This window comes from Capricornis sumatraensis, chromosome 18, assembly GCF_032405125.1.
Source record: "Capricornis sumatraensis isolate serow.1 chromosome 18, serow.2, whole genome shotgun sequence".
Lineage (NCBI taxonomy): Eukaryota > Metazoa > Chordata > Mammalia > Artiodactyla > Bovidae > Capricornis > Capricornis sumatraensis.
The window spans coordinates 45,916,213-46,204,570 of NC_091086.1; the positions used below are offsets into that span (position 1 = coordinate 45,916,213).

Consider the following 288,358-nt stretch of genomic DNA (forward strand, 5'->3'; position numbering starts at 1 on the left):
ACTTTTCAAGGAAGGTACTGTTATTTTACTGATGAATAAATAGAGACTGAGAGAGGTTAAGTAACCTCACCCAGGTCAGAGAGCTGAGTGGTGGAGCCTGATTTAAAATCCAGACAGCCTGCCTTCAGAGAGTAGGCTACCTTGCATATGAAGGGCACATTCTGGAGTGAGCTCTTCCTCCTCCTGGGTAGTTTAACTTGAACGTGATCGGTACTCAGTTCCACTATATGTAAAATGAGACTCTGGGGACATGCCTGCTGGCCAGGTGCCCCCATATGTATCCTCAAATTCCTCAAAGTCAGAATCCCTGTTTACAGAGTGAAAGGCAGTACATTTTTGAAATACGACAGATCTGGGTTCAAATCTTACCACACTTACTGGCTAGATGATTTTAAACAAGATACTCAAACTTTCTGAGTACCAGTTTCACCACCTGAATATGAAAGACAAAAATACCTACCAAATAGGGTTATTTATGAGTCAGAAATAGTATATGTATTTTATAACACCAGGGGATTGGAATAAGTTCTACATTACGGTTATTATTAATGTTCTTATGGTTTCTGAACATTTGAAGAACTATTCAAAAAAGATCTTCATGACCCAGATAATCACGATGGTGTGATCACTCACCTAGAGCCAGACATCCTGGAGTGCAAGGTCAAGTGGGCCTTAGGAAGCATCACTATGAACAAAGCTAGTGGAGGTGATGGAATTCAAGTTGAGCTATTTCAAATCCTAAAACATGATGCTGTGAAAGTGCTGCCTCAATATGCCAGCACATTTGGAAAACTCAGCAGTGGCCACTGGACTGGAAAAGGTCAGTTTTCATTCCAATCCCACAGAAAGGCAATGCTAAAGAATGCTCAAACTACCGCACAACTGCACTCATTTCACATGCTAGCAAAGTAATGCTCAAAATTCTCCAAGCGATGCTTCAAACAGTATGTGAACTGAGAACTTCCAGATGTTCAAGCTGGTTTTAGAAAAGGCAGAGGAACCAGAGATCAAATTGCCAATATCCACTGGATCATCAAAAAAGCAAGAGAATTCAAGAAAAATATATACTTCTGCTTTATTGATTATGCCAAAGCCTTTCACTGTGTGGATCACAATAAACTGTGGAAAATTCTTAAAGAGTTGGGAATACCTAGACCACCTGACCTGCTTCTTGAGAAATCTGTATATAGGTCAGGAAGCAATAGTTAGAACTGGACATGGAACAATAGACTGGCTCCAAATCAGGAAGGAAATATGTCAAGGCTGTATATTGTCACCTTGCTTATTTAACTTATATGCAGAGTACATCATGAGAAACTCTGGGCTGGATGAAGCACAAGCTGGAATCAAGATTGCTGGGAGAAATATCAACAACTTCAGATATGCAGATAACACCACACTTATGGCAGAAAGTGAAGAACTAAAGAGCCTCTTGATGAAAGTGAAAGAGGAGAGTGAAAAAGCTGGCTTAAAATCCAACATTCAGAAAACTAAGATCATGGCATCTAATCCCATCACTTCATGGCAAATAGATGGGGAAACAGTGAGAGACTTTATTTTTCTGGGCTCCAAAATCACTGCAGATGGTGATTGCAGCCATGAAATTAAAAGACAGTTGCTCCTTGGAAGGAAAGTTATGACCAACCTAGACAGCATATTAAAAAGCAGAGACATTACTTTGCCAACAAGGGTCCATCTAGCCAAAGCTGTGGTTTTTCCAGTAGTCATGTATGGATGTGAGAGTTGAACTATAAAGAAAGCTGAGCACCAAAGAATTGATGTTTTTGAACTTTGGTGTTGAAGAAGACTCTTGAGAGTCCCTTGGATTGCAAGAAGGTCCAACCAGTCCATCCTAAAGAAAATCAGTCCTGAGTATTCATTGGAAAGACTGATGCTGAAGCTGAAACTCCAATACTTTGGCCATGTGATGCAAAGAACTGACTCATTTGAAAAGACCCTGATGCTGGGAAAGATTGAAGGTGGGAGAAGGGGAAGACAGAGGATGAGATGGTTGAGTGGCATCACTGACTCAATGAACAAAAGTTTGAGTAAAGTGTAAGAGCTGGTGATGGACAGGGAGGCCTAGCATGCTGCAGTCCATGGGTTCACAAAGAGTCAGACATGACTGAGCAACTGAACTGAACTGAACTGAGCTGATGGTTACTGACTAAGAGGACATACTTTCACATACACCAGTGGGCAGGGGGCAGAGTTCCCCATATCCCCTCCTACCATGGGCATCTCTGAGAGAGGCTAGCAAACGTGCTGTCCTGGGTAAGATGAAACATGAGACAGTCTTCTGCTGGGCCTCTTTTAGGTGTGGCTCTGACTGAGATAGGTGGGGATAAGACAGGCTGCATGAATTCTCTGTGTCCAGCTTGTCCCCCGCCTGGCCAACCTGATGAGAAAGTACTAACTATGAATCACCTCCAATGAAATGCAATCAGACTCCTAACTCTCACCCAATAATGACACCCTTCTTTGTTAAAGGGCTCTAAGGGGAAAGCACATGGCCTTTAGAATCACATTTGCTTGGATCTAAACCTCCAAGACTTACATGAATTTAGGCATGTTCCTTTACAGAATATCAGGCTCCTTCTGGCAAATGAGAGCTATCGTGTAGGGTGTTTGTGAGGCTTAGGTTCTTTATGGATAGGACCTAGGTCAGTTTCAGGGATTTAACACACACTCAGATCAGTCCTGGGTGTTCTTTGAAAGGAATGACGCTAAAGCTGAAACTCCAGTACTTTGGCCACCTCATGCAAAGTGTTGACTCATTGGAAAAGACTCTGATGCTGCGAGGGATTGGGAGCAGGAGGAAATGAGGACGACAGAGGATGAGATGGCTGGATGGCATCACCGACTCTATGGACATGAGTTTGAGTGAACTCTGGGAGTTAGTGATGGACAGGGAGGCCTGGCGTGCTGCAATTCATGGAGTCGCAAAGAGTCGGACACGATTGAGCGACTGAACTGAACTGAACTGAACACACACTCAGCAAAAGAGAACAGTTCAGGATCAACATCATTCTGAAATGAACAAACAGCAATGATATGCCAAGGATAAATAAAGGGGCAGGTCGGCACAAAACACTGTCTTTGGCTGAAATTTTAAACAGTTTTAAAAATGAATCTGAAGAGTTTCTTAAATTATTACTTTTGGAGACAACTATTAATATTTCCTGCCTCCCGCAAAACTTGCCTTATGTTTAGGGACTTAGATTTTATATATTCAGCAAGAAAAGTAAGTTTAATGTGTTCACTTACTTTGTCATAAAGCTAATTTGTATCTATCACGCTGTTAGCTGAGACAGTCTTGTGGGATTTGGTTATAACGTTCAGCATTGAAGGAGATATAAATACTAAATATTATTTCAGCAGACCCCTATAGCTTTGGGTTCGAAAGACTACTAGAAATTGGCTAGGTACCTCCAGGTTAGAATTTGACCTCATCCAAAGTACAGGTTGGCATTTTGCCTAACTAACAAGAATAATAGAGGTGAATCACCCCAAATAAATGAATCTGAGAGAGGCCATGCTATCCGTATATCCACACTGAAGACTTGGTTGATGACCAGGGCCAGAACTCACCTCTGCATTAGGGTCAGGAGGTTTTTTGTGTCTCTGCTTTTCCTGTGCTCATCTCCATATATAAGTATTTGAATCATCAGACACTGCAGGCAAGTTGAGAAACATAATAGGTTAAAGAGAATCAGATAGCAAGCACCTTAACTATAAATCAAACTCAGGAGAGCACAAGTGGAACTGAGATGTCACAGGTTTACATTTCAAAAGGTTGAACTTCGTTTCCTCCTGGTTCCCCACTAAGGAGGAAAGAGTCTGAACTGAAGACTCTGACCCTTCTGAGCTTCTCCCTTCAGCTTTGCTGAAGCTTCTACTACCATCTGTGGCTATGGATAATCAAAGTAACAGGTCTGAAAACTGACAGCATGCCTATCTAAAACCCAGAGTGGTCTCCACCAGAATTACAGCCGTGGTTTCCATCAGGATTTTCCAAATAGCTGTAACCAAATGGATGGATATAAAAGAAATGGATGGGTAAACCAATGAAGTGAAGTGACATCACTCAGTTGTGTCCGATTCTTTGCGACCCCATGGACTGTAGCTTACAAGGCTCCTCTGTCCATGGAATTTTCCAAGCAAGAGTACTGGAATGGGTTGCCATTTCCTTCTCCAGGGGATCTTCCCAACCCAGGGATTGAACCCGGGTCTCCCGCATTGCGGGCAGACACTTTACCCTCTGAGCTCCCAGGGAAGCCTCCCAGGTAAACCAATGGATGGATATGAACAAAATCAGTGTATGAGTCCCAAATTTGCATTGCATTCTTATGCTACACAACTTTACCCTTAAGCAGTTTTCCATTGTAAACTGCTGATCTCTCTATCCAATCAAGATGGAATTCCAGGCACTGGATTTATCCTCCCAAATGAAACAATCAAAAAAGAAAAAATAGACAAAATATATTTGAAACGATCTTCAAGACAGTGAACATCAGGCAACAAAAGACACTGTTCCTGAGAGAGGGAAAACAAGTGAAGTAAACCCTACGACTTCCCCAGATTACTACTGTGAGAGCCTCTCCAAGCTTTGATGTAGGGAAGTGGAGCTCAGCAAGCACTCTGAATTAAGGATGTGGAGCTCAGACTCTCAGAAGATTCTTAGGGCAGAGTAACGGAGAGACAGCTGCACAGAAAAAGAATATCTGTATCTGCAGGACATCCCCTTCAAATATAGCTGACCCACAGTCTGGGAACCTGCAGGTATAGTGGGGCTGACTGTACTACACCATTTTTTGGGTACTACACCGTTTTATACTACAGACGTGAGCATCTGCAGACTTTGGTGTTGGTAAAGAGGGAGGGTGGGGAGTTCTAGAACAAATCCCCCACAGACACAGAGGGACAACTGTATTCAGAGTACTGATTAACACAGACATGTAAAAACTGCCCAAGGCTTGAGAAAAGAATCATCTGCAGGTCCCAGAGGGAACAGGGCAGTGTTTACATACAGCAGGGTACAATGCCTGTTCCCACCAGCCAAACTGGAAAGCCACATTGTCGTGGAGCACTGGGTGGGCTACTCAGAGGTACTGAGGCTTTTGCTTCAGTAATGGGGGATAAATAGCCCTTGACTAAATAAGCCCTTGTCCCATCTAACAAATCTTAAAAGCAAGACCTAAAAGGACCAAACTCTAATGTAACTGAATTTCACAACAAAGTAATTTGACTGAGTTCCAGAACAAAATTCAAGAATACTTACAGGAACACAAAAATATCCAATACTCAACAATGTAAAATACACAATGTCTGGCATCCAAACAAACATTCAGGTTGAATCCCTACTCCAAGTGGAGGGCAGAGCCTTCATTGCTAGGTAAGATCTAGCTGGGGCTCTCCTTTCACTGATTTTGTGTGGAATATGGTAAGCAAACCCTTACAATGTGGTCTTTTATGATTCAGAAAAGTTATCTTCAATGATTTTTTTAATTACTGTATTATTGTAATATCAATTCAAGTATTGATATTACAGTCTCTCTTCAGAAACACATTAGAATTCTTTGGCTAAAGAGGATTAAAAATACAGATTCTGGACACCAGTCTTAGAATATCTGATTTAATAGTCTAGAGTAGGACTCAGGAATCTGTTTTCTGTTTCATTTTTATTTTGTTTTACAAATTTGTTTTGTTCTGTTGCAATCCTAGATTTGGGGAATATTGCTCAACAACACTCAGCATGTTAAGATTCTCTTCAATATTTTCAATCCGGATTGAATTGTTTCAAATTTCTTGTTTTCCTGAAATTCCTTAATTCACCCTTAAAAATTTAATTTCATCTCATCTTTTGGCCTCAAACTGTGATCCATTCATTTTTAAGTTTTCTCTTCTTACAGGTTTATGATCCCATAACAGAGCTGCCAGCCATGTGTTTATCCTTCCCTTGAAGAAGCTGTTGGGACCTTATATTTTCATAGGGTTTTTGTTTTCTCTTAACCTTCCAAATGAAGTCCCCTTTCTTCTGTTACTTACTATTTTAATACGTATTTTCTGATTACATTTAGTTAACCTGAAAGGAGACAAATGTATCCAGTCCTGACATTTGGCAATATACATGTGTGGACTGCTTTTGACTTTACCCTGGAGAAAGGAAAGGCTACCCACTCTAGTATTCTAGCCTGGAGAATTCCACAGACTGTATACTCCATGGGGTCACAAAGAGTCGGACATGACTGAGTGACTTTCACTTTCATGAACATTAGTTGATTTATATTAACTTTTCCTCTGACATTGAACAAATTTGGGTTTTAAGTAGAGACATCACTACCAATCTTACTAAGTCTTAAGCTTGGTCTGTTAGTAAGCTGACTGGTTGAACAACTGTTAGTCACACCTCTTGCCACATCCTGCTACTAGGGAATAAACTTCTAGGATACTAGGAATCAGTACTTGAGTAAGGATGGCTGTACAAAGTGTTCCTTGTTCGAACACAACCTCCAGTGCTTCTTCAAGATTCTGCTACTGACATACCAAGATTTCAGGATTAGAGTGTTACTCTTTTAAGACTCTGGTCCAGGCATGGACACAATAAAAGTTTCTGTAGTCATATTCTTCCTCAGCACACCTAACAATGTGGAGGATATTCAAAAGAGAACACTTTATTTAAAAAAAAAAAAAAAAGAAAGAAAGAAAAACAGAGAGAGAAGGAAGAAGGAAGGAAGGCTAGAGAAAAGGAAGCGAAGGGAAAACACACACACACACCCCTCCCCTCACATTGTGCTTACAGGCTTGGGAGCAAATGTAACAAAACCAGCCAGTATTTACCTTCCTTAGCAGTTGAACTGCCTTTCTGAGCTCTCCTTTGGCAAAGCAGATCTTGCCCATGTTATAAAATGTTTCAGCCACTTTTTCATTACAGTCACCATAGCTGATGACCTGAGATCTCAATGAAGCCTTTAGCAGTCTGTAAGCCTCCTAGGGGATTAAAAAAATACATACATACTTTTAATTCACCTGGCAATTCTGAAGGAGCATGCTGGTTGTATTCTTCTCTATGGGAGGCATCCTACCCCACAATGGTACAACCCACCAGGATCAGTCGGTTGTGATATGTCATCTAGGTAATGTTCCCATGAAGAGTTGAAGTTTCAAGCTTATAATTAATTATAGTAGTTAATTCACATGAACAATATTATTTCATCTTTATGACTACCCTACAACAGAGAAATGCTATTACACTCTTTTCTAGATGAAGAAATGGAAACTAATAAAGGCAAAGGATCTTGCTTGAGCTCACAGAGCCTGCAGTTAGCAGTGTCAAGATTCAAACCAGCCAGTCTGAATTCTATTGCCCTTGCTCTTTTTTTTAAAGATTTTTTTTAAATGGGGACAATTTTAAAGTCTTTATTGAATTTGTTACAATGTTGTTTCTGTTTTATGTTTTGGTTTTTTGGCCACAAGGCATGTAGGATCTTTGCTTCCTGATGAGGGATCAATTTGACACCCCCTGCAATAGAATGAAAAGTCTTAACCACTGGACTACCAGGAAGTCCCAAGCCCTTGTTCTTTTTTTTTTTTTTTTTTTTAATGACTCTTAAAAAAAGTTTTCAAACCTTCAGAAAACCTGAAAGAATAGTAGAATAAATACACAAAATATTTTCACCCAGATTCACCAACTGGCTATCATTTTGCAATGTTTGCTTTACTGCACTCTCTTTAAAAAATTATGTGTGTGTATGTGTGTAATAGACAACAATTTATATAGTTAATACATATATAAATATATACACATATAGTTTTGTTGAAAATAAATTGTACTCAATATACTAAGATAAAATAGTGTCAACAATTCCATTTTAAAAGGAGCTTTTTCTCCTGTTCTCAAGCCTGAGATGATACTCTCAGCCTGGAAGATGGCAGTTCTGGCTAGTGGATCCTGTTTATTTTTTATCAGTGGCAGATTAAACTTCTATTTGAAAAAAAAATGTTATTTTTCAAAGGAACATAATTCCTAAATCTTCTGAGTTTCTGTTATGATCTTTTAGAACAGGCTGAGGGTCTCATCTCAGGCTTGAAGGGTGGAAGAAAAAGCTCCTTTTAAAATGGAATTATCCCTGATGCTCTAGAAGCTAGGATTCCTGGTTTTCATCCAGGGTGCTGCTACTGCCGCTGCTGCTAAGTCGCTTCAGTTGTGTCCGACTCTGTGCGACCCCATAGACGGCAGCCCACCAGACTCCCCCGGCCCTGGGATGCTCCAGGCAAGAACACTGGAGTGGTTGCCATTTCCTTCTCCAATGCATGAAAGTGAAAAGTGAAAGTGAAGTCGTTCAGTCGTGTCCGACTCTTCACAACCCCACGGACTGCAGCCTACCAGGCTCCTCCGTCCATGGGATTTTCCAGGCAAGAGTACTGGAGTGGGGTGCCACCAGGCTACCCATGTTCAATTCCTGGGCAGGGAACTAAGATCTCTCTTCAGGACTGCTCACTGCTGTCTCCCTGAGATCAGTTTCTTTGGGGCTTCGGTTTCAGGTGGCACTAGTGGTAAAGAACCCACCTGCCAATGCAGGAGAGGTAGGAGACTCGGGTTCGATCCCTGCGTCAGGAAGATCCCCTGGAGGAAGGCATGGCAACCCACTCCAGTATTCTTGCCTGGAGAATTCCATGGACAGAGGAGCCTGGTGGGCTACAGTCTATAGGGTTGCAAAGAGTCGGACACTGAAGTCAGACTGAAGCAACTTAGCACATACGCACATCCCACAGGAAGTGTGTTGTGAAATTCAGCAAATTAATTCAAGTTATTGAGCACCTACTATGTACCAGTTACTGTTTCAGGCACTGAGGACACAGCAGTGAACAAAACAAAAACCCTTGCCCTCGTCGAGCTAATTTCCTAGTAGTAAAGGTGATCTGTCCACAGTCCTGCCTGTGGTTTAGATACAGAGCCATCTGGCTGGCACTCAATCGCTTTTGTATCTCTAGGAGATTGGTACATGTGGTTAGAAGCAGAGGGCTATTAGGCATTGATATTGGTGTCTTATCACAAAGTCATGATGTTCACTGTATCAGAACCTAACAAGAATAAGCTATGAGATTCTGACCAAGTGCCTTCACACCATGGAAACTAAATTAAAATATTAGATACATCTGAGGCTTTGCTAGCTCATATTAATCTTCCATACCAATAGAAAATGCCAAGGCCATTGTAAAAATAATAAAAAACATTGCAAATCATCACCATGCTTTTTGCCTCTACGAGTGGCAATTAATAAAACTAAAGAAAATGTCATCATTTATAAAAATATTCAAATGTGAAATAAAAGAAGCTTTTTCTTCATTCCTCAAAAACAAACAAACAAAAAAAACCCTTTCCTATTATGTGCCTAGAACCCTACTCTTAAACTGGTTGTCACATGGCCAACAAGATCATGTCAGATCCATACTGTTTCTTCACATGCCTGAGGAAGAATAAAGAGCTGACTTGGTCAGATCAAAGTCACATGGTATCTCATGACAAATAAAGGTCTTCACTGCCTTCATGCTAAACTCAGTACTAAAGTTCAGGTCCAAAGTTTTTGAGTAAGAGTTTAGACTCATGGGACTTCTAAGTAAAAAGGTCAGCAACTAAAAGCTTCTTTTGATGGCTATAACTCTTTTTTAATGTGAAAACAAAAGTTTGGTCAATAAAGAGCTGAAGACCAGAAACTGAGAAGGAAATAATATATCAAGAGTAAAACAAACAAACAAAAAAACTTAGCTATATCTGAAGATGAAAGCCCATTTTGACTTAAAATATGAAATTTACACAGGACTAGAGATTATATGTGTCCTGGATTTGAAGGGGCTCATATTTCAAGATACAGGAAAAATATTTTTTTTAAACAAAAAAAACTAATATTGCAACATGCACCAGCCCTATTTTTTTCCTGGCTAATATTGCAAGCTGCACCAGCCCTATTTTTATTCCTGGCATTACCCGAGCCTCCTCTGAGCTTCCATTTCTGAATGTTGTTGCTCAGTCGCTCTGTTATGTCTGATTCTTTGAGACCCCATGAACCGCAGGATGCCAGGCTTCCCTATCCTTCACCATCTCCTGGAGTTTGCTCAAACTCACGTCCATTAAGTTGGTGATGCCATGCAACCATCTTGTCCTCTGTTATCTCCTCTGCCTACTGCCTTCAAGCTTTCCAGCATCAAGGTCTTTTCTAATGTCAGTTCTTCACATCAGGTAGCCAAAGTAATGGAGCTTCAGCTTCAGCATCAATCCTTCCAGTGAATATTCAGGACTGATTTCCTTTAGGACTGACTGGTTGGATCTCCTTGCAGTCCAAGAGACTCTCAAGAGTCTTCTTCAATACCACAGTTCAAAAGCATCAACTCTTCAGCACTCAGCTTTCCTTATGGTCCAACTCTCACATCCATACATGACTACTGGAAAAACCATAGCTTTGACCTGACAGACCTTTGGTGGCAAAGTAATGTCTCTGCTTTTAAATAAGCTGTCTAGATTGGTCATAGGTTTTCTTCCAAGGAGCAAGTGTCTTTTAAATTCATGGCTGCAGTCACCATCTGCAGTGATTTTGGAGCCCAAAAACATAAAGTCTGTCACTGTTTCCATTGTTTGCCCATCTGTTTGCCATGAAATGATGGGATGGGGTGCCATAATCTTAGTTTTGTGACTGTTGAGTTTTAAGCCAGCTTTTTCACTCTCCTCTTTCACTTTCATCAAGAGGCTCTTTAGTTCCTCTTTGCTTCTATAAGGGTGGTGTCAACTGCATATCTGAGGTTATTGATGTTTCTCCTGGCAATCTTGATTCCAGCTTGTGTTTCATCCAGCCTATCATTTCATATGATGTACTCTATATAAGTTAAATAAGCAGAGTGACAATATACAGCTTTGACATACTCATTTCCCATTTGGAACCAGTCTGTTCTTCCATGTCCAGTTCTAATGGCTGCTTCTTGACCTGCATACTATTTTATCAGGAGGCAGGTAAGGTGGTCTGATATTCTCATCTCTTGAAGAATTTCTACAGTTTGTTGTGTATCAAAGGCTTTAGCGTAGTCAGGGAAGCATATGTTTTTCTGGAATTCTCTTCCTTTTTCTATGATCCAACAGATGTTGGCAATTTGATCTCTGGTTCCTCTGCCTTTTCTAAACCCAGCTTGAACATCTGGAAGTTCTCAGTTCACGTACTGTTGAAGCATTGCTTTGAGAATTTTGAGCATTACTTTGCTAGAGTGTGGGCTTCCCTAGTGGCTCAGATGGTAAAGCGTCTGCCTGCAAAGGGGGAGACCTGGGTTCAATCCCTGGGTTGGGAAGATCCCCTGGAGAAGGAAATGGCAACCCACTCCAGTACTCTTGCTTGGAAAATTCCATGGACTGAGGAACGTGGTAGGCTCCAGTCCATGGGGTCGCAAAGAGTTGGACATGACTGAGTGACTTCTCTTCACTTTCACTTTGTTAGCATGTGAAATGAGTGGAATTGTGCAGTAGTTTGAACATTCTTTGGCGCCTTTCTTTGAGATTGGAATGAAAACTGACCTCTTCCAGTCCTATGGCCACTGCTGAGCTTTCCAAATTTGCTGGCATATTGGGTGTCAACAGCATCATCTTTTAGGATTTGAAATAGTTCAGCTGGAATTCCATTACCTCCACTAGCTTTGTTTGTAGTGATGCCTCCTAAAGCCCACTTGATTTTGCACTCCAGGATATCTGGGTCTAGGTGAGTGATCACACCATCATGCTTATCTGGGTCATTAAGATCTTTTTTGTATAGTTCTTCTGTGTATTCTTGCCACCTCTTCTTAATATCTTCTACTTCTGTTAGGTCCATACTATTTCATTTCTTTATTGTGCCCATCTTTGCATGAAATATTCTCTTGGTATCTTCTAATTTTCTTGAAGAGATCTCTAGTCTTTCCCATTCTATTGTTTTCCTCTATTTCTTTGCATTGTTCACTTAGGAAGGCTTTCTTATCTCTCCTTTCTATTCTTTGGAACTTTGCATTCAGATGGGTGTATCTTTCCTTTTCTCCTTTGCCTTTCACTTCTCTTCTTTTCTCAGCAACCTTTAAGGCCTCCTCAGATAGCCATTTTGCCTTTTTGCATTTCTTTTTCTTGGGGATGGTTTTGATCACCACCAAACGTTCGTACAATGTTATGAACTTCCATCCATAGTTCTTCAGACACTGTGTCTATCAGATCTAATCCCTTGAATCTATTTGTCACTTCCCCTGTATAATCAAAAGGGATTTGATTTAGGTCATACCTGAATGGCCTAGTTGTTTTCCCTAGAAGAAGTGAAAGTCACTCAGTCATGTCTGACTCTTTGCAACCCCATGGACTAAACAATCCATGAAATTCTCCAGGCCATAATACTAGAGTAGGTTGCCATGCCCTTCTCCAGGGGATCTTCCCAACCCAGGGAGCGAATGCAGGTCTCCAGACTGCAGGTGGATTCTTTACCAGCTGAGCCACCAGAGAAGCCCAGTGGTTTTCCCTACTTTCTTCAATTTAAATCTGAATTTAGCAATAAGGAGTCATGATCTGAGCCACAGTCAGCTCCCGGTCTTGTTTTTGCTGACTGTATAGAGCTTCTCCATCTTTGGCTGCAAATAATATTATCAATCTGATTTTGGTACTGACCATCTGGTGATGTCCAGTGTTGGTGGAATAGCGTGTTTGCTGTGACTCGTGCATTCTCTTGGCAAAACTCTGTTAGCCTTTGCCCTGCTTTGCTTTGTACTCGAAGGCCAAATTTGCCTATTACTCCAGGGATCTCTTGACTTCCTACTTTTGCATTCTAGTCCCCTATGATGAAAAGGACATCTTTTTTTGGTGTTAGTTCTAGAAGGTCTTGTAGGTCTTCATCAGTTCAGTTCAGTTCAGTTGTTCAGTCATGTCCGACTCTTTGCGACCCCATGGACCACAGGATGCCAAGCCTCCCTGTCCATCACCAACTCCCAGAATTTACCCAAACTCATGTCTATCAAATCGGTGATGCCATTCAACCATCTCATCCCTCTGTCACCCCCTTCTCCTCCTGCCCTCAATCTTTCCCAGCATCAGGGTTTTTTCAAATGAGTCAGCTCTTCACATCAGGTGGACAAAGTATTGGAGTTTTAGTTTCAACATCAGTCCTTCCAATGAACACTCAGGATTGATCTCCTTTAGGATGGACTGGTTGGACCTCCTTGCAGTCCAAGGGAGTCTCAAGAGTCTTCTCCAACATGACAATTCAAAAGCATCAATTCTTCAGTGCTCAGCTCAGTAGGTCTTCATAGAACCATTCAACTTCAGCTTCTTCGGCATTAGTGGTTGGGGCATAGATATGGATTACTGTGATACTGAATGGTTTGCCTTGGAAACAGAGATCATTCTGTCATTTCTGAGACCATATCCAAGTACTGCATTTTGGACTCTTTTGTTGACTATGAAGGCTACTCCATTTCTTCCAAATAGATTCTTGCCCATGGTAGTAGATATAATGGTCATCTGAATTAAATTCATCCGTTCTGGTCCATTTTAGTTCACTGAGTCCTAAAATGTCAGTGTTCACTCTTGCCATCTCCTGTTTGACCACTTCCAATTTACCTTGATTCATGGATCTAAGATTCCAGGTTCCTATGCAATATTGTCCTATACAGCATCAGACTTTCTGAATTATGAAATGAAAAAGGCTGCCTCAATCTAACAAACAGTCTAGCAATTACATTTGTAAGTTGATAATATTTACCCGCTTTTTCCCATTTTGAACAAGCCATTTGCAAAATTCTTCAACAGTTGTCAGTGTTTCATAATCCTCTGGACCCAATGTTGTTTGATATGCAGTGATGCTTTTCATAAAATACAGCCCAACAGCATCTGCATAAAAGGGAAACAATTATTTAAGGCAATATGCTAATCTTTACAAGTGTCTAATTTCAACTTTGGCTCGATCAATTAGATATTTTCATGCTTAAAGCCCATGGCTGTCCCCTTTCCAGGACTCATAAAAGCTTCACACAGTCTGAGATATAGTTTGATGGCATCAGATGAAGTTCTAATTTTTTTTTTTTTGATGAAATGCATGGATTTTCTGTAGGAAAAGAAAGCTTATGTCTGAATAGTCTTATTCTAAGAACTAAAGTAATCACAAATTAAACTCTCCTGTGCAATGGAAGACTATATTTTCAGTTAAAGTCTTACAGAGACTGCTGTTTATTGGGGTTCCTGTTGAGTGTATGTGTGTGGAGAGTGAGTTTTGATTTTAAAAGAATTCTAAATTTACAGTTGTGTTGTTTAAAAATTTACTTCCAATGATGTCTTTTATTCTAAACATAATAGATATTTTTTAAATCAATCTAGAAATTGCAGAGAAGCAAAAAGAAAATAAAAATCATCTCCATACACATCACTTGGGAACAGGCACTAACATTTTTTAGCCACTGTATTATTAAGGTGTAAGCTGTATAACACACATTCACCCACTGTAATTATACAGTCTGTAATACTTAGGTAACCATGATACATGATGTGATCACACAATATGCAGTCTTTTCAAGCTGATTCCTTCATGTAGCATGCTGTTTTAAGGTTCATCCATGTTGTTGCATGAATTAGTACTTCACTCCTTTTTCTAAATGAGTATTTTTCCATCCTGTGGATATATGGCATCGTTTACACATTCACAAGCTGACGAATATTTGTGCATGTGAATATGGTCTACTGTACTTCCCCCACACTTACCAGTTCCAATCCCATTCCTTTCTGTGGATGACTTACCATCTGCTGTCATTTTCTTTCAGCCTGAGGGTTTCCTTTAGTGTTTCTTTTAGGGCAAGGCTGCTACAAATAAATCCTGATCTTGTTTATCCAGAGATGTCTCTATCTCACCTTCATTTCTGAAGGAGAGTTTTGTGGGATGTACAATTCTTGGCTGAATTTTACTGCAGTATTTTCCACTGCCTTCTAGCCTTAATTTATCTGATGAAAAATCAACCATTAATCATATTACTGTTCTCCTATAAATAGTTGTTTTTCCATTGCTGCTTTTAAGATTTTCTCTTTGTCACTCGACAATTTGACTACATGTGCAACTATGGTTTTACTTGTGCTTACCTTACTTGGCATTGAGATTTTCAGGTCTGTGGATAACATTTTTATCAAACTGGGGAACTTCGGGGCCATGATTTCTTTAGATGATTTTCTGCCTTGCTCTTTCTCGTCTCCTTATGGAGCTCCCATTACATGAGTGTGTGTACCCCTGCTGTGGTACCACAGATATCTGATGCTCTCATTTCTCTTCAGTATCTCCTATTGCTATTCTTTTGATTGGATCATCTCTAGTGACCTGCTTTTGAGCTATCTCTATCTTTTCTGCTATCTCAAAGCTGATGTTGAGGCCATTAACACATTTTTTATTGTTACTATGTCTTAAAATTCCAGAAATTCCATTTTAGCTAGTTTATTAAAAAGGAGTTTATATTTCTCTATAAAAATATAAAGATTTCATATTTACTAAATAATTTTCATAATATTTTCTTTTAATTCTTTGAACTGTTTCCTTTAATTTTTCAACATATTTATGATAGCTGCTTTGAAGTCTTTGCTAAATCCAACATCTAGCCCACTTAAGAGTGAATTTCTATTGACTGCTTTTTTTCTGAGTCATGGGCTTCTGCCTCTCTGTATTCTTCTCTTTTTCTGTTGTTGTTGATAACTTTACACTTTAGATAATCATAGGAGTAATCACAGATTCTGATACATCTTTGTGGGGTTCTGTTTATTAGGTAAACTATACAACCTGTCTTCCCCATGGTGTTGGGAGGCTAATGTCTTTGCTCTGGTGTTATCTGTGTGTGCTTGGTTTTTATTTTTTAGTAATAAACCTTTTAGAGCAGTTTTACATTCACAGAAAAATTAAGTGGAAGATAGAGATTTCCAGTATAATTTTGTCTCTATAAACACTTATGATGGTTAATGTTATGTGTCAACTTGACAGGGCTAAGGGATCCCAGATAAGCTGGTAAATAATAATTCCTAGTGTGTCTGTGAAGGTATTTCTGGAAGACACTAGCATCTAAATCAGTATACTGAGTAAAGAGCTACCTTTATTAACATGGGCTTCCTTGGTAGCTCAGCTGGTAAAGTATCTCCTGCAATACAGGAGACTCCAGTTTGACTCCTGAGTCGGGAAGATCTGCTAGAGAAGGGATAGGCTACCCACTCCAGTGTTCTTGGGCTTACCTGGTGGCTCAGCTAGTAAAGAATCCACCTGCAATGAGGGAGACCTGGGTTTGATCCATGGGTTGGGAAGATCCCCTTGAGAAGGGAATGGCTACCCATTCCAGTATTCTGGCCTGGAGAATTCCATCAACTATACAGTCCATGGGGTCGCAAAGAGTTGGACATGACTGAGTGACTTTCACTTTCATTTATCAACATAGACAAGAATTATCAAATCTATTGTTCAGTTTAGTTCAGTCCCTTAGTCGTGTCCAACTCCGTGCGACCCCATGAACCGCAGTACGCCAGGCCTCCCTGTCCATCACCAACTCCCAGAGCCTACCCAAACTCATGTCAGTTGTGTCGGGGATGCCATCCAACCATCTCATCCTCTGTTGTCCCCTTCTCCTCTTGCCCTCAATCTTTCCCAGCATCATCAGGGTCTTTTTAAATGAGTCAGCTCTCCACATCAGGTGGCCAAAGTATTGGAGTTTCAGCTTCAACATCATCAGTCCCTCCAATGAACACCCAGGACTGATCTCCTTTAGGATGGACTGGTTTGATCTCCTTGCAGTCCAAGGGACTCTCAAGAGTCTTCTCCAACACCACAATTCAAAAGCATCAATTCTTTGGCACTCTGCTTTCTTTATAGTCCAACTCTCACATCCACACATGACTACTGGAGAAATCATAGCCTGACTAGATGGACCTTTGTTGGCAAAGTAATGTCTCTGCTTTTTAATATGCTGTCTATGTTGGTCATAACTTTCCTTCCAAGGAGTAAGCATCTTTTAATTTCATGGCTGCAATCACCATCTGCAGTGATTTTGGAGCCCAGAAAAATAAAGTTAGCCACTGTTTCGACTGTTTTCTCACCTATTTGCCATGAAGTGATGCGACCAGATGTCATGATCTTAGTTTTCTGAATGTTGAGCTTTAAGCCACCTTTTTCACTCTCCTCTTTCACTTTCATCAAGAGGCTTTTTAGTTCTTCTTCACTTTCTGCCATAAGGGTGGTGTCATCTGCATATCTGAGGTTATTGATATTTCTCCCGGCAATCTTGATTCCAGCTTGTGCTTCCTCCAGCCCAGCATTTCTCATGATGTACTCTGCATAGAAGTTAAATAAGCAGAGTGACAATATACAGCCTTGACGTACTCCTTTTTCTATTTGGTACCAGTCTTTTGTTTCATGTCCAGTTCTAACTGTTGCTTCCTGACCTGTATACAGGTTTCTCAAGAGGTAGGTCAGGTGGTCTGGTATTCCCATCTCTTTCAGAATTTTCCACAGTTTATTGTGATCCACACAGTCCAAGGCCTTGGCATAGTCAATAAAGCAGAAATCGATGTTTTTCTGGAACTCTCTTGCTTTTTTGATGATCCAGCGGATGTTGGCAATTTGATCTCTGGTTCCTCTGCCTTTTCTAAAACTAACTTAATACCTCATGCCCAAGGTAAGAGGTAGGCAGTGAGAGAAGGCATCAGAGGGCAGACAGACTGAAACCACAATCACAGACAACTAGCCAATCTGATCACGTGGACCACAGCCTTGTCTAGCTCAGTGAAACTAAGGCATGCCATGTGGGGCCACCCAAGACAGACAGGTCATGGTGGAGAGGTCTGACAGAATGTGATCCACTAGAGAAAAGAATGGCAAACCACTTCAGTATTCTTGCCTCGAGAACCCCATTAACAGTATGAAAAGGCAAAAAGATAGGACATTGAGAGATGAACTCCCCAGGTCAGTAGATGCCCAATATGCTATTGGAGATCAGTGGAGAAATAACTCCAGAAAGAATGAAGGGATGGAGCCAAAGCAAAAACAACACCCAGTTGTGGATGGGATTGGTGATAGAAGCAAGGTCCAATACTGTAAAGAGCAATACTGCATAGGAACCTGGAATGTTAGGTCCATGAATCAAGGCAAATTTGAAGTGGTCAAACAGGAGATGGCAAGAGTGAACATCGACATTCTAGGAATCAGCAAACTAAGATGGACTGGAATGGGTGAATTAACTCAGATGACCATTATATCTACTACTGTGGGCAGGAATCCCTTAGAAGAAATGGAGTAGCCATCATGGTCAACAAAAGAGTGAAATGCAGTACTTGGATGCAATCTCAAAAATGACAGAATGACCTCTATTCATTTCTAACGCAAACCATTCAATATCATGGTAATCAAATCTATTGAGGGTCTGAATAGAATCAAAAAAGGCAAAGGAAGGGTGACTCTCACTTTCTTTTCTTGAACTGTGAAATCCATCTACTCCAGCCCTTTGAGCCTTTGGATTCCAAGTCTTACATCAGAGGTCCCCACATCCCCCAGTTCTCAGGTCTTTGTCCTCATATTGGGATTTACATCATTAGCTTCCCTGGTTCTCAGGCCTTCAAACTCGGACTAAATTATGCCATCAGCTTTCCCAGCTCTTCAGCTTATACATGGCAGATTGTGGTACTTCTCATCCTCCGTAACTACATATAAGCCGATTTCTATAATAAATCTCCTCTCATATATCTCTGTCTATATGTACTGCTGGTTATGCTTCTCTGAAGAATCTGACTAATATAGATTTTGGTGCCAGGAGTGAGCTCAATAACATAGACTCCACTCACCAAGGACAACTTGGTCACGGCCACTGCTGAGTGCCCAGGATACGATGTGTGTACATGATCAATCATGTCTGACTCTTTGCAACTCCATGGACTGTAGCAAGCCAGGCTCCTCTGTCCATGAAACTTTCTAGGCAAGAATACTGGAGTGGGTTGTCATTTCCTTCTCCAGGGGATCTTCCTGACCCAGGAATCAAAGCCGCATCTTGTGTGTCTCCTGCACTGGCGAGTGGATTCTTTACCGCTGTGCCACCTGGAACCAATACTGAATTCCCAATATAGCACCATTCCCCAGGTGACCAGTCATTCATCTGGTATCAGGTTGGTTACTCTGAACTACTCTCATCATGGAAGGGCCAGAGTATATCTTTACTGGAACAGATACTTACTCTGGATGCAGATTTGCATTTCCTGCATGCAATGCTTCTGCCAAAACTACCATCTGGGGACTTAGAGAATGCCTTATCCACCATCATGATATTCCACACAATATTGCTTCATATCAAGGAAATCACTTCACAGCAAAGGAAGTATGACAATGGACCCAGGCTCGTGGAAATCACCACTTTAGGATAATTAGTGAAAGTCGCTCAGTCGTATCTGATTCTTTGTGACCTCATGGATTATAGAGTCCGTGGAATTATCCGGGCCGGAATACTGGAGTGGGTAGCTTTTCCCTTCTCCAGGGGATCTTCCCAATCCAGGGATCGAACCCAGGTCTCCCCCATTGCTGGCGGATTCTCTACCAGCTGAGCTACAAAGGAAGCCCCAGAACACTGGAATGGGTAGCCTATCCCTTCTCCAGCAGATCTCCCCAACCCAGGAATCGAACTGGTGTCTCCTGCATTGCAGGTGGGCTCTTTACCAACTGAGCTATCAGGGAAGCCTTAGGATGGTTGCCCACCATCCTAAAGCAGCTAGCTTGAGAAAATAGTGGGCTGCCTTTGAAGACTCTGTTACAGTGTCAGCTAGGTGGCAATACTTTGCAAGACTGGGTCAAGCTTCTCCAGAAGGCTGTATATTCTTTGAATCAGCATCCAGTATATGGTGCTGTTTCTCCAATAGTCAGGATTCACAGGTCTAGGAATCAAGGGATGGAAATGTGAGTACCATCACTCATCATTATCCCTATGACCCACTAACAAAATTTTTGCTTCCTGTTACCATAACTATATGTTCTGCTGGTCTAAAGGTCTTAGTTCTAGAGGGATGAATGCATTCATTAGGAGACACAATGATTCCACTGAAGTGGAAGTTGAGACCACCTCTTGGTCATTTGGGTTCCTCCTGCCTTTGAATCAAAAGACAAGGAAAGGAGTTATTGTGCTCACTGGGGTGATTGCTCCTGATCCCTCAGGGGAAACTGGAGTACTACTCCACAGTGGAGGTCAGCGGAGTCTTTTTGGAATATAGCAGGTCCCTTAGGGCTTCTCTTAGTAGTACTGTGCCCTATGATTAAGATAAATGAAAAGCTACAACATCCTAATCCAGGCCAGATTAGGATTGACCCATTCAGGAATGAAGGTTTGGGCCACTTTCCTAGATAAAGAAGCATTACCAGCTGAGGTGCTTCTTGAAGACAAAAGGGATATAGATTGGGTAGTAGAAAAAGATAGATATAAATACCAGCCATGACCACACGAACAGTTACAGAAATGAGGACTGTAATTGTAATGAGAATTTCCTTATTTTATAAATACATTTGTGTATGTGTATGTGTATACACATATTCATATTAAGCAACTGTCTTTGTTTTCTTTACTATTTTATTTTCTTATCATGTAACGTAAGATGTATTAGCTTTATATCAGCCTTTAAGGATCATCAAATTTACCTCATGGCTTTCCAGTTATGGGATACTGCAAGGCGAGTCAACATCCTGAAGGACTTCACCTCCTCTTCTGGGGAAGGGATTAGTGTCTTTTCAGCTGTAACCAGGAGAGCTGCATCATGTCAGGTAGAATGATGACCATGTTATTATCTTCATTTGAAGATTAATGAGATGTGTATAGATATCAAGTTGATGAGAAGTGGATTTATGATGGTGACTTTTGTGTCAGCTTGACTGGGCTGCTGCTGCTGCTAAGTCACTTCAGTCGTGTCCAACTCTGTGCGACCCCATAGACGGCAGCCCACCAGGCTCCCCCATCCCTGGGATTCTCCAGGCAAGAACACTGGAGTGGGTTGCCATTTCCTTCTCCAATGCATGAAAGTGAAAAGTGAAAGGGAAGTTGCTCAGTCATGTCTGACCCTTAGCATGGACTGCAGTCTACCAGGCTCCCCATCCATGGGATTTTCCAGGCAAGAGTACTGGAGTGGGGTGAAGGATGCCTAAATAGCTGGCAGAACATTATTTCTGAGTGTGTCTGTGAGGGTGTTTACAGGAGAGATGAGCATCTGAATCAGTCGACTGAGTAAAGAAGTTCCACCCTCTCCAGTATGGGTAGACATTGCCCAGTCCTTCAGGGTCCAGATAGATCAATAACAGACACTCTCCCCTCACCAAAAAAAAGGCAGCAGAAGGGTGTATTCTGTATTTTGAGTTGAGAAATCCATCTCCTGTCCTTGGACATCACATAGTTGTTTTAGATTCTCAGTCTGATAATTCCAGTGGCTCAGACGGTAAAGAGTCTGCCTGCAGCGCAGGAGATCCAGGTTCGATCCTTTGGTCGGGAAGATCCCTTGGAGAAGGAAATGGCAACCCACTCCAGTATTCTTTCCTGGAAAATCCCATGGGCAGAGGAGTCTGGCAGTACAGTCCATGGGGTCACAAAGAATTGGACACAACTGAGCCACTTCATTTTCCATTCCTAAGTAAGATGCTGATGATTGTTCTGTCTCTTTAAATTATAGTCTTTGACTTTTAGTATGCCTTATATTTCTTCTTGATAGTTGGGCATGATGTGTTGTATAAAAGGAACTGCTCCAAACAGGCCTTTAGTAATGTGGTAGTAAGGTGTTGGGGGAAGGGAAGCATGGTATAATGCTGTGCTTTGGTGAGCCCATGCCTCGGGACTGGGAACTCTACAAGTGCTCCTCAGTCCCCTCTCCCTCAGATGGGACAGCATGGAGGAGGCTGAAGTTGGATATTTCCATCTTCTCAGGTTGGTTAGGCTCTAGGAAAAAAACTCAATATTTAGGGTCTCGTTTTTTAAAAAAAAGTTTCTCTTGAAGGTAGGCCTTGTTAAGCAGGATGCTCTGGTATATTTTTTAAATAGCTACTTTCCCCCTCTCCCTGCTGCAAGCAAGGGGTATTTTTCTCCAGTGTTCACTGTGAAAACCTGATAAAGTTCCTGGAGATAAAAATATAAAGTGTGGGGGATCCCCTATGATTGAGTAACCTTGGAATTTTTAACTCTCTTAATTTTTAATTAAAAATTTAAAATTTTTGCCCACACTGAGCTTCCAGAAATTCATCAACTACAGTTCAGGTTTTCTTAACCCCAGTACTAGTTCCTGTCAAGAAGGTGATCTGTTCTGGTAAACTGTGATTCTCTGTATTCACCTGTTTCTCCAGTTTCAGAGGCATCTGTTGACTTGTGACCCATGACCTCACTTCTCTGACAGATCAAAGATGAATTAGTGATTTTTCAGTTTGATCAGCTTCTGTATTGTAAGAATGGATTGATGATTTCCAAATTCCTACACACAGGACCAAATACTGAAAGTCTTTGCTCAGGTTTCAATGCTTATTTTAATTTTTGGTCTGGATTCCTGGGGGTGAGCCCTGTGTCTGCCTAGCTAGTGTTGACCCACTGACTTGGGAAGAGGTTGTGCTCAAATGCCTCCAGATGCTATGTCTTTCATCCTCTGTTGACTGATCTGTATGTAGATTGGGGAATGCATTCAAAGCTCTACCACATCTCAAGTCTCCTTCGGTTGTTTTCTGCTGGACCCTCCAGTGTTCCCTGTATGTGTATGTGGTTTCCCAGATGGCCAGAAATGTTAGGAGAGCTTATTTAGCCTTTTTATGGCTCTCTCATTTCAAGCTTCTTTCAGTTAAAGTTGATGACTAGCCTGCTACTGACACCAACCAGTACAGCATACTCAGGCTAACAATTATCAGGCATTCCCCAATTCATTTCTTACTACGCTGGCCACTTTTATCTGATAAATCTGTAGGCTTTTGTCCCATGCTTTAAATGAGTCACTAGCCTCCTCTGCCAGCAAAGGTGCTGGTTTTCTCAGCTAGCCTCATGTTGATAAAATTGTGTTCTTCAAGGACTGAGCTGGGGCTGTGGATGGGTGGGAGCAGCCCCAGGCAAGATGCCAAAAAGACTCACTCTTTACCTAAAGCTCTAACAGTTTTTCGAGAATGATTTGCAATTTGTTATCTGCTTGGCACCCCACTCCAGTACTCTTGCCTGGAAAATCCCATGGATGGAGGAGCCTGGTGGGCTGCAGTCCATGGGGTCGCTAAGTTGGACATGACTGAGTGACTTCACTTTCACCTTTTGCTTTCATGCATTGGAGAAGGAAATGGCAACCCACTCCAGTGTTCTTGCCTGGAGAATCCCAGGGATGGGGGACCCTGGTCAGCTGCCATCTATAAGGTCGCACAGAGTCAGACACGACTGAAGTGACTTAGCAAAAAAAAATCTGCTTATCTATTTCCAGTGTCCTGAAATGGTTACTTTTTTTTTTTTATCATTTTATTCAGTTTGTGTGTATGTGTGTATGTGTGTTATGTATGTTAAGAGGTTATACAGAACTACTCACAAAGCCACAGCCAGAAGTCTCTACCTCTGTTTATATTTTGATGCAGTTTTTCTTACTCTGCAGTTCATTTTTCATGTTTATATAAATGTAACTATAGGGCTTACCTCCTAGCTCAGTCGGTAAATAATCTGCCTGTAATGCAGGAGACCTGAGTTCAGTTCCTGGGTCCAGAAGATCCCCTGGAGAAGGAAATGGCAACCCACTGCAGTATTCTTGCCTAGAAAATCCCATGGACAGAGGAGCCTGGCAGGCTACGGTCCAAGGGGTTGCAAAGAGTCAGACACTACTTAGCAACTAAACCATTACATTTACTTTCTGTGTCCTAAAAGTACAAGTTATTTTTCCTTAATGCTTTTTCAATATTTATTTAGTTTATTTTTGACTGTACTGGGCCTTTGTTCCTCTGTGTGGGCTTTTCTCTAGTTGCAGCAAGCAGGGGCTATTCTTGAGTTGCGGTGTGTGGGCTTCCCATTTCAGTAGCTTCTCTCGTTGCAGAGCACTTCATCTAGGTTTGCAGGCTTAGTGGTTGTGGCTCATGGACTCTGGAGCAATGGCTCAGCAGTTGTGGCTCATCGGTTTCGTTGCCTTGTGGCATGTGGGATCTTCTCAGAGCAGGGATGAAACCTGTGTCCCCTGCACTGGGAGATGGATTCTTAACCACTGGACCACTAGGGAAGCCCCTTAAGGCTGCTTTCTAAAATTTAACCTTTTCTTTATTTGTAAAATCTAGCCCTTTTATTTTGGTCATAGTTTGATAATTGCAAGATCTCAGTCCCCTGACCAGGGACTGATTCCAGGCCATGGCAGTGAAAACCTGGAATCCTAACCACTGGTCAACCAAGGAACTCCTATAATCTAGCCCTTTTAAATACTACAAAATTCTATATAGCTAATATACCAAATTTTCCTTTCATTTATTGATAAAGTTGTTTATAATATTTCACAGTTACAAATACTGCCAGAGTGAAATCCTTATACATGTTTCCTTTTCAGTTTTCTTAGATATATCAAATGGGTCCCTTAATTTCAAATCAGATTGATCATATTCTTTGCAGACAAAGATGGAGAAGCTCTATACAGTCAGCAAAAACGAGACTAGGAGCTGACTGTGGCTCAGATCATGAACTCCTTATTGCCAAATTCAGACTTTAAATTGAAGAGAGTAGGGAAAACCACTAGACCATTCAGGTATGACCTTAATCAAATCCCTTACAATTATATAGTAGAAGTGACAAATAGATTCAAGGGATGAGATCTGATAGATATAGTGCCTGAAGAACCATGGATGGAGGTTCGTGACATTGTACAGGAGGCAGTAATCAAAACCATCGCCAAGAAAAAGAAATGCAAAAAGGAAAAATTGTCTGAGGAGGCCTTACAAATAACTGTGAAAAGAAGAAAAACTAAAGGCAAAGGAGAAAAGGAAAGATATACCCATTTGAATGCAGAGTCCCACAGAACAGGAAGGAGAGATAAGAAAGCCTTCCTCACTGATCAATGCTATGAAACAGAGGGGGAAAAAGAATGGGAAAGACTACAAATCTCTTCAAGAAAATTAGAGATACCAAGGGAACACTTCATGCAAAGATGGGCAGAATAAAGGACAGAAATGGTATGGAACTAACAGAAGCAAAAGATATTAAGAAGAGGTGGCAAGAATGCACAGAAGAACTATACAAAAAAGATCTTCATGACCCAGATAATCAGGATGGTGTGATGAATCACCTAGAGCCAGACATTCTGGAATGCGAAGTCTAGTGGGCCTTAGGAAGCATCACTATGAACAAAGCTAGTGGAGGTGATAGAATATTTCAAATCCTAAAAGATGATGCTGTGAAAGTGCTGCACTCAATATGCCAACTAATTTGGAAAACTCAGCAGTGGCCACAGGACTGGAAAAGGTCAGTTTTCATTCCAATTCCAAAAAAAGGCAATGACAAAGAATGTTCAAACTACCGCACAATTGCACTGATCTCACATGCTAGCAAAGTAATGTTCAAAATCCTCCAAGCCAGGCTTCAACAATACATGAACCGTGAACTTCCAAATATTCAAGCTGGATTTAGGAAAGGCAGAGGAATCAGAGATCAAATTGCCAACATCTGCCGGGTCATAGAAAAAGCAAGAGAGTTCCAGAAAAACATCTATTTCTGCTTTATTGACTATGCCAAAGCCTTGGACTGTGTGGATCACAGCAAACTGGAAAATTCTGAAAGAGATGGGGATACCAGACCACCTGACCTGCCTCTTGAGAAACCTATATGCAGGTCAGGAAGCAACAGTTAGAACTGGACATGGAGCAACAGACTGGTTCTAAATAGGAAAAGAAGTACGTCAAGGCTGTATATTGTCACCCTGCTTATTTAACTTCTATGCAGAGTACATCATGAGAAACGCTGGACTGGATGAAGCACAAGCTGGAATCAAGATTGCTGGGAGAAATATCAATAACCTCAGATATGCAGATGACACCACACTTTGCAGAAAATGAAGAACTAAAGAGCCTCTTGATGAAAGTGAAAGAGGAGAGTGAAAAAGGTGGCTTAAAGCTCAACATTCAGAAAACTAAGATCATGGCATCTGGCCCCATCACTTCATGGCAAATAGATGGGTAAACAATGGAAACAGAGACTATTTTGCGGGGCCCCAAAATCATTGTAGATGGTGATTGCAGCCATGAAATTAAAAGACACTTGCTCCTTGGAAGAAAAGTTATGACTAACCTAGACAGCATATTAAAAAGAAGAGACATTATTTTGCCAACAAAGATCTGTCTGGTTAAAGATATAATTTCTCCAGTAGTTATGCATGCATGTGAGAGTTGGACTATAAAGAAAGCTGAGCACCGAAGAATTGATGCTTTTGAACTGTGGTGTTGGAGAAGACCCTAGAGAGTCCCTTGGACTGCAAGGAGATCCAACCTGTCCATCCTAAGTAAATCAGTCCTGAGTATTCATTGGAAGGATTGATGCTGAAGCTGAAACTCCAATACTTTGGCCACGAGATGCAAAGAACTGACTCATTTGATAAGACCCTGATGCTGGGAAAAATTGAAGGCAGAAGGAGAGGGGGATGACAGAGGATGAGATGGTTGGATGGCATCACTAACTCAATGGACATGAGTCTGAGTAAACTCCAGGAGTTTGGTGATGGACAGGGAGGCCTGGTGTGCTGCAGTCCATGGAGTAGCCAAGAGTCGGACACAACTGAGCCACTGAACTGAACTGAATTTAATAACAATGTTTCCCTGGTGGCTCAGCAGTAAAGAATCTGCCTGCAGTGCAGGAGACACAAGAGACACAAGACCTATCCCTGAGTCAGGAAGATCCCCTGGAGAAGGAAATGGCAACTCATACCAGTATTCTTGCCTGGGAAATCACATGGACAGAGGAGCCTGGTGGGCCACAGTCCATGGGGTCACAAGAATCAGACTTGACTTAGCGACTAAACCACCAACACAATTTCATATCAATTACACTATCACTCCCACCAGCTATGACTGAGCAGACCTGTTTACCTATCTGTCAAATGACAGATAATTTCAAATTTTTGAAACTTTCACACAGTATGGTTGAAAAGTTGATTGCCCTATAGTTTAATATATATATAGCTCTAATATGTATAATATCCTACCAAACTGTCCTTCAAGGAGTTTGTAATCAAATTGCTCTCTTTAATGCTAAAAGGTTATCTTTTTAAAAATGCTGACAATTTGAAAGAAAATTGGTATCTTTGCTATTTTATATTATTTCTTGATTATTGTAAAGTAAATACAAATTTTAGTTCCTATATTTAGGACAGTGATTCATGTTGAGTTAATGCTTATGTACAATATGAAAGTGTTTGAGGTTTTGGGAGACACTTGGATACCAATTGTTCCAATACCATCTGTTGGTTGAAGAGACTATCACTTGCACACTGAATTACTTTTGTACCTTTTTCAAAAATTAATTGGTCATTAATTAATTAAGTCTATTTCTGGGCTCTCCTTATGTTCCAATGATTCTGATTTCTGTCTGTCCCTTTATCAATACCACTCTCTTGATAGAGTAAATCTTAAAATCAAGCAGTACGATTCTTCTAACTGTACTATTTTTAAAAATTGTTTTAGCTTCTTAGTTTCTTTGCTTTTCCATATAAATTTTGCAGTCAGCTTATCTATATTTACAAAAGTTCCTGGGAATTCCCTGGTTTCCCAGTGGTTAGAACTCAGTGCTCTCACTGGTGAGGGCCCAGGTTCGATCCCCGGCTGGGGAATTAGATCTCACAAGCTGTTGAACCCAGCCCAAAATAAAAAAAAAATGTACTGGAATTTTTATTGTAATTGAGTTAAACTCATAAACTGATTTGGGAAGACTTGACAAGCTTCCCTGATAGCTCAGTTAGTGAAGAATTCACCTGCAATGCAGGAGACCCCGGTTCAATTCCTGGGTCAGGAAGATCTGCTAGAGAAGGGATAGGCTACCCACTCCAGTGTTCTTGGGCATCCCTTGTAGCTCAGCCGGTAAAGAATCTGCCTGCAATGAGGGAGACCTGGGTTTGATCCCTGGGTTGGGAAGATCCCCTGGAGAAGGAAAAGGCATCCACTCCAGTATTCCGGCCTGGAGAATTCCATGGACTGTATAGTCCACGGGGTTGCAAAGAGTCAGATGTGACTGAGCAACTTTCACTTTGACATCTTTACTACTATAAGTCTTCCAATCCAAGAACACAATATGTCTCCATTTATTTAGGTCATCTGTCTTTGATCAGGATTTTGTAGTCTGCAGCACACAGATCCTGAGTATATTTTGCTAGATTTATACCTTAGTGTTTCATTTAGGAAATGGGGTTCTTGTAAATGATATTTTTAAAAATTTTGGTTTCCAGTTGTACTTTGCTAATATAGAAATGTGTGTCAATCTTATATCCTACGACCATGCTAAGCTTCAACTCACGTGCTGGTTCTAGGAGATTTGTAAATTCCTTGGAATTGTAAATGCCTTGGTCAGTCATGCTGTCAATGAATAGAGACCATTTTATTTCTTCTAAGCTGTATGTCTTTTTCTTGCCTATTACACTGGCTAACACTTCCAGTACTATGTTGAATAAGAGTAGTGAGTGAACATCTTGCCCTTGTTTGTGATCTTAGACAAAAGCATACAGTCTTACCAATGAACGTGATGTTGGCTGTAGGCCTTTTGTACAGGCCTTTTATCAGACTGAGGAAGTTCCCTTTCTATCATGAAAGGATAGTGAATTTTGTCACATGCTTTTTCGGCATCAGTTGATAAGATTATGTGCTTTTGGTCTTTGGATTGTTGATACGGTCAGTCAGTTCAGCTGTGTCCTACTCTTTGCGACCCCATGGACTGCAGCACTCCAGGCTTCCCTGTCCATCACCAATTCCCGGAGCTTGCTCAAAATTGAGTTGGTGATGCCATCCAACCATCTTATCCTCTATTGTCCCCTTCTCCTCCTGCCTTCAATCTTTCCCAACATCAGGGTGTTTCCCAGTGAATCAATTCTCCACATCAGGTGGCCAAAGTATTGGAGCTTCAGCTTCAGCATCAGTCCTTCCAATGAATATTCAGGACTGATTTCTTTTAGGATTTAGTTTATATGGTAGAATACATTGATTCAGGTTTGAATACTGAGCCAGCCTAACATTCTCAAAGGAAAAAACCTCACTTGATCATTGTGTATTATTTTTTTATATATTGCTATACATTTTGTTGTTGTTGTTTTTTACATCTATGTGCATGAAAGGTATTGGTCTATTATTATTTTTGTTATTTTGGTTTTGCTTTTTCTTCTAATGTCTTTGTCTGATTTTGGTATCAGGAGATGCTGGCCTCACAAAATGAGTTGGGCAGTATTCCTTCTTCCTTAACTTTCTGGAGAAGATTACATAGGATGGGTGCTATTTCTTCTTCAGATGTTAAGCAGAATTATCGAGTGAAATCATCTGTGCTTGGAGCTTTCTTTCTTTGAAAGTTAACTACAAATTCTTAAAAAAAAAACAAACTAGGGTCTATTTGGATTATCTATTCATCTTGGTTGAGTTTTTTACTTTACTTACGGTTTTTCATGACAGGCACAAGTCTTAGATCTTTTTATAAATAAACTTATCGGTCTCTTCTTTTCAGGTATATCTTTGCATGCTCAGAGAATTTTTCTTTTCTCCAATTTTTAATTTTAGTACATTTTATTCTAGTACTGAACTTTCTTCTGGCTAATTTATATCTTTCAGTTCTGATGTAAAAAATATTAATCCATCTGGAATTTAGAGGATGCTAGGAGTTGAAGATTTTCTTGAGTCAAAAATTAGTATGTAAGGAAAGAATAAGACAGTCTTGGAATCTCCCAACTCTATAATCATAGACTTTTTCTCATTAAAAACAAATTTTACATATTCACAAACAGATGAAATTTCTTAATAACCATGCTACTGCTGCTACGTCACTTCAGTCGTGTCCAACTCTGTGTGACCCCATGGACGGCAGCCCACTGGGCTCCCCCGTCCCTGGGCTTCTCCAGGCAAGAACACTGGAGTGGGTTGCCATTTCCTTCTCCAATGCATGAAAGTGAAAAGTCAAAGTGAAGTCGCTCAGTCGTGTCCTACTCTTCGTGACCCCGTGGACTGTAGCCCACCAGGCTCCTCCGTCCATGGGATTCTCCAGGCAAGAGTACTGGAGTGGGGTGCCATGAAGACTGTTTTTAAAAAATCAAATATATACATGGAGCACAAATACTGTGAGTATACACAATGACATTTTTAAAAGGAGCAAGATAATTAGCTAGAAAACACAGAAAAAGAATCTTCAATGAACATTCATGCTAAAGAAACCAATGTTCAAAATATCCAAATAACTTCTGAAACTAAAAAAAGAAAAAGTTTATATAATAACATAGGGAAATACAAGAATAGAAAATAATATCATCTCCCCTCATCAGACACACATACACACACTCTTCCTTTCTCTCTCATATAATAAACTGGCAAATAATGTCCACCAAAATGGATTATTTTTATAAGTATAGAAAAGATTATTTTAAAACAATATATTATTTTTAAAAGCACAGCATTTAAAATATATTTAAATTATATTTTTTATAAATCTCAAATTCCCCCTGATAAACCACTGAATCCATTAGTGTCCACTAATTGGATCAAGCCAGGTGAGCATAGGACTGTCCTTCCTTATCAGTTTCTCCAAGTCTCTCTCAAAGCTACCCGCAATGAAAAGGATGGCACTGTCTGAGAAGGACCACTGCTGAAGGATGGGCTCATGACTCAGCTTTCCTTTAGAACCCCCAGTACCTCACTTCTGAATAGAAGTTGAGCAAATTCTAGCTGCTACAAACATTTTTTCTAAGAGTCAAGGAGGTTGAGAGTGGAGGAGGATGAGGAGAGGAGCCACTGTTTCTCTTTTATCATTGGATTTCCTAATTAACTGATAGATCTCAGGCCATGTTCATTGCATGTAGGATTCTCTACTCTTTATGCAGGTAAATTCTGGTGAGATTTTTTTTTCTTTTTTTTTAAAATTTAAATTTATTTATTTTAATTGGAGGCTAATTACTTTACAATATTGTATTGGTTTTGCTCTGGTGAGATTCTAAGGGAATAAAGGAAATAGAAATCAGATGATCTTACTGGTTTTGATGTTTCAGCTAATTTGGGGAGATATTATTATGTCTAAATCCATGTGTAAATGACTCTACAAAATGGTATCTAGTCTTATCTTTCTATCACAGGCATGAAAAGCTACTTATCATCGGTCCATATTGATAGATACACCTATTCCATTTGGCAGTGTGCATCCCTCCTATGAGTGGGAAATGATAATATCTGCAAAATTACCTCTTCTACCTACCCTTGTGTTGAACCTCTCCAGACATGGCATAAGCCTTGGCTAGTAACGCACTCGCCTCTGCAGCTTGGGGGCTGACTTCAGTGTACAAAGAGACACAGATCGAATGGGCCTAGAATACAGAAAATGGTGAGAAGGATAAGTACCCAAATGGCAGTGTTTCACTGGGGATTTTATAGTAGCTCCCACAGAAGTGCTGGTTGATTGATAGCTGATGTTTATTTAATCATGGAGTTACCTACCTGAGAGAGGAGTTTGAGTCCCAGATCGGCTACTTCCTCTCTGTGATTCTTTAGCAAGTAATTTTACCTTCATATGTAGAAAGAATATATACTTTCCATTGATTAGGGTTTGAAAGTGAAAGTCGCTCAGCTATGTCTGACTCTTTGTGACCCCATGGACTAACAGTCCATGGAATTCTCCAGGCCAGAATACTGGAGTGGGTAGCCTTTCCCTTCTCCAGGGGATCTTCCTAACCCAGGGATTGAACCCAGGTCTCCGGCATTGCAGGCGGATTCTTTACCAGCTGTGTCACAAGGGAAGCCCTGATTAGGGTTTGGGAAAGGTTAATGAGATGATGCGTGCAAAGCACTGGGCACAGCACCCTTCACATGGCAGGTTCTCAAAAAATTATTACTTTTTATTATGTTTCATCACAAATGCAAAATTATAGCTTTAGCTCAACCTCTCAAAGGTTCAGTATCAAAAAAAAAAAGTCTAGTAAAGCATGAATCCTAGAGCCCAACTGCCTGGGTTCCCATCTTAGCTCAGCCATTTACTATAACAAGGCAAGTCACTATAATTTCTTTGAATATAAAACAGGTGTGATAAAAATTGTATTTGTCACAAACAGTTGTAAAGATTAAATGAATATGTATACAGTGTTTGCTGCTGCTGCTGCTAAGTCACTTCAATCGTGTCCGACTCTGTGCGACCCCATAGACAACAGCCCACCAGGCTCCCCCGTCCCTGGGATTCTCCAGGCAAGAACACTGGAGTGGGTTGCCATTTCCTTCTCCAATGCAGGAAAGTGAAAAGCGAAAGTGAAGTCACTCAGTGTCTGACTCTTAGCGACCCCATGGACTGCAGCCCACCAGACTCCTCCATCCATGGGATTTTCCAGGCAAGAGTACTGGAGTGGGGTGCCATTGCCTTCTCCTCCTCATGCATAGAATAAGATAAAAAATAAATAATGGTGCTTACTTCATATGCTTATTTCATGAAATAAATGAACTAATATAGCCTCATGCGCACATGGTAAAAGCATTCCATACATTTGAACTATTATTTTTGTTGTGGTTGGGAAACCCTGATTATATACTGTTTTATTCATTCTAAACTGGACTGCTGCTTTAAGGGAGTCTCAGACACACCGGCCAGGCTTTCTTTGTAAATAGTGGACTCCCTGCCTTCCGGGCAGCATTCCCAAACATCTCTCCATTGTGATGTCAATAACCTGGGATTTCTGGAATGCAGGCAAATGCCTTTTCTTCAGTAGCAGACTGCTGTCACATGCACTGTTCGAGGGCAGTGCACTTTTTTTTGCAAAATAGGAAATCCAGTACTATGATCTGGTCTCAGTCATGGGAGATACCTGAAGCCGTGGGCATGGTTCTCCGTTGAGGAGAGAAAAGGTGAATTTAACCAGCAGTTTCAAGGAAAGTTTTAAGTACCTGATACATAAAGTGCCCTACACTGTTTAAATTATGATAGACTCAACATTATGTTTCGTTTTCCCCTCACCATCTGTCAAATTAGTTACCTCCAAGCAAAACACCATCTTGGTGGTTTAACCTTAGATTGGAAATTCAACCAGCTGGACTAGTTTACAGGACAAATGAGAGCATTACACCAAAATATCACAAATTTTCATTTTAGAAGCCTTTGCATTTGTTAAAGATGTGAACTCAGTTGCCCCTCTGGCTTTTTCCCTCAGCTGCCTCTTCCTGGCACAGACAGAGGTGAGGGAAGCCAGGAGGGGAAATGCTGTGTTAGATCAGGTCACACAGCGGACAGGCCCGCCGTGAGCCTGTGTTCCCTGCCCAGAGCTTAAGGAAGGTCTCTTGTGTGGATCTGGAGGAAAATCGATCCCATCCCCTGTTCCTCCCTTCTGAGAACCAGGCCTGTGGCCAAACAAAGCCTCCTGGCCTGGACTTCAGCCAACCCACCTACCTGGTGCAAGTACTGGATGGCTTGCTCGTGGTTCCTCCTCAGCTGCTCAATCTGAGCAATTTCCTGGTAAAGACTGACCAGATCTGACGTATTGTCACCCTTATTGGCAATAACATTGTCAACTGCCTTTTCAAAGTATACCAGCGCAAGGTTTAACCTGCAGTTGGCCAAGGAGGCTCTGGAAGAAAAGGGACAAGGGTGGAAAGTCAGAGAGAGGTGACTTGCTCTGCAGACACAGAAGGAACTTTCTAAGAACCAAACAATTTGGCCTTCACAGGCTGATCATCTGTGTGGGTGGCTCAAAGTCCAGCCTTGCCGTAAGCACACTCCTATTAACCAGCATTTTACCCACCAGATTTCACTGACTACCATTTCATCAAACCCATTAATATATCACAATAGGCTAATTTTATAAAAAAGCATATGGAAAAAATGGTGTCCAGAGTTCATAAGATGGGATAATTTACCCCATAACAAAGACTTTCTAAAATCAAAATAAAATTTTATTACATCTGATTCCTTCTCTTTTAGGCTAAAGCAGGGGTTTTCTTTTGTTTTGTTTGATCTAGTTTAATTTATTCTTCCTCAGTTAAAAATAAGACAGGATAGGGAAAACAATATACGTATCTCCCCACCAAAAGAGGGATGATTAAATAAATCATGGCACATCACACAATAAAATACTTCAGACATGAAAAACTTTAAATGCGCTAAGTTGAAAAAACAGTTAGAAAACTGTACTTAAAATATGATCCTGACGTGTATACACGTAAAGCACTTAGAACAGTGTCGAGAATGTAGTTATACTTTTGTAAACATTCCAACACTTAGAAGAGTGCATGCACAAAACAGGTCAACTGTGTGGGGTGGATGAATGAAATATACAAAGTTATTCTGAAAGAGGAACAAGGCTATCTTTCACATAAGCACAAAAATCTAAGTCACTGCCCCGTGTGTCAGCAGGAGACAGTCACTGGACTCTCACTTATGGGCCTGAGGACTTAAGAATTGTTTCTGACTCAACTCTGGACATGCCAACATCTCCCCGCCATTTCCCATTTGACAACTAGATTCATAGCTGTTTAGAGGAGGCAAGTATGACTCATGTAGTTCACTTACTTACCGTTCCATCCTCTACCCTACCATGCCAAGCGCTTACAGTTCTGGAAATGGATTGTTTTCAAGGATGTGAAGATATTTGAAAAATCTAGGCAACAGTAAACCTTTTATTATTCTTTTTTTTCCTCTGATACTCTGATGGGCCCCTTCTCATATCTAAATATTCTTATTCTCAGAGGATTCCTAACTGTAAAATAGTTAAAAGTCTCATTCTGGCTTGAACAAATTCCATGAACTTTGTTTCCTTATGGAATACAACTTTCCTTAAAAATGCATGTGCTATGAATAACTCAAGGACCTTCAATATATTGTTCTCATTAAGTGTTTCTTCTTTATCATTTAAGTTGTCGTATTTAATGACAAACTGAAAGTGAAAGTCGCTCAGTTGTGTCCGACTCTTTGTGACCCCATGAACTATACAGTCCATGGAATTCTCCAGGCCAGAATATTGGAGTGGGTAGCCTTTCCCTTCTCCAGGGGATCTTCCCAACCCAGGGACTGAACCCAGGTCTCTTGCATTGCAGGCAGATTCTTTACCAGCTGAGCCACAAGGGAAGCCCCAAAATACTGGAGTGGGTAGCCTATCCCTTCTCCAGGGGAGCTTCCCAACCCAGAAATCGAACCAGGGTCTCCTGCATTGCAGATGGATTCTTTACCAACTGAACTATGAGGGAAGACCACTTAATGACAAAAGTAGGTGGCAATTCAGAAAAAAAAAAAAAAAAGTAATTTGAGAGTAAGTAGGTGAGGCAGCACAAGGAAGGGCTGAGAGTCTGTACGTTCAGACCAAGTTCCAATCCAATACTTAAAGCTTATCTCCTTGGATGGTTTCTTTATCTTCAGCTCAGTCTCTTTGCCCTCTTTCTAATGAGATAAGTAATTGCACCAGCTATCTCAGGGGTGGCTATGAGGATTAAATGGGAAAGAGCACAGAAAACTTAGAACATGGTGTATGCATTTGGGAAACATGAGTCTCTTTTACTATTATTCGAGTCTCTGGTTCTTTTGCTCTAAATATTTTTCTCCCCTTATATAACAAGTACAGGACAATCATGTAATTGCGAGCTTAAGTCATAAAAATGAATATCCATTAGAAGGATTGATGTTGAAGCTAAAGCTCCATTACTTTGGCTGCCTAATGTGAAGATCTGACTCACTGGAAAAGACCCTGATGCTGGGAAAGACTGAAGGCAGGAGGAGAAGGGGATGACAGAGGATGAGACGGTTGGATGGCATCCCCGATTTGATGGACATGAATTTGAGCAAACTCCAGGAGATAGTGAAGGAGAGGAGCCTGGTGTGTTGCAGTCCATGGGGTTGCAAAGAGTCGGACAAGGCTTAGTGACTGCACAAAAACAAAGTCATAAAAATCCAAGCTTCTCTAAGCCCAGATCTCACCTGCCCAAAGCGATTGTTAAATCTTTCTCTGAGACCTGTAATCCACAAGTGCCTCCCTTATACAATTCTCTCAGCTCCTTCATGTTTCTCTCTGACTTCTGCAGGTTGAAATATGCCTCTCTGCCAGTGAAACAGTCAAGGAAAGTGCCAGGTACACAAATGCCCCCACTGACCAGGGCAGAGCTGGTGAGCAAACAAAAGGGGCCCTTGGGAAAATGAAACAGTATCTGGGAACACACACTTCACTCTATTTTTCATCTGTACGTGTTGTCGAGAAGGGAGGATTCTTCAGAAAAGGAACGGGGCCCTGGGTGTCTTGTGGTGTTGCAGGAGTCCAGGGCTAGGATGGGTAGCAAGCACTGGGAGTGAACGGAAACCGTGAATTACACGGTATTTCCTTAGAGGCATCTACTGCGTGACAACAATTATTCATTTTTTCCCAAGTTGGTTTCTGTGAATGGCAAAAGAGAGGAACCAATTTTGCTGAAAGGGACTTTCTGGGTCATTTAGAAAGTCCAAGCAGAGCAGCTTTCTGGCGAGAAGCAAAGAGCAGGAAAGAAAATCCCCTTAATTCCCAATATCCTTCCATTTCCCGCATTCTCAATAGCCCTCTGGCGAATGGCATAAGAGAGGAAGGAAATGTATCAGATTTTGCAAGCTGAGTATATCAGGACCAAAAATGTAGAGGGGGAATGTGTAGAGAGGAGCTCAAAGAGGGTTTATGATTATTCATGAACATGAAAGACCCCTTAAGCAGAGATAGTACCCACAGGCTGTCAAAATCACACGCTTTTGGAGGAGAGGCATTTTAACCATTCTCCCTTGAAATATGGAAAACTATTTCTTTGGTCTGTTTTGCTTGGCCTTCAGCTTCATGGGCAGTGTTCTCAACAGCATTTTAGAAAACCATCAAGTGTACATTAAATCAGAGGTTTTTGGCTGCCTGTTACAAGTAACCTGGGGCTTTTAAAAAATCTCAGGGAACAGATGCACCCGGGGCCTACTAAATCAAACTCTTGGGGGTGGGACCCAAATAGCAATCATTCTTAAATCTCCCCAGGGGACGAGGATGTGCAGCCTACTCTGACAAATAGTGCTTCAAATTACCATCCATCCTCCGTCTTCCTACATGGCCACTGCCATTATCACCCACCTCCTTACTGCTAACATTGCCTGTCTTGAGGGCTCAACGAAGCACAAGACAGGCTCCCAAAACTTTCAGGTGACCAGGAGGTGTGTCCCCAGTGAGAACCCTCTCATGGCTCAACTCAGAGCTCATGCGAATAGACACAGGAGGAACATTTGTACTTTCTAGATGGACTTTCCTAGTGCAGGCTCATGGAGGGCCCGGACGTCAGAATGGAGCTACGAGACCTCGGCTCCACCTCCCACCCTGTGTGAGATGACTCATCTGGCGTGGATGGCCCCCGGCCCTGATCTCCAGATCCCACTGGGAAGGAAAGGATATTGGTTCTGCAGGAGGCAGACCACACCCAGAGTGTAGTAGAGCATGACCAGAGTCTCCAGAATTTGCTTTTCCTCCTTGTCTGAGGTTGTGGTTCCCTTCCAGGTCAGCAAGACGTTCTTGGCGGATTCCGCATGTTTCTTGGCCTGAACTGGAAGGCCTGTGGGAGTTGGAGGGTGAAGGGCAAGAAGGAAAACATTAAGGCACATTTCAGTCAAAGACACTCCTGGGAAGGGCTAAGGTGGGCAGTGTGGTTGTCAGTATGGTCTTTAGTACTGGTTCCCCAAACTGCAGTGCATTAGAATCATCTGGAATGCTTGTAAAGAATAGGTTCCTGACCACCCCCTCCCTAGACCTGTTGAGTTGGGATCCCTTGAGGAAGGGGGTCCAGGACTCTATATTTGAAATTAACTGCACAAGTGTTTCTTACGCAGCCACCCTGACATTCATCGACAGACTCTATTTGGACATCACTGATGGAGTGACGGAGACAGCAAAGGAAGCTGAGGATCCCGGTCTCAATCTCCTGCTAATGCCATGTGACCTTTTCAACCCACAGAGCTTCTCCATCCCCCAAATGTGAAATGACAACAAAATTATAACAGCTGCCCTCTTACCAACACATGGAGACAGTCCAGAAATGAAGTGGGTTATGCCACAGAGTGCATGCTTTGAGCTTGCTGGAAAAGGGATTCTATAAAGACAGGGGCTTATGAATACAATTACTTCCATCTGGGGATTTTTTTTTCAATCCAAGATGAAGTTGTTGATACTAATTGGTCACACACACACACACACACACAGAGTATCTAATTTCTAATGCAGTGAGGCCCCTCTCTAGAGAAAGAAAACAAAAGGGATGCCAACACCCCACAAGACAGAACATGGGGCGTGTTTCCCCTTGTCTTCTAACTAAAGGCTGGTGTTCCTGAGCCACGTATTTGAACTGGAATTAGTCCAGTTAACAGAGGGAGACTTGGGAGTGTTCAGGTTACAGAACTATTTTCTCATCTTCCACACCAGCTCATGTCCAGTGATCTCTGATGGATAAGGGGAATCCTGGAGAAAAGAGAAAGGCCAGCAGAGAACACAGAAAGCTTCTCCTCTGCCCTCCTGAGGTCCACCCATGGCTGACACAGCTCTCATCCTCGCAGACCCGAGGTCTGGGAAACATATTCACCCAGCCACAGAAGGAGACCCACTGTGCTTTTGACTTGCCCCTCCCAACCCAGCCCCCAGTTTGCTCTCCCTCTGGCCCATGGGGGGCTTCCCTGATAGCTCAGCTGGTAAAGAATCTGCCTGCAATGTAGGAGACCCCAGTTCAATTCTTGGGTCGGGAAGATCCCCTGGAGAAGCGATAGGCTACCCAATCCAGTATTCTTAGGATTCCCCGATGACTCAGATGGTAAAGAATCCGCCTGCAATGCAGGAGACCTGGGTTCTGTCCCTGGGTCAGGAAGATTCCCCTGGAGGAGGACATAGCAATGTACTCCAGTACTTGGAGAATCTCCATGGACAGAGGAGCCTGGAGGGCTACAGTCCATGGTGTTGCAAAGAGTTGGACATGACTGAATGACTAAACACAGCACACAGCACTGGCCTTTGGAGCTGCTTTCACGGTACAGTGTAGTCAGTGGCATTAGAGATGATTAAAAGGACTTGCTTTTAAAGCCTAAAGCCCTCATATGTTCCAAATGTGCAGGTCCTCCTTAATGAATTACAACAATGAGAACACAGTTTCTCTGGAAGACCTAAAAGTTACCCAGAAGCCAAGAAGTCTTTGTTAGAATACTCAGAAATGCCCTTTCTGTAAGTCGCGACGGAAGAGAAAAATGGACTCTGTCGCCAAAGAAAGGGCTACATCTCAAGTTACCAGATGACAGGGTCCTCAAATTGCATAGAAAGCGTCTGTTACAGTGCAGAGTCCTGGGCCTCCAGTAGTTATGGTTTGCAAGTTCTAAGGGGAGAATCAATGGTTCAGATTTATAACAGCTATCTTAGGTGACACTGATATAGGCTGTCTGAGGATCACACTTAGAGAAATAGTGAGTTAGTAAAGTATGCAGGAAGTGGGACTCTTCTGCCTAAAGAGTAAGTAGGTTCTGACTGATGGAGAAGAATGAGAAAGGGTTTCCACTAGGAGGAAACAGCCTGAGGGCATGAAGACAGAACGTGTGTGTGTGTGTGTGTGTGTGTGTGTGTATGGGTGTGCACACATGTGCTAGAATATTAGGGATGGCTGTGCGAAGAGCAGTCTGACTAACTGCTAAGTCACTTCAGTCATGTCCGACTCTGTGTGACCCCATAGATGGCAGCCCACCAGGCTCCCCCGTCCCTGGGATTCTCCAGGCAAGAGTACTGGAGTAGGGTGCCATTGCCTTCTCCAAGTCTGACTAAAGGGAGGTTTAAATTGAACGACACGGAAGATATGAATTGGATGGGGAAAATGGAGTCTTAGATGCCAAGATGAGGAGGCTGGACTTGATCTGCAGGGTGACAGGGAGTCTTTACATGTCCTGAGAAGGTAGCAGCAACAGAAAACTCTGCCAGGGAATCAGACCAAGACAACGAATTAGGAAACTGAGAGTCTTTTTATCAAATAGGTTACTTTCCATGATCAGCTGGGCCCTTGGGAGTGTGTCAGTAAGGAGAGCAGGAACCACATTTAGATGCTTCCCGGGGTGTAGAGGAAGGAGAAAAGTGAAACTGGATGAGCCACTGAAAACCACTCCCGGATCAGCACAACACTGCTCCTGGGCTCCTAAATGAGAAACAAATCGTAAAGTCGTTCTGGGGCTTTGCAAATCTCCCCCTCAGCCCCACACCCCAGCCCTGGGGGCCCAGCGCTACTTCTGAAATCCCCAAGAGGAACACTTCCTCTAAACGCATCAGCTAGTTAATTATATAGTTTCTTGTCTCCCCTTCATTGCATTGTGGTCCTTCTGATGAAAAAGCAGAGCTCGTGACCAGTGGGCCTTAAGTAAATTGAACTAAACAGCTCATTAAACTTGAAAGTTCAGCCCTAAAGAAAAATGACTCCTTTACCCTTCCCAGAATGCACTCTGGTCTCCAAAGTGGGATGTGTATACCCCTCTGGGTATGCAAGATGCCATTAGGGTGTGTGGGAGGGGATAAAAACTTCTCTCTCTTTTTTTTTTAAAAAAAAGTGTTTGTTGTTTTCCATTTTAATGAATATTTATAATATTACATAATATTTAATACTATTGTACATAGTTTATAATAAATACATATTTATGGAGAGCACAAAACTTTTTTAGTGCTAAGGAAGCTAATTCTCAAGAGTTTAGAGACCACAGCTTCAGACAAATGTTTTCTAAAGTGAAAAAAGTCCTTTTTTTGTTTAAAAAAAAACTCACTCTGGGACTTCCCTGGTGGTCTAGCAGTTAAGAATCCACCTTGCAATGCAGGGGACATGGGTTCAATCCCTGTTCAGGAAACTAAGATCCCACATGCCGTGGATCAACTAAGACCACACAATGCAACTATTAGAGCCCAGCACCATGACTAGAGAATCCTTGAACAACAATGAAAGATCCTGCATGATGCAACAAAGATCCCATGTGCCACGGCTAAGACATAATGCAGCCAAATAATAAAATAAAAATTTTAAATGTCACTCTGTGATAATATTTTTATAACATTCCCTACATGAGAAAATTCAGGATGATAAAAAATATGATAAATCAGAATCTAATGCTTTAAAAAGAATTTGCTTTTTAGTAATTACAAGAACACCCTCTTTTGTGGAAAAATAGCATCTGCATATATGTATACATGTAAGATTCATTTCCTCTCTCTCCAGAGGACACTCACAGATCAGTGACCTTGTTCCCTAACTCCGGTTCCCAACTCCCCAGTTCCAACGTCTGCTCCAAGACCAAGTCAGTTTCCTTTACTTGCTTTCCCAAGCCAAGGACACCAACCTTCTCCCTGCACCAGGAATGCAGCAACTACAGAAGTGAAAATCAGGGCAGCAGCAAGACCTGCTTCTGAAACCTGAGACTCAGAAATCACAAGCACATACTGATAAACTGGAAAAGGGGTCCAGAGATTGTTCACCCAATGTATCAATCATTTCTCTTTAATTTGGGATAAGATTCCACCACTGATGTCTGTTACTCTGACCCAGGCCACAGACAATCTGCTCAGAGCTCCTCAGCCTTTGCCACCTTAGAACATCACCTGTATTTAGGAAGTTCTCACAGTAGTGATTAAGAGAGCAGGGTCTAGGGCCAGACTTCCAAGTACAGAAGTCGGCTTAGCCACTACCTGAATGAGTTACTTAATCTACCTGTACTTTAGTCTATTCATCTATAAGACAGCAATGAAAATACCTCCTAACTTGTATGGTTGTTGCAAGGATTATTTTAATTCATGAAAAAGGACTAAACAGTGCCTGGCACACTAGTGGGAAATGAGTTTAAATAAATATTAGCCATTATTATCATTACTACCAGGGTCTGTACCTCTTAAGCAATTTATTATACTTGTCCCTACACACTCTGGACATTCTTCATAAAGCTGCTTACAGCATCTCTATAAAAGACTGCCTTCTCAAATGCACACTCACTTCAGATAGCTACCAGGCTTCCTGAAGGTCTGATACCTGGGTTTTTTATCATTCCTTTTTGTTCCTGTACCAGTTTTTTTTTTTTTTAACCAACTAGACAGAGAAGGTAGGGTTCATGACTTATACTTCTTTTTGGGGGGTTTTGCAGAACTTATAACAGAGCCCCAGATACTCGGAAAGGCCCCAGTAAGAACAGGCTAACACATTAATTCACTGCTTCATTAAAAATAGGAAAAGCCTCAGGAAACTGCCTGTCCATACTATTATTTCCTCCTAAACACTTGGAAACAGCGGTAGCAAGGTGACCGGCCACCCCATTGTTCTCCACCTGCCCTTCTCTCAACCACAGAAGCCTAGCCTCAGGACGGTTCTCATCAGATCAGCTGGTGACAGAGTTCCATTTCTAGTGTCCCCTTACTCTATTTCACCAGCCCACAGCCTTTTATACTCTGCTTTGCAAAGGCCTTGTGTTCTCTCATTTTTGACTCATGGACCCATCGCATCCATTGTTCTATGTTTAAAACCTTCAAACTCTATCTGGCTCCTTCCTCACTCCCAGAAATCTTCCCAGGTCTCCTCCTCTTGTACATTTCATGTGACTTTTCTGCCTTCCCTAACTACCCTCAATTTCCCCACATCCCTTTCACTATGCAGGACGTGACATACATAGTCCAGACTGCTGGCCCCTGTGCCTTCCCCTCATTCCTGGGATCTGGCTTCTGCTCCAACCCTTCTGCAGGTTCTTGTGACGTCCCCAAAGGTGTCCTACTGAATCAGTTGGTCACGGTTTCTTGCATCCCCATCTCATGGCAGCATTAGACACCCTAGCTGCTGGCTTCTCCTCTTGGCTTCCAAGGCACTGCACTAACTTGATTCTCCTTGATAAACATTCTCTGACTCAGTGCTCACTCTGCCAGGGTCCCCTATTCCTTCCCATAAATGTGTCCATTCTCCAAAGGTCTGTCTTTTCACTTCTTCCTTTTCTTCTCTCTTTCCTCCCAGAAGCTTTATCAACTCCTATAACTTCAAACTTGGCTTTCACACTTATAATTTTCCATTGCCCCTCCCTACTTCTGGTCTCAAATATTCCTCCATACTTATGATTCCCTTGCTTTCTTCCCAAGTTCTGGTCCCAGTTTTCCAGCACCTAATTCAAATATACTCATGGCTTTTGCAATTGCAACTCAAAATCAGTATATCAAAAACCAGATCCACATTTCTTCTTCCACTCCACCTTCTTTCCTGATCTGCTTGTCTCTGACAGTAGCACCTTGAGGGGCCTGAAACTTCATGGTCACTTTGGGGCCTCACTTTTCCTCAACCCCAAATCCAGTGCCTGTCCTGCCAATTCTCCCTTCACAGTCTTTTTGGAATAGGCAGTACATACCCATGGTTCAAAAGTCAAAAATTTATGTGAAGGTAAATGTTGAGATATCTCACTTCCAATTTTATCGTCTTTTACCACAAGCAACGTCTAGGTAACTTTTCTTTCTTGTGTTTCCTTCAGTATTTCTTTATATGAATATAAGCACATATTCTCATTTCTCTCCCATCCTTCTCACCCAGAAAGAGGCAGGTTACAAACACCGTCCTGCATGGTGCCTTCTCTGTCACTTAAAGATGGATCCAGGAGATCTTTCCCTGGTTGTAGACAGAACTTCCTCGTGCCCTTTCTAAGACTGCATACCCCCACTGTGCATATTAGTGCTTCATGAGCACACTTGGTTGTTTCCAATCTTTTACTATCATAAACAGTGCTGCAAAGAATAACCTCAGCCATACTGTCTCATCCAGGTTATAACTGTAGATTCAGGAAAGAGTCCCAGAAGTGGGATTTCTGGCCTAAAAGGTAAAGGTAACCTGTGCATCACAGACTCTCAAATCCTTACCTTCTCACTTGTGGCCCTGTCATCCACTTGAGTTTACACCTAGATGTAAACAGCTAGATGAGATGGCTTCCACTCCAGTTATCATTGCTAAACTGACCTTTCCACAAGCCCACTGTGATTTATTCACCACTTGCTAGAAAATCTCTACTAGTCCTCCTTGTTTATCAAACAAAGGACTAGTTCCTCAGCCTGCCCCCAGGTGCCCTTTCCAGGCTCATCTGAGCAGTCCTCAGTGTAGCTAGCCAGGCTGCTGATTGCTTTCTAAACACACATTGCACCTTTCCACCTTCAGGCCTCTGCCCAGGCTTCGTTATTCATCAGAAATGTCCACCCTTTCCTCTGCCTACCCAACCCTAGACATTTTTCAAAGGACCTTCTTGAATGGTACCTCTTCCTGAATCTATCACTTACTACCTTCAGCAAGAAATGATTTCACCCAACGACCCCAAGGTCCATCTAGTCAAGGCTATGGTTTTCTCAGTAGTCATATTCAGATGTGAGAGTTGGATCATAACAAAGACTGAGTGCTAAAGAACTGACGCTTTCCAACTATGTTGCTAGAGAAGACTCTTGAAGGTCCCTTGGACAGCAAGGAAATCAAATCGGTCAATCCTAAAGAAAATCAGTCCTGAATATTCACTGGAAGGACTGATGCTGAAGATGAAGCTCCAATCCTTTGGCCACCTGATGTGAAGAGCTGACTCACTGGAAAAGACCCTGATGCTGGGAAAGATTGAAGGCAGGAGAAGGGGATGACAGAGGATGAGATGGTTGAATGGCATCACTGACTCAATGGACATGAGTTTGAGCAAACTCTGGACGATAGTGAAGGACAGGGAAGCCTGGTGTGCTATATAGTCCATAGGGTCAGAAAGAGTCAGACACAACTTAGCAACTGGACAACAACAGCATCCCCAAAGCCCTGTATTTAAACCAGTCACATAGCATCTGCCTTCTGGTGCCTTCTTATCATAGCTGCCTATGTGTAGCTCACCTTCTACATGAGGTTCTAAATCCTCTGAAGGCCAAGACTGTGCCTTCTGTACCTTATAGTTCCCAGAGTCCTCTTCACAGCATCTCCCACATACAAATGTCTCATTAAATACTGCAAGATTGTTTATTGAGAGAAATCAGTCTTCTGGCTTGAAGCCCTTCCCCCAGTACTGGAAAAGGCTCCCAGGGAAATGAGGCAGGCAGATCTGCTGTCCATAAAACACGGACGCGTGCAGCGAGGCATGAGCACACACAGATGCATATGTCCTGCCTACACGGAAGCCTGGCTCATAAATTCCATCCGTTTCAAAGCAGTTGCAGAATTAATGACAACAAAACTAAGTGGAATTCATCCCTCTTGAAGGTTTGTGATTTTTCAAAGCTTTTGTTATTTTATTTGAAGGACCACAGACTTTTTTTAAAAAGTTAAAGTGAAGAAATTGGGTAAAGCCTATACCTGAAATAAAAGATCCTGGGCTGTTCTCAAGGACAGGTCATGATCATCATCTAGAAAAATTCTAGGCTAGGTTTCAGAAAGTCTGGGTGCAAGGTTGAGCACTATTATATTATGTGGACACTTAACCAGGAAGTTGCTTTTCCCATCAGGAAAAAACAAACACACAAAAAGACCTTCCTTTACAGGAAAACTTTTTTCCCCTCTAACCTGTGACTCAAATGTGGTTGCCCATGCATGTGGCGGGAAGAACTGTGAGTCAGGGAAAAGAGGGCGGTGCCGCCGGTGTCTTTTGTGGCATGACCTGTTTACCTGTCTTGAGTAAGCTTGGAATCTAACTGGAAAAGCAAAACGCAAGGTCTACTGGGGGTGCTCATAGAAAGTGTCAACTTCAGAAGATGAAGCCCAACCTCCTTCCACAGACCCACTCAGTAATCTTTCCGAAGAAAGGGGGCTGTGTCTGCCTTCCCTCGGTTCAGACAAACATCCCCCTCAAATGCTTCTGGTTCCTCCCTCTTGGTTTCAAGTTGCCCTCACCTCCAGTCAGAATTTCAGAAACAGTTTCCTAAATTGTCTTCCTGAACCTGGGCTCTCCCAGGGCCCACAGAGTTTACTTGTTGGTGCCAAACCCACTGTCAATGACGCGCTGATTGGCAAATCCATGGGTCGCTTTTCAGCCTTCACCCCATCTGACTTCTCTCTGCCATCAGAACCTGCTGAAACCACACCGTACCTTTTGAAATGCCTTCTCCTCCCTTGGCTTCCTTCAGTTGGCCCTTCCTGATTCTTCTCTTTCCTCACCGGCTCTGCTTCCTCTACCCCATTTTGTCCTTCAGCCTTCTGTCCGCCGCCTTCTTTCCCTCACTATTATCTGTATCTCTAAGTCCCCCATCCTACTGCCTGCCTCACCCGTGGGCTTTCCCTTCTCTTGATGAGCTGTGCGTTGGGGACGGGATGGATCCTCCCCTGGTCATCCTCACCCCCCACTGCAGTTGTGTGTGTGCTCAGCATGGCTCACCCACCCACACCCAGCTGGGAAACAGAGTACCTCTCAGTGTCAGGTAGCCATAAGCCAGGGTGGCCAAAGCTTGTGCACATTTCCAGTGTTCTTCCCCAAAAATAATCCGAGAAAGGATGACACAGCGAATCAGCTCCTTATTTGCTTCAATGTTCTGCAGAGAGCAGGCAAGTCATCATGCTTTCTGGAAAGGAGGAAAATCTCCGGCCCGCATCTCATCACTGGAATGCAGGACTGCATCGACTGTCATCTTTTTCCCTCCTCCCCGCTTCCCATCCCACAGCCAATCCAGCAAGTTCTTTTGGCTCCACCTTACTAGGAAGTCCTAAAGCTAAGCTCTTCTCTTCATTCCTGCCATGCCTACCCAAGCCAAGCCACCCTCACCTATGACCTGGGTGACCTCAGCCCCTCCTACTGCCTCCACCCCTCCCCCGCCATAGTTAACTTTCTACATCACAGCCAGGGGGACTTATTTTTACCTCTCACTGTGAAAAATTTTAACAGTATGGCCAATGACTCACTTAGCTGCCTCAAGTAACAACTCATGGTCAATCCTGTTTCATATCTATGCTCCACATGTACCTACCCTCTCCCTCTATGGCTCTGAAGCATCCAAGATACTAAGTCATCTCATACTTCATAAGTACCTCCAAAAGATATGGACTTAGAAATACTGGGCTGGCCGGATAGTTCGTTTGGGTTTTTCTGTAACATCTCAGAGAAAATCTGAATGAACTTTTTGGGCCAAACAACAGAACCACAAAATCATTATTGCACCAAAATATTACCAATGATTCCTTGCTATCAAATACCTAGTCCCATAAATCTAATAATTACCTCATAGTTTGCAGTTTGATTGTCCAAACACTGAGCTCTATCTCCTGAGTCTCCTTTAATCCGTGGGTTCCACATTTATTTCTAATTCTTTTCATTGAAAATTATTTATGGAAGAAACTTGAGTTATTTGGCTTACAGTGTTTCCCAAAGACGGAAATTGGATTGACTACCTCCTTATGGTGTCACTGAACGTGCCCTTCCATCCTCCATTCTGCCTTTATATTGGTCATTGGATTTAGAAGTTTGGTTACCTTTAGCTTTTTTTTTTTCCCCCAAGCAAAACTACTTCATATGTTCTACCGTCAGAAGACACCTAATCTCTGCTTGTCTCTTGCTAATGAAGGCAAAACTACATGAATAAATCTATAAAAGATAATAGAATGATGATATCCTAATTCTATCATTCCTTCTTCACATGTTAGCTGAAATAACTTTATAAAAATGAAATCTCCCCTCATCTATTTCTTGGTTACCCAACAGTACAGTTCACAACAGAAGGACAGGATATATACTTTAATCTTTCCCTTAATTTACCAGCTTTCCAAATAATGAGTTCATTCACTAGCACCTGCCCATGGTGACCAAGTAGCTAGGTGTTTATCATTCTTTTTCTTCTCCTCCTCCATCTTTTTCTCCTTCTTCTAAATTTTTATTATTATTTATGATCATAAGCATATCTGGATTTTTAAAGATATCTGATGTTCCTGAATACAGCAAACTACTTTCTAGCTCAGGGCTTGTACACCTGCTGTTCCCCAGCCTGGGACACTCTCACAGATCACTACCCTCTTGTGTCATTTTCATTTTGCTGACCTCAGAGAGGCCTTCCTTGGTCACTTTAATAAAACAGCCTCTCACCCCATCACTTACTATACCCCATTGCCAATTTTAATTTTTTTTCTTCATGGCATTTATCTCTCTGATATTCCATTAACTAAAATTTTTTTGTCTATGATCTGTCTCCCCAAATATAAAATACGCTCCTCAAGAACAGTTTATTCCTCAAGTTCACTTCTGTATGCTCCATGCACAGAGGAGGCCACTCATTCAGTACTTGCTGAATAAATCATCTCTCTACTGGCAAAGATAAGGATGGGGTGGGGAAAGAGTCCCTGGCCCTGTAGAACTGATGGGCAGAGCTCTCTTAAGAATTCAAAGAATTACATCTTTAACGCATAGATGTCAGTAACTTTACATACACAGTCACCAGGTAGCTGCAGTGATTGACAAAGTCAGGCATTTATTTCCTGGTGAGATGGAACAGCACTTTAGGAAGCCTGGAATTTTGATCCTGGTTCTGACATTTACTGACTGTGAGGTTTCAGGCAAGAACACCCTGCGTCCCAGCTTCCTTTTCTACTTAGGGATCTATACCACTCACCTTACAGAATTACTCTAGAGGAAAGTGAGTCAATATCAAAAGGATCCGAATCTGTTCTGTATTTTCTGACTGTAACCCCCTTACAGAATAACACACATCCTTCTACACTTTAGGCTTCATCCCTCTGAGCTCAAACACACAGAAGCAAACAATTTAAGAGGGACATTTCCCTTCAGGCTTTAAAAACAGCCATTCGGTCAGAACATGTGAGTGTTCTTTATGGGCTAACCGCACAGTAAATACTAAGTTCTATTCTGAGGAGGAAGCATAATACCATGATAAATGCCTAGAATGAGAGTCCAAGGCCTTGAGTCCTTTCCTGGCTCTGGACGTTGTGTGTTCATCCATCCCCACACTTCCTGTCCTGGGCACAGAGATAACCAGTATGGGCTCCAGAGGTCAGCCCAGCATTGCCTCTGCCACCGCCAATCCTCCTGTCCTTCAGGGCGGTGAGAACTGGGGTGGGCTAGATTTAACTCCTAAATCTCAGTCCCTGTCATTATCCAAAGTGGTCAAGGAGCTGTCAAATCTTAGAAGCTCACACTTGCATTCTGCGGCAGTCGGTACTTGTCTTTCTAGAACTGATCATTCTAGCCTAGGCTCATGAAATACTAATGGGTCAGGATGATGGTCCTTTCCAAGTTTCTGGGTAGTTTACACAGGTAAATTTACAGATATATCCATCCAGGGAAGTATCAACTTCTGTTGTCCTCTGAGGTGCCTCTCTCAGCCTTTCCTAAGCCATCTGCAGACTTTCACACAAGTACTTTAAGATCACCCTTTCCCTTGTCCGGGAATGGCTAGGAAGTCAGTACGTCAGCATAAGAATTCTTTGTTGATAAATAACGCTCTGGGAGCAGGCTGGTGCCTGTGTGTTAATCATGAGGGTCACTGACAGGCTGTCTCCTGTTCCTGGACTTTGAACACTCCTGCTAAACACTTGCTCTGAGGTCCCAGTTCCCAAGTCCTGGCTTTGCTCTTGGAAATGGATACCTGGCCTCCCTGACCTCTGCTGCTACCACCCACTTCCTGTCCTTTGGTTTACTTAGGATTCCACTGTAACCACAGGCATCTTACCATATCCTTGCTAGGCCTGAGCCGAGACTGCACCTGGCTACCCTTGTTCTCAGTCTCTTGCCTCACTATCCTGGACTTCTTGTTGCCCAAAAGGTATTATCCTGAAACCTTTCAGGAGAAATAAAAAACTGTTTGTTAATTAAAAGAACGACACAGCAACAGAAAGATCCAACATCAATTTTCAGTTTAAAGCCAGGAGCACAAATACTCCAAGGAAGTATTTAGTGACCCATGTGTGGAACTGGAAGGTGGGCTGGCTACCCACTATGCTCTGCTCTGTTTTCTCCCACTTACAAAGAAATATTAACACCTTCCTTCACTTCATGGCCTTCAGTCTGAAGTTAAGGAAGAGTTTCTCTAATCATGGACATATATATTTGAAAATGGAAAACCTTGTGGTTTTTTATTTTACCTTTTTCCCCTTAATCAGCTGAGCTATTTTCTTCTGGGATTGGGCCAGTTTCTCCCTGGGAGGAGACATACGGTCTATGACCTTCTCCTCGACTTTGGTGTCTTCCTCACTCTCTTCAGATCCACTAGTGGGAGATGACTCATCTATTCGCTGATGTTCTGGGATCTTCGTCTGCTGGGACCTGTGGGTACCAGAGAGGGACATGGAGTGAGGTTTGACCTTTGCATATCTCAAACAAGGTGGCACTGAAGGACAGAGCCCTCCCAACTGGGGGCTGGGGATATGATCTTTAAAACAGACCTGAAGAATAAAGCCAGGTAGCAAACTCATGTCACCTGCAAAACCCAGAATTAGAACAGCAATGTAGTGGTTCACATGAGACAGATTTGTTGAACTACCCACTCAGCTGCAACTCTGCGGCTTACCAACCATAAGACCTTAAGTAAGCCATTAATCTGTTTCTCTGTAAAATGAAGTCAATATGAACATTCACCTGATGAGGTTATGGGATTAAGTCAGGTAATACTCATAAATCACTTAGCACAGTGCCTGCTATTTAGTAAGTGCTCTTTTAACATTAGCTATTATTATTTTATGAGCTCCATGACTTCAGGATGTTGAATTGGAAGATCTCCAAGATTCCTAGTGTTCTAAATTCTGATCCAAACCAGGGGCAAAAATGGACACAGTGAAATAAGGTAAAGGGAACTAACATTTTGAGGTTGGAACTTCACATGTCCTCTTTAAAATTTCTTAAAAGCTTCAATATAAACCCTAACTAAAGAGGATGTGGTCTTACCAAGAAGGGAGGGGAACACACACTGGGTCAATTGCAGATTCAGGAGAGAAATGACCTTTTCAATTATTAGGGGAAAAAAAAATAAACCAAAAATGTGTTGGAAAAAGAGCTGAGTGGGTTGAAAAATCTTCTTCCTCTTCCCCAGCACCCCTATCCCACCCGCTTACACACACATACACACATACACACATATACACACATGTATACACACAGACAACATAAATCTCAGATTTCAGTGCTAAACAGAATTATGAATGGGTAATTGATGTGATAAAGTCCAAAGAGTGAATCTATGTTAACAAAAGAAATAACCATATCCTAACTCTACCAGAAAAATCATAAAGTGATCCAGAAGAAATAGAATTCTAAGATCTTAAGAGGAACAGCAGAAATTTTAATTATAAGTAAGTTTCCCCAAAGAATCACCTTTGTAATCATGATAGTTTTTAAAAGCTCAACAATTGCATAGTTTTCAAAATAAATTTTACCTTCCTTTTCCACTAATTAGATAAGTAATGAATGCTTGCTGTAAGAATACAAGAAGGAGAAAATTTAGAAGGAAAATAAATGTCAAATGTAACCTTTTACACCAGGTTCAAATAAATGACATGTTAATATCCATCCAGAGTTCTGTTCTAAATAATCTATATTTATTTAGGCATGTGGGTAAACCATGTGGACAGGGCAGCAACATTTCTTTAGGCCCAGGCCCAGGCCCTGGCAGGACTGCGCTCAGTCCACAAACAGCAGTGTGCTTTCAGACGATGTGGAAAAACTCAATGGAAAAGGGAGAGAAGCCTGGCGGAGCCATGAAATTGGGAAATAGGAGTTAAACTTGCCTGATCTCTGCCTGGTGAATTCCATACTCCTCCAAGACCCAAATGGAGTGTCACCTCTGCTGGAAGTACTGCACTGGAGTAGTGGTACAAACACCCTCTACAGGCTTGCCAAAGTTTCCTCCAACTTCGACTCACACTACAGTCTTTTTCAAAATTTGTTTTGTTTCTGAGTCTTCTTTGCTTCCTAGTAAGTAAAATCACCTGGGCTGGGACTGAGTCTCATTTGTTTCTAAGAAACCCTGATATCTGGGTCACAGCAGGAAAAAATAACTGCTTGTTTAATGATGAACAAATGACTGGAAAAAGGAAGTGTAAGGTCTTCAAGATGCCTGAAAAAGACTGATGATAGAGGAAATCTGTGGCAAGAGAGCCTAACTCAAGAAACTCACAGAAAGAAAACTTAGTCCCTCAACAGAAGACCTTGCTTAGGCTGTATATTTCATATACCTGGAGCAGAAGTTCAACCTATTGGGGTCACCAAAAATATTATTAACTTTTGATATGAAAAACAAGCCCAAAATAAGCCCAAGCTTTAATAGCAGGGCCTCAAAGGAAGAAGAAATATTCAAGTCTTGATAAATAACTTGAGACTGCAAAGCCCTGAACTAGCTTTGAACTTGTTGCTGTGAAAGGTAAGAAAGATACCTGGAGAATACTGACCAGATAGATATCTCAAAGGATAGTCAGAATAAAAAGATTAGGCCAGGGATTTCCCTGGTGGTCCAGTGGGTAAGGCTCTGCACTTCCAAAGCAAAGAATGCAGGTTTGATTCCTGGTCTGGGAACTAAGATTCCATGTGCTGCATGACCAAAAATATTAAAAAAAAAAAAAAGTTAAATGAATGATCTGCCCTGCTCAGCTTCTAACTTATTCTATATATTGCCATCATAAATGTGAATTCTTACTAGTAAAATTAGATATGAATTATCTGACTATTTCCAAGATACTCTACTATGTACTCAACATTTTTTCTTTTTCTAAAAAATACTAATTTTATTATTTATTCGGCTACATTGGGTCTTAGTTGAAGCATGCAGGTTCTTCACTGCATCATGCAGGATCTTTCATTTTGGTGCATAAACTCTCAAGTTGTGATGAGTGGGCTCAGTTGCTCCATGGGGAATGTGGAATCTTAGTTTCCCGACCAGGATTTGAACCCATTTCCCCTGCACTGAAACGCAGATTCTTAACCACTAGAACACCATAAAAATTCCTGAACTCTACATTTTTAACTTCAATTTTTATAGTTATATAATCCTTAAAATATTTTATAAGATGGTACAGAATGAATTACACTAACATGTTAACCACTAGACACACTTGGCTGTTAAGCACATGAAATGTAGCTGGCCTGAACTGACATCTGCTGCAGTGTAAAATACACACTGAATTTCAAAGACTTAATATGAAGAAAAATATTTCATTAATTATTTTATATAATATTACGTATATATCGATATATAGTATTTACATTTACCTATTTCTTTTTATTTTTTAATATGGCTACTTAAAATTTAATATTAGATTTTTGGCTAGCATTATATTTCTACTTGATAGCATCGGTATAGAGCAATGGTTCTCAACCAACGATGATATTGCTCCCAGGGGATATTTGGCAATGTCAGGAGATTACTTCGCTTGTCACAATGGGGGCGGAGCTACTGACATCTCATAGGTAGAGGCCAAGGATGTTACAATGCACAGGACAGCCCCACAACAAATAATTATCTAATCCAAAATGTCAACAGTGTCAAGGTTGAAAAGCCCTAGTATAGAGAAGTGGTTAAAGAACAGACTCTGAAGTCAGACTACCCGGTTTGAACAGCACTTACTAGCTATATGATTTTGGGCAAACTGCCCAACCTTTCTTTAATTTATACTCGTCATCTAAAAAATGGGGTAATTACAGTACCTCCCTCACAGAGTTGTTGGAGAAATTAATTGAGTTAGTATATATAAGTACCTAGAACAGTGCCTGGCACATAGTATTTGCTCAATAAGTATTAGTTGCTATGTGTAAAATTTTTAATTTACTTATTGTTTATTTCATGAAGGGCTTCCCTGATGGCTCAGACAGCAAAGACTCTGCCTGAAATGTGGGACACCTGGGTTCCATCCCTGAGTTGGGACAATCCCCTAGAGAAGAGAATAGCTACTCACTCCAGAATTCTTTTCTGAAGAATCCCAGGGACAAAGAAGCCTGGTGGGCTACAGTCCATGCAGTCACAAAGAGTTGGACACAACAGAGACTATTTCATGAAACAATTTCAATTTGCTCATTAACTTTTTAATTCTCCATGACTTTATCAATCTTGTTAAAATTATCTTTGTAAAAAAAAAAAAAGAGTTGAAACCTCCCTTAAATTAGGAAAAAACATTCCTTTTCCATCTTGCATAGGTTGCATGTGTGTGTGTTCCAACTAAGTCTTCTCCAACTCTTTGTGACCCCATGGACTGTAGCCTGCTAGGCTCCTCTGTCCCTGGGATATCCCAGGCAAGAATATTGGGGTGCATTGCCATTTCCTTCTCCAGGGAATCTTCCCAAACCAGGGATTGAACTCACAACTCCTGCATTGGCAGGCAGGTTCTCTACCACTGAGCCACCAGGGAAACCCTTGTATAGGTTGCCTAAGTACAAATGGGCATTATAGCGGAACTGTTATTAGAAAACAACACAGAATCTCAATCTTCCCTATAACATGCATGCAAAACTTCTCACCAAGACTGGCCTTAGGTGGAGGTCCCACAGGGAACTCTGCTCAGTGTTATGTGGCAGTCTGAATGGGAGAAGAATTGAGTTTAGGGGAGAATGGATACATGTATATGTATGGATGAGTCCCTTCACTGTCCACCTGAAACTATCATAGCCTTGTTAATTAGCTATACTTCAATACAAAGTAAAAAAATGTAATAAAAAAGTCTACCAAATTTGAACACACTTTTAAAGAACATAAAATGTAAACACTGAAAAACAAAATCTTTTCATATTTTAAAAAAAGTGAAGGTCCCAGTGTATCAGGCCAGTGGAAAGTGATGCTAAGACTCTGTGGCACTTACAGATGGAAGCAGAAGTCCCAGTCGGTGTCACTGGTGACAGTTGGGATGCGGATGGGGCTGGCTCGCATCTTCTTCCTACGAAGAATCACGTGTGAGGTTAGCTTTGGAAGAAAACACTTAGAAGTCTGTTCTATTTTCCCTCTGTTGGATGCTATTAGCATTAAACTGAAACTGCCCAAATATATAACCCATCTTAAATCCACAAATAGACTACACACACACTCATGAATGGTGGACCTGGAAAGCAGAAATTAAAGACATTTGCCAAATTGAATCCCTGAGTTAAATTTCTATTGTTTAACTTTTACTCCACATTACCTCCCAAATCTCTGACCTTTCTTACCCCTTAAGCCAACATATTTACATCTCCTGAATCATGGAAACTGTGATCTCCTACTCAAGTCAGATATTGTTTTTGCAGATGATCAGCTCTCACGACTAACATACTAACAAACAATGTGTTAATTCTTCATGTCCCTAGAGACGTCTCACTGTTTAGGTGATCCTAGTTAAGGAGCTAAAACACATGCATCTATTTTGATTGCTGTCATTAACTGATGGAGGAAATAGTGAAAACTGATGGCAAAAAAAGAAAAAAATGATTTATATTATTTTCTAAATTGAACGCTCGTGGCTATCCCCGTTACTTCAATCCAATCCAAACGGAATGCAATTATTTATGAACATTAGCACCCACCAAGTCTCTCCTAATTTCACCCTGCAGAAAGTCACTCATTCCCACCTGAGCCCTGAATAGGTCTCTATCTAAGGCTGCACCCAAAGACGAAAAGGGAAGATTCACTAATTTGTCTTTCTATTCTCTACTTTCAAAACTGTAGCCGGTGACTTCCCTGGTGGTCCAGTGGCTCCACACTGCCAAAGCAGAGGGTCCAGGTTCAATCAAAACTGTTGCCAGGGGGAGAGGTCCAAACATAGACACACACACCCATAAATATATATATATATACACACACATATATATATATATGTATATATATATAAACTGCGGACCAGGGGGAGAGGTTCTGACTTCTCAATCTCCTAAATTCTGTTCCTGTGAGGTTTCCCATGGCCCTGAACTGTAACACCAAATTCTGGCCCCTCTCCAGTGCAAATCGCTTTCTTCTTTTCTACAGTTGTCTCATCTTCGTAAACCTGAACACCACATTTCAAGCGCCGTCGGAGGTTCCCCCTGGCTTCTTGTCAGCGGTGCACCGGCCGCAGAGGCCCTGGCCGGAAGAGAGGGCGAGGGCGGCCGAGAGGCAAGCGTCGCTGGGTACCTGGCGGAGGGCAGAAGGCAAGGAACTAGCCTTCCTGGCACCCTCTGCTCGACTTCCGCGGGGCGCTTCGGTGTACTGGCCTCTGCGGACCTCGTTCAAGGCGCCACAGGTTGCTTTGCGGAAGCGAGACGCTCAGCTAGCTCTGCCTTCCGCGTTCGCAGCCGGGGTTTTGGCTCAGGAGACAATGGTGTTACCATAGGAACGGAATGCAGCAGGCGGCGTTTAGCGTCCGCGCCTGTAGCCATGGCGACGCGGACACTTCCGGTCCTGCGGAATCCCGGGCTGCCCCAGCCAACTACAGCTGTTGCCGCCGCGGAGGCTTTCCGGTCCTCTCAGGCGAGACGAGGGAGTCCAGAGTCTCGTCCTGACACGTCCCTCTCCTGCAGCTCTACCGCCTACTATTGTTTTTCTCAATTTGACTTTATCTCTCGGAGATGAAGGCCCGGAAAGAGGCGATAAATCCCATCGAAGGATGGAATGGGGCCTCGGGCTCCACGACCTTATTTAAAGCTGAGATGTACCCAGGCTGTATTCGGCGACACCCTGCGCCTTCCGCGCTCCCTGCACTCCGCAGTTCCCCGGGTGTTCTGTCTCAGGCACGGGGAGGAAAGCCTCAGAACTATTGACGGTGCTGGCACCGTCTGTGTTGCCTCTCCTGGTAAAATTCGCGCTACACGTGAGTAGGGGAGCGGAGTGTAGGGAGTCTGTTGCTTAAGAAATGGTCCACTAGTTTTGCTAATGATTGGCAGTTCAGAGAATATTTTCCAGGGTACAGGGCACACTTGGCAAACACTACATAGCGCAGTTATACACCATGTAGCTTTATCCTACCCACCTTCAGTGGCCTGAAAGACACACAGTGAAAACAATCATTTAGATCTGCCAGGTGAAGGGGCAGTTGTGGTCAATACACAAATAAATGGCACTGGCTCAAGTAGCCTTGTGTTTAAGGAGTTGTCATCAACCCCACAATGAGTTAGGGGCCTATGACAAGTCAAAGAGCAAGCTCAGTAGAGGGAAAATATTTACCAAGAACTTGACAGGTGGTGTTTACGTTTAGTGTTTGTTCTTTCCAGTTCCTTGGTTGAAGTTTAATAGCTGCTGCTCCAGGACTGCCAAGATAGCCTTTCTGGAGTTAGGTTGGAGGAGCTGTTTAAGTGAGTTTCCTTTAATATCCCAGAAGTTTAAACCTGGATGACCTATTCAAGCTTAAATCTCTACCCTCAAGCTCCTGAGCCAGATTTTCAGAAAGATCCCACCTGCTTTATTCTGTTTCCTAAAAGAATCCTCAGCATGAAACTACGATGAGAGCACTGGTCTGGGCTTTGAAATGGCAGAGTTCTGCTTCGGACTTTGTGCCCTGGGGTAGGTCATAGTCTAGGGGGCTCGATTTTCTCGCCTCTACTGTGAGAGTATTTTCACCACTTGCTTTCTAAAACCCCTTCCAGTTCCAGGATTCTGTGAGGGTAAACCAGAGATTTTTGTGATTCTATGAATAATATTTAACATGTGTGAGGATAAAAAGGAAGAACTTGTTTCCTGTTCTCTGACACATCTCCCTTGCCCTTGTTACAAGTTGGTCTTCGTTGAAGAGTTTTAATGTTCTGTCATTGTTGGAAGTGCCTATGAGATTGTTTCCAAGAGTAATATACCTTCTCTTTCCTTAACACTTGCTTTGCTGGTCCTCTTGGGAAGTGAGGTGCTGGAACAGCCACTGAATTCTCGTTCCTAAAGCCAACACTCTGGTGCCATCTCCGTTTAATTAGTTCTAACCAGAAGCACGTTGCCCTCATCTGTAAAATTAGAAATCAGATGAAAAGAACTTGAAGACTCTTAGAATTCTAAACCTGTGACTTTTTTTCTTTCCTTGCATTTCAACCTTGGCTACAAATGTAAGCTTAGTTATGGAGCTGCAGAAGAGGGGAATATCACCACGTCCTGGAGTCTGCAGGAATCCTTAGGATGGATGGCCAAGCAAGGGTTCTTGGCTTAGTGCAAGAGAGAATCCAAGAGCAAGCCACAGTAAAGGGAAAGCAAATTTATTTAGAGAGATACACCTTCCATAGGTAGAATGCAGTCAGCTCAGTGAGAGCGACCTCAGGGCACGGGGCCATAGGATTTTATGGTCTAAGTAATTTCATAGGGAGGAATCTTGCTATTTCCGGAAGTGTTGGTCGTTCAGTCATGTCTCTTTGTGATCTCATGGACTGTAGCCCACCAGGCTCCTCAGTCCATGGGATATCCCAGGCAAGAACTCTAAAGTGTGTTGCCATTCCCTTCTCCAGGGGATCTTCCCAACCTGGGTCTCCTGCATTGCAGGCAGATTCTTTACCATCTGAGCCACCAGTATAGGGATTTCCCAGGAACTGGGCCACTGCCCACTGTTGGGCCTTTTATGGCCCACGTCGGAACTGGCATGGCATAAGGGGAGTGATTTCTAGTATTACAATGAAGGTATAATGAGCTAAAGATCAATGACCCGGCTACTCTTAAAGCCACCTTGGTTTCAGCTGGTCTTTATTGCATCCCAGCAGCCTCACTCCATCATCAAGCATTTGTGTCCTGCCCTTTCCCTTCTGTCTCAATAGTAGCTATGCTTCAGTTCTGTTTACTGACTCTGAATTGAAATGCTAGTAATCTGGGACAGTGCTTTTATTAATACAGCCTGTTCACGCAAAGTTCCTCTCTTTATCCTGATTAAGCATTGCTATTGCAGAAATCACATAGAGGAACCAACCATGTGCAGATGGTTCCTTCTACAGTCTTCCAATCCCCAATCAAATGTGATCATCTCCAGATTATTCCAAACCCAGGAACTGTGAAACTTGAGGACAAGGAAATCCAAATAGACTTTCTCATGGACTGTGTAATTTCTTAAAACACATTTTCCGGCCTCTCAAGGCAGGGTTGGATGTCTGTCTTCTGAGTGCCCTTGGTGTCCCATCTGTGGTCTCATAGTCACACACATGAGGCTGTTTGCGCTCCATTTACTTGAGAGTTTCTCCATGTATCTGTCCATCCCTTAAGGAAGAATACCTACTGAATGCCTACCATGTGCCTGACACTGCTCTTTTTAAGCCGTAGGCAAGCAACAGCAGGCAAAGCAATGAATATTTTGCTCTCCTGGAGCTTCTGTTCTACCAGGTGAAGAAAAACATAGGGCTGCTAGTAAACACCGATGTCTCTGCAAGTTAGAAAAAGGCAGATGGCTTAGGGAATAGGCAGCAACTTTGTGTGAATTATGGAGAAGGAAATGGCAACCCCACTCCAGTATTCTTGCCTGGAGAATCCCATGAACAGAGGCGCCTGGCTGGCTACGGTCCATGGTGTTGCAGAGTTGGACATGACTGAAGTGACTGAGCATGCATTGTGTGAATTAGGAGAAAACCTTCTTCTAGCTGGTCTCAGGCCTCTGCTAAGGGGTCCAGCTTTGGGAAAGGGATGAACCACCTTACATGAAAGTAACAAATTATACAAAGAACAACAAAGCCCTGCAAGGGATCTAGGAAGTGATGTGGGCAGCTGGGGAGGGCTGTGCTGGTTTATACAGGGTCGTTAAGGAGGACTTCTCTGACAAGGTGGCATTGAGGAGGGACCACAGGAAATAAGGGAGCAAATCAGGCCAATGTCAAGAAGAGCATTATAGGATGTTAATAGCAAGCGCAAAGGCCTGGGGACAGAGCAAATTTAACCGATTCAAGGAACAACAAAAGGTTCAACTAAGAATGAGAGAAAGAGGACTTCCCTGGTGGTCCAGTGGTTAGGAATCTGCCTGCCAATGCCAGGGACACAGGAGAGGAAACCCAGTTCGATCCCTAGTCCAAGAAGATTCCACATGCCACTAAAACTGTGTGCCACAGCTACTGAGCCCACACACCCTAGAGCCCATGCTGTGCAACAAGGGAAGGCACCACAAAGAGAAGCCCATGCACTGCAGCTGGAGAGCAGCCCCCATTTGCCAAAACTAGAGAAAGCCGGCACACAGCAATGAAGACCCAGCACAGCCAAAAATAAATACGTGGAGAAAGAATGAGAGGAAGAGACAGGAGAATGAGTCAGCCTAAGAGGAGATCATGATGCAGGGCCTTATAAGCAATTCATCCATCTAAATCTCCACCTACCCACCCATCCAGTGAACATGGAATGTCTGCTCGGTGACAGAGCCACCGATGTGAGGTCCTGTGAGCAGGAGCTTTATATTCACCACTGAACCTTTAGCATCCAGCAGAGTGCCTGGCTTATTACTCATATTCAATAACAGTAAACTGTGTCATCTTCAGGAGCTCCCCATTATTGGAGGTTCTGGCCTCTGTTAAGTCTTGCTGCTGTAACGAGTCATCACAAACTTAGCAGCTTAAAACGACAGGAATTTATTATCTCCTCCTTTTGGCTGGGCTAGAGGCTCTCAACAAGAATTGTTTTCTTGCCTTTTCCAGCTACTAGAAACCACCCACCTTCCTTGGTTCTCAGCTCTTCTTCCATCTTGACAGTCAGCAGTATAGCATCTTTAAATCTCTGACTCCTTCCTTTGCTTTATAAGAGCCTTTTGATTACAGCAGGCTCACCCAGATAACCCAGGATAATCTCTGTATCAGGCTAATCAGGTCAGCTGATTAACAACTTTAATTCTATCTGAGAACTTAATTTTCCTTTGCCATATAACATAAACTATTTAAATTCCCAGGAATTGGGACATGAGCCTCTTTGGGAGGGTGTTATTCTGCCTATGAAGAGTGTGTTTGCTGCTGCTGCTAAGTTGCTTCAGTCGTGTCCCACTCTGTGCGACCCCATGGACAGCAGCCCACCAGGCTCCCCCGTCCCTGGGATTCTCCAGGCAAGAACACTGGAGTGGGTTGCCATTTCCTTCTCCAATACATGAAAGTGAAAAGTGAAAGTGAAGTTGCTCAGTCATGTCCGACCCTCAGCGTCCCCATGGACTGTAGCCTTCCAGGCTCCTCCATCCATGGGATTTTCCAGGCAAGAGTACTGGAGTGGGGTGCAATTTAACCTGACACAAATGTATAGGTTTAAAAACATCTGATGGTGACACACAGGTAACTCTTACTACCCTTCTCCTTTGTTAAATCCTACATTATTTGACTGTGTCTTGCTCCTCTCTCTCCCCTCCACATTCTCCACTAACAATCTGGTACATCCAGTCACCCTTCTTGAAATAGTTTCTTCCCATTTTTAGGGCTTGGCTTATAGTGAGTGTGCAGAAATGACTCTTCCCTTCTACCCACCTCCATCTCTTAAGGATTTACTCCTCAAGGGAGTCTTTTCATCTACTGGAACCCACCCACATCGATTGCTCCCTACCAGCTCCTGTTGGCCCAATTATGGCGACTGTCATCGATGCGCTTTTGTCCTTTGGTTCACAAATGTGCCACACACTCCCTGAATGCTTGACAGTTCCCTGCCCTGAGCAGGTAAACAGAAACTGCTCCCATGAACACCTCTGTCTATTGCTTTTTTCAGCTCAGTCTCTGCCTTGCAGTCTGCCTTTTAAACCTTACATCACCCCCATCTTGGCTGGGTGGTGTTTCAACTGCTGTCAGCGCCCAGCATTCCAGTTATGCCACATGGCAAAAGGTCATGTGTCAACATATTTTGGGAGCATTTTCCCCACACAGCACATCATGTGTTGATCTTAAGATCGGTGAGTTGAATTATTAAAGGCTTTGCAGTCAGTCTGAAAGTTTACGTAAGAAAATCAAGTTGATGACTCTTATGTAACCCATGTGAAGAAAAAGGCCATTCTTTCTCACTGACTGTGATGATCCACATGCTATTCTACTTTTTCCTTCTCTGCATTCCTGTATCACCTGATGGAGGCCAGTGTGCAAACAGACAATTTGAAAATTACCCAAACGATGCTCACACATATACGTACAGACATTTATTCATAACATAGTCATCACATCAGTTTTAGGGCTGCAAAATACTGGAAGCAGACTAAATGCCCATCAGTGAGGAGCTAGTTTAATAAAATACAGCACAATTATACTATGAATCATTATGCAACAGTTAAAAAGGATGAGATTTGTGTGCTGACAAACAACAATCTTGGATATTTTAGGTGGAAAAAGTATGGTCCTGAAGAATGAATGAAGTTTCCATATTTAAAGAGGAAAGTAAAGGGGTGGCCAAAATGTTCATTAAGATCCAATACATATCGACACAGACTGTCCTAAGTCATTCAAGAAACTAAACAGTTGTTGCTTCTGGGGAGGTCAACTAAGGATCAGAAGGAGAGACTTACTTTCAGTTTATCTCATTTATCCTACAATTATACTGTGATATAGAATCATTGAGGGATGACTGTTTCTTTTCTTACCCTGCCGTTGGCATATGACAGTTCTTTCCATTTAAGAATCCTGGTTTGGATTTATCTAGGTTAAGTCCTCATTTGAGTGTCCCCAAGAAATTATTTTCTGAGTTGAATGGTTGGCCTCTGTCGAGGTAAGCTCTTCTGAGGGAGCATGCACTTGATAACTTAAAATAACAGTAGCCCTCAGACATTATATTTTCACATTATTTTCATTGGTATCTTTTGTCCTTTTTCTTTTCAGAGGGAGGAGGTGAGCGAGGGTTCAGTCGAGTATTATGGTATGCCTTGGCAGCAGGAGCTGAGAGGCAGCAGAACTGTGTTGTAAGCAAAGGGAGATGGCCTTGTTGCACTGTGCTATGAAGAATGTGAGCTACTTAAATAACTGCACCCATTTCATTGTCATCTGGTGTTTTAATTATGATTTCAACCTGCAAGAATTCACCCTGCTACTGCTAAGTCACTTCAGTCGTGTCTGACTCTGTGCGACCCCGTAGATGGCAGCCCACCAGGCTCTCTCATCCCTGGGATTCTCCAGGCAAGAACACTGGAGTGGGTTGCCATTTCCTTCTCCAATGCATGAAAGTGAAAAGTGAAAGTGTAGTCACTCAGTCGTGTCCGACTCTTAGCAACCCCATGGACTGCAGCCTACCAGGCTCCTCCATCCATGGGATTTTCCAGGCAAGAGTACTGGAGTGGGTTGCCATTGCCTTCTCCGAAGACTTCACCCTACAGGGTTTTTTTTTTTCAGGAATGAATTAACTTTGTAATGTGACAGGATAATGTATCTGACTTTTTAAAAATAAACCATGTGTATGTTTTCAGGCTTCATAGGTGGTACTAGTGGTAAAGAACACACCTGCCAATGCAGGAGACAGGAGAGACACAAGTTCAATCCCTGGGTCAGGAAGATCCCCTGGAGGAGGGTGTGGCAACCCACTTCAGTATTCTTGCCTAGAGAATCCCATGGGCAGAGGAGCCTGGAAGGCTACAGTCCATAGGGTCACAAAGAGTCAGACAGGGCTGAAGTGACTTAGCATACATTTTCTACTTTTTCAAAATAGAAGAGGAAAAAAAAATCTAATGGAGGCTTTTAAATAGTTAAAAAAAAAAAAAAAGAGAGAGAGACTGCAGATCAACTGAGAGGCAATTTTCAATGAAATAACTGTGATGCAAGTGTCCAAAAGTGGCTGATTGGGGCAGAGTTCAAGGTGGTCCCAGGAGCTAGAAGACGGGAATGGTATGACATGTTGCGTGAGAGATCGCAGACAATGGCCACCTGCTGAACACGACACAGAGTATAAAAACTGTCGCCCTGAAGTGCTACTGAGCTGATCTTCAGAAGCCTTACAGGGCATGCTAACGAAGGCGCCCAAAATCAACGAGAGAAATGCAAAAGGAAACAAAAGTTTATTTTCTGCAATACTTTTCTGTAAATTACAAAGGCAAAATGCTAAACTACAGCATGTAACTTCAGTATTTAACCAGAGTACTTGAAATAAATATGCATCCTGAAACAAGATAAAAGGCTACACTTTGTCAGGCGTCCTACAAAATGTCTCAAGTTTTACACTCTGCAGCATTTCTGTGTGGGGGTGGGGGGGGTGGTTTTGTGTTTTCTTAAGTGCTGTGACAGAAAGTCCTTTCACATTTTTCTTTGGAGCATGTTCGAAATTGCTGAACTATAAACAACTTAAGAAAAGTAACACCAAGTTTGAAAGCCATTTCTGCTTCGCTGTCGTTGGCCCTCATTCAGCACAGGGCTGCCAAGTGGCCTCTGAGTGCAGGCAGCCCCGTCAGAGCCGGCCTACACTTGACAGTTCTATTCATTAGAGACTTCTGTCTTCAGCTTATATCCCTCAATAAGATCAAGGCCATAAAGGAAGCTGCAAGCAAGTCAGAAACATTTTTAACCTGAAAGTAAAGGGAACAGAGATGTTTTCCCCCAAGACCTCGGCTAGGCACTGTAACGTATACCAGGATTTTTTGTTTCAAAGTAGAAAAACCCACTGGTACTCACAGTCCTTCTCGAGGTAATTTACAGGTGCTGGTAGAGTTGGGGCACTCAGAAATATTCAATGGGCTAAAGAGGATTTACTATATTTAAAGACGTGCTACAGTCCTAAGAACAAATGGCAGAAAGTCTAGGGGTGTTGGTGGCAGCTCATTTTGAGTGGAATATATAACTACCTTCTGCTATAGCTGAAAACGTGGAGAAAAAAGTTATGTATATAAAGTCTTAAGCATGATTACCTAAAAAATACTTTGTTAATATAGTCTAATGTAAATTTCACTTACTTAGGGATTTAGATATGAAAACATCTTTAAGAGCCAATAAAAATATTGTACAGAAAAAAAAAAACACTTTTAAAAAATTGAGGTTAAAAACTATGAGGCATTTCTTTTGGCTGTAAACACACAGTTTACTGTCCCTTGTTGAAACACAAATGTTTGGATTTCCTGAGCTTCGTGGATAACAAACAGCAGGAGGCAAGTTTGCATAGAAAATTTGCAACATGTCAGCTATGCACTTAAGAAAGAACTTTTAAGGACAATTTGCTTTTGTTTTTAAACTTCATATTTAAGTTAATAGTGCTCATCTGATTGTAAGATTGACAAGCAGGGTGGTGAGAAATATAAGGCAGATGGGAAAAAAGATGGAATTAAAGTTTTTAAATCCACAGGATATCATGATGAAGGATCTTAAGCACATAGCGCATAACTAGTGTCATACTAATTTGGTTAGAAATTGAATCGTGTTGTGGGGGGTAGGAAACCAAAGGTAAAGAGAACCCTGCTGTGCTGAATGGCACGGCCCAAGTGTAGGAACAGAAGCACGGCTGCGTGGGGCATCATGTCATGCAGCCATGGAGCCCCTTAGCTAGGCAGGTATCGGGGAAGATACCCCGCTACCAGCGCAGGGACCAGACTCCTGAGCGTGACTGATCCCAGCTCTGGTCACAAGCGGGGGGTGACAGCATCTTTCCCCTCTGCTGCTCTGAAGTCTCTCAGCGGTTCTAAGGAGGACAGTCTTCTCCAGGGACCTGTCCTCCGAAGTCTCTGGAAAGGGAAGAAGTTCTATGATAAGGGTCACAGTGATACCACGAATGAGAACAATGGCAGTGGCTGCCAACAACTCCAGATATAACACAAGGGTGGACAACAAGGGGCCAGCGTCCTGCCAAGGAATCCACTTTACTTCTTCTGGGACTGATTCTTACACATGGTAAGGATTTGCTTCAGTACTTTTTGGACATCTTCATCCATCTGGCCCTAGAAAATTCCAACACAAGACACTCATTAGAATAACCTATGATATCATGCCTTGGACACAACTCACGTGGGATGTTGGGGGGGCTGGCGAGGAAGGAGATGAATAAAAGACAGAGGCTGCTGTCCCATAGGAACGTCAAAATGCAGAAAACAATAGGGGCAGAGGGGAGGCTGAATGCTTGGTAGAAAAGTGAATGTCAAAAAGGTTTAAAATAAAATGACACTCACTAGAACCTAAATCCTGGCACTGCCTCACCTAGGGAGTGAGATGACTGGCAGGCAGAAGCCCTTATTTGTCCTCCTTGATCTTCCCAGGAAATGTGAGCCCTACCCATTCCCACATTTCCAGGAGTAACTGAGGCAAAGTGAGGGCCCTGATCTTTTCGCTCCAGAGGACAAGGAGGCTGGGTCTCCCAGCAGAGCCCTCAACAAAGGGCCTTAACAGAAAATGAGAGCCCGGCCAGTCTCAGAACACTGACCGTCCCAGGAGTGCGACGGCACCAATGGCTCAGCAAATATCCTCAGGCCCAGAAAGTAACCCCCAGACTCCTTCTCCTGATTGGGTGGGGGGTGGGGTGGGGTGTGCAATGGCAACCTCCTCATTCAGCAGTCACCAAAGGAGGCAGCTCCCCATTAACAGGGGAAGGGGCTCCCAACACAAAATGCAAAGCAAAGCAGAAGGTATTTGAAAAAGCTTTCCATTGAAAATCCATCTCCTCAAATTCTCATCCATTCTGTTTAGTTTCAGGACGGGGATCTGGACAAGCCCTGCTGCAGTGTCTCTTTAGGATCCCCAGATATCATACCTGCACAGCGTACAGAAGATGCATCCTGTAAACAGATATCACTTCCTGGTGTTGTTTCTTGCATTCCTAGAAAGAGACAATTTGACATTGTTCAAGAGCTTGTAGTGTGTGAGTCACTCAGTCGTGTCTGACTCTTGAGATCCCATGGACTGGAGCCTGCCAGGCTCCTTTATTCATGGAATTCTCTAGGCAAGAATACTGGAGTAGGTACTCCCTACTCCAGGTTCCCTTCCCCAGGGGATCTTTCTGACCCAAGGATTGAACCCAGGTCTCCAGCATTGCAGGCAGATTCTTTACCATCTGAACCACCATCAGGGGCTTAGGAGACCTTCAAAAAAATCCTAGGAGAGGGCTGTGGCCAAATGCTACCCTAGTGATTCCTTCCAGCAACTAGCACAGGAAGTTTCTGAAATTGCTGTGGACTTGATAGGGTGTGTGGTTTGGAACACTTGTCAATATTCTTAGGGGAAAAAAAAGTCTTTCATATCTTGGCATATGTCAACTCCAGAAGAAAATTCCTGTAAAAAGTAGTTGATAATCCCCATGTTTGTTTAAACAAATATATGTACACATACTTAGGCAAATGTATTCACACAAAGTAAACAACAGGCCAAGGACTACATCAAATGCAGTTACTGTCTCTGAGTGGTTAAATTATAGACAAGGTGTATCTAGAGTAGCTTCTTCAGAGCTGTTTTTTTTTTTAATCTTTCAACTTTTCTACAATGACCAAATATTTATTAATTTAATTTTTAAAATGTAATCTTATAAAAAGAGTTGTTGATTACCTACTGTGTGGCCAGTGGTATGTCATCCCCGGGGAATTCAGTGATTTAGTTATCAGTGTACTGAGGAGGTGAACAGGTGAGACTGGGATGACCCCAGTCTCAAATGGCCCCTCACAGCACAGCTGTTAATGCTTTTATTTCTTCTCGCTGAGATATTATTCCAGTTCCTCTCAGTGACTATTTCAAGGATCTCAACTCGGCTCTTAACTCTTCTAAGAAGAGGCCTTTCTTCCCATTTCTTGATAGAAATGGAAACTATCACATATGGATCACTTAAAAAATCAACTGAAGTCCATCAGTATCTATTCTTACCACCTTCCCATCAATGTCAGATATGAGGTGTCCTTCCCATTCAAGGTCAACCTTGGAAACCTCGATCTTTGAAGTTCATGCCACTAGGAAGTGTACTTGGTAGCTCTCTCTGTGCTGATTCCTCCCACCTCTCGGTTCCCTGCACTCCGTCATTTATAGCTTTGTCTTCTGATCACTGTCTTTCTTTCTGGTCCTGCTTCTGTCATTGCTTGGCTGACTACAGTATCGACATGGATGAACCACCCACCATCCTGGCCTCTCAGTCCCTCAACCTCACCTTCATGACCTGTCTCTCTTCCTTCCAGCCACTCACTCTTACATCCCTGCCTCAGTCATTACTCCAAGATCTCAGTTGAAAGCATCCCACTCCTCCACCTCCATCTCCTGTCTTTCTAGCAAATCTGCATTAGGCTTCCCCTGCCTCCCACTGTTCCTCTTCAGCTCCTGCAGACACCTAGCTCCTTAGTCACTTCTCCACCAGTCAGCCTCCAGCCGTCCACACCTCCACTCCTGCACTTCATTGGAACTGTGCTTGCTACAGCAACCATGGGCCCCCTAAATGCCACATTCTTGCTGCCTCCTACTCATCTAAGATTTGGTACAAGCATCACTTCTTGCAGGAAGCCTTCCAAGACTTACCCAGATTGGCTCTGCACATTGCCTTTCTACACCCACAGCATGCTGGTCATCTCTAAACAAATGCTTACCACACTGAGTACACAGTAAGCCATTATATTCCATGAAAGCAGGGACTGTGTGTTATTCATTTTTATATCATGGACACCTGGTACATTACTGATACATAGAAGCTCATTAAATGCATGTTGGATAATTGTAAGAATGACTATATAAACCATTAGTACTTTATCTATGAGTCTGTTATAACCACTTGGTCAGAAAAATGACCTGCAAAACAGTCAAGAGCATCTTCTCCTTCCCAGACTACTACTCCACTGCTAGAGCTGGTAACATAAAAAAGCTGGTTTTGAACTTTGTGGCCAGATGGAGTAAGGACTGTAGAAACCTGAATTCACTAAGCATCGACCTGTACTGAAGAAATCACAAAATCCAAGTTCATGGAAATGGAAGCCAGCAACAGTCCAGGGTAACCTAATCTTCATGTAGAAAACATCACATACCCTCATCAACTAAAGGGCTTCCCAGATGGCTCAGTGGTAAAGAATGCGCCTGCCAATGCAGAAGATGCTGGAGACTTGGGTTCAATCCCTTGGTGGGGGAGATGGAGGAGGAAATGGATCCCACTCCAGTACTCTTGCCTGGAAAATCCCATGGACAGAGGAGCCTGGTGGGCTACAGTCCACAGGGTCACAAAGAGTCGAATACAACTGAGTGAGCACGCAACAACTGAAACTTTACACATTCTATAGCTTTGTCTTCTGATCACTGTCTTCCTTTCTGGTCCTGCTTCTGTCATCGCTTGGTTGACTTCAGTATCCATGTGGAGGAACCACCCACCACCCTGGCCTCTCAGTCTCTCAACCTGAGAGGCCCTCCAAAGATGCCCATGTCCTAATCCCTAGAATCTATCAATGTTAACTATCAGTCAAAAGGGATCTTTTAGACTAAGGATCCTGAGATGGAAAGAAAGATTATACTGATTATCTGGGTGGACCTTAAATGTGATTACTAGGGTCCTATAAGAGGAGGCAAAAAGGTCAAAGGTGGAAGGAGGAGACGGAAGGACAGAACCAGAGGCTGGAGTGATGTGCTCTGGGAATGAGAGAGGGGCCATGAGCCAAGGAAAGTAGGCAGCCTCCAGAAGTTAGAAAAGACAACCAGATTCTCCCCTAGAGCCTTGAGAAGGAACCAGCCTGCTGAGACCTTGACTTTACTGTTGTGAAACTGATTTCTTTGGACTTATGATCTCCAGGACTGTCAGTAATAAATCTGTGTTGTTTTAAACCAAGTTTCTGTTGCTCTATTACAACAGCCACCAGAAACGAGTACAGACATGAAAGAGCTTTACTGGGTAAAATGAGAAGAGGGGCCAAGAAGCAGCTTCAGACATGTGGATATACAACCACCAGACATCCTGGCCGCCTAATAAGAAACATCTCGAGCCGCTGCCAGAGACAGTAACTACTGAAGCAGAAAAACGGAGAAAGGGGAGCAAGTGAGTGGAAGAGGGAACAAGACAAAAAGGCTCCTGCCACTATCCCGCAGACTCCTCCCTTCCCAGTGACACATGGAACCCATTCTCATTGCAGGTAATGACTGGGAAACCCACCAGCTCCCTCTCTGGCCCTCACCTAAAGGTCTTTAGTCAATTGCTCACTGAAGCATGACACTCTTTAGGCTGGGCAGCTTTCTGCTCATTCCTACCTGTCCCCCACCCCCAACCCCCAGCCAGCAGTGGAAACAGGCCCACTCACCGCCAGCTGGTTCTGCAGCTGTTTGACCTGCTGCTGCAGTGCCTCCAGCTGCTGGCTCTGCCTCTTGGAGGAGCTGGCAGAGTAGGAGAGCTGTGAGAGGCTGTTCAGGGCCTCCTTCAACTTGGTGACTTCCTTGGACATCTCATTTATCTAGCGAGAAAGGAAAGCTCTTATCAGGAGAGAAGGCACCCGCAGAGGCAAAACGCCAGCTGTTTCTCCACTGGGAACACAGCCTTGGCTGGCCTCTGGGCCTGGAGCAATCCCTTTTCTTAATTTTTCAACGAAAAGCCATACAATGAAACAAAACCAGGTAAGAGTCAGGGAAACCAACATGCCTCTGCAGACAAGAGCTCCGGAATGAGACTGTGCTTGGGGCCATGAAGATAACAACAGCTGTTATGTGGATTCCCTTCTTTCACCCTTAAGATGGGGGACTGTTAAAAAATAAAATAAAAACAGAATTTCAGGTATTCTATATTTGGAGCCAGCTAGGCTTTGTTCCCTATTGCTGCCATAGGCAATCAGAAATAAGTTCTGGGAACCCGGGTATCTCTGATATCCTACCTTGTAGTGAAGACAATCCCCACCCCCACGGCTTTGGAAGCTCTTTTGGAAACATTCATTATAGTAAAGGAATAAAAGATAAATAATTCTCTAGTGAATGCCATTCAGAACATCTAACGCAGGAGACTGGGCATCTGGGGATGCAGAGCAGATCCAAGCACAGAAGCATGCTTCACGTCTCCCCTTACTCTCTGCCTTCCTCCATGCTCAGCCCATCTCGGGTTGCCTGGCCCCCCACATTCCTCCCTTTCTCTCCTAGTGCACACCTTTGAAAATGAGGACCAGGGAGGGCTTTTACACTGACTCAAGGGAAAGCTCATTGGGTTTAGGGAAGTAGTATCAAGTCTGGCAGTAATTGATTTTCCATATGACAGAGGAAATCTGTCTGGATTCCAACAGAATAGAAGTTTAAGATGGACCACAAATACTTCTCAGCTGGTGGGTTCACTTCTGGTCCCTGACACTTGGCAGAGCTTCTGTAAAATAATTTTTAAGGGGAAAATATGTACCACACATTTGAAAATGCTCTGGTGTGAGGGAAGTAGTAGATGAGGGCTTTCTCACTCTCTCTTTTTAAATAAATGTCCACTCTACTATTTTTAATGTGGCACTGGGGACAGATGGGAGTCCTGTGTGGAGCTTTAGCGCTTTCACAATAGCTTAGTGCTAACAAATGCTAAAAATGCTAACTTCAGTAAATGAAGGTTCAAAGTGCTAGCGTTTGCTAGCTAGAAATTCAATAGCAACAGTCTCACCAACCTTCTTGTCTTTATCCTCTTCCAGTTTGGAGGAGCTCTCGGAATGTCTCTTCATTTCTGCAAGTTCTTCCTGAGCATGCTGGCATTTTTGCAGAAGTTCGTTTACTTCCTGCTCTTTGGATTTCAAGAGAGTCTGAATGTTTTCCTTTTCCCTTTTCATCTGCAAGACCTCACTTCTAATCTGAGCAACCTCTGAATGGGCCTTCTCTTTCTCTTTCACGGAATCCCTTAATTTTGAGGCCAACACACTCACTTCGCTTTCCAAAGACGACTGGAGCTTCTCGTAGGCAGACCGGGGCACCATCGCGTCCGTCATAGCCGCCTTCTCCTCTAGGAGCTGTTTCTCCAGCTTCGCCACCTCCCCTTCCTTGCTCGCCAGGAGCTCTTTCAGACTGCTTATTTTTCCCTCCATCTCTTTGGCAGTGGTCCGCAGAGTGGTTATCACTTGCAAATGCTCCGTGATGGAGACAGAGTTCTCTTTCTGTGTGTCTACCATCTGTTTGAGCTGGGTCAGCTCATTTAGCACTTTTGAATACTGAGACTTCATTTCAGACAGTGCCTCTTCGGCCTTGGCTCTGGATACGTTGGTCACTTGCATCAGCTTCTCATGCTCCGCTTTATGGATATATTCAGCTGTGACATCTTCTAGAGACTTCCTCTTCCGGTAATCCTCCAGCTCTGCCTGGGCCTCTTTGTACAGCTGGGATAGCTCACTCACCTGCTTGTTGAGTTCATCGATCATCCTGTTCATGGCCTCTTTCATGTCCTCAGCTTCATCACCCGCCTCCTGGGTCATCTGATTTTTCAATGTATCTTTCAGTTTTGTGATTTCTTCTTGTGCCTCTTGGTATTTCTCAAACAAAAATGCTTTCTCCTTATTCATATTCTCAATCACCGTGCAATAGGAACTTTTCATTTCCTCATACTCCTCCTTTGGTGGCTGCATAACTGCCTCTTTCTCCCTTTCTGCCAGCTTCTCCTCTAACTCTCTCACTTTCTCTTTATTTCGTTCACTTTCTTCCAGGGCACCTTGGAGGTCCCGCTTGAGCACGTCCATTTCTTCCTCGGTGATCCTCAGCTCATGCAGGTGTGAGTAAGTGTCCACGCTTTCTGGTGAGACCAGGCCCAGCTTCATCTGCTTCTGCACACTCAGGACTTCTTTCATAGCTTCCTCGTACTTGCTCTGAGTTTCCTTAAGTTTCTGACTGAGGTCGGAGCCGTTCTCTGAGATCTCGGTGTTGTTTAAGCACACTGATTCTGTCCTCCTGGTCTGGAGCTCGGCCTGCAGCTGTTTCCTCTCCGCTTCAGAGCTCTCCAGTCTCTTCTGCAAGTCATGTAAAACCTCTTGGAGTTGCTGGATTCTGACATCACTGTCGAGAGTGGATTTCCTGGAGGAATGTGTTATGACAGATGGAGATGGTTTGGAGTCTAGAGGAGGGTTTTCACTAGGTTTGCCCAGGGATGGGGCCAAGTCAGTTTGAGTAGAATGGTAAGAGTCAAAGCTCAGGTCTGCTTCCCCCTCCCTGGGTGTTTTGGCCTGGAAAGAAGGCAAGAATGAAATGACACCAAAGGTGTGGTTAGATGAGCAAGCAGCTGCAATCGGGGAGCAAATCCAAACCTTGAGTATGGGGGAGCGCCAGTATCATTCTGCACACGTCCTCTTGCCCCATGAAAAAATATGGTCTGGGACACAAGAGTCGGACTTAACAACACTAAGCTTATTCTGTGCTCTCGAAGGACAGATTATATTTGCCACTTTAAAAATGCAAGACCTCTTTTGGGTGCAGAGCTTCTGACTCAAATTTTTCTTTGTTTCTCATATTATTGTAGTTGCCCTACTTCTTACCACATTCTTAAATCTGCGAAATGATCGACTTTACTAAATGAATGACTAGTCATATATATGGTGTGCATATAGCTGTCTATTGTCATATATACCATAAAGACTTCCCTGGTGGCTCAGACGGTTAAGCGTCTGTCTACAATGTGGGAGACCCGGGTTCGATCCCTGGGTCGGGAAGATCCCCTGGAGAAGGAAATGGCAATCCACTCCAATACTATTGCCTGGAAAATCCCATGGACAGAGGAGCCTGGTAGGCTACAGCCCATGGGGTCGCAAAGAGTCGGACACGACTGAACGACTTTACCTTTACCTAAGTACATAATTATATAATTTACCAGTTTATAAAAATAATAAATTAATGAATAAGTCTCAAGAAACACATTTAAAGGTATAAAATGCTAAAGGATAATTATATTTTAAAAAGAAGAAACCAATGTTGGTGTCTAAAACAAAATACCCAACTAACCCTGAGAAATCCAATAGCTTGACCCGACTGAACAGACTATGGTAGTGATCTATTTACCTACCTGTAATTTATCTTGTAATTCCTTATTGTGTAAGGTAAGAGAAGCAACTTTTGCTTGCAATAGGACAAGAAGATCTTGCTGATCGGCTTCAGAACTTACGTCCAATAAACTATCAGCACCTTAGGAAAGAGAAAGGCAATTTAAAATAATATTTTAAAAAAGTAAACTGTTATATCTCTGACCTCTAACAAACTCACTTTCTATCCAATCCAGTTCTTCTTTCTCATCCAGACTAGGGATGAAAGCCCCCTACAGCTGGATAGATGAACAGAAATTCTCAAGTACTGGGGTCTCCTCACTCCCTAGCACAATACTAGATGCCTAGATACAAATAAACTCATCTGAAAACTGATGGATTTGGTCATACAGTTTCTGTTCACTTGATTAAGTGCCACACCTCGGTTGTTTTTTATTCCTCGCAGGCCCTATACATCTCACTCTATGAATCCTTTTAGAAAGATCTGTGGTATCTGGTTCACTTCTTATCCCCAGGCCCACAACCCTAGTTCAGACTTCATCACCATACCTGGTAACTGTACAAACGGCTTCCTAACAAATCTTCCTCTCTCTCCTCTAGTGAAAATGTAGCCTGTACCAACAACACTGTCGGACTAATCTTCCTAAAACATACTTTGATGGGGTCATGCCTTTGGTTCAAGTGCTTTAATTGCTCTCCCTCCAAAAATAATCTCCAACTTCCTTTATCTGGATTAAGGCCTCTCGGATCTGGCGCCAATCTACTTTTTTTCAGGATTATGACTCATCATGTCTTTCCCCAGTATCCCATTTTCATCAGATTCACACCCTCTCTATACTCAACACAAGACTGCTTCTTTAATTCTTCATCCATACGATTGCCCTTGTAGCAAGTCTTTGGTTGTATAACTCTTATGCATCCTTCAAGACCCACATCAGACCCTGCCTCTTCCTTAAGAGATTTGCTGACCACCCCTGCATGAAACAGGAGTCTCCGGATCCCACAATAAACACTGCTGGTAAACCACAACTGTTTGACATTCTACTGATTATCATGCTGAAATAACATGTAAAGCTATGCTACTCAAAGTCCTCACTGAGATAAGACAAGAAATGTGCTGCAGAATGTCATTCAGTGTACTGCTTCCTGCACCCAGAAACTCTCCCTGTGGATAAAAGTGTGCTTGGCTGGATAACTTTCTGCAGTAATCCCTTTTTAAAAAAAATTTTAGACTGGCAACAGTTTAGAGACCACACTCTGAACAGTGTGATCTGAACACCACTGATCCAAATTTCACCACTATTTAAAAAATTTCTCACAACCTAATGCAAGGATGAAAACTTGAGTCTTAATTTGGAAGGATGCAAAATGACATCTCTTCACAGAAACGCATATTAATGATATCTGGGGCCTAAACCACAGCTTTATGAGTGTTCTCGCCATACAGTCTGGTCAGCTTGGAATGAATCAGGGGATTTGGGAGCAGGAGGGTAATTCTAAGCAACAAAAAGTACTTCTAAGATAGGATGGATGGCTTTTAAAATATCCAATGTAACAGTTGTGCAGTTATATTAACATTGTTCTCTACCAGGAATATTTCTTAACACATTATTAACTGGAGCTGTATTAACATCTCAAGCATTAATTTCTGCAAAGATTCCCCAATCAATAATGTGTTTATATGTCTACATTCCTTAAGTTAAGTGCTCCAAACACATATGATATGCGTAACAGATTGAGAAACTGAATGCTGGAGTGAAAAAGGGGCCTTTGAAATAATCTACTCCACATTTCAGATTAATTCTGAAGGTACTGTACTACATTCTCAAAGGGTAAAGCAACAGGATGAACTCAATACAATGAATCAAACCTCCTTGAAGACAATATGATCGTATGTGATTTCATTGACACTCTTTCAGGTCTGTTTAAAATCCAAGGTAGAAAAGTTCAATTATGGCAGCCGTGGGGGTGCTCAGTTGGCTCTCTCTTCAAGAAATAACCTGCTGCTCCGTTGCAAGGAGGGCCACTAGCTGGCAGCTCACAGCCCGTGGACCTCATCTCAAAACAGTGTCTTAAAATGCATAAAATAGAATGTACAAGCTACAGCAATTGGCAGGCTTCTTTTGTAACCCACCAAATAACAAGATCTAGAAGCAGGTCTCATAACTGCATAGTTTCTAGTAGAGATACTATAAATGATCTTTCAAGATATCTGTAATAACAGTAAGGGGATATGATACCATCTGTGAGTTCTCTTGGTGTCAAAATCACTGATCTGCTAACACTACGGGGGCTTACTGTCTATATTCATCACTGAAGGAAGTGCCAATGCTAAATTAGGACCAGATGAAAACAGATTTCTTTGTTCATACCCAAGCTCAGGGACTCCTTAAAATCTAGGTGAAAGCCTGCTGAAGTAGACAGCATCAGACTGTGAAATACTGGCAGTGTTTGGGTGGTACCCAAGGTTCTCTGACTGCCCCTTACCCAATACCTCCCCAATACCTCTCCTTGGCCCTTGCTCTCTTAAAGGGACATGAAATAGAGACCAGTCATGGGAACAAAAACACATGCCCCTTCATCTTACCTGTAGTACTGTCACTTAGTCTGTCTCTGTTCTCTCGTATAGAACTAATCTCAGCCTGCTGGAACACAAAGATGACTTAAAATATATTCCTGAATGTAACACTCTACAAAAGACTCCAGCAAATTTTTCCTCCTTGAGTTTACACAGGTTGGTGTGATCCTACTATGAAAACAGACTATCTCCAGGAAAGAAGATATTTTAAAATATAAGTACATAAAAGCAACAATTAACCCCTGAGGTAAAATTTTGATTTAGAGGTCCCTAAGGATATATTCTCAAAATATTACAAAATGAAATGTCTCACAAATATTATAAAAGTCTTTGAAGATTATAATAAAATTACAAAATAGCTAATTTAGTGTGCTGTGTGCTAAAACTTGAGACTGTGAATACTATTTTCATAATAGAGACAAACAGAAGTTTTACTTATCTGGCTAATATACTAAAATACAATAGAAGTATTTTTGCTTTATCACTTTATTGATAAACCATTAACATATGAATTGCTTTCATGAGAAATGGTAATCAATGAGACCTGTCAGGGAAAATAAAGGTAATTTTATAAGGGAATAAGAATTCTTATGGCTGTGGACTGACAGTCCCCTAAAGATTTCCTCTAAACCTGTATCCCTGAATATCTGCCTTTTAATATGTTGGAAAAATTCTTGTAACTTCAAAGCCAAACTCTCATTCCAAAAGAAAATATGGTTACTTGCCAGAAATTACTAAGTTTTATCTAGATAAGCCACAGATCATAATAAGAGAGATAATTTTTCAGCAAAGGAACTTTTGTAAAGGCTCAAATGCTAAAAATAGATGGCTCATTTTTGGCAAGTGCTTATCATAACAAAAGCTTTATTTTCACTCAAAAAATAAGTGCTTATTTGTCTTTTTCAACTCTATTACAGTACAATAAAGTATATACATTGAAAGCTTTTAACTTGAGGAGTTTTAACAGATATACACCCAAGATACCACTATAATCAAGATTCAGAATATTCCCATTACCTCTTAAGTTTCCTCATGCCTCATTAGCCAATCCCTGCCATTCCCAGGCAATCACACTACTCTCCTTTCTTCATTTTCTAGAATTCCTATAAATGGAATGTTACAAGGGATGAACTTCTTTGAGCCTAGCTTCTTTCATTCAGCATGATGGTTTCCAGATTCATCTATGATACTGCTTGGCCAGCACTTCATTCTCTTTTTATGGCTGAGTCATACTTTTATATATGGATATATCTCATTATCTTTATCCATTCACTTGTTGTAAGACATTTGGGCTGTTTCTAGTTTGGGGAACATTTGAAAAAAGATGCTATAAACATTTGTGTACTTTTTGAGACATATTTTAATTTCTCTTGGCTAGATGATATGTTAGGTGTATATTGAACTTTTACAGAAGCTGTCAAATGGTTTTCCAAAGTAGCTGTGAGCTTTCCTGGTGGCTCAAATGGTAAAGAATCGCCTGCAGTGTGGGAGACCTGGGTTGAATCTGTGGGTTGGGAAGATCCCCTGGAGGAGGGCATGGCAACCCACTCCAGTATTCTTGCCTGGAGAATCCCCAAAGACAGAGGAGCCTGGCGGGCTGCAGTAGCTGTATCATTTTACATCCAACAAACAAGAGTATGAGAGTTCTAGTTCTTCCACATCATCACCACCCACTGGCATTTTTTTAACCTTTTTAAATTTTAGCTATTACAAATGGTGTCCTTTTTAATCTTTCTGTGATTTTTTTAAAGAAATAAGTCTTTTTACACTCTATTTCTGAAAAACATAATTTGTCATATTGTTCTTTGGAATGCATTTACCCCATTTGAGCCATAATCATATTAGAAGATATTAGGATGGTAATTATAAAGGCAAAACTTCCTTTCCTTGCCTTATATTTTAATAAAATCTAGTTAACACAAGGGAGATGATAGGTTGATAGAATCTTTTTCAGATCAATGTGCATCTGAGTTAAACACAAATTTATTTTTAGTAATTCTCAGATGGGGGAAGTAAATACACAATTATGCCATTGAAATTTCACTTTAACAATTATAAATTTTACTTTTTTTCCAAGTATAATTTCCTAGTGATACTTAGGTAAACAAATATTAAATTGAAATATCCTCTCATTCCTTAAAATACGTTCCAACCACAAATCTAGAGAATCAGGTTGAATGGATTTACTAACATTTCTAAAATACATATTACTTTTATAATTATATAAAAATATATAATTACTTCTTAGTAAGACATCAGAGACTATCCATTTCTTTCTTTTTGATTGATATTATGTCAACTCAATTTGGAAAGATGACTGGTTATCAGGTAAGTTCTTATCTTTGTCCTTTTTTTAAATGAAGAAAATTAAATATTAGTTAATAAATATATTCAGTCTACTCTTTTTTTATGGAGTCCTCACCAGAAAAAATAATCAGAGGATGCTTTCTGATGAAAAGGTTGTAAACCAAATGACTGGGAAGTATATTCTGTTTTACCCAGTGCCATATAACTTAAGTCAAATCTGTTGTATATCTTAAAATTAAGTAATAAGTTGGACACAGAAAAGAAATACCTTGAAGGGTGGTTCAGCAAAAAATACTGATTCCTTTCCTGAAAGTGGTGTTGAAGTTATTGATCTTGGGGAAGACACATCACTCAACTAAAAAACCAAAATGAAAACCATCAATAAGGAATCCTTCTTCAAAAGTTTTTCTTCTCCAGTGCCAAAGAATTAGCCTATTTAACCAATGCAAATAAATCTAACAGTAATTATGCTGTTTCAATTAATTCAAGGGTAACATATTTTCAAAACAATTCACTTATCTCAAATACTTTCTGAAAGTTTACAGAGTAGAATTAACTACGGAACTTTGCTCCTATTTTGACTAGAATTAACTTTACAAATTTATAAAACTTCTATTGCATATTGAGAATATTATTAATGAATATGCTAACATGTTTAATATTGCTTATTGAAGGAGATATTCTTCTCAAATACTTGATAAGGATTATTCTTTTTATGGCCTATGCTTCTTTTAATAACAAACCCTGGCTTGTTTTTATTTACCATTTCATAGTTATTCAAGCTTCCTCTTCTACTCAGTAATCACTATAAGCTCAAAAATGAAAGCTGCTTTAATGTTAGTCAACCTTAAATGTAATATGAAAGGCAAATATATTTCAATAATGTTTGATAAACCAACTAAAATTGATTTTCAACTAATGTTTCACCAGACACACATTCTCCCTACTTTACTAGGAGCTGTTAATGTGAGCTCTGACTGAGCTTATTATCTTAAGGAAAAAGGTCCTGTCATACATTTTGAGAATTTTGAAAGTTCTAAAAATGATACAGTCTAATTCTTCAGCTTTGAAATAAGTAAGAATCAACATTATTTCCCTACTATAATCAAAATTCTTCATATCACTACTTGTAGTTTAAAACTGCTAAAGAAAATTTTAAATGTGCATTTAAGGGTCAATTTTAAAGCAGTTCTTTTTGACTTAAACACAAAATGACAAAATTATGGCTTTGTTGTTATATGTTTTTTCATTGTTGGTTTTCTTTCATTTTTACCTGGGTAGGACTGATAGGAGGTGGTGGAGCTTTGCGTTTTTTTGGAGTTCCACTTCTCTCTGAGCTTATTTTAGAGACGTGATCATGCTGAAAGTTATCACAGTCCAAAGAATGGAGGTGGGTTAGTTAGGTTAGTAAAGTCTGAGTAAATAGCTTCATCAAACAAATGAGAAAAACCTCAACAGTTCATGCATTTCTTATTTTATCAAGTTCTGAAACTTGCTACCAACATAAAGTAATATGCATGCTCCAAGTGTTCTTCTAGCAGCCCATGCTTTAAAGTAAGAAAATAAAAAACACAAGACAAAACCAGATTAAGTTGGTGTGCAGAACTTGGAAAGGAGAGGATAAGGAATTGTTTACCACAATTTAGAACCCAGAGTATGTTCATAATCTAGCTCCCATCTTAATGCAAAAAAGGGGTATTTCCCCAACCTTTTCATTACTTCCATTCCTTTTCTTAAAAATGTACAGTTGACCCTCCATATCCACAAGTTCCACACCCACAGATTCAACCATCTGCATATCCCAGAATCACAGATACAGACAGCCAACTGTACCACACTATTTTATATAAGAGACTTGCGTGTCTGCAGATTTTGCTATTCTCTGCAGATATCAAGGAATGACTATGAATATGGGGAAAGGGGAGAATTTCATCTCTGAAGGCTATGGATAAATAACATAACTGGCACAAAATAAATTCAGTATCAAGTATTTGCTCAGCATGATAATTTTTCCAAGAACCTTGACTTATAAATAAAATAGTCAAATATATAGCTCATTAATAAACAATAGTGACTATGTTTTTAAGAAAAACTCCAAATTAACAGGGTAAACTTCTCAATTTTTATTTGTGTAAAATGAATGACATTTTAGAAAAGATCTAATTAAAATGAAAGTGGCAAATCTCATATTTTCATTAAATATCTAACACAGATATATATAGAGTTCTGTAATTCATGTGATATTACAAGTAGTTAAAATACTGTTGTTCTCAGAGTTAAAAATCACATCAAACCTTTTCACACCAGTAGGAAATATTAGTACATTTCAGAAAAAAGATGAATATATGAGTAGCAAGTTTAAAGTTACATGCTTTGGGAACAGGTTAAATCATTAAGAAAATATTTACCACCTTATAATGAATCATTTATTCCAAAGATATTTTACTTCTTAAGTAGTTTCAGCCTAGTCTTAATCACTTTCCTAATGGCCCACAGAGTGGTTTAATCAGAACATGTTCAAATTCCCACAAGCAATGATAAAAAAGAATCTCCTTGTCCTAAGATAAATACCTGCTTTGGTTTTGTTGGTGTCTTTAAATCTATAGAAAAAAAATGAGAGAGAGAAAAAAAAAAAACCATAAGAACCATAATGACTCATATCCACTCTGGGTGGGGGAGGGGTATATAAACACACACTCACACACAAACACACCCATATACACAACATACACAATATTCAACACTTCATTTTTCCCCAGGAATAATTTAAAAGAATAATATATTATACAAATTCCTTTATTCTTTGGGGAAAATGGAGTGGGATAAATTTGAAACAACATTGGCTATTTTCTTTCACATACCAGCATCCTGAGAGATTTTTGATAATAGAAGGCTTTGAATTCCTGTATTTTCCGAGAGTCTGGAATAATGTAAGGCATTGTGTCCAAGAGAATCTACAAGGGTTAGGTCTGCACCCTTTTTAATTAAGGCTTCTACGATGTTTGAGCTGCCAATCTCACAAGCCAGCATGAGAGCAGTTCTAAAGAATGAGGAGACAAAAAATCAGTACTAACAAAATCTGGAAACTTTTGCTAGGAAATCATTTCATTTGTCTGAAGAACAGAGAAAAGGAGATTTAGTGCAGTTAAACCTGTACTACTCTTAATACTCCAGGAAATTCAAAGTGGAATGCTACCAAAATTGGGTAGCTATTTTATCAAACCTCAGATTAAATCATAAAAAATATTAGGTCAAATAACACAGACATAATCTTCTAACTATGATGGAATTTAAATATGATTGGCACAAATCTTGTCTTTTTCTCAAATCAAGTTTTATAAAGAACCTATAACATTATTAAGACTTTAAAAAAAAAACAAACCAATATATTTACTTTTATTTTGCCTGAAAAGTCAAAGGAAATGGCCTATCCATTTTAACATTTAATAATGTCATCATAGACACAGTCAGCTATGATGCTCCCAGAGGTCTGGAGAAAATATTTTTTTAAGTCAAAACAGATTCTTAATTATCCAAAAAAGGCAGAAAACAGTAGAGAAGTTAAAACTGCTTTAAAACAAATGATCCAAAGTACAGCTGTGAAAACTTCTCAGAATGTGGATATCAGGGAAATCACATGCTTTCTAATTCTGTGGTACCTTCCATTTTTGTCTCTGGAATTTACATCTGCTCCATGATCCAGAAGAAAGCGACAGACCTCACTGTGGCCATTTTGTACTGCAAGAAGCAGTGGTATATTCCCATCCTAGGAGACAAATTCAGATTAAGATTTTAATTTGGAAGTCAAATACCGGAATTGCAAAGGTCCTGATTCCTTCTGTACTTATTCCTGACTTGTCCTGCTGGCCTTATATTTGACCCACCAATACAGTCTGCCCCCCGGAAGGCCAAAATCACACACTACCACAACTCTTCTTATGGAATTTCACTGACTGTGGGCTTTTCCTAAGGAGCCAGGCTCTTGGGCTCCTCGATCTCTTGACTGTCACTCAGTCTGGTGATGATGAGAGAGAGAATGGAACACAAAGTATGTCAGGCTTGAGGCAAGTATACCATGTTCATTGAGAAACGGCTCTCCATGTTCTAGAGAAATGAACGGTTGTTTCCTCATGGCATTCCTGGGTCCCATGCTCTCTAAGCACTTTCTTCTAAGTATCCTAGCATCCTGCCATGCCATCAACTGTCTTCCCGGAAAGCATTTGCTTTCATAATTTTACTAGGTATCAAAAACATAAGTTAAGAGTTTATTTGTCCATTACTGACACATGACAAGATAAAGAGATCGATGGAAAGAAAGGTTTGTTTAATATAACAATTGACAATTCCTTTAGGAAAAAGTTAGATTACCAGCTCATACAAATTGCAAAATGAATTAAGAATATCAACATCACAGTATAAAACAAATGAAAAAAATACCAGAATTTATAGGTGACAATTTCCACAAACTTAGGGTGAAGAGGGGACCTGACTCAAATTATGAAAGCCATAAAGAGAGGCTCTTATTCTGTTCTTGCATTGAACATACCCCACATATGGGCTTGACAATAATTTTAAGGCAGAATGTATTCAAATAGGCAAAGGGAAAGAAAAGTTACAGTATATCCAATTATTTTAACGTGGGGATATTTAAAAATACAACTGCTACTTAAAGATTAAGTATTCACTCAGAGTAGAACTTCAGATTTCCATGAAAATTATCTCTGTGAAGTTATAATACTTTCTGGCTGTAAAGTATTGAGATTCAGCAAGTGTGAATTTATTTACAGATTCTAAATGCTCACTTCACAATGTCCCCCTCAGGTGTAACTTATACATGCCAAGTCCCATGCTATAGCAGGAAATTCAGTGCTGTAAACAGGAGCAAGAGGGATGTCAATGTATTCTCGACATAGTCCAGCAAGGTTAAAATAGGCTATAAGTGGTCTTTATAGTTGGAAAACACTGTCCAGGAGCACCAAAGGTGATATATGGGGTGCTGAAAGAAAATGATAGAACTGTTTAGACTTATTTTTTATTTATTAAAAATCAAGAAAATAAGTCATTAATATTTAGGTTGATAGTAAGCCATGTGTCCATCCTTTGAAATAAATACTGAACGTGCATGCTGCAAAACGTTTTATTAACGGTTTAAGGACCAATGGGGCTAATACTGAAATCTGTTTTGCACAAGAGAATCTAGGTCAGAAAGCAGCAGACTTTTGCCAAATGCTCCAGAAGGAGCCCGTGGTATTCTAGAGACCAGGGTCCATCTCCACTTCTAATGGTCATCTGGTACTTACCAAATCCTTGAGGTTTATGGGGCTTTTGTGCTCGCAAAGGACTTGCACAGCTTGAAGGCAGCCCTGTGCGGCTAAGGGAAGGAAGACACAGAAAGCACAGCAAATCACAAAGCTAGTCTCACAACCAGGGGCATCAAACACTTCTAGGAAAGAAAAGGTCACGTCTACCCAGTATGCAGATGATACTCAGCTGCACTGAAGAGCAACGGTGTCAGGATGGATAAGTAAGTGGTGTTTTAAAATATTGTTTAATTTCAGTGTCGTCCAGACCTACGGTCAGCACTTGCCAGTTGTTGGTTGACTTTAGGCAAACATCTGGCTTAGCTCTTCGTGTATGCTAAGTCACTTCAGTCGTCTCTGACTCCTTATGACCCCATGGACTGTAGCCCACCAGAGTCCTCTGTCCATGGGATTCTCCAGGCAAGAATACTGGAGTGGGTTGCCATTTCCTTCTCCAGGAGATCTTCCCAACCCAGGGATTGAACCCAGGTCTCCCACACTGTAGGCAGACGCTTTACCATCTGAGCCACCAAGAGAAGGAAAATTACCTGCATAATGTAAAGCTGTTTTCCCAGAGCTGTCGATACTTTCAGCTGGGCATTTAGACTATAAGACAAAAATCAATAAATATGTATAGTACATTTCAGTTCTATTCAGTTCATCCTCTTTCTGCAAAGTATGATGCAACTTACTAAGCAAAGTATAAACCTGAATAAGCCCCACCTGCTGTGCTCCAGGAGCTTATAGTCTCACGGGGAGTGAGACTCACCTCGAAGCAGGCAAGACACAAGTGAACTGTCACCTCTCCCTCCTATCAGCTCTGTCACCAACAGATCATCCCCACCAGCAAAACAATATGCTCTAGGAATTCTCATCATGATCCCACCTGTCCCCCCATTTCCTGCCCTAATTCTCTATCCCCCTTCACAAAACCAACATTCTGTTAAGAACTGCCTGCACACACACCGTCTCCCTGCCTCTTGTTCACTCCTGGACCCACTGCAGTTGTGCGTCTGTCCTCAATATTCCCTGAGGACTATTCCTTGGATCAGGGAATCCAAGTCACCAGCTACCCTCACGTTTCTAATGACAACAAACATTTCTGTCCTCCTCTCATCAACCTCTTACCTGCGATCCACTCCCTCTTCTCCAAACACTCTCCTCTCAGCTCCTAGAGTCCTGCCTGGCCCATCCAATTGTGGTTTTCCCCCACTGCTCTGGCCACCCTTCCCCAGAGGGGAACACAGGACTCCCCGGTGTTTCTTCTTCTCTACGCTATCACCCTGGGTCATCTTATCCACACCCACAGCTTGAAACCCCGTCCAGAAGCTAATGCCTCCCAAATGTATATCTTAACAATGACAACAAAACTACTTCACAAGTATTGGCTATTATGTGCTAGGCACTGTTCAAGGAATGGTTTTAAGGCTGCTAACAACCCTGATTAGATACCATTAACCCCATTTACAGATGAGGACACTGAGGTACAAAGAAGTGAGTAACTTGCTCGGGTCACAGTAAGTGGCAGAGCTAGAATTCAGACCCAGAAAGGCTGCGTGGACCCTGTATTCATGTCACTACACAGCAGACGGCATCTCTGAGCCCTGGGTTTCATAACCCACTGCCTATTTCTCATAGGCACCTCGAATGCAACACAATAAAAACTTCTGGGGTCCCCTCCTGGTGCAGCTTGATCCTCCCGACCCACCCCGCCACCGTCAACAGCACATTGATCTCTCTAGTCCCTGAGCAACCACCGAGTCATCCTTGATTTCTGCTTCCTCCTCCTTCCCCACATCTAGTCTACCACCATGCCCGTCAATTCTGTACCCCAAACACACCCTACGCAACTCTTCTCCTTTCCCCCATCATCACCACCTGGTCTGAGCCAGTACCTGCTCATCTTGACAGCCTTGACGGCCACCTGGCTGTCTTCACGGTTGGCTTTTTCCTTCTTTAGTCACTTCTCTATACAAATAGAGAGACCTTCTAAACTGTCAGTGTAGCTCTTTACTTCCAAGTCCTCCGCAGTTCCATCATGTCACACAAGGCTGCATCCTGGGCCCTTCTTTTTTTGTGATCTTACTGTGTAGCATGAGGGATCCCTCATCAGGGATCAAACCCACTACAGTGAATACACAGAGTCTTAACCATGGGCCATCAGGAAAGTCCCGTGGGCCCTTCTTTTTCTTTCTCCCTCACTCCCCGCCAGGTCCCCTCACTGGCTTTCTTTCCTCCCTGACTACTTAGTGCCCTTCTGACCTTTTGCACTTGCAAAAGGTCCTTTGCAAAAGGTCTGACCTTAGGTCTTTTGTACTTGCTTTTCTGTCAGCTTGGAACGCTCTCCCATGGCTCTCTAAACTGCTTACTTTTCAGCTTGAATCTCAGCTCCTCTACAGGGGCCCTCCTGAATACCTCTCACAATACTCTTGTCAGTTTGCTTCTTAGTGATGTGCAATTTGTCATGGGCGTTTGTGTCTTTGCTCACCAAGTGGCAAGCTCCAGCAGGATGGGGGCTGCTCTCTTCATGAGTAAACACTCGCCATTTGACACAGTGCCCAGGGCCCAGGGCCCACTTGCTAGAAGTCAGAGCAGGGGGATGGGGGGCAGGGGGTAGGAGAAGGAGAGGTCATCTGAATTTGAAGACTCTCACAAGGCTCTCTTTGTGCTCATTGCCTTGAGGAGGGAGAACTCTGAAATGGTAGCCCCTGGAGAAGGGAAGTCTCTCCAGCAGACAGATAGTAAGAGCAAAAGGCCAGAGAGAAAGGAGTAGCTGCAGAAGGCGCAGGGTGAGGGGCTGGCAGGAGACAGCAGTGGTCCCATTGCAGAGGGTGTGGGCTGCCCAGACAAGGAGTGAAGCAGAGATCAGATGGGTGCAGGACTCTAGGTAAACAACTCACTAGGAGGCCATCAAAGCCTCTGGTTTTCACAACTATCCAGAAAGAAGAACACCATTCAGATGATCTGTGGAGAGCAGGCAATATTGGAAATGTTCGTCTGCCCTTCAGTGGTAATAAGAATAGAGATCATGTTACGACGTACCATGCTTTGGCCTAATTTTAGAACAGCACAAGGAACTGTTTAAAGGCTTCAAAGAATCCAGAGAAAAACCAATCCATTTGCATAACCAGATATAAAATTACATTAGAGGCTAAAATATCTGGTCCTTGCCCATGAGGATTTCCAGCTTGTCAAGTTCATTCTTCCCTCAAATCAGAGCCAGATGCAAAGTCTGGATAGCCAAGCCAGGATGGGAACAGAGACTTGGAATACAAATAAGGTATTTTTTAAAAAATTGAAGGTAAGACCATGGGTGTGGAGGCAGGGCACTTGGGCAAGTCAATGATTTTCACTTATCCAGGGTATCCAGCCCCAGAGCAGGCAGAGAAGAAAAGTTCTATTGTAACTTTCTTTAGAGAGAAGCCACATAATAAAAATCATCTTCATCATCACAGATGTTGATCTATCTTTCTTGAATTTCACTTCAAAGACCTGTTAAGGTTAAGGATTCCTGGCACTGGCGGTAGCTTGCATCATGTAACGCAAGACAAGAAGCTGTGTGATCAACAGAGCAGACAACTTGAAGAATGTGCCTACATTTCTGCATCAGAATTGCGAAGCCAAATTAAAGCAAGATGCTGGGTCCCAAACAGTGCTCAGGAAGGCCGAGACGACAGCTCAACGGAACAGACAGTACTCCAAACATGCAGTTTATTGCTCTGTGCTGTCCCTGAAAACAGCCAAGACTGCATTTTGACTGGCAACAGCAGGAAGTTACTGTATGAACTATTGGGATTTCATTAAATATTCATCTTTAAAGATAGACAGAAGCTGTCGCCCTAAGTGATCGTTATAAAAACTTCCTGGCAAGGAAGTTTCCAACCAGGGAGTTGACCTAAAATTATAAAGAAGAATAAAACCAAGAATCTGAACAAAAACTAAGAACTAAAAGCTCATCAAGTTACATACAAGGAAACAGTGGTGGAAGTTTTGCTTCTCAAAAAAAGCTGCATTCTACTAATGATTGAGCAAGAATAAATACTAGGATATTAGAGATCCTGTATTGTAAGGATCTCCAACAGCACAGGAATTTTTTTTTTTTTAAGGTGACTGTTTAAAGGGTACATGTCCTTCCAAAAAGGCAAAAAATAAAAATAAAAGAGCTGAATAAAGGGGACAAAAGAGCTGGATCCCAGGAAGGCACTTCAAATTTATTAGGATCCTCTTCTCCACCAGTGGAACTGCTATGGAAATAATCTTCTCCTTAGCTATCTGAAATTTTAATAATGAAGCTTCTTAGGGAACCCCAGTTCTGGGATAATATTTAAAGGAACATGCATGTATTTATTTGCTCTTTCACACACACAAGGTTACTTTCAATTTTTTTAAATGACACATTTATAATTTTAAGTTGTTCCATTTTACCTGAAGGAGCTTCTTGATGCATTCATGGTGGCTGTTCTTGGCTGCGAGGTGCAAAGCACTGTGTCCTAAATGGATTAAAAAAAAATTGGAAGGAAAAGACCACAGATTTTAAATCTCTTATCTCTGTAATGAAGACAGCTATGAGGAAATAAACTGTTCTCCAACAAAGATGGAATTGTTATTCTTGAGAGTAACGCCTCCACTTCTTATCTGCAAAGTTCATTGTGACAAAAGTGGGGAGAACACAGCACCCTGACCCCTGGATAACATTTGGGGCCCACGCCAGCTGCCATTCTCCTGGGGTACAATTAAGCTGTGGGCTAGAAGCCTGCGGTAGACTCTAGGTATGCAGCTTGGAAATTCCGCTTTCAGCTGTCAGCATGGATGCCAGATGCCCTGCGTCCACAACAGTGACACCAGACCACAACTGCCACGGGCCCCGGAACCCAGCACAGGCAGCGGCAGAGAACACACCCAACACCCACATGAAACCCCACTTCCGCCTGTCCTTTCGCTTTCCTCCAAGTGTGCTCCAGCTCTGCAGGGGAATTACCTGTAGTTCAGATGTTCAAACTTGGAACGGGTGGAAGAAGGAAAAGAGTTATAAAAACAACACTATCAAAGGAGCATCTCTTCACGTTCCCTTCAAAAAATGTGATGCCAACGTGAGACTCTCTGATGTTTCTGTGCTCAGATAACTTTAGTAAATTCTACCCCACGGTCAGAGGCAAACCTCATGGCAAGCTACAGTCCATGAGGTTGCAAGAGAGCTGGACACGACTTAGCGACTGAACAACATTACACCCAGTGCCCTCCCCTGCATTACCTAGCGGGCCTATAGAACATCTGTGGGTGAGGGGCTTAGGGACAGCCTTGGTGTGGCTACCAGGCTTCCACTCTCAGGCCCTAGAGAATTGCTCTTTGCTTAGCCTGGATCCTCTTCTTCTAGGATAACCATGCAGCTTGCCCGCTTACCTGCCTGATGCCACTGAAACCTGCTTCTTGATGAGACCTTTCCTGATCTCACCACTTAAAATTCCTCCCCCACTCCTTTCATCCCTTTGCTTCATTTCTTTGTCCTTCATAGCACTCAGCACCTTCAACCTTCCCTTCTCACCTGACTCCCCTCTCCTCCTACACACAAACACACATTTATGTAGTCAACTATTCTTCCTTTCCCTCTAGAATATAGAGTTTGTATCCCAAGTGCCTATGTGTGCTAAGTCACTTCAGTTGTGTCTGACTTTTTGCAACCTATGGACTGTAGCCTGACAGGCTCCTCTGTCCATGGGATTCTCCAGGCAAGAGTACTGGGGTGGGTTGCCATTTCCTCCTCCAGGGGACTTTCCAAGCCTGGGGATCAAAGCAGTATCTCTTACATCTCCTGCATTGGCAGATGGGTTCTTTACCCCTAGCACCACCTGAGAAGCCTAAATAAAGACCAAAGAAACAGCATGTGTGTGCTAACACAGACCAGGCTCTCGATACATACTTGTTAATTTGAATTAGAGAGTCTGTCTATTATGAATGTCTGAGAAGGGGGCTTGGGGGCAGGGAACCAAACTCCTAAATCCTGCCTTTGTAAACTGATCAAGATAGCTCCAATGTAATGCCTGTAAGCAACCCACACTTAAAGCTTGTTTCTCAGCCTTAGCATCAGTGAAATTCAAAGCTATGGAAGGTGGCTCTATGTACCATAGGATGATGAGTAGCATCTCTGACCACTATCAACTGAATGTCCAGATGGGACAAGCAGAAATGTCCCCAGACATTGCCAAACATCCCTTGGATAGGTGGGAATCACATAACCCAGTTGAGAACCCCTGGCTTAGAGGAACAACTTTTTTTATATGGTGATTTGGTCTCCAAATACCATTTCTCTGTTCTGAATTAGTCTTTATAACACTGACCTGAAATCCACTAATTATTAAAGAATCATATAGCTAGGAAATACCGTATTTAAAATTAGAAGGTTTTAGGACCACAGTGAGCTGCCTAAAAGCATGTATAAGATTAAAAAATCAGATACCTTCTTTGCTGAGAAGCTGCACAGAGATTTTAAGGGTATGCATAGCGGGAGCTGGTTGGGGGAGCTAGAACACTCCATTTGACCTCTGCCCAAAGGGATGAGGATGAAGATCAGGAAATAAGGCAATGAGATCTTTGGAAGTAGGAAGACAAGTATCTTCTTTTCCCCTTCCTCCTTTTACCACAGGAGACCTCTTTTCAGGAGGTATAACACACAATAGTGAGTTTGCTTCAACTACGAATTGAGCTTTGGTGGGTTAGCCGAGCCCTCGACCATCATTTCTATCAGTGTTTCTAAGGAGGAGCACATTCTGTGTTTTAAACAAATGCCTTACAGATGAACTTTTGGAACCCATCCTGATTGTAAGTAGAAGACTGTTTATGTTGTGTATGCAATGCATTAACTTTTGTCTATCTTGTAGACAAAAGCTCTTCTAATACATAAATAGCATCCACTGGAAAAAGGCACAGTTCTCCAAAGACAAGAGGGTAGGGAGATTTAAGCAACCATCATAAAATAAATAACAGGCCTTCATTTTCAGTGCAAGTGTTCAAGTCATACCTGAAAGTAAGCACTGTGTTTCTACAGAAACAACACTCTTTTATTCCTTGGCCCTGTGATGGGTTTCCCTAACAGGAGCACAAAAGCATTTTTCACTGAAAGAGTCTCTAAATTCAAACGATGCATCAGCCCCTGGACAACATTACCCTGGAGTAAGATGTCTCTCACAGATACCATTAAAACAAAATTCTCTTTCCAAATGCAAAATTTTCTGGAGAGAATATATTTGTGACAAAACTTCACTGTAACCAGCCCCCACATAAGACTGGCCCCCATTTGGCTGTGGATCTGTCTGGAATATCAGAAAGCAATTTCCCTATAGGAAAATAACAAGTACAACCCCAATTCAAGTGCATTTCAGCAGAATTCTGCCTGTGAGTGAAGACCCCAGTGCTACTCGTAAGTCAAGTGTCAGAGGCTATTCCAGGTGGTTTAAGAATCTTGGTATTCAAAGAGTCTAAGCAGGATGGCCCAGACACGGAGCACCATCCCCCAGGCTAACCTGGACATTAACCACTTACTCAATGATTTCAGACTGCTACAGAAACAGAGCAGAACTCAGTCATAGAGTGGAGGAATTACTGATGGGACTAAGAACACAGTCTTCAAGTGCAGGTGACAAATGTTTAAGCTGATGAAGTCATAGGAGACAAAGACAAGGCAAACTAACACCCAAAGGCTGAAGTTTGAGAAATCATAGCTTCAGATCGTAATATGGAAATGTTTAGAAAAAAGAGAGAACTAAAAGATACTCAACCAGATATGTTTGCAATATCTACTTAAGAACCAGAGTTTCAAAATGCTGAATATAAACAATGAAAGAAAGTGTCAGTCGCTCAGTCATGTCTGACCCTGTGCACTGTAGCCCGCCAGGCTCCTCTCCCCATGGGATTTTCCAGGCAAGCTACTGGAGTGGCTTGCCATTTCCTCCTCCAGGGGATCCTCCCGACTCAGGGATCGAGGCCGGGTCTCCCGCATTGCAGGCAGATTTTTTACTGTCTGAGCCACCAGGGAAGCCCAATGTAAACACTAATATAACAATAAAAGTAGTATAAACAATAAAATATAAATAATATTAACAATAAAAGTAGTATTAACAATAAAATATAAACAATAAACATAGTAATTAATTTGATTTTTATTTACAACTTTAAATATATTTAAACATTGTTCTTAGAAATGCTTATCTTTACAACAAGTTTTCAATCACTGAAGCATAAATCTATTCACCTAGTTATAGTTCCAGGGGAGAGATCAGAATATGAAAGATGTATTTCTTTTTTTAAACATATTTTATTAAAAAGAATAGATACATGTATACGTAAACTAAATCTCTTTGTTGTACACCTGAAGCTAACATGACACGTTAATCAACTATGCTCCAATATAAATATTTTTTAAAAAAGAAAAAAATCCACAACATTGTAAATAAACTCTATGCCAATAAAGAATAATAAAATTTTGTATCTTTTTTATTGAAGTATATATAGTTGATTTATAATATTGTATTAGTTTCCAGTGTAAAGTGATTCAGTTGTGTGTGTGTGTGTGTGTATATATATATATATATATACACACACATACAAATACCACACACACACACACACAGAAAAATTTCTAATAACCATTCTTACTATTAGAGTTTTGAAATTATCCCTTAATCTCTACAAAGTAGATCTGCATAGTGATTTACATTGATTCAAAAGGTGTTTTGTTTTTTTTGTTTTGCACCTGCATGTATACATCATTTGAAATCTTTTCATGGCCAGATTATGTTGATCACTGTATATAGCTGGCCCTTCAGACATGCATACATGTGCACAACCAGCAAGTAAAGAACTGTAATCATGCAATCAGTTTTTGGCTTGCCTTTATTCCAAATTAAATATGAAATACTTAATGGACTACAGCCTGCCATTACATTTTAAATGGCCCATTCTCTCAAGTACTTGAGTTTTAAGACAGGACTGTTCTTGGCTAGAATATGTGAGCTAGATTGGAATTATATGTGAGCTAGATTAAGGGCATAATAGAATGGGGGGCCACCCAGAAACCCAAACAAAAGCTAAGCCAATACCAGAAACCCTAGAAAGAAAAGAAGGGTTCTCCAGTGTCTCCCTCCTCAAGCCTCTCTGTGCATTATGGTATCTCCATATTCCATAGCTCAGTTCTCACTCTCCTAAGACTCTCTTCTATGAGAAAAGAAGTTTTGTGTGCAAAGGGATCAAGGAAAACTTAAGATATGGGAGTGTGACAAATCACACATCATTCTTCAATTTCTGTTTACACTTCCTTCTACGGCAAAATATTCCATACATTTTTTAAAACATTTATTTATTTGGTTGCGCCGTGTCTTAGTTGTGGCACATGGGAAAATTTCAGTTGTGGCATTTGAACTCTTACTTGTGGCATGTGATAAGATCTAGCTCCCTGATCCTATGAAACCCAGGTCCCCTGCATTGGGAGCATGGAATCTTGGCCACTGGACCACAAAGTAAGTCCCCCTCCTATATTATTAAACTGGACAATTTGCTGCTCTGCCCAGAATTCCCAGCTTCCTTCGAAGGCAGGAGTGGCCACAGATCACTCTGTGTCCAGTGAGATCTGAGTGTACGCCACTTCATGAGCTGAGCTTTCCCTTCTGCCAGCTGGGACTGGGATGTGGGTGCGGTGGGGGAGCCCCCCTGGACTGTTAGGACCAAGGCAATACCCTGGATGGTGGAGTAACAAGTCTGGGTAAGAGTCCTCAGTGTGGAGCTGAGTGGCCATGGCAAATTGGGAGTTTTAACTGAAAGAGAGAAAAGTCTATCTTGTTTAAGCTACCGGGTCACATTGTGTCAAATGCATACACTTGCTAAAAAAGAAAGCCTGAAAGTTAATGCTTCAGACAAGCACTTGATAATAAACAGAAGATTCTTTGGTCTTCTTCAATCTTCTGTTAATGCTCTGTTTAATCCTATCTTATCTTCCTGGGTGCTAATTACAGGCATTCCCCCCCCACCCCCGACCAAAAACTGCCTAGAAGTCTGGGAGAAATGATTCATTTCTAAAGTAACAGAATGCTACTTCCCTTCCTAAATCAGTGAAGAACAGCAGCAAACACAAAGGCCCTGTTTAGAGTCTGCACTGTGAGCTTAGGTGCAGACTTTCCCAGCTGACTGCTATCGTTATGTCTATGGTGGTGTTTGGCAAATAGGTGATAAGGAATGGGGTGTGTGTGTTTAGTTGCTAAGTTGTGTCTGACTGTTTTGTGACCCCATGAACTGCAGCCCACCAGGCTCCTCTGTCCATGTGACTTTCCAGGCAAGAATACCGGAGTGGGCTGCCATTTCCCGCTCCAGGGGATCTTCCTGACTCAGGGATTGAACCTGTGTCTCCTGCATTGCATGCAGATTCTTTACTGCTGAGCCACCAGGGAAGCCAAGGAATCGGGGGAACCCCACAAACCAAAATCATGAGTCAAGAGTTTCTGCCAGTTTGGGGATGTCTTTTTCTGATTTGTACTATGAGAGTGTTTGGCTTGGTGATAATCACAGCTTTTTTTTTTTTTTAAAGATGTGAAACATTTTCAAAACCTGATGTGCAAAAGAGACTGGGCGCTAGGATGTTCACATGTATCCTCTCACTCAAGCCTTCAAAGCCATCTAAAATGATGATAATTGAGATGTGCTGGGCTTTCCTGATGGCTCAGACAGTAAAGAAACTGCAATGCAGGAGACTCAAGTGCAATCCCTAGGTCGGGAAGATCCCCTGGAGAAGGAAATGGCAACTCACTCCAGTATTCTTGCCTGAAGAATCCCATGAACAGTGGAGCCTGGCAGGTTACAGTCCATGGGGTCGCAAAGAGTTGGACACGACTGAGTGACTAACACTTTCACACGATTGGTACCACACACAAGGCTTTATCTACTGACAGTATTCCGCTCCTGAGATTGTTTGTAAAGCATTTATGAAAAGTCTGTGGTCAGACTTCCAAACATTTGATGTGGAAGGATAGTTGATAAAGAAATAGATACTAAAATCCCTTTGCTTCTGAACTTAAATCCAGTCACCAGTTTAAGAAGTAGGTAACTGTACCAAGTTAACCATCCTGTACACTTTGTGGATATAAAGAATTAAAAGGGTCAGTGTAATGATATATTTTGAAAGCAGGATTTTTTCTGAAACTCTGCAGGGCAGTTGGATTTATGGTAACAGATTTTCATGCGAGTTCTCACTGAGTATTAGAATTGAAGATAACTGGATCTTAGCAATAATATAGCAACACTTCAGATAGGTTGACTGAAAAGACAACATCAATGAGTTGACTTTGAGAGTCCCTTGGACAGCAAGGAGATCAAACCAGTCAATCCTAAAGGAAATCAACCCTGAATATTCAGTGGAAGGACTGATGCTGAAGCTAAAGCTCCACTACTTTGGAGCTTTATGATGAGAAGATGAGATAAGAAGACTCATTGGAAAAGACCCTGATGATTGAAGATAGAAGGCAGGAGGAGAAGGGGATGACAGACGATGAGATGGTTGGATGGAATCACCGACTTGATGGACATGAGTTTGAGCAAACTCTAGGAGATAGTGAAGGACAGGGAAGCCTGGTGTGCTGCAGTCCATAGGGCCGCAAAAAGCTGGACACAACTTAGTGACTGAGCCATTTAATTCATCCTTTCATCAAATGTTTTGGGCTAATGACAACCACTAAAGCACAGTGACTAATGTCCTTGCCATTCCTTTGGATTCTGACTCGCATTCTTGAGAAGGAGAGAAAGGAGTGGGTGTTACAGCCAACAGGAAGGATATGAGCAGTAAAGGCCATCACATTTATCTTGTTCACTGTAACAGGAAAAACTCTGAGAAGTGTTGTTCTAGATAACACAACAGATTTTCCATGTACTTTTACCTATGCCGCTTTTCCTTCTTTTGTTCCCGGGTTCTGTTTGCATGCTTTCAAGAAATCATGAGAAGTCAGTGCCTCACTCAGACTAAAGCAAAACAATAAGCCCAAGGACCAGAGTGTTGACCTCATTGTTAGAAATGAGAGAAAAGTGACAGGCAGCTCGAGACATTTCCAATTCACAGGATGTCTGGAAGATGTTCTGGGGCTGCCAAGTGCTATGGATTCTACCAGTTTCAATCACAGTTGAAAGAAATGGGCTGTGACACTTTCCACTAACCAGCCCAGAGAAGAGTCCAGGACAGGAGGATGGGTCTGCAGTTTCCCCTCCAGCTTGTTTTTAGTTCATTTTTTTGGGGGGGGCATGCCTTGTGGCATGTGGGATGTTAGTTCCCTGACCAGGGATTGAACCTGTGCCCCCCTGTAGTGGAAGCACGGAGTCTTAACTATTGGACTGCCAGGGAAGTCCTCCCCTCCAGCTTCTTGGAGAGCACTGTCATCTCCACTGGCAAGGAAGAGGGAACTGCGCTGGGGTGCCCAGGTCTCACTGCATGACTCCCCAGGCTTTCAGGAAATAAGTGAGGGCTCTGGTAGTAAATACAAGCTCTATCCACACGGTATTAGACAGCCACAAAAACTATGCTTCTTAAGAGTTTTTAGTACAGGAAATGATCATGGTAATCTTTTTTTTTTTTTTTAATGGCAGGATTTAGAGTTTATTATATAATGTGATCTCAACTATGTAAAACTGTACCAGGAAAATCTGGTAGGAAATACAGCAAAACAGTAAAAAATTTTTTTTTTCTTGGAGTAGAACCACTGGTTATCTTCTTGGTAGTTTTCTTTATTTCCCAAATTTTCTACAATGAACATGTATTAAACATTTTTTTCCCTTTAATAAAAACATGGGGGAGCGATATTCAGTTATGATGGAAATAATGAGACTCCTATCTAATCTATTTTTTAACATCAAATTCAGTTAAACAAAATTATATTACAGTTCAAATTTATTCACACTAAACAAACTTTTTTAGATTATGATTTTCTTAAAGAAATCCCATCTACTTAAGAGGACACATCTCATCAAGGGGATGGTAGCCACTCTTACTGCTTGATATGTATGTGGTATAACTTTAAAAGTAGTAACAATAAACTTTAAAAACAAAATAACTGGATCTTGGTATTAAAGATGTTTTTAATTAGCAATATAAATTAGTGTTCCCTTCAAGGGAGTCACTTAGAGAAAGCATTCTTTCTTCTGCTGGTATTATAATAATTTGTGTTCAGTCGTGTCTGACTCTTTGAGACCCCGTGGACTGTAGCCTGCCAGGCTCCTTTGTCCGTGGAATTTTCCAGGCAAGCATAATGGAGTGGGTTGTCATTTCCTTGTCCAGGGGATCTTCCTGTCCTGTGGATCAAATCTGCATTTTGTATGTCTCCTACATTGGCAGGCAAGTTCTTTACCACGAGTGTCACCTGGAGTATTGCCATTTCTCAAAATATTTTTTTGGAGCTTTCTGTGGCACTGCTCTGGAAAATCATTCTGTTACTTCCATCACTCCCTATTTTTAACCAAAAATGGTTTTACCAGATTGACACCTTCTCTACCTGACTTGACTTTAAGTGGCTCTTCATCGGTCATAAAAAAACAAGTCTATTCTCGCAGAATAAATATTCCCAGACCCTGATATTATTTTTTAAGTGCCACAGACTTCATGAAAACAAGTCTGAAACATGAGTTTCCCGGCCATATTTTGAGTAATAATTGTATTTTCGTAACACTTGACCAATTTGCCCCCAAGATGACTACTCGGAGGTGCCAGTGTCTTCAGGTGGGAAGCAAAAGGGATCCACCACAGATTAATGCAAAGCCTCAATAAAGACTACAGAACAGACTAATCTTATATTCCAGTAAAAACCAACAAAAGCCTATTAGAAGACAAAGATTTTCAAGTATAATAGAAAAATGAAAAGCCACCAGTACTTGCTTCCACCTCTTGGTGTGGACAACAAGGGGCAGAAACTCAGGCTGGCAACCCAGGGACTCCTTCCTATAATACAATGTTCATAAAAGACAAGACTGCACTTCCTTTGCTATCTGACTTGATCATCACTTATCAACACTGGCTTCACGTTAGAATCAGCTGGGAGCTTCGCAGAAGTACCAACTGGCTGGAAACGTTCAGACATTCTGAATCTCGGAAGGCAGAGCTGGGATATACATGCGCGGGGTTGTCTGCAGGTGTGTGTGTGTGTGCGTGCTGTTTATGCTTTCCCTTCTTCTCCTTGCCCCCTTTAAGCTCTTTCACCCTTCCTCCCCTCCAGTTCCTAGGTGATTCAGAGGCACTAAAACACAGTAAGGGGTGCAGACCATGGGCAGCTGATCCACATGAAGATCCCACCTTCTGTCCACAGAACCCACCTCAGCTAGTTGATGAAATGAGCACCTAAACAATTCCCTCCATTCATCACTTTGTACCATGATTCTTAAGAACAAAAACTGGGGGAGAGAATTTGGTCCATATATATCATCTTAGAAAATAAAAATTTTAAATGGGAGATAAGAAGCATAGTCTCTAGTTGACTAAACATATAAGATGAAAACACTTGTAAAGGCCCAAATAATGAAACCATGTCAGAGCCTAGTCATTGGAGGAGATTCTGTGTTTTTCTTTGGTTGATCTGTATAGACTGTAAATTTTCCGCAAGGAATACATATCACTTCTGTGATACCTACTTTTCTGCTGGCCTGTTGACTTAAGAGAAAAAGATTACATACCGGCAGTATCTTGGGCTGTCACATCCACGCCGTGTGTAACCATGACCCTGAGGCATTCCACATGTCCTTTTGTAGCAGCAAGATGAAAACTGGAAAAGAAGTAACACAATCTCCTTAAGATTGCCACTCTTTATAGACTTACCCCGACCATGTTTTTGCCTCTTGTGTATACTGTCTCTCACTTAAGCTCCAAACCACCTCGTGAGTAGGTCTTACATTGTTCTCATTTCAAAAAGGAGAAAACAGAGGCTTGAAGTGGTCTGATAATTTGCTCATTGATACTTTTTATTAAGTAATGGATTAGGAGCTAGATCTTAGGTCTTCCCATGTAAAGATAGGCTTGAAAAAAGTAAAATTCAATGACATTTCTTACCCCTTTAGGAAAAAATAACCAGAGTCCCAACTTGATTCAATTCCTAAATATATAAGTAATTTACCAACTTTTTTCTGTTTTCCAGTGTTTTTAACAAAGCCATTATTTTTAAGCAATGCACTCTCTGAAGGCAAATTTGTCCAAGTCAAACAATGATCAGGGTTCTTGGACAGCATCAATATCAAATCCATTGTTTTTGTCCTAGCAGATAACAATAGTTATCTGTAGTTGTACACAACTACACAACTTTTTTTACATGGCTAATGTGTGCCAAGCATCTTATTACCCACTTTAGTACATTAGCTCTTTTCATTCTCATAAAAGCCTTCTTAAACTTTTTAAAAATTTTTTTGGCCATGTCAAGCAGCATGTTAGAGTTCTTAGTTCCCTGACCAGAGACCAAACTTGTGCCCTGTGCATTGGAAGCAGGGAGTTTTAACCACTGGACCACCAGGGGATTCACCATAAAAGCCTTTCGACGTGAGTCCTAACACCATCTCCATTAGATGAGAGGAGTCTACACTCAGGTGCAAACAGCATTAAAGGAAGCCCACAGTTAGGCATTGGAACTCAATGACACTTGAGGGTACAAACCTCGCTCAGCATGTTTAGACTTATCATTAGAAACAGATAATATCCTTATAACACAGGAAGCTCAGCTCAGTTCTCGGTGATGAACTAGATAGGTGGGATGGAAGTGAGGGTCAAGAGGGAGGAGATATATGTACACATATAGGTGATTCACTTTGTTTACAGCAGAAACTAACACAATACCGTAATGCAATTATACTCCAATAAAAATAAATATTTTAAAAAAGAGACAACATCCAATGCCATACGCATCCTCCCCGCAGATCCCAGGGGTGAAGGGCACCAGTTACCTTCTCAGGATACTTGGCGTCTGTAACTCTGAATTAATGCCCAGGTAATATTTTTCCATAGCATAGGATCTGTCACTGGGGCCCATGGTCACACCCAAGTAACAAATCCAAGAGCTAAACTGATTCAAACTCAAGTGAGCTTGACCCCACACCTCTGCTCTGGAAAACTGGGCTGACTGAGGGTTGGCAGGTTGGCAAATAGGGTTATATCCGTTCTGGTTGCAGGTCAGCCATACGTCAGCTATGTATCTCTGGGAAGTCAGTTTAAGCTCTCAGAGCCTAAATTGCCTTCACTGTAAAGTGTGTGGATAGACTCAGATGCTTTCTAATGTTCCCTCCAGCTCTTACACTCTATCATTTTAGCTTCCCTGGCTCTGATCACATTGACCATTTCTTCATTTGTGCAGCAACTTATGTGTAATATTTCTTCAAAGTCAAAATCTACTTTATAGTAGATTTACACATTTTGTGTAATGTTTACACATTACAGTGAAGCTTTGATCATATGGAATGACTCGGGAACATGTGACTTGTTTGAATGAAATTTCTGATTAAATACTGCTTAACCAAAAGAACCGCACCAAAAGGCAGGACAATGAACAATAACATCGTTTTCAGCATTGTTGGGGGTAACTTAATTTTACAATTAGTAAACTTCATCTTTAAACAGTGAATCATTTAATCACAGTGAAAGGTTTCTAAAATTTCCCCACCTTTAATAACAGTGTTGGCGCTAGTGGTAAAGAACCTGTCTGCCAACACAGCAGACATAAGAAACATGGGTTTGATCTCTACATCGGGAGAATCCCTTGGAGGAGGGCATGGCAATGCACTCTAGTATTCTTGACTGGAGAATCCCATGGACAGAGGAGCCTGGCGGGCCATAGTCCATAGGGTCACAGAGTCTGGACACAAGTGAAGTGACTTAGCATTCATGCACGTGCAGTAACAGTGTCCATTACATAATTTAACTGCTCTTGAGGACATGAAACCACTAAGAGACTCAATTATTGAACTCTGCTTTCAAGGCGATGGATCTAAATATCTCAGATTAGTAAGCCCTAATATTTATTAATATTTATCTTCTTTTCTTAATGACTATGTGCTTGCTTCTAAGCTGTTCACTCTGCTATATCCTATGACCAGGGGAGAACTCAATCAAAATGCTCTGGACAAGGCAGCCAAATCTTTTGCTGAAGATGAAAATACCAGGAATAGAAATTAGCACACTCACATGCACACATACACACACACACATGCAAACGTATAGATACAAAACTTTGGACTGAAGTTTAACATATGGACTTCCCCTGTGGCCACTAAGCTGGTAAAGAATCTGCCTGCAATGTGGAAGACCTGGGTTCAATCCCTGGGTTGGAAAGATCCCCTGGAGAAGGGAAAGTTTACCCACTCCAGTATTCTGGCCTGGAGAATTCCATGGGCTGTATAGTCCATGGGGTCACAGAGTTGGTCGTGACTGAGTGACTTTCACTTTCACTCTAACATATTTAAGCTGCTGCTGCTGCTGCTAAGTCGCCTCAGTTGTGTCCGACTCTGTGCAACCCCATAGACGGCAGCCCACCAGGCTCCCCTGTCCCTGGGATTCTCCAGGCAAGAACACTGGAGTGGCTTGCCATTTCCTTCTCCAATGCATGAAAGTGAAAAGTGAAAGTGAAGTCGCTTAGTCATGTCCAACTCTTCGGGACCCCATGGACTGCAGCCTTCCAAGGTTCCTCCATCCATGGGATTTGCCAGGCAAGAGTACTGGAGTGGGGGTGCCATTGCCTTCTCCATATTTAAGCTACACATGTCATAATTGTATAGTTTGCTAAAACTTCTCAAGTGGAACATGTCCCTTCCGCTTTCATACTGAAGAAACACAATGTGCCCAGAGACCCAAAATCCCTCCTGTATCTCCTCTTAGCACCCCAGAAAATCTCCATGTGCCCCTTCTAGTTGCTAACTCCTTTCTCCCCGTGATAACTATTTTTCTACTCTAAGACTTCCTGGATTTCCTCAGCATGCATGCTCAGTTGCTCAGGCATGCCCAGCTCTTTTGTGACTCCACGGACTGTAGCCCACCAGGCTCCTCCGTCCATGGAATCTTCCAGGCAAGAATACTGGAGTGGGTTGGGTAGCTATTGCCTCCTCCAGGGGATCTTCCTGACCCAGGAATCGAACTCACATCTCCCGCATTGCGGGCGGATTCTTTACCGCCGAGTCATAGGGGAAGCCCTGTATTTTCTCTGGATTGCACACTGTATTTACAGGGCATTGAACTTCCAGACACATGTGACAATGAACCACTTGTGTAAGGCCACTCCTGCATGCTGATAAATGCGCTCTGATGAATGTGACATGATATTCTATGGATGGCTTGGCAGTTGTATAATTTTCAGCATCATATTTGAAAGGTCAGTGGTCATTATAAGTCAAGAGAAGTGAGGTGTTAGGAAGTTAGGCTCATTATCCAATCCAATTTTCTTAGACATTGCTTTTTAAAATGAAACTGTTATAGCAATCCATCTTTGATGGCTATAACACATTGCATTGAGGAGTCCAGTTAATTAAGGTTTCACTGCATGTGTTTTAATAAATTGTGTGCATGTGATTTTGTTTTGCCGTCTCTCTTCAGAGTTTAGATCACGAAGAGACTTTTCCCTTTATTTTGGGAAATCTCCAATTATTCTTCTGCAGAACACTGTGTTCTGATGAAAAAATAAAATGAGTCTTTTCCCAATTCATTTTATCCTCATACATTTTACCTGAGACTTCAGCACTCATTGTTCTTACAGAGAAAATGAACTAGTATAAAGATAAATAATTATAAACAGCCATACATCCATATATAATGATAGATATTCATGCTGGTATTTTTATACTGCAGAATCTCATATTTTTAGCTAATCAAATCATTCTTAGTTGATGTAATTCAACTAACTAAACCAGCATTTCAAGGTGTTTCTGAAAGGAGACTCATTTCCAGGTGTTTATTGTGGATGTCACATAAAAATTGTTCTTAAGGATCTCATTTATCGTATCTTTTCATCTCTGAATTTTTCTACACATACTTAAAAGATGGAGACGGCAATGGCACCTCACTCCAGTACTCTTGCCTGGAAAATCCAATGGACAGAGGAGCCTGGTGGGCTGCAGTCCATGGGGTTGCGAAGAGTCGGATACCATTGAGCAACTTAACTTTCACTTTTCTGCACTGGAGAAGGAAATGGCAACCCACTTCAGTGTTCTTGCCTGGAGAATCCCAGGGATGGGGTCGCACAGAGTCGGACACGACTGAAGCGACTTGGCAGCAGCATACTTAAAAGATAAGCACTTTACAAAGTAGAAATAATAATGCGATGAAATCTTTTGTATCCAACAACCTTGTTTCATGTATACTCTTACTAACCATTATTATTTTGAAGCAAATCTTATGTCATATCATTTCATTCTTAAATATTTCAATGTATTTCTAAAATAAAATGGTTCTTAATGAAAATGTAATAACATCATCACAACCTAAAATTTAGTAATTTTTCAATAATGCCAAATATTTAGGCATTGAATATTTCCAATTGTTTCATAAATATTATCATTTTTGAATAGTTTGTGGGAATCAAAATCCAAAAAAGGTCAACATATTGAGATCTGGTTGATGTCTAATAATGTTCCCTTTTTCTTTTTCAGTTCTTGCAATTTGTTTTATGAAAAAGCCATGCATTTGGGCCTGTAGAATTTCCAGTACCCGGATTTTTCTGCATCTCCCTCCCCATAGTATTTTTTAACATGTTTCTCTTGCCTCTACCTGTTCTGTAAACTTATAGCTAGGTTTAGAGGCTTGGTTTGATACAGGCTCAGTTTTTGGCAAAGCAGCTTTATGAGTGGTATCATGTACTTTCACTGAAGACACGTAATGTCTAGCTGGCTCCGTTTCGTGATGTTAGCAACCACCGATAATCACTACTTGGAGTCATCCTTTGATTTGTGGTTTGCCAAGTGGTGACATTCTAATCCATGATTTTTTTCTTGTTCAATAGCTGGAATTCTTCTAGAGAAAAGAAAAAATTCCCTTGATGACAATTTAGTTTTCCAGAAATATAGTTCATACACGAAAAAGAAGCATCTGATCTTTTACTTTAATGAAAGTCTTCTTAAGAACAAGTTGGTTGCCTGGTATCTTCTAAAGGAGACCAGTGTGGTGTGAGAAGACTAATGTATGTAAGTTAAATAGACATGTGTATGATAGCCAATCAGTTCTCCAGATTTTTTGATAAACAAATTTAAGCATTTTCACCACTGTACATCCCCATATTTAATACTACAATAAATGCATGTCAAACCCACTGCCAAAAATATTTCAGCTCTGCATGTAATTGAGTTGACTGTTTAAGATATTTGGGCATGGTGACTAAAATGCTTTGATGGGAGAATGTGTCAAATCACCTTAATTGCACAGAATACGATAAGTGACTTCAAAAGGATTTTTGGATATAGTGTTAAGGCCAAAGTATGAGCCAGTTTAGGTTTAAGACACCCCACTCCAAGGATAAGAAAAACAGTGTTCAGTCTAGAACATGATGCAAAAAAGAAATGCTATAATTCAGATTTTAAATTGTAGATTTGTTCTTGATAAAATAACCAACACCCCATCTACAACACATATGGGCACACACATGGCTGTACATATTACAGCCATGTTCTAAAACTGGGAAAGTCTTTAAAAGTTCTATGAGCATATGCTGTGAAGTAACAAGGCCTCTTCATCTTCAACACCATATACTACATTTTATATTCTATATAAATACAGTACACTATTCTTTGTAATACATACTATATATGCTATTTTATACTATCTTCTATCATTTAAAAATATGTGGGCTAGATTTAGAAAGAGAAAATATAAAATAAGAAAGAATAATTACCAAGACATATAGTTATTTGGTATTTATTGATCACTGTGATTAAATACTGTGATACTTATAGGGCATCCCTTTATTTAATAATACATCCAAAAATCATTTTACTACCTAATTTGGGATAAAATGTCTATAACCTGAGTTTGCTAAATCAATTATCACATCAAAGAACAACCCAAATGATCAGTATACTGATTTAGCTTTGCCCTGTTCTTAAGGAAGCTGTACAAATGCAGAAGAAATAAGGTACAAAGGAGACAATGAGATGACTCTTGTCAGCACGTCCCTCACAGCAACACCACTTATACTTTCAGTCCAGTTACCTTACACCTGAAGAGCAACAAATGACCAACAAGTGGAGCTGCGTCACTGGGTCAATTCTCCCCCAGCTGCTGGAAGAGAAAGCCCTGTCTTCCCTCTCTCACTCTCCCAGCCCTGTGCCTAGAAGCAGCTCTTAATCCAGCTCCTCAGCCATTACACAGAAGGGTGTATTCTATGCTATTCTTCTGTGTGTACTGAATTCGGATATTCAGTCATTATAAGGTTTTAACTTCAGAAAATCTGGTCCTTATTCCAAACACCCAAGATTTTGAAAAATCAGACAAAACTTCCAAACTTTAGAGCTTTATTACAGCTTAGAGGAAGGACAAATGTGTAGCCAGATGAGAAGGTATAACAAGAAGCAGGATATTGGGAAGGCAATACACATAATCTTTAAGGGCTCAGGCTAACTGGGTTTGAATCTGCACTCCGGCGCTTATTAACATTGAGTGCTCTTGGGCAAGTGTTCTCTGTATCCCAGTTTCCACATCTGTAAAATGGGCTGTGAGGAATGAATGAGGTATATGTAAAAAGTGCTTAGCAAAATGTGAAGCATGGATACATATCCAAAGAAATGCCACCAATTATCAGAGCCTCATCAACACAAGGCAAGGAACAGAGATGGAGACATTCTGCTTAATAAAAGGATTTGTCTCAATGTTCAGAAAGACAGACTAACAGAAATTAGGTCAGAACCATCACTGTTTAAGAAATGAAGAAAGAAATACGGTTTTCTCTGGGTATATGCTACTCAGCACTCTATTGTGATTTAAATGGAAAGGAGATCCAAAAAAGAAGGGATATGTGCATACACGTTACTTATTCATTTTGCTATACAGTATAAACTGACACAGCAATGTAAAAGAAGTATATTAAAATAAAAAAATAAAATTAAAATTAAAAAAAAAGAAAGGAGGAGGAGGAGAAAAGCAAGAAGAAAATCAAGGGGGCCTGGGAGGGAGGTTCCAGAGGGAGGGGATCTATGTATACTTAGAGCTGATTCGTCTTGCTGTATGTCAGAAACCAACACAATGTTATAAAGCAATTATCTTCCAATTTTTAAAAAAAGTGAAAAAAAAAAGAAAGAACAGCAAGAAAGACAAGAGTTACAGACAGTCATTGATGACAAAAACAAAACAAAACACCACCAAAAATGAAAAACCATCTGAGATCAGCCTGGTCTAATTAATGCTCACACTTGTGCTGCTAAGTAAGATTCAGGCACCTTCCAGAAGTGACAATCTCCGAAGCAGGGTGTGGCAGCAACAAGTTATTAGCATTTAGCCTCTCAATAGCATTTAGCCTCCACTTGAGTAACTTTTTATAAGATGTGGAGAGTTGGGTTCGCTTGGGTGGGAAACATGGCTAGTCATTCACAGAACCCGGATCTGTAAATGACAGTGAGTAGGTTTCCTTTCTTATGCAGTGTCCGATACACGCAGGCATCCTCAGGGCGGCAGTCCCGGTGACTGGTGGGTGCTGGTCTGGGCTGCAGGTGGCATCTGTGGTGTTACCTCAGGCTTAAGGAGCAGATGGCACCCCGAGTCAGCACACAACTACTGAAGATCCTGGTTGGTGGCCTCTAACAGCCTGTACCCTGGAGAGCTGATAAAAGAACACACCTCTAGGTAAAGACAGTTGGCACACTTGGGTGAGGTGGGTAGGAAAAGTACTCGGCTGAAGAACAGCCCCCCTCACCCCAAAACAGGCTGCTCTTGACAGAGTTAATCCCAGGGCATTGGAACTAATTTGAGCATGGAATCATTTCTATAGTTGTCTATTTGTATAAACCACTATAGCTAAATATATTAATTCATTTACATATTTACCATAGTAGGGTATTTATGTGCCTGACACTGTCCTAAGCACTGAGAAACACATGGTGAATAAAGAAGCCTTCACAGATCTCAGCTTTTAACAGGAAGACTAAAGATAAACCAGTGGTTCTTCACTGGGGGTGATTCTGCTCCACCCAGGGGACATTCGGCAACACCTGGACACAGCTGTGATTATTATTCACAGGGTGGGGGTGGTACCTAATGTATAATGACCAGGAAGGAAAGGGACGGGACTAGTCATTCAGTCACGTACGACTCTTTGTGACCCCACGGGCTAGAGCCTGCTAGCCTCCTCTGTCCATGGGATTCTCCAGGCAAGAATACTAGAGTGGGTTGCCATTCCCTTCTCTAAGGGATCTTCCCGACCCAGGGATTGAACCCACATCTCCTGCTTGGCAGGCAGATTCTTTACCACTGAGCCACCAAGGAAAGAACAGAGATGCTGCTATAACATCCTACAGCGCACAGGACAGCTCCCCAAAACAAACAATTCTCTGACTAGTCTAAAATGTGAATCGTACCAACATGTCAAAATGTCAATAGTGCCCAGGTTGAGAAACTGTGACAAACTATTCAAAACAAATGCATGATGCTGAGATATAATCCTATTAAAACAAATTAAATAAAGACTTAAGAAACAGCATGGGCAGATTCCAAACTTTTTATTTTATGGTATGTGAATTCTGCACTCTAAAATGCTCAATTCAGTTGTTTTTAGTATATTCATAAAGTTGTGCAACCAACGTCACTATCTAATTCCAGAATATTTTCATCAACTTAAAAAAGAAAATTCATACCCACTAATATTCACTTCCCATCCTATGCCTGCCCTTGGCCATCACTAATCTACTTTATCTATGGATTTGCTTATTCTGGACATTTCATCAAGATGGAGTCATACGCTATGAGATTTTTTGTGTGTTTGTCTTCTCATGTTTGGCCTCTTTTCGAGGCTCATCCATGTGTAGCACATACCAGTATGATATTCCTTCCACTGAGCGGATATATCACATTGTGTTTATTCATTCATTGGTTATGGACATTTGGGTTGTTTCTACTTTTGGGTTCTTTTGAATAAGGCTGCTAAAACATCTGTGTACAAGGGTTTATGTAGACACCTGTTTTCGGTTCTATTGGGTACAGACCTAGGAGTGTAATTGCTGAACCATACGGTGACTATGTTAAAGTCTTTAACGAAATGCGAGACTACTTTCTAAAGCACCATTTTACATCCCCAGCAACATGAGGGCTCTAATCTGTCCACATCCTAGCCAAGACTTGTCTGGCAAATTTTAATTTGAGAGATGAGAATTTTAATTACACCTAAATTTCCCACAGAAGAAACACTTAAGTCTTTCTTAATGAAGCCTTTGAGGTAGTTATTGTAACTAATTATCAGCTGAAATTTCTCCTTAGAGGAATAGAAAAGTGAAGGCAAAACGAAATCAGAACATCCTTGGGCTTTGTCTCTGCAGGCTTTTACACCTAATTAAAAAGTGGGGCCTTTCCTTTTAAAGACAAGAAATGTCACTCAAGCGTCGATAGGAATATATTTTATGAGAGAGTCTACTGGCTTATCTCTTCATTTAAAGAGGTCAAGAACTCCATGGAGGAGGGAGGGGTATAAAAACCTTTATCCATCTGTCCAACCCAGGCCCAGTGACAGGGACACTCGTCACTGCCCAGGGACACAGCAGGGTGGCCGTCCAGATCCCAGTACAGCTGAAGTGATAGCATTTCCGTAGCCTGAACCTTGGATGCTCACAGGGTGATCCATGGACCAGGAGCTGTTAGACATGTAGGCTCTCAGGCGCCACCCAGCATCACTGATTCAAAAGCTGTATTTACAAGTTTCCCAGCTGATCCCCATGTACGTGACTGCTTTCAAAATGCTGCTCTAAACAGAGGGCGAGTTCAGAACTTCGCACCATCTTTTTCACCAAGGCATCCATTGTTTCAAACTTCTTTTGAAAACATAATCCGTTAGCCTTGAAAGCAATCTTGTGGATTTGCCCCACAAGAAAGGAATCGATGCTGTTTTAAGTTTCATTATAATAGGCCATGTTTAGCTTTCTTGCAAAAAAAACTCAGCTGGGCCCTTCAACAGAGGGGTAACTAAAGGGCACAAACAGAGTGGCCTGAAGATTTACTTCATGCTCCTTTGATCCCTTTGCTGCTTACTGATATTTGGAATTTCTCTGCTTTTGTCACTTGGAAAGTTCCCAAGGTTTCTGCGCTTAAGAGTTTTATGATTCCCCATCCCGCCCAGAACCCACCAACCACTCTTTCCTCTTCCTCCTCCCTCCCTCCCACTCCCAAGAGAAGACCAAGAAGACCTGGAGAGCCCAGAACAACAGCTGGGTGGCAGCCCAAAGGTACAGAAGGGGAACAGCAGGAAAAAAACGAGTAGCCCAGGAGGCTGAAATACCACGGCTGGGTCTGCTGCCTTGTTATCATGGCTGAGGTACTGACTTCACTTCTCTCGCCTCTAAACCATATTTGAGCAACTTAAAAAAAAAAAAACACAGCAGCATCAACAAAAATAGCAGGATTTCTCTGGCAGTACAGTGGGTAAGAATCCGCCTGCCAGTGCAGGGGACATGGGTTCTATCCCTGGTCCAGGAAGATTCCACCTGCCCTGGAGCAACTAAGTCTGCACTCTGCAAATACCAAGCCCTTGTGCCTAGAACCTGTGCTTCACACCAAATAAAGCCTCTGCAATGAGTAGCCAAAGCCCGCACACAGCAACAAAGACCCAGAGCAGCAAAAAATAAAAATAAATAAAAATTTAAAAAATATTTTTAAAAGCTGCTTATCTGTTGAAATACCATGCCCTGTAACTCATTACATCCCCCATCAAGGCTCTGGAAAAAATAACTGTCATCATCCCATTTTACAGAGGAGGAAGCCGAGGCACAGAGAAGTCCAGTGAACTTGCACAAAGTCCCAGAACCAGTAAGTAGGGGAGCCTGAATTCTGACCTTGGTGTTCTGCCTGCAGAGTAGGCCCTTCATCACCACGCTGAGAAACCACAGTACTTGTTAGATCTGCATGCAAACTATGAAACACCACATAATACAACTTACTGGCTATGCCGCTCTTAAAGAAACAAAGTTTAAATTAAAATAACTAGAAATATTTGGCCAAGAGGCAAATACAGGCTTCTTACTGGGGCAGATGAGGGTTGCCCATGGTCTCAAATGAAAAGGAATGTACCCAATTGCCACAGCACACAGAGCCCAAAACAGAGGCTTCATTTCCTTCAAAATCACTCAGCAAGTTGTGCAAACTTTCTCGAATTCAAAACCTCCGGACAAGGCCACAATATCCTTCAAGGTCCTTAACCCGAAGGGGATCTGAAACTGCTGCTATTCAAAAGCCTGTGATGGCCATGAAGGTTCCTTCTATCTTGCAGAGCTATTACCAGCACAATTCTTTTGGTTCCTGTCTGCCAGCTGAACCATATATTTGGAGGAGACACAAACTCGCACGGCTACTTTCAGAAGACTTGGATTGTTAACGCGTGTTCATTCACAGATTTCACTCAAACTCTTTCTTGAGTGAAGGATTTCACCCCAACTCTTTCTTTCTTTACAAGCAACCTAACTCCCAATCCCAAAAGAGCTGGCCAGCTGAGTGAGGTCAGGAATGTAACAGGCTGGCCACCACCAGCAACTCTCTAGTCCTGTCCACTGTTTCTGCAACCAATTTTTTACTCCCCAAGTCAAGCTATAGAAAATAACCATACACCAAACCCTACTAGCACCATCAGACACACCCAGAATTCCAGCAAGTTAGAAGATTGAGAAGAATAAACTGGTCTAACATTTCACTTCATAAAGTCAGCGAGGCTCAGAGAGGTTGAAAGTAGTGAAAGCGTCAGTCGCTCAGTCGTTCCTGTCTGACTCTTTGTGACCCTGTGGACTGTAGCCCGCCAGGCCCCTCTGTCCATGGAAGTCAGATTCCTCTGCCCATGGAACTCTCCAGGCAAGAATACTGAAGTGGGTTATCATTCCCTTCTCCAGGGATCTTCCTGACCCAGGGATCAAACCCAGGTCTCCTGCATTGCAGGTGAATTCTCTACCATTTTCTGAGCCACCAGGGAAGAGAGGTTAGGGAAACGTGGAAAAGATCAGGACTTGAGTTCATTGCCCTCACCCTATTAGCAGTTCCTCCCTGCTAAGCCCACATCTCCCTTCTTTCTTTTTAAAGCTCTTTATTTCCAAGAGAGGAGTAACAGTGGTCAGTGAGACTCAAAAATACTTCACAATAATAACCAACATTTCCTTTTATTATTTATATTATAATTTCACAATAATAAAGCTTTTCAGAGTTGGACTATAAAGAAAGCTGAGCACCAAAGAATTAATGCTTTTGAACTGTGCTGTTGGAGAAGACTCTTCAGAGTCCCTTGGACTGCAAGGAGATCCAATCAGTCCATCCTAAAGGAAATCAGTCCTGAATATTCATTGGAGGGACTGATGCAGATCCTCTGGCCACCTGATGTGAAGAACTGACTCCTTGGAAAAGACCCTGATGCTGGGAAAGATTGAAGGCAGGAGAAGGGGACGACAGAGGATGAGATGGGTAGATGGTATCACCGACTCGATGGACATGAGCTTGAGTAAGCTCCAGGAGCTGGTGATGGACGGGGAAGCCTGGTATGCTGTGGTCCATGGGGTCGCAAAGAGTCAGACATGACTGAGAGACTGAACTGAACTGAGAACATCAGCATTTCCCCCAAACTGTCTGTACTTTACCTGCATTCCTTTTGTAAGGCATCTTTCTGGAGGGGGAAAACATATTAGATCATATGAATAAGGGAAATGAAGTATTTGGAATTAGGATTTAATCCAAATTCTTCCAGTGGCCCACGAGGTTCTATATGAGGGGCTACTGGCTCCCACTGTGATCACATCTTCTATTTGATTTCCTGTTTGCTGGGCACACCAAACACCCTCCTACCTCAGAGCATCTGCCCAGCTGTTCCCTCCACCAGGACAGTTCTAGAAAAGTGCATGGCTTGTACCTCATTCCAATTTAGGAATCTGCTCAAATGAAGGTTTCTGCTCAGAGAGGCCTTTCTTTTTTTTTTTTAGTTTTTTTTTTAGTTTTTTATTTTTTTAATTTTAAAATCTTTAATTCTTACATGTGTTCCCAAACATGAACCCCCAGGTTTATTCATAGTGGCCCCTAGCTGCTTCTTTTCTTTTTTCAGTGCACCTGACATTACGTTAAAAAGACATGTGATTATTGTCTGACTGCCCTGTTAGAATATACCTTCCATGATGGCAGAGGTTTTGTCTAGCCTATTGTAATTTTCCTAGCAGAGGGAAGTGATCTGGGGTGAGGCATGGGGGTAATGCACGTTTCAGTTTTGAATTTGTCTTTTCTATCTGAAGTTTCTATTTTGTGTTTCACTAAACCAAGGCACGGGCTTCCCTGGTGGCTCAGTGGTAAAGAATTTGCCTACCAATGCAGGAGACTCAAATTCAATCCCTGGTTGGGAAGATGCCCTGGAGAAGGGAATGGCAACCCATTCCAGTACTCTTGCCTGGGAAATCCCATGGACTGAGCAGCCTGGGAGGTCACAGTCCATGGGGTCACAAAGAGGACTTAGTGACTAAAAAAACAACAAACCAAGGTACACCTATAAACTGGCATGACCATGTTTTTTTCAGGTGGTAAGTTCTTAAGAGAGAAGCTGTGTTATGTGTTATGTTATTAACTTTGCTTCCCAACATCATATCATATAGTGTGTTCCCTGGACCAGCTAAGACTTTAGCATCACGGGGGAGCTTGTCAGAAATACAGATTCTTAGGATCTTGCTCAGAATCAGGGAAGAAGCCTAGCAATCTGTGTTTCAACAAGCCCCCTAGGTGATTCTGAAACATGTCCAATTTTTAGGACCACTAGCATTGTAGGCAGAAGCAGGAACTAAAAGTCAGCATTCTTTGGTTTTGGTCTCAATTTAGCAATCTCCAAGTATGAGACAATAAAGTCACCCACATTCGTCAGCTTCAGTTCACTCACCTGGTCCATATGACCACGGAAGCCCTTTACAGCTCTCAAGTCTGTGATTCCAACCCAGCCTACCAAGTGTTTCGTGGGACTTACTTGCTGCAACGCCTAAATTTTAATGAGGTCATTGAGTTCAAATGAGGCTTTTGCTGCTGCTGCTAAGTTGCTTCAGTCGTGTCCGACTCTGTGCGACCCCAGAGACGGCAGCCCACCAGGCTCCCCTGTCCCTGGGAGTCTCCAGGCAAGAACACTGGAGTGGGTTGCCATTTCCTTCTCCAATGCATAAAAGTGAAAAGTGAAAGTGAAGTCGCTCAGTCGTGTCTGACTCTTAGCGACCCCATGGACTGCCGCCCACCAGGCTCCTCCCTCCATGGGATTTGCCAGGCAAGAGTACTGGAGTGGGGTGCCACTGCCTTCTCCAAAATGAGGCTTAGCATACATTAAATATTTCAGTGGGACAAACCTTAGTCCTTAGACCAGGATTTCCGTTTCAGATTATAATCTGAAGGAAAGGAAGGCATCCCTGTCTAATACCTTCTAGTCAAAAAAGCCTTGAAAAACTATTCTCCTCTTGTAGCAGGGATCAACTCCATGGGCCAAGAGAAATCGCCTCAGGCAGAGAAGTAGTAGGCCTGCCTGTGTTTCAGCTATTTCAAAGGCAGGTGCAGCAGCGACTCTGATCACTGTTTCTATCAGTAACTGAGGTAGCAGACAGTTTGAAAAATGGAAACACTGATTGCCTTCTCCTGGTAAACATTTCAGGTAGATATAGTAAAAGGTGACTGGCATAAAATAAATAAAGACAGTAAAAACAGGATTATTGTTATTAAGTGCCCATAATGTGCTAATTGAGTCAGCCAAGCTTCTTCTCAGGACAGAGGTCTCCTAGTGACAGGAGGAGGAGACGCTGAAATGAAAGATCACATACCCAGAGCTAAGAAACCCCGAGACACTTAAGCTGAACATTAGCTCTTTTTCTTCAGGACTGTTTGGTTTCACAAATGCAATCTGAAAGTAGCACTTAGGAAGTATGAAATTTTCTTTAGGGCAAATGATTTGTCTCTTGTATTCATGATCAATGCAAACAAATAGAGGAAAACAATAGAATGGGAAAGACTAGAGATCTCTTCAAGAAAATCAGAGATACCAAGGGAACATTTCATGCAAAGATGGGCTCGATAAAGGACAGAAATGGTATGGACCTAACAGAAGCAGAAGATGACCCAGATAACCACGACGGTGTGATCACTCACCTAGAGCCAGACATCCTGGAATGTGAAGTCAAATGGGCCTTAGAAAGCATCACTATGAACAAAGCTCATGGAGGTGATGGAATTCCAGTTGAGTTCTTTCAAATCCTGAAAGATGATGCTGTGAAAGTGTTGCACTCGATATGCCAGTTAATTTGGAAAACTCAGCAGTGGCTACAGGACTGGAAAAGGTCAGTTTTCATTCCAATCCCAAAGAAAGGCAATGGCAAAGAATGTTCAAACTACCACACAATTGCACTCATCTCACATGCTAGCAGGGTAATGCTCAAAATTCTCCAAGCCAGGCTTCAACAATACGTGAACCATGAACCTCCAAATGTTCAAGCTGGATTTAGAGAAGGCAGAGGAACCAGAGATTGAATTGCCAACATCTGCTGGATCATCAAAAAAGCAAGAGAATGCCAGAAAAAAAATCCCCTTATGCTTTATTGATTAAGCCAAAGCCTTTGACTGTGTAGATCATAACAAACTGTAGAAAATTCTTCAAGAGATGGGAATACCAGACCACCTTACCTGCCTCCTAAGAAATCTGTATGCAAGAAGCAACAGTTAGAACTGGACATGGAACAAAAGACTGGTTCCAAATTGGGAAAGTAGTACATACAAGGCTGTATATTGTCTCCCTGCTTATTTAACTTATATGCAGAGTATAAGTGAAGTGCCAGGCTGGATGAAGCACAAACTGGAATCAGATTGCTGGGAGAAATATCAATAACCTCAGATACGCAAATGATACCACCCTTAAGCCAGAAAGTGAAGAAGAACTAAAGAGCCTCTTGATGAAAGTGAAAGAGAAGAGTGAAAAAACTGGTTTAAAACTCAACATTCAAAGAACTAAGATCATGGCATCCAGTCCCATCACTTCATGGCAAATAGATGGGGAAACAATGGAAACAGTGACAGACTTTATTTTCTTGGGCTCCAAAATCACTGCAGATGGTGATTGCAGCCATGAAATTAAAAGATGCTTGCTCCTTTGGAAGAAAAGCTATGACCAACTTGGACAGCATATTAAAAAGTAGAGACATTATTACTTTGCCAACAAATGTCCATCAAGTCAAAGCTATGATTTTTCCAGTAGTCATGTATGGATGTGAGAGTTGGACTATAAAGAAAGCTGAGCACCGAAGAATTGATGCTTTTGAACTGTGGTGTTGGAGAAGACTCTTCAGAGTCCCTTGGACTGCAAGGAGATGCAACCAGTCAATCCTAAATATTCATTGGAAGGACTGATGCTGAAGCTGAAACTCCAATCCTTTGGCCACCTGATGTGAAGAACTGACTCATTTGAAAAGACCCTGAATGCTGGGAAAGACTGAAGGCAGGAGGAGAAGGGGACCACACAGGATGAGATGGTTGGATGGCATCACTGATTCAATGGACATGAGTTTGAGCAAGCTCCAGGAGTTGGTGATGGTCAGGGAAGTCTGGTGTGCTGCAGTCCATGGGGGTCACAAAGAGTCAGACACGACTGAGTAACTGAACTGAACTGATTCATGACTCCCAGACTCTATTACCCAGAATGGGTGATTTGTACCAATTTCCAAACCTTTTTGACCCATACTTTTCTCTTCACAAATTACTCCAGGGTGATTGAGAGCATCAGATGAGAAATACTGGGGGAAACCGACATGATCTTTCTAATGGGTCAAAGATCAACTATCTGTTGACTGAAGGACACATATGAAAGCCCCCAGCCCAGTGTTGGGTACTCAATATTAACATGACAAATAACAATTGTTAGTTGTGTAAGATAAGTACAGAAGTAAACAAGACCCATCAAGTTCTAGGTGGTTTAAGAGAGGTAGTGGTTGAGGTCAAGCTCACCCCTGTTGGAAATTAAAGACTTTATGAAAGAGAGGGCAAACTGGACCTTGAATGACTCTGCAGCCTGTATGGTGGTGGTGGTGGTGGTGGTGGCCTTTTGTAAAGTGTCACTTTCAGGGATGCAGGCAAGGAAGCAGGAGTATTTCGAAAGGACAGGCATGTGTTGAGTGATGTCATGTGCCTCAACCCTTGAACTGTCTGGTGGCTGCCAGCGTGAGAACCTCCTGCCCCAGGTGCCCCCTCCTCCCGCGAGGTTAGCCTGGATGGAGGTCAACGCCTGAGTGTGCTGCCAGCCACGCCCACTCGCCCCGGCTCCGCCCTCTATCACAACTCCGTTTCCCAGGCTCTCCTGACCTCTGTATGTGGTGGCAGGCCTCGCCCCTGAGGCAAAGCCAGACTGCTGCAACCCTGGGCAACAATAAGCCATCTGAGTGTCTAAAATCCTTCCTTTTCAATATACTTAATCCAGCTTTGCAAAGTTTCAAAATGAAAAAATCCTGTGACCCCCGCCAATATTTTAATCACTGTAGTTCTTAATCCCCATATCTATTCTCATCAATTTGCACCACTTCCCTGGTTACAAGGCTTCCTTCCAAAGCACAGTTTTGCAACCTGATCTGTTCAGCTTTAACCCATGACACTATTTCCCTATAAACACCTTGTGAATTATATAACTTTAACATAATTTACTTTATGACAAAACTTATCTTTCATTTTAATTTTACTCTGTGCACAAGCATGATATATACATGTATGTGTGGATGGTCTTCCCTGGTAGCTCTGACAGTAAAGAATCTGCCTGCAATGTGGGAGACTGGGTTCAATCCCCGGGTTGGGAGGATTCCCTAGGGGAGGGCATCGCAATCCACTCCAGTATTCTTGCCTGGAGAATCCCCATGGACAGAGAAGCCTGGTGGGCAACATGAGCAACTAAGTGCGTACACACACACAGACACAGAGAAGACACACACACAGACACACACAGACACACACACAGACACACACACACACATGTGCATGTATGCTAGAAAACATTTCACCTGGGCTCCTTGGGCCTTCCTCAGTTCCCCTGTAACCTGTCATAAGGGAAAACCTGTGGGAAGCTTTGGGCTATAAAAGCCTGGGGTCTCACTGCAGAGTGACCAGCACCATGGATCTCAGCTTGGGCTGACCATTCAAGCCACCTGTGTGCTAAAACAACCCCATGCCCAGGCTGCACCCCATAGGAATTACACAGGGACCTCTGAGGGTGATGCCTAGCACTTCTCAAAGCTGTCCAGGAAGCTTCTAATGGGAGTTAGGTTGAGAACCATGGATTTAGTTGCCAAGTGGGTCCCTGACCTTGAAGTGCTATGATAAGCTCTGGAGGAAGGGAAGGAAATAATGACCATGGTATTGTTTTTCTTTTCCATTTGGGATGGTCTCCATCCATGCAGTTGCCACTTCCTCTGTCCCCACCACATCCTCCCAACCCATCCTCTCGGGGCCACCTTGCATCACAGGAAGCATTCCTTCACTACTCCAGTGTATCGCCACCTCTTCCCATCTTGAACCCCTTACAGTTAGTATGTTACGATTTAGCACTTAATTATTCTCCAGTACTTCCGTTGGTCTTATCTTCTCAGCCAGATGCTGTGCATCTTGTAGGCAAGGACCATATCTTCTCCCTTTTTTTGTTATGTGCTTATGAATGATTCTGGAGCACTTTAATACCTCCCAACTAGAAGCAAATATTTGGGTACATTTGCAAGACAGGAACAGACATTATGTCACTTTCAAAAACGCACTTGACCAGAAGCAGAGTAGATATGCTATAAAGAAATTATAGCTTTCAGTTCATCCCTCTGCCAGATATTAACAGGATTTAGACAAAACACAGGGTAGTTTTGCCTGGAAGGCGATTTTGCTGAGAAGGAGGCTGCAATTACACATAAAGTATACTGCAGTTTTAGGTAAATGAATTTGAGAGCTGTGAGAGAAGGCAACCAGGTGGTATGACTTGATTTTCAAGACTGATTTCCAAGGATTTTCAGTTTTGGAAATCTCTTGGTTATCTCTTCCAGAAAACAGGAAAAGTCAGAAGTACAGTAAGACACCGGCCAGAGAAGCCCCTTCTCATACCGATCTGCAGAATTTGAGGACTACCTCTTCTATTTTACATGTAAGTGCCACCGAGTTATCGAAAAATACTTGCACAAGTTCTTGTTTTCAAAGCCAAAAAGATCAGGTTTTTGAAAGGTGGGCTAAACATGGATGAAGACTCTCTCTCTCTCTCTCTCTCTCTCTCTCTATATATATATATATATATATATATATATATATATATATTTGTCTTTATACACACACGGCTGGGTGGTATTTCTTCAAATACCACAGTCCCAGCAGTGATTTTATTTAGTCTGGTTGTTCCTAAAACAAACACACATAACTTTAATTACATGCACATCCAAATGCAGGGGAAACCATCTTGAAACAATTAGCTTGCTCTATGGTGAGAGGTTTTAGGGCAATGACATCTCCCCCTTCCTCACCTCCACTGTGGAAAGAGAACAGATGGGCTGAGGGAAGCCAAGCTTGACTCCATAAACAGCCCGCGGCTGAAGCTCTCTGCCTGGCTCTATTTTGTTCTCTTCTGACCCAAGACATCACCTTTCTTTTACTCTTTGTGAAATGAATTTCAGTTATTTGATTGCTTCCCCCCACTTTTTAACCCCTCTTAGATCAGTTTTAGAGGAAAAAAAAAAAAATTCAGACAAGGTCTCTTATCTCTCCCTAAAGGAAGTATTCCAGGAAGAACTGAAAAGTCTGAAGAATTACTAAACCACCCATCTGGTTATTGACCTTGGGTTATGGAAGGTTCTGGAGAATGTCAACCGAGATGGCTGCCTCATTCTTGGGACTTTTTGGGTTGTCTGATTCTCTAGGTAGTGAGGGCTGAGTTTGTCTCTACTGAAATTGCACTGGAAACTGGAAGAGACGTGTGTCAGGTCGTGATGTTCACCAGGACAGCTTTTTCCCTCTTGAGCCCCAAGTTAGTTCATCCCTAACAACTTTACCCATGAGACAGTACCAGCAAAAAGAATGTTTTCTCCATTAGAACCATGCTGAAAAGTTCCCTTACACAAATAGCAGCCAAGTGCCTCTTACATGCCTGGAACAGTGGGAGAAACCAAGAGCACCACTGAAATCATAGGATCCCTGTCCTCACAGAGCTTCCATGTTGTAAGGGATTTGAGTCATTCAGAAAACACAGATCTTGGGGGCTTCCCTAGCAATCCAGTGGTTAGGACTCTGCACTTCCAATGCAGGAGGCACAGGTTCAATCCCTGGTCAGGGAAGTAATATCCTGCATCCACATGGCATGGCAAAATAAAATACAGATCATATTTAAGCTGTAGAGACTTTTCTACATCAAGTTTTTCAATCAAGATTCTAGTATCTCAAAGAAAAGACAAAAATTTTTTTAAAGGACTGAGAATATCAGGGAGGAAGGCATTCTGGACTAGAGAACTTGGGGCAAACACCTAGATGGTCTCACAGGAGAAGAAGGCAGGAAGCAGACAGTGCCACCTCCAGCAGAAGAAACAAGTAAGAAAACAGCAAAACAAGGGCAGGGCCACCAAGAGGCCCTTGAAAGCCAAAGTCAGGACTCCAGGCTGTTAGGCAATAGGAAAACCCTATGCATCACTGAGCAAGATGACAAAATGGGTTATCACAAAAGCTCATTAGAAGACAGGCCTCCAAATTCATTTTGATATGGAGGTGTGCATAAATCAAAGGGTAAACCCTAATGAGTGGGCAGAGAACGAGGCCAAGTCCTGTCAAGGACCTAACTTCCAGGTATGTGATCTAGTCTTACCCTTGGGAGACAAATGCAAACCATTCTATACACATCCTCCAACAAATGCAGGCCCTGCAAGCTCCAGGGGGCCGATGGAGCCAGAGTTCTTAAGGGAGGAACACTCTGCACTGGCCTGCCCTGAATTCAGCACTGCTCCTAGGGAGTTCCCCATTCCCCTGACACCAAACCAGGTGCACGTAGAAAGAACAGGAACAAGAACAGCAAAGTCTCCATAGCTTGAGGGGCATGCACATACACGCAGGCAGGAATGCACAGATTAGACTAATCCAAAGCCAGAAGTGTAGACTTGCAAGGTAAGAATGCTGAAACCAAGGGAATAATGCTGCTTGGGGCTCACTGTTACAGCAGACACTTGGCCTTGCAGAATTACGTGGTACCAAAGGGACAGGCTTTCCTAGTGGCTCAGACAATAAAGAATCTGCCTGCAATTCAAGAGACCTGGGTGTCATCTCTGGGTCAGGAAGATCCCCTGGAGAAGAGAACAGCTACTCACTCCAGTATCCTTGCCTGGAGAATACCATGGACAGAGGAGCCTGGAGGGCTACCGTTCATGGGGTTGCAAAGAATTAGTCACAACTGAGTGACTAACACACACAGAACAAAGGGACAAGAGTGATGATTTCTAACCCCACAGCACCCCTCCCCCTTCCTTCTCAACACTAAGACCATTAGATTTGAAAGAAAATATGAAGCCAGATAGGTTTAATTCTATCGTGGCTTTGAAAACTAAATTCTTACCATTATCAGTTAATAACTTTAAAAATCAAAAGGAACAGTCCAACCAGAAAAGTTTAATGTTAGCAGATGATGTCTTATGAAAAATCTTGCACGGAAAAATTAATTACCTCCTCTCTTCCTTTTGCATAGAGTCTCTTTAGTTTTCTACCTAGGTGTCACTGAAGGGAAAAATGGTGGCTTGTAAGTGCAAAGGCAGAGATGTTAGAAATGGCTCAGGGTTAATTCAGGGAGAGATCCATCACGTGGACCTTAGTTTTATCATCTTTTAAATGAAGGTGGTGATTTTTTTTATAACTGCTGTGTGCATTTCTAGTTGAAAAGAACAGAATGAACTACTGATTCATGCTACAATGAGGATGAACCTTGAAAACATTAAGCTGAAAGAAGCCAGAGACAAAGGGCCTCGTATAGTATGATTCCGTTTGTATGAAATATCTAGAATAAGCTGATTCATAATGACACAAAGCAGATTAGTGGTCGCCAGGAAGAGTGGGAGGGGAAGTTAAGGAGTGTCACTGTTTAATGGGTGTGGGTTTCCTTTCGGGGTGATGAAAACTTTCTGCAACTAGATGATGATGATGGTTGTACAACACTGTGAACGTACTTAATGCCACTAAAATGGATACTTTAAAATGGTTAAACTGGTAAGTTTTATGATGTGTGTATTTTACAATTAAAAAAGAGAGATAAGAGAAAATAAATTTGACCATCTGTTCTATACATAATGAATATCTTGTTAACAAAAGGCACCGATTGATCAAGGTGATCATAATTATGGCAAAGCTGCTAATCTAAGTTTTCTTTTTTTTTAGTGAGCATTGTCTTGGCCAAAACTATCATGAACAGTTCCCTTCTCTTTCTCTGGGATGGCTATAAAGGTTGTCTTGTGCAGACATCTGCAGAGCCAGATTGGGAGGAGGAGGAGCCTAGAAAGTTGTATGGTGGTACGCGGAGTAATACAAAAGCACCAGGCCTACTGCTAAAAATCTCAGAACAGGCTTAGGAGGGTGGCCTCTGCCACTGTAGCTCAGAGAGTGTGAACTCCAAATATAGCATCACAAGAAAAGGTTAATTAACTCATCCAACAAATATTTATTGGCCACCTACGAAAGAACTTCCCTGGTGGCCCAATGGTTAAGAATTCGCCAATGAAGGGGACACGGGTTCGAACCCTGGTCTGGGAAGACCCTACATGCCAGAGGAACTAAGGCCCTGCACCACAGCTACTGAGCCTGTGCAGTTGTGAGCTGCAACTTCTGAGCTGGTGCATCTAGAGCCTGTACTCCACAACAAGAGAAACCACCATAATGAAAAGCATATATACCACAACAGAAAGTGGTCTCTGCTCACCACAACTAGAGAAAGCCTGTGCAGCAATGAAGATCCTATGCAGCCAAAAATAAATAAAATTATTTTAAAAAGAATACTATAAACCAAGCCGGTGGCTAGATAATTCCAGCTGGGAACTGTAAGGTCACAGTCCCTTCTAGCAAGGAAGTTATAGTCTAGAGTGCAAGAGACGTAAGAACTAACAGTTACATAAGGTTGAGTAGGCAACTGATGCAACAAAACATTAGCCAACACCCAAAGCCAGCCTACTGCCCTGACTAGCAAGTCAGGGCTCCCAGGGATATGGCCTTGTGCCCACACCTGAGACAGGCCTCTGCCAAGAAGTCAAGCTGAGGCTGGGGGGTTGGAGTTCCACTTAGGGTGACTGGCTGAAAGGACAAGCCCATCTCCTACAGAACCAGACCCTGACCTGTGTGAGAACGTGTACCCTCTCCTCTTTATGTGCTGGCTAGCCTGGTTCCTACAGAAAGCTTAGCCCTTTGAGCTTCCTTGTGGCTGCCAATCAACAGAGTTCGGTTCTCCTCTATGGGATCATCCTTTTCTATGGGTGCTGGGAAGAGAGGTTAATTTGGGGCTTTCCAGGTGGTGCTAGTGGTAAAGAACATGCCTGCAAATGTAAGAGAGTTAAGAGATGTGGGTTTGATCCCTGGGTCAGGAAGATCTCCTGGAGGAGGGCATGGCAACCCACTCCCGTATTCCGCCTGGAGAATCCCACGGACAGAGGAGCAAAGAGTCGGACACGAGTGAAGCAACTTAGCACACAGCATAACACTAAAATGGGACAATTTTCCCTGACAATTTGCCATTTATTCTTGATATCTATGTTTCAATCTATACTCAATCTATTTTCTGGAGAATGGTTCTCTCTGGTTGAATCTACATGGGATACTTTTAAAAATATGGATTCCTGATCCTGTGCCTAGACCAAATGATTCAGAACATCAGGGTGGGCATGGCATCCATATTTTAAAAAGCACCCCAGGGTGGACTTCCCTGGCAGTCTTGTGGTTAAGAATCTGTCTTCCAGTGCAAGGGACATGAGTTTAACCCCTGGCCGGGGAACTAAGATCCCACAAGAAGTGCAGCAGGATCAAAAACAAAGTTGAAAAAAAATAGAAATAAGAGCACCCTAGGAGAGCAACAGTAATCCAGGACAAGAAAGGAAGGGAGCTGGCTTTATCAAATGCTTACTGTGGGCTGGGCACTGCGCAGCTTTTTACACCTGGCACCTATGGCTGTAGGTGCCCCTCTTTCATCCTTTTAGCGGTGTTCTGGCCATGAGCGTTATCGCCCCTAGCAAAGGCACTCAACCTTGCAGGGTCAGGAGATCAGGAATAGATACCCCAGTTTCCTTACCTCTTGGGTGGAACAACTCTGAGTGAGTGAGTAAGTGAAGTCACTCAGTTGTGTCCGACTCTTTGCGACCCCATGGACTGTAGCCCACCAGGCTCTTCCATCCATGGTATTTTCTAGGCAAGAGTACTGGGACAACTCTGAAGCATACTTTAAACCTGGGGTAAGCAAACTAGTTAAATTGTTAGGCTTTGTGGGCCACACAGTCCTTGTCTTAAACTCAAATCTGCCTTGGCAGTGCAGAAGCAGCCACGAACAATGCTGAATGAATAGGTGTGGCTGCATTCTAACAAAACCTGATTTACAAATGCAGACAGTTGGGCCATAGTTGGCCAACCCCTACTCTAAGTCTACACAGATTCCCAGAGGTCCTTAGTGGGAATGAGTCTCAGTTGCTCATAGCAGTAACCAGTCAATAACATGCTATAGAGGCTTCATTCCCTTACTGTCCACTTGCTGAGATCACGGTCTATAAAAACTTCTTGCACTCAAATCCACACCTCACAGCCTGCTTCTGGGGTCACCCAACCAATGTCAGTATCTTGTTTTATTCTCATAACTACCCTAGAAGTTGAATACTGTCATCTCCACTGTATAGTGAAGAAATTGAGGTGCGAGGACTACACAATCCTCGCTGATAAAAGTCCAGATTAGAAATCTAAAGTCAATAACCTCTCTGTAAGATGACCAGCGTAAGGAAGGACAGAGGATGAGATGGTTGGATGGCATCACTGACTCAATGGACATGAGTCTGAGCAAGCTCCAGGAGATGGTGAAGGACAGGGAAGCCTGGCGTGCTGCAGTCCATGGGACAGCAAAGAGTCGGACACGACTGAGCAACTGAACAACAAATACTATAAATAATAAGGTTTCAAGGTTATGGGGAAAAAAACCCAACTTTCTCTTTTACGCTGTTTCTAATCTGGGATCAGATTCATTTCCCACCTATCAGTTAGTTGGTTACAAGGCTGGTGCTATTTGTTTCTGGCAAAATCTTTGGTTACACCAGGAACAAATGTAACCATTCAAGGCAAAACTCAAATGTGTTACCTGGAACTCCGAGAGGAACTAGACTAAAATATCCTCTTACATATTTTAACAAGGGGTGGGCGGTGGGGGCAGTACTAGATGCTCTTGCAAAGTTTCCCTAGGGATCCTGAGAACTTCAGAGAACAAGCTGAGAACCCAGACGTGGCTGTCAGAAGCCAATCTCGTTAACTTACGCGGTCTTGCCCTCGCTGTCATGCTTGGTGGCGCTGGCCCCCTTCTTGCCCAGCAGTGAGGCCACCTTCTCGGCATCTCCATTCTCCACGGCCTGCAGCAGTCGGTCATCATTCTTGTTCCACTCGTTGGTCTGTGGAGCAAAGGGGACACGTAGAGCCAGTAAGTGATAGCAGCCACAGCTATCCTGCCTTCAGGATCTGGAACGTCCCCGCTCTCCACCCTCCCAGTCACTCGAATGAGAACCTGCCCCGCAATGGGCAACTTTAAAAATACCTTTCCCTTCACCGTGGAGACACCTAAAAAGGCTGGTTTCCCAAAAGAAAACATCCACAGTTCAATGAAATAGCAGCCGGTCACCAAACTCTTCAACAAAGCAACTTCTTTCAACTGAAATGGGGAAGATGAAGCAACTTTCAAAGACCAAGAGGCCAGTTTACACATTAGCTTATTTGTGGCTAAACTTGACAGCTGGCACTGCAGAACACTGACCTTTGACCTGGTCCACAGCTCACTGGGCCCATAAAGGGACAGGACCAACCAGCCACCACCCCAAGGCAGCCTGAGGATTTACACAGACAATCCCCCTATCTACTTTTGCTGTCACTTCTCCCGGCCCATTTACTGCAGTTTTGAGTTGTATGCTGGTTTTAAGTAGTTGTCTAGGCTTCCAACTCAACAGAATATCACCAGAAACAAAACTTCTTCCTGAACGAGCTATTACACATCAAATGGCCCCGAGCAAAGCTTCCACCACCACGGACGCTCAGCTCCGAGAGAATAATTCTGCAAACGGCAGTAACAGGAAAGCTTCTGGTGGCACAAAAACTAATTTCTAATCTTATTAAGGGGTAGAGAAGATCTTGACATCAGAGCAAAAAGAGCCTTGAGTACTAAGAAGTGTCCAACGCGGAAAGGCAGCAGTGAGCCACTGAAGATTTTAGAGCATAGAACAAACTCGTGATGGAAGAAGAGTCAACAGGAGGCATGTGAGGCACGTGGGGTTCACAGAGGAGGGACCCTGGGATACCTCAAAGCCCCTGGGAAACTGCAAGCCCAGCCTGCTTTCCAGACACACCCCCACCGCACCCTTGCTAAGCCTACTTTCTGGAGCCTCCAGGGATGGACACCTCTGCCCTAAAAGGGAATCTTCCTCTCTCCCCAACACTTTCTACAGACAGGTCTCTAGGGCTGGCTGCTTTCCTGTGACCCTGAAAATAAGAATCACCAGGCAATTCATAGTAAAGACTCTGCCATGGACCACTTCCAGGAAAGTGTAGAAGAGACACTGGAGATTTAAAAGTAACAGGAGGGATTCTTTTAGGACTGCAGTCTTCCATGGACTCAGGACAATTTGCATCTCTGCACTCATGGAACCAGAAAACTCAGTAAGACTGTGCCTCTCACAGAGCAAGGGTGGGGCCAGCAGATGGCCCCAGCACCCCTTTCAACTCTAGCCTAGAGGCAGGGCTTTCAAGAAAGCCACAGGCCATGGAAGAGGTAACCCAGGGCTCAAGTCAGAAGTTTCCTTCTCTGAGAGTCTCAGGGCTGGACATCTTCCATTTCTCAGGACTCTCTCCTTTCCCCATGAAGGGGAAGTCCTCCTTCTCCTTGCCATCACTGAGTTTAAGAACACAGAAAGAGTGCATCTGTCCTCTAGGCTGCATGAAATCCAGAACACCACATGGGTACTTATATGCTTCAGATAGTAAGTCACCCCCCCCACCAAAAAAAAAACACAACACCTGTGTATGTCTCAGTTTCCCAAGGCTTTGAACTGAACAATCACTGTCCTTGCTCTAAAGCTTAAAAGGTTTAATCTAGAAAATGTCCAAAGCCAAACTCTGCTAGGAATTATTCTAGAATTGCACAGTCTGTGATGATGGAAATGTTCTATATCTGCAACAGTCCCAAAACTGCAGCCACTGGGCCAGTGATTCTCAACCAGGGGTGACTGCCCCTCAAGGGACATTTGGCAATCCTGACATGCAGTTTTGATTGTCATGACTAGGGAGTCCTACCAGCATCTGGTAGGTAGAGGCTGGGGTGATGCTAAATACCTTACAATGATCGGGATACCCCTCTCCCCACAACACACAACTATCTGGCCTCAACCACCAATCTCGCATTAGCCACGTGTGGCTACTGAGCACTGATAATGTGGCCAGTGAGACTGAGGACCTGAATTTCAAAATTTTAATTTTAGATATCAAGTGCCAGTCGCTAGTGGATATCACATAGAACAGTGCAGCTCTACACAAAGGCTTTCTAAACATTGTTTAGCAAAGAAAGAACGTGTCTAGGCCAAATTATCCACCATTCTCCTACAATTTATGCACAGAGAAGACACTGGTTTTATCTTCTATTACAAATCAAGTTTCCTGAGACTTCACCGGTTGTCTAGTGGTTAAGACTCCCCACTTTCAAGGCAGGGAGTGTGGGTTTGATCCCCGGTCAGAGAACTAGGATCCCACATGCCACGTGGCATGGCCAAAAAAAAAATAATAATAATAAATAAATTCACGTCTTAAAAAATTACTTTATAAAAAACAAATCAGGCTTCCTATTGAAGGGGAACAGAGCAAATACATTGCCCATGGCACAAGTGTTGTCAGTAGAATTGCAGGCTTTACTTAATGACAAAATGTAGCAAACACTAAGAGAAATGGATTGCAGCTTACTTCCCTCCAGACTGCTTTTTACAAGCCACAGCAGAACAAAAAACGTTTACTGAAGCACATTTCCAACCAGTTATTCCTATCTACATCATCCCAACTGCTCCATTATTAGTGTTGTCTTTTAAAATCCTTCCCTAACTTAAACAGACCCAATTAAAACTGGATTGGGAAGATCAAAAGGATATTAAATCCCAGAGGACATGATTGAAAGTACTTAAGCAAAGAAAGCCCACATGAAAGGATTTTCCTTCTCAGTGCAACTAAGGCACTCAACTTTTGGTTGAGAAAAGTCTGATTGCAGGGGCTCCCTAAAATTAGTTACATGTGCATCTGTTACCGGACACACATTCCTGTGCCCGACACACAGCAAGGCCCAAGAAACTGAAATGTTGGAATCTGGCGCAGAGAATGGTTTATTGCAGGGCGATGCAAGGAGAAAGGGTGGCTCATGCCACCCCTCCCAAAACTCTGAACTCCCTGAAGGTTTCAGCAAAGCATTTCTAAAGGTCAGGTGAGGGAAGGGGTGTTCCAGGGTATGTGATCGGCTCCTGCACAATTCTCTGATTGGTCGATGGGTGGTTAACAGCATCTGTTCCTAGGGGCCAGAAGGTCTGGGGGCTCCGTGCTACTGATCATCAGCTAGTTCTTCCATTTAGTGGTGGTTTTCTAGCATCTGAAAAACTCAGGAGATGTGTATGAGACACTATTATTTGGGTACTTCAGAGAGGACCCACAGCAGAGGATACGGGGGAGGGTCTGTCCTGGGAGGCCCCGTGGCGTCCTGCTCAGTTACAAAGGTGCTAAGACGGGGGAGGGGTCTGTCCTGGGAGGCCCCGTGGCGTCCTGCTCAGTTACAAAGGTGCTGAGACCATGGTTTTGCTGCAGAAGCCATGAAGAGCTGGGCGCCCACACACTCCATACCTTGCCCCAAGCATTTCTTCTGTCTGGCTATTTCTGAATTGTATCATGTATAATAAACTGACACTGGAAAGTGAAGTGCCTTCCTGGGTTCTGACTGGTATTTCTAGTGAATTGTCAAACCTGGACAAGGGGCTGTGGCAACGCTTGGACTTTACAGCTGGTCAGTGAGACATATGGTTGGCCGAGGACTTGAATCTGGCATCTGAAGTGGGGGCAATCTTGTGGGATTGAGCCCTTTAACCTGTGGAATCAGATGTTAACTCCAGGGCATTAGTGTCAGAACTGAACTGAATTGTTGGACACCCAATTGTCGTCAGGAAAGTTGGAAAACTTTCTTCATATGAAGAACGCCCCACTCTCATATCTGGTATTGTAAACAGGTAGGTTAGGGGATCCCTGGAGAAAGAAATCAGGAACAGCTTTCTTGACAAAAGAGAAGCCACTCTGTCCTAAGCCATTTTGTGGTCTGAGTCTGGCCACAGTGCTTGCCCTTGAACAAGTCTCAGAAATCAGGGAAAACAAGGAATGCAGAAACAGAAAAAGGCAGTCAAACAATAATGCAGTGACAGAGTCCTAGTTCCTCCTCAGGGGATAGACATAGTAACAATACATCTTTGAGAAGAGCTTCCCTGGTGGCTCAGACGGTAAAGAATCTGCCTGCAATGCAGGAGACCTAGGTTCGATCCCTGGGTTGAGAAGGGACTGGCTACCCACTCCAATATTCTTGCCTGGAGAAGCCCATGGACAGAGGAGCCTGGCGGGCTATAGTTCATGGGGTTGCAAAGAGTCAGACATGACTGAGCAGCTAACTGACTCACATACCAGCAGGAACTAAGGCCCCCACCCAGGTGGAGGATGGGATGATGATGTTGACCCTCCTGACTTCAACTAACTAAAGCTCGGATTCTGTTGATCTTTACACCCCAATTCTATGCTGAGTTCTCCTCTGCTCAAGCCCCTGCAGGAATATGAATGTTGTTGTTCAGTCATTAGGTCATGTCCAATTCTTTGTGACTCCATGGACTGCATCACGCCAGGCTCCTCTGTCCTCCACTGTCTCCTGAAGTCCGCTCAAATTCATGAGTCAGTGATGCCATCCAACCATCTGGTCCTCTGCTGTCCCTTTCTCCTCCTGCTCTCAGTCTTTCCCAGCATCAGGGTCTTTTCCAGTGGAATATGGATGCACCCTTAGCTTAAAATTTCCTTCATTTTGCTGTTGGGGAGGCACTGGTTTGGGTGAGATTCCCAGTGTTCCGCTTACTTGCTTCAATAATTAATCCTTCCTTCTCCAGATCTCTGGCTTGGTTGTGTCTATTGACTCAACACCCATGATAGGTAAAGTGTGAACTTTTGTCATAACATTCCAAAGTAATTCACTCACATTCCGGAATCAAGGAAGATTTCGGGAGCCCACCATCACATCAGCAATTCCTCTCTCACCGCTTCCCATGGAACCCCTCTCCCTTACTGGCAATCCCAATAAGGCAGGCTCAGGGTAGACTCAGCTCTGCCTCACACTGGGCTCCTGGCCCCCTTAGAACAGTGTTTTCAACCTCGTATTGGGTTAATCCAACATTAAAATATATATATATATATATAGGCTAAACATTCCATGAAACTTTTAAGTATGTAGTGGGTAGTGATATAAAATATATTTCTTACTGGGGTTATCACAATAAAAAATAAATGGACATCACTGCTTCAGAGTACAGTCATCCTATCCCTCCGCCCACAGAGGGGCAGCCTTCTAAAGCCCAGCACACACCCTGCAGGCACTTCCAGCCTTTCCTGGTGATCTCTCTCTCTCTCTCTCTCTCTCTCTCTCTCTCTCTCTCTCTGCTTCTCCTCCCAAGGGCCCGCCCACTCACCTCCACTGAGCCTGCAGTCTAGACTGAATGAAATATCACGTCCTGGCTTTTGTGCACCAGCTCAGCATGTACTCATTTTGTCTCCAGCTCCCTCAAGGCACTGACAACAGCCTTTATTTCTTACCCCCGAGGTGCCGAGTAAATGCTCAATATCTGCTCATTTTAGTAGGAGTTTCTTCCACAATCTCTGACTTGGGAAATGTTTTTTTTATTTCTAAAACTCTTTCATCCTTTTGCAAAAAAAACCCTATTTAATCATGGTTCAGATTTTTTTTTTTTAACACAAGCTAAATAAATCCAGCTCCCTCAACTTTTCTTTCTAAGGCCAATTTTCCAAGATTTTAATCATAGATACACTTCCTCCAAATCTCTTCCCAACCAAGGATCCACGCCTCATCAATTCACCAGGGTAAACCCAGTGTCTCCCAGTCATGGGAATGGTCTGGGAACTGGTTAAATACACAGACTCCCCCCAGGCCCCATCCTGGAGGTTCCGGTCTCAGTGAGCTGGGGAGTAGGGCTGGGGAGAGAGCCCTGGACTGATCCAGGTTCAACGACTGCTCTGATTGCAAGTTTGGGGACAACCAGAACCCTTGCTAAGGCTAAGCAGAGAATTTACTTGACAGAATTTTCTTCCTCCACAACGTGTTGTTAAGGACAGGGATGGGAGAAGAGACGAATTCTTCACTCTTGCCTCATGGAAGTAAGTATTTCACTTCCTACAGAAACTTAATATATTAGGCTTTCTCTAGGAGTTGCAGGTAGAACCCATGTATAAGACATGTATAACATGTTAATGAAAGCATTGCTCATAATAGGCAAAATTTACAAATAATAAAATATCCAATAACAGAAGATAAATAAATTACAATATAACCAAGCAATGGACTACAACACTGCAATGAAAGTGAACAAACTGTAACTGCAGCAACATGGACAGACAGTTACAACAATATTGGTGAAGGTAGCTTCCCTTGGGGCTCAGCTGGTAAAATTCTGCCTGCAGTGCGGGAGACCTGGGTTAGATCCCTGGGCTGGGAAGATCTCCTGGAAAAGGGAAAGGCTACCCACTCTAGTATTCTGGCCTGGAGAATTCCATGGGCTGTGTAGTCCATGGGGTCGCAAAGAGTCGGACACAACTCAGCAACTTTCACTAACTAAGCAAGACACCAAAGAACACAATAGTATGACTGTGCGTGTATAAAGATAAAAATAGGAGAACTGGATCCATATTGTTTAATGGTACATATATATAAAGATGGTAAAATCATAAAGAAAAGCACAAGGATACCACAGAAGTCAAGACAGTCGTTTGGGTAGAGGCATGGCATCTGAAGAAAGGGACATCTTCTAGAGTCTGGCTCCATTTCCTGACCTGGTTACAGTGCCTCTTGCAGACGTTCACTGGGCTTCCCAGGTGATAGTGGTGAAGGACCCGTCTGTCAATGCAGGAGATGTAAGAGACGCGAGACATACAGGTTAGATCCCTGGGTCAGAAAGAGTCCCCAGAGGAGGGCATGGCAACTCACTCCAGTACTTTTGTCTGGAGAATCCCATGAACAGAGGAGACTGGTGGGCAAGTCCATGGGGTCACAGTCAGACACAGCAGGCAGCACGCACAGATGTTCACTAAAGGCTACATTCTCTAGATGTGATTTATTTCACACACACACACACAGAGTTTAGAAAGAAGACTTGTGGTTCATTTTCTGCTCAAACCAACACCAGATCAAATGCCTTTGGAAGGTTTGCATTCTTACTTGCTGTCTTCTTGTCTCTACACTGAACAGAGCCTGCTGTCAAAATACAGTTGTTAGGAGGCCACACAAACCTCCAGGAGAATCTGATAAACATATGGACTTTACTCAGAATAATGCACAAACACACAAATGTCTGCATTCAAAAGAGGGCTTCTCCAGCTTAAATCCCCACCCAAAGCCCATCCATAAGCCTAAATTAAGAATTCCTGGCATAGAGAAAGATACGCTCCACATTTTTAGTGCTTCTGAGTTGAAATTCCAGCACCAAAACCTCCCATTTAGGTGGTACGAGCAGGTCATTCACATCTGAGTCTCTCTATTCCTATCAGTAAACTGGAAGGAATTCTACCTGGTTATACAGTGTAGCTGTTTAGTCGCTAAACAACTTATGACCACATGGACTATAGCCTGCCAGGCTCCTCTGTCCATGGGATTTCTCCAGACAAGAATACTGGAGTGGGGAGCCATTCCTTTCTCCAGGGGATCTTCGCAACCCAGGTGTCGAACCCATGTCTCCTGCACTGGCAGGAGGATTCTTTACCGCTCAGCCTAATATAAAGGGCCTGGCACATATAAGGCACCAAAAAAAAATGGTGATTATGATTAGGCTTGAATTAGATGATCTGTGCTGTTCCATTTTTCATTTACGCTCTGAGTCTTTCAAAATGTACAAATTAGTTAGGATGGTTCACAACCCCTTCAAAGGCAGTCAATGCCTTAAATTTGCAAATTTTTTTACTATGCTCCTTAAACACACACACACACACACACATTTTAAAGGGCTCTAGAGAAGACATTCGCAGACATGAAATTAACTATTTTAGTGACTGTGGCTCACTTCTCCAGGAGACTGTTTAAACAGACACTATTTCAACAGAGCACGCTGGGCCCCATTTGCAAGTTCAGGAAGCCATATGTTATGCTCCGGAGACATGTGTAATGTGTCAGCTATGAAGGGCAGCATGTGGGAAAGGCAGACCTTACCTTCCATGTGGGCTCCAAACATTCCTGCTAATATATCACATAGGGGATTTTCAATGGCTGGCCTGTAACTGTCCTATTCATCAAATCATTTCCAAATGACACTCACTTACTTAAGAGCTTTTCCTTCAAGCTTGGTCTTTTGAAAGTCGAGCATGCCTCCTGCCAGGATAGCAGAAACCCTGTCAACTGCGTGATGAACACTGGGCTTTGGCATCTGGCAGCGTCTGCCCCTGGCCAGACATGGCATCACCTTCTTTTATTTTGGTTTAATCACTGGGAACTGAAAAACCAGTGGAAACTGAGCGGTCACAGGCATCGGGCTAGTGGGCAGATTTGAGTTTTAGAATACACCAGCCCAAACCAAAATAATCCAGTGGCACAGAGTGATCCAGGAAGAGGAAGTTTCTTTGACATCCTCTAGGAAAAATGCTGAAAACCCTAAGGATCAAACACTTGCATAGCTCCCGTTGGATGGAGCTTGAGCAGCCATCTGGAGAAGTCTATTTGAGAGATTATCTTTGGAAAGACGGCATTTCTCTCTCTAGTTTATGGAAAGGAGACTGTTTTGCCAAAACAATCAGTTAGGCTAAAATGAACATTAGACAAAGGAGACACCGTTTTCACCACTGGGAAGGCCTCAGATTCATACCAGCCGAGAAAGAAAAAAAGAACATAGCTCCCATTTTAAGAAAGAGGACAAGAAGCTGACATACTTCAAGCCAGATGATATTTTTCCCTATTGACTATACCAGTCAGTAATTATTAGATATCTACCTACTAGGTGTGCTAAGGTGCTTAATTGCTCAGTCACGTCCAACTCTTAGCGACCCTACGGACTGCAGCCTGCCAAGCTTCTCTATCCATGGAATTCTCTAGGCAAGAATACTGGAGTGAGTAGCCATTTCCTTCTCCAGGGGATCTTCTCCATTCTATAGATCTTACATTCATGTATTTGTATTCCAGCACCAAAACCTCCCATTTAGGTGGTATGGAGCAGGTCACTGATATCTGAGTCTCTCAATTCCTATCAGTAAACTGGAAGGAATTCTACCTGGTTATACAATGTAGTTGTTTAGTCGCTAAACAACAATCATTCATACTCTTTTACAAGATTGGCATAGTCTTTACTGAATTTTCTATATGTTGAAACAAAATACAGCAATATGAGAAATATGCCAACAATGTGAAACAAAACATCAGAATGAAAAAGGGAGTAAAACTGGAAATCAGCCCAATAAAAGAGAGGGACAACTTTCAGCTGGGGTGGGAAGGCTATCTGACTGGATGATAAACTAGACTCTGTAATGAGCAATATTTACATTAATGGAGAGAAGACACAACAATTGAAAATGCAAGATGTATTTAGAAGAGAGTGTAAACAGTGAGCTGATCCAAGTGAGGCCTTATAAGACTGTCCTTTTTAGCATCCATGGAAAACCCAGGAAATTACTAATACACCAGGACTTTAAAATCTCACCATCCTCCTGTCTAACAAGCCCAGCAGCATCATAAAGAGCCTTGTATATAATGTTAGTTACTTCGGACCAAAACATAAGTTCATCTAAAATGAGTTTCCCTCTCCCCACATTTTTATGTCAGATTATTCACACATGCAGGTTATGGTGTGTCTGCAAATCACTCTGAAATCTGTCAGCTTCCCTTTAACAGACTGTGTTATGTGATTCCACATAAACGATGAATGCTATGACATGGACGTAACACATTACCATAAACACCTCCATCCTGGTCCCTCCACCTGACCCAGATCACCCTATTCATTTCCGCCTGCCCCTCACTCACTGCTCATCACTGGACCAGGTCACTTCCCCCTGCTGGGCTCCCCCGTGCTTCTCTTCCATAGTATCTGGCACAACTGCAATTAAACAGCATTCCTAAAATATCTTTAAAGGTCTGTCAACTCTCACTGGACTATGAGTTCAATCCAGTCCAATGGCCAGCATCTGTCTTGTTTGTCATAAAGCTTTGGCCCTGGCCCACTGCTGCCAGACGGTAGGGGCTCAATTCAGAGCTGGTCCTTCACCAGCTTTGTTTTTCTTCCTTTACTTTGGGAGCCAGTACTGATTAACCGCTCCTCTTTTGATGCCTCTGTCTTAGTCCCAAAAGTACATAAAGGCTCCACGCTCCTATCAAATACCTTCCTTTGACTATGCTGCTGCTGCTAAGTCACTTCAGTCGTGTCCGACTATGCGACCCCATAGACGGCAGCCCACCAGGCTCCCCTGTCTCTGGGATTCTCCAGGCAAGAACACTACGCTAGCTAGTGTTAAAAACATTATTCTATACTTCAAAATCATGTCACATGAGGTAAAAACAGTCTCATGGGAACAGACAAAAGCCTGGAAATAGGTCAAACCAATTTTATCCTTCAGGGAGAAAAATGGTTCCATCCAATTCAATTGGGCTCAAGCACTCATTTATTTTATTTACATACATCAACCCAGTGTGTGTGTGTGTGTGTGTGTGTGTGTGTGTGTGTGCGCGCGCGTGCTACTATGCAAAGCCCTAGGAATGAAAAGACAGATATGAAGTAATATTGACCCTGAAGATGGTTCCATCCAATTCATTTGGGCTCTGGTACTCATTTATTTACATATATCAACCCAGTATGTGTGTCTGTGTGTGTTCTATGCAAAGCCCTAGGGATAAAAAGATTGACATGAAGTAATGTTGACCCTGAAGAAACTGACATACTTCTGAAGACAGAAACACACACAATAACTACCTCATCATCTGTCAGTGCTCGGCCAGAGATGTGAACTGCATCCTATCAAAGCCCACAGGGGATACTATTACTACCCAAACAGCTAAAACCATATAGCTCTAAGAACTGTACTATCAGTTCAGTTCAGTTAAGTCACTCAGTCGTGTCCGACTCTTTGCGACCCCACGAATTGCAGCACGCCAGGCCTCCCTGTCCATCACCATCTCCCGGAGTTCACTCAGACTCACATCCATCGAGTCAGTGATGCCATTCAGCCATCTCATCCTCTGTCGTCCCCTTCTTCTCCTGCCCCCAATCCCTCCCAGCATCAAATTCTTTTCCAATGAGTCAACTCTTCGCATCAGGTGGCCAAAGTACTGGAGTTTCAGCTTTAGCATCATTCCTTCCAAAGAAATCCCAGGGCTGATCTCCTTCAGAATGGACTGGTTGGATCTCCTTGCAGTCCAAGGGACTCTCAAGAGTCTTCTCCAACACCACAGTTCAAAAGCATCAATTCTTCGGCGCTCAGCCTTCTTCACAGTCCAACTCTCACATCCATACATGACCACTGGAAAAACCATAGCCTTGACTAGACGGACCTTAGTTGGCAAAGTAATATCTCTGCTTTTCAATATACTATCTAGGTTGGTCATAACTTTTCTTCCAAGTACTAAGCGTCTTTCAATTTCATGGCTGCAATCACCAGCTGCAGTGATTTTGGAGCCCCAAAAAATAAAGTCTGACACTGTTTCCACTGTTTCCCCATCTATTTCCCATGAATTGATGGGACCGGATGCCATGATCTTCGTTTTCTGAATGTTGAGCTTTAAGCCAACTTTTTCACTCTCCTCTTTCACTTTCATCAAGAGGCTTTTTAGTTCCTCTTCACTTTCTGCCATAAGGGTGGTGTCATCTGCATATCTGAGGTTATTGATACTTCTCCCGGCAATCTTGATTCCAGCTTGTGTTTCTTCCAGCCCAGCGTTTCTCATGATGTACTCTGCATAGAAGTTAAATAAGCAGGGTGACAATATACAGCCTTGACATACTCCTTTTCCTATTTGGAACCAGTCTGTTGTTCCATGTCCAGTTCTAACTGTTGCCTCCTGGCCTGCATACACCCTGTACTATAGTTCCTGCTTAATATTACATAATTGCAATTACATACAATGTTACATAATATTACATAAATGTTTCCCTGGTGACTCAGGTGGTAAGAATCTGCCTGCAATGGGAGAGATGTGTGTTCAATCCCTGGATCAAGAAGATCCCCTGGAGAACAGAATGGCTACCCACTCCAGTATTCTTACCTGGAGAATCCCATAGACAGAGGAACCTGATGGCTTACAGTCCATGGGATCACAGAGTTGGACATGACTGATTGGAAAAGACTCTAATGCTGGGACGGATTGGGGGCAGGAAGAGAAGGGGACGACGGAGGATGAGATGGCTGGATGGCATCACTGACTCGATGGACGTGAGTCTGAGCGAACTCCGGGCGTTGGTGATGGATAGGGAGGCCTGGCAGAGAAGGCAATGGCACCCCACTCCAGTACTCTTGCCTGGAAAATCCCATGGACGGAGGAGCCTGATGGGCCGCAGTCCTTGGAGTCGCTAAGAGTCGGACACGACTGAGCGACTTCACTTTCACTTTTCACTTTTATACATTGGAGAAGGAAATGGCAACCCATTCTGGTGTTCTTGCCTGGAGAATCCCAGGGATGGGGGAGCCTCATGGGCTGCCATCTATGGGGTCGCACAGAGTCGGACACGACTGAAGCAACTTAGCAGTGGCAACAGCAGCAGCAGGGAGGCCTGGCGGGCTGCGATTTATGGGGTCGCAAAGAGTTGGACACGACTGAGCAACTGAACTGAACCAAACTGAGCAACTAACACTTTCAGTTTTCAACAACATGACCTAAGAATATAAATACAATTTAATATTAACAATAACCCTATGAGGCAAGTACCATCCTGAGTTCACTTTACAGATGAGGAAACGGGCACAGAGAAGCTAAGAAACATAAAGTTATTCTTGGTTCTCTCAAGAGAAGAAAGCTAAAAGCAGTTCAATTTAAAGAAAATGGATGCACTTTTCAGGATGAGCAAGATTTTAGTGTGTTTACAGACTGAGGCAAGCACAGAGGTCCACGGAGAAAGGAGGAATGAAAAATATAAGGATGGAGGGGGCAGAAGAGAGGATTCAACTCAGGCAGAAGGCTGATCTGTGAATTAGAGTCGTGTTAAGACAGAAGGGAGGAAGAGGAAGGTGATCAGAGTCACGGTAGTAGAGAAGACGTCAATTCATGTTTTACAGCTTCTGTTTGCTCGGGGAGGCAGGCGGTAAAGGAGGCTGAGTCAGTGGGGGGCTAAGGAGCTTGAATAATGTTCCCAGTAGCAAATGTTCCCAATAGCTCCTGGGGGAATGAGAAAGGAAACCCAGCTGAAATGAGTAAAGGGGTTTTCAAGCAGCCCTGAAGGTCCAGCTGAGAGTAAGAATTATAACTCCATAAAGAAACCATTTAGCAGAGTCGTATGATTTTTCACCAGAAGCATTAGGTAGAATGGGAGCAGAGGGTGGGTAGCTTGATCCATGCCTGGAGACTGGGAAGACAGAGAAAGCAGAGATTCCAGGGTCAAGAGGACGGGAGGTGCCAGTGAACAGAAATTTGAAATGACCAAGGGATCGGGGCAGATAAGGGTAAGGTCCAGGGCAGAGTGCTATAGACCAGAGGCAGGTTATTGGGTGGGTCATTTAGATGAATGTCAGAGTTTCCACCACGATGGCAGAAAGGAAAAACAGAAGCTGGTAGCCAGATTCCTAGAGAAACAGCCCCCAAAAGGTGGTAAGAAAGTGAGATGAGGGTGGCCCAGCAGAACCAAAAAGAGAAAGTAGTGATGAGGCCGTAGGGCAAAAGGATCAAGTCTATATTAAAAGAAATGGCTTCCTGGGACTTACTGAGTTTCTACTACATACTAACTAGTCCTTCCTGGATGCTCTAAAGAATTGCTTTCATTTCAGTCTAAGCACCTGTACTGGCTTGAATCATGTCCCTACAAAATCCATGTCCCCCTGCCCAACCCTAGAATGTGACAATTATCTAAGCTTTAGTTTTTTAACTCTTTTTTGGTTGCACCAGGTCTTTGCTGCTTTCGCTAGTTGCAGCGAGCAAGGGACACTCTTCATTGTGATGCACGGCCTCTCACTGCTGTGGCTCCTCTTCTGTGGAGCACTGGCTCTAGGCGTGTGGGCTTCAGGGGTTGTGGTCCGGGTTCTGTAATTGTGGTCCGGGTTCTGTAATTGTGGCATACAGACTTAGTTGCCTCTCGGCATATGGAATCTTCCCAGACTAGGGACTGAACTCCTGTGCCTGGCATTGGCAGGCAATGGATTCCTATTCCACTGGACCACCAGGGAAGTCCTGACCTTCTTTGGAAAGAGGGCTTTTGCAGGCTCCAAGCTCCTGACTGGTGTCCCTACAAGGAGAGAGAGATGAAGACACGGAGGAAACAGGAAGAAGGCCATGTGATGACAGAAACGGAGATGTGATGCCATTAAACAAAGAATGCTGGCAACCATCAGAATCTAGAACAGGTAAGAATTCTCCCCTAGAGTCTTTGGGGAGAGTATGGGCCTGTCGACACCTTAATTACAGATCTTACTTACAGACCTACCAGATCTGTAGTAGAAGCCCACAGATCTGGGCTTCCAGCCTCCAGATCTGGGAGGGGAACACATGTGTTGTTTTAAGCTGCTTGGTTTATGGCAGTTCATGGCAGTTCTAGGAAATTAACACACCATCCAGTCAGGTTCCTATTATTATCCTCACTTTACTGATGAGCAAACGGATGATCAGCAAACATACGTATGCTGGCCAAACTCATGAGGCCAGAAAAAGTGGAGAATCAGGATTCAAACCCCCGACCTCTGGATCTTTTCCACTGTACAGTCCTGCTCCTCTCACATGCTGACTGCACTGGAGAAAACCAGGCAGAACACAGAGGGCGGCATGGTGGGCCACATGCAGCAGAGGGACAGAGCTCAGTCTAGTGGCACTGAGACTGGAAACTCTGAGCTTCAAGTCTCTTTTAAAAGCAGCTGCTGCTGCTGCTAAGTCACTTCAGTCGTGTCCAACTCTCTGCGACCCCATAGATGGCAGTCCACCAGGCTCCCGTGTCCCTGGGATTCTCCAGGCAAGAACACTGGAGTGGGTTGCCATTTCCTTCTCCAATGCATGAAAGTGAAAAGTGAAAGGGAAATCGCTGAGTCTTGTCCAACTCTTAGCGACCCCATGGACTGCGGCCCACCAGGCTCCTCTATCCATGGGATTTTCCAGGCAAGAGTGCTGGAGTGGGGTGCCATTTAAAAGCAGGGACTCCCAAAAAGCAAACTTGTTATGATACATGAACTTTATAGTTATACAAAAGCATTTAAAGTATGGTTTTATTCATAAACATGTTCAAAGTAAGGCCTCTTTGAACAGTAAGCTCATATCAGTTCAGTTCAGTCACTCAGTTGTGTCTGACTCTCTCCGACCCTATGGACTGCAGCACGCCAGGCTGCCACGTCCATCACCAACTCCCGGAGCTTGCTCAAATTCATGTCCATCGATTTGGTGATGCCATCCAACCATCTCATCCTGTCATCCCCTTTTCCTCCTGCCTTCAGTCTTTCCCAGCATCAGGGTCTTTTCCAAAGAGTCAGTTCTTTGAATCAGGTGGCCAAAGTATTAAAGCTTCAGCTTCAGCATCACTCCTTCCAATGAATATTCAGGACTGATTTCCTTTAGGATTGACTGGTTGGATCTCCTTGCTGCCCAAGGGACTCTCAAGAGTTTTCTTCAACACCACAGTTCAAAAGAATCAATTCTTCAGCACTGAGCTTTCTTTATGGTCCAATTCTCACATCCATATGTGACCACTAGAAAAACCACAGCTTTGACTAAATGGGCCTTTGTTAGCAAAGTAATGCCTCTGCTTTTTAATATGCTGTCTAGGTTGGTCATAACTTTTCTTCCAAGGAGCAAGCATGTTTTAATTTAATGGCTGCAGTCACCATCTGCAATGATTTTGGAACCCCCCCCCAAAATAAAGTCTGTCACTATTTCCATTGTTTCCCTATCTACTTGCCATGAAGTGATGGGATCGGATGCCATGATCTTAGTTTTTTGATAAGTTTTAAGCCAACTTTTTCACTCTTCTCTTTCACTTTCATCAAGAGGCTCTTCAGCTCCTCTTCACTTTCTGCCATAAGGGTGGTGTCATCTGCATATCTGAGGTTATTGATATTTCTCCCGGCAATCTTGATTCCAGCTTGTGCTTCATTCAGTCCAGCATTTCACATGATGTACTCTGGATATAAATTAAATAAGCAAGGTGACAATATACAGCCTTGATGTATTCCTTTCTCAATTTAGAACCAGCCAGTTGTTCCATGTCCGGTTCTAACTGTTGCTTCTTGAACTGCATACAGATTTCTCAGGAGGCAGGTAAGGTGGTCAAGTATTCCCAACTCTTGAAGAATTTTCCACAGTTTCTTGTGATCCACAGTCAAAGGCTTTAGCATTGTCAGTGAAACAGAAGTAGATGTTTTTTTCTGGAATTCTATTGCTTTTTCTATGATCCAATGGATGTTGGCAATTTGATCTCTGGTTCCTCTGCCTTTTCTAAATCCAGCTTGAACATCTGGAAGTTCTCGGTTCACGTACTGTTGAAGCCTTGCTTGGAGAATTTTGAGCATTACTTTGCTAGTGTGTGAGATAAGTGCAATTTGCAGTCATTTGAACATTCTTTGGCATTGTATACATATTTATGATTCATATACAAACAAGATTTGATTTAATCAAATAATATTAATTGCCTAAAAGGTGATATATGTATAACAACGAACATCTTAAGGCCTGAGCAAGACTTTACTTCCACGCAGACAGGACACTTGGGGACATGTCTGGCTATAATCCAAGCAAAAACGATAGGTATTTTTGGCCTCAACTTGAGCATAACAGACAGACAAAATTCCTGAGATTTGCTCTTTACCCAAGGGACACAATATAGATTTCACATGAAGTATCCACATGAAATGACTTCATCCGCACATTGTTAAGCCAAATGCCTGAATGCACAGTCAGTGTCTAAGTGGTCAGAGAAAAGGACCAGGGTGGTCCCTTGCCCTCATCATGGCCAGGCATCATACCCTTTATAGATGTTAAATGAAGACCAAGGGACAAAATAAGAGCTAAAGAAATCTATGAGCAATGGAAACAGTCCCTGGAGTTACAAACTCTACCAGATCTGACTTCTCTGTATCTTCTGCTACCCCTTCTCCACCCCTGCACTGGTCCTTCCCTCTCTCAACTCTCCCTTCTAGAACCAGCCAGTTCAACCAGTGAAAGCTGGACTCCTCAATGGGGCAGGTGTCCACCTAGGACTATGGTATCTCCATTGCCAGTGGTTCATTCTCTTGTTCTGAGACTCAGAGAATATTTGAGGATCCCAAGTTTAGGGTGGGAGGCCAAGGCAGCTCCCCCTTCTTAGTGTCCCCTAATAGTTCATCAAATAATGTTTCCTGTTCATATCCATCTAGAATCTCAGAATGTGACCTTAATTGAAAATAGGATTTTGAGATATCCCAAATCCAATGACTGGTATTCTTATAAGAAGTGAGGGCACAGACACGGACAAGAAGGCCAGGTGAAGGCAGTGAGTGGGTGGCGGAGGATACAGTGACGTGTCTACAAGGCAAGCCAAGGGATACCAGAGTCAGCAGAGGTCGGGAGAGAGGCATGGGACAGTTTCCCCATCAGTACTCCCCAGAAGGAACCAGTCCTGCCTGGGCCTTGACTTTGGACTTCTGGCTTCCTGAACTATAAGAGAAGAATACATTTATGTTGTCTTAAGCCATCCAGTTTGTGGTAGTCCTAGGAATCTAAGACAATGACACATGGAAAGAGGGTTGCTTACCCAGCACAAAAGAGCCTGCAAGGACTCCATCCCCACTGACTGTGGGTCAACAGAAACCTTCTGGGGGACCCACAGATGACATTGATTCGGTTCCTGTTCATTCACAGCCACAGGGTACAGACAGACAGATACAGTGAGCCCGCATCAAGGTGGCTGTGCCTAGCATCTATCTCAAGGCTGGTGGGACTGCCAAATTTTAAAAATCCACTTCTCTTAAGTTTTTCAAAATTTTTAGAGGAAAAAACTTTCTATGATTATAATAAACAGCATAACTGTTTACACCCAATGTTTTTCAAAGAGCATGGCTAGGTGGCTACATAATAGAATCACCTATGTCTCTGGGAAAAAACACGAGGGTTAGCTTTTAAAATTTCTCTATGTGATTCTATGATCAGCCAGAATTATTCTTCCCTGGGCAACAATGAAGATGACAAGTTAGCCTGATATCAACCACATTTGTTTCTGTTTAAATACTGAACTGGACAAGAGGGTGAATCTCAACATTCCCTACCTTTCTGCACTAAAGATGGAACAAGTCCCAGTAGGCAACCAAGATGCCTCACAATGAGAAAAGAGCCTAACCACTTTCACTGCACCCTCCTCTCAATGGTTCCCTTGTCTTGATCCCCATGCCCTGGTTAGAGGTACGTTCACCTGTGATATTGTGATCTATAATAAGAAATATATACCTGATCTCCGTTTCCCTCTCCGGCACAGAGCTCCTAAAACCCATGGAATTTTCTAAGTGGTGAGAGCAAAAGGAAAAAAAAAGGGGGGTCTTTTGTTATATGAATGAGGTGACTCTTGGACCACAACTAAGGATGGGGGCTGACTGCCAGAAGAAATCACCATGTGATTAGAGGGTTGGAATTTTTGGTCCCCTCCCCCAGCCTCAGGGGAGGGGAGGGGGCTGGAAGTTTAATCCACTGCCAATGGCAAATGATTTCATCAGCCTTGCCTATGTAAAGAAGCCTTCATTAAAACCCAAAAGGACAGGGTTTGGAGAGCTTCCAGGTTAGTGAATACCTGTAGATGTAGAGAGGGCATGGGAGCTCCATGCCTGTTCCCCATACCTCGCCCTAGGTATCTCTTCCATCTGGCTGATCCTGAGTTGCATCCTTTTATAATAAACCAGAGTTCTAGTAAATAAAAGGGCTTCCCAGGTGGCTTAGAGGTAAAGAATCTGCCTACAATGCAGGAGACTCAGGAGACCTGGGTTCAATCCTTGGGTTGGGAAGATCCCCTGGAGGAAGGCATGGCAACCCACTCAAGTATTGTTGCCTGGGAAATCCCCAGGACAGAGGAGCCTGGTGGGCTACAGTCCATGGGACTGCAAAGAGTGGGACACGACTGAAGCGACTGAGCATGCACACAGGCACTGAGTTCTATGAACTGTTCTAGTAAATTCATCAAACCCAAGGTGGGAAGGATTATGAAACCCTCTGATTTTTAGCTAGACAATCAGAAGTACAGGTGATGACCTGGACTTGAGGTTGGGGGTAGTCTTGTGGCACTGAGCCCTTAAGCTATGGAATCTGGGGTCACCTCCAGGTAGACAGTGACAGAATTGGGTTGACTAGTAGGATACCCTCGGAGAAGGCAATGGCAACCCACTCCAGTCCTCTTGCCTGGAAAATCCCATGGACAGAGGAGCCTGGTGGGCTGCAGTCCATGGGGTCGCAAAGAGTCGGACATGACTGAGCGACTTCATTTTCACTTTTCACTTTCATGCATTGGAGAAGGAAATGGCAACCCACTCCAGTGTTCTTGCCTGGAGAATCCCAGGGTCGGGGGAGCCTGGTGGGCTGCCGTCTACGGGGTCACACAGAGTCAGACATGACTGAAGTGACTTAGCAGCAGCAGGACACCCAGCTGGTGTCAGTGAATTGCCTGAAGGTGTGTGGAAAACCCCACCGACTGTAACTGTTACTAAAATCATATTACCAATCAAGCCAGAGACCCTGGCTTACCTCTCCCTCTTACTCACCAACAACTATTGACAACTGCTTCTCCAGTTTCCCTTGCATTGATTTGTTTCCACCTTACAGCCACTGCCTGTAATTCAGTTCAGTTCCACAAACAGCTGCTACGGCCAGGCATCGTGTTAGACATTTTGGATGGTGCTCTCCTCTTTGCCAAGTCCTGGGCACACTGACAGGTACAGATACTTAAAGAACCAGGGAAGAGGCTCTGACACTGATCACTGTTTAGCTGGAACATTTCAATAGCCTCTTAACTGGCCTTTCTACCTCCAGTTCCTCATCACCCCCAGCCCTCCCTTCTCCCCAGCCCACCATCCTGGAGATTAAATGCTCTTGCTTCTTGCTCTGGCTCACAAAAGCATCTATGGCTATCTATGGCCAACAGGGGACCCCATACTCTTTAGCAGCTCTCCATACACACATACAAGGGAGGACGTCCCTTAATTCAGTTTCAAACCTTCAATTCCACTCTGCCCAGCTCGCCCTCTGGCCCCTGCCACCCACACACACAAACGTGCTTGTCAAGCCAATCTGTTGGGCTCCAGAATCCAAGTTATTCTTTCCCCTCCTACATGAAACTACTCAATTTTTCCTCGCTCGTTTTCATCTTGCCATCTCTCTCTGCTAAGGAGGCATAAAGTTGCTCCCTGCCTTCCCTTTTAACAAAGTTTTACACTAGCATTCAGAGTATGTGGTTTTCCCATTTCAAGTCTCACAAAAGGCCATGGAGTACAGGGCTAAGAGCCTGGAGTCTGGGTTCCTGGAGTCAAACCCCGGCTCTGTTGCTTACTAGTTGTGCACCCTGGAGAAGTCATTTAACTCCCTATATCTCAGTTTCCTCATTTGTAAAATAGAAGATAACAGTCCCCAAACAGACTGTACTTGATGACAGAAAATTTCATATTCAGCCACAATGCCCCCTGCCTCCAGAGTAATCTGGATATTTTTTAAATGAATCAATACATTAAAATAAACCATTTCCACTTTGGAGGAAACTGGGTTCCCAGTTTCCCAGGGGTCCCACTCATTACCACCACTTCAAATTTGCCACTGAGTTTAGAAGCCTCAAGGATCAGAAAGTGACTTAAATGATCAAAACATTACATACACATAAGTACACTGTCTAATGTTATCAGAGGTTAATTTTAAACAGTCTGGCTATTTTAATGTATTTGAGGCAAGAGATACCATTGATTTATTTACACCCAAATTCTTGTAGTTCTCAAGAAAGGGCATATCTGTTACAGCCTTTCTTCACTCCAATAATAGCTAACCCAAAATAAACTTCAATATCCACCCACAGGGGAAAAAATCTGGTTCCAACAAATTATTTCAGCCTGAAGTCTGAAGGCAGGGGGCAGCAGTTTTGCGCACAAGATGAGGAGCTGTGATATTTACCAACAGTATGATCTTTCTGAGACTTCCCATGAGCTCGTGTATAGACGGCCCTCCTGTATCACTGTCTCCCCGATCCCCCCAGACAAAGGGCTCCCGAGCAGAACCCAAGAAGACTGAAGCGCGTAACTGCACATTTCCTAAAAAGCACAACAGATAAGTCAAAACCAAGGGAGAGAACTTTGGAAAACTCATCAAGGTTCCCATATGTAAAGCCTCATTCATTATCCTTTTAGAGTCTATAAGGGATTCCCAGAAAAATGTCTTGCTTAGAATTGTGTGATTCAGCTAGGTATTAAGTGCCAAGAAAATGCAGACAAAAGTCGCCTAAAGAGGGAAAATTCTAGTCAAGCAATATTGGAACACTAATGTGTGGCCTCGGGCTATGGTTTTAACCTTTATCTAATATAGAAGTCGGGGATCTGCAGTTTGGACATACATACTGGAAATGAATGAGTCTTTTGATAAAACAATGAAATAAAAATAAACAACATGGATGCTTTTGAAATTCTGAAACTCCATTTTTCCAGGGCATGTTACACACAGCTTATTATCACTCATGGTCCATTTCTACTGAAAGTCGCTTGGTATGTATCTAGCAGTATCTCAGACTGTCAAGTTCAAGGGTAGGGGCTCTGGCTTTTACATCTGTATCCCAGGCACCTTGCACCTGGGCTGACACATGGCCCGTGATGAACACACATTCATCGAATGACTGAATGCTTCCCCAAGTGAAAGACTCTAGTAAAGCACTAGGGTTTTTAAAAGATAGCAGTGCTACTATGAAACCACTGAGGAAGTAGCCATATCTAACCATTCTCCCAAGACAGTGTTTCCTCTTGGGAGCTAATTAAATGTTACTATCTTGACACTATCATCTTGACGCTCCTCCTGCACTATTGGCCATCAACAGACTCTCTCCTCTTTATTCCAACAAATCCAAACTCTTTTCACTATCAGATCCCCAACTTCATGCCTGCTTACTGAAATGCAGTATAAGGTAGTGCTTTAAAGCAGGTAGCCTGAACCCAGACTTTCTGGGATCCCAGCCTGGTTCCAGCCCCATGACCTGGGACAAGTTCCTTAACTCCTGTGTGCCTCGGCTATAAAAATAAAAGATTAATAAGAGTTGCTTCTACCATAGAGTGATTGTGAGACCTAAATAAGTCAAATATTTGCAAGACATTTAGAACATGGTCTGGCACATAGCAAGCATTCAGTATGTGTTTGCTAATATGTTTATTATTCACCCTCCTAAGGGAAGGCCCTTTGCTATTTTGAACAGTGGTTCTCTTCCTCTAGGAAGACTGGCTGAGGTTCACGTTCGTCATACACTCCCATCAATCCCAGATTGATGGCAACAGCACAGATGAGACTGTCTGCAAGTCCCAAGGCTCCAGCTACAACTCTCAGCTAAGCTACTAAAGTGGTTGGGATCTCAGGAAAATTCATCCATGTCTTAAATATATTGACCGATTTATCAGTGTCCTGTTAAAATGAACTGCAGAATATAAAACGAAGAGAAAACTTGCATCTGCTCAGGAAACCACAGATGGATGATAGCCACAAGCCAGAAACTCCAGGGAACCTCTTGTATCTAGTTTTAGGTCAGATGGGACAAGCTGGAGGAAAAGCCAATGGACTAATGACGACGACAAGCTTGCCTGCCAGGAAGAGACTCCAACGAACTCCATGAAAGTGAAAGTAAAGTCGCTCAGTCGTGTCTGACTCTTTGCGACCCCGTGGACTGTAGCCCACCAAGCTCCTCTGTCCATGGCATTCTCCAGGCAAGAGTACTGGAGTGGGTTGCCATTTCCTTCTCCATGATGCCTAATTAAAGGGATGAAGGAAGATGGTGACGGTGACCACTCAGCATCACTACGGAGTGCACCCCATGCCAACAGGACAGGAGAGGCACCAGGGGCCAGCCCAGAAAGGGGCACTGCGCCTGCGAGCTGCAGGCTGCCCCTGACACTGAGTTCCAGCATAGACGAGAGCTTCTGCTACATTCACCTCAGATCCACCCACTCCTCAGGTTCCTGGCCTTCTGAAATGGGTTTGCGGATTGAAATATTCAAATAGGAATCTTACTGTATCTGATAGAACCCACTTCTCCCTTCCATCTCGGATGAGCACAGCCTTCTTTCTCTAAAATATTAGCTGCCAGAGACAGCACAGGTCCTAAAAACAGCTTCAACAAGTCCAAAAGAGGCAAATTTCTTCGAGGAATCGGAGCACATTTGTTCCCATGAAACGGAATTATGCTTTAAGAAACTAGAGCAGTTTTCAAATGTGTGCTTTCAACCAGATTCAGGAGGAAAAAAACTGAAACTATTCCACAAAACAATCTGAAATCAAAGATGACTGCAAGAAGATGCCAAATTTAAAATGTGTGGGGAATGGTGAAGAGTAGACTGAGGAACCTTGGAAATCTGGAGCTAAAGTATAAGAAAAGTTTAACTCAAAGGAAAAGTAGAGACATTTAATACAAAGGAGAGGAAAAAAGATATGGAAAAAAGAATCCCGGCAAAATATGATGTAGAAATCTAAGCAAAATAAAGAAATAAAAGAATTAATAGAAGAAAACTACCATGAGGTAAAGAAAAGCGTGTCTCCAAGTGTGGCTAGAATTAGGGAATGGAGAGCAGGGGAAAAGAGACCAGCATCTTGAGACACATTTTGTTGAAATTGTTTAAAATTTGAAAACAGATTATTTTCAAAGGCTCCCCAAATCAGGTTGGCTCAGATTTCCCTACAACACTGAACACCAGGATGCAGTGGCCCAACACCAACAGTTTTGTTTTTGAACTATTATTTTTATATTTTTAATTAAAATAAATAAAAACCAAGAGAGTTTTGAGAGGCACTGAGCATCATGTGGCAATTCTACCTGAGTAGAAATCATGAGTATGCCCTCACCTAAATGCTCGCTAAGTTTTCAAAGCCATGGTCCCCTTGATCAAGGAATGAGTCAAAATAAGAACCCCCAAGTCTAGAAAATTTGGTTGACATAAATGGTGTGTAGCATAAGGAGTAAAACGGTTAATATACAAAACAACGAAGATGTAGACCATCTTGGAACTTGAAAACAAGAATACAATGTTGATTGCCACCACTCTAAACATTTACACTTGATATTTCAAAGTGTAAGACAGCACATTTGCTTCAATGCACTCTTCTTTACGTAAAGAGCATCTGGCTGGGAGATGGTGGTCTTCTTCGAATGAACAATTCCTCTGAGTGGTATTTTTTCTTTTAAAAACAATTCTATTTATTTATTTATTGCTGTGCTGGGTCTTCACTGCTGGTGGGCTTTTCGCCAGCGAGCAGAGGGATGACGCTCCAGTTGTGGTGCGAAGGCTTCTCATTGCGGTGGCTTCCCTTGTCGTGGAGCACAGGCTCGATGGCATGCGGGCTCAGCAGCTGCTGTGCCCGGGCTCTAGAGGGCAGGCTCAACAGTTGCGGTGCCCGGGCTTAGCTGTTTCATGGCAATGCGGGATCTTCCCAGCAAGGAGATCAAACCCTTATCTCCTGCACTGGCAGGAGCATTTCTTTACCACTGAGCCGCCAGGGAAGGCCTCCCAGAGTGTTTTTAACAAAACCAAACCCATTCTAAAGATCTGCCTCCAAAATTTTATGCTAATAGTACTACTTTCCTTACGTTGTCAAAAACTGTAAGTACAGCTTAAATGCCACCACCTTTACCCCCAGCACATCCTGCACCACAATAGAATTATTTGCATGCTCATCCTAGCTCTGAACTGCTCTATTTAGTATCCTAACTATTCCAATGACAGTACTCAGAACAGAGAGAGGATTTGACAGGTTTTAAATAAAGTAAAATGTGGCAACCATTGAAAAGATCCTTCTTAGAAAGTTTTCTCATAACACTACAGAATTTTTGTGCCTTCTGTTTATCTCAATTTATACAAACCTATGCTGTACACAGACTTTCATGAAAACGGTCTAATTTAACCTGAATTTTGACTTAATCAAAAGCTTTTCCAAGGTCTGTCTGTAACTGTGGAATCTGAGGCCACCTTGGCATCCCAACTACTGACATTTTTCTCATATATCACTCAACATATACTCTAACTCTGCACCCTCCTCCCTTCAGAAAATGTTAAAAGTCACCTACTTCTGAGTTGTTTTGAGGGCTAGACAGGACAACGCGTGAAAACCACATAGCAGGCCCTTTGCACATATGAGTAAATGTTTGTTTTTATCACAACCACCAGTGTATCATGTACCATGCACCATGCCAGGCCTGAGGAAAGGGGAAAGTGTTAGCTGCTTAGTTGTGCACGGCTCTCGTGACCCCATGGATTGTAAACTCGGCGGGGATGGGGCTGGGGGCGGGGGGTGGCACAGGAAACCAGATTCATAGCCAGGCTCCTAACCTACAGATTTTATAGGCTGATACTCGACTCACACAGACTAAGAGATGCAGACCTATGACGTAACATTTCTCTGCGTGCTTAAAACTCCACTCTAATTTATTAAGCCCTAGGCACTTAAATAAACCCTGTGGAATTTATTTCCCTGAAACACTTCAGTGATTCCAATAAATTACAGAACAGTCAAGATATAAGACAAATAGCATTTGGAGGCTCTTTCCGCAAGTTAAGAGTGTTCACATTTTCTGGTCTTCAAAATGGAGACCACAACATAATTTTTAAAGTTACTTGGAAGATTTATACTGTAATAAAGGCATTTTTCCAAATTACCATATGCCTTTATAAGTGCCAAATAATATTTAGGACATTCAGTTGTTGAAATATAAGCAAGAATGTGGAATGAAGTAATAGTTCTTAGGCCAAGTAGGAGAAAAACTGACTAAAGAGTCTTAAAGTTTAGAAATTATAAGAAATGTATAAATTCGTCACTAAGGATATGACATGTAAAAGACAAAAGAGCTTATACAAGTACATATTCTTGCTTTTCATTAAGTTTATAGTATAATTTCTTTTTAAAATGTTTCATACATGTAAACAAGACTGCAGGAAAGTTCAAAAACCACAGAGAATTAAAAAGAAAAAAATTTATAGACTCACTTTCAATCCTATCATTCAAGATTAATAAACCTGTATATTTTCGTGCTGTGCTGAAGTGCTCAGTTGCTCATTCTCTGACTCTTTACGACCCCATGAACCCTCCAGGCTCCTTCATCCAAGCAATTTCCTGGCAAGAATACTGGAGTGAGTTTGCCATTTCCTGCTCCAGAGGATCTTCCTCACCCAGAGAATGAACCCGCATCTCTTCGGTCTCCTGCACTGGCAGGCAGTTTCTTTACCATTGCACCACCTGCTGCGGCTGCTGCTAAGTCGCTTCAGTCGTGTCCGACTCTGTGCGACCCCACAGACAGCAGCCCACTAGGCTCCTCCGTCCCTGGGATTCTCCAGGCAAGAATACTGGAGTGGGTTATCATTTCCTTCTCCAATGCCCTGGGAAGCCCTAAATTTTTGTACCAGTCATAAATTTTTTCTATGCATAAAACAAATATTTTCTTCTATGACCCTATGACCTGCTTTTCTCATCAGGTAATATATGCTGAATATCTTCCCATATCACTAACGAGCTGTAGCAAGTTTGTTACACCATCTAGTTGTTACCAGGCCCCATGACTATGCACAGCTCTGTGTTGAACATACTGAACATTTATGTCTGCACAGCACAGCGCGACTTGAAGAGTACCTGAGATGAGGCACAAATGCTACTGGAATCTACCCAGCCTGCCAATTAACATCCCGGGTTGTAAGTTTACAATTTTTTTTAACCCTTCAGACCATTAATGGTGTCACTCAACATAGCTGCTTTATGTTCTACCAAAATGTCTTTGACACCTAAGCGTCTGACAAAATCTTGACATCATTTTCCTTTCTGCCTGAGTATGAGAGACAAAGCCTACTGCTTTGGATAAAAAAAACCAGTAAGTGACCCAACTTCTAATAAACTGAGGTTGTATACTTCCTCCAGAAGTTACTAAAAAGTAACTAAAGTTACTAATACCAGCTTCCCAGTCTCTAGTAGAACTAGAGCAGAGGGGAGAACAAGAGGCCCTTGAGGGGAGGGCAGGGTTCTCACTTCCAGGCACCCCAGCCACCCAGCTCACTCCCCATCCCCAACAACAACAACAAAAACGAGATGGGGGCACCTTCAAGAAGGACGAACCAAAATCTTTTTCACTGGTTGTCCATCTATTTAGGCAGTGGACTGACTGATTTCCCTGAATGAAATGAAAGGTCCTGAGTGACAGAAGAGAGAAGAGAAAGGTGAGGGAGCAGAAGAGCAGGCAGGCAGGCCCAGGAAAGCAGCACCCACAGTCTGGAGAGGCAAGGACCAGTGGATTTCCCGGGACTCAAATGGATGCCACGTTATGAAGCCTTACCTGAGCCATCTTGCTGACACCCTGACCAATACGGCTGTCTGAGGGGAAGAGGGTAGGGAGAGGGGCTAGAAAGGGGCCAGCTGGAGACAGAGCCCCTGAGTCAGGTTACTAAGACCTGCAACACATTCCGAGCGAGCTGCTGATGAGAAATAGCCTTGATCAGAGAGAAAAGGCGGGCAGCAGCTGCAACTAGCTAAGTCTAGAGCTGTTCAGCTTCCCTGCCACCTCCAGGCTTCTTCCCTGTCCTTGCTCCAGGCCGGGGGGGTGAGGGTGGGGGGTGAGGGGAGGGTGAGGGGAGTGGTTCAGGAGGGGTTCCATCCCCAAAGAGCAAGGGGCCAGAGTGAAAGGGCAGGATACCCCATGTCTCTCACGTCCAGTGCTGAAACTGGGGCAGGCTGCACTGGGGGAAAGAGAGGAGATCTAAATCATGTTGCAGGTTAATTTCCCAAACTGGATTCATTTCTAGAAGTTTGTGGAGGTTGCAGCTGTGAAGGGCCAGGAAAGGGAGATTCAGTGGGCATGGTTGAAAGCAAGGACTGAAGAGAAATAAAGACCCTCTCAATGTTATACCTCACAGACCTGAGACAGTTCATCAGATCAGTTATGGCTCCAATAGGGTAAAGTGCACATATTCAATAAAGGGCACTACAGTACTGGCCCAGGCTGGCTTGGCCCATTCATTCATTCAGCAGATAACTTACTGAGCACCTCCAGTGCACTGGACAGAGCAGCGAACAAGACCCATGATAAAGCCCTGCGCTATGGGAAGTTATTAATCATTTCCAGGTAAAATGTACAATTCCAGACTCTGAAACTTCTTGGGTCTTAGACTCCTCAGAGAATCTTGTTCTCCTATTTTACCTTAATAAATTTCTAAGGATCCTAAGTATCTTAAATTTCTAAGGAAATTAAGTATAATAAAACTTTTTTTTTTTTTTTTTTTTTTTTACTTTTTATCACAAGATGAACAGCTTGTGTTTCAAAAACCCAGGCACAAGTCACTTGGAGGCTTCTAAGCACAATGAAATTACTCCAGGCTCCCAGCGTAGAGCTGGGCAAGAGGCTGTGGGAGGATGCCAGCAATAGCTGGTCTCCTGTGTGTTAATTCTTGCCTCATGATCACAGTTTCCGAATATGAAGGAGGGAAAAAACCCCGTAAGTACCAAATCATCTATACAAATGATTTTAAACTACCCAGAGCGAGTAAATATTTTGCAAAATTAATGGTAAGCACTAGTACTCTTATAAGGCAGGAGAAACTCAGAACTGTCTTGGTAAAATTAGCACTGGTGATTCAACATATCCAGTACTAGGGCTCTGTCTAATAAATACCATCAAATCCATGAGCCAGGGACTTCCCTGAGGGTCCAGTAGTGAAGACCCTGCACTTCCACCGCAGGAAGCATGGGCTTGATCCCTAGTCAGGGAACTAAGATCCCACATGCTGCATGGCATGGCCAAAAAAAAATAAAGTTAACCCCAAAGCCAGATTTTTCTGGGTACCTGAAGAGAATCAGGCCCCTCTGGGCACTGGTCCATGGGTGGTAGCTCAGCATCACTGCTGAGCAGAAGAGAACCCACCACGTGGCCAGATGGCACCTTCCCACAGCAGGATAGCCCCATTCAGCTGAGCCTTCAGGCCCCAGGCTCCTGAGCAATCCCTGGGTGGGATTCCTGAGTGGGATTCAGGAATCCCTGCTGGTTCCTAAGTACACCTGGTTGGGCCCAGGTCTCTATTGGGCCCAGATCTGTCTCACCTCCAGGGACCCCTTCCACTCGGGGCCTGTGATTCACTCCCTGCTGCAGCTTTAAGAAGCAGAAGACAGGCAGAAGAAGGGTGAGGCAGCCTTTCACCAGCCTCTAACTTTAGTGCTTTAGCACAACATGCACCCTGGCTACACTTCTTCGGGAAGGTCAGGCCATCCTCACTGGTTAATCCTCAACTTTCCTGTTTTGAATCCGTGCAAACTTCACCCAGTTGGTGCAACCCCAGTGCTTTCAACTGTCCTCTATCAAAACAGGAGCTGAGATGACAACATTCACCAAGAAAGGTAACCAGATTATCAGTGACTTGACTAGTCATTTCCTTATTTCTCCCAAAACTATTTACAAGATGCCACTTACTCTTTCCTTTTTGGTCCTACAAAAGGGAAGCACTTAAGTAGCTGAGTGCCAAGAAACTACAAAATGGAAAAGCAATGTGTAAGTCAGCTTTGCCAGCAGCCTCCCCACACTGGGTAAGAAAAAGTAAAAATGCAAAAATCTCCCACAGGTCAAAAGTATCAAGGCTACTTACTCTTGCTTATTTCAAAATAAGTAAATGTAAAAAGACGCAAATAAATAAATATCTATAGAAGAGTTTTCTAGGGCATATAATTGCCAAAAAATTTACCATTCACTTAAAATATAAGCCTCCAAGATATTATTTTCTTAAATATAGTATCTTTATTTTAGGTGAAGATAAATACTGTAGTTTAAATATATGTATGGGAGTATATTTTCTCAATTCATAAGATTATACATTTTAATCCATTTACCTTAAGATCTTAAAAACAAAATATAATCACTTAAGAACAAATTAGAAAGAGATACATAAGAGAAACATCCCCACCCATAATTTGATATTCTGCTAAAAAAAAAGTTAAACATTTACCTTTATTTCTTTTTAGTCAATTTTCCTAAGCATATCTTTTCTAGCATAATTTTTGCCCTGCTTTCTTTCATGCTAATAATGTACTAAAAGCAACTTTACAGGGCAATTCATTGCTATTTTACATTAATAGAATATAGAAAATTCTATAAGTTATTTTTTAAAAATTAAAATTCCTTTGTTGTTGAATATTTAGGCTATTTTCAGGGAAGTGACACAAAGAACACAGCCAGAAACATATCTGTGCATATAGTTTTCAAAAATATCTCAGATAAAATTGCTTTCTGTAAAGGATACCAGCAAAGAATGAGGGTACTGGGTATCATCACTGTGGAAAAATGTTTTTGATTATACCACAATGAGCAGAAACTGGTATTTTTTTACGGAAATATTTTAAAGTGTCCAAGAGTAGAGGAAATAATTTATACTCCCCTTCCAAGACTATCAACCCGTGCCGGGCTCCTTTCACTTATCCGCCCATTTTAAATACTTCCCGCCCCAGATCATCTGAAGTAAATCCCAAATCACAGAGCATAGCGTCAATAAATATTTCTAAATGATAAGAACCTTTTTTTTAGAACATAAGTACAATACCACATCATATCTTAAAAAAAATTACACTAATGCCTTAATCCATCAAACATCTAGACAAATCCAAATTTTCCCGATTGTCTCATAAATTTTTCTTGGTTTGTTGAGATCAGGATACAAATAAGGTCCTTCCGTTGTACATGGTGTCTCCATTCTTCAATCTCTTCATCTGTAGGTTTCCCTCCTTCCCCACCCCTTAGTGTTAGTTTAGTCGCTCAGTCCTATCTGACTCTTTTCGAACCCATGGACCATAGCCTGCCAGACTCCCCTCTCCATGGAATTCTCTAGGCAAGAATACTGGAGTGGGTAGCCACTCCCTTCTCCAGGGGATCATCCTGACCCAGGGATTGAAGCTGGATCTCCCGAATTGCAGGGAGATTCTTTATCATCTGAGCCACCAGGGAAGTGAGATCAATCGCCCTACAGAGTTTGTACTAACTGCATCTCATAATGACATTTATAACATGTTTCTCTATCTCCCTATTCCCTGTAAATCAGAAGGAGGATCTCAATACTTGATTAAATTCAAGTTCAATGTTTTGCCAACAACAAATATTTCGTAGAAGGTATTGTGTACTTCCATTAGAAGGCACATGTCTGGTTTCTTTTCTTTGAAGTCAGTGTGGAATCTGGTTTTGTTTTTTTTTTTAACTTTTTATTAGAAACCATTTAAAATATTTTATTTAAAAAAATTCAAACAAAGGGAGAGAAAAGAATAGAAAGAATCCCCAGTGGAGACACCCCTGGCTCTCCAGTTGTTAAGACTTTGTCTTCCAATGCACGGGGTGCGGGTTTGATCCCTGCGTGGGGTGTTAAGATCTCACACGCCTAGTGGCCAAAATGCCAAAACATAAAACAGAAGCAATTCTATAACAAATTCAATAAAGACTTGAAAAATGGCCCACATCAAAGGAAATCTTAAAAAAAAAGAATCCCCATCTACCCATCACCCAGCTTTAACAAGTATCAACTCACTGGCTTCCCTCTCCCTTATTCTATTTTATCCACACTCTTCCAAATCTAGACTATCTTGAAGCAAATCCCAGACATCATGTAATTTTATCTCTCAACATTTCAGTGTTTATCTCTAAAAGAGAGTGATTTAAAAAAAAATACTATTATAAAGCTTAAGACCTTTAAAAATAATTCCTTAATATCAAATATCTGCTCAGAATTCACATTCCCTCCATTGTATTGGGCTTCCCTCTAGCAATGCAGGAGACTGGGGTTCAATCCCTGGGTTGGGAAGATCCTCTGGAGAAGGGAAAGGCGTAACTCCAGTATTCTGGCCTGGAGAATCCCCATGGACAGAGGAGCCTGGCGGGTACTGTCCATGCAGTCACAGAGAGTCAGACACGACTGAGTGACTAAGCACACACATTCACATTCCCTCTCCTGTATTATGAGATGCTTTTGCATTTGACTTTAGTGTGTAGCATTTGATTACTGGTGAGTGAGAACACTTCTGCTGTGTTCATTTACTGGCTATGTCCTCTGCTTGTTTTGAACTGAGTTGATGGGTTGAAAATCATAAAGACTGATGACCATTTTTTTGCTACAAATATTTTCTCAGTGTTCTGTCCCTCTACTAATAGGAAGTGGACTGAGTCAGTCTGCCCTTACCCGTGAACTTGAGCTTTCTAATTTAAGTGCACTGCCTGAGTCCTTCTATTGCTTCTTAGCTCAGAATGCCTCCCTTCCTTCAAAGATATAAAGACTATTCAATTCTATTTTCTTCCAGTTTCTCTAAGCAATCTGCATTGTTAAATACATTCAGGTCATATATTCAGAAAGTTATTTAGGTTGTGTGAATCCCAGAATTCATCTCCATAATCCCTAAGTCACAGACAGAGAATAGAGTTTAATAATAGAAGCATAGTTCTAAATTATTTGAATCCCTTAGTAAACTACCAATTGGTTTCCACTGCTCCCAAAGAAAAATTCTAACCCCTTCCAGAGAAAGGGGAGACCAGTCACCTGCTTTTAAAGCACTCTATCTCATTAGGGTGTTAATTAGTTCCTTGCAAGAATGAAAAGCAGGGATTAATTTAAATCACAGTGAAGTTGGTTGGGGGGTGCGGGGGGGAGGGTTGGTTAATGGCTTCCTTTTTAACAGTTACCAACACATCTTAAATAGACCCAGACTCTTTTAAAAGGAGGGCAATTATGAGGTACAAGTTTGGTTACCTAGGAGATCCCACCTCTTCATTCTATCAGAGACTGTCCCCTCAGAAAAGCAGCTTGAATTACTAGATGGCTACTTTTCTAAGCCTCAATCGAATGGCCTAACAGTAGAAAAGTAAAACTCAAATATTACCTCAATTAGAGCTTACATTTTTTTTTTAAAGCAGGAAATCCCATGGTAGCAAAGTAGGATTATGATACAAAGTCCCAAGGAAAATTAAATACGAGTCTCACCAGTTTTCTATACCCTGCTTAAGACACAAAGGCAGGAGGAAAAAAAAAAAAAAAAACACCCAAAACAAAACCAAAAAAACCTGTAGACCAAGTGATTTATAAAATGAGTGTAGCAAGAGTGTTGAAATGCCTGTATCATGAACAGAAGTTTAGGGGTAACGAGTACATTATGATTGAATGTGTGTTTAACTCACACATTCATGTATCAAACCAAGAGGTTGGATGACAGATGTTCACTAAACTTATCATGGTAATCATTTCATGATATATGTAAATCAAATCATTATGTTGTACACCTTAAATTTACACACTCTGTCAATTACATCTCAATAAAACTGGAAGAGAAAAAAACATTTGGTTGACAGGATCAAATGAGGTTATACATGCAAAAGCATATCATTGCTAATAATACCATTTGAAAGTTCAGTTCAGTCGCTCAGTCATGTCCGACTCTTTGCAACCCCATGAATCGCAGCACGCCAGGCCTCCCTGTCCATCACCAACTCCCGGAGTTCACTCAGACTCACGCCCATCGAGTCCGTGTTGCCATCCAGCCATCTTATCCTCTGTCGTCCCCTTCTTCTCCTGCCCCCAATCCCTCCCAGCATCAGAGTCTTTTTCAATGAGTCAACTGTTTGCACGAGGTGGCCAAAGTACTGGAGTTTCAGCTTCAGCATCATTCCTTCCAAAGAAATCCCAGGACTGATCTACTTCAGAATGGCCTGGTTGGATCTCCTTGCAGTCCAAGGGATTCTCAAGAGTCTTCTCCAACACCACACTTCAAAAGCATCAATTCTTTGGCGCTCAGCTTTCTTCACAGTCCAACTCTCACATCCATACATGACCACAGGAAAAACCATAGCCTTGACTAGACGGACCTTAGTCAGCAAAGTAATGTCTCTACTTTTGAATATGCTATCTAGGTTGGTCATAACTTTCCTTCCAAGGAGTAAGCGTCTTTTAATTTCATGGCTGCAGTCACCATCTGCAGTGATTTCGGAGCCCCCAAAAATAAAGTCTGACACTGTTTCCACTGTTTCCCCATCTATTTCCCATGAAGTCATGGGACCAGATGCCATGATCTTCGTTTTCTGAATGGTGAGCTTTAAGCCAACTTTTTCACTCTCCTCTTTCACTTTCATCAAGAGGCTTTTTAGTTCCTCTTCACTTTCTGCCATAAGGGTGGTGTCATCTGCATATCTGAGGTTATTGATATTTCTCCTGGCAACCTTGATTCCAGCTTGTGTTTCTTCCAGTCCAGCGTTTCTCATGATGTACTAGCTTTTCTTCAATCCACTTCTGAAATCCCACTTTTCTTAGACTGAGTTCAGGATGCCACTTTGGCGTCACTGTCACAAGATAGGGCACTTCAAGTGTCAAACTGCTTGCTAGGCTCTGATGGCCAGTTGTTTGGTCAAGCCTAGATGTTACTGTGAAGGTACTTTGTAGATATGATCAACATTTAAATCAGTAAACTTTGAGGATAGTAGATTATCCTCCATAATATAAGAGAGCCTCATTCAAACACCTGAAGACCATAAAAAAAAAAAAAAAAAAAAAAAGACTGAGATCCCCCCAAAGAGGAATTCTGACTGCCAACTAGCTTCCAACATGGCACTGCAATATCAGCTCTGCACTGGGTCCTCAGCCAAACGTGAAGACTTAAGACTTGTTAGCGCCATAGCTGTGTGGGCCCATTCCCTAGAATTTCTAGACAGAGAGACAGGCAGACACAGACACAGACAGACACGCACACACCCATTCTGGTTCACCATCATTCCACAGCTGTTCCCAAAAAGTGAAACAAGTTTATACTTATCTGATTGTCCCCATATTATACAAGCCTGACTTTACAAATTTTCCCTAAAATTGGAGGCATGTTAGTTTGCTGGGGCTGCTGTAACAAAACGCTATAGGCTGGGAGTCTTAAACAACAGAAATGTGTTTGCTCGCAATTCTGGCAGCTGGGAAGCCAGAGGTCAATGTGCCAGCAGGCTTGGTTTCTTCTGAAGCCGCTCTTGTTGGCTGGCAGGTGGCTACCTTCATGCAGTGTCCTCACAGTCTTTTCTCTGGGTTCGAATACCCCTGGTATCTCCTCATAGGTTCAAATTTCTGACAAGTCACACTGGGTTAGGCCCCATTCTAAAGGCCTCATTTTAACTTAGTCACCTCTTTCAAGGCCTGATCTCCAAACACTGTCACATTCTGAAGTTCTGGTGGCTAGGGCTTCAACATATGAATGGGGTGGGAGGCACAATCCAGACCAAAATGGAGGGGTTCTCTGAAAAAAACATGATTTTCTTACTATTAGGCTACATGGATAAATAAAGCTCACTTTTGAGGGAAAGTAATTTGGATGCAAAGAGCCAACTCATCAGAAAAGACCCTGAAGCTGTAAAAGGTTGAAGGGAGGAGGAGAAGGGGAAAACAGAAGATGAGATGGTTGGATGGCATCACTGACTTAATGGCCATGAGTTTGAGCAAGCTCCGGGAGATGGTGAAGGACAGGGAAGCCTGGTGTGCTGCAGCCCACGGGGTTGCAGAGAGTCAGACATGACTGAGTGACTGAACAACAATTTAGAGATAACCTTCCTCTAGATTCCCAGGTGGCGCTAGCGATAAAGAAGCTGCCAGCCAATGCAGGAGATACAAGAGATGGGAATTCCATCCTTGGGTGGGGAAGATTCCCTGGAGAAGGGCATGGCAACCCACTTCGGTATTCTTGCTGGAGAATCCCACGGACAGAGGAGCCTGGCAGGCCATGGGGTCACAAACAGTCGGACATGACTGAGTGACTTTTATTTTCCTCTAGATCAGGCAGAAATGTCCAATTAAGAAAAATATGCAAATCTATTACAACACTGTCTGGCAGAGAAAATAAAGAGATGATTTTAAACAAGAGCCCAAGTCCAAGGCATCGAAGCAGACACTGAATTTCAGGCACTAATCTGTCACTTGGGCAATATTTTACATCTTGCTCGGATGTAGAAAGCAGCAAGGACTTAGTTTATCTGACCCTGACAAGTGAGTCTCCCCACAGGCTAGATAGTAATCATAAAATAAGTTACCAAACCCTCTTAAGCCTGGGGCCAGGCAGGATGTGAAATCTTTGTAAATATATATTAAAGACATAGTTTTGACCATAAGCTGTTAGGTGTTTAATCCAACAGGCAATATCGGCAGGGATCAGTAGAGATCCAAGGCCTTAGACAAGACAGAGGGGGAAAGAATGACGTAGGAAGACAGCAGAAAAGAGGTAAGAAAGGGGATTGAAATAAGAGGGAAAAGACAGGAAACGAGAAAGGAACAGGATGAGGAAGCTGGACTTTGTCCCTCCTCTCCTGGTAGCACTGCACCATGCCAGGGTCCTACCTTGACTGAAAAAAAAAAGCCAGAACTTCTCATGTAAATAGCATTGTACATTTCCAAGGACTTCACCTCTGTTACCCCTGGTGATGATGAGATGATTAGATGGCATCACTGACTCAACGGACATGAATCTGAGCAAACTCTGGGAGATAATGGAGGACAGGGAAGCCTGACGTGCTGCAGTCCACGGGGTCACAAGGAGTCAGACACGACTTAGTGATTGATCAATTCCTGGTGTGGCCCAAACAGCCCGGTGAGATCTCATTGAACTGTGAATGAAGAATGCTGCCTGTCACAGTAGTAAACAAAGGATGTCACAGCCACTACAGCTGCTCCCTACCATGAGCCCTGAGGGGACTCAGGACAGAAAAGAACAGGATCCTTGCCCAAGATAGCTGAGGTGCACATCAAAGGCATAATTTCTTGAGCCCAAACTCTTGCATCTTTCCACACATACAAGAGCGCTAAATTCCTTAACTTGAGATATCTGGTTTTCTTGAATCTTTTGATGTCCTGACTACCTTGCCTTTTTTTTGCAAAAATTCCTATAGATACCCTTACCTCTTTGGAGCAGTCCCTCAGCGCTCTCTGAGAGTCCTTTCTCTTGGGCTTGAAGTCCTTAGCTGTCTGCCAAATTAAACACAATTCTCAACTTTTAGACTGTGCAATTTTTTTCAGTTGATAGAACTGTTATATTTACTTGACAGTTTTTTAAAAATCTGAGACAGAGTCATTGAAGTGACTTACAAAATCTCAAGTAACTGAATATTTCACAGACTAATTCTAGTCCATAGAAATGATCAACAACTCAGTTCTTTTTCACCCCACCATTCCTCCCTTAGGCTTTCTGGTTCATACATAATCAAACCAGGTGATCTCTATGTAATTTATTTTAAGTTCTGTGTTCACTCTTTCTCCGCAAAATTTCTTTTTGGCTTTATACTCCTGAGGGTTTAGTTTGTTTAGCTTTAAAGATAGCTCTTTGACAAACAAGCTAAGAGAAAAGTGACTGATACATGTTTATCTACTGGGAAAAATAGGAGTGATCACATCTGAAGAGGTCAACTCCTCTCCTCCAGAACTGCTGTTCCCAACACTACAACTTTCCTAGAACAATCTAAATGACTTTAAAATAAATCTCAGGCAAAAAGCTCATGAACTGTTATCAGTGGGGTCAAGGTAGGGTATACAGGTAACTTGACTCTTGTCAGGAAATAAAATAACCTTATGGCACTAGGCAAAGAAAAGGATTGATCTTTGGTTTTCCAAGTGTGTCTTACACCTTTGAGTTCTGCTTGTGGTTGACAACCAAACATTTCTGGGGCTTTTACATGAAAACTCAGGCTCAAGTTCAAAGCTGGAAGGTAATATGTATCCTGGGACAGACTTCAAAACCCCATACTCCAGGCCCTTCCTTATGTTCAGTTCTCAGCTTCTGGTAAGTGTACCTGCTGGCAGGTAATGCAGTAACCAAAGGAACACCAGTGCTAGAATCTTCTGGAAGCACATATGCCTATAAGCTTATAAACTATTTACATACTGTGGCAAATTGTATTTTCCAAAAGTAGCACTACAAGATTTCTGGTCCCATATGGCTATTCCAAAACCTTGCCACCTGCATCAAGAGTCAAGAGTCTATTTTTCCTCCCCTTGAATTTGGAGAAGACTTTGTGACTGTTTCAAGTGATGGAAAGCAGCAGAGGCAACACCAGGGCGATGTGGCTTTTGTCTGGCTCTCTCTCAGGATGCTTCTCTTGAAACCCAGCTACTAATGCTGTGAAGAAGTCCAGGCTACAGAGAGGGGACAAAAATGCTTTGAAAAGACTCAATGAAAGTCTAAGGTACGAGCCACCATCAGACGATGAGTGAATGAGCCTCCAGGTGATTCCCACACCCAGCCTTTGAGTCTCCCCAGCTAAGTCTCACATCATGGATCAGAGAGACAAGGTGCCCCAGTGTACCCCATCCAGAAGAGTGTGAGTGTAGTAAATGTTTCATGCCACTAAATTTGGCAATTAAACAGTCCTAGTAGCTGGAATGTACATTAATACTCACAAGCAAAAAGAATTCACTGATTAATTTGATTTTATATATAACTGGCTTTGGGTCTCTCTTGCAGGTAGGAAAGCATAGGCAGGAAGCAGAAACACAAATATTTAAGTGCCAACTCCCCTGTGCCAGGCACCATGTCATGTTTGAGAAAACTTCAAAACTTCAAGTCCCTCCAAGTTAAAGGTCTGTAAACTTCCTATACATATAGTAGAACAGGGTTTTCATACTTAAAAACATTGGGAATTCTGAAATTGGTTCTCCTATAAAAGTGATACATGGGCATCATAAAACAATCCATATAGTCGAGAAGGATATAAAGCCAAAAGTAAAACTCCTCTTGCTATCTCCAGCCTTAAACTTACTCCCCGCTGCAGTAACTACTGTTAAAATTTCCTATGAATTTTTGTAGGTATCTTTTAACACATATGAATATATTTGTTTTCTTTCTTTATACGTGTGAGCTTAGTAAAGTAGAGTAAAGTAAATTCGCTCAGTCATGTCCGACTCTTTGTGACCCCATGGACTATAGCCTACCAGGCTCCTCCCTCCATGGGATTCTCCCTGGTGGCTCAGAGGTTAAAACGTGTGAGCTTACACCATGTATAATGCTCTCCAATGTGCCTTTCATTTCTGTTTATCACTGTTCCTTGGACATTTTTCAGTGTTAGTACTAATAAATCAACCATGTTCTTTTAAAACAAACCAACAACAACAAAAAAAAATTGGGAACCATGAACTATACACCTCGATGCGTAGAATTCACATTCATGCCTGGTAAGTTGGGCTATGTTACCACAGGAAAATGCAAGAGTTGCAAATGAGCAACATTCCGTCTGTGCTGATTTAATAAAGGTGGTTACCCAGGGCACTGAGAGGGCTCCCCCAGCCACAATTCATTAATTTGCTAATTGTTCTTCCCATTGACCACTGGCCAGCATTTTTTCTTGAGCTAATGATGATGTATGTGTCTTTCCACTTCCATATACAGGCAAGTGACAGGGATGGCGGGCAGAGAAGAATATCAGGACCTTTCTCGGTCCTCAGCTTGCCCCTGTCCTTCAGGAAATCCTACTAAGCAGGCATTCTGCTTCCTTTGGGGTAGGAAGGGGAAGGTCGTGATAGATGAGGGGACAACTTTATTATTCATCAGGGATGTTCAGCAAGTTCACTACCTCCCTGAGAAATGGGAGCCTGCTCCATTCAGATCTGTGCTAAAGAGGCGAGAATGCTGGTACTTCATGTGCCTTAGAAAGGCTTCTTTCAGAAAAGAAAGGCAGTTTCACCAGAGTCTTTTGCTATTACATTCACACGGGATGCTGAGCAAGAAGCAACCTCCAGCCTGAGACAAATGGGCATGTCTGGGGTGGGTGGGAGGTACTCCCTCTTCCCAGGGCTCTTTTCTTTAGCTGCAGTAATCAGCATTCATTCCCTTAAGAAGGCCTTGCTTTGGGAGGCAAGTCCTACCATGTGACAGCCCCCAGGCTACTCTCCCCAGCTCTAAGCTCTTAAATCACTGCATTCCACAAGGATTTCTTTCTTCTCAAAAAGGGGGAGATAAAGGGGGGGAATTACAATATCTAATGAAGGTGGTCGGTGCCAAAACAACTAAAATTCCAATTCATAAAATCACGTTTTATTTTTTTAAAAATCAAAGTGCAGTTTTAACAACTGTGTCTATACACCAAACCCCATGATTTCTGCTTGTGAGCTGTTCAGCTCTGATTAAATGGCAAAAGAAGAAAATAAGACTCAAGATTTCTGAAAGCACATTTTCTATTATCATTAACTTTAGGTATGTGAAAAATTTAAGCATTATTGGTGGTGGTAACTCTTCAAAATAAACAGTCTTAAAATGAACTACCAATTAATCAGTTTAATTAATAAATGAAAAAAATACATCTTTCATCTCAAGTGCACAACTAGAATCCATTACATACACACACATGCACAAATACACACTTTTAAGATTCACATATTGGCCACCAACAGTCAGAGTACCTATCTCCCAAATGCGGAGCAGAGGCTTTAGCCCAAAAGGTCCTCCATTCTCTCCTAGAATCTTATCAATCTATCAACTTCAGTGAAGAAGGCAAGGGGAAGACTGTTTCACGGACAGTTATCTGGTCTACCCATGCTCTCCCCCTTACCTTTTAAAGGAAAAGAACCTAGAAACCAAGAGAATAACTGGAACAGTAGGGAAGTAGGAGACGATATTTTAAGAAATTAACCCCAAATTCATAATTCGCTAGCCACATAACAAAAGCAACTGACCTACTTCTGTCTTTCACCACATCATTTTCTAAATCGAGGCAGGATTGCTGACCAAGCAGGTACATGGCCCCCAGCAGAACCGGTCACAACCAGGAGCTTCTGCCTCACCGGGATTACATGTGTGCATGCTAAGTCTCTCAGTCATGTCCAACTGTTTGTGACCCCATGGACTGTAGCCTGCCAGGCTCCTCTGTCCATGGGATTCTCCAGGCAAGGATACTGGAGTGGATTGCTATGCCCTACTCCAGCGGACCTTCCCGACCCAAGGATCGAAGCCATGTCTTTTATGTCTCCTGCACTGGCAGGTGGGTTCTTTACCACCAGTGCCACCAAATTCCCATTATCTCAAAAGATGTGGGCCCCATGAATAACCCATCCATACTTATCCTTTAAAAACCTATGCCGTTCCTATAATATAGAATATTTGTCTGTTTGCTTCATCTGTTGCCACAAACAACTCCAGATGTATACTATCAGGCATTTCCGAGGTCAGAGTTCCTTACAGATCACAAATTCCTAGAGGACAGGAAATACAGTTGTTTTTCTTGTACCGGACTATAACTACCCAAATATTGCACACAAAGACATAAATTTCAGCCAGGAAATCCTTTTTGTTGTTGTTAAAGCCTCATTTCCTTCAAAGTATCCAGCCTTATAAAACTTCTGGGAAGATGGATGATAACTTTCTTCATTTATAACTGAGGTAACTGTGATTCATTCATCCACTTACTCCTTCATTCAACAGAGATCCCTTGAGTACCTCTTATGTGCCAGGGGATCCAGCAGTGAACTAGGCGAAGCCTAGGTCCTCACAGGGCTGCTGCTCTCAGAGGAGAAACAAGTCTATAGACAGGTCAGACACTAAGAAGTCAGTCGAAGATAAGCAGATGATACGTCAAGAGTGACAAAGGTTTACCAAGTGGAAGGATAGGAAGCGAGAGGAATGTGTGATTGGGGTGCGGGGGGCAGTGTCAGGGACTCAGTGGACATGAACTTTGGCAAACTCCAGGCGATGGTGAAGGGACAGGGAAGCCTGGCATGCTGCAGTCCTTGGGGTCACAAGGACATGAAGAGTTGGACATGACTTGGCGACTGAATTAACAATCACAATGAGGCTGAGGGAAGAGTTCTCCAGGTGCCATTTGAGCAGAGAGACCTGGAGGAAGGCAGCCCTGTGGGAATAGTACATGAAAGGCTGGGTGGGCTCAGGAACTTATAAGCGAGCCTGGAGCAGAATAAACAAGAGGGTGGCTTCCAGACCTGGAAAGGACTCTGCTTGACTGAGTGGGATACCATGCATGCCAAGTCACTTCAGTCATGTCTGACTCTATGCAACCCTATGGACAGCAATCTGCAGGCTCCTCTGTCCATTGGATTTTCCAGGCAAGAATACTGGAGTGGTTAGCCATTTCTTCCTCCAGGAGATCTTCTCAACTGATGGATCAAACCCATAGTCTTTTGCGCCTCCTGCATCAGCAGGCACATTCTTTTCCATTGTGCCACCTGGGAAGCCCGTAAAAACTTTCATGTTAGTAACTCAGCCATGTCCGACTCTTTGTGACCCCATGGACTGTAGCCCACCAGGCTCCTCTGTCCATAGAATTCTCCAGACCAGAATACTGGAGTGGGTAGCCATTTCCTTCTCCAAGACCCAAGAACTGAACCTGGCTCTTCTGCATTGCAGGCAAGACTCTTTACCATCTGAGTCGCTGGAGCTTCCCGTACTTAAGCAATTACGAAGTTAGAGTAAAACATCTCAAGTTTTCAATATACACTAATTTATTAGTTACAGAACTGGTTTCTAACACCTGAGAATTTGTTATATTAAAAGACTTTTTATTAACAATAAAAAGATGGCTTTGCTGATGTGACACAGAGTTGAGGGCATCTGCATCAGACAGGCCTGAGCTGAATTCCAGCTCTGCTACTTCCCAGCTCTGTGACATTGGGGAAAACTTTCCATTTTTGAGTCTCAGCTCCTTCTATAAAATGAGGAAATACTGCCTTTACTGTAAAAGTAGAAATACTATATCCAAGCATCTATTAAAATACTGGGGTGCTTTTTGATAAAGTCATTTCTTTGTGTAACCCAAATATCCCTGACCCCCAAACACAACAACATTCCTGTAGGGAGATGTCAGGGGAATGTTCATGGCCTTAAAGTCCCCTTCTCTGGCTCCACCTTTTCTTCAATGGCCGGAATTGACTTTCATTGCATATATACTGTTTTCAAGGCTGGTTTACTGCTGTTGTTTTCAAAGCTGGTTTCAAGTTCTAATCTTAATAGAATCAGCAAACACCATCCATACCCCTTATCCGAGAGGTGGACAGAAATAGTAAATGAAAAACAGAATCCTAAGGCTAAGAATGTCAGGAAGGTATTTGAACATAGTATTGCTAATTGCATATTAAACACTCCTGGCTCTTGTACTCAACAGAAGAGGCTTAATTATTATTACATGCTGTTCAATTTTTAAAACTCGGAGTTCTTGCTTCCTTTCCTGTCCAATAATTCGTTAGGCCAATATTTCTTACTTATGGCAACATATGACCACAATCGTACGATCTTGAGTTCAGGACGGAGTGAAACCACTCAGCCCTGAAAATCAAACAGAAAATCACGCTTCTGGTTTCTTGGCTGGAATGTCCGCTAGGAAGTATATATACTTAATTTTGGTTCCCTTCACTTTCCTATCCCAAATAACCCAATGCTACATTCACATGACTGCCTAAAAATGTAAACTAATTTTGCAAATCTCAGTTGGGTTTATGTGTGTGTGTGTGCTCAGTCATGTCCAACGCTTTGCAGCTCCATGGACTGTAGCCCACCAGGCTCCTCTGTCCATGGGATTATCCTGGAAAGAATGCTGGAGTGGGTGGCCATTTCCTCCTCCAGGTAATCTTCTTGACCCAGGGATGTTTAATGTGACTTTAAAAGCTATTCTAAACAACACTGGTTGAGCAACAGAAGCCAGCAAGTAGAGGATTAAAACGACTTATTAATGGATGCTTGAAAGTGATAGAGAAATCTAGTAATGGAGTCTTTATGGTTGAAATTTAGAACTGTATCTGAAGAATTTTAAACAGTTTTAATAGAACTAAAATTCACTACTCAAAAGAAAATAAAATTCAAATAGATCACCTCAGCATCTTCTGAAGCACTCATGGAAGGTGCTTTGAAATGTTCATTAAATTCATGTTGATAGTCACCTCACAGAGACTGTACCTTCAGTTCAGTTCAGTTCAGTTGCTCAGTCATGTCCGACTCTTTGCGACCCCATGAACTGCAGCATGCTAGGCCTCCCTGTCCATCACCAACTCCTGGAGTCCACCCAAACCCATGTCCATTGAGTCACTGATGCCATCCCACCATCTTATCCTCTGTCATCCCCTTCTCCTCCTGCCTTCAATCTTTCCCAGAACCAGGGTCTTTTCAAATGAGTCAGCTCTTCACATCAGGTGGCCAAAGTATTAGAGTTTCAGCTTCAACATCAGTCCTTCCAATGAACACCCAGGACTAATCTCCTACAGGATGGACTGGTTGGATCTCCTTGCGGTCCAAGGGACTCTCAAGAGTCTTCTCCAACACCACACTTCAAAAGCATCAATTCTTCAGCGCTCAGCTTTCTTTATAGTCCAACTCTCACATCCATACATGACCACTGGAAAAACCATAGCCTTGACTAGACGGACCCTTGTTGACAAAGTAATGTCTCTGCTTTTTAATATGCTGTCTAGGTTGGTCATAACTTTCCTTCCAAGAAGTAAGCATCTTTTAATTTCATGGCTGCAATCACCATCTTGCAGTGATTTTGGAGACCAGAAAAATAAAGTCAGCCACTGTTTCCACTGTTTCCCCATCTATTTCCCATGAAGTGATGGGACTGGATGCCATGATCTTAGTTTTCTGAATGTTGAGCATTAAGCCAACTTTTTCACTCTCCTCTTTCACTTTCCTCAAGAGGCTTTTTAGTTCTTCTTCACTTTCGGCCATAAGGGTGGTGTCATCTGCATAACTGAGGTTACTGATTTCTCCTGGCAATCTTGATTCCAGCTTGTGCTTCCTCCAGCCCAGCGTTTCTCATGATGTACTCTGCATAGAAGTTAAATAAGCAGGGTGACAATATACAGCCTTGGCGTACTCCTTTTCCTATTTGGAACCAGTCTGTTGTTCCATGTCCAGTTCTAACTGTTGCTTCCTGACCTGCATGTAAGATTCTCAAGAGGAGGGTCAGGTGGTCTGGTATTCCCATCTCTTTCAGAATTTCCCACAGTTTATTGTGATCCACACAGTCAAAGTCTTTGGCATTGACTGTACCTTCATCTGAACTTAAAAAGCCTGTTTTGTTTTTGGTTTATTTTTTTAATCACTCATGCAGCACTTAAGATTCTATTCTGAATATTCTTCTTCTGCATGTAAATGTCTTATCCCCCCAGAAAAAAGTGCAGCTCCCCAATGCCAAGAACCACGTCTCCCATTTTCTGTGGGGATCCAGGGCCCTGCATCTGGCTGGCACTAAATCTGTGTCCTTACATATTCTGTGATTTCTCCTACAAAGCTGCATTTCTCCAAGATGGTCCTGTCCAAGGTGCACGACCCATGGTTGTGAAGTAAAAAGATTACCTATCACATGGCATTATCCGCCCCCCGACACCCCACACATACAACCCTCCCCTTTCTTAGACATTTACAATGTACATTAACAGCTTAAAGGCACCAGGCAGTCCTGTAATAAACAAACCTATTTATTTTGCTGAAAGGTACACACTCCAAACTTCTTTGACACAGGAAACTTTTCTTCCTTATAATGCCTGTTAAAAATTCAGCAGAGCCATGTGAGGAAACTGGCCTAAAATATCTGCTGCTAAGTCACTTCAGTCGTGTCTGACTCTGTGCAACCCTATAGACGGCAGTCCACCAGGCTCTGTCCCTGGGATTCTCCAGGCAAGAACACTGGAGTGGGTTGCCATTTCCTTCAATGCATGAATGTGAAAAGTGAAAGTGAAGTCGCTCAGTCGTGTCCAACTGTTAGCGACCCCATGTCCTGCAGCCTTCCAGGCTCCTCCATCCATGGGATTTTCCAGGCAAGAGTACTGGAGTGGGGTGCCATTGCCTTCTCCTAAAGTATCTGAAACAACATCATATATACAATGAAGTGCTCAGTAAATGACATACATGAGACATGGTACAGTTCACAAGGTGCTTTCAACACATGATGATGACCAAACTCCCTCAACAGACAGACAAAGTAAGAAATCTTTAAAGTAAGAAATTTTTAAAAATAAGGAAACTGTCTTACTTCCCTCCAACGCCCTTGACTTCTCACTCACATCCTTTTCTTTATGCATCTATTGACTGAAAACTTCTATTTCTGACTCTGAGTCACTAAGGATATGTGACAACTTATTTTTTCCACAAAGGGACTTGTTCCCACATCTTGGAACTGAGAGAGTCCTTAGATATAAATTATAAATTGTTCCCTTTACCCTAGGGAGAAATAGCAGGTTTTAGTTTTAGAAAATCTACCTTAGAGACACAGAGAAATTGGGTGACTTGGTCAGTAATGTGATTTTAGCTTAGAGGAAAGTCAAAGTTCCACATTTAGAGATACATCAGTTAAGGATTAGGTTCAACCATATATGAAAGGAAACTCAACAAAATGGTGCCTTAAACAAGATAGAAGTCTTGACACATAAACAGAGTTTGAGAAGAGTCAGTCCAGTCAGACAAGGCAGTTGAGACTGGGACTCTACCTGTTCCACCACCTTAATACAAGCCTTCCATCATTAAGGTCACCATAGGGCCCAAAATGGCAGCTGGAATGCTAGCCATCGAGTCCTGATCCCAGGCAGAAAATAGAGGATGATGGCAGAATAGGTGAAAAACAAGTAGCTTTCAGGAAAGTTTTAAGATCCCTATGGAGACTTTCCCCAGTCCCCATGTCAGCTTCTCATTGGTCACATGTGATCTTTGAACTGAGTACACTGACTCCCAAATTTTAAAAATGAAGTCCTATTACTACGAAAGAACAGGAAAATAGATGTTGGGTAGTCGACTAGCAATCTCTGCCAGGAAGAAGGAATAAGATATTAGAACCTTACTGTCTTAGGTTGCTGGTCAGAAATCATTTAGTCCAGTGTTTCTCAAGTTTATGCGTAAGAGTCATATGTGTGGGGTGGGTGGTAGAGGGGTAGGAGGGAATATCCTCATTGAAATATAAATTCCCATGCTCCACCCAGACCTACGGAACCAGAATCTCCAGGGAGATGACCTAGAGATTTTAACAAGCACGCTAGGTGATTCTTATCATGAAGCAAGTTTGGGAACCATTGAAATCTGCTCTTTCCCCTAGCTTGGTAGTTTCAGCAAATTCCTGAGTCTCGGTGCCCCAAAGGCAGTCAGTCCATCCTTGAGTAACAAGAGACATGGACATACCCCCTCATACTGACACAATTTCCATCATCAGAGTGCCAACCCTACAGGAAGAACCCAAGGGGCCCTCACCGTTAAGGAATCATACCAAAGTAATTATGAATCCAGCAACCAAGTGCTTTAACCCACCAGCCCCACCACATGGACAAACACGATTGCTAAAGAGGAGAACCACAAGCCCCAAATGGTGTCACATGGCTAAAGCCCATGTGACCAAACCTAGATTTAATACCCAACCTAACAGCAGTTTTGACTTTCACCAGAAGTGTAATCTTAATCAACCAGTCTGGAAACTATTTAACTGTTGTCATTTTTTTTTTTTTTTTAAATTTTTGGCTATGCTGGGTTGTCACTGCTATGTACAGGCAGGCTTTTCTCTAGTTGTGGTGGGCCGGGGCTACTCTTCGTTGTGGTTTATGGGCTTCTCCTTGGAATGGCTTCTCTTGTTGCGGAGCACAGACTTCAGGTGCAGGCGTCAGTAGTTGTGACACACAGGCTCAGTAGCTGCAGATCACCAACCTGAAATCTCCCAGGCTTCAGTAGTTATGGCTCTGAAGCTCTCCAGCGCACACTCAGTATTTGTGGTGCACGGGCTCAGCTGCTCTGCGACATATGGAGTCTTCCCAGACCAGGGATCGAACCTGTGTCCCCTGCATTGGCAGGTGCATTCTTATCCACTGAGCCACCAGGGAAATCTGGTCTGGAATTTTCTGATCAGCACCAGTGAGGTCTCCTGAGCCCTCTGTCACCCTCCAGAGGAAGGGGCAGCAATCTGCATGATAATGGCCCCTGCCCTGCCTGCTTCCCTCCCTCAGAAGGATAAGGTCGTGCCTTGAAAAAAAAAAAACTGATCCTTTCTTTCCTTGACTAATAGCCCAAAGCCCCTTCTTTCTGTATACACCTTCCATGTTGTACAGTCCCTTGAAGCACGCTTCTGGTTGCTGGAGGTGGTGCTGCCCTATTCATGAATCACCTGAAAAAATTAGTTAAACCTTCAAATGGACATGGTTGAATTTTGTCTCTTAACATGATCAAACAAAATCAGTCCATTTCCTTACAGAAACCTTGAGAATGACTGTTCTCTAATTTTTTCAAGCATATTTTTATGCCAACTGGGACATATGTTTGACAAGCATCAGAGTCCCCCAGGCTCCAGGTGCCCTGCAGTATGTTAGGACCCTCCAGCAGATTGTTTGAAAGCCTTTAGCCTGTAGCTGGATGGGTTTTTCTTTGAAGATTTTTTTTTTTGGGCTATGCACAGTTGCATGACTTTAGTTCCTGGATCAGGGATTGAACCTAGGCTCCAGCAGTGAAAGGGCTGAGTCCTAACCACTGGACTGCCAGGGAATTCCATCTTTTTGAAGTAAAACTATAGATCTCAGGTGGCTCAGTAGTAAAGAATCTGCTTGCCAAGGCAGGAGACGTGGGTTCAATCCCCTAGAGGAGGAAATGGCAACCCACTCCAGTATTCTTGCCTCGGAAATCCCATGGACAGAGGAGCCTGGCGGGGTCAGAGAGAGTCGGGCACAAGTGAGTGTCTGAGCACGTATGCACGCACACACAGATCAAACGTGCAGTGCACGCTGTAACACGTAGAAGTCACTCGTTCCTGATTTGGAGTCTAGTTTTCCTGTCCATCTCAACATTTATTTCCTCCAAACAAATGTACTAAGGACCATGCGTTCTACCATTCTAGCAGTTCAGCTTCTATCTGCCATAATTTTTCTACTGAAGAAAATGAGTCCAACCTGCATTTAGTCTGATGTTTCTTTATGAGTGAAGAATTCCACCTTTAGAATGAATAAAAGAACGAAGTAAACATGTTAAAGGAAGATTCTTTTTCATGTGTCGGTGTTACAGTCTGAATTTTTCCTCCAAAAAACAGATATATTGACGTCCTCACCTCTGGTACATCAGAAGGTGACCATATTTGGAAACAGGGTCTTTCTAGAGGTAGTTAATTTAAACTGAGGTTAACAGAGTTTGCGCTAATCCAATGGACTGCTGTCCTTATAAAAAGAGGAAATTTGGACAGATAGACACCTGGAGAGAAGGCAGAGGATTGGAACAATGAATCTCTAAGCCAAAGTAGTCAAAAGATGGCCTGCAAACTACCAGAAACCAGGAAGAAACATGGACGACAAGTTTCAAACGGACCATAGTCTTGCAAACCTTGATTTCAGACTTCTAGCCTCCAGAGCCCAAAGACAATATTACTTTTGTTGTTCTAAGCCACTTTGGTTATGGAGCTTTGTTTCGGCAGCTCTAGCAAACAAACACAATTGGTTAGTGAGACTGTATTTCTTCACTGAGGTCAAATTTAAACGTCCCTGATCTAAGACTGAAGCTATCTGCCTGCACAACTCAGTCTGAAAGCCAAACAAACTGCAAATGTCCACTTGAAAACAATTCAAATTGCTCTAAATGCAGCTTTCCATTGCATTTGATTTCTCCAGGATGCTTTGAAAACCAGGTTTTTCTACTTATCACTGGGGGATCGGTAGTAGGTGAAGATGGAGGTAATTCATCGAGATGCTTCTGAGATCAGAAGTATCTACGATACTTACTTTCTTGCTACATGACCACTTGCTATCCTGGACCAGTGGTTCTAAACACTTTCAGCTCAGGACATTTACCCAGCCCAGGGTCCTCTCCAGAAACTTTGATTCAGTTGGTTTTGGCAGGGGGGATGGTGGGGCGCGGCAAGGGGCAAGAGGCAGAAATAGTTTGGGATTTAGCTTTTTTTGAAGCTTCCCAGGCAATCTTAATGTACAGTGGGAGTTAAACAACTGCCCAAGATTATAGGGGTTATGGTTTTTTTTCCAACCAATGGCTTGTGTGGGGGTTCGGTGGCCGGTGGGGTGGGGGGTGGGGGTTGTCCAAAATTCAGAAATAATAGGAAAACCCATCCTGTGTGAAACTGACATTAAGTAGCTACAGACTTTGAAAGCTGACTTTAGAAATCAATTTCCTTATGAATAACTGTTCCATCATGGTTTGATTAGCAATGTTTTAACTAAATGGCTCTAGGCGGGCTCTCAGGCATCTAATTTTATCTGTGGCATAATAATCTTTTATATTCAATCTCACCCTCCATAGTTTTAACAGAAAGCAACAATTTTAGTATTTTTTTAAAAGCTACTGATACTTTCACTATTGCAAGTTGGCAAAATATCCAAATTCAGAGCTACCCACCACTTAGGAAATATGTTCAAATAAACTAAAGCCAAGTTTTTCCTGTTTTGTTTTGGTGAAAGGGGCAAGGAAATTACCTGACAACTGTTTAACAGCTGGCATGTTTATTCAACTGATCAGAACTCTAAAGACTTCTTAAAAATTCTAAATTTCTTACTGCTTAGCTGCTTTGTTACTCTCAATATGGTTCTAAAGAGTATATTACATTATATCTTCAATTATAGGTAGATAAAACTTAGGAGTTGAGCTTTCATACTACCTAATTTCTGGACAACATAAACTTTCCTTAAAAGAAAAAAAAAAAGATAACCCTTCCTAACTCTACTTCAGAAACAAAACATTCATAAATAAAGTAGACATCTGTGACATAAGAGCCTTTTCCTTCCTCTATTCCTATCTCAATCTCTTTCTTCTTTGGCCATTTTATAAAGCTTTGATTTTCCCCTTGGAGAGGTCAGAGACAGATTTCCTGTCTAGGGCCCTGCCTTTGTGCTTAAGGAAACGTGAAGGAAAAAGAAAAAAGACCCTCATGTTTCAAAAAAATAAGGTCATTATAATCACTCAATACAATAGGATCACATTCTTCTTCCCGAGTGTTCTTAGTTAGTAGAAATTATAAGAAATGCCAAGGACGAGAGGAAGAAGAAGGTACATTCCGACGAGGCACTGGGGAGACTTGAACATGCTTCAATTAAGATGTGTATTTTTTTTTTCCACATGCCCCTGGGACTTCACACAGCTCCAGTAAAAATAAATGTACTGCTTTCTGACTCTCTTACAGAAGCACTTACCAGTGGATGCAGAGATGAATGGGAGCACAGGGGGGTTGGAAAGTGACTTTACCAGGAAATACAGGACTTTAAAGTTTAATGAGACTTTTGAGAGCATCTTATTTTACCCATGCGCAAAGCCAGGGAGGTGAACTGACTTGCAGGAGTCTCAGGCATGTAATTGGCAGAGCTAAGATCTGTAAATGTAGCCCGTAGCCCTGTCCACAAAATCGGCTGCCAAGCCTTGACGCCATTCGGAAGAAACAGTAAAACGCTGAGCCAACAACCTCTTTGCCTCTGTGGGCCTCATGTTTTGCGTATTTATCATCTCTTAATATGCTATAATTGATGTGGGGAGCGGTGAGAGCTGGAGGTCTTGATTGAGTTACTGCCTCTTGTTAAGATGATAAAAAGCTTTTCTGGAGTGGAAAGAGGATATTTCTCCCCATACACGCAATTCTCCGTACAAAAGTTCAAGGTCAAAGAACCACGTGTGGCATATCCAGAGGGGGGCACAGGCATAGCTTTGGGGCCCCAATGATGGCACAGATAACCTAGGGCTCCAAAATGAGAAAAAACACTCCTGGTGTAACAGGAGCCGCCAACAAAGAGTATACTACACAGATCAAGACGAAAAAGCTTGCAGTACCTTGCGCATGGTGATACACCAGGCAAAACACCCGTGCAGTGACGTTCTGAAATAAAACATTTCTTCCACGAGTTCAGAACTTCATGGCTCAAGTGTCACCTTTAAAATGTCAACATAAGTGTCTAAGCAGCCTCAAATCCATTACTTAGCCAGAGATATTCTGACTAAGGGGCCCCCAAATGGGGTAAAAGCCATATAAAGGCAGAAAATAATCCTTAAGTGGCATTATATTGATGTTTACCTTACAAGAAATCTTCACTGTGCTCAGTTTAATGAGTACCATTCAATCCGGGAAGATACATTCCATGGGTCACCTAAAGCCAAGGCAGCTGAAGTGGGTGGTTTAACATTTCAAGGAAAAATATGAATTATATGAAGGTCAAGTCCCCTTTTTAAAGGAGATTAGGAGGCAGTACCAAAATAAGGAAGTGGTTATAAATCTGAATTCCAAGAATGGTAACTCCCTTGTATGGACAGAGCAGAACTCCGGGGCAGAACAATTACATTCCTATGCTAAAAGAGCACTTCACAGAAAAAAAAACACACAAAGGCCAAAATCACATATTTTAAAAAACGAATTTCATTGAGATACTCCATATTGAAATTCGTGTGGCTAAACCAGCAGCTACAGCTCAAACTCCTCTCGGGTTTGGAAGGCAAATGGTAGGCTGCGACTTTTTCCAACACAGAAGTTGTTGGCATACATCATGAGAAAAAGGGAAAAGGGCTCTAAATTGCTCCCACAAAAGCAAATATAAGGGAGTGAAGTGCTCCCAAGTGTGAAGACAGCTGACTGGGTTAAAGTAAAGAAATGACTCAGGTGACCAGTTTTATTATTTTACTTTGTCTTAACAGTTCTGTGGCTTGCTTTTTCAACTCTGCTGTTTCTTATTAGTGTCTATCAGTGCTGTCCAAGAGAAGTAATATAAGCCATATTTTATATTTTCTGAGAGCTTTATTTAAAAATATAAAAAGAAATGGATAAAATTAATGTTTCATATAACCCAACATAACCAAAATACTATCACTTCGGCATGAAATCAACATGAAAACTATTAACAGGAATTTTACATCCTTTTCATACTAAGTCTTCAACATCCTGTATATTTATGTTATTGTTGTTGTTCAGTAGCTCAGTCATGTCCAACTCTTTGTGACCCCATGGACTGCAGCAGGCCAGGCTTCCTTGCCCTTCACCATCTCCCGGAGTTTGCTCAAACTCATGTCCATTGAGTCGGTGATGCCATCCAACCATCTCATCTTCTGACGCACCCTTCTCCCTCCTACCCTCAATCTTTCCCAGCATTAGGGTCTTTTCCAGTGAGCAGGCTCTTCCCACCAGGTGGCCAAAGTACTGGAGCTTCAGCATCAGTCCTTCCAGTGAATATTCAGGACTGATTTCCTTTAGGATTGGCTGGTTTGATCTCCTTGCTGTCCAAGGAACTGTCAACAGTCTTCTATCTCAATTGTGATGCTACATTTTTATCAGAAATACCTGATGTGTATTTAGATTTCACATAATTTATGCTTGAACAGGTAAACTCACAAACTTAAGTTATTACAAGGTAAAAAGTTTCCAACATCTGAACTGAGTAACCCATTTCTAAACTGAAGCTGAAAATACAATTTTCAATTCCATTCCTTAGCCACCCTAGCCACGTTTCAAGGGGCTACAGGAGGGGACAACATAGGTCTCAGACAACCATTCCTGTCCCACCATCACAGGAATCATTTCTCCCTCCAACTGCCCATGGAATATAAAAGCTGGGCAATAAGTCAGTCCATAAGGAGAAAAAAAAAACTCCTTCATTATCCAAAACTGTCCTGAAATTCAGCTTATTGAATATAGAAATGGAAGAAACTTTTTAAAAATAGATTTGACAGATGAGTTTATTACTTGGGACAAATTAGAAAGTATTTGCAAAAGGGATCTGAATAACTTGAATACTTTTATCTTATTTAATCTTCACACTATCCTGGGGGTGGGTACTTTTCTCATATTCCTATTGTATTGAATAGGAATCAGAGGTTCAGAGAGGTTAGAGCTATTAAGTGAAGTGCAGAGAAACTGGGCTTTTTTTTTTGCCCCCTTTCTGTAATTTTTACCTTTTGGCCGCGTCATTTGGCATGTGGGATCTTAGTTCACTGACCAGAGATTGAACCCAGACCCCTTGCACTTGAAGTGTGGCATCTTTACCATTGGACTCACAGGGAAGTCCGAGAAACTGGGCTTAACCAATGAATGAAATTAACTCTCAGGAGATAACTCTGGATTCTGTGCAAAAACACTGTTCAGCCAGTCAAGTAATTACAGATACTAATTCCCTTGTAGAGTTCAGGAAAGACAAAGCACGCTGATGAAGTGTTCATCCACACAGCTCTCCATCTGTGTTGTAAGCGCCATAAACGATAAATCCTTCACTTTCAGTGGTGAAGGATTTCTCTTCCCTCTCATAGGACAAAGAATCTCTGGGGGTGAGTCCCAGTAATCAGCAGTTATAAATGCTTTCTGGGTGGTTGTCATACAAAATGAGGGTTGACAGCTATAGGACTAGACCTCAAACTTGAGTTGACACCAGAATAGCCTGGGGTTGGGGGCTTGGCTGGGCTCCACTCCCAGAGTTTCCAGTTAGGTAGCCCCAAATTTGCAGCTCTAACAAGTTCCCCAGGAATGCTAAGTGGATGGTCCAGACAAGGCACTTGGAGAACGACCAAACTAAAAGAAAGATAAATGTACTTAAATGAGATGAAGAAAAGAACCACCACAGTCTTTTACGAATCCTGTTGTGTAGGGCAATTTACTAGGCCTGCGATGGTATCAGCAGAGGGCCCCTAGGAGATAACTGCTGCAATCTGAGATGGATTGAATGCCACAGGCTTGGCCTTCTTCTACTTTCAGGTCAGAATATGCAAAAAGGCAGACCAAGACACTCAGAAGCTACTGAAGCTTAAACCTAAGGGACCCCTTCCCTGTATGAGTCCCTCTCAAGGCCTGGCAATATGTTCCCAGTGTATGTACATATATTTTTGTTTTGGTCTTTGTAAAATTTGTAAAGTAAAAAAAAAAAAAATTTTTTTTAAGGAGGGTTCCCATATACTTCTGTATAACCCTCAGTTTCCACAAAACTTGGATCTATCCTTAGAAGTCTCTTACCTTGTTCATATCTTCCATCACAAGTATGTTTAAGAACTTAATGTTATCTCTCAATAATATACAAAACACCTTTCGCTAATAGAGTTCTGCAACATGTTTAGTGACTTTGTAATATGTACTCAAAAATGTACTCAGCCAATTTTTTTTTTTTTTTTACTATAATGCTAAAGTGGTTTCTAGTTTTCATATATTTAAGAGTATCATCAGGGTGAATATCCTTAAGGCTAAATATTTTCACCCATCCTTATTTCCTAAGTATTCCTTTAAGTGTTGATATGTACCATATGCATTTGCTTTTTGTAATTATAATGTTATATAATTTTGTAACTTAAATCTCTCTCCACTTAATTTATTAAATGCACTTTCCCAGTTGCTGCATAATTTTTTAAGCTTAGTATTTTTAAGAACTCTAGGACATTCGTCTCTGTGGATGGAATAATTTATTTGCATACTCCTCCAAAATATGGGTTGCTCTCCATTTTTATTAATGTAAATAATATGACAAAAAAATTCCATGTTTTAGATTCTTTCCTTCACATAACTTCCCTTAAGTGGATCAAAAATCTTAACAGTGGCTAACCCAATAGTATTATTTATTAAACAGGTTTATAGTAGAGAAATGAATGTGTGAATAGAGCTCACAATGGGCTCAAAGCCTCAAAGATAAGTAACATTCACCACGTTACACCTGGAGCCATGAGCTGAGACCTCTGTCTGATTGAGGACTTGCTTGACTATTTGAGAGAATTCTTCCGCAGCGAGGAACAAGCTGTACAGACTCTTTTTGACAAACTTTGGCAAAATGACTTAGAAATACATTTTTAAAAATGAATAATAATGATATCACGGCTTTCTTTAAATGAGGTTGGCATAGCCACTCCATCTTAACCACAACCTAAGCACTGTTTTGTTTCTAGTATCGAGGGGCCATATCAAACACTAATCAAACACTTCAGCTCTCTCATGACCAAGGAGACACAGATGCTAGTCAGTAAACTGGGTCTCAATTTACATAATTTTTGCCCATATGACACAAGCTAGTGCTTTAGCCTACATTAGATCCAAGTTCGTGACTGGTCTTGGTGTGGTTCTCCAACCACTTCAGCTAAGGAACTACAGACACCGAATAACTTCACAGCATGGATACAAAACCCAGTTGGGTTGTACATAACAAGCCAGGCCCTCTGATGATGCTTGTTAATGTCATATAACACAACCAGAAGTAACCAAGAGGACATTCAGGCCACTCTGAAGGAAACCCACCCAGAAAATCCCTCTGCCCATCTATTTCTGTCCACATGGGGAGAGTACCAAATATTGAGCAAACAGGAGCCAGAGGAATGAGGGGGGTGGGGGGGTCGTGTGCTGATGACAATGAGCAGTCTTTCCACGCTGCTCTCATTCATTCATCATCACACTCTCTGGAGAAGGGAGCTGGGCTGGATGCTGCAGACAGAGCAGGGACAATGATCTCATCCTGCCTACCATGGTTCTCTCTGTGGGAAGGGCAGAAGTGGCTTTGCAAATGCACTCCAAAAGGCAGGAATCTATAGTATCAGGGTCCCACGACTCTGGGACTTACTTGAACACTCAGCAGAACTTACCAAACAACCCAAGTTCCAGCTCTTCATGGGGCACAGCTGATGCCCTGAGAGCCGTCTGAGGGCCAGACCCACCACTCAGGGATAGCTGAGCCCCTAACAGTCAAAGGTCCAGCCCTTTGTAATTTTCAACACAAAAAACTGTACAAACATTCCTTAAGTCGCAGGTCCCAATGTATCTGCAGGTCCGGATCTTTCAAGAACAGGTCTAACCGCTTCCCTTTGCTTTTCATGTTCTCCGCCCCAGCTTATCTCTGACACCAAAGGATTTCAGACCGATCAGTGGGAATCCAGCTACTGGGCTTTACCAGAACATGTTTTGGTCATAGTTTACTCATAATTATCACTGGTTAGTTGCCATTGTACTATGGAAAGAGGAATTTGAAATCCAATCTCAGGACTTTACTTGGCTAGCTGGAGTATTTTACAGCTCCGCCAGCCAACACCTGTGCACAGCGGCCACTACAGACACTGTGGGGAAGGCATGGCTTGTGGGGGAAGGTGTGGCTTGTGGAGGCGTGGCTTTGGGGAGGTCTTGACTTGTGGAGAGGCCTGGTTTGTGGGGAGGGCGTGGTTTGTGTGGGAAGGCATGGCTTTCAGGGCCAGAGTCCCCAGGCACCAATCCTGGTTCCTGCTTCACCTTTCTGATTTGGACAGATGTTCTGTTAAATTGTGTCCTCCTGTAATTCACATGTTCACATCCTCACCCCATTACCTTATTTAGAAATAGGGTGGTGACAGGTGTGATTAGCTAAGATGAAGTCATTCTGAAGAAAGGTGGGCCCCTAATCCAATAATACGGGTGTCTTATTTCCAGTATGAAAAGGGGAAATTTGGACAGAGACCCACACACAGAGAATGTGTGTGAAGATGAAGGCAGAGATCTGGGAGATGCACGCATAAGGCAAGGAAACGCCAAAGATTGCAGCAAACCAGCAGAAGCGAGGAGAGGTGTGGGAACACATTCTTCCTCATGGCCCTCCATCCTGCTGACACCTTGATCTCAGACTCTTGTTGTCCAGAATATGAAACAACACATCTCTGTTATTTAAGCCACTCCATTTATACTACTTGTTACAACCATGCTAGCAATCTAACACAGCAAGTTACTGTGTCACAGCTTTCTCATCTGTAAAATAGGGATAAGAAAGGTACTCCCTCTAACAGAGACAAGAAGCAGACTACAATTTGTTGTTTAGAACAATGCCTGGCAGAGCAGTGCATTTGAATGTTAATGTTCTCCAAACATTCTTTTTTAATCAAGGAGATTCTCACTTTAAAAAAAAAAACAAAAAAAACCTCTTGAAGTGTCCCACAAAGCTGCTTAGTGAAAGGCTAGTGTGATAACAGCCCACGCCAGATTTCTCAGGAGATGGGGAGTACCCTCCCTTGGCTGGCGTGCCCGAGGCAGGGTGTGGTACAACAGGAATCATCTTCTCTGCTTTTGGCCTCACACCCACTCAAGGCACTATATCCCTTCCCTCCCCACAGCAGCCACCACTGGAGCCTCGGCCCTAGAGTCCTGGCCCTTTCCTCCCATTAGTCTCTCAAAAACCTAAACTGTTCGACCATCCCAAATGCAATCATCCTCAACCCTCATTCTCCAACTTTATCAACACCACCCACCCTTAGTTTCCAATGCTGTGCAGAAGTCCATCCCTCCACCTAAACTCAGCTATTCAGTTCATCTCCCTCTTGTCGATCTCTCCTCTGGACAATCCCCCACCAGTATTGACTTCCTCTCTTAATCCTAATCTACCAGTTAAGAAGGCCCAGCCCCAAACTCACCCTTTCCAGTGAAGCCCTCCCTTAACCATTATAGTATTTATCACTGGGGCTCCTGGTTTTGTTTTGAATGACACAAGCCTTCTGTTGCTGTACCTGTTTCATGCATGTCAATCACAGTATCTCAACTAGACAGTAAACTTAGAGACCATTCATGCATCACACACTACTGAAGACCTACTAACGCCAGGCACCAGGCAAGGCAACAGGGTTAACAGGTATCATTGGGTAGTATTTATCGAAAATTTACTGTGTGCCAGACTTTATCCTAATCCTCACAATGATGCTGGAAGGTGCTGGCATCACCCTAGTTTACAGATGAGAAAATCAAAGATGAGAGATTATGTAACCTGTTCAATATTGCACAGATAGTAAAGGATAAAACTGGGACAAGATAAATAGGGTTGAGAAATAGTATAATGGGTCAGCTGTAACCAGACCCCAAAGAATGTGAATTAAGGCACTGCCCATTTGGAAGGATGCTAATAATTATATATAGGCATACATCAGAGGTATTATGGGTTCAGTTTCAGACCACTGTAATAAAACAAATATTGCAATAAAGCAAGTCAGGAACTTTTTGGTTTCCCAGTATTATAAAAGTCATGTTTACACTATCGTCTATTAAGTATGTGATAGAATTCTGTCTAAAGAAACAATGTGCATAACAGTGAAAAATTATAAAACAAAAAACAATTACAACAGCATTATAAAAGATCACAGATCATGACAACAAATATAACAGTAATGAAAAGGTTTGAAATATTGTAAGAATTACCGAAGTATGACACAGAGAAATGAAGTAAGCAAATGATGTTGGAACAATGGTGCCAAAAGACTTGCTCGATGCAGCATTGCCATAAACCTTCAATTTTCTTAGGAAAAATAAGCAATATCTGAAAAGCACCATAAAATGAGGTATAATATATGACAAGGTGATACATATTAACCACTGACATCCTTCCAAATGGGCATTGCCTTAATTTATTCTTTGGAGTCTGGTTATACATCCATATCTGAAGACAGAGCTAGCTATACCATACATTAATGACTTAGATTAAATAGGCGTGCCTACTAAGTTTTGGGGATTTCCAGGTGGCTCAGTGGTAAAGAATCCACCGCAATGCAGGAGACACCGGAGATACAGGTTCGATCCTGGGGTAGGGAAGATCCCCTAGAGGAGAGCATGGCAACCCACTCCAGTATTCTTGCCAGGAAAATTCCATGGGCAGAGGAGCCGGGCCAGCTGCAATCCATGGGGTTGCAAAGAGTCAGACATGACTGAGCAGCTGAGCATGATAAGATGGGTGACAATGTGTTTATGCTAAGAGCTAGAATTTAATGCAAAAACCAGAGCAACAGAATTACTGAACAAACTTAACTTAAAAAATAAAATTTAACTAGGATAAATATAGTGTCTTGCATTTGGGTTCAAATATTCAACAGTCCAGGCCTACAAAGACAATGACAAGGCTTTGCAAGCAACAGTGGTAGAAAGAATCAATAGTAAACTATGAATGAAAAGGGGGATTGGATAAAAAAAAAAATTATGTCAGGTTATAGTAATAAAGCTACATGACTGAGAAGTGGAAAAATGCCACTATTTTAAGTTCTTTTGCAACAAATCTAATGTTTTGCTCAGAATTCTAAGCCTCAGCTTGAAAGTATGTCAAACAGGCATATATGTTCAAATAAAACTGATATAGTTAAGAATCCTCATGTTTCACAATTTCATAGATCGCATACTGACCAAATGAATGTATGTACTTTAATGTAACCTACCACTAAGTTTAAAATGCATAATTGTAGGCTGACATCATTCCCAAACTTCCCTGTGAAGGTATAGGATCAGGTCAGGACAGTTCCCATCACTGCAAACAATCTCAGAATGATGACTGTATGGTATACTTAACACAGATCCTTTTAATCCCACTTCTTATCAAACTCAACCTATTACTGGACTAAAAGGAAAAGCCTGATTGACAACCTAATGTGACAAGTTGGTAACACTTAGGAGCAGTTTCCATTTCAAACATGGAAAAAGCACTTCACGTCACATGAACAGCATGTCCACCAACAGAACAATGGAGAACTGGACAAATGGCAACCAATGTTCACTACCGGGGTAAAAGCAATCAAAATGACACACCTTTACCACCTAACTCTCTCAGATGAAACTCACTGTGGAAACTGCCTGTGGCCAAGCGTAATGGTTTTCCACGGCTGCCACCATAAAATACCACTAACTGGGTGGCTTAAAACAACAAAAATGTACTGTCTCCCAGTTCTGGAGGCTAGAAGCTCAAAATCAAGGTGTTGGCAGGGCTGTTTCCTCCTGAGGGTAAATCTGCTCCACACCTCTCTCCTCACTTCTAGGGGTCTGAAGACAATCTTTGGTCTTTCCTTGGCTTACAGGTGCATCACAGAGTTCTCTGCCTTCATCTCCACGTGGTGTTCCTTCTGTCTCTACACATAGTCTTCCCTCTGCCCAGGTCTGTGTCCGAGCATCCCCTTTGCATAAGGATATCAGTCATATTGGATTAGCACTCATCTTAATAACTTCATTATAACTTAATTACCTTTATTAAGATCCAAATTCCAAATAAGTTCCCCTAGAACCTCAGTATGTGACTTCAATCTATCTTTTGAGGGATGTGTAGCAATTCAGCCTAGATCACTGAGTTAATCTACTCTAGAACCCATTCCTCCTATCCCTTGAGGTGTTGCTGGTTTCATGGCTGCCATCTGGAAAGAGTGTTTTTCTCTCAGAATTCCTCCCTTGTAGCATGTGATTAAAGCTCCAGTAAGTTCCACGTGAGGGGAGAATGATTTGTGTGACTTCGGGGTCACATCCTTTAAAAAAATAAGATGTTACTAGATTTTCCTGATGGTTCAGTGGCTAAGACTCCCTGCTCCCAATGCATGGGACCTGGATTCCACTCCTGGTCAGGAAACTAAGATCCCACATGCTACAACTAAGACCTGGCACAGCCAAATAAATATATAATTTTTTTTTGAAAAAGGAGATGCTTGGGGTTCATTCTCCCTCTTTCTGGTTCTCACATACAGAATATGCACCATGAACAGCCTAGACCAGCACTGTCCAAAGGAATTAGTAAGACATAAGGCATTTTAAAGTTTCTAGGAGCCATATTAAATAAGGAACAAGGGGAGTGAATTTTAAATTTACTTAATTCATTGTCTGGAATATTAGCATTTCAGTGAGTAATTATAAATATTATTATTGAGGTATTTGACACATTTATTATTTGGCACTAAATCTTTGAAATCTGGTGGGTATCTCACATTTATAGAATAATTTGGACTAGCCACATTTCAAGTGCTCAAGAGCCCCAGGCAGCAACCAGCTACTGCAACACACAGTGCAGCTCGGGAGGGCAGCAGCAGGACATTACAGAGGAACCTGGGTCCCTGGAGGAGTCCATGAAGCAGACCTGCCCTGCTGGCTCTGGAGTGTTGGAAATGTTTACTTAAGAAAACAGTTCTATCTATCCAATTTCAGGTATCTTGTTATCACAACTTACAAATCATACCATAATAAATATGTCCTCTGGGGTCTCCCAGAAGGACCCTGTAGCTTCTCAGTTAGGAAACAACCCTTTAAAGCAAAAACGCTGACTCTCATGGAAAAATAAAGAAACCTCCAAAATCACAGCCCAAGTTTGAAAAATTACCATAGAAACATTCTCAGCATTGAAAAATACATTTCAAAATAAACCCATCCCAGGAGAACATGTGGTTCCTCAGACTTTTTTTGTTCTTTTCCCACATTATAAATCTCTGCACCTCCCAGTCAGTCAGCCCACTGGACAGCCCAAGAGGAAGGAGGAAGGGCGATACCATGTCCTTCAGCCTCCTGAGAAGATAGAAAATGAAATCCTTTCAGGCAGTGCTTCTTAAAAAGTGAAACTAATTTCACATGGTAACAACTAATAATTGGAAAACCAAGTCAATCAGAACATACTGACTTTCCTTGTTTACAGGGAGGTGGGGACTCAAAAGGAAAGTCAATGCTTGTCACTAATGTCATCTTAATAGACACTGCAGCTTCAACTCATGCTGACACCTGCTGCCACAGAAATGCGAAGAACCACCTCCTATGGCAGAGATCTGTGGAAAGAAGCTCAACCGAAAAATCTCCACAGAATGAATTCAGAAGCAGCTCCTATTTCACTTCAAAAGAAAAGTTACATACAAAAATTTGTCAAGTGAAAACCACCAATGTCAGCCATAGTTCAAAATGATTAGGTAATTAATTTCAGAATAAAGAGATAAGAGATAATAACCTAGCCAATTTTCTGCTTGTGCAGATGATCAGATTTCCCCAAGTTTAGGGGCCAGCTTCTAAGTTTCATATCAGTTTCTAGCTACAGCTGGAATGATATCAGGTTTAACCAAGAATTCCTGCAAGTATGGTCTGGGGTAACTAGAATGATAACCATTTTGCCTTCTTGCTTTTCTTTTTCTTTGTAATGTTTCTGTTTGCTGCCTTCTGTACAATATTACGGAACTCTATCCACAGTTCTTCAGGTACACTGTTTACAAGTTCTAATACCTTGACAAACCAAGACTGTGTTGAAAGCAGAGACATTACTCTGCCAACAAAGATCTGCCAGTTCAGTTCAGTTGCTCAGTCGTGTCCGACTGTTTGTGACCGCAAGGAATGCAGCATGCCAGGCCTCCCTGTCCATCACCAACTCCCAGAGCTTACTAAAACTCATGTCCATTGAGTAGGTGATGCCATCCAACCATCTCATTCTCTGTCGATCGTCCCCTTTTCCTCCCGCCTTCAACCTTTCTCAGCATCGGGGTCTTTTCCAGTGAGTCAGTTCTTCGCATCAGGTGGCCAAAGTATCACAGTTTCAGCTTCAGCATCAGTCCTTCCAATGAATATTCACGACTGATTTCCTTTTGGATGGACTGGTTGGATCTCTATGCAGTCCAAGGAACTTCAAGAGTCTTCTCCAACACACTTCAAAAGCATCAATTCTTCGGTGCTCAACCTTCGTTATAGTCCAACTATCACATCCATATATGACTACTGGAAAAACCACAGCTCCAACTAGACGGACCTTTGTTGGCAAAGTAATGTCTCTGCTTTTTAATATGCTGTCTAGGTTGGTCATAACTTTCCTTCCAAGAAGTAAGCTTCTTTTAATTTCATGGCTGCAATCACCATCTGCAGTGATTTTGGAACACCCCCGGCCCCGCCCCCGCGCCGCCCACCCCCCCAACCCGCAAAATAAAGTCTGTCACTGTTTCCACTGTTTCCCCATCTATTTGCCATGAAGTGATGGGATCAGATGGTATAATCTTCGTTTTCTGAATGTTGAGCTTTAAGCCAATTTTTTCACTCTCCTCTTTCACTTTCATCAAGAGGCTCTTTAGTTCTTCGCTTCCTGCCATAAGGATGGAGTCATCTGCATATCTGAGGTTATTGATATTTCTCCTGGCAATCTTGATTCCAGCTTGTGCTTCCTCCAGTCCAGTGTTTCTCATGATATACTCTGCATATAAGTTAAATAAGCAAGGTGACAATATACAGCCTTGATGTACTCCTTTCCCTATTTGGAACCAGTCTGTTGTTTCATGTCCAGTTCTAACTGTTGCTTCTTGACTTGCATACAGATTTCTCAAGAGGCAGGTCAGGTGGTCTGGTAGTTCCATCTCTTTAAGAATTTTCCACAGTTTGTGGTGACCCATACAGTCAAAGGCTTTGGCATAGTCAATAAAGCAGAAATAGATGTTTTTCTGGATCTGTATAGTCAAGGCTATAGTCTTCACAGTGATCATGTACAGTTGTGAGAACTGGACTGTAAAGAAGGCAGTGCACCAAAGAATTGATGCCTTCGAACAATGGTGCTGGAGAAGACTCCTGAGAGTCTCTTGGACAGCAAGGAGATCAAACCAGTCAATCTTAAGGGAAATCAACCCTGAATACTCATTAGAAGGACCAATCCTGAAGCTGAAGCTCCAGTATTTTGGTCATCTGATGTGAACAGCTGACTCATTGGAAAAGGCCCTGTTGCTGGGAAAGATTGAGGCCAGAAAGAGAAGAGGGCATCAGAGGATGAGATGGCTAGATGGCATCACCAATGCAATGGACATGAACTTGGGCAAACTTCGGGAGATGGTGAAGGACAGGGAGGCCCGGCACGCTGCAGTCCATGGGGTCTCAAAAAGTCAGACACAACTGGGTGATTGAACAACAACTAGAATGAGGCTGTGGTCTAGTTAGCCAGTAATAGGGCTTCCATTTAGAATTAGAATTAGTTTTGCTGAACTACAGAGGAAGAGCAGCATCTGTTCTCTCTTGCTTCGAAAGTTCAGTTTCAAGAGCATCTGCCTCCCACAAAGCAACCCAGAGCCTCCTCTGCCCGGGGAATGACACTATTAGTGAGCTTTGCCACCATCAGTGGCGAGCGCTGATAATGACAAAATCAATCCATGGGTCTTTATTGCTTAGACCATTGGAGCAAAATTCACCTTCTGCAGTCTGCAGCTTTGAAACTTAAAGGGAATGCCCTGTGTCAACAACTGTGTATAGCTATTGCTCTGGCATCAAGAGAAACCAGGATTCAGATCTCTCTGCCATTTATCAAATGTGCAACTTTACCCAAGTTACTTAACTTCTCTCAACTTCTCTCTGTAAACAGCAATGGTCTTTATTGGATACAATTTTGTAAGCACGTGAAGGGTTTTGGTACAGTGCCTAGCACGTGGCAAGCATTCAATCAATGGGAACTCTTCTAATTTCTCTTGTAGGAGGTCAGTGATCAATATATGTTTACTCGTGTGACTGTATTTATTCTTTTGATTAACATTATATTTAGGCACTGCCCCTTCATGGATCACAGCCTTGTCATGGCTAAGGGGCTTCTGCAACTCAGTGAAGCTATAAGCAATGCTGTGCAGGGCCATTCAAGACAGACAGGTCACAGTGATGAGTTCTGACAAAACGTGGTCCATTGGAGGAGGAAATGGCAAACCACTCCAGTATTCTTGCCTAGAGAACTCCATGGACAGTAGGGAAGGCAAAGAGATATGACCATTAAGAAGATACGGCCATCTGATCCAAAGAGTCAACTCATTGGAAAAGATCCTAATGCTGGGAAAGGTTGAAGGCAAAAGGGGGCGGCAGAGAATGAAATGGTTAGATAGCATCACTGACTCAATAAACATGAATTTGGGCAAACTGCAGGAGACAGTGGAGGACAGAGGAGCCTGGCGTGACGCAGTCCATGAAATCACCAAGAGTCGGAAACAACTTAGCAACTGAACAACAAAATTAGGCACCAACACCCATCAAAAAACTGTGATACTCCAGCCTCACTTTATTAGACACTGAATATGTACAGTCCAAAAGATGAAGAAACTGTGAAGCTAAAGCTTACGAGCACACATCCTCGGTTGTGGGTGCTAGGGCTTTGGAGCATCTGTTCTAGGACAGAAAAGGATGGAGGCATGTTTGGGGTTGAACTGTGAGCCCCACGCCTGACACACACCTTGTGAAATTGATCAGTTGAAGTCTTTAAGTACTCAGAATATGACCTCATCTGGAGACAGGGTCTTTACAAAGGTCATCAAGTTAAAATGAGGTCCTTAGGGTGGGCCCTAATCCAATAAGGTTTTCTTACGAAAAGGAGAATTTGAAGAGAGACAGAGACAAGTAGAGAGATCGCCATCTGAAGATGAAGGTAGAGATCAAGGTGATGCATCTCAATGCCTGTCAGGAAAAACACCAAACAAAGCTGAGAAAGACACGGATCAGATTCACCTTCACAGCCCTCAAGAGGGAAGAAGCAACCCCACCAACACCTTGATCTCAAACTTCTTGTCACCAGAACTGTGAGATAATACACTGCTGTTGTATAAGCCACTCGAGGCATTTTCACAGCAAGTCGAGGTAACTAATGGGTTTCCCTCATGGCTCAGTGGTAAAGAATCCACCTGCCAATGCTGGAGACAGGAGTTTGATCCCATGGTCCAGAAGATCCCCTGGAGTAGGGAATGGCAACCCACTCCAGTATTCTTGTCTGCAAAATCCCATGGACAGAGAAGCCTGGCGGGCTGCAGTTCATGGGGTTGCAAAAGATTCAGACGACTGAGGGATAGACTTTCACTCCCCCCACTCCTACCCCAGGAAATTAATACAAGGTAAAATCAGGCAGCAGCAGATTCCTCACTAAGATGGGCTGACAGGACCTGGAAACTATGTAGCCTGACACATTCTCTGCTCAAGTTTACAAGAGACTCAGGCCTCTTCCCCAAAAGGTCACCTCTGATGTATTTTTAAATCTATGGGGGAAAAAAAAGACAGGCTAAGCTTTACAATAGATTTAGCCAAGGTTCCTCTGTCAAAACAGGCTCGGATTTTAAAAACTTTTTTTTTTTTTTTGCATGTGAGGTCAGGGAGGGAGGCATGGGCATCTGTAAAAACTTATTATAAACAACTAAAAACTTGAAAAACATACCTTGGCAGAGATGCCGATTATCGACCTTCACAAGAGCCACTCTCTCAACAGGCAACAAATTCAAACTCCTGACTAAGCAGGATGTGTCTGGTTCCTCAAGATTCATGGGGTGTGTGCATTCTTTGGCTGAAAGCTGCCATCATTAGTAGCTGCTCCATAAAGAAATACCATTAATTTAATCTTTCATGGACACAGCCATTTCAAACTGGATGCCTTTTTTCCCCCCCTAAACGGAATGTCCACTGCTTCCCTGTTACAGTGGAAAACATAATTGGGAACAAATCTTTCATAAAATTAAGCACACACCCACAAAGTAAACTCTGAAGGCCTCGATCATGTTGGAGAGGCAGTTCAAGATTTGTTACAAAGATCTTTCAACCCTTTTTTCACATCCCTCAACCTCCATTTCAACTCAAGGCACTAAAAATTGGCATTTACAAAGAAATTCCAGAAGCCTGAGCATTTTATTAGCAAAGGGAAATCCCAACCTTCTTGGCTTCATTTCTCATGATGACAGCTCATTTTTCCAAGTGGAACCACGTACTGGTTGCTGCAAATATTTAAAGAGGTAAAGAAGCTACTTTCAAACTAGTCATAAAAGAAATGAATAATGATGATTTAGAACCCTGTACTTACTTTTACAAGCATAAAAAGTCAAGTACATCCATTTTTTAGACTAGAATGAAAAATTTACAGTGTTCTTATGCAAAGACTCAGAGCCATGCCATGGGCATTCTCTTGGGCTCCTTAATGTCACTTTTGCGCAGGTCAAGGGCTATTTTTGGAAAGCGAGTCTACCCAGTGAGCCTTACGACTTGCTAGCCAGCATTACCCTCTCCTCCTCTCCTAACCATCCTTCCAATCCTATGCCTCCCTGAGGCCTAGAAGCTTCAGCTCCATAAACCTCCTACCAATTTTCCCATTTCCAGCGATTCACTCCTCTCTGAAAATCTATAGCATTTATCATTCAGGTCTCCTAATTTAACAACTGGTTATATCATCCTGGATATCCTATTAATATCTATATTCTATAGGATTTGTATTTTGTCTTAGTTATTGCCTATGTGTAGTTTTTCCCCTCCCACGTGGGTTTTTGAGTTTCTTCCAAACAATCAGCATCCCGCATATTTCTCCAGTATCCCTTCCAGTACCTAACCCCAGTTCAAAGATGACCAAAGGAACTGGAAAATATCACCTACATTAGGGGAACTTTTGTTAAGCTCCATGACTTTCTTTGGCCTCTCTGGGTTACCTGCAGGCTCCCTACTAAGTTTAGGGATGGAAGCCACTAGACAAGGATGGTATCTAACCACAGCCCAAAGAAACAGGCTAGGTCCTTCCCCTAGGTCATGCACAGAAACTCAGCCGCCTGAGTCAAGCATTCTGGAAAGGATGCTCAGAAGAAATCTCTGTCTGCCTGATGGTCCTAGTGCAGCACAATGACCTTAAAGGCATGCACGGGGGCTCCTCTGGGCCACACTTGTCCTTTCTCACTCCTGGGTTTTGCCCTCAATGGTCACAAACTCATTTGGCTGCAAGACCTCCCAGACACAGGTTGGCTGAAATGTGATCATGCCTGTGGGTCACCTGCCTTCTCTTTACGAGAGCACGAACATGATCTGCTGTCCCTCTTCCTCCTACCTGCCAGAAACACAAAGGGCCCTTTCTTTCTCCTTCTTTCAGCCTCCCACAAAGACTAGCAGGCAAATTTGATGGGTGGCTTTAGGGTTATTCTCTAAGAGAGACCACTCACTTCGGGTAAAGAAGATTACAGTTTGGCTCATTGAACTGAATGTAAACAGTTTAGAACTTGTTTTTCTTGTAACAAGTGATACATGGGGATGCATACACATATACCAAAAAATGAAAGCCTAAAGCACCCAATGAAAAACAAAATCCCCCCCAACCCCTCAACCCCGTCACAAACCCACTCCCAGTTCTGGGTCCCTCCCAAGAAATAGCAACTCAGTTACCAGGTGATTTTGCCCTCCAGACCACATAGGCTTTTCTGCCTACTTCTCACTGTGTTTGCTTTTTTTCATAAACCATAATTATATTATTGACTCATTCTTTACTTTCAATTAGTTCTACATAATAATTTTCTTTTTTTTTTTTTTTTTTTTTACTTTCCTGATAGCTCAGTTGGTAAAGAATCTGCCTCCAATGCAGGAGACCTGAGTTTGATTCCTGGGTCAGGAAGATCCACTGGAGAAGGGATAGACCTCCCACTCCAGTACTCTTGGGCTTCCCTGGTGGCTCAGCTGGTAAAGAATCCACCTGCAATGTGGGAGACCTGGGTTTGATCCCTGAGTTGGGAAGATCCCCTGGAGAAGGGAAAGGCGACCCACTCCAGTATTCTGGCCTGGAGAATTCCATGGTCTGCATAGTCCATGGGGTCACAAAGAGTTGGACACAACTGAGTGACTGTCACTTTTTTTTTGCCTTTTAAGATGCTTTTACATGACAATTTACATTTCATCTCCAATTACTTTTCAAAGGAAGGTCATCAGTAGTGAATTTCCCTCTTTTTCAGTAATAATTTTCAATTTTAAAAATATTCAGAATCAATCAGTAAAACATTTCACATATGAAATAAAGTTTGCACCAACAAAAATATCACTTTGCAGTCTGTCCTGTTTGACTATTTTAAATTTTAGACACAAGTAAAAATTCCCAGTGGTTACACAGAGAATAAGAGAGAACAACCTGCTTCTTTGGTGTTAAAATCACACTGATATCATTTTCATCTAAAATCTACTGCTTAAAGGGAGAAATACATGTTGTGAGAGAGAGGAGGCCCTCACTGCCCAGGTTTGTGCTCTGAAGATGACTTACAAAGCCCGAGCAAGAGGTAGTAACCTTCCCAAGTAAAGCTTGCGGTGAGTCTGAACCTGTCTGCTAACCATATAGCTGAAGTCCTCTCAACTCCAGCATGGATGTCTGTGATTAAGAAAGAGGTAGGAAGATATACCAAGCACCTCCAGAATGCCAGGCCTAAAATGTGTGCCTTACAGACATTAGAACACCTAACCTTCACAACTGCATGAGGTAATACTAGCTTCAGTTTTCAGGTGAGGAGCCTGGGGGTTCAGGAAAGGGAACAGACTTGCCCAAGGCCACACACCTAGGTCTGAAGTCGCTTTCCCAACCTACTGCCTGGATTGCTATTTCATAAAATCAGACCTGCATCCACATTTCCTCTTTTGCAAAACCTGGGGTCTGGAATCAGTCTGCTTGGGCACAAACACTGACAACTCTGAGCTAGAAGAACTCAGACCCAGGCTAGGGACTGGGGCTCCTTGGGTCTCAGTTTCTTCATCTGGAAAACGAGCCTGCCAATAATACTTACCACATAAGGGTTGCAGCAAGATTAAACAAAGTTCACCTAATGAGCTTGGCACAGCACCTGACATAATGTAAATATTTCATAATGGTGAGCTCTCACTATCCAACGGCTGATTAACAACCTGGGCTTTGAAACGTTTTTCTTTTCTGCTTTTATTCCCTCCATCTTGCAGTGGAGGGATGACGCTTTGGGAAGCAATTTGGGGTGAAATTGGGGAGCCATCTGATACCATCTGGCCCCATAATACCAATTTCTTTTGCTCTCCTCTCCCAAGCTTGCTCTTCTAACATTTCTTCCCTTTGCACTAACTGCCAAAATCATAGCTTTTCAACTGCCAAATTCCAGAAGCTTTTAATAGTGTTATTACTGTGACTTTTTTCCCCTAAATCATGGAAATATTTCAGTTTTTATTTAAAAAACTAGATTCCAGCAATACCCTCCCTACAGCCACCAGTTTATAAATCGAAAGTGTATGCTCCTGTTATTTCCCCCCTGCCCCTGTTCATATATCATGGAAGTCTAGATTGATTAAATTTTGCTAAAACAATTTCAGCTTGTACAAATGGAAGCTGCCCAGTGGAATGGAAAAGGTATTTGTGAACCTGGTCACACAAGTTACAAACCCGAATCGGCCTGGCTAGGCAACATTTTCCATTTAACTGCCTTTTCCTTATTAACTGAAAGTCCAGTGAGATCTAGAGGCTGAAGCATCCCTTGGCCAACAAATGAGAAGACTGAAGGGAGTTTTCTCAGGGGAGGGGCAGGGCAAGAGGTCAAGGAAGTCAGATCACCAAGGCTGTCACTCCAGCCAAAGGTTACCTGGACAACTTTAGCCAAGTCACTTTCTCTGAGTCTTAGGTAACTTACCTGAAGAACGAGGAAGCAAAGTCCACTTTTTCCCAAAAAACCTTTCTCCTTAGAGCTCAAACTTCCTTTCGACATAACAAGATTCTGCAATCATTCCACAAGCACCTCCTCCAGTCTGGGGCTTATCAGGGCAGTAAGTTACATGTCATGATGTAGCCTCAGGAGATAAGCTTCAGCCAAGAGGAGGTATGTGTGTTCGTATGTGTATGCGCGTGTGTGACATGTTAGCCGTAAGACACAGTCTCCACTCATTGCAAAAATGTGGTTGTGCCAAGCTGTCATATAATTCACAGCAAAGCAATAAAATCCAGGTTTACTTTTAATTACCCAATGTTAAATGACAGCCAAGCAAGCCCATTAGGAGGGTGACATCGCTGAGCTTCCATCAAACATCCTTCCATGTATTTCTCCCCTTCAACAACTCTGTTCCAAGTATCTGCAGCAGCTAGTACAAGACTGGAGCCTCAGCAGAGTTTATGAGCTGACCTTCTGTTATAATAGCATCACATATAATCCCACTGCTATGTTCTTTTTCTCCATTTTCTCCTCTGGGAGACTTTGTCTCATAACTCAGGCATCATCACTGGTTCAGTTCAGTTCAGTCACTCAGTCGTGTCTGACTCTTTGTGACCCCATAAATTGAAGCACACCAGGCCTCCCTGTCCATCACCAACTCCCAGAGTTCACTCAAACTCACGTCCATCAAGTCGGTGATGCCATCCAGCCATCTCATCCTCTGTCGTCCCCTTCTTCTCCTGCCCCCAATCCCTCCCAGCATCAGAGTCTTTTCCAATGAGTCAACTATTTGCATGAGGTGGCCAAAGTACTGGAGTTTCAGCTTTAGCATCACTGGTTACTCTAATGCAAAGGCTTGTATGATGAATAACAAATAAGGAAGAACCCCAGGAATTAAGAGGGAATAAGGTGCAGGCGGCAATAGATATTGCTGTTTTACCACAAAAGCCTTAACAGAATTTAAGTTTCCTAAACACCCAAGATGAACCACATTAACACATAATTCCTTAACCACTCTCTAAAAATGACATTCTGAGTCAGATTTGGGGGGATTTAGAAATGCTGAGGTATTTTACTCTTTTTGTTAAGATGTTATTTGACTGTTCCTTTCTCTACAAGGCACAGACATCAGAAGTAAAAAAAAAAAAAAAAAAGTCCTTTTTAGAAGCTATATACACAAACAGCAAGAACACATCATTCACAAAAGCCAGGCTGAGCTGGGCCCCAGAGCACTTCTGACTTCTGTAGTTCATTAACCCAGCATCTCATCAAGGTCCAAGGGAGGGTGTTTCTGCAGCCAGACGTGAGTCACAAGTACTTACATCACTCTTCCTGAACTTAGCTTTCAAGCTCTTCATGTTTAGTCCATTCAGCCTTCCACAGCTCTAGAGGAGACCTTCAGCACCTAGCCAGGAGGAGAAAAAAAGAAATTAAGTATCAAGGTTTCCTGGCTCAGAAGGTAAAGAATCCGCCTATAATAGAGGGGACCCAGGTTCGATCCCTCAGTTGGGAAGATCCCATGGAGAAGGGAATGGCAACTCCCTCCAGTATTCTTGCCTGGAGAATCCCATGGACAGAGGAGCCTGGAGAGCTACAGTCCATGGGGTCACAAAGAATCAGACATGACTGAGCAACACACACATGCACACACTTTAAGGTTTCCAAACAAACACTACAGTGACTCCTTCCCAACTGGACTAGGACTTTGGGCCATGGGTAATCGTCTGGGTTTGAGTTAGGAAGGTGGTCAGGGTTAAGGGCTGGGAAGTGGTACAGAATGTTATGTTCTTCCCATTTGTGATACTCCTTTGAAGCATCCAACATTTTCAAGTTAACTGAAACTTTTCATTTTCTTACAACTCCTCATTCAAAGTAGAACAAGCTTAAGTAAAGGCTGGCCTGTCACTGCACAAAATTCAGTGCCTAACTCCCTCCTCTCCATCTCCTTCACGGTACAGTTACAGCCTCCACCTCCTCTGAAAGGGACACAGGAGTGAAGCATACTGAAGCGCAGCTCATATTCCAGATGCCATTCATTCCCTATTTATTTTTCTCAGTGTGTTTTTTCCCCCTCATAGATAAACAGGGCAATGAGGGAAAAATGCAAAAAAAAACAAAACCTCTCTCATCAAATACCTCATTCCTCAGGAAGCCACTCAAAACAGTGAAAGACTCTCCCCAGGTCCTTGTGGGACCCAGTGATTCCAATCTGGAGCTCAAAAAGTCTTAAGAAACCACCTCATTTAGGAGGGATCTGTGGTGCCTTTAGAAAATGAAGGTAAATTTTTGGAGTGACAGTGTATCTGTACTTTTTTTTAAAGTTTATTTGGCTGTAGTGAGTCTTAAGTGCATCCTGCAGGATCTAGTTCCCCGACTAGGGGATCGAACCCAGGCCCCCTGCATTGGGATTGTGAAGTCTTCATGACCGGACCACCAGAGAAGTCCCTGTACTTTTTTCTGGGAAGAAAGTTCCTATTTTCATCAGATTCTGCAAATGTATTGTCACCCTTCAAAAGGTAAGACTATGGATCTAGTCAGAGCCCCTCATTTTCCAGAGGGAGAGATGGAACCTCAAAGTAAAGAAACCTGTCTGCATTCCCCACACCTCTGTATGATAAAATTCAGAACCAAAGTTGGACTGATGGGTGAATTCCTTTTCCACTGCCCTACAGCTTTAAAACTAAAACCTGAATGTAAACTCCTGGGCTAAAACATGGCATGAACTTGATCTCTTCCATCCTGAAACCTGGAAAGTGTATGTTTAGGTAAAAAATGACAGAAAAATCTATGTGCAAGTTCGCAGCACGTGGAAAGCACTCAACTGACAAAGCCTCAGCTGACAAAGTGAGAACAGGCGAACATTAACAGGCCCGTCTATTTGAGGACTAAGGAATGGTGGTCAGATGTTGACTAGGTTGATCATTACCTTTCAAAAGCCTTTCAAGGTCATCATGTTCATCCACCATCTTTATTCTGGACTAAACTGATCTGAGGAAACAGATGGCATAGTGGGGGCGGGGTAGGAAATGCAGGCAACTGAATGGCTGGACCCATTCCTCTTGAGGTCTTTGTTGCCACCTCCAGAAGTGGTCCAGTGGCTCCCTGGCTTCGAATTTGTTAATTTTTGACTTTCATTATTGCTGCTGCCCTTAAGCAGGGCCCTTTGGACCGGTCACAAAACACCTCAATGACATTAATCTGGAGGCCACACCAGTCCTGTGGCCTCCCTGTGGTCCCTTTCAATCTTCCCAGCCTCAGCAGGAGTGACAGAATGTCTGTTGCCTTGGAAACCGCACACACAGTAATTACACCTTGTTAATTGCCATGTACTTAAAACCACAGAGAAGGCTGGGCTGATACCTGAATGGCAAAGTGTAAACTCTGAGGACAGTGCTTCTGGAAGGTGGCCCCCCAACTTAACCTGAATCAGAAGAATCTGGGGACAGTTTGCTGAATGCAAAATTCCCTGGAAATTGAATCTCAAGGGCAGGGCCTAGGCGTCTGCTTGGTTGACTCTGGCATACAAGTTTGAGAAGTTAGAAATGAGGTATGTGGAACTGGAAATATCCTTATCAAAGCTGTGCTGGTTTATGAAACAGCCCTTCATCATGTCAGAGCAACCATCTTTTGATGAATCTAAGTAGAAAACCATGATAAGCAGAAGTTCCCAACCTGACACCGGCTCATGTTCTCCACCAAATGCAGCTAGAAGATGGAAATTGCCCTTGAAGTTCAATTCCTTCCACCCTCCGGGTGAAGTGCTAATAACCAAGAAAACAGGACAAATCCATGCACCAGGAAAAGAAGCAAAGAGAAACCCAGCCTTGGATAACCCATAAACTGTGTTAACCACCAAGGTGGAACCACCCAGAGCATTCTTTCAGGCAAGAACACAATGTCTCAGGCAAAGCTGGGTCAGGTTTTTGTTTGAGGTCGTGGGGCGCTTAGGGCCGGAGGTAGGGGAGCGTGTTTCATGGGTGTGGGCGCTAGTGGCTTGCTGTGTTTGTCTTTGTCTCCCCCTCACCCCTCAGAATGGCAGTGAGAAGTATGCAAAGGCTCATTTAAAGAGGATTAAATAAAGCAAGTAATTCCAAAAACTTCCAGGGGGAGGTATTAGCTGTGAAAATGAATGTTTTCCTAGAAGCTTTGGGTGTTTGAGAGCTGGGTGGTCCAAGGGTATAACTCTGGGATGACAGAGATGGGGGTCAAGGGTAAAAAGGTTTGGAAACCCACAAAATAGTAACTAGAAACAAGAACTGTAGCTGGGGATAATTACAGTTAGTAACATACCACTGCTTTCCAGGAATTGGTAAAAGGACTTTACTCCAGGACCTAATCCTGGAAGCCAGGACTTGGGAAGTCACCTGGGCTCCCTTTGCCTCAGTAGCCCCCTCTTCCCCAAGAGGACTCAAGAGTCAATCATGACTTGCCTTCCTTGGGTCAGCTGGAATCTTTCAGCTCCAATTCCCAGATTCAAACTTCCAAAGCCCAGACTGGATAAAGTGACATCTATCAACTTAGTGAAGCCACACTAAGAGCAGTCCTTGGAAAAGTAACTAGGTGCTTAGGTCAAAAGAGCTGTGATAAAGCTGAATTAGCTGCATGGGAGTCTAATCTGGATGGTTCAGAAAGAGAAGGGCATGTTTCACATATACAGGAAAAGGTATTTGAATCAAATTCTCTCATTTCAAGCAGGAAAAAAAGCCTGTCTACCCACTGAGCAGAAATGCTGGTCAGTTTACTCCATGCTCAACCCAAAATAAATCACCAAGCATTGCTTCATTGCCAGTTACCATGTGATGTCACTCCATCAGTAAGGATGGAATAGGGCAGGGAGGCACAGACTGCTGCCCTCTCAACTGAAAGACTAGATCCAACAAGCAGGGTTTGTTAATCCATTTTCCCTTTAAAAATAATGTAACTCTCAACCAAAGCTTAACATGAACTACCCTTATCAAATAGAATTTCTAGCCTGAATCAAAAAGCCTTGATGTTAGCCTATAGAGCTATACCGTGAACTAATAAGTTAACTTCTTTGAACATTAAAAATGACATCACAGATGTAGAATTTTCCTTTTGGGGTGATGAAATGTTCTACATTTATTGCTATGATAGCTGTACAACCTGTGAACACACCAAAAACCAATCGACTGTACCATTCAAATGGGTAAATTTAATAGGATGTGACTTATCTCAACAAAGATGTTAATTCTTTAACTTTTTTTTTTTTAATAGTTTAATAATCTTCATTACCTTCAATCTGTAGAGCTAGGAAAATTTCAGGTTGAGAACCTCTGGATTGGCTGAAAATGAATTTTGAAGGAACAAAGGTTAATTAAGCAATGCCCTTAGCGCTAAAAGGTTCCTTGCTCCTAAATTCTCTTTAGCTATTTCTCGACCACAAGCCATCTCCAACCGAAATGTAGTCATGAGGAAAAGAGAGGAAAAAAGTTCCTCTCTTCCATCGCCAAACCACTCCTCCCACTCACCCCCACTTCCACCCCTACATGTGACCCAAAGGTTATTTCATAAGACAATGCTGACAATTATGTCAGCACCTAAGGGCCCCCTTGGAGCCCCAGCAAGGTATTTGGATTCTGTAATCAGAAGTGAGGCTCAGAATCGGGTTTTTTTCTTTGTTTGTTTTTTGGTCATGGTCCACAGCATGTAGGATCTTAGCTCCCTGACCAGGGATTGAACTCACACCTCCTGCACTGGAAGTAACAGAGTCTTAACCACTGGACTGCAAAGGAAGTCTCTTGTAATTTTTTTTTAACTCACCAGGTGACTTGGATGTTCAATGAGATTGGGAACCACTGTTCTATACCTATCATACCACCTAATCATCCTTATAATTGACACTTTCATTAAAAATAATTTACAGACACTGCATAAGTAGATATTATAGATCATTATTTCTGAACATTGATGGAATCTTTCAAAATATTGTGGGTGGATGAGAGGGGAACATTCTACATTAAAAGCTAAGAGAGAAATTAGCTGGTTACCATGGCCACTAAGAAACAATAACTCACAGAGGCAAATGGCAGCTATACACACATGTACCTTTTCCTGAATCACAGGGATATATTTAGCATGCAAGATGCCATACCCTAGGATTCAAGGGCAGTGGTTTAAAACAGTTCCCTCTGAGTCACCGTAGCACCAGAGGACCTGAGTGAATAACAATGTCCTTGCTCTAACTAATCCCTCCGTCATGGAATGTGAGATACTTCCTCGGAATCTTCAGCAACACCAGAACACTAAATGCGCACCCCCAGACAGGCTTCAAGAATTTTTCTCCCAAGTGAAAAGTACATGAGACTTAAAATCCAAAGCACTGGAGATGACACTGAAATCAAAACACTTCTCTCTTGCTCAGCATCCACCTCTTCTCCCTGAATACCTGCTTCTACAATCATCTCTCTCCAGCAAATGGAATTTTAACCCAAAGCTGTATAAACGCTCAAGGCGGCAAAACAAATACATGCTGTAAAAGGTCTCCCCAGATAAAGAAGTCCCTGACGAGAGAGCCTATCCTGCCATCTAAACTGCCCCTGGGGGCAGAAGCTGCTTTAAGACTGCCTCCTGGACGGAAATCTCTGAGGGCTAGGAAAAATCAGAGAGGTAGGGGTCTGAGTGTCTCTAAAAGGGAACTCAGGATCTGGGCAAGCTGATGAGAAGAGGGCTCCTCGTCGGGCCTTTCTGACAAGACAGGGCACAGCCATGCCAGGTGAAGGTCAAACCCCCGTCCAAACTCTGCCAGCTGTCCTTGAAGCTTCTCTCGGGAGGCTGAGCGGGCATGGTGGGAAGTGATGCAAACTTCTCTCTGAAGACTCTCCCTCAGTCTCCATTCCCTGACCCTTTTAGACCCTGGATGTAAGCAAGGGGTTCAAAAGTCCCTATTACCAGTTTTTCTGGCAAATTTGAAAATGTACCTCTCAGGCTATTTACATTGGAATGAAGGATTTTCAGGGTAGAGTTTCCCTTTTGCTTATTACCTGGGTGCTAGCCATCGGAGAAGGCAATGGCAACCCACTCCAGTACTCTTGCCTGGAAAATCCCATGGGCGGAGGAGTCTGGTAGGCTGCAGTCTGTGGGGTCACAAAGAGTCAGACACGACTGAGCGACTTCACTTTCACTTTTCACTTCCATGCATTGGAGAAGGAAATGGCAACCCATTCCAGTGTTCTTGCCTGGAGAATCCCAGGGACGGGGGAGCCTGGTGGGCTGCCATCTATGGGGTGGCACAGAGTCAGACATGACTGAAGTGACTTAGCAGCAGCAGCAGCAGCCATTGGTATAAAAATCAATAAATGTTTCCTGAAGGAATGTGTAGGACAGAGATACAGGTTAGGTGCCTGGGTAGACTGTAGACTTCATCTTTGACCTCAGCAAGGCTTTTTATGGTCCTAAATGGACTGGGTTAGCTGCAATGCGATCAAGTAAATGCCATGGTCAGCTTTCACATGTACATATGAAAGCACTAAGTTTTCAAAAACCCCAAACCACCATCTATCTCATTTGGCCTATGCATCTTATCAGGTTGCTCTTCTTTGTTCCCTCTGCCCCCCTCTCCTCTTTAAGCTGTGCACCTCCTGCAGCATCTCCCTAATCACAAGCTGATCGTAGCCTAGGGAGCTGACCATTTGAATAATGGAATGCAAGAGTCAACAGAAAGCAAGGACCAGCTGCTAAAACCCCAGGGGGCAAGTGCTTAGCACAGAGATCTTATCAGCCTGATGCAAAGCAGGCCAAAGGCTCCTCCAGATCTGCATGCCTGATCTATTATTTTTGCATGAGATTCTACCACTTCCAGGTAGGGAACTTCTCAACAAGGAAAAAGTACATCCTAGCTGCTAAAGTCACTTCAGTCGTGTCTGACTCTGTGCGACCCCATAGATGGCAGCCCACCAGCCTCCCCCATCCCTGGGATTCTCCAGGCAAGAACACTGGAGTGGGTTGCCATTTCCTTCTCCAACGCAGGAAAGTGAAAGTGAAGTCGCTCAGTCGTGTCCAACTCTTAGCGACCCCCTAGACTACAGCCTACCAGACTCCTCCGCCCATGGGATTTTCCAGGCAAGAGTACTGGAGTGGGGTGCCACTGCCTTCTCCGACATACTAGCTGCACCTGATGCTAAAGCTGAAGCTCTAATACTGTGCCCACCTGATGCAAAGAACTGACTCACTGGAAAAGACCCTGACACAGGGAAAGGTTGAAGGCAGGAGGAGACAGGGACAACAGAGGATGAGATGGTTGGATGGCATCACCAACTCTGTGGACATGAGTTTGGGCAAGCTCCAGGAGACGGTGAAGGACAGGGAAGCCTGGTGAGCTGCAGTCCCTGGGGTCACAGAGAGTCGGACATGACTGAGTGACTAAACTGAAGTGAGCAATGCCCAAATGTTCATCTCTGACCTCAGCAGGACTTTCTCCATGGTCCACACTCAGCAGAAGTTCACTGAGGCTGAGAGAAGGGATGGGTGAACAAGCGAACACGCTAAGTCGCTTCAGTCCTGTCCGAGTCTGTGTGAACCTATGGACTGTAGCCTGCCAGGCTCCTGTGTCCATGGGATTTCCCAGGCAAGAATACTGGAGTGGGTTGCCATGCCCTCCTCCAGGGAATCTTCCTGACCCAGGGATCAAACCCCAGGGTCTCCCCTACATTGGCAGACAGGTTCTTTACCACTCAGTACCACCTGAACAAGCACTGGGTATCAAATTGGAAGCACAAAGATACAACATTTCATTGCGGCCAGTCTAAGATGCACAATTTCAAAGGATTTAGCTAAAAACTGGTAACAGGACTCTTGAACCCTCACTCAGCATCCAGGGTTTAAATGGGTTAGAGCACATGGAGATTGGGGGAGGTTCTTTCTCCACTCCAGTATTCGTGCCTGGAGAATCCCAGGGATGGGGGAGCCTGGTGGGCTGCAGTCTATGGGGTTGCACAGAGTCGGACACGACTGAAGCGACTTAGTGGCAGCAGCAGCTTTCTTGGGAAGGAATGATGCAATGATTCCCACCAGGCCTACTCAATAAGAAAGGCCCACAGGACCACTTAGAGAGACTGGACAGGGGTCTGATCCTCGCCTGGAAAATTTACAAGTTTGGAGAGAAACTGGCCTAAGTTCTAAGGGTGGGAATGAAGGCATGGTAGCTGCTGGGCTGTGATCAGCCTGATGCTGAAGTTTATCTGTGCACAGATGTCTGTCTCCTGTAAACCAGACATAGGCAATTCATGGAAGAGTAGTAAGCTGTCTTGGATTCTGTCTAACAGAGTGGATTGCAGGGTGAAGAGGGCAGAGAGAGGCCGAGTCCCAGACAGAAAAGCAACAACGCAGAACTTGCAACACAGGAATCAGAGGGGTCCCTAGTGACGGTCCAGGAGTGGAACCAGGAAGAGAGAGGGACCTTCCAAGGCCTCCTCTGCTGGTTTGCTAGGACTGTGTAACCAAGTGTCACATCTGGTGGCTTATGCAACAGAAATCTGTATCCTCACCGTTCTGGGTGCTAGAAGTCCAAGACAGCGGTAACAGCAAAGCCAATTCTGATTTATTCTGAGGCCTCTTGGACTGCAAGGAGATCAAACCAGTCCATCCTAAAGGAAATCAGTCCTGAATATTCACTGGATGGACTGATGCTGAAGCTGAAACTCCAATACTTTGTCCACCTGACACGAAGTGCTGGCTCATTGGAAAAGACCCTGATGCTGGAAAGACTGAAGGCAGGAGGAGAAGGGGACGACAGAGGATGAGATGGTTGGATGGCATCACCAATTCAATGGACGTGAGTTTGAGTAAGCTCCAGGAGTTGGTGATGGACAGGGAAGTCTGGCATGCTGCAGTCCATGGAGTTGCCAAGATTCAGACACGACTGAGTGACTGAACTGAACTAAGGCCTCTCTCCCTGGTTGTAGATGGCTTCCTTCTCCCTTTGTGTTCACGAGCCCTTCCTCTTTGCATGTCTTTGTCCTAATGTCTTTTTATAAGGACACCAGTCACACCCATATAGTCTCATTTATCTTAATCGTATCTTTAAAGGCCCTACCTCCACAAACAGTAGCGTCCGAAGTACCAGGGGTCAGGACTTTCACATATGAATTTTAGGAGCACATGGTCCAGCCTAAAATACCTCCTCAAAGAGCAAAAATCAGCTCAAAATATCTGTCAGGATTAGAGAGCAGAGCACTGTCTTCCTGTGTACCACCAAGTAAGAACTTTCTCCTTCTTCTTACCTCTCATCGCCCCCAACCCCCCCCTCCCCCCCCCCCCCCCCCGTCTCCAGTTTGCTTTGCAACCCTGGAGGGGACACAAACCGTGACAGTCAGATAAAGGGAGCAGAGTAACAGGAGAAAATGGAGAAAGAGAGGAAAAGAAAGATATTTCCTTTTAAATCGAATTTGAAATTTTTATTTTAAATCAGGCATTCCACGTTCTAAATTAAGAGTATTTAGCAACTGAAATTGACTGTAGAATTTTTTTAATCTAATCAGAAAAGTGATAGATTTCACCCAGAGGCATGAGATAGACTAACCTCTCTGAATAAATTTTAAAGAGTCAGTGGGACACAAAACACAACTGCTTTGTGATCAGATTTTGGGTGTCTTATTTATTCCACAGACCAGATATGTATAAATGAGTGAATGAATGACTCAACAAACATGCAAACTTTACTAAGCATTAATTATGGGCTGAGTGCTTTCATATATTCACTAAGGTGCAGGTGAGATAAAAGATTGCCCAGATGATAAAGAAGAGAGAAAGGTAAGAGGGAGAAAAAAAAGACATAGGCAGTAGTTTCATTCTGGCAAAGAATCCTGTAATATCTCACTCCCTCCCCCCAGAAATGACCACACTCTTTTAAAACCATAAACGCCATCCAGATAACCTACCATAATGATCATGCAGGGAAACTCTTAAGAACATTAATCTCCCTCCCTATATTCACAACTTGCCTTTATCAGGGGATGACATTTCTTTTGAGAAACAAATACATCATTCTTCTTTAAAAATAAAACCTGCCATCAATGAGGACTGATCTTGGTCCATGAATCAGTGAGAGCCACCAGCACTGATATAAATAAAACTGGTCGGGGCTCTGGTAACATTACTATCTGGGCTGTCAAATCTGCCACTCACATGCTCCAATAAACCTACCAAAGAAAAGCCCCAAGGTTACCTCATGCCCTAAATCCATCCAATTTAAAAAGCATGGGCTTAATCAAAACAAGCTACCTCTGGAATACAAAAACCACTCCAGGACTAAGAAATGCCACGGGATTATCCCTCCTTTTGAGGTTATTTTTAAGCTGATCTCTAAAATGCCCTGTTTCCAGGGTGTATTTCCAAAGCTTTGATGTTGGTGTCAACAGCTCTATCAAGACATAACACTGTGTTCATCTCTCAAGCAAAAAAGCTGCCCTGCACACATCTAGTAATCAAACCCAAACAGCAAGGGGTATGTGCTAAGCGCCTTACCATCTCCATCTCAAGTCCATTTCTTGGCTTTCCCCACCTTAAAATCCTTAAGAATCATTCAAGTTTAAAAAGACAGGGCCACTCCTCAAATGTTACTGGTGAATATATAAAATGTGGAAAGCACAAAGTCATTGTGACAAGTAGTTCGGCAGCTTAGGTTAAATATGCATTTACCATTCAACCTGGCAATTACACAATGTGTCTTGCCAAAAGAAATGAAAACACGTGTCCACAGAGAGGTGCACATGAATGTTTAGGGCAGCAGTATTCATAATCGTGAAAAAGTGGAAACTGAAACACCCACCAAGTAAGGTAAACAAAACATGGCATTTCCATACAGGGGAAGGCGGACTCTCCTGGACCAAAGAGGAACCAAGGGTTGATACATGCAGCGTGAAACCACTGCACCAAGTGAAGGTCAGACACAGAGACCACACAGTGTAAGATTTCATCTGTAGGACATGTCTGGAACTGGCAAATTTATAGACAGGAAGTAGATTAGCAGTCGCCTAGGGCTGGGGATGATAAGGAGGAATTGCAAATGAGCATGAGGGCTCTTTTGGGATGGTGAGAGAGATGTTTTAAAACTCAATTGTGGTGATGATTCCACAGCTCTGTAAGTTTATTAAAAATTGAGCAGTACTGTATACTAAAAAATGGTAAATTTTGTGGAATATAAATCATACCTCGATGAAGCTGTTTTTAACAAGATGAAATACAAAAAGTGAAATGCTAAGTTGCTAGGTAGTGAAAAACAGCTTTAGAGTGCGAGAGGGTAGCTCCCTGGATGGTTATACCAGATTCCCTTTGTTTTACTCTAGAAAGATTTAATGGTCAAATGTTGGCTTACTGTGACATCATTGGTTCTTTGACTTGGCTTTAAAATGGGGTAACTCAGACTCTCCACAATCTTGGATGCAGGAAGTGTCATTTACGATGGTCACAATGGTTCTAATGAATCAGTCATCCAGTGCCTCAAATACTTTTTGAGGATAAGGGATAAATAAGTTAACAACATGGATACTGTGAATTCTGACGCCCTAGAAGCAGGAGGGGAACAGCAGACGGAGAGCACACAAATCATTTCTGGCTGTCCCAGCTACCATGTTGGGATGTCATTAGAACACCACGTACTCAAATCGTTTATTCTCATCTCCAGCCCTGGTCACTTGAAGGCACGTCTCTGCATTTTCTCTAACCTAACACATTACCTTGCGGCACACTGTCTGCCCCATCTCAGTGACCAACCTTCTTCTGATAACTGCATTTCTTTCTAGAAAGCTATCCTCCTATTCCCTTCCCCCCTCCCCCCCGCCACCCAACTCCAACCCGGTTATAGCCTGACCTTAGCTGTTCCCAGGAGATGGAAAGGCGTCCTTAGGAAGGCTATCAGAGACCCTCCCTGGGATTCTGGGTTGGGGAAGAGGAAAGCGACAGGCAAGGAGTGAGTACAAGAAGAAGGAAGGGAAGGGAGTAGAATGGGGAAGAAAAAGGAAAGATTAAAGCCTTCCTCTCTGGTGGAGAACTAGGAAAATGTGAGCCTGGCAGCTGTCCAAGACACTCCTAAGCCAGAAGAGAGTGCTGGTTTGAAGGAGGGAACCAGAGAGGCCCCGACACCCTTTTAGCACAGAATTTGGAATCCCATGAGCCAAGCTGCCCCTCGATTCCTCACCCCAACCTATGTGCGTGCAAAGTCACTTCAGTCATGTCTGACTCTTTGCAATTCCATAGACTGTAGCCTGCCAAGCTCCTCTGTTCATGGGATTCTCTAGGCAAGAATATTGGAGTTGGTTGCCATGCCCTCCTCCAGGGGATCTTCCTGACCCAGGGATCAAACCCATGTCTCTTGCGTCTCCTGCATTGACAGGTGGGTTCTTTAACACCAGTGCCACCAGGGAAGCCCTCCCTCCTATCCTAAGCTAGTTCAAGTTGAGTTTCTGTGACTTGCAATCAACGAATATTGACAAATCCTCTGATGCCTTCTCACATAGTCAATCTCGCTCAGGCTGTCACCTTAGACACCACAGTAAAAGAGGAGCCTAGAACCTTGGCAGCACCGCTGTAGTTTGTATGTCTGTCTGTTCAGCTCATTTGGAAGCCTGTAGCTAAATTCACTGTAAGAACCTACAGAACCGAAACACACACTCTCAGAGTCTAAGTGGTTGAATAGAGCGGGGTGACCTACCAGGTCCCCTCTGTACCCATAGGTTAGGGAGGGCCTATTTATCATCCATTTATTTGGCTATTATCTGCTCCCTGATCTGCCAGCATACCCTCACCCATCCCCACCTCCAAGCATTCCATTCTTTCTTCACCACAGAAGACATGGCCAGCAAGCCCCACCTTCTGGGTTATTTCCACTCTGAAAATATGACCGGCTCTTTCGCTCTCCTACAGGAACCTGCCAACAAGGAAAACAATCACGAGTAACTGGAAATGAATAGAAATGGACTGTTAAAAACCATTGTAACAGCTGGGTCCTGAAGGACCCTGTGATGTGGCTCAGGAGGAAGACAGAGACTTCTGGGTGGGTGGGGCAAGGAGATGGCGGCAGACAGTGGGGAAGCTGCCTGGAGGAGGGGGTGGAACAGTGGGGTTCAGCTGGATCAGAAGACCTCAAGCACCAAGGATAATTCTCAGAGCAGTTCATCCTTGAATATCGCTGAAGATATGATAAAGAAGCATGCTTTCACTCAGCCTTATTGAGTCTAAACAAGACAGCTGGAAGAGAAGCCCGACACGGTGGCTCAGTCACCAAGCATCACCCCCTAGGGGTTAGGCTGGCCTGGATTTGCCACACTACTGTCCTGGCAGTGCAAATGGGAAAGCCTTCCAGATCCTTTCCACTAGAAGCCCCAGGCCACTCCAAGCCCGTGCTCTGTCGTGGGGGCCTAGGACCATCTGCACAGTGAACACAGACTCTGTTGACTGAACCTGAGACCCTGGACCTTCTTTCCATTTTCAACCATTTTCTGTACTGAGAGATAGAATAAAACAGCATTAACATAAAGGATGGCGAATACGTCTGTCACATGCAACAAAGATTTAAAACGCACTCCCCTCCACTCTGGGCCCCACACACAAACTCACATACCTGGCACCTGATCCCATAAGGCTCTAAAGAGTAAAAACATTGCGCCTACTCAAGAACTCGCAACTTAAGAGGAAAACTAAGAAATCCATACTGTCTTGTTTACCCATAGGCACTGCCTACCAACTCCAGGCCAAGCCCTGCCTACAACAAAGAAAAAAAAAGTCCATGCTGATTAACACACATGCAAGAAAGCAGAGACACATAGATTTGTAAACCAAGAACACAGATGTCCACTATTTCATGTGTAATCAGATTATGATGAAGCTAGTGAGCTATCATACTTCTCTAAGGAAGCACTGAAAATGAAGGGCAAAATTCCAGATAACTAGGTAAAGACACAGGGAAGCTTAATCAAACCTGCATCTACTGAGGGCATTCTAAGTGTCAGGTTGGACTAGAGTTACAGGACCTACAAAAAGACATACTACTTCGACCAGTGCTGTCCCATACTGCAGTCATTAGCCACACGTGGCCGCTAAGCATTTGAAACATGGCTAACACAAACTGACACCCATAAGTGGGAAATACACTGACACGTGTAAGTGGAAAATAGACAATGGATTTCAAAGATTTACTATAACAAAAAAGTCAACTATATCATTAATAGCTTGACTGAATACATGTTGACAGAATTTTGGATATACTCGATAAAAATAAGATGATTACAATCTCAGTTGCTTTATTTTCCTTCTCTTGTCTACTAGAAACTTTGAAATGACTTGTGATGGCATGTATTTATGGCTTACTTATATTCTATTAGACAGTAATGATTCACATTTTCCCCTCAAAGACTGGCACAACTGGCAATTACAGCATCTTATTATTATTACAAGGCAGGCACAAAATTAAGGGGAAAAAAGTATAGGTTATCATGTTTAACATTCACTTACTATCAAATCATAAAGCTTAGATCTAGTAAATCCCACAAGTTGGTAATGGATGGAAAGTTAGTTTAAAAGATTCACTCTGCCACATGCAGAAGAAGGGATGATTAACCAACAATTTCATTTCAAAGCTCAGCTCAGAGCTCTGTGACATCATAGAGGGGTGGGATGGAGGCTCAAGAGGGAGGGGATATATGTATACTTATGTTGCTGTACAACAGAAACTAACACAACATTGTACAGCAATTATCCTCCAATGTAAAAAATTTTTTTAATTTCATTTCCAGACTGATGGACTTCTATGCAAACTATTACTCTGTTATATATGGTTCAGAAAACATGTCTGTTTTTCTCTATCAACAGGTGGACAATTTTCCAAAGGATTCAAAAGGGAATTTAATTTCCCCATCACTTCATTCTAGACACTACTATCTTCATTTTAACCCCAAGATTACTCCTTGTGCCTAGATGGTGACTGAAACAAAAGTTATCTGGTGAGACACAACGGAATTTGTTAATACAACTGGGAATAGGATTAATCACAACTATAGGAAATATGCCTTTATACTGTCCACATTATGTAAGGATATAAAGAAGGACTAAATGGAGGAATGATAACACAGGAAAACATAGTCCCAAACTACACCGAAGATACCTGGCAAATGTGTTTCAGCGACAGATGAGGGCAACCCCTTTTTAGTGCGATAGCTTATAATGGCAGGTACAATCATATTGGCCAATCAATCAACAGTTCTTCAAAGGTAGGATACAGAACATGATAACCTTAGTAATATTCACAATAGCTATCATTTACATGACTACTTTGCAAAAAAACAATTTTTTTTTACTATCTGATTTAAATGAGTTTTATTTAATGCTCACACCACTTCAAAATTAGATGCTATTGCTTTTATTCTCAGTTTCAAGAGTAGGAAACTGCCACCAAGAAAGTTTATTTGGCCAAAGTGGCACAATTTAAAAATAGAAGGCTGGGTTGACACTTAAATTTCATTTCTGAGCTGCATATTAAACAGCACTAGTAATTTTAAAAAAAAGTCTGACCAACAGACCAAGCTTTTTACAACTTAAAAATTTTGTTGCCTTTAAAGATGGAACAGTCCTCAGATCAGCCACTGGCATATACAGAGCTCCCCCTAGGACGTCTGAACAGACCAATATGAAAAAAGGCATTCCCTTCTGGCTGTTTGCCCTCACAACATTCCAGGGGGAAGGTGGCATTTTATGTCTTTGTCCTTTTAACATGTGAAGCATATACATAGTGAATAAATGCAATGAGCTCACCAGTCCAGAAAAAAAAAATCCTTTTCCATACAGCTTGGCTAAAGATACCCAGTCAATAACATAAAATGTAAAGATAATTACAGACAAGTGAAGCAGCTATTTTTATACTCAGCTGAGCTGGCAAACTAGACTGGGGTGGAGGTTTCCATGCTTTGGCAACAATATGAAAAAGCAGAACGGCTAGATATTTAAATCCTTCCCCACTACTAGGACATTTCTGTTCCTTAGGAAATTATTCTAATGTCCTATATACTGGATACCTGTATACAGTATACCTGTGTCTTGTATACCTCTTTCCAAGCTATTAAAAAAAAAGGGGGGGGGGGAATACTGCAATGTTTTACAACCATTACAAGCACTGATATCGTAATAAAAGTGTGTCCTAAAACAATCACCACTGAGACAGTAATGGGGCAGGGGGTGCAGGCAGTATTTGTTCTGGAAGCCACACACAGAAGCACCCGCAGCCAGCAGGCTGCCACCTCAGATATCACCAGGATAGGGTGAGCTACTCTTTGTTTCTTCTGCCACAGTGGACAAAAACACCCATCTGCAATGTAATGAAAATCAAATGCGCTTTGTTCCAAGGGGTATGCACTTAAAATAATCAGGGGTTGTTTTAAAGCAGAAGAAGAAAGCAAGCTTGTTGCCAGACAAGGCACAAGTAGTAACACAGCCGTCCACAGATCTGCTGGGAGACAGGCTGGGACAGGGGGTCATCTCTTTCTAGCTTTTAAAGACTCTAGAGGAGAAGCAATAGAAAAAGTCACCAAACAGCACTCCAAGCACAACCTAAAGTTGGATAGCACAGAAAGAATCTAATTATCAAGGTGTTGCTGACTGGATATATACACAAGGTTAGTGGAAGAAAGGAGTTTTTCCTTTAAAAAAAAAACTCTTAGGAAATCCTGGTTGGTATACAGATACTGGTTAGTGTCTATGCCTATATTTTCTAGTTTCTTTGGATTTCAAAAAAAAGCTCAAAGGGACTTCCCTAGTGGTCCAGAGGCCTCCTTGGTGGCTGAGATCGTAAAGAAGCCGCCTGCAACACAGGAGACCCGGGTTAGATCCCTGGGTCGGGAAGATCCCACTCCAATATTCTTGCCTGGAGAATCCCATGAACAGAGGAGCCTGGCAGACTACAATCCATGGGGTTGCAAAGAGTCAGACACGATTGACTGACCACTGCTGGATCCAGTGGTCAGACTCCGCACTCCCAATACAGGGGACCCAGGTTCAATCTCTGATCGGGGAACTAGATCGCACATGCTGCAACAAAGATTCTGCAGGCTGAAAGACCCAGCATAGCCAAACAAATATTTTTTTAAGTAAATAATAAAGCTCAAAGGAAAGAAATGTGAAACTTTTTTCTCAAAAGAGAAAAATGATATAGCCCCAAAGAAAATTAAGGATTTTTTAAAATGACGATTCAAGAAGGTCCTGAGCATATTTGTCGAAGTAAACTGCATCCATGATGAATGTGAATTGAGCCCAAAATAAGATTCACTTGGAGACAGAATGGTAGGCTTCTCCCCACCTGGCTATGGGTGAGGCCTTTCTGACATGGTTCAACGTGGGACCTCAGAGCCCCACATATGTTTATGGCCCTTGTACAACACAGGTTTGAACTATGCAAGTCCACTTACATGCAATTTTTTTTCAATAAATAGATTGGAAAGCTTTTTGGAGATTTGGGACAATTTGAAAAACCTCACCGACAAACCATGTAGCCTAGAAATAGAAAAAAAAAATTTTTAAGGTTTATCATGAATGCATAAAATGTGCAGATACCAGTCTATCCTTAAATAGGCATAAGGTGGGTGATATTTAATATAAAACTAATAATGCATTAGGTTTCTTACTGTTTTCTTACTTTGCTTTTAAAAAAAATTACAGTATGCCTCTCTCATAATAGGAGAAACTGCCTATCAGCCTATCAACATGCTAAGCAGCTTTGTTTAAAAATGTAAGTTTTCAATACTGTATTATGAATATAACTGTAATACTGTATACCATAAAATTTTATAAAGATTCATTCATTAGTGTCTAGGCTACACTACCATGAAGCAGTTGTACCAATTATACTAAGCCACCTTAAAGCAATCACACCACTGTTTATTCCTATAAATATGGATTTTTTCACAACTTTTCATTTTTGATATCCAGTGTTAATAATACATATAACATCGACAGTGTTTTGTATTATAAGACTATACTGATGTGGATACTAACAATTCATCACGTAAACAGACAACGTTAACTTAGAGTATCAATACATTGTATTGTATTGTAGGGTATCAATACATATACAGTACTAGAAGTGTATTTTCTCTTCCTTACACTATTTCCTTAACATTTCTTCTCTAGCTTACTTTATTGTAAGGCTACAATATACAATTGCACTCATTTCACATGCTAGCAAAGTAATGCTCAAAATTCTCCAAGCTAGGCTTCAACAGTACGTGAACTGAGAACTAACAGATGTTCAAGTTGGATTTAGAAAAGGCAGAGGAACTAGAGATCTAATTGCCAACATCCACTGAATCACAGAAAAGGCAAGAGAATTCCAGAAAAACATCTGCTTCATTGGCCATGCTATAGCCTTTGACTGTGTGGATCACAACAAACTGTGGAAAATTCTTCAAGAGATGGGAATACCAGGCTATCTTACTGCCTCCTGAGAAATCTGTATGCAGGTCAAGAAGCAACAGTTAGAACCGGACAAGGAATAATGGATGGTTCAAAATTTGGAAAAGAGTACATCAAGGCTGTATACTGTCACCCTGCTTATTTAACTTATAGACAGAGTACATCATGCAAAATTCCCAGCTGGATGAAGCACAACCTGGAATCAAGATGGCCAGGAGAAATATCAATAACCTCAGATATGCAGATGACACCACCCTTATGACAGAAAGTGAAGAGGAACTGAAGAGCCTCTTGATGAAAGTGAAAGAGGAAAGTGAAAAAGTTGGCTTAAAACTCAACATTCAAAAAACTAAGATCATGGCATCTGGTCCCATCACTTCACAGCAAATAGATGGGAAACAATGGAAACAGGGACAGACTTTATTTTCTTGGGCTCCAAAATCACTGCAGATAGTGACTGCAACCATGAAATAAATGACGCTTGCTCCTTGGAAGAAAAGCTATAACAAACCTAGACACCATATTAAAAAGCAGAGACATTACTTTGCCAACAAAGTTCCGTTTAGTCAAAGCTATGGTTTTTCTAATAGTCATGTATGGACATGAGAGTTGGACCATAAAGAAAGCTGAGTGCTGAAGAATTAATGCTTTTGAACTGTGGTGTTGGAAAAGACCCTTGAGAGTCCCTTGAACTGCAAGGAGATCGAACCAGTTAATCCTAAAGGAAATCAATCCTGAATATTCATTGAAAGGACTGATGCTGAAGCTCCGATACTCCAGCTACCTGATGCAAAGAGCCCATTCATTGGAAAAGACCCTGATGCTGGGAAAGAATGAAGGCGGGAGGAAAAGGGGCTGACAGAGACGAGATAGTGGATGGCATCACTGACTCAATGGATATGAATCTGAGCAAGCTCTGGTAGATGGTGAAGGACAGGGAAGCCTGGCGTGCTACAGTCCATGGGGTCGCAAAGTTAGATACGACTGAGCAACTGAACAACAACAATAAATAATATCTGTAACACACAAAATATGTGCTAATCGACAATTTGTATTACCAGTAAGGCTTCCTGTCAACAGTAGGCTATTAGAAGTTAAGTTCTAGGGGAGTCAAAGTGATACACAGATTTTTCAACTTGGTGGTAGTGGGGTAGAAGGTATCCCCCTAAACCCCTACATGGTTCAAGGGTCAACTGTGTTTTGCTTCTGGCTGCCTTTGCTAAGGAAGAAAGAAAAAGCAACTCACAAGTCGATTACCCTTGCAGCTCAGAGGTTCCCACGTCCTCTGGGGCAGCTGCGAGGAGCCACTGTGTACAGGCTGCTTCTCCCACCAGCGAAATGTCTATGGGTCAAAACCATCCACCCAAAGTCAGCACTCCCTTTCATTTTTGAAAAGCCATCAATCACAAACAGGTCAACTCTCGTAGGAGGAGACGGTCAAGTTATGTGAGCCTTCTCATAAAACTAAGAGGCTCAGCACAGATCTTGTTAACTCACTGACAAAGCTTGACAAATGGGTTTGTTTATGTGGTTCTTGCCTAGCAGGATCCCAAGGGCCTGGGTTCCAGTTCCTTTTCCAACCTTCCTGTTGCCGCTCAAAGCCATCTGCCTCACCTCGGACTCCCCACCAGACTCCACTGCAGCAAGTCAGAGTTTATACCAGTCTTCATTCATAACACTTGTCCTTAGCTACCTGTGGGACTCCCAAGGTCACTGTCTATATCAGAGAGAAAAAGAAAAGGACAACATCTAGAAGCCCTGTGCCAAGAGTAGCCAGAACTGAGGCTTACCTCTAGCTTCGCCCGTTACTGACTGTGCCACGTTCAGAGGGCTCATTTCTCTTTCCTAGACCTCAGCACCTACTGTCGATTGAGTCCCCACCACCACTCCACTCCAACAACTAGAACCTTGTACTCCAATGGAATGAAAATGTGTTCAGTTCAGTTGCTCAGTCGTGTCCGACTCCTTGTGACCCCATGAATCGCAGCACGCCAGGCTTCCCTGTTAAAACTCAAAGTTCCATGAAGCCAGGCATTGCTGTTCATCCCCAGATCTTCTATCTACCACTCAATGATTCCACCAACATGTACTGCTCACAAGAGATTTGATGCTGAGTAAGACGGCCCAGACCTCCAGAATCTGCCAGTCTAGAAGCAAAGTGAGTGGTGCAGACAGAGAAGGTGCTCGAGTCAATTCAAAGAACGTGTTGAAAAAAGCTTACATTATCCACCTTCTGTTATAGCCAGCTCAAATATTCACTAAAGAGATAGAGGATGTCACCTAAGATAGACAGTGACAGAACAAGCTCCTTCCTGAGCATGGCTGATGACCCTGGGATGACTCTCTCCCAGCATCTGCTACTTTCCAGAGGTGGGGTAGTTCCTCTGAAAAAGCCAGCTTCTGAGGACCAGCTCCCCAGCTAGGAAATGTGACCCTATCTTCCTTAGGTCCCTTTTGGAGGCAGCCCCATAGGCTAGGAGACTGAGAGGAGAAGGACACAGAGAATTGGAGACATTCCCTGTACCTGGTTGAGCAGTCAGAGATTGACCCCATGAGCTTAGAAGTGTCATGTGCTGGACCCAGGGACATCTTCATTCCCTCCTTCAACAGTAAAGGGAGGAAACTGCTGTCCCCTGGAAAGCAGAAAACGGTATGTACCAGCACTAGACCAAGAAATATCCCTGGGGTGAGGAGCGCCAGACCCAGCCTTAGAATCCAGCACATCTCTGTGAAATAGCCATATGACAGGTTTACTACTTATTATACTTATTACTTCTAAATAGCGTTTACTGCTTCCAATAGACATAGTTCCTAAAAATCATCGATGGTAGATAGACTGGTTTTTCTACTGAGGGTTTAAGATACACAGTTATTACTTTGCACTCTTGTTGGATAAGGCTCCCCAGGTGGTGCTAGTGGTAAAGAATCTGCCTGCAATATAAGAGACACAGGAGACGCAGGTTCGATCCCTGGGTCAGGAAGATCCCCTAGAGGATGAAACGGCAACCCACTCCAGTATTTCTTGCCTGAAAAACCCCATGGACAGAGGAGCTTGGTGGGCTACAGTCCATGAGGTCGCAAAGGGTCACACATTACTGAGCAACAGGACACATACCTGCATGATACTGTCAGGTCTGAGGAATAGTGGCACTGGTTAAAGAACAGACCCCCTTGTCATTGTACCCCTGACCTTATAAGGTGGCCATTAAAAGTAAATAGGACAAATGCATAAAGATCTTCTAGGTACAGTCAACAGATCTTGGGTTAACCTGGGGATTCCAAAGATGTTCACAACTAGGCTGAGCCCAGGGACTTCCACAAACCTTTTGAAACCAACAAAGATTACAAGTGGATAGCATCATTGCATATAAGTGAATTTCCCTCTAGGAAAAGTGGTCCAACACCTGCATCCAATTTGCAAAAATGTCCATCTTTGACTCAAAAATATTTAAGAATTCCTGCTAGATGGCCTGCCTCAGTCTGCAAAATGAACTTCTCTTGGAGGAAAACACTTGACTCTGTGCTGCCCTAGAGCAAAGGAAGCTGCTCAGCCTTTTATTCCCCACCAGTGAGCTCTGCCAAAGCTTTTTTTCCTGGCTGGGTTTCTGTCATTTCAGCCAGCAAAAGGAACTGGACAGACGTAGTGAAAGTAAAAAGAGAGATGCTGCTGGGGTTGTTAATTCTAGAGTCATTTAGCTCTTGAAAAAGAAAATATTCTGGATTAAGCAAACTGAGTTCATCTAGAAGGAAAGAAAAAAAACAACAACAACTGTAGATTGATATCGCTGTTACCAATTGCAATACTTAACAGGGATAAAAAGAGTTAAGGTTTGAAAGTAATTATTGACAGTGAGGAAAACTGATATAGTAGAGGACAAAGTGCTTATGCTCGATTACCTGATGATAAATTTGCTGTTTACTAAATGCCAATTTTAGAAACAAGTAAAGGAAAAACGTATGTATTTTCTTGCACTATACAATAAACTCCTTGGCCTACAACCAACTTTTCTCACAACTGGATTCTGTTCATTTAGAAGCAGGGAGGAACAAGTCATGAACTCCCAAAGATTGCCCCTTACCCAGGGGTGACCGATGGCTGTGGAATTTATAAAGCAAGACACTGTTTCCAGTGAAGGCCAGTTACTACAGGAAGAACTGGAGTAGGTCCCAGGTTCCGGTTAGATAAGGTGAGACCTATCACACAAAATCAGCTGGTGAAGCAGGCAAGACACAGTAACTGTTCCAAAGGCCGGAAGCAGGTTTTTAAACTATATAGGTAAGGCTCAGACAGTAAAGAGTCTGCCTGCAGTGAGGGAGACATGAGTTCGATCCCTGGGTGGGGAAGATCCTCTGGAGAAGGAAATGGCAACTCACTCCAGTATTCTTGCCTGGAAAATCCCATGGACAGAGGAGCCTGGAGGGCTACAGTCCACAGGGTCGCAGAGAGTCGGACATGACTGAAGTGACTTGGCATGCACATACCTCTTTAAAGACCCAACCTCCAAATGCAGTCACATTCCGAGGCACTGGAAATGAGGATTCAATATATAAATATTTTGTGTGGGGGGGAGGGGCAGTGGGGAAGGCATACAAAATCCAGTCCATAACAGTTGGCTAAACTTCACTCTTTGCAACTAAGCAGTTTCAAATAAAAAGAAAAAAGAAAACCAAGGCTCAGAGAGGTGATCTAACTTCCCTGAAAAGGAATGTATCTTCTGAACTTCCGCCTGCATTTGGCTAACTACCTCCACTCCTCGGCCTTTTGATTTCTGTTTCAATTCTCCTCCAGGCTCCCGAAAGTTCAATACCTGATGAACACCCTGAAGGGCTTTATGGCAACATGGGAGGGTGGGTGGGTGTGTACAGTTCAGTGTTAACCACCTACTATGTGACACTCTATTATACACAGAATATAAAACTGAAGAATGAAGCATACTTCAATGAGAAGAGGCTTTGTTTTAAAACACATGTTAAAAAAATAAATAAATAAAACACACGTTAAGTCTGCAAAATTACTTGCTAAAATATTGATTATATATACTAATACCCATCAGTGAGCCTGATGTCAAAGGCTGGAGCGGTCTGTTCACTGTAGATGGCTGGAGTTGGGAAACTGAGTTTGATTAACAATCTTTCATTAAACTACTATCACCTGTACTTTTCAGCTCATGGGTAGCAATAAAATAAGAAATAATCTCTAAATCATGCAGCATCTTCATGATTTTCTTAAAAGGATACCATCAGTATCATACACCTATGTAAATAATTAATAGGGGGGGAAAATCTAGAATCCTTTTCACTATCACCCATTTAAAATACACCCAAGAGGCTTTTGATATATTTAGCTTTGTCTTGTCAGCTCCTATATTCATCATTTCTCCTACACAGAGGATATTCAGTTGGCTTTCAGCAAAATAATGCACAGCACTAATAGTGAATGCTTTCAGTACCATGAGTTAAGGACTGTCTGATGTGAGTTTTTCTTTTACGTATTTCTGGGTATCCTATTTTATATGTTGATTGCTCCTGGATCTTCATACTAAGGTCACCATTCCCCCCAACCAGAGAAAAAAGAAAACATGACCTCAGGATGAATGCACAAAAATCAAAACAATAATGAATAAACCCTCTGCAACAATTCAGAGAGATACACTTTCTATTCATGGAAATTCAGTGTGGTGGGTGTTACTCGAGATCATTTCTAGTCTGTTTGGATCCCGTATGGAATGGAGAATGAGCATCACTTGGTCATGCTCATCCACAGATGAACTGTTGGAAGGCTAAGGTACTAGCCTTAGGAAAGGAAAGATGGGTGTGCTTCTGAGCATCGTATTATGTTTTCCTCTGAATTCAGGTTAAGGCAAATGTTGCAGAAAAAATTGAAGACACAAGTGCTTTGTGGGATAGATCACACAGATTTAATAGAGTGCTCTGTTTATAAGAACCTATATTTTTATCCTGATGGAAACTGTAAATACATCTGGGGCACTCAGTTGCAGCCAGGGTAACAGCCAGCATCACTGAGGATATCCAATATGTGCTAAGAAAAATTTTAAGTAGAAAATCACAACAAAAGGCATGAAATTCAAATATTTGAGTACTTACTGTGTGCAACACTGTTCTTGACACTACCGATTCAATAGTAAACAAAAGAGACAAAATCCCTGTCTTCATGGAGCACAGATTCTAGTGCAGACAGACTACTAATGTGAACTAAACTAATATTAACTCCTGGCAAATTAGAAGGCAATTACGTGCTAGGAAGAAAATAAAGGAGAAAAGGGAATTCCCTGGTGGTCCAGTGGTTAGGACCCAGAGTTTTCACTGCCAAGGGCCCAGGTTCAATCCCTGGTCCAATAAAAGAACAAGAGAGAGAGAGAGAGAAGAGCACCAGGGTATGCCCATAAAGGGGTGGCCAGAGAAGACGACTTCTAAGTGAAGAGCTGAGGGGTTGAGTGGCATAGCCCTGCAGACAGCTGGCAAAAGAGTGATCCAAACAATGGGGAACAGTAAACGCAGTGACTCTGAGGCAGGAGTGTGCCTGGCAACTTGAGGTAACAATGAGGAAACTAAAGGGTTTTAATGCCTTAAACTGCTTCCTGATTAACAGAATTATAATCAGATGGAAAATGTCATGAACACAGCCATATTTTCATACACGCATAGTGCAGGAACATGCCTCTGTAAATGGGTGGTGGCTCAGATGGTAAAGAATCTGCCTGCAATGCCAGGGACCTGGGTTTGATCCCTGGGTTGGAAAGATCCCCTGGGGAAGGGAACGGCTACCCACTCCAGTATTCTTGCCTGGAGAATTCCATGGATGGAGGAGCCTGGCACGCTGCAGCCCATGGGGTCGCAAAGAGTCAGACACAACTGACTGTCACTTCACTTAAGCCCCTAATCTTTCCAAGCTTGAAGAAATGAGGAAGAGAAAGTTGACCAAGTAATCCAGGGTTACACCTGGGTGACCAGCCAAGAAAAGGCTTTAGTATAAATATCCCAGACTCGCATCACACTTTTGTCTCAAGCTTCGATCCCTGGATTGGGAAGACCCCTTGGAGAAGGGAAAGGCTACCCATTCCAGTATTCTGGCCTAGAGAATTCCATGGACTGTATAGTCCATGGGGTTGCAAAGAGTGGGAGACAACTGAGCAACTTTCACTTTCCCACTTTAAAATTAAGAGGCGCTCGTTTTTCTAAAAAAAAAAAAAAACTGAAAAAACTGAAGAACTCAGCCAACTAACATAACCTTAAAAGCTAAAACATCAATTTCACTTTTCATTCAGCAAGTAAGTGAGAGACCCTACATATACCCTACATACATGCTAAAGAAGAAATAATAAATGCCTCATTACCTAGATCCCACTACCCAGCAATCAACTGTATAGGTGTGTTTCACAGAGAAATTGCTCGAGAACACATTTCAGATGTTGACTGTAGCATTGTTAAGTTAAAAAAAAAAAAAAGTAGAAAAAGATCAACTGTCCTATGCAGAAAAAGTGTAACAGTGAAAAACTGGAAACTCTCAAATTTTCTCTTGGCAAGGGAAAGAACATGCTATAATTTATTCATACACTAGAATTCTCTGCAGCAGCTAAAGTAAATAAGATCTACAGGCATCTCAAACACATACTGACAAATTTAAAAATGCAAGCTGTATGTATATAGAATTATGCTACTTAAATAAAATGTTAAGCTTGGGGAGATGGTTTGTGGATATGTAACACAGAAGTACAAACATGTTTGGACACTCTGTATAGTGATTTCACAGCAGTGGTTATCTGAGGATGGATGTAGAAGAGGAGGGATGGATAAAATATTTCAGTTGCAGTTTAATTTTAACGAGAGGGGGATATGAAGCAAATATGGAAAGACTAGTAACTCAAACATAAGTAGTGGAAAATGGAAGCCTTACTATGTTCTCTTTATGTATGTTTGAAATTGTTCATACTTTTACTTTAAAACAACAGGAAGGATAGAAGGAAGGGATAGACAAAGTTCCTCCGCCACATTCCAGTAACTCCAAGGCCAAGTTTCCCTAACTTTCAAAGCTCAGGTTCTTCACCGTTAAGAGGTGAGTGATGCTAAATGTGCGTGCCTCAAAGATGCTACAGAAGTGGCAGTCTGGAGACAGAACTTCATTGTCAGATACAATTCTGGCAGACAAGGGCACTACATCGTGTCCCCATTGAATCTCCAGGGCCCAGCAGCCATTACTTTATTTCAATTTTATAGATAATAGTAATAAGATTTTTCAAGAGGGTTATAACCCCCACCCCCACCCCCCAAAAAAAGGCATAAAAACACATCTAAGGAGTGTAAATGACACAACAAATGCTTTACTGAAGCATCTCAATGAATGCAGATAGCCCAGAATGGACCACCTCTCCCACTCCAAGTCATGCAAGGACTAGTTAAAAATTGTAAGAACAGGATAAAATTCCTCACATAAAATCAACTATTTTACAAGAAAAAGAGAAAAAAATATGACACTGGTTAAGCATCACTAAGAAAGGATAATCAGATTACATCCATCAGTAATAAGATTCCCAGCAACACCTGTAAAAAGGACTCCGCAGGCTGGAGACCAAGCAATCAAAATCCAGCCTCCCTGTGATGCGCTGTCTCCTTTGAAAGTTTGTCCACACCTCAAGAAGGTGAGACTCTCCTCGCTAAGATGAGCTTCTGCTACGTCTTACTGACCGACAAAACCAACTCCTCCCTCTGCCAAGCTCTGAGGAGCTTGAGATCGCATTCTCCAGAGAACTGGCAATGTTTCCCCATTCCAGGGCGCTCGGGAGTCTCCTCTCCCGGAAAGAAAACAGAGCCCGTCTAAATCACCTGTGAGCCTGCGGCCAAGCGAAGCCGCAGGTCCAGGTGAGCGACCTCGAGTTCTCACATTTCCCCAGTCATCGGAAACGAAGTTGCGCGGAGCCGGGCTCTTCGGAGAAGCGCAAGCCTAGCCACAGAACTCAGCGCTGGGAGATCACTTGCAACCTCTCCACTTTACCCCGGGCTCCATCTACCGCGTCTGCGGTCTCTCCCGGCTCTCGGCCCCACCCCCCTCCACAAAAGCGGGGTACGAGGTCCACAGCAAAGGAGAGCGCGAGCCTAGGGTTAGCTGACGAACTCTGCAAACTGCAGAAACTAAACCGCGGGCACACAACCTGCCGAGCCAGCAGCGAAGGGAGGAGGGTGGATTAGGGAGGATACCCACCCTCCTGGGCAGAGGATGGGGTAGATGGCGGGCGGGCGCCCCTCTTGCGGCTCCAAGAACTCCCTCCTCCCGAAGTCTGCTCGAACTCCAGCATCCCTCCTCCCGGCCCTCCTCGGAGCTGCGGTGGGAAAAAGGACCCGAAAGATGGGGGAGCTGGGGGGTTGAGGGGGCCAGCTGGAGGCCCGGAATGGTCCCGCCTGCACCCTGAGGGCTCCCGGAGTCAGGAAGAGAACAATAGCGGACCCTCGGTCGCCCGAGCCCTCCGAGTCTCCCGCTCGCGCCTTCCTCCCCAGCTCCTCCAAGTTCAGCGCGGAGGCGGGTCGAGTCCAGAATCGGGGATCTGGGGGAGCCAGACGCCGGGCGGACCGGGCAGGTGGGCCTGGGAGCGGGCTCGGGGTACCCAGAACGCCCCGCCGGGGGTGGGGGGGCTAGTCATTCATTCCCACCCGCGGTCCCTCCGCACCTCCCCCTGCCCCAGCCGGCCTGCGAGTGACGGGGAATCAGCAGGAGAAAGCCCCTCTCCTAACTTGGCGCGCCCTCCCTCTACTCGGACCCCCACTATTCCTCTCTTCCTCTGTTTCTCCGCCTGCCCTCTGCAGACACTTGGCAGCAGGCGAGGAAAAGGGACTGGTGGCGGGACCCTCGCAGCCACTCCGCCCTGCGCGTCCTCCGCGCCTCCTACCGTCATCGGAGTCCCAGACACAAAGGCGGGGACCCGAGCTGAGGACCCCGCCGCCGGGAAGCCTCCCGACGCCGCGCACTCACCCCATCTAGGCGGCGGCAGCGACTCCCCGGGTCGGCCCCGCTGGCTGCGCCACCCCGCCCGCCGCTTCCCCAGGAAAACGCGGCCGCCGGGCTCGCTTCCTGCTCGGCTTCCTGAGCCTCGGTCCCTCCTCCTCCTCCTCCCCCCGCTGCGGGGGTCCGTGGGCGCCGCGGCTCCAGGGCTGGGCCGGCGGGGCGGGGGCGGCGGCAGCACCACCACGTGGCAGCCCGGCGCCGGCCCCCGCCGACCCGGATCCCGCGGGAGCCGGGAGGGAGGTGCTAACCATTCCCCTCCTCTTCCACCGCGCGCGGCCCCAAATTCCGCGAGTCAGGTGATCCGGCCCCGCGCTCCGGCCGCAACCTGCGGGAGGTGCTCCTGGCCCGCGCGGCCCAAGCGTCCGCAGCCTGTTTGTAGTTTTCCGCGGATCGTGGGATTCCGCCCCGTGGATCTGTTTGCATCATCGTCACCTGAAGCTAATGGAAACCACCGGTGTTCTGACCCCCTGGATTTTAGAAAGGATGAGATCCTGAATAGTATTCATTTCTGGTTAACGTCCAAAGTGTTGGTGTTTGCAAGTCACTAATCCAAGCGCCTTCTACCCAGAATCAAACCGGTCATAGTTTCCAAAATTATTGAACAGAAAGGAAACTAAAACCTGCTCAAAGTCTCTGGACTGAACCAGTTGGTCGGAGCGACTGTTTCCTGACGTTCATCAGGTGGCAAGAGAAAACTACCAGCGTTCAGCGCTGCTCGCGAGTTAGAAAGGAGACGCCTACTGTCTGAACTGAGAGGCACCCTGCGGAACGCCCTCCCTGTGGGGTCTGGGATGCTGAGGGACCCGGCCTCAGGCCCCTCGGAGCTCCTCTCCCTTCCCCAGCCCCCTGAGCCCCTGCGTTTGAATCGTAATGGACTCTTGCTTCAGCTTCCAAGGATTTCAGAGCTTTCCGCCTCTCCATTAATTTGGGACGCCTTTGCGATTCATTCTGGTCATGCCAACCAGCTATGGCTTTAAAAGTCTTTTCACCAAAGCCCCTGTGTTCTGTTAACTCCAAGTCCTTTGCAGGAAGCTTTCTGGAAATAGATATGTGGTATGAGTCCCTTTTTGGTGAGATCAAATCTAAAGCAATTGATTTTTTTAAAAAAAATCCAACACAAATGAAATTCACCTAAGTTCAGTTTATAATGTCTTAAACAGATCCCCACGACTACCAGTCAGACTTTATCTGTACCCCTACCTCCCCACTACCACCACCACCAGCAACAAGCCAAAGGAACAGCCTGTCTTAGCTTTAACAGGTAACATCAGAGACAAAAGCTGTGTAACTAGCTGCATGGTCTTCCCTTCCTAAATCATAGGTCAGCAATTTCTTAGAGAAGTGATGAATAGCTGGTTTAAAGCAAGATGTACACTCCTCTTCCTGTCTTTTATCCCTCTCAAATAAAATCATTCTCTAAAAGACATCATAAACTTCTTTTTGGTTCAATGCTGGCAATTTCCACAGTACAGTTATTCATTGCAGTTCACATGAATGGTGTAATGTAGGGTATTTATTGGGAACAATATTGCCACGTATTAGTTTTCTGTTCTCATTTCAGCAGGTCAGTCTCACTAAACAGTGGCAGCTGGGAAGATGTGCACTGGAGCACACTGTCCTGTGCTGCCTTGAAAAGTTGTGTGCTGTGCTTAGTCGCTCAGTGGTGTCCAGCTCTTTGTGACCCCCATGGACTGCAGCTTTCCAGGCTCCTCTGTCCATGGGGATTCTCCAGGCAAGAATATTGAAGTGAGTTGCCGTGCCCTCCTCCACGGGATCTCCCCGCCCCAGGGATGAAACCCACCTATCTTGCCTCTCCTGCGTTGCAGGCGGGTTCTTACCACTAGCGCCCCAGCTACAGAATACGAACCACCTTCCACCAACCCTGGGATTGAACCCAGGTCTCCAGCACTGCAGGGGGCGAGGGGGGGAGAGGGGAGAGGGAAAGAGTGGGGGCTGTGGGGGGTTCTTTACCGTCTGAGCCACCAGGGAAGCCCGCCTTGGAAAGTTAACATGTGCGTATTCTGTAGCTGGGGCTTCCCAGGTGGTGGTAGTGGTAAAGAACCTTGCCTGGAGAATCCCATGGACAGAGAAGCCTGGTGAGATACAGTCCCTAGGGTCGCAAAGAGTCGGACTGAAGCGACTTCACACACACATGTTCTGTAGCTGAAGGAGTTAAAAGAGCAAACAATAATTGTGTAAGGCTTCCCTGATGGCTCAGATGGTAAAGAATCTCCCTGCAATGCCAGAGATCCAGGTTCCATCCCTGTGTTAGGAAGATCTCCTGGAGAAGGGAATGGCAACCCACTCTGGTATTCATACCTGGAGAATTCCGTGGACAGAGGAGCCTGGCAGGCTACAGTCCATTGTGCTGCAAACAGTTGGATACAACTGAGTGTTTAACACACACAGGATCATCAACATTTTATTCATAAAATAACATTATTCATAGAATGAATTATTTTTCTCTTTTACACGACCAGACCCTGTCCCAGCCACCTGCCTGGGAGTCCACCCACCTTTGTCAGCTCTGAATGGTTCCCACAGGTGGCTCGTGTGCTTATTCTCCTTAATTTATAATCCCACCTTTTCCATCAGCAAGTCCAGCTCCGAGTGAGAGATTGTTGTGGAGGAAAGGACTCTTATAGTTAATCCACTGTGCTAAGACCCTTTTCCAGATCTCCACCTCTGTTGAAATGGAGACCACCAGCTTCAGACCACAACGGAAGTTCTGCCACCTGTAGGGAGATTGGTGGTCTAGTGTATGTCTGAGCAGGGTCTTCTCATTGGTTGTTTTCACCCAGGCCTTTTAGAAAATGCTGATTGGGATTGCGATACATTGATGAGACCCTCTGATGGAGACCTTGCCCAGCTGAAAGGGTTTGAGACATGGAAGCATCTCAACTGCATAAAAATTTTGTAAACAGCATGTTGAACTTCAATAGGAGAATAACCCCTAAATCAAAGTAACTATGGTGTGATGTATAGTATTGGGAGTAAGAAGAGCCAGGGGACCAGATTTCCCAACCCTTCTGTTTGACTCACTTTCCATTTGAACTTCACCACATGTTTGGATCTCTCCTGGGCCACTTTCCCAGTCAAAGAGAACACTGAATTACATGGCCTCTAGAAGAAGGCAATGGCAACCGACTCCAGTACTATTTCCTGGAAAATCCCATGGATGGAGGAGCCTGGTAGGCTGCAGTCCATGGGGTCACTAAGAGTCGGGCACAACTGAGCGAATTCACTTTCACTTTTCACTTTCATGCATTGGAGAAGGAAATGGCAACCCACTCCAGTGTTCTTGCCTGGAGAATCCCAGGGACAGAGGAGCCTGGTGGGCTGCCTTCTATGGCGTCGCACAGAGTCGGACACAACTGAAGCGATTTAGCAGCAGCAGCAGCATCCTAAGACCATTCCTTTAGTTTGAACAGCTTTCACCGGCTATGTCGCCCTCACATGTGTTTGGCAAAGTATCTGATCTAGCAGGTCAGTCTTGCCATACCAACAAGATTGTAAATCCTAAGAGTCTTGCCATCCAGGACTTGGCAGGATCCATAAATGAAATCCATTGGTTGGTAGGGCTCAATTTTCATTTTTGAAATTAAATAATGTCACATCCCTTCTTTCTTGCTCCATCTCTTACCAATATCAGTTCTTCCCAAATTAAAGACTTTTAGAGTTTGAGCTAAGACTTGTTGGGATTAAAAAAAACTATCCCTGAAGGAGAAAATAAAGATGGCCAAAAAGTGCCAGAGCGAAAGTTACCCCTCCACTTTCTCTGGTGTTTGGTCAGAATCTAACTGCACCTCTGGGTCTAGTTAGAGGCAGCATAATTGAAAGGAATGTGGTGATATTGGGCCCAGTCCAGAGAATGGAACAAAAACACAATCAGAAGGCTGGAGAGAGATGATCTGTGGGGAGAAGCCAAAATATGTGTGTGTGCTAAGTCACTCAGTCATGTCTGATTCTTTGCAACCCCATAGACTGCAGCCCACCAGGCTTCTCTGTCCATGGGATTCTCCAGGCAAGAAAACTGGAATGGGTTACCATTTTCTTCTCCAGGGGATCTGCTCGACCCTGGGATCGCACCCATCTCCTGTGTCTTCTGCACTGGTAGGCAGGTTCTTTACCACTGAGCCACTTGAGAAGTCCCCAAAGCCCAAATATTCACAACAAAACCACCTTCTGTGTTTTCTTGGTGATGTTTCCAAATAGGAGGAAACTGTGACATGCGAGAAAATAAAATAACTCTGACATTTCTTCTCATAATGTGACAAGACCCTAGTAATAAAGAAACCTGCAAATGCTGATTGGTCCATGGTTTTTCCACTTGCCAGGAAGCCAGCAGAAATTTCTCCAAGGGTAGATTACTACCCTCCCCTGCTCAGTGACCTTGGTCACCTGATGGGGAGGTGAAGTGAAGATGCTTGGTAAGAATATATCCCACAGCTCTGCATCAAAGCCCTGCTCTTAGGAATATGGCAGAGAAGATAAGCATCTGAGCCTTGACACTACAGATCTGGGAAGGTCTTAAGACCCATCACTGTCCACAAGAAATGGAAAGTGTGCAGAATGTTCTATCTGGTATTGTAACCTCTAGCCACACATGGACACTTGAGATGTCATTAGTCAACTAGGCTCCTGAGCTCTCAAAACATCACTAGTCTAAATTGAGATGTGCCATAAATGCAGAACACACACCAAAATTCAAAGGCTAAAAAAAGAAAACCATCTCACAAAAAATTTTTATGTTGATTACATATTGAAATGCTGATATTTTGGATATATTAGGTTAAATATATAATTGACACTAATTTCAGTTATGTCTTTTTACTTTATTAAATGTGGCTAACTAGAGGACTTCCCTGGTGGTCCAGTGGTTACGACTCTGTGCTTTCAGTGCAGGGAACATGGGTTCAATCCTTGGTCAGAGAACTAAGATCCCGCATACCATGCAACACAGCCAAAAGATAAAAGTAAATAACAATAAAACGTGGCTAACTAGGAAAATAAAAATTACTATCTGGCTTACATTGTATTCCTATTGGATAGCACTGCTATGGGGGCTAATATTAGCAGCTAGTACACATTTAGCACCTTCTATATACCAGGCACTCTTCTAAGTGATATACGCATTAACTACCATGGCCAAGTACTTAATTATCCAATCTGGGGCATTCCCTGAGAGTGAAGTAGAGCAAGCAGATGCTAAACCAGCTACAACTTCAGAACAAGAGGCGTAAACCGAAACTGTCCTGAGAAAACTGAGATGTCAATCCCTTAATGTTGCCGCTGCTGCTAAGTCATTTCAGTCGTGTCCGACTCTGTGTGACCCCAAAGACAGAAGCCCACCAGGCTCCTCTGTCCCCGGGATTCTCCAGGCCAGAACACTGGAGTGGGTTGCCATTTCCTTCTCCACCCCTTAATGTTAGGTCAATGTAATCCTTACATCAAACCTATGCTCTCATTGTTTAGTCGCTCAGTCGTGTCCAACTCTTTCGTGATCCTATGGACTGTAGTCCACCACGATCTTCTGTCCATGGGATTTCCCACGCAAAAATACAGGAGTGAACTGCCATTTCTTTCTCCAACATCAAACATATAAGTACTGTTATGATCCCTTTGGGGCACATGAGAGAACTGGGGCACAGAGACATTAAGTAACTTGCCCAGGGTCACACAGCTGGGAAGTGGCAGAGTTGTGATTCAAATTAGGGCAGTCTGACTCTCAACCCTTCACTCAACTGCTGTGCAACACTGCTCAGGAGTTAATATGGATGGAGGTTCTAATAGATGCCATTTATCTTAATTCTCACAGCAACTTGGACAGAGCACTGTTCTGTTTTTACAGTGCAGAAACTGAGTTTTAAATAGTTTCAGCAACTTGTCCAAATCCTAGAACCAGAAAGAATGGAGCCAAGAATCAAGGTTTGGGATGACCAACTCCAGAAAGGTCCTCTTAACTACCACTTTGTTTTACCTTCAGGCCACCTCTGTTTATAAACGACTCTCATCTTGACTTTACTACTTCTCTCAGTTCTGGCAGAGGACTGGATAAGAGAAGATGAGAATGCAGGTGTCATCCCGTTGGGACAGGCAACTAATACCAAAAGCTCCATCTTGTTGGCCTCTCCTTTCTCAGAAGGAGCATTGTAAGATAATCCAAAGAGGCATCCATGTGCCAAGTTGGTTGTTCTGCTGTGCATGTCAGGAATTCCAGAAAATATTTGCCATTGAGGCTGTGGAGGTAGCATTGTGAGGAGCTCACAAACATCAAGAAGACAGCTGATTATCTGAAGGCTAAGAGCAGGGGCTTTTACAAAGCTCCACAGTCAGAAGCAATAACAGGGCATGTCATTCCATGAATGTGGCAGGGGCAGCTTTACTGGCTTCCTCTGCAGTGATCCTAGCAGCTCCTTAGAATCACCTGCCTTTAAAAATCCCCATTGCCTTGGCCCCACACCCTAGAAGACTGGTTTCAATGGTCTGGTGTGGGGCCTGGGCATTGGTATTTTGTATTTTCCCCCCAGCCACGCCTGGAGCATCTAGTTCTTGATTTAGCATTGTAAGCAAAGTGAGTTTAAGTGAAGAGGGTGGGTAAGTTATTAACGGCCTTACAGAAGCTGATGCTTCAGAATGATGTCTTCATAGAGTGATTCTAAAACAAGCCACTATTTGTGTTGGCCTGGTCCATTTGTTTTCTGTTATGGCACTAAAACTGAGCTCCAGATTTTTGTCTTCTTCAGTAAGATCAACTTCTGCTTATAAGGTATTTTAATTTGTTTCTTCCTTAGCTAAACAGTGCTCACATAATACATCTGTGTCCTACTTTGGCTGATGAGTTATTTTGCATCTGTTATGGCTGCTTGTTTATGCTTTTCTAAGGTTTGGTAGCCATTTGGCTTCTGTTATTCATTCTCACATTCCCAGTGTTGTGGCTTTCTTTAACATTCTTAGAAGACATAAAGTAGTTTGCTTCTTGTTCTCAAAACTGCTCTTTCGACTTTGTGAGGGAACACATTTTTAAGAGACAGTCTATGGCAGACAGTTCATACTTAAGACATACGACTACACTACTGTGAAGATGTTTAACACAGTTCCATCCACCCTTTGTTTGCTTTGCCTTTAGTACAAATTCCTCAATGATCCAAACATGCACTGTGAGCAGGTTTCTCTCATTCGAGGTGGAGGTTCTTCTAAGGTCAAGTTATCACTCTTCCTTTGCCTTCTTTTGAGAAGAGTCCTGTAATTTCTTGTTCTCGACTTCCTGTTTGAGTTTCAGAACAGAATTAAGGTTGTGAAGATGTTTCTGACTGTCCCATGACATGCCAGAAGACAGAGGCACCACCACCAGAAAGATCGCTGTGGACCGGATTCCTTCCCCAGAGCCGAGGTGGGATGAGGAAGCTGCACAGAAACCAGCTGAAGCCAGCAAAGAGGCCACGGTGGCTGCCTGCCATGCATTCCTAGAACCCTCAGGACACAAATGCCAAGATGACAAATTGGCTTTACAATAATAGAGCAATAAGGGACAGGAGGGCAGGGTTCTGGTGTTGTGGATATGGAGGTCACTGTTGACCAGGTAGAGGAGTTTGTCCTTTTGAATATGTAACAGGGAAGGGAGTTTTGGAGGCCATTTGGGAGAATCAGAAGACTAGGTTGGCACTGAGTTAGTTTGGGAAATTTGCCACTGAAAAACCCAGGTCTATGAGGCAAAGAGAGGAAGGTGAAGGTCTGAGTGGGTTTCACATTTGCTTTGTGGACTTCTGCAGGATATTTTAAAAGGCTGTATTTAAACTGTGTGCCTTAAGAGGATTCTTCATTCACATTCAGCATAACATGCTCATATGAAGAAACATAGATGATGAGAACATTCTCTGTGTGCCCTCTCCTCCCAGTTCACCTCCCTGATCACATTGCCTTCTGCTTCAAGTCTCCAAGTTCTTACTTGCATGTTCAGTTCAGAGGGATAGAAAACAATTCAAGGTCAGAGAGGCACTTGCAAAAATTTTAGAGTATCACGTGTGAGGCTGGATCTGCAGAAGACTGTTGAGAACAGAGAAACTGAATCCCGGCAGGAGCCCTCATAGTGTGGCCCAGAGAGGGGACTTCTCAGCCCAAAGCTGCTTGTCAGCTTCTAGGCAGCAATCATGACTGACTGCTTCTTTTTCCTTTGTTTTCATACATGGAGTAAAGATGAGAAATGAGAGTTTTAAAAGGAAGAAATACTGTTAGGTTGCAGATTGAGCCCTAGCTTCTCCAGTTACTAGTGCAGTGAGCAGAGGGAGTTTGGATTCAGTAATGTCCCCACCTGCAGTATCAATTCTGTGTTTCAGGCAGGCAGAAGGGGATGAGTGGATAGCCAGTGAGGTCTGCCCCTCTCAGGAAGATTTTCCAAAAGCCCCATCCAACTTAATTTTATTGATAAAAATTGTATCACATGGCTGCCTTCCTCTGAGAGGGAAGGGAACACAGTTTTTTTTTTTTTAAACTGGGTACACTGTACACCAAGTAAAATTGGGATTCTGCTGATATGGAAATGGGAAGAATGGTTATTGGGTTTATCTGTTGCTGTAAAACAAACAGTTTCAAAACTTAGTGACTTCAAGCAACAACAGTAGAGTCTGTTATTCCTCATGATTCTGTAGGTTGACTAGGTGGGTCTGGAGTGGCCAGATGACCTGAAATGTCTCTCTCCAAGAGCTTGTGGTTAGTGTTGTTCCCTGGTTGGAGGTCAGCTGGGGATTGTTGGCTGAGATCTTGGTTCTCCTTCTTGCGGTTTCTTGGGCTTCCTCAAGGACTGGTGGCTGGGTTCCAGGAAGGAATGTTCCAAGGGGTTGCACCTCAGTCTACAAGTGCTTATCAAGCTTCCACTCGCACCATGCTTGCCACGATCCCATTGGCCAAAGCTAAAGGTGTTGATCTTGGGTGGCCTCAGCCTACAATGGCTTACAGTGGAGCTTCGGTTCCCAGCCAGAGACTGGGCTGGGTAGCAGTGGTGAAAGCATCAGATCCTAGCCACTAGACAAGTAGTCAGTGACAAGGGCCCTGGCCCTTCAGCTTTGCAGGAAAGAATGTCCACAAAGATGGAAAGTATTCATACAAGTATTTATTAAGAGGAAAAAGTACAGTATGTGTGTATAGATACATGGGCAGACTCAGAAGGAGAGTCCCTGAGTTGCACCCTCAAGACAGTTTGAATTACTTTTATGGGACATTTCTTCTGGATTTCCTTTGGCCAGTCATTATGATTTGCCTGGTTCATAGTTGTATCAGCTATATCTCAGGATCCTTCTATGTGTGTGCATGCATCTCAGCCAAGATGGATCCTACCAAAAATGCATCTTGGCAGCCTAGTATTAGTTAGCATCACTCCCCTTTCACCTCCAAAAAGCTTCTCTGTGCATGTATGGTTGGGGAGGTCTCCTGGCTTCAGGAAGGAAAAATGTGTAGAGTCTGAGCAGCCTCCTCCCATAATTGTCGTGCTATACTTATCTTGGAGTTTTGGTCAGTAGAGGATGAACCTCCAATTGCTTTACCCTGCTGAGAGCCCATCTGCCTCCTGCCTCAGTGTTGCCAGTGAATTTGAGGTTCTTGCTTCATCGTGAAAGGTAAGAACTGGATTTACTTAGAGAGAAACACACTTTACAGAGTGTGGGCCATCTCAGAAGGCAAGAGGCCTTGGGAGAAACACATTCCATGAAGGGTGGGCCATCTCAGACTATAAGAGAGAGAACCTTGAAATAAGGTATAGTTAGTTTTTGTGGGCTGGGTAATTTCATCGGCTAATGAGTGGGAAGGTTATTCCATTTATTTTGGGGATGGGGCAGGGATTTCCAGGAATTGGGCCACCACCCATTTTTTTTGCCTTTTATGATTGGCTTCAAAACTGTCATGGTGCTAGTGGGTGTGCCATTTAGCATGCTAGTATATTACAACGAGCCTATAATGAGTCTCAAGGTCCACTGGAAGTTGAATCTTCTGCCATGTTGGACCTAATTGGTTTCAACTCGTCTTTATCATGTCCTATGGCATGGTAAATAGATGGGGAAACAGTGGAAACAGTGTCAGACTTTATTATTTTAGGCTCCAAAATCACTGCAGATGGTGATTGCAGCCATGAAATTAAAAGACGCTTACTCCTTGGAAGGAAAGTTATGACCAACCTAGATAGCATATTCAAAAGCAGAGACATTACTTTGCTGACTAAGGTCCGTCTAGTCAAGGCTATGGTTTTCCCGGTGGTCATGTATGGATGTGAGAGTTGGACTGTGAAGAAGGCTGAGCACCGAAGAATTGATGCTTTTGAACTGTGGTGTTGGAGAAGACTCTTGAGAGTCCCTTGGACTGCAAGGAGATCCAACCAGTCCATTCTGAAGGAGATCAGCCCTGGGATTTCTTTGGAAGGAACGATGCTAAAGCTGAAACTCCAGTACTTGGGCTACCTCATGTGAAGAGTTGACTCATTGGAAAAGACTCTGATGCTGGGAGGGATTGGGGTCAGGAGGAGAACGGGCCAACAGAGGATGAGATGGCTGGATGGCATCACTGACCCGATGGACGTGAGTCTGAGTGAACTCCAGGAGATGGTGATGGACAGGGAGGACTGGCGTGCTGCGATTCATGGGGTCGCAAAGAGTCGGAAACGACTGAGCAACTGAACTGAACTGATGGCTACATCATTCTTTTAAAAGTTGTGCACTGCCCAACTTCCATCCATGTTTCAATGGCACAGCCAAGTCCAAAGTCAAAGCAGAAAGCAATTACAGAAAGTCATAAGAGCCAGGAATCATGGTTCATTGGGGACCAACAAAGTACCTGTCCACCACTGGTAGGTATTTAGCTACCAAGTGATCTTTTTTGATCACATGTTTAAATTCATCAGTGATTATTTTTGTAGCAAATATAAAGCAATACTTGGCAAATATTAATTCTGAAAATCCTCCCAACAAACTTTGGGCTATATGCTCTTACTATTTCCATTTAGAGATGAGGAAATAGATCAGGGAAGCTTATGAAAGTTGTTCAAGGTCACATGGTAATAAATCACCAGGGCTAGAGCTTGAGCCCAACCTGAATATTCAGCTTGGACAGGGGTTTGTGAGTACATTCTGATTGCAGGAAGGTGGGAGGAAATCAAATGACAGGGATCTAACAAAGTGGCCATTTAAAAAAGATTTTCCCCATGTTTTTAATACCATTCTCTTTTGTCCCCTCCTGTAGCAGGTACAGAGGGAAAAGTGAGCTGTCCCTGCCCATCAGAGTCAGGACTGAAGGACTGTATTGAGGAGATGCTCACTGGCTTCCTGGTGGGTGATCTAATGCACACTGGACTCTTCCTCCCAAAGTGTACACAGCAGAAGGCAGAGGTGAAAGAACACGTGAACCAGTTAAAGCTGGGATGGCTATCGTCACCCTGGGAAAATTTGAGGAAAAAATCTAAACATCTAGGAGCCTTGATTAAGGAAGCAAGGAGGTTTCAAAAAGGAGAGAAAAAAAAAAAAAGAAATTTGCTGAACTTACACCTGTACAAGTGTGTCAGAAATGAATCACCCTAACATGCTGGAAACACCGTCTATGAATGAAAAGCACAGTGAAGATGCAATGCTTTTTCTATTTAAAAGTCATCTTCTCCAGTGTGGTCTCCACACTAGCCTGTCCACAGAAATACTGACTCAGGCTCTTCACTGGGTGAATCAGAAAATCTGCATGTTTAAGAAGCATTCCATGGGATGCATACACAATATGTTTACAAATGATTGGTTTATTTTATTTATGATTGATTGATTTTAAATGTTCTTTCAGTATGATGGTTTTTAAAACAGTTCAGTTCAGTTCAGTCACTCAGTCGTGTCCAACTCTTTGCAACCCCATGAATAGCAGCACGCCAGGCCTCCCTGTCCATCACCAACTCCCGGAGTTCACTCAGACTCACGTCCATCGACTCAGTGATGCCATCCAGCCATCTCATCCTCTGTTGTCCCCTTCTCCTCCTGCCCCCAATCCCTCCCAGCATCAGAGTCTTTTCCAATGAGTCAACTCTTCGCATGAGGTGACCAAAGTACTGGGGTTTCTGCTTTAGCAAAACAGGGCTTCTCAAACTTTAATGTGCATCTAAGTTGCCTGAGATCTTTTTAAAAAGCAGGTTCTGATTCAGTAGGTCTTGAAAAAGGCTTGAGAGTCCGCATTTTTAACAAGGTTCCACCCCTCATGCTGGTCTGAAGAATCACGCCCCATACCTTGTAGCCAAGTTTTAAAATCTTAGCAGGAAAAACAAACAAAAAACCCTTTGAAAGTGAAAGTGTTAGTCCATCAGTCATGCCCAACTCTTTGCCACCCCATGGACTGTAGCTCACCAGGCTCCTCTGTCCATGGAGTTCTCCAGGCAAGAATACAGAAGTGGGTTTCCATTTCTAAAAATAGGGAGGCAAACACAAGGGGAGTCAAGGTTTGGGTGCCCACTAGACATCTGTGGGAAAGACAGAAGTCACTGCCCTTTCCAAAGGGACAGGTCACTGATAAAAGACACAGACCTGGTAGCAAAAGAGGGAGATTTTGTACACCTGAAACTAATACAACACTGTAAATCAGCTATGCTCCAATATAAAATAAAAAATTTAAAACAAAATTAAAAAAAAAAAAAGAAGGAGCTTAGAGATATCCAGAACAGACTCCCTTGGTCAAGGGGAGACATACGGGCAAGTGCAACAAGGAACAGCGATGAAGGTGTTTTTCTAGTGAATCTGGACTGAGGAGCTGACACGATTTTTAAACAACTTGAAGAAACTCAAAAAAAGTCAGATAGTGGGATTTCCCTGGTGACTGGTCCATTGGTTAAGACTCCATACTGCCAATGCAGGGGGCACAGTTTTAGCGAACTAAAATCTCACAAGCTGTATGGCATGGCCAAAAGATTTAAAAAAAAAAAAAAAACCTCAGTGCAAAGTCAATAGAACTAAATGAACACAAATGTTTAGATAGGCTGAACTTCTAAGGTGCAAAAATACACAATTTGTATTTAAGAGTTTGTTTTCTTCCCAATCCTTGCTTTTTGTGTGGTTTTGTGCTGTTTATAAGCAGAAGGAACATACTGGTAGAATACACTCTGTGCTAAGTGTTACCAGGTCCAAGCTCACTCTGCTCGCTGCATGAGAGGCCAATAAATACAAGGGACAAGGGGTTGAGGCAAGGAATATGATTTTATTCGGAAAACAAACTGACCAAGAAGATGGCAGACAAATGTCTCAAAGCAATCATTTTTGGGTGTTCTGGATACCAGGTTCTTTTACAGAGTCAGAGAGAGAAACAGTGAGGAACTAAAGTCAAAAGGCAGAATGGAGAGGGAGAGGCCATGAGGAAGCAAAGTAAAAAGGATCTGAAGTTCAGTTCAGTTCAGTTCAGTTCAGTCGCTCAATCATGTCCGACTCTTTGCAACCCCATGGACTTCAGCACTCCAGGCTTCCCTGTCCATCACCAACTCCCAAAGCTTGCTCAAACTCATGTCCACTGAGTCAGTGATGCCATCCAACCATCTCATCCTCTGTCGTCTACTTCTCCTCCAGCCTTCAATCTTTCCCATCATTCAGGGTCTCTTCCAGTGAGTCAGTTCTTTGCTTTAGGTGGCCAAAGTATTGGAGCTTCAACAGTCAGCATCAGTCCTTCCAATGATTCCCTTTAGAACTGACTGGTTTGATCTCCTTGCAGTCCAGGGGACTCGTCTTGCAAAATATCTCTGGGAAGTGTCAGCCTTTGGAAGGGATGTGTTAATCTCTTCTATTCACAGGTGGGCGGGGTCAGATTATCTCTAATAGCTGAACAAAGGCACTTTACCGTCAGGCAGAGGGAGAGGGTCCTTTGAGACACGCCATTATGTATGATTGTAATAACAAAAGCAAAAAAAGCAAGTCAAAGATACAGTTCCAACATGGAGTCAGAATTTCTTCTTCTCTGCAACATAAATCCCTTCAAAAGTAGATTTTTAATCCTTGCAAATGAATCTGGATACCTTACTTAAGCAGATTTCTCCACCCCCACCTCCCCTGCCCCCCATTCCTTCCAGAGGATGTGTATCAGAGCAGAGTATTCTCTTTCCAAAGGAGAGCCTGATACCATACCGTAGTTATGGAGTGGCTAGAACCACTCTTAGAGTTAACAAAGTGTTTGTACACCCACTTGTCATATTTTTACCCCTCCTCCCATTATAAAAAATAAGATGTCCATGGATTATTGGAATTTCATAGAAGTACAAAGGAAAGGAGGCACTCTGTCCCACTAGACTGAAGCAAGAACAAGTTACTTCAGGCATAACTGGAGGTAGCTGTGTTCTTCAGAGCCGGGGAATGGACTTTGGTCTCCAACAGTATGGCTGCCTGGAAATTCTGAAAAAAATTTCCCCGCAAGCACATAGAAACACTGGGTAATATACACCAAACATTTGGTTATAAGCAAAGTTAAATTTGTAAGACAGTAAGATTCACAGGATGTAAGAAAAAAAGTTGAAACCAGAGTGGTCAGCAAACCCTGAAGCATGGAGCTACTTGGGGGTTATTTGCCAATCCAGGGAGCTTGATTCTCCGTGGGGAGACTAAAGGCCTGTCAAGATGAAAATTGAGATCCTAGAAAAAGTTAGGGGTCTCAAACATCTACACTCTCAAGTAAAAAGTTGGATTAGGAAAAAAAAATTCATCCTGTAGCAAAAAGGAAGCCAACAAAGAAATATCTCCATTTCAGCCTTGGTAAAAAGCATCGAAAATGAAAACAAAATCGCTCTTTACTGCAAATTTATAATCCCAAGCCTGACATTGTAGTGATTTGGTATTTACTCTACTTGCATGGCGCAGGAAACTCCAGGAAGAAAAATTATTTTATTTTATTTTATTTATTTATTTTTTTTTTCAAAAATTATTTTAAAAGTGCATCCAGTTCCTAACACCCCAAGGCACCTGGTATTAGACGGGATGCAACCTCAACCTAGAGTCTTCAGGGTTCTTACCTTTAAGAGTAGCCTTATTTGTATTGAGTGTAAAAACGAGAGGCGCATGAGAAGATAAGCCACCATAAATTGGGCTCAGCAGACACAATGGACAATAGAATTAGACAATAAGCACTTTGGCCATGAAAGTGAAAGTGAAAGTCACTCAGTTGTGTCTGACTCTTTGCAACCCCATGGACTATACAGTTCATGGAATTCTCCAGGCCAGAATACTGGAGTGGGTAGCCTTTCCCTTCTCCAGGGGATCTTCCCAACCCAGGGATAGAACCCAGGTCTCTGAAGAAACAGAAGGAACTGTAACCGTAAGAAATGAACAAAAGGCCATCAAGAATAAACGTTCTTTTAAAAAGAGCCAAATAGAATGTTTAGAAATGTAAACTATAATACTTAAAATTTCAAATGTAATGTGTAGATTAAATGGCAGATATATCACAACTAATAAGAATTACTAAACTAGAAGAAAGGGGTGAAGAATCATCTCAAAATGCTATACAGAGAGATTAAGACATGGAAACTATGTAATTGAGGCTGAGACAAGGAGGAGAAAAGTAGATCTTCAAAATATATCTAATTGGAGTTCCAAAAGGGGAGAATGGACAGAAGGAAGAATGGCAATATTCAAAGCGATAATGAAAAAACATGAACTGATGAGAGATCTGAATTTCAAGTTTGAAGAAATACATCAACTCTGAAGTAAAATAAATAAAAATGAATTCATTGCTACAAACATCAAAATGAAGCTTTAGAAAACTAAAAAAAAAAATAAAAAATAAAAAGAACCAGAAAGAAAGAAGAAATTATTAAAAAAAAAAACCACACACAATAATTATATAATAGTCTTAACAACAACAAGAGGATTCAGAATCCAGAGGAACAATTCAAAGTGCTGGGAGAAAATAAGTGCCCCTGAAATTGTGTACCCTGCTAAACCATCACCTAGGACAAGAGGCAAATAAGACATTCTCAGAAGAATGTGAGAAGACAGCCTTATACTCTGGGAACTCCCAAATTTCTTCAGGAAAGTCTCCATGCCTGTCTCTATGTCATTCAAATTTCCATGGTCACAAAAAGTATGGATGGTGCTGTACCTATATTTTATCACATTGGCAATATTTTTAAGGGTATTCAGGCTGATAGTTTCCTTATGTTAGATGACGCTGTGCTTATTTCGAGATTCTAGTCATTCATTTTGTACACCCCACTTTTTTGTTTTATTTTTGAGAATACATCTGAGTTGCACACAGACACACATATACACACAGTGTTGGGAAGGTTATGCCAGATGAGATTTTGTGAGGACAGGAAGTTCAGGGCAGTCATACTCAATATCCATTATTGATTTGAACAGGTTGAGGAGTTTGGGATATTTTTATATTCCTGTGAAGAGTCCACATTATGGGCTGAACTGTATCCCCTCTACATTCCTGTGTTGCAGCCCTAACTTCCCAGTACCTTAAAATGTGACTGTTTTTGGAGGGAGAGAATTTAAAGGGGTAATTAAGTTGAAGCGAGGCCATTAGGCTGGGCTCTAATCCAGGCTGACTGGTGTCCCTGTGAGAAGAGACCATAAGGACACACAGAGAAACACCAGGGGTGTGTATGCACTTGGGACAACCTTGTGAAGAAGCAGGAGGGTGGTGACTATTTGAATGGTAAGGAGAGAGGACTCAGACAACACCAATCCTGCCAACATCTTAAATTTGGACTTCCAGCCTCCAGGACTACAAGAAAATTAATTTCTGTTGTTTAAGTCCCCCAGTCCACGGTACTTTGTTATGACAACCCTAGTAAGCTAGACAAGCCGCTTTTTCCTTTTCAGTGCATGCTTTCCCTCTGTGGGTAATGCTCATCAACAGGCTCTGCTTTTTGTTATTGGACATGAAGCTTTCCCTCTTCTGGGTCAAGATTCATCTTCTGGATAAGTGGGATAAAGCGCACTCCCTTCTGACTCCTCTAGGGCACACATGCGCGCTGCTCTGCACCAACAGCTAGTTCAGTCCTGGGTCCGAGTGAGATCATCAAAGATTTTCCTCCTTTCTTTCCAGAGAATTCCTCCTTGTGCTCTTTTTCTCACCCAAGACTCTTGGAAAGCAAAAGATCGATCTTCCCCAGCTGTACCATGACCTCTGCTCCCTGCACCAACCGTACCCCAGATGCTCAGTTTGTTGGCTCTAGGGCTTGCATTGATTTCTAGAAGTGAGATGAAAAAGACGTTGAAAGCCCAGGCCAGACAGTTCCCCACCCGAGATATGGAGACTTCGGAAGACAAACCTTTCTTATGCTCTTCACCAGAGGCCTGCTGCTGTCCGTGAAGAAATGCAGAGCGCTCTCACTGCAGCTGGACCTGGGGAGAGCTTTTCTTCAGCCTTGAGAGTTATAGACCCATGTAAAGAAACTCAAAAAGTTCTAAATTCCTGAGTGTTGTTTTGATATTATTTGCTAGATTATTTTGGTCTCAGTGGAGTTTTAAATGTTAAGGTTAGTAACGTATCTGATAGTATATTGCAGGCGATCTCAAATTCCATTGTAGTTGTTGCTTTTTTTTAAACAGTAGAACTCGGAGCCTGTGGTTTCTCAGGGGTACCTTACGGGGTGTAACTCAGGAAAATGGGCCCCTCCTTCTGGCTTTCATCCCTGTGGATTCCAGCCTACGTGGGACGAGCACCCATGGCCCTGAGCCTAATCCACTACATTTCCTTTTAACTCAGTACTTAGAGAATAATTATATGCAATTATAAAGTTTCCACAAATATGAGTGCCCACTCTTGTGGGAGGATTACACATCCTCACCCTGATGAATTAAGATGTGACCATAGGTCTTCCTCTGGGTAATCAAATGTGAGAGGAATTATATACGTCACTTCCAGGTAGAAGCTTCAGCATCTAGTGCCTGATTCAGTGCGGTCTTCTTTCCCACTCTGGGGAGTTGTAGCAGTCGAGTGGAATCAAGTGTCCATCAGCCTGCAGTTCCTGAGTGACAGCATTGTGAAGTGGGAGTGGGTTGCCATTTCCTTCTCCAAACATTGTGAAGAGCCTCCGCCAACCAATATGGGAAATACCACGTGAGCAAGAGATGCACTGGGCTATTTTAAGCTGTTGAGATTTGGGAGTTGTTTGTTACTGCAGCCAAACCGAGCCCGTCTATTTATCATACTACATTATCTTAGATTATTCAACTTTAAAAAATTTAAGTAAAAAAGGCTTTTGATTTAAAATTGTATTCAAGAGGAAAGTGTGTATTAATGAAAGGAGACAAACATTTAAATGAGGAAGAGGCACTCCTTTGTAACCCACAGCTCATAAACTGGGCGCCTAATGGTTTCAGTTCTACTCCCCAGGGGTGAGTCTAGGTGAAACATTCAGCAAATGTTTTCTGAAAGGACCAGACAGTGAGTATTTTCAGACTGCAGATCATATGGTCTCCATTACAGCTACTCAACTCTGCCACTGGAGCTCAAAAATGTCCATAGGTAATGAGTAAGCTAATGGGTGTGGCTGTGTTCCAATGAAACTTTACTTATAGGAACAGGAGGCTGACTCATCATTTGCTTACTCTGGTCTAGGGCCTAGAGACCAACATGGGAGCCCTTGATTCTCCAAACCCCTGCCAACCACTCTTATTTTTTTCCTTTCTGCTTGGAGTTTTAATTGACATACATTGTGTAGCTTAAAGTGAGGGAGTGATGTGTTGAGCTAATACACTTGTATATTACAAAATGATTATCCTCATAGCGTTATCTCATTCCTCCATCACAGCACATAATTACCATTTCTTTACTGTGGTGAGAACACTTAAGATCTACTCTCTTAGCAAATTTCAAGTGTATAATACACTGTCATTAACTATAATCACTATGTGTGTGTGTATACACACATATATGTATTATATATATAAATTTGTTGATAGTAGATCTTATATATATATATATATATAGAGAGAGAGAGAGAGAGAGAATGGTATAAATATATAGAATATATACAGTGCTGTAAATTAGATGCCCAGAACTTATTACTCTTATAACTTGTACCCTTTTCCAACATCTCCCCATTTCCCCACCCCCAAGCCCTGTTAACATCTACTCTACTCTCTGTTTAGATGAGTTTGGCTTTTTTAGATTCTACATATAAGTGATATTATACTAAACTTGTCTTTTTCTTTCTGGCTTATCCCACTTAGCATAATGCCCTTAAGTCTCATCCATATTGTAGCAAAAGTCAGGGTTTCCTTCTTCCTTACGGCTAAATAACATTTCATTGTATATGTGTGCATATATGTATATAAAACATATCTTCTTTACCCATTCATCTGCTGAGAAACACTTAGGGAGTTTGTACATCTTGGCTATTTCGTGAACAATGCTGCAGTGAACATGGGATGCAGACATCTATTCCAGAGGCTGTTTTCATTCCCTTTGGATATATACCCAGAAATGGGATTGCTGGATCATAAGGCTTAAAATGATAAGATCTATTTTTTTTCCTGTCATGAGAAATCTTAGGATTTACTCTGCCAGCCACACTTGAGGAACTAAGTCAGGTGGTCAGCTATATTCGTTTACTCCTTCACCCACTCACACTCATTCATCCACTCAGCTTGATAGTGTGATAATCTTCTGTGTTTTAGCCTCTGTGTTAGGCCCTGAGGACAAAGTAGAAAACAAAACTGACAAGATCTCTGCTTTCACAAAACTTAAGGGAAAATGCAGGAAAACATACAGCAGAGAAATAGGAGAATTTATGGTAATGATAAGTGCCATGGATAAAATAAAAGTTTAGTGTAGTAGCGTACCAATAGTTGATCCGGTGTCATACAATGACTCTGAAGAGGTGACATTTGAGCGGAGACCTTCAGTGCCAGCTAAATGAGCAGGACTGAGGTGACTCTAGTTTGCCTTCTTCATCCTTCCTTTTTTTTTTCTTATTGATTATTTTATATATGTGTGTATATATGTTATGTGTGTGTCTTAATTTACCCTTCCGGCCACCTTTCCCCTTTGGTAATCATAAGTTTGTTTTCAAAATCTGTGAGTCTGTTTCTATTTTATAAGTAAATTCTTTTGTATTAGTTTTTAAGGTTCCACGTATAAGTGATATATGATATTTGTCTTTCTCTGTCTGACTTAACTTCACTTAGTATGATAACCTCTAGACTCATCTTGTTGCAAATAACATTACTTCATTCTTTTTTTATGGCTGAGTAATAGTCCATTGTATAAATGTATTATTTCTTCTTTATCCATTCCTCTGTTGATGAACATTTAGATTGTTTCCCTTTATTCTTCTTAAAACCCGTATAGTGGTATCTGAAACTCTTTATCCACAATCAGAAGAGACAGATTTAAAATGCAAAAGCATGATGGAAGTCACATTTGAGTGTGCACACGCTTTGTTTAAAAAGCCATGTATCAGTGGGACTGATGATCATACCCTGTTTTGATTGGAGAGGTGGGCAGAGGAGGAAAGTGAGAAGCTTTCTGTAAATCCTGGCTAGAATCATAGCTTCTTAGTGGGATCGAGTTCCTCTTTGCATTCCCAGTTTCTATGAACCCACCAATCTATTGAGTGGAAGAGAACGTGAAGAGATTTGAGAGAGGATATTTCTCCCCTGAAGGGGAAAGGACCCCCAAAGACTTGGCAAGAAACCACCAGCTTCATAATTCCTCATCAGTCTAATGCTTTTTCCTTCCCTTAGGCAACTTTGCTTACACAGTTTATATAGAAATTCTGTGTGCTTTTTGTTTTTACAATGTTTAGTTCCCAGGGATCTTTTAATTAAGATCTTACCGCTCTTATTTTCTATCCCACGCAGCGAGTCACTTAGTAAATGCTCAATAAATGCCTGCCCCTTGATCGCTCTTCTTGGTAATTATGTTCTAGAAATAGAAGCCTATTACTCAGCTGGATTATTTTCCTCTCCACTATGGGCTTTTATGCCTCACAGACATTTATGGTTAACCTAAAAAGGGAGAATTGAATGTGATTTTTTTAGTTGTCTGTAAGTGGATTCTTAGTCTGAATGCATGTACAAAGAAGTATTTGATTGAAACATTTTGCCTGGAAAATGGGGAGAAAACCTTTTCCACAGGGTCTCGTTCACTTTCCACAAGTTTTACCAATTCTGAACTATAGACGGAAAGAGCTGCAATTGATGCTTCAGTCAACAGCAAAGAAGAAGCTAAGTTTTGGATGGAGAATTCCTGCCTTCTCTCCAAATCCCTGCTAGTTAAGGAAGTTTGCCGTTTATTTATGGAACAAAAGGCATTTTGAAAGTCCAAGCCTTTCTTGAGACACGATGCTTCTAATGTTTTAGGCTGGCCATTCTGGAAAACATGGTCTGTTTGTATGTGCTGAGAACACTGAACATACTCTTCATTCTTAGAAAAAAATTTTATAAATTTTTACTTTTTTTTTTTTTGGCACTGTGGCATGTGGAATCTTAGTTCTCTGACCAGGGATCAAACCCATGCCCCTTGCATTGGAAGCTCAAAGTCTTAACCACTGGACCAACAGGGAAGTCTCTTTATACAATTATTAAAGGTTACTTTCCACTTACAGTTGTTACAAAATATTGGCTATATACCCTGTGTTGTATAGTACATCTTTGAGCCGTACAGCCTCTCTTCACCCAATAGTTTAAACCCCTCATTCCCCACAACAGTGCTCTCCACTCCCACCAGCTGGTGCCCATTAGTTTGCTGTCTGCCTCTGTAAGTCCGCTGCTTTTCTGTTATATTCACGAGTTTGCTGTATTTTTCAGATTCCACATATAAGTGGCATCATGCAATATTATCTTTCTCCGACTTCTTTCATTTAGCATAATATCCTCTAAGTCCATCCATGTTGCTGCAAATGGCAAAACTTTGTTATCTTTTTATGGCCTCATACTACTCACTCTTAGCTCTTAATAACTGAAGTATCACAGAGCCTCTATTTTCAATGAGATCGTTTTCTAACCACCCCTCAACATATGACATGAGGTCTATCTTTCCCTTTGGGAAAGCTATTTTTTTTTAAATCATGTTAAGTTTTCAGAAGCAAGCTAGCACAGGATAGCAAGGATGAGGGCTGGAGCAAGGGAGCTTTGAATCCCAGTGCCACCACTTGCTGGCTGAGCAAGTCAATTATTCTCCTGAGGCCTTGCTTTCTCATCTCTATAATGAGACTAATAAGACTGCCTGCCTCACTTGAGATTTTGCAAGGATTAAATAAGAAGATGCAAGTAAAGCCCTAAGCCCAGGGCCTGACACATGGGAAGCCCTCTGTGAGTGTCGGCAGTGGTTCCAAACTATTGCTGGTCATTAACTGCACCACTTTTGGTGATATATTTCTAGAAAGAAGATGATATTTCCTCTTTCCTTTCTAAAATACAAGAGACTTACTAAACACTGGGGCTGAAGGGCAATTTAGGAATGAAAAAAATCTCTAGACCTCATCATTTTAAACCCCTAAATTTTAGCCACAGTTTTCTGAAACCACTTTTAAATCTTCTGGCATTTCAGTTGTAGCATACTATGTAATCTTTTTAAAAGCAGATATCAAAAAAGCAGTATTTTTTAAATGAGGGATCAGGTTACATACTTATGTGTAATGTACAGAAAGAAACTATTCTTCTATAGGGGTTTGGTTCTATTCCTGGTTTATAAATCAATTTCCTCTTCCTATTTAAACACAAACAGTTCACATTCCTGCATAAGTTTATGGTTATTGGTGTTTCTGTGGAAACAACCACCTAGGAAGTGGTATTTCTCGGCCTAAAAGCTTCGCCTTAAGTCTTCTTGGCAAGATGAGAGAAGGGTGTTTCATGTCCATAAAACCCATAATTTTAACATAATCATCAGATAATAAGGATAATAATAGAGTTGTAGAACTTTAAGACTAGAACATTAAATCCCATCTAGGCCAACCCCCTTATTTTACAGATGAGTAAGTACCATATGCTTGAATCTTGTTTTACAGTCCTCAAAGGGTTTTCATACGGTAGATCATTTGCCTCCCAACAACCCTTTGAGGTAGTCAGAAGGTAGCTTTATTTATCTCCACTTTGTGGAGAAATGGAGGCACTGGGAGGATGAATGACTTGCCCAGCTATGGAAGGCGCCAGTGAATGGACACATCTACAGCTCAAGCTTTCCACTGCCTTGGTGGCCTTCTCGCCGAAGAGCTGGATGCCACAGGACTTTGCATGCCTACGGGACTGTCTAGACTCCAGTTCCCTTAGGCTGGACACTTTTGGACTTGAAAACCCTGCCATGTATGTAACTAACATCCCCTCTTATGCCTCACCTTTGTATCTCTTTAACCTCATCTTCTACCATGCCCAGGTTCTACATTTTCTTCTAGCAACTCTGAAGGCTGTTACTTCTGCTCATATCCTTCCACCTGAGTGTGTTACCCAAACCAACTTCCTTTAGGAATGAAGCCTGAGATGCTCACCATTTTTGTCCAGCCTCTATATCCCCTTCCTGAGAACCCACCTTAGCCATAATTCTTAAAAAGGCAGGTCTGCACACTATCTGACTTTAACTGAACCTGATTGTACCAGAGGTGGCTATGAAATGTGGAGAGAGAAAAGAAAGAGATGTGTGGACCTAAGGAAAGATAAGAGGCCATGTGGTTCTGGAAAGACTGACGGAAACATATAAATAAGTTGTCTCTGTTCTTGGTAAATTTACTTTGCTGTTTAGTCACTAAGTCGTGTCTGACTCTTTTGCGACACCATGAACTATAGCCTGACTGGCTCCTCTGTCCGTGGGATTTCCCAGGCAAGAATACTGGAGTGGGTTGCCATTTCCTTCTCCAGGGGATTGTCCCAACCCAAGGATCAAACCCAGGTGTCCTGCACTGGCAGGAAGATTCTTTACCACTGAGCCGCCAGGGAAGCCCCAATACCTGGTTCCAAGTCCTAGAAAGACTTGCATGAGATACTTCTGTATAATCCACAAATTCCCACTTTGGCAATGAGATACTGGTTAACCAGTTCTTAAAAACAAGCAACAAAGCCCTGATTTATAGCAACTACGAATTTCCAAGGTGTAAATACTCCCATTCTGGACTATTTCAAGCTACCATGACTTCACTGATATCACTGTGGGAGATGTGTACTTGCATTTTGCCTTCTGTGAGCTTGTCTGAGCTTTCTCTAGCTCACTATTGATTTGGGCTTAAGCTAAACATTATTGATTGGCTAGATTGTAGATAATCAATAAGGAAAGAACACTCTATTTTTAAAATTATGCCATAATGCTTTAAGGGCTGTTTTGTGCCATATATGAATCAGGACCACCAGCCTTTGCTTCTTTGACAATTTCTTATTTCTCTAGTTTTACCAATTTATCCTGCCTTTAGCTGTATTGTTTAGTGTGTGATAGATGATTCTTTTTTGGTGTCTTAGTAACAAAATATAACAGAACTTCATTTACTTCTACCTTCTTTTCTTGAGTCTTGTGAAATACTTGTTATTTTGGGAGAAAATATAGAACTGTGGTCATTCTTCCAATGACATGTATCTGCTTTCTTAATGATGAATGTATGATCTTTTACTCTGTTCCCATACTTTTCTATGTAGACAATAACTTTTTACAGTAATGCCAAATCATGTGTAATCTCTAGAGAACATTTTAAATGGCAGTTCAACTCCACATTAAATGTTGCAAGTAAATGAACTGAAGAGAAAGTGACCAAGTTTATTTCTGTGCAGTAATGACAATTATGTCATGACAGCTTGCCTGGCCTAGAGCTTCTCTGTCTCCATCAATTATAAGACAGAGCTCAGAGATGTTACAATGTGGAAAACAGCACATCTTAGAATCAGTGAAATGTGGTTGGTCATCTCTACCACAGAAAGCAACTTGACTCAGCTATCACCTCCTCCTCAAAGACTTTCCAACCATCTTCTTCCCCTCCCTTGCAGCTGGGCTAAGCACCCTTCCTTGTGTCCCTATAGGACCCTGTGCACATCTCTGCTTTCACACTGACCTGCGTATCACGATGCTGCTGAATGCAGAGTTGGGCAGCCATGTGGTCTCCTAACCATTTGCTAACCTGAGGAGCTCCGCAATATCTAGCAGAGTGTCTGACACATAACAGACCCTCAGGAAGTGCTTCATGACTGATTTGTGAATCCCAGGAGACAGGGTTCATCTTTCAGACCAGCTTCTTGCAAAGTTCTGGGTAGGACAGCCCCTGTCTGTCCCAGGTCCTCTCCAGCAGCAAGCCACCCCTGACCATCCCTACTGGTCATTATAAAAATGCCAGAGTGCACTGTCCTCCACTCTCCCACATGGCCTTATGTGGGAAAGCAAGTCACACTAAAATTCTGATGGGCAGTAATGGCTTCGTGTTTACCCTCTTAGAGAGCTCATGACCTTTTGCCAGAAAGTTAGAAGGAGCCAACACACAGAAGAGAATCTTGATAAATGTTTTGGGCTGATGTGACGACAGGCTGCTTTTCTGAGTCCCTAAAATCATACTGCTTAAATGGCTGCCCGAGTTCACTTTATGACCTGATCTGGGGCCGTGCTACAGTCATGATACACTCAGGAAAGCCTGTTTTCATCTTTGCATTCCAATCTCCCACTCTGGGATTCTCTCTTTCATTTTTTATGGAAATGGATTGGGCAAGAGAGCCAGCACTCCAGAGGGCAGAGGTGGCCCACCTCCACCTGTGAGGCAGGCACCAGAGGAGCCCAAGCTTCCTCTTCTCCTCAGCGTGACCCACTTGCTCTGACTAACTCAACCATGTTCCATCATCTCTCACCAAGAGTCACAACACCCAACTCAAGTCACAATACTCTGTTCTCCCTAAGTGAGGAGAAGACTCAATCGCTTCCAGATCTTACTTCCTGACCTCCATCCTAGGTGTATCTCATTCTCCTTTATTTTCAAAATTTCCAAAAATAAAGGTTACTTCCAACACATGATCTTCTTACAACCCTCTTCCACACATTGCTTGAACTCCCAAGTGTGTGCGTTAGTCACTCAGTTGTGTCCAACTCTTTGTGACTCCCTGGACTGTAGCCCACCAGGCTCCTATGTCCATGGAATTCTCCAGCAAGAATACTGGGGTGGGTTGCCATTTCCTTCTCCAGGGGATCTTCTCAATCCAGGGATCCAAGCTGGGTCTCCTGCGTTGCAGGCAGATTGTTTTACCATCTGAGCCGTCCAAGGTCTAACCTAAATGAGGAAAAGTTGAGGAAGGAAACACTAGTTATAGGTATCAATTAAATAAACAAGAACAATTTTTAAAATTACTTACAGTTTTCCTGGGTTTGGTGTCCTGCAAGCTGGGATATTGGAAGGAATATCAAAGGATTGGAAAATGGGGCCCCATCCAACTTCTAGAGCCTGTTGATTTAATGTTCAGACAGAGGTGGGTGGGGGACCTCCCCCCTGCTCTGCAGAGGCAGAAATAAGCCTCTGATAACTTTTCTTCTACAGGGAGGCTCGGTGGATATGGGACTTCAAGAATGAAACACTTAATTATAACCAAACACGGAGTGAACAAAGGAATGAGGGCTGAGTTGGGCTGTTTCATGTGAATCCTGCCTACAAAAGAAGCAGCTTCTTCCAAATTTCGTAAGAGATCAGTGACAAGCTGGAATTTTTCATTTCTGGGCTCAGTGAGAAGTTACATTTAAAGAACCATCCTCGTTTATGTTTCAAAAGCAAATAGGTTCCGGCTTGCCACCCTGGTGTGCTTTGAGGCTGCTGAATGTTCTTGGAACTTTCATATTGACGATAATTTCATGACTGAAGAAAGATATTTTAGTCATTTCCCTAACTCTGATAGTTTCCAGCCATAACCTCGAAAAGGAAGGTAAAAAATAACAAGTGGGTGTGATGGGGGTGTTACTCCTGAGTCTTTGTCACTGTTGAGGGAGGTAGGAGAGGGTCTGGACCCACTCATCCTCTCCCACCCAGAGTCTCTTTGTGTGACTGCTTGTATATGTCAGGGCTGGATACAAACTGCAGAGGTAGAAAGAGGTTTCTTTTCTTTCTTTCTCTCTCTCTTTTTTTAAAAATAAGATATCCAGGGATTTCCCTAGTGGTCCAGTGGTTAAGAATCTACCTTGAAATGCAGAGGACGAGGGTTTGATGCCCTGTCAGGGAACTAAGGTCCTACACGCCGTCTGGCCAAAATATTTTAAAAATAAATAATAAAATAAGATATCAACTTCCTGTGAGAAAGGAATCTGTGTCCTTGGCTCTGTAATTATAATACTGGCATTTATAAAGAGTCTAGCAGCAACCAGAAAATTATACTATTCATAATCCTTACAACACCCATTACACAGATCTGCAAACTGAGACTAGGGGCTTCAAATAACTTAACCAAGACAAGAGAACCAGACAATGAATGAGCCAGGCTTTGAACTCATTCTTCTCTGACTCCAAAAGTTACATTCTTTCCACTCTACTATGCAGCCAAGTAAACTCGCCAGCCTATGTTGGAATAAGTCCTTAGAAAACTATCTTGGAAATAGAGAAAGGAATGAGATTTTTATCATCTTATCAGTTTAGAACATGCTATATATAGTATCTAGGGGGAGCTTACAAAACACTAAAAATAAATTTGAGTTAATTTGAAAGAGAACCGAAGGTACTGTGAGGACACAGTCACTTCCAAATGTGTGATAGTCACCCCTCTCTGTAGATCCTGCCATGGCCCCACCCCACCAACTCCCCACCTTAGGGTGCTGTGCAGAGGCCCTCCTACTGACTCTGATCTACATTTTGACCTCATACTGTGAATCTCCAGTCTGGGGACCCTGCCATGTTCCACTTCCTGACCCACTGGACTTCTAGAATTTCCAGCATGAGGAGGTGTTCACACTGTAATCACGTGTCCCTTATTCCCATTACGGCCTCTCTTAGCAGTCACCCATCTCTGCAGATACACATGGCCAACATGGTCCAGTTTTGGGGAAATTGCACAGGAAGAGGCTGGGTATTCTTTCAGAGCAGTCTTTGGTTCACAGCAGATTCAAACAGGTTAACCGCTTCAGAGCAGAGTGGATTTCAGTGTCCATGGTTGGCTTCTAAGGAATCTTACCTTTTGTTCCCACACTCACTCGGGTGACGGTAGAACCTCCCGCCAGTATCTCTGCTTCCCTTCTTCCCTGTGTTCACTTCTGCCCAATTGCCAAAGCCAAGTTTATCTTCAAACATGGTAAACCAGTTTCCTGCTTCAAACGTGTCGATGGCCTCTCATTCTGCCTCCCATCCTCACCCAGCCTGCAGGACCCTGTAAGATCTGGCCACCCTCCCCTTCTGCCTCACCCCACACCAGTCTCTTCTTGTTCACCAGGCCCCCACAGAAGTACCTTCTCTCTGTTCTCCCAACAAACCAAGGGCCCTTCTCTCCTCAGGGCCTTGGCACTTGCTGGTCTCTGCCTGGAGTTGCAGTCCCTACCTTTTCATGCTTTTCATCCTTCAGGTTTCTGCTCTCCTCAGGTAGCCCCTCTCTGGCAGAGACCCCGTCACACCCCAAGTCTGCCATTGGATGCGGCAGACCCCCCACCCCAATCACTCACCACCATCGTTCTTGGTTATTTCCCTGTAGCACTTAACTGCTAATTGCAGTCCTCTCCTTTTCCTATTTATTTTTTCTGGTTTCGTGTTCTATCTCTCTGAATAGAAAGTAAGGTTATGAGGACAGGGACTTTATTTTGATCGGCCCTGGGTCCTTAGCAATAAACATTTGTTAAGCTACCAAGTCCCTTAAATTTAAATTATGTGGCCTTTGTTTTTCAGGGCTTAGGAAAGCATGCTCCCTCTCCTTCAGGACCCGACTCTAAATCCATGCCTCCTAGACTTCTGTGGTGGTCCAGTGGATAAGAATCCCGCTCTCAATGCAGGAGACACAGGTTTGATCCTTGGCCCGCCCAGGGAGATTCCACATACTGTGGGGCAAGTAAGCCCATGCACCACAACTACTGAGCCCATGCCCTAGAGCCTTCGGGCTGCAACTTCTGAAGCCTGTGTGCCGAGAGCCTGCGCTCTGCAATAAGAGAAGCCACCACAATGAAGAATACCCCAAGAACCCCAATGAAGAGTGGTCCCTACTAACCACAACTAGAGAAAAGCTTGCACAGCAGCGAGGACCCAGCATGACCATAAAATAAATAAATGATAAATCCGTGCCTTCTGGGGAGTCCTCCTCCTTCCAGCCCTATTATTTCTAGATCCCTTCTGTAAGTTTATACCAACCTTCCTGAGAGGAGTGTGATCTAAACAGGGCCTAATATATTATGAGAGCTTTCATGTGTCAAATGATAAGTGTGAAACAATGGAAAATTTTATCCCTATGATATCCATGTGTCACTGTTTAGCCATGTCACTGCAGCGACTCATACTTTAGATCACTCTTCATAATAACGTTCTTGGGGTGGTTTTTGTTTTTGTTTTGATCCTTTTTAGTAGCTAGTATTCCTATGTGGAATTCATTAGATTCCAGTCAAAAGCAGTGAATTTTTATCTCATTTTCATGTGTAGTCTCACCATGGGCAGATTTAGTTTTAAATCTCTACAACTTTTAAAATGTTGACAATAGCACAAAGCCTGCCTCCCTTATTACCGTCTCGAGGACCTTCAGTGACTCAGGGTTAATTGGTATGTAGGGTCTGAGCCTCTGTATTATAGGTCTATACTTGGGAAAGGCGTTTGAGATATCAGGTGAAGTGCAAGTTGAATGATATTTCAAGGTCTGTCTAAAGTCTTCTATCACAAGGCAGTTTGAAGTGTAAAACATCAGCTGAAATAAATGAGTTACAACTACGGGTAGGCAGTCTTCCCCAATCCATCGTTTATTATGGTGACACTGAAAGTTGGAGGGGTCATTAGGTGTCCAATTTCCAGTACAAAAGGCAGTCATATACTTTTGGCTGAAGGACACAAGGGGTGATATTTTCCTTTTTCAGAGACATTCTGTACAGATGTACACTGTGAACCTAGAGACGGGAAAGCAAACTATTTCCTTCTAAAAGAAAGCAGGATATCAATTTAGTACCTGATCACTTCCCTTTTGTTGCCTATCCCAATGGCTATCTTTTCGGGTAATGACTTACGAATAATTATGATATATTGTAGACTTTTTAATGAATTCATTCATTTCTATTCAATGTGCAGGATCTTAGTTCCCCACCTAGGGATCAAACCGGCATCCTCCTGCAGAGAAAGTGTGGAGTCTTAACTACTGGACAGTCGGGGAAGCCTATTATAGACTTAGAAAAAAAAGTTTACAGAGTTCATTATATTATTTCATTTTATTCTTGCAACAGCTAGCTCTGTGAGTATTGTTATCTTTGCTTACTGTCAAGGAGAGTGAGGCAGAAAGCAATTAAGTCTTGGTTCCCAGACCACCCAGCACATAGGTAACAGAGAAAGAACTCAGATCTGCTTTCAGACTCCACAGCCTGCCTCCCCCAGAGTACTTCCTCTGGCAATTTGACCCCACAGGCTTGGCCCGCACTGTGAGATCCTTTTGGTGGAATTTTCTGAAAAGTTCAAGTTGGAGGAAGAGAAAGTGCTAATATCACATTGGAGCTCTCGTTGCCACTAAACTCTTGGTAACAAATACATTTTTTTTTTCCTTTGGCTGCACCTCACAGCACATGAAACTTCACTGACCAGGGATTCAGTGGAACCCTCTGCAGTGGAAGCTCAGAGTCTTAACCACTGGACCACCAGGGAAGCCCCACTGGTAACAATTTTATAATTTGACTTTCTAATGAATTGGCTGAGATAATCCTGCCATTGGATAACAAACAGCTAAATAATTGGAAGTTAGTTGTTTTTAAGGTTGTGGGAGAGGAACTGCTTTGACAGTTGTGAGGTTTTCCTTGTCCCTGTGCCTCTTTCATTTGCACACAGATATACTCTGAAACAATGTGGCATTATTGTAACGTGATCATAGGGAATTTGGTCCTTGGGTGTTGGAAGATAAATTATGTTACCTTGACTGTCCTCTTGTCTCTGTTTAAGCTGCCTCTCTTTCTGAGGTCACATTTTCGGGGTCAAGAACAAACTAATTTGCCCACAGTTTGCAGTTGAACAGACTTGATAAGAAATAAGCCTGGTGCCAGGGAATCTCCATGGATGAGTGACCTGGGCAGTCACACAGGGCCCATGGGCTCGCAGAGCCTGCTCTGGTTAATGCTCTGTGGTCGCCATCTTGCAATTCTTACTAAGCTTTGAACAGGGAGCTCTGCATTTTCATTTTGCCTTGAGACCTGCCAATTATGCAGCTGGTCTTGCTTGGTGTCTCAGGGTTTTAGCCTCAGAGACAGTGATCTGGCCAGGTCAGAGCACTGCCAAGGTTTTAGTTCTCCTGAGAGAGCTTGGGGATTAGCCAACAGACTGCAGACAGATCCGGGAGTGTGGGGTCAGGACTGAAAGGGGGCCACAAAGCCCCCAGTCTCAACAGGGGCAGAGGGTGCTGCCCACCACCTGGCAGAAGATTCCATCTTGTTATAGTTTAAGTCAAAGAGGCGGGGGCCTGCCTGGTGCCCAATCCCAAATACCAAGAAGATATGGAATGCCCCCAAGAATAATACTAGTCTCTTGTTTGGGATCTTTTTCCAACATACCTACTTAATCTACTTAACAGAGTATTGGGCAAGGTCAGATGAGAAACAGGTTCAGTATCCAACAGGCTGCAAGCTTTGGAACTTTCTAAAAATCCTTTTATTTTAGAAAACACTTTCATTTTCTAGAAGTTAACCTTTTTTTATTTATTATAGACTAATATTCATTGAGAAACAATATTTCATTACTGATGAGCAGAAAGAAAGTAAATATCACCCAGAGTGCCACTCCCCAGAGATGATCATTAATTATATTTTAATGGACAGATAAACATATATGTGTGCAGTCGCTCAGTCATGTCCAACTCTTTTGAGACCTCATGGTCTATAGTCTACCAGGCACCTCTGTCCGTGGGATTTTCCTAGGCCAGAATACTGGAGTGTGTTGCGATTTCCTACTCCAGGGGATCCTGCCAACCCGGGGATCAAACCTGTGTCTCCTGCATTGGCAGGTGGGTTTTTAGCACTGTGCCACCTGGGAAGCCCAAACATTTTATTAGGAGCGTAAAATTTAAAATCTTTATAGCTATTGTGGAAACATATATATATGTGTGTGTGTGTTTGTGTGTGTGTGTATGTCTGTGTGTGTGTGTTAGTCACTCAGTCGTGTCTGACTCTTTGAGACCCCATGGACTGTAGCCTGCCAGGTTTCTCTGTCCATGGAATTCTCCAGGCAAGAATACTGGAGTGGATAGCTATTCCCTTCTCCAGGGAATCCTCTTGACCCAGGGATGGAACCTGGGTGTCCTGCATCGCAGGCAGAGTCTTTACCATCTGAGCCACTGGGAAAGACCACATGCATTATATATTTTATTATACATATTTCATATATTATATATTTTGCTACTACATTGCATTATATAATTATATATTTTACTACTGCATCACATTAAATCTAACATAATTCTAACAAAATTCATAGTTTACTGAATCGCCTCCATGGCTTAATGCTTGAGTTGATCTGCATTCCTTGCTATTTTAAACAGTGCTGTGATGAACAGGCATGTAGCTATTTTTGCAATCATCCATGACTATCACTTTAGAATAATTTTCTAGAAGTGAGTTTTCTGAATTAAAGATGTGAACATATTGAACAATCTTAGTCCAGTTGCCTCAAAGAACTGTTGAAACAATCTCCATTCTCACCGGCAGTGTAAACCAGTTTGGGTTGTGTTCTTGGAGTCCCATGGAGACATGGTTTTGTGAGTGGGTGGGAGGTTGTGATTCACACCTAGAAGAGGCTCCTTCTGAGAACTTATGGAGTTTCTAGAATCACAAGTGATCAAAAAGATGAGAGTGCGAATGGTGGTACTTTTTATGATTTGTAGTCTAGCAATCGGTATGAGTGAAAATCTCCCTAAAGAGATTACTGCCAAGAGGTCGTCCAAACAGTCTATTTGCATATAATTGCAGCTTCTAGTTATAAGTAACAATGTAATCACATGGTATTGAATCAAGGATTTATAAAAATTACACGAAATTGAACAAACTCGGGGAGATAGTGAAGAACAGGGAAACCTGATATGCTGTGGTCCATGGGGTCGCAATGCAACGGTCACAACTTAGCGACTGAATAACAACGCTAAATCCACGTTCTATAATTTAAAAAAAACAAAACAAGACTTTGGTTTTTTTTTCTCGTTATTAATTATTAGGAATTTTTGGCTGGTCTGGTTTCCCTGCCCCCTCCTCTTCCAGATGCCTTTAGCATTTTTCTTTTTCGTCACATGGAGAAGCAGAAGTCCTATACTATGTCTAACTATTCACAAGTTAGTTCCTTAATCTTCAGCTTCCTTTGTAAATAAAATTTCATCTCAAATCTCTTTCATGTTTATAAACACTGAGCTTCATAATCCCCAAGTCCAATTTTGTATCAGGTTTCTCTTCAGGGAATCCATTCATAATCCTCTACAAGGCAGGCCTGCTTCTGCAAAAAAAAAAAATCAATAAGAGGGAAACATAAGTCAATCAACCAGAAGTGCAGCTGAAATTAGAGCCTGGGTCAATCATAGGACCTTTTGCATTTATTTATTTTTTTAGTCAACAAAGATTTTATTATTGTACAATAGGGTGATAGATATATAATCAGAATTCTTAAAAGTATTATAGGCTAGACAGAGACTTCCTACTGAGTGGATGTGTGATGTACAACATCCTTTGAAGATAAATCTCCCTTGTGGATTATGGTGATGCTCCAGGAATACATCCTAATGTCAGGAAAAACCATTACCCACCAATATACGCTGTAGTCATTTTCAGTGACTAGTAGTTCGGGTCTGTGGTGTGTTTATTTTCCTACACAATAATGCAACGGATTATATAACCTTTGCAGTGGGCAGTCTTAGAATTCCCATGGTACAATGGTTCATTCTTTTAAAAATGCATTAAATATGAATTAACCACTTCTCATTAAAAATAGTATATATTATTTTCTTGCTTCTGTCTCTTCTTTCTCTTTCTTTTCTACATAGTCCTGTTTTCTGTTTCCAGTTCCTTGCCTACACTCATTCTCAGTACTTTCAGAGCTTACTCACACATTTCTTTTTAGTTTTCTTTGTAGCAACTCCAACACATTTCCTTTTACGCTTGTGATTGTTACTTAGCTTTTCTCCCTTGCTTTTCTACCCAACCTTGTTTATTTTCATTTTTCTCCCAATGGTCTAATTTTTCTCTGTGCCTGTCAAATCTAATTGAGGTTTGCTGCATGGTTAAGATGGAGAAAGCCTTTTCTTCCCAAGCTCAAAAAGGAAATTAGAGTGTCAGCTTAAAAAGTTTCAGTTTATCCTAGGTTACTGACTCTCTCAAATAGAATCCTCAGCTTTTTCTTTTATAAATCTGATCAAGAAACAGCTCTATGCTCTGTATGGAACACACTGGGGACATGAAGGTTCATGATTTGTATTTCTGAGTTCTCAGTGTTGCTTTCTTAAATGTTATGGGACATTCTTATCACCAGATTCGTCCCCCTTTCTCTTTCACTGCTTCTGCTCTTTATGGATGTTTTGAGCTAAAATTCACCCTTCTTGTCAAAGTGGAACTTAGTAGCTCTAAGGTCACTAATCAGAATGCAAAAGATGTTAGGGAGAGGTGTTAAACTCAAATGATCATCCTGAGAGGTACTTTCATTTGTGGAAGAAGGGAAACGTGAAGGAGAACTGAAAAAAGAACTCTGGAACAGTGAATAGTTACGAGATGTGCTTTGCATGAAAAACAGTACCCTCTACTTGGGAGTCTTTATCACTGGACATGTGTCTATTTTGGAGTGTCTCTGGAACATAGCTATCCTTGTGATGGGAACATCTTAAACTTTTTTGAGGTCTTGCTCAAGTCCGTTTTTAAGTGAGTGCATATGGAGGACAATATGAATTCTAAAATGTAGAGTATCTCAGACGCTCCACTGAGTCATTTCCTTATTTTTATTAATTGGCTTAGACCCAACTACAGAATGGAAAGCTATTTTTATGCATTTGCTCACAACTGAGAGAGCTAACCCAAGACTTAAGCAACACAGTCTGCCAGTTTAAAACAGGAAAAAAAAAAAAAAGGTCTTACTATATTCCATTAAATTAGACTGACAATATGTTTCATATTTTAAGGTCATCTTTGCCTTTTAAAACATTCATAGATGGTTAAGAATAGCCCCTAGGGGATGTGACAGTGCTTGAAGTTAAAGGGGTAGTCTGCATCTCATTTTCCCTCTATCGTGGATTCCTTAGGATATATTTTCTCTTGCTCGACATCTTCATAGTCTGATGGATTGAAGCTCTATTGAACATAAGTACTCTGTAATAAAATGTGACTCACCTCCTCACTCCATTGTAAAAGTCCTAAAGGCAGTAACTCAAGTGTGTGGCTGACTCAGTAACTGCCCAGCACTATCTTTATTGAAATTATCCTGCAATCTGGAAATTAGCCGTAGAATAACCCATGATGAAGTCATCCTGACCCAGCTATTCTGGGCCAGGGTAGGAGTCTTTTCTGGGCAATTTTTTTTCTAGTACTCTTTCAATTTAGTTTTATAACTATCAGTCATGCAACAACTCTGATCATTAATTTGACAAATTTCTATTCAAACTAGCTGTAAAAAGATAGAATCTATCACTCATAAGCAAAGCATCTCTCCTGAAATGAAGTAGCATTTATTTTTCAAAGAAATAAGAGTTGGGAGGCAGCTCATAAAACTCCGGAAAACCTATGAGATGATTAGAAGTTACTCATGAAGTCCAATCTTGTCTGTGTCTGGACGTGGAGTAGCAAGGCTTATCATGGGATGGGATGTGTCCAGGCAGCGTGCCTGGGGCAGTGGAGAAGAATCTATATGTCAGAGGTAAAGGACTGCCCACTGAACCATCTTCACCCTGCTAGCTGTCAATGCTGAGCATGGGAAGATTAGAAGTAGACAGGAAAGGGAGCCTGGGAGGATAGGACAGAGCAGACAGAGCAGTGGACTCAAATGAGCATCAGCTCTAGAAATGCAGGTCTGACTGTGGCTCCCATCCCCTACAAGATGAGCTCCAAATCGCTTAGTCTGGCAAAAGTGCAGGCATCAAGATTTGGCTCAACCTCAGCGTTTGTTTCATTCCTGATTCCTTGACCATTCTGCTCTCTCTCTCTGGAATACCCTCTTCCCTTGCCTGTTTGAAAATTTGAATTTGTTTTTATCGAACTTAGTTTAGCTCTCATTTCTTTGGGAAGCTTTCACTGGCCTCAGAGACAGAGTTCATAGCTCCCTCTCTGCCAAGTGCACGCTCTGATTGCTGTACTTGTCCAAAGCCGTGTAATTTATCTACTTGATTTTTTCTTTTTTTCTGTCTGCTTCCTCTAATGGACTAGGAACTCCCCGAAGACAAACCTGTGTCTTTATTCACTTGGTGTCTGCTGTGCCTAGCACAGAATCTAGCACATAACAGAGGCTCTTGATATTTATGTACAGTGAATGAATGAGTGCATAAGTGAATGAGACAGAGGCACCATTTTGGTGTTAGGAGTCTAGGAGAGCATTCGGAGATGCCAAAGGAGGTGTTTCTGTATTGTGGTGTTGCTTGGATTAAATGTTTTCTAAGAAAATGCCATTCATCAAAAGGCTTTCCTGGCTTTTAAGATATCACAGATTCAGCACAAAGGGAAATGAGAAATCACCTGGTTCAACATTCCATTTCAGAAAAGAAGTCCTTTCCAGGGTCTTATTGACAGAGAAGCAGCTGGCTTGCACCGGGATACCCCAGGGGCAGCAATTTACCGGAGAACCACTCTAGCCTCAGATGGCTATGTTTATCTTTCATGATTGGGCGTAATTTGCTTCTTTGAAATCTTCATCCAAGTAAACGCTCAGTAAAATCTAGCTGTGACTACTGTCATTTTCTTTTTTCTTCATGAAAAATACTTAAAGGTAGTTATCAAGGTTTCCATCTCTTTTCAAGGCTAATTTTCCTGATGACTTAGGCCTGAGACTTAGTTCCTGACCCTCCTGGCCCCTCTCCTCTTACTTGGTACAATGCGCACCAGCTGCCAGTGTGTGGTCACCAGTGCTCTTTGTGACCTGCTATCTTTGACATTTTCTGGCTCAATTCATTCCAGAGAAAGGCCCCTTTCACCCCTCTGCTCCATGCTTATCAGAAACAAATGTCCGAAGCAGAATGCAGTTGTGATTGTTGATGTGGGGAAAATATATATGCAGGCACACAAATAAGAATCAACTCCAATGTAGTATTCATCGGCCAAAGGAGAGCTGGAATAGGGAAAGTGATTCTAAAGAAATAATCAGGGATATAGGAAGCTCATCGTTTAAAAGAACTTGATAATATTAAATAGAAATTGTAGAAGAAAGCAAGCTTTCTTTCTGTATTAATTATTCACACATTGCTGTTTGCTCATCAGAAAACAAAACAAAATAACTTTTATTTCTTGGAAGCAAAGCCGTTTTGAGCTCAAATAAACAAACTGAATTGTCAGAAAATAAGAGACTTGTGGGAGATTAAAAATAGATTGTGGGTTTTTCATTGCACTATGAGGTTCTTTTTTTTAATTGAAGTTAATTGACTTACAATGTTGTGTTAATTTCTGCTGTATAGCAAAGTGGTTTGATTATACATATATACACATTCTTTTTTAAAAAAATGTTCTTTTCCATTATGGTTTGTCATAGGATACTGAATATAGTTCCCTGGCTGTATAACAGGACCTGTTGGTTTATCCACTCTATGTATAATAACTTACATCTGCTAACTGCAGTCTCCCAATCTATCTGTCCCCCAACCCCCTCCGCCATGGCAGCCACAGTCTGTTCTCTCCGTTAATGAGTCTGTTCCTGTTTCATAGATAGGTTCATTTGTGTCATATTTTAGATTCCACACCTAAGTGATATCATATGGCATTTGTCTTTCTGACTTACTTCACTTAATACGATGATCTCTAGTTGCATCCATATTGCTAAAGATGGCATCATTTCACTCTTTCTCACGGCTGAGTAGTATTTCATTGTATTATACGTACCCCATCATCTTTATCCATTCATCTCTCAGTGGACCTTTAGGTTACTTCTGTGTCTTAGCTATTGTAAGTAGTGCTGCTATGAACATAGGCATGCGTGTATATTTTTGAATTACAGTTTTATCTAGATATATGCTCAGGAGTGGGATAGCTAGATCATATAGTACTTCTACTTTCAGTTTTCCGAGGAACTTCAATACTGTTCTCCTCAGTGACTGTACCAGCTTATATCCCCACCAACAGTGTAGGAGGGTTCTCTTTTCTCCATGCCTTCTCTGGCATTTGTTATTTGCAGACTTTTGAATGATGGTCATTCCGACCCGTTGTGAGGTGGTAGGTGCCTCATTGTACTTTTGATTTGCATTTCTCTAATTATTAGCAATGTTGAGCATATTTTCAGTACGTGAGAGACTCTAAAGTTCTTCTGGGATGGTCTAGGGGGAAAACAAAGCAAAAGAATCTCCTTTTTGAAAAAAATTATGTAAATTTTAATATTAGTCAGCATAAGTAAATGCATTTTCAATATCACAAATATTTGTAGATGCCATAACCTATTTTAATATTTAGTAGAATACAACCTTTCATTTCTTTTTCTTCTTTTACAGTTTTGAATTTTTACTGAATTATAGCTCAATTTTCAGAAAACTAAGATTATGGCATCTGGTCCCATTACTTCATGGCAAATAGATGGGGAAACAGTGGAAATAGTGGCTGACTCTATTTTTCTGGGCTCCAAAATCACTGCAGATGGTGATTGCAGCCATGAAATTAAAAGACACTTACTCCTTGGAAATAAAGTTATGACGAACCTAGACAGCATATTGAAAAACAGAGACATTACTTTGCCAACAAAGGTCTGTCTAGTCAAGGCTATGGTTTTTCCAGTAGTCATGTATGGATGTGAGAGTTGAACTATAAAGAAAGCTGAGCACTGAAGAATTGATGCTTTTGAAGTGTGGTATTGGAGAAGACTCTTGAGAGTCCTTTGGATTGCAAGAAGATCCAACCAGTCCATCCTAAAGGAGATCAGTCCTGGGTGTTCATTGGACTGATGTTGAGGCTGAAGCTCCAATACTTTGGCCACCTGATACGAAGAGCTGACTCATTTGAAAAGACCCTGATCTTGGGAAAGATTGAGGGCAGGAGGAGAAGGGGATGACAGAGGATAAGATGGTTGGATGGCATCACCAACTCAATGGACATGAATTTGGATAGACTCCTGGTGATGGACAGGGATGCCTGGCGTGCTGCAGTTCCTGGGGTCAAAAGAGTTGGACACGACTGAGCGACTGAACTGAACTCAACTAAACTGATATTTGATATGCTGCTGCTGCTGCTGCTAAGTCGCTCCAGTCGTGTCCCAACTCTGTGCGACCCCATAGACGGCAGCCCATGAGGCTCCCCCATCCCTGGGATTCTCCAGGCAAGAACACTGGAGTGGGTTGCCATTTCCTTCTCCAATGCATGAAGGTGAAAAGTGAAAGTGAAGTTGCTCAGTCGTGTCCGACTCTTTGCTACCCCATGTCCTGCAGGCTACCAGGGTCCTCCGCCCATGGGATTTTCCAGGCAAGAGTTCTGGAGCGGGTTGATATAACATTGTGTAATTTTAAGGCATGAGGCTTCCTAGGTGGCACAGTGGTAAAGAATCCACCTACCAATGTCAGAGTGCAGGTTTGGTCTCTGGGTTGGGAAGATCCCCTGCAGGAGGAAATGGCAAACCACTCCAGTATTCTTGCCTGGGAAATCCTGTGGATAAAGGAGCCAGAGGAACTTGGCAGGCTACAGTTCATGGGGTCACAAAGAATCTGACACGAATGAGAAACTGAGCACACAAATTAAGGCAGACATGTTAATCTGATATATTTATATATTGCCATACGATTGTGATAATGAACACCTCTAATCACATTACATATATATATATTTTTTTAGTGGTTGGAATAATTAAGTTCTGGTCTCTTAGCAAGTTTGATGATTATAATACAATATGGTTGTCTGTATTCCCTATACTATCTCTAAGGCTTATTTACTACTTGTAAGTTTGTCCCTTTAAACAACATCCTTTCCTATCTGCTTCCCATTCTCTTTTCTTGATGTAAGTAATATAATAATGAAATCAACAAGAAAGTAGAATAGAATGTCCTTCTAAAATTAATTATCAGCAGTAAAGGACTAGTTTTTAAATGATATTGATAACAAGCCTTATGTTAAATAACACGTAAATGATGTTCCAGCTGGTCACCTGCCATTTGTATGACACAGTTTCCAAGTCACTTTCTTAATATTGGTGATGAGTGTACAGTGAGAGATCCACGTTCTCTTGTCCAGCTCCTCTTATTCTTGGTGATACATATTTGCACAGTGACTAGCCAGGGAGAAGACTCTTACACAGAAACTGAGATCAGGGTTTCTAGTTGAATATAAGATGCTGGTTGTGTTACAAAGATGCAGCTAAGCATGGGGTGGGGTCAGGGGCTTGAAAAAAGAGAAGACACAAACTGGAAGAGACTGCCCATTCCAGGTGGTCCTCCCAGGAAAACTGCTATTACTTTACAGGACTTTTAATTGCAGGTGGAAAGATAGGCCTTACTAGCAGCAGTCTGAATATCACAGGGTCAATAGTCATGTTGAAATTCAGAACATGGTGTCAGGAAAGCAATGTTACAGCAGACAATGTCGGTTTCCATCTTACCCCTTTCTTGTTGATTGTAGGACTCTGATTTTGCACAGGTATCTATTTTCTCCTCTTTTTGAAAAAAGAAACACTATGTTCTAAAAGAGGTTGGGAATGAATTGTGATTATCTCAAGCTAATCAAGGCAGTCTCTCTCTCTCTCTCAATGGGAGTTAGTCTAAGAAAGTGCACATGAAGAGATTCCAGCCAGTAAGAAAACGGAAGTCTACACTGGGTCCTTTTGAATAGGACTGTAAAGAGAAACACCCAGGAAGACACAGATTATTATTCTACTAGGCTTATCCTACCTGGATGTGATGCCCAGAACTGCAGCAGCCATTTTACAACCCGAGGAGCAAGGCTGAGGCTCAGCCCCACGTGCTGAAGATGACTGAGCAGAGACATGGCAACCCCTGGTGTGTCAGTCACTCGCTTGCATCTGACTCTTTGTGACCCCATGGACAGGAGCCTGCCAGGCTCTTCTGTCCTTGGGATTCTTCAGACAAGGATACTGGGGTGGGTTGCCATTCCCTTCTCCAGGGGATCTTCCTGACGCAGGGATCAAACCTGGGGCTCCTGCCTTGCAGGCAGCTTCTTTACCATCTGAGCCACCAGGGAAGTCCCAACAACCTCTGGGGCCTGAGGCTATACCCGAAGCACTTAATTAATCAACCACAGAGCTGCCTATCGTAGATTGAATTATGTTTTTCCAAAATTCGTACATTGAAGTCTTAACCCTCAGTGCCTTGAAATCTGGCTATATTGGCAGATAGTGCCTTTTAAAGAGGTAATTACAGTCAAACGAAATCTCATGGGTGGGCCCTAATTCCATCAGACTAGTGTCCTGATAAGAAGAGAGGAGTAGGACATACAGGGAGGGGCACAGAGATGGAAGTGCCAAGAGAAGGCAGCAAGCCAAGCCCTGGGAGCAGCCAAAGCTCCTGCAGCTTGATGTCAGAGTCTGAGCCTTCAACACAAAGAGAAAATGAATTCCTGGTGTTCAAGCCACCCAGCCTGTGCTGCTTAGCTAGGCACAGCTCTTACAGACCAATACACTGCCCAATGCTTGGCCCTTGATTTATAAGGCCATACAATGTTTTGTTTTTTTAAGTCACTTAAGTGGGATTTTCTGTTCTATTTTAATAGAGTTGTTAAAAAACCAAAAAAGATATTGCAGCCATATTATTCTATTATAATGAAAGCAAGTCTGAAGATAGAAGATAAAGCTATAACATTTAACACTGAAGGCCAGAAAAACACAGAGCATCATATAATACCGAAGTAATACCGCCATAATATAAGGAGCAGCAGATCATCTAATGACCAGGAGGAAACTGAAGATGTCAGAGGAGTGGCAGCAGCTTTAGTTTTTTTCAAACACATGGGTAGGGCTTTGGTATCTCTTCTCCCAACCCTCCCCCAGCTGGAACTGAGGATGGAGCCTCATGGGGCTATGGTTTGTGGCCAAGGGACAGCGTGAAGCCAACTGTCCAATGTGTGGGTTTAGACCAATGACTACAACCTCAGCTAACCAATCAAATTAACTAGCAACAGATAAAAAAACAAATTTTGACCAGCTTCATAGACTGAGAATTTACAAAGTTGCTTCCCTGGTAGCTCAGAGGTTAAAGCGTCTGCCTGCAATGTGGGAGACCCAGGTTCGATCCCTGGGTTGGGAAGATTCCCCTGGAGAAGGAAATGGCAACCCACTCCGGTATTCTTGCCTGGAGAATCCCATGGACGGAGGAGCCTGGTGGGCTACAGTCCACGGGGTCGCAAAAAGTCGGACACGACTGAGAGACTTCACTTTCACTATGAAGTAGAGTAGGACAGATGGAACCAACTTCATTTTATGGGTTTCCCTCTACTAATTTAGATTATCCCCAGTTCTAACTTCAAAGCTGGAAGTTGGACAACCACTGGATAATGAGATAATTGCCAACATATAATAGTGTTTGTATGTACTATCAAATAGCTCAGGCTTGGCTCTGATCTATGAAATAAGACATGTTCCTGTCATAACTAAATACAAAGTTATACTTGTTGAACAAGTATATTTTTTCTAGAGAGTAGTGATCAGGTTGACTATGACCCCATTATTTTAAGTTTTCAATGCTTAGATTCAAATAGCTGCTCTTTAGTCTTCCTGCTTTGGGAATCTTCACTTTTAAACCATTCATCTCCCTGCTGAAGCCTCCTGAGATCATTTCTATTATTTCTTCACCCCCTGCCAAGCATTCATTTGGTTCTAAAAGCACTGAAGACATCTGTTGGTGCATCTGTCCAGGCTTCAGTCCCATACTCCTTCTCTGAGTGCTGCTCCATCCTAGAGGTAGGCTGCAGAAGCCATGTTTACTCAGCATGGCATCACTTCTATTGTTGCCCTAGGAACAGACAACCAAATGCACTTTCCTGGAAATTTGAATTGGAAGTCAAAGATGTGGGTAGCCTCTGCTGGTCATCTGAACTGAAGAGATGTAAGCATGTGAGCTGTGGGAAGAATTGTCTTCTACCACATTCATGGGGAAGGATGAGGCAGATATGCAGAGAGAAGGCAAGATGAGACAGTATATGACCGGGCTGGAGCTGTGCGATGAAGGCTAGGAAACTTGTAGCTCTAGCTCCTGGTAGGTTTTCATTCCTGGTTCCAGGCCTTGGGGTGACCCAGCTGTCTGTTCTGCCCTTGAGTTTTTCTAGATCCTTTTGGTTTTAAGTTACCTCACTCCCTGGAGCTTACACTAGTTTGAGTGGTTTTCTGTTATTTTCATCCAAAAGCACCTTGGCCAAGGCAAAGATAAAGCTCAGAGACTTGGCTTGATAATGAACACGTGGCTGTCATGTATCGTGTTCATTGTCACGTCCCCCTGCCATCCTACAGAGAGCTTCATTAATGCCAGTCTGCCTTCTTTCCTCCTCTAACACTTTATATTTCTTACATTTTTGTCTCATTCCTTATTCCACATAATTTCCTCTACCTCAAGTATTCTCTTTCTCTTCTTGGCCTACTTGAACCTTACACATTTTTAAAGGTCAACCCAAGTTTGCTCTTCTAAGTAAAGTCTTCCATAAGCTTCCCAATCCACAACCAATCCTCCTTCTTTTAAACTTCTTCAGTGCATTTTTTCCATTAGCAATTGTTTTGATATTACAATAGCTTATAGTAATGGAGAAAAACAGGTTGGTTTCAGAGAAAACACCTTGATGATAGAAACTCTAATTCCAGACTTTGGAAATAATGTGAGAGACCAAGGAATATATCCCAGGATGTCAAAACAGGAGGATGGTAGCAAAAAAAAGAAAAAAAGTACATTCAAGTATTACCATTAATAAAATAATATCCAATCTGTTGGAAAACATGAAATGTGCATGTTCATATGAATTCCCAGGTGGCATGTTCTTATGACTTTCAGTATTTAGCTTTCTCAACAGTGTGGATGGACCTAGAGATTGGCATACAGAGTGAAGTCAGAAAGAGGAAAAGAAATATTGCATATTAGCACATTTGTGGAATCTGGGAAAAAATGTTATGCTCTTGCTCTTTAGTCGCTAAATCATGTCTGACTCTTGCAACCCCATGGACATGGACTATAGCCCTCCAGGCTCCTCTGTCCATAGGGATTTCCCAGGCAAGAATACTGGAGTGGGTTGTCATTTCCTTCTTCAGAGGATCTTCCCTACCCAGGGATCAAACCCATAACTCCTGCTTGACAGGCAAATTCTTAACCACTGAGCCACCAGGGAAGCCCTCAAAGTGGTATAGATGATCCTATTCCCAAAGCAGAAATAGAGACACAGACCTAGAGAACAAATGTATGGATACCAAGGGGGAAGGCAGGGGTAGGATGAATTGGGAGATTGGGATTGACCTATATACACTATTGATACTATGCATAAAATAGATAACGAATTAGAACTTATTGTATAGCACAGGAAACTATATTCAGTGCTCTGTGGTGACCTAAATGGGAAGGAAATCCAAAAAAGAGGGAGTATATATAGACGCATAGGTGATTTCACTTTGCTGTACAGCAGAAACTAACACAACGTTGAAAAGCAACTATACTCCAATACAAGTTTTAAAAAGAAACAAAACAAAATATATGATAAAGCAATTAGATGAGAGAAGATAAATATATAAGTAATTAAATGAGAGATGGAGAAACAAGAGGCTCTAAATGAGAAGATAGACACTGCAGTGTTGGAGAAGATGCAGATGGTAGGGTTAAGAGTGGAGAAGGCAATGGCAACCCACTCCAGCACTCTTGCCTGGAAAATCCCATGGACAGAGGAGCCTGGTGGGCTGCAGTCCATGGGGTCGCTAAGAGTCAGACACGACTGAGCGACTTCACTTTCACTTTTCACTTTCATGCATTGGAGAAGGAAATGGCAACCCACTCCAGTGTTCTTGCCTGGAGAATCCCAGGGACGGGGGAGCCTCGTGGGCTGCCGTCTATGGGGTCGCATGGAGTTGGACACGACTGAAGTGACTTAGCAGCAGCAGCAGCAGGGTTAAGAGTGGATAGGACAGAAAGGATCAGAAAGAGAAGAGAAGACATCGGTGGGTCTTCCTTTCTTCCGGTAAAATCAGCTTTACCTGACACTACATCCTCTCTCAGGGAGGAGAAGGGATAGGAGAAGTTACCAGGGTGAAGTCAACGAAGCACAATAGGACGACAAGGAGGACAGCGCCACGTCCTTCCCCAGGCAAGGGAGACTTAGAATCCTTCACCTTTGACCCAGGATGAGATAGTCCAGTCTTTCTCACAAGAGGTAACCTCTGAGAACAAATTTGTGTTTTTCGTAATGAATATGTGAATCCTTATAGCCCTGCCCACTCAACAACATTCACTCCACAAATATTTATTGTACTCTCTATTATCAGATGGCCCATCAACATATGGATTAGTCACACCCTGGATGAGCCCACACCATGGGCTTCCCTGGTGGCTCAGAGGTTAAAGCGTCTGCTTGGAATGCCAGAGACCTGGGTTTGATCTCTGGGTTGGGAAGGTACCCTGGAGAAGGAAATGGCAACACACTCCAGTACTCTTGCCTGGAGAATACCATGGAGGGAGGAGCCTGGTAGGCTACAGTCCATGGGGTCTCAAAGAGTCAGACAGGACTTCACTTTCTTTCTTTCTTTCTTAGTCACACCCATGTCCCATTGCATAATATAGAAACCCTCAGAGTCTGATAACACTGGCTGTAAATAACACACAGCTGTAGGCATTTTGATGAGGCTGCCTCTTTGACTCACCACTGACCTTCGGTCCATGGCAGTTTTCCACCCCTGTCTGCCTGCAGCGTATTCTGAGGCTGATGCTCCCTGACTTGCAGCAGTCGTCAGGTCCTTTTGTTCTCTCAGTATGCATTTTCAAAAGTTTGAGATAACCAACAGCATGAGCTTGTTTTGGGTTACCCCCTAGTTGCCATCTAGAGACTGCACTCTAGGGAATTTGAAGCCCAGAACATATCACCCTTTGTGCCTGTTTCCCCCCTTGTATCAGAGCATCAAAGGCATTCTTATAGGGAAAAGATGTTCCATACTGGTTTCAGCCGCTTATGGGAGGTTGAAAAAGATTGCTGCATTTCATTTGCTTTCTTCCAGTCTAAACCCTAGAGAAGGAAATGGCAACCCCCTCCAGTGTTCTTGCCTGGAGAATCCCAGGGATGGCGGAGCCTGGTGGGCTGCCATCTCTGGGGTTGCACAGGGTCGGACACAACTGAAGTGACTTAGCAGCAGCAGCAGCAGCAGCAGTCTAAACCCATATGGAGAACAACTCTGTACCAAGTGTTAGCCTTGAGGAGCCCATAGCCTCATGGAAAAGCAACTTGGAGAACTAATTAATCATATAGATGATTAACATATTAATCATATAGATGAATACTAGTCTCTTTGTTTTTAGAACTACTTATACAAATAGAGAGCCATCTTCTCTATCATCTTCTTACTTCCCATCCCCTATATCTGTTCTAGTCTCTCACTGAAACAGGAGGGAAGGGGGACAGGCTCAACTTTTAAAAGAAAGGCATGGTCATAGGACATGACAAACACTGGTTAGAACCAACTGGGTCCAAGATGGTGGAAGATTTGACTTCTAGGGGACCTTGAGCCTCATTATACACTGATTGTAATACATTAGCATCTAAATGATACCCACCAGCAACATGAGGATTCTGAGGCCAACCATCAAAGGCTAAAACATGGGCAGTGGCTCAATTCCTGGAAATCCCCATCCCTTCCCCAGAATAATTGGAATTATCCTCCCACTCAGTAACCTATGAAACTGTTGTTGTTGTTGCTTAGTCACCAACTAAGCATGTTTGACTTTTTGTGACCCCCATGGACTGTAGCCCCCCAGGCTTCTCTGTCCATGGGATTTCCCAGGCAGGACTACTGGAGTGAGTTGCCATTTCCTCCTTCAGGGGATCTTCCCGACCCAGGGATTGAACTGGCATCTCCTGTATTGGCAGGTGGATTCTTTACCACTAAGCCACCTGGGAAGCCCCAGCCTATGAAATTGCCCAACCCCTAAAAACTAAGCAGGCCACATTTCAGCACTTCCTTGGATGTGCTCTCTTTCTCTCTCTCTCTCTCAGTTTCTTCTTCTGAGATGGCCCACACTCTGAGGAGTGTGTTTGTCTCTAAATAAACCCATTTCTTACTATCACTTCATCTCTTACTATCACTTCATATCAATTCTTTCATGATAAAGCGTGCATCTTAAATTAATTGGCAGCATTACTTCATTGCATTTCAGAAATGGCATTAACTAGTATTGTAAAGATGGCAATACTGGCTTTGTGTGTGTGTGTTATAATGTGTAAGCAAGAAAAAGTGCTCTAATTTAATGCTTCATTTTAAAGAAAGCCTGTCCTTTAGCCCAGAGCTATGCTCCTAGGGGTTGCTCCATGCAATCCCTCTAGATTCCAGTCAAACATATAAGACCCATTTCTCAGCCTTTCTTCCTTCACCTGAGAAGTTAGCATGTGTTGCCTGTTGTTTGGGAGGCATCTTTCATTCAGGATGTATGTCTACCTCCTTTTGTACAGAAGAAATGAACAAGGAGCATCTCCAAGGGTGGCACGTATTATTGGGCTGCCACCAAGGTTCGCAGGGGGCAGTCCTGCCTTCTCTGATCCTGATGGTCATTTTCCCCTTAAATAGACAAGCCTATGTATGTTTTTACTCCTTCACTCTCCTTCAAGGTCACAGCACACCTTCCAGTATAAAATGTTACCTTGAGGAAGTAATCATTTTGAGTGCTTCGCATTTTCAATTTTGCAAACTTAAGACCCTGGAAAAGTTATGTATCATCCCTCAAGTCATACCAAATTTGGTATGCTGTTCCTGGAGTTTAAAATCCTTTAATTGGAGGATTTTAGTTGCCAGTTCTTCTAACTGAGTTTAGATGATTCACTGTCCAACTTTTAGTCACAGTCCTGTGATCAAATAAGAAATGGATTTTTTTTTTTGCTCCCAAGACTCAGATACCACAGATAGGACTGAAAGGTTCGCAAAAAGGTCAGTTCCAATCCGGTCACATGTTGATCAACTCAGCCTGGAATCACAAAGCAGAAATTTTAGGCTCAAAGAAGTAACTGGCACAGTGCCTGATGCATACACATACCAGCTCTTTGGCAGATATTTATTAATTGATCAATACAAACTTAACACCAGATGCCATCTTTCAAGAGTCTCATTTCCCTTCAGCTAGATGTTCATGTTTGATACAAAAAGAAATTGTGAATTACAGTGTGACATCAACGATTTGAAAAATAAAGTGAGCCTTCCCTCCCAGACTAGCTACATAAATTGTGGAGTTCAGTACAGAAAGGTTAAACAAAGATTCCTTTGTTCAAAAATTACTAAGAATTTCAAAATGGCAACTGCAGAACATTAAACCAGGTGTAGTGTCCCTACTAAGCACAGATCACACACCTGTGAAGCCGGCTCAACCTTCTTGCCCCTTTTGACTGACAGGTGTGAGTGCCTACAGTTTATCAGGTCTTGTACCTAACTGTCATATGCATCATCTTCCGTCATTTCCACAGCAACCATATGAGTCTGGGAGATTTCTTCACTTACTCAGGATCATACACAAAAGACTGTATACCATGCCAGTTTTTTCCCACCAGGCAGAATGTACATCAGTTCTGAACGATGTATCAGTGTTCTCACATATGCTGTCTTGTACAATTTCTCTTCATCTTGTTATGTAGATAATAATCATTAACAGGAATTGAGAACTTGAAGGTGTCAGGCAATGTTCTCGTTGCTTTACATGCCTTTCTCTCGTTTGACGCCTGGTGGTGCATTCATGATGCTTGGGTTTGGATTTGGGATTCCCTGCTGGCTCAGTTGGTAAACAATCTGCCTACAGTGCAGGAGACCTGGATTCAATCCCTGGGTGGGGAAGCTTCCCTAGAGAAGGGAATGGCATCCCACTCCAGTATTCTTGCCTGGAGAATTCTAGGGACATGGGAGGTGGCCTACAGCCCATGGAGTTGCAAAGAGTTGGACACGACTGAGTGACTAACATTTTCTTATACTTTTTGGCTAGGATTTGGCAGAGGGCAGAAAGCACAATTCAAAGGATGAGCTGAAGAAGTTTCAGTGAAGGGATTGCTTCCAGAAACATGGATAGGATGAAGGGGATCTTCGAGGAATAAGGTATATCTGAAACTAACAAACCCAGGAAACACTATTTCAGGCTGGGAGGAGTGGGGCAGGGGGTGGGGAGAGGACAGTGTCACTTCACACAGTCCCATCTTCAGTCATGGCAGTTGAGCTGTTTGTCAGATACTTTGCTCAAGAAAGATGGCCATTACCAAATCCTGGTAAGGAGGAAGGGTGTGGAGGAGAAAAGCTTCAACCCCCTTTCTTGTTACCCTTGATCTCCTGCCCAGGGTCTTCCTGTCGCCCCACCCAAGAGCCCAGGGGCTGTGGTCAGCAAAGTTAAGCCTCCTAGAACACGGATTAGGACACAGAATGGCAAAGGCAACTGGAGGAAGGCAGAATGACTATCAGCTCCCTTTTACACATGAAAAGGAGGCACTGAGTAACTTGCTCCAAATCACTCAGGAGTTCGCTTGTTTGTGTTAGTCACTCAGTCATGCCTGACTCTTTGTGACCCCATGGACTATGTCCCGCCAGGCTTTTCTGTCCATGGGATTCTCCAGGCAAGAATATTGCAGTGAATAGCCATTCCCTTCTCCAGGGGATCTTCCTGACGCAGGGCCTGAACCTGCTTCTCCCACATTACATGCATATTATTTACCGTCTGAGCCAACAGGGAAGCCCAGTCACTCAGGTAACAACTAGCAGAGCCAGAATTCTCTAATTCTCGCTTCTTGGCCTTTTGGCTAAGATCAAGTGGTGGCTCAGACGGAAAGCGTCTGTCTACAATGTGGGAGACCTGGGTTCGATCCCTGGTCGGGAAGTTCCCTGGAGAAGGAAACGGCAACCCACTCCAGCACTCTTGCCTAGAAAGTCCCATGGACGGAGGAGCCTGGTGTCCATGGGGTCACAAAGAGTTGGACACGACCAAGAGACTTCACTTAAGCGACCTTACACTTGCTCTCTTCCACTGCATCTATCACTAACTGATGCTTCCTAGCTTTGACTCCCAAATGAAATATTTCCACTCAAACCTTTGTCTCAGGATCTTTTTCTGGAAACTCAAGCCAAGACAGTGGGATGAACTGGAAGTGGTCCTAGAAAACAAACTCACAAATGGGGTTTTTGAGTCTGGCCAGAAGGTAACAAGGATCCTTTGTTGGTGGTAAGTGAGGTGGTGAAGACCCCTTGTGTGCTGGAGCATTACAGACTCTCAGCCATAGGGATTGAGACGGTGTACTGATTACAACAAACCGTGGAAAATTCTTAAAGAAACGGGAATACCAGACCACTTGACCTGCTTCCTGAGAAATCTGTATGCAGGTCAAGAAGCAACAGTTAGAGCTGGACATGGAACAATAGGCTGGTTCCAAATTGGGAAATTGGTGAAATTGTCACCCTGCTTATTTAGCTTATATGCAGAGTTCAGTTCATTTCAGTTGCTCAGTCGTGTCCGACTCTTTGCGACCCCATGAATCGCAGCACGCTAGGCCTCCCTGTCCATTGCCATCTCCCAGAATTCACTCAGACTCACATCCATGGAGTCAGTGATGCCATCCAGCCATCTCATTCTCTATCATCCCCTTCTCCTCCTGCCCCCAATCTCTCCCAGCATCAGAGTCTTTTCCAATGAGTCAACTCTTCGCATGAGGTGTCCAAAGTACTGGAGCTTCAGCTTTAGCATCACTCCTTCCAAAGAAATCCCAGGGTTGATCTCCTTCAGAATGGACTGGTTGGATCTCTTTGCAGTCCAAGGGACCCTCAAGAGTCTTCTCCAACGCTGCCTGGATGAAGCACAAGCTGGAATCAAGATTGTTGGGAGAAATATCAACAACCTCAGATATGCAGATGACACCACACTTATGGCAGAAAGTGAAGAGAACTAAGAGGCTCTTGATGAAAGTGAAAGAGGAAAGTGAAAAAGTTGCCTTAAAACTCAACATTCAGAAAACTAAGATCATGGCATCTGGTCCCATCACTTCATGGTAAATAGATGGGGAAGCAATGGAAACAGTGACAGACTTCATTTTGGGGGGCTCCAAAATCACTGCAGATGGTGACTGCAGACATGAAATTAAAAGACCCTTGCTCCTTAAAAGAAAAGCTATGATCCAACCGTGACAGCATATTAAAAAGTAGAGACATTACTTTGCCAACAAAGGTTCGTTTAGTCAGAGCTATGGTTTTTCCAGTTGTCTTGTATGGATGTGAGAGTTGGACTATAAAGAAAGCTAAGCACTGAAGAATTCATGCTTTTGAACTGTGATGTTGAAGACTCTTTTGAGTCCCTTGGACTGCAAGGAGATCCAACCAGTCAATCCAAAAGGAAATCAGTCCTGAATATTCATTGAAAGAACTGATGCTGAAGCTGAAGTTCCTATTTCAGGTAGCCTACTTTGGCTACCTGTTGCAAAGAACTGACTCATTGGAAAAGACCCTGATGCTGGGAAAGATTGAAGGCAGGAGAAGGGGATGACAGAGGATGAGATGGTTGGATGGCATCACTGACTCAATGGACATGAGTTTGAGCAAGCTTTGGGAGTTGGTGATGGACAGGGAGGCCTGGCATGCTGCAGTCCATGGGGTTGCAAGGAGTTGGATACAACTGAGCCACTGAACTGATGGAAGGGTACCCTGGGTTATGTCATAGCTCCAGCACTTGAGTGATTCATCCCTGGTGGCTCAGATGGTAAAGAATCTGCCTGCAATGTGGGAGACTGGGGTTCGATCCCTGAGTTGGGAAGATCCCCTGGAGGAAGACATGGCAACCTACTTCAGCATTCTTGCCTTTAGAATCCCATGGACAGAGGAACCTGTTGGGCTACAGTTCATGGGGTCACAAAGAGTTGGACATGACTAAACGACTAACAGATACCAGCTCTTGGAAGACTTGGGGCAATGCTAACTACAAAGATTGGGGGGGGTTGATTGTCTGTTGTTTACAGCATTCGCTCCGAAAAAAAAAGTTAAAAGTTTCATGTCAGTGAGGAAGGAGAAGGTGAGGAGTCCTCTCGTATAAAGAGACTCACATCTTCTGCAGCCAGAGGGCAGACTGCTGAAAGCCAGGCCTATCATTTGATTATAAGATGACAAGGATGGAGGCACCAGCATGGAATCCCCTTATCAAGGTAACCTAGCTACTGCTGTATCTGTTGCCTGACCTACTAAAGGTGAAAACCAATGCTGAGCTCTCCGTTTTGTACCATCTCTCAAGGAGTCAGTTATCCATGGTTGAAAGTTGATTATATTGGACCCATCCCACTTGGAAGGAAGCACAGACTTGTGCTTAGTGGGGGTGGATTTAGCTTCCCTGTCCATAGTGCTGGCACCCTTAGCCAAAGATTCACAGAATGTCTGGTTTGCCAACATGGGAATCCACATTACCTAACTTCAGGCCAAATGAGACACTTTACAGTGACGTCAAGACAACAGTCACACAACAGGATCTACTGATTCTATCGCACACTCCATCGTCTGGGGCTACTGGCTGGGCAGAATTTTGGAATGACCTCGTAAAGACTTAGCTAAGATACCAGCTGGGGATGACACACCATGGGCTTGGGGCGCTGTCTTCAAGGTGCAGTATATGCATCAATTCATGACCCTGGGAGGCAGAATTCACAGATCCAGGAAATAAAGCAGGAGGTGGCCCTCTCACCATCATTCCTAGTGACCTACTTGGAGAGACTGTGCTTCCTATTTCTGCAGCTTTGGTTTTTTTCTAAAGACTGCAGTTCCTGAAGTAAATGGGAGGAACATCTATATAAATTTAGCCAGGGCTTCACTAAATTTAAAGCTGTGTCTGTCACCTAGTCCCTTAAAACTCCTGGGTCAGTAGTACAGTAAGCTCCCCCTTCCCCAAAAAAGACTTTATGTACTGGGAAGAATAGTTGATCTTGATTATCTCAAGGAAGCAGGCTTCTTTGTACACGGTGAGAACAGGAAGAAGTGTATCTGGAATTCAGCGGACAGCTTGGTCCCCTGCTCTTGATGCTCCTAGCTTGTGGATGGGCAATAGTAGCAATCATACTCTGACAAAGACATGGAAACTGGGGGTTCAGACCCCTCAGGGATGGGGGTATAATTTATCCCACCAGGTCCACAGCCTAGACTAGCAGAAGGACTGGCTGAAGGTCGGAGGAATTCAGAGTGAAGTGAGGGAGCAGAAGAGCCAGGTGATGGAGACCAGAATTCGAGCCTTCACAATAACTGCAGCAGAAGTGATGGTGGCTTATCTCATTCATGTGCCTGCTGTACAGTTTTTTCCCCTTGGAAACTGTGACCAGCCACCTTCAAACTCAGTGACAAGACAGATGCATGAATAGATCTGTGTGACGACAGGAGTGGACTAGAGCTGAGGCTCTAGTCCCCACTCTTTCCAGAGGGCCTCTGTGGCCACAAGAGCAAGCTTGGTTTGTAAGAGGAAAGGCCAGAAATCCCAGGGAGTTCACATACTAGGAGGCAGCCCTCAGCCAATGAGGGATGGGACATGGTTGCTAAATCCTCAGCTTGCTTGCCCCTTGGGTAGCATGTCTTTGAAGTGTATTCTCTAAATGTATTCTCTCTGTAGTTTTCCAGAGAAATGCTCTTGGACTAGAACCCTCAGCACCCCTAGGTAGCCTGGCCCTTTAATGCACACCTTGTTGTCTATCTTTCCTTTCCTAAAGAAATTCTCCACTCCCTTATTGGTGCTTTCTGGCCTTAGGTGTCAGATAAGCCACTTGTACCCAAACCCTTATCTCGGGTCCAGTTTCTGGGTGAACTCAGTCACCAAGAGTTGCTGATCTGGAATAGAGTTCAGGTAGTTTGGCTTCAGAGTCCATGCTCGTGACCACTACATGTGAATTAAAGAATTGTCCCATAAATATAATGGATGCCAAAGAGGAGAAAAAGGATCGAAATATCCTTAAAGGCAGTCTCAAAATCTAATGATTCCAAGTGACTGAGTGTTAAGCTTTTTGCAAAATAGCACTTAACTTTGTATCAATGTCCATAGGAAAGTTAGGTGACATTCATTTGGATGCCCCTTTCTTTGCTGGTCCAGTTAGATGGGAATCTACTCATTTAATGTTTACTTTTTCACATTTGAGGAAAGAGTGATTTCATGAGACTCAAAGAGCAGTCCCTCCTACCCCTCAAAGAAACGACAAGCATGTAAAGCAAAATTGTGTTTATTTTTTAGTTGTTTCTACCAATTGAGTTAAATATTGCCCCAGACACAGAGCAAAAACCTTGGCTTCCTCCACATCCAGTTTTGTTAGGATCTTAGTGAATTACCCTCATCCTCAAAGGGAGGAAAAGAGAGTAGAAAGAAACAGGAAAAGCTTCTATGCCCTGTCCCTTTGCAATAGGTGAGGTGCAATAGGTATTAAGCTAGAGACGATCTAGCTTAATAATAGTAGGTACCTCATAGGTGGTTGTGAGGATTGAATAAGTTGCTATATAGAAATTCTTAAAGCAATGCAGACACATAGTAAGAACTATTTCAGGGTCTGTTGCTATTATTCCATTCCTCATATTTCTCTGTGCTTTTCAGCATCCAGGTTGCTACAGGATTGATTGAGCTATTCCTTATGCATCTAGCGCCAGCCTGCTGCCTGGGGAATCTCTCTGCCAAGGCCAAGTATCTGCTTCTTGTCTCTGGGGCATTGCTCTTGGATGACAATGTTGACCTCTACCACCGAGCCCTGCATTATCTCTGAGGCAAGGAGCTTACGAGTTGGGCTCAGGGAATGAGCCTCTGGTATGCTGGTCCCATCTGGAAAGACTTGCATTCTCACCTTATAAAGTAAATCTCCTTCAGAGAGTTAGACACAAGTCAACTCTGTCTGGGCTGAGCAGACAGTAAACCTACACTTGTTTTCTCTCTAGCTGTCAGTTAGGGATCAAAGGGCAAGGGTCTCCCACAGTAAGTCCCACTCAGTTCCAGAATTGAATGTTGCCACCTACTTTCTCCAGAGTTCAATAATAACAGAAATTACTACCACCTCCTGGACATCTAATTATGGACCAAACAGTATCTCAGAAGCTTTGTAAATGTCATGCCATTTAATATGCCTAGCAACTCTGCTAGTATTAGTGTCCTCTTTGTACACGTGAGGACACTGAGCCTCAGAGGTTTCAGCAACACGGTGAAGAGGTAGCAGCTTCGAGATTGGCCTGTCTGACTCCAAAGACCTTTCTACTACATGGTGATGTCAATGGATCCATTTTGAATCATGCATTCGTTTCTAAACTTTTTCTACAGTCACCAAATACAGGCAAGCCTTGGAAATGGATTTCTATCCTTGAGAAACTTGTCGCACTGATGGAAGGCAAGAGTCATACAAACGGAGCAGTTTGAAAATGATCTGTGAGTGTGGCGAATCAGGGGCTAAACTGAGTGCCACAGACCCAGCATGTTGAGGGAGCTTCAAGAGTATGAAAGTAAAGTCCTCGAGAAGTAGGGCTGGGATGGGCAGGTGTGTTCTGCAGAGAGAAGGAAGTAATGTCCATGGAAGGTGAAATCCGTGTCGAGAGAGAAGGAAGAGAGAAAGAACCCTGGCCAGTGGAAGAGGAAACCACTGGAACTAGAGGGAGAACTGAGTAGATGAGGAGGAGTTTGGGAAAGAATGGGAGAGTTACTGAGAGCTCTGAAGAGGATTTTGGACTCAGCCTGGCGGCAAAAGGAACCCATGCCACAGAGGGGCAGCACATGGAAGCAGAGTGCTAGGGAGCTTATGACTTCAGGGGCAAAGGAGATGAAGAGAGGCTGTTAAAACATGCTCATGCAAAGTATCGAGGATGGAGATAGAGAAAGCTGGAGCCCCCCTTCAAAAGAACTAGCCAGACTTGGTGAGAAAATAGAGTGGATAAACAAGGATGAGTTCATTTGCTTTCACTGTGCTCAAAAACAGGGGCAAGCAAATAGAGAGGAAGAAGGGTCATCGATGTACCTCCAGTTGAGTGGAAGCTTCCCCCAAAGGGAATGAAAACTGCTCTTCTGATCAGAGAAACAAATTTTACTTTTTTTCCTGGGGAGGCGGGGGGAAGGTTGTGATATGTAGTCTTACAAAAATCTCCTCGATCTCCACATCTGATAGTTTACAGAAGGCTTTGAATAAATATCTCTCAACTCAGAGGTCACCTCTGTGTATGCTGAGCCAAGTGTGACTTCAGCACTGGGGGGCTCAGAGTCTGGGAATGGGTTCAGGGAAGCACCCTCCCCATCCTCCCAGTGGGGGAGGTGTGTCAAAGTGTTCCTGCTGGTCCAAAGGAGAAATCTAAACAAGTCCAATTTGTTGTCTTGTTAAATCTCAAGGAATTCAAAATACGTCCGTATTAATCAACCAGTCAAACACTATTTACTCACTGAGCAAAAGTCCTAACCCTGAGAAGGTTTTATACACATAGCTTCCCTTGGCCTAAGTTCACTAAAATGCAGACTTTCATTTTTGTTAAGATAATTAAGAAATGGCTTCCAACACACTGTTGCCACCAGTAAATTGTGGTTTCCATCATCTTTCCATGAAGATCTTGTATTTCCCTGACATCTAGCCCGTTTTGTTAATTTAGACGCCTTCCTGCAAAACAAGTGGATGAATGAAAAATAAAATAATAAGCTCTGCTTCTCTGATCAGAGGAGCAGTTTTCATTTCCTTCAGGAGGAAGTCACAATTCTAGTTGTTAAATCCACTTGATTTATAGACGACTCTTCTCCCTACCTGTTCCTTTCTTTGCCATTTCCTGAGCACCAGATGAGAGCTGGATTTATTTGTTCTTACAAGGCTTTTAAATATTTCTCTCTACTTTGTATAAATTAAGTGAAACTGCTTTTCTGCCATGAAAACAAACAACATGCTTCAGCCTAAACTATGCCTCATGTTATGTGACCTCTTTTCCAAAGAATGTGTGTGTGTTGGAGGTATGGGTGGGGGGATGGAAGTGGGCCAGTGAGGACGCAGAGTTTTCTCAGAACCCGGTGGTGATGGGCATGTGGCGTCAGTCCTTGAAGAGATAACAAGCGCTCTCTTTAACACGATTGGCTCCCATCTAGTCTCCATCAAACTTTTGAAGAGGATTTACAAGACCAGACATAAAAAGGCATTTCCTGATTAGCTGTCAGGAATACTATGTGTCTACAGACATGAATCACATCCCCTGTTTGTGGATTCCATTTCACAACAGGAACACGAGATGTACCCACCCAGTTCTCACCAGCTGTGAGGAGAAGAGGGAGCTAACTGCCTTTCCTTCTGTGGGATGTGGGCACCATGGCAAGAGAATATTAGGTTTCTGGTTGAGTTGATGGTACAGATAGCCCAGTCAAGAAACTCAACTCCATGGTGAAAGGGGAAATAAGAGAGGGCTCTGGATTTACCCAGTGTAAATGCCACCAGAATCATTTAACTGGAGGAACACAACCCATGCTCTATAACCTTTCTGTCAGAATTAGTTAACCCATAATCCCTTTTTCTCCTTTTCCAGCCAGATGCCACCATTTGCCTCTCTTTCTTTGCATAATGGGAGGTGGAGCTGTTTCCTGTCCCAGCAGGAAGTGAATAAAGGGCCTCTAACTGGATTGGAAACTTATCTCAGTTTCATGCTCACTGTGTGGTTCCTTTGTTTATGTAACCTTGCACTGTTTTCCATACAGGTTTCTGATCCTTTGCTTCCTCGTGACAAGTAGATATTTTATATGCTTTTACCCGTGACTTACTGGATTCCTGACTCACCATGAGCTGGAAGGAAGACAGGGGCCAGATTTTTAAAGTTATATTACAAAGGATGAACTTTGTCCCAAAGACCACTGGAAACTCTGAGAAGGTAGATAATGGTCAATATCTATCTATTCAACAGTTACTATATACACTAAGTGTAGTTCTCACACACTGAAATTCTGACAGTATCCTTCAGAGATAGGTATTCTTTATTACCTGTTTTACAGATGAGGAGACTAAGGCTCAGAGAATGTCTCAATGAGGGTCCAAACAAGCAACAGAGACCCTCTGAGTATTCCAAACAAAGGACATTCAATCTAGGGAACTGGTTCTGCAGGTGATGGAAGAGATGAGAAACCAGATAGCAATGGTGAAGCAGCTGAGAGATTAGCAAGATCTGAAAGCAAAAGAGAGAGGCTCACGTTGTGGAAGCTCAGGCTCCTGTGCAGGGTAGAAGCTGGAAGCTCAGGAGTACCACTGAAAGCAGAAAAGAACACACATGGGCAGGGCCCTGCCTTCCACTATCCAGTACTCAACACTGTCCTTATTGACTGAGCTCACTTGGAAGCCGGAGAGCCTGGAGAGTGCAGTTCCTTGTGATACAGAGAAAAGCAGAGGAAGGACTTTGTATTAGTGTGGGTCCCAACAGGAATCAGATATGCACAAGAAAATAGGATAATTTGAGGAGGGTTTATTCCCTAAGGGCTTAATTACAAAAGAATGTGGGAGCAATCGAGGAACCACAAGTATTAGTACAGAGGACCTGGGGCCTTCTCTTCTCTTCTCTTCCCTACTTTTCATCAGCTGGTATGCTCGTTGCCCAAACCCAAAAGGAAGTCTGAGGGCACTGGAGCCCTTTCAAGGTCATAACATTTCCATTTTCCATTTTACAGACAAGAAACCAAGCTTTGGATAGTTTGGGCAACTTTTTCAAGGTCATACACACAATTTGTAGAGCTGCAAATCAAATCTAGGTACATGTGACTTTGGGCTTCCCAGGTGGCACTAGTGGTAAAGAATCTGCCTGCCAGTGCAGGAGACAGAAGAGACTCGTGTTTGATCCCTGGGTCGGGAAGATCCCCTGGAGGAGGGCATGACAACCCACTCCAGTATTCTTGCCTGAAGAATCCCCATGGACGGAGGAGACTGGCGGGCTACAATCCATGGCGTTGCAAAGAGTTGGACATGACTGAAGCAACCTAGCATGCACGCACATGTGACTTCAAACCCATGTTTGTTAACTACTGTACTAGACTGTGCCTAGAAGACAATTTCTTGCTTTAATCTTCAAATCTATTTTAGCTCTTTGCCCACCTACTTCATTACAGAGCCCAATTTGCACAGAACTCAGAACCTTTTACATCTTGTGACTATTTCTCATTATTTAGATTCTGGTCCCCAACATTACCGTGGTTCTCCCTGGTCTTAGCAACTGAACATCTGTTCAACACTTAACACCATTTGTATTACTAGCATTTCCTGCAGAAAAGGGACGGTTCATTTTGGAATCGAAGGTGCGGTATACACAATATAGAGTTCCCAGGTAGCCAACCTAATATCCTAATATAAAAGTGCTCTCCTGCCAGATGTTAAATGTCTGCTGGCTAAAATCAACAGGTAGAATGACTAACCTTAAGAAAAAATTTCAAATACAAAATTATATATACTTGAAGGTATTTGGTTTTGCATTATTTATAATGGTGAACTATTAGAAGCAGCACAAGTGTCCAAAAAAGGGAAATTGCCAGTATGAGTGTCACTCATCAAATACTGGGTGGGAAGAGCTTTAAACTTCCCCTTGCCCATTTCTACATTCTGATAAAAATTGAGGACATGTTTCTGGACCAAGTAAGAGGGAACAAAACTTGGAACAAAGTCAGAGGGACAAGAGTTAAAAACTCTCCTCCACGCTTTTGGCCTTAGGTAGGTGGGGATTGGGCAAGTTGGGAGTTGATCCTCTTGAGGGGATTTACTGCCCTGGGAAAGCTTAGTCAGACCAAAGGAAAAATCAGAGGAAGTGGTTTGGGCAACTCTGCTGAGGGCCTGAGAGACAGTCTTTTCTTTGGGATACATGTAACTTTTTCGAAAAATTTTCCAGCTTTATTAATTGCACACATCACTGTATAAGTTTAAGGTGTACAGCATAATAAGGCTTCTCTGGTGATTAAGAATCTGCCTGCAATGCAGGAGACCGGGGTTCAGTCCCTGGGTCAGGAAGATCCCCTGGAAAAGGGAATGGCTACTCTCTCTAGTATCCTTACCTGGAGAATTCTGTGGACAGAGGAGCCTGGCAGGCTACAGCATGATGGTTTGACTTACATATGTTACATATATTGTGAAATGATTATCACAACAGGCTCTCACATCTATCTTTTTATGTTTCTCTGATGTTAGTTCAAGTTCTTTTATTTCCACTCGAACTCCCTTTAGCATCTCTCATAAGGCAGGTCTGGTGGTAATAAACTCTCAGCTTTTGTTTGTTTGGGAAAGCCTTCATCCCTCCCTCACTTCTGAAGGACACTTTTGCAGAGGATACAGTTCTTGGGTGACAGTTATTTATTTTTTTCAATAGTTTGAATATGTAATCCCATTACCTCTCGACCTGAAAACTGTCTGTCAATGAATCTGAAGTCTCATGTTGGTTCCGTTGTATGTAACCTCTCTCTTTTCTCTTAATGCTCTTAAAATTCTTTTTTTGTCTTTGACCTTAGACAATTTAATTAAAATGTGTCTCAATATAGCCCTGTTCAAGTTCAACTTCTTTGGGGCCTTTTGGACCTCATGGCCCTGTCCTCATTTCCATTTATCTCCCCAGGTTTGGGACGTTTTCAGCCAGTATTGGTTTAAATATATTTTCTATGTTTCCTCTTTCATTTCTCCTGGAATTCCTATAATGCAAATATTATTTCTTTTCATTGTGTCCCATGAATCCCATAGGCCTTCTTCATTCTTTTCATTTTTTTTTTTTCCTTTTTGCTCCTCTGACAGGAGCAAATAATGTCCTAGCCTTCAGGTCATTGATTCTGCACAGTCAAGTCTACTTATGAAACTCTCTATTGAATTTTTCAGTTCAGTTATTGTATTTTTCAACTCTAAGATTTTTTTTTTATGGCTACTGTTTCCTTACTGAACTTCTTGTTTTGTTCATTCATTGTTTTCCCAATTTGTTTAATTGCTATCTGTGTTTTCTTGTAGTTCGTTAAACGCTCTTAAGAGAATTATTCTGATTCTTTATATGACAGTTCATAAATCCCCATTTCTTTAGGATCAGTTATTGGAACTTATTGGATTCCTCTGATGGTGTTATAGTTACCTGATTGTTCATGATCCTTGATTCTTTACATTGAGTATCTATGCATTTGAGTAACTGGGCTCTTCTTCCTGACTTTATAGGTTTACTTTGGAAGAGACAGTTCTTCTCTAGTCAGCTCAGTTTGAATTTCTGAGTGTACTTTTCGATAAAGTCCTTGGGCAAGTGGGTCCTGCTGTAATGGTCTATTCTGGGGCAAGTTAACTGTTCCCCGTCTGAGGGATGGGGCTGGGGGTGTGTGCCCCTAGCTGAGAACAGCTGGATAGGACTGCTGGTGGGTGAGTCCTTTGTGAAGCTAAGGGAGGCTCTGTAGTTGCTTGAATTCTCTGATCGGGTTTGCCAGATGGTGAAGACTGGGTACTCAGGTGAAGAATGGATGAGGCTATGAGTTGGGTACTGATTCACAGTAGATGGGCTATGAATTAGCTTCCCTGCCCTGGCAAGGCAGCAGGATGAGACCCAGGGACTGGACAACTCATTGAGAGCCTGAGTCAGCCTGAGTGTGGACTGGATTCCCTGGTTAGCTGAGTCCGGCAGTCTTGCTCTGCAGATGTGGGGAGCCACTCTCTGTTCAAGTACTGCTGTAAATAGGACTGTTGAATGGGCTGTGCAGCTTCTTGTGTGCTCTGGAAAGTTTCCCTGGTCAGAGAGGCTGAACCGTATATTCAGCAATGAGTGGGAATGTGAATTAGATTCTGTACCTGGGTGTAGTGGGAGAAGCAGCTTTAAAACTAGTCAAGCTCTTTGTTGTCTTAACTCAGGCTGACTCACATCAAAGGTTCCCTGACTGAGTGGGGCCGTGGCTTTGCTCTGCAAACTATTGGCTTTGCCGGCCCACCTCTCAACTCAAGCACTGCTGGATGGTACGACTTGCAGGTGTTGTCTCCAGCCCTTCCAGTCAGACGGGGGCAGGAGACACTGTCTATAGTGGGCAGGGCTATGATTCCATTCCTCATCTGAGACTGGGCAGACCCGGCTCCAGGGCCAGCAGAACCTCTCAGAGGACCTGAATCAGGCAGATCTGCATTCCCTTGCTAAGTTTCCTGGTCAGTGTGCACCCCGACTTGGTTCTGCAGATGAACAAAGCTGCCAGTTGGGCTTGCTACTTGGGACCACAGATGTGAACTCAGTCAAGATCCCTGTGCTGGCTGTTGCGAGCTCTCCTCCCTTCCCCCTCACAGCCAGATTCCTGGTGGTTGCACCCCACAGATTCTCCTGAAATCCTCATGGGGCCACCACAATGCTGGGGGTGGCTGGTTGTCTCCATCCTGGGTTCTCTTTTCTCACTGGAGGAGTCAGAGGTGGCATTGTCCCGGGAGGAGGGGCAAGGCAGTCAGAGTGTAGCTGTTTCTCTTACTTTCTAACGCAGTCTGTTTTTGACTCTCAGGTGCTGGGGGGTGCCTCAGCCTCATCCTCATGTCCTAGTATTCTCTCAGTGGTGTCTTGTTCTTGTAGAGTTGTTAGTTGTTCTTTTGAGAAGCAGCAATGTCAGGACAATTTGGGTCCTCATCTTGGTGATGTCACTCTGGGATATCTTCAGGTCCTTCTTTTTACCATTAGATTGGTAAGACCTAGGGGGTTGAGGGAAAGGTTGTGACTTAAAAAAATGACCAAGGACCCTTAGTTCTCTTTTGGGTACAGTCTT

General features: G+C 42.7%; 2 protein-coding genes across 2 annotated transcripts; both read right to left on the reverse strand.

The window, feature by feature from the left end:
* Positions 1 to 9,520: 9,520 nt before the first annotated feature.
* TTC23L (tetratricopeptide repeat domain 23 like) lies at positions 9,521 to 54,979 on the reverse strand. The gene is made up of 9 exons (XM_068990746.1): positions 54,912 to 54,979; positions 50,217 to 50,397; positions 46,540 to 46,663; positions 37,568 to 37,724; positions 36,100 to 36,225; positions 33,583 to 33,760; positions 31,414 to 31,522; positions 13,752 to 13,879; positions 9,521 to 9,553 (listed from the first exon to the last, which is right to left on the reverse strand). Exons 1-9 carry the CDS (start codon positions 54,977 to 54,979, stop codon positions 9,521 to 9,523), a joined length of 1,104 nt encoding a protein of 367 aa, XP_068846847.1.
* Positions 54,980 to 64,013: 9,034 nt separating this feature from the next.
* On the reverse strand, positions 64,014 to 176,668 carry RAI14 (retinoic acid induced 14). Its single transcript, XM_068990523.1, has 19 exons — positions 176,660 to 176,668; positions 161,851 to 161,916; positions 124,880 to 124,993; positions 124,606 to 124,736; positions 98,631 to 98,719; positions 88,371 to 88,435; positions 84,494 to 84,551; positions 83,946 to 84,016; positions 82,305 to 82,411; positions 81,507 to 81,685; positions 81,217 to 81,245; positions 79,919 to 80,005; positions 78,914 to 79,000; positions 76,348 to 76,402; positions 73,784 to 73,902; positions 71,415 to 72,950; positions 70,092 to 70,241; positions 66,599 to 66,664; positions 64,014 to 65,792 (listed from the first exon to the last, which is right to left on the reverse strand). The coding sequence occupies exons 1-19, from the start codon at positions 176,666 to 176,668 to the stop codon at positions 65,715 to 65,717; spliced, it is 3,096 nt and encodes a 1,031-aa protein (XP_068846624.1). The 3' UTR covers positions 64,014 to 65,714.
* Between the last annotated feature and the right edge of the window lie 111,690 nt (positions 176,669 to 288,358).

Coding starts and splice junctions, on each gene's coding strand:
- TTC23L (XM_068990746.1), bottom strand. CDS start 54,979: ATGCGAGCCAGCCCCATCCGCATCCCAACTGTCACCAGTGACACCGAC. Junction 37,725..46,539: donor TGGCTACCTGACACTGAGAG/GTACTCTGTTTC, acceptor CAACTCCCACAG/GCCTTCCAGTTCAGGCCAAG. Junction 36,226..37,567: donor GTCTGCCTCCTGCAGAACCA/ATATCCTTTCCT, acceptor TGACTGTTTCAC/TGGCAGAGAGGCATATTTCA.
- RAI14 (XM_068990523.1), bottom strand. Junction 124,737..124,879: donor TCTCCACGGTGAAGGGAAAG/GTATTTTTAAAG, acceptor TTTGCTCCACAG/ACCAACGAGTGGAACAAGAA. Junction 84,552..88,370: donor GCATCAAGAAGCTCCTTCAG/GTAAAATGGAAC, acceptor TTTGTCTTATAG/TCTAAATGCCCAGCTGAAAG.